The sequence below is a fragment of the Gymnodraco acuticeps genome, unplaced genomic scaffold, assembly GCF_902827175.1.
Source record: "Gymnodraco acuticeps unplaced genomic scaffold, fGymAcu1.1, whole genome shotgun sequence".
Taxonomy (NCBI): domain Eukaryota; kingdom Metazoa; phylum Chordata; class Actinopteri; order Perciformes; family Bathydraconidae; genus Gymnodraco; species Gymnodraco acuticeps.
In genome coordinates this window covers 9,375,590-9,648,318 of record NW_022992351.1, presented here as the reverse complement: position 1 = coordinate 9,648,318, position 272,729 = coordinate 9,375,590, and the positions used below count along the sequence as shown (strand labels likewise).

The window sequence follows — 272,729 nt, the reverse complement described above, 5'->3', positions numbered from 1 at the left end:
GGAGGCGATCATCATCCCCATCCCCAAAGACCCTGCATGGCATGGAAATCTCCTCCTCCTGGAACAATTCTACACCCAGCATATGCTCCGTGTTGGCCAGTAGAGAGGAGGACATTTCAATAAACATACTCTTAACACCCTCGGACTCTGCGTTGTGTTTCGTATGTGTGATGGGGTGTTATGCAGAGGGGAGGAAAACAGGACACAGCAGATTGGGATTGTGGTGGAGATGCTGAGCAGTTATTTAATTGTTGCATGTAATTATTATTATACTGCGTGCTTCTGAGTTATTCCATCTTTTGCTGTAACATGGATCTGTATGTAACTCTATATTTACTTGTTATCTAACACACTTCCTTCTACATCATACACCATCATTATACATGATGGTGTATATAGGATATATATATTTGTATACATATCTGTAAATTGTATAATTTTATTTAAACGTCTTTTTGATCTCTCAAACTGAGTAAGATTGACAATAAAGTTGACTTTGAAAAATATAAATATTCTTTATGAAAATAGTTGACTGTTGTCAAATGAATCCAAATGAAACGTTGGACTGAACTACAACTACGCCTTAACATCTCTACGGACTGTTTTTCAGTGGGATGGCAAGTTCCTATCTTTAAACATTTATTAGTTTTTTTCTCAGAACAGATTTGATTTTCTGAAGTTAATTTAACTTTGCCGACCATGTAAGGTCATCATTAAAAGGTACAATCAATTTGTTTATGGTTGACTAAATTAATGAAAAACATTAATTTGGATAATTTACTGACAGAATAAGAAACTCAATGATGCTCTACTCACCTGTTCCTTTTTTATAAAGTGAAACAGTTGAAATGATAGATTTTAGTAAACTTAAAAACAACCTTCTCCAAAAGCTATCAAGGAATATACCGAATACTTGTTTTAGAACTTTATTACATATTTTTATATAAATAGTTTGAATGATCCATAATTGACAGAAGCTTGTGTTTACACTGACCTGTTACTCATATATTAATGTCTTTGTAACTTCAGTAAACCACTACCTCACTCATTTCTTTCATTCATCACGGTTCAGTAAACTAAGTGATGCATGAACCAGTTTAATCATTATAATAACGTAGGATTGCAACTCTTTGAAACTGTAGGTGGCTCTTAAAAGAGCCGTTGTGTTTGGGTTTGCTGGTCTCAGGTCAGTCTAAGCCCTCTCTCCGCGGATGCGGCGGGCCAGCTGGATGTCCTTGGGCATGATGGTGACCCTCTTTGCTTGGTTCATCTTACTGGGGGGCAGCTACATGGATGTCGGTGCAGTCCACAATCATTGTGCAGTTGAAGGCAGAATGAATTTATTATTGACTCCGAATGAAGCACAACTTCATGTCATACAATACAATGACTTTATTTGTAATTGTGTAAAAAAATATGAGCATTGATTAGCAAGCAGGACCTGCAGGAACAGAGAATGGTGATGGATGGAGCTGGGAAGAGAGAAGAATAAAGAAAACAGATCAACTTTATTATCGGATATTAAAAATTCAATTTCAAAACAAGTTGCCGCTCCTACAGTTTTCTAGTATGTAAAGATGATTTCACATGACCTATGCAACATATCACACTCAATACATGTGTGTCTCTGGGGGGTGCATTGTGCCTTTGATGTATATAAATAATATACCATAACCAAATACTATTACGTACAGTGGAAATCAGGTTGCCAGAGCAGGTCAGTCCAGTGTGCATGTTCCTCAACGTCTCAGCAGTTACAGGTGAGGTAAAGAAAATAAAAGAGAAAAAGGTCAGTAACAACACTTTAAAGTAACAACACTTTGAATAATTATCTCTTCTAACAATTTTCTCTCAATAAGCACACAACGACTGTCTTTCCAACAAACAGATTGTCATCACAATGAAACACGTCCAGAAGAATGACATGCAAAGCTCCCTGCCTGCCTTCGACTCTCCCTGAACTGCTTCCTTAGCACCCGGTGGAGGGCGCAGTAGGCTACTCTTCAAATGTTTCACGAAATACTTACCATCATGTTTGGTTACTGTTTAACATTTTGGTTTACTTCATGTAATAAAATAATAACTTCATGGTAAGGCTACTAAAAATGACAAGGCTAAGTAATGTAATGCTAACTAACGTGCTCGCTACTCGTCGCTACTAGCTAGGTAGCTAACTTGACTATGCACATGAACATGCACAACATGTATATTACCTATGATATTACCTGATATGTCTGATCCAGCTACTCCTGGTCCTTTCATCAGACGAGAATCGATAGAAGGAGCAAGTGGTATGATCACTTTTATGACTACAACCTGGTACAAAGCACACAGGCATCTTGTAAAAGTGAATTTATTTTTAGCGATCTATAATTTATTGGAGGGAATAAATCAGTTATGAGATCTTCTTCTTCTTCGCTTTAATTACGAGTCTTATTATAAATCACCGAGCATGCCTGTGACATCACTTACGCGACCCAGAATGGGATTTGGGATTTGTAGTCTTTGTAGTAGCGTATTTTTCATAGTCTTATATTTCAGCAGTTTTACGACAAAATGTGACTTTTTTGACATGGAAATGATTGTTTAAGATTGACAAACATCATATGTGTAGTTCGTGGCACAATTCAAACGGGATCAAAAGATATGTGTTCTCTCTCCATTGAATTCAATGTAAATGTTTCGCTTCCGGGGTCCCATGGTCCGGAAGTAGATGGGCGTGACTTCGCCTCTCCATTGATGCAACCCTCCTTCACCTCCAGTGCAAGCGGCAAACTGTGGGGTAGAGCCGGGAAGCCAATACGGAAGTGCCACACACTGCAGTTCATATATTGGCCGATAGGCGATGGCTGCAGAAAGGAGCAATTTCCATAGACCCCCATGTTAAAATGCCCAACTTTACAGCAGAAAAAAACATGTTTCTACCCCTGGCTCCATACATTTTATTATCGATATAGTTAGATTCCACCTTCATGATTATAGATCTGTGAGTGAATTGTTTTCTAACGCGACCCTTTTATTTATATTAGGTCTTAAAGTTTGTGCATAAATTAGGGCGTGGACACATTGAGTGACGGCTCTGTCAAGTGCCTGCCGCTGTTAGCTTCTTGTCTTTCTGCTAGCTGCTCCGTGAAGCTAGCTACAGGGACTCTGCCTGCTCAGCTCATCCAGGAAACACAACTTATAGCCGGCCGTGGTTGTTTGTTCTTCATGCTTATATATCGGACTATTGTGACTCGCTCTGCGGTTGAAACAGACGGTGCATGAATGCGGTTTTGCGGTAAGTGAAATTCTAGTGCTTTATTTATGTGTTAATGATTTTAATCAGCTACGTAATGAATGGTAAGGCTTGGGTTAGCATGTAAGCTAGTGGTAGCTACATCGGTGCTAACGATTGTAATCGTAGCCTCCAAGTTAAAATCATAGACTGTATATATAAAGGTTACAACGAAATAGACAAGTGTTAAGTGGGATAATACTGTTGAACAAACGGCTTCTGTTTGAGGTTGATAAAATAAGGTTACATCCTTGTAACTTAGAGATATTTTATTATGTAGGTAGAACTGTATGCATCTAAGGTTAATTTAAATTGGCTATGCTCAAGTATGTAGACAAGCTAATGTCGAAGTAGTGTATGTGAAATCAACCTCACAATAAGATGTGTGTATATTACAATTATTAATGTCATATTTCAAGATGATTACTTAGATATTACAATATTGTTGGTTGAGCTGGAGTTCATTATTGAGCTTACACGTTAACGTCACAGTCATCTGAAGAACGAACCCAAACCTTGTTGTTTTTATTAATTGCATTACCAAATGGGTATCAAATAAACAGTAAGCATTGGTAACACAACTTCCAAAGTTACAGTAAAATAAAAAGGCCCCTGACTCGGACAATACACAATCCAACATGTTCAACAGAAGAGAATCAGTTATATTGTTTGTACACATGGTACTTTACATATATATATATATATATATATATATATATATATATATATATTATATATCAGGGTTTCCGTTAGCCGGTAATTACCGGTTTTTAGCTGGTAAAATGTAATAAAAACCGGTAAATTCAAAACTTGCCGGTCAAAATGTCCGATGCTCCTATCGATTGCCCGCCGGTCATTATCGGCCAATATTCACTCTTAATAGTTTGATCGGTGCTCTCTATAAAGGCCGATCAGGAGAGCTGGATCTGATCGATATGGACATAAACGCGAGTGAAGTATAACCGGACGTGAGAGAGAGATCAGATCAGCTGCTCCATAATTACCTGAAGCCCCGCCCACTGTTTAGTGCGCTGCATGATAAACTGACGGGCTGTCAGGAGAGAAGGGAAAAGAGAGGATCCGTTTCTCCCGTGTTATTCTTCTTAAGTTAATGTAAACTTTTGAATAATGTACTTCATCTAGGCTACTACAAGTAGTTTCTTTGAATGTAATAATTATGTTGTTTGTTGTTTGTGGAATCATTTATTGAAAAATGAATCTGAATTTTTCGATCTGTTACGATTATAAACTGAAGCAATATAAAAATGACTCCCATTAACTGAGTTTTAAACCTCAGCATATCCGGTCATAGTCCGGTAATTACCTGCTAACGGAAACTCTGCTACACAACTCTTATTATTATTATTGAAACATGACCGGTAAGTTTCAAATTTGTCCGGTAAAATAAATTCTGTTCGGACATTTGACCGGCGAGAAAAAATCCTAGCGGAAACCCTGATATATATATATATCTGTTTGTTTAAGGTGTCCAGGTGATGCAGACAGGCTGGACCAGAGAGTGAGAGACAGAACTGGACTCCTCACAGCAGTGAACTTCAGCACAGGTACAAAGACTATTTTTTCATACTGTACAAAGAATCAAGAAAGATATTGGTTTAAATGAATGAAGTATTGACTTGAATACACTGATATACATTCCATTAAACAATACTAAATACTAGATCACCTACACATCAGTTAAGTTGAGGGGTTTTTCCATGCAAAAAGTTACATTTAGATGATAACAAGCAATATGACTTTGTCAGCTTTCTAATTTAATGTATTGAAGGCAAAGATATTTAACACATAGTGAGAACTGCTGCTATTTATCTCTCAATATTGTCTGTAAAAAACGTGGTAAAAGTGATTCTTTCAGTGAGACAACAGAGCAAGCTTCTACAGTTGCACTACGTTTTGATAACAGTTAAATATTATTTTGATAATAACATATATTTCAATGTTGATGAACTTCATACTGTTCATTCATAATCTGATTGTCTTTGTAGCTCATTGTTGAAATAAAAAAAAACATTACAATTACAAAATAATTATATCTACAGCCCCTAAACACACAAACACACCGCTTTCATAAATAATACACTTGTTCTGCAATAATATGTTTTATGTTTCCTGTCATTTTTGTTAGGAAAGGACATGCCTGAAAGACAGGACATTTTCTCCTTCTCTGAGGGTCAAGAAGAACATCCAAGAGGAACATTAAAAGCTGATGTTATGAGATTTTAAGACCAGTACATTACATTCACTAAGAAACTACTTTTATTGTAAAAACAGTCAGCTGATCGAATGCAGCTATTTCCACATCTACACTCCATCAGCTGATTATTTCTATTTGCCTCACTTTATGAGCTTCACAACATGTACCTTGTTTTGCAACGTCACAAATAAATGGGGTCAATCTTCAGTCAGATGTGAATGTGTAATCTAACATTTTCAGTAAGAATAATGGACAAAAGGAGTGCAAATACAAATACAATTTATTGAAATGTGAACCAAAAGTTAATCAAATGTTTTAAATAAAAAGCACATATGGACAGAAGGTGTAAACCTATTAAATGTATTAAACACATTTAGTCAAATAAAGTGACCGACTTGGCCTGTGCAGTTGGTATCAGCTGTGCCCAGCATGGGCTCCTCCATCAGGCCTGGTCCTCCTCACAGAGGAAAGACCCTCAGTCCTCTCCAAACCAACAGACAGGACGTCCATCACACAGAGGTTTCTCCCTGAAGTCTCTGCAGCTCTCTGGACACCATTATGTCTCAATCCGTCCACACTGAATATGAGATTGGGAAAATGAAAATAATAAATGCTTTAGACAATAAGAAACATAAAGTTGACTGTTGAGTTGCTCAGTTTTTTTAGATTGTCAATACTATTACTGTATAACTAATATCTCAGGTTAAGAGACACATTCAAATAAAGATTGGTCTTTAAATACATTTTGTCTTTTGAATTGTTTGTCTAAAGTCAAGGATCTATAACTGGTACTTAGTTTTAATGATACAGTCTGGTTATTATGCTGTTTGGAGGAGGCCTCACAGGTAAGAGCGCTAACTAGCTACCATCACATGTACCTTAGCTTGAGTTAAATGTATTAAACGTATAGTTAAGTGATATCAAAATATAAATAACTAATGTCATGCAAACATATTAATATTTGCTTGATTCCAGTGTTGAATTTAGCACAATTGCATACAAACGTTAAGGGGTTTTAAGATTCTGAAGTATTATGCTAAAAGCTCAATAACTTAGATTATTATTTAGAGTTTTGCTGAATAGTTTCATGTCCGCTTACCTTAGAAACGTAAAATGCGACGGCAGCGTGCAGATGGGGAGCATGTTAGCTTAGCTTGGTAGCTTCAGCTAGCTCTGGAACTTTCAGCTCGGTGGCAGCAGGTCCCGCCTCGGCTCCGCCTCTTTGCCCTTATTTGGAGCAGGCTGGAGAAGGCGGGAGTTGAACTCTGGCGTCACTGTCGAGCCGTTAGTGGCCGACTCCGCCTACTAAGGGCTTCACGGCAACTCTGCAGAATCCTATGGGTGACGTCACGGACCCTACGTCCATTTATATATACAGTCTATGCTCCAGTGTCATCAGATCGAAGGCAGGCTAGCCCAGAAGAACCCTCATCACTCCGGATTTTTATTTCCCTTTAGTACTTTACCACCACCAGTGTCTAGACCCCGGGGGGTTTCTCTTTTCTAGACGGCTTCTCGTCCCCCTTAATTCATCACAGTATGATGGGGTCTAATTTCCAAAACATTATTGTTCACACGGTAATAAATATGTTATCAACTACGAACTAAGTCTCTCCTGATTGAAATCATATGTATTGGCTATGGTGGAGAAACATTACATTACATTGCATTTAGCTGACGCTTTTATCCAAAGCGACTTACAATAAGTGCGTTCGACCAACAAAATACAAACTTGAAGAAAACAGAATCATGTAAGTACATCAGGTTTCATAGAGCTAAAACATTTCAAGTGCTACTCAACTGGCTTTAGATAAGCCAGTCCTTTATTAGTATATAAGTGCTTTGTTAGTAATTCTATCGCTCGAAAGAGATGAGAAACAATTGGGAAATTGTTTTTTGACACAAACTCTCCCAAATCTTACAATAATTCAACCTGACCCCCTGCTGACACTCTTTGGTGTTCCAGCTGAAGCCACAATTACCTGCTACAAAAGTTGTTAATTGTGCGATTTTACTTTTATAAAATGACGCTATGCCACCCACACATTGTAAATAGCTTTAGCTAGGAATAAACTGTCTCTTACTGTAACAGCGCATTTCTATGTAGCCTACATGATAGCTGCCTCGCGTATATTGTGAACATTTGGAGTGTTGGGTGTGTAGCTTGTCAGAAATGTGACACAAATGTTTATTTACAAACCGGTACATATATCTGGCCTTTGATTTGATGTCATGCCTTTTATTTTGTCTTCTGCTGAAGAGCATTAGTTGGGTCTCCACTGAACTTCCTTTCTTTAACTAACATTCATTTAAATTAAAGAAAATGCAGTAACAGAATCTTGATTCATATTTGAACGAAAGAAAGAATTAAAGGGGTCCCTCAGAAAACAGCTATGGTATGTCCCGAGTGCTTTTTAGCCAACACTTTACTAAACTTTGCAGCAAAGCAAACACTCTCAAGAGAAGGGCTGCTCGATTAGGGCAAAAATCATAATCTCGATTATTTGGGTCAATAATTGATATCACGATAATTAAAAACGATTATCCATTTACTTTGAAAACATCAATTTATTGGAGACCTTTTTTTTTAACAATATATGTTTTAAACAGTTGATTACCCTGAACTTTAAGTATAATTCAACTGAAAATCCAATACAAATATATATATATTAGTGCTGTCAAAATTATCGCGTTAACGGTGGTAATTAATTTTTTTAATTCATTGTGTTAAAATATTTAACGCATTTAACGCATGTGCAGAATGGCCCGCCCCACACGTGCCACCAGTGGCAGCGCCAGGGTATGGCTGGGGTAGGCTACACCCATACCAAGAAATGGGTTAGCCCCACCATGAAAAATGATGTTAAAGTAAGCAAAATAAAGTCTGCCAACTCGCGCGGAATAAATTGCACAGACAGCAGTTAGTTAGTAAGATTGATTTCAGTAGCCACGGTTTTGAAAACTTTTGTCACGTAGTGATCGTCTTCTCAATAGAACATCTTTGATAACGGCGTGGTGTTGTTGCAGGAAGTCCCGACGGAGAATACTTTTGCTGTAGTACCAGGTAACACATAGGCCTAACTCAGTGGTTCTCAAACTTTTTCTGTCAGGCCCCCCCTTTGGAGAAAAAAAAAAGTCGCGGCCCCCCCAACACAAATAGTCAGGCTTAGTGGCGGCGCCAGAGATTTATTTTGGGGGTGCTGTGGGGTAGCTTGACGTTTTATAGAGGGTGCTCAAACATTTAGGGTTTCCCATTAATGTACCGGGCGCTACAGTGGAATGTTCTACTGCAACACTCCCCACGCAAATACACAATGTTCCCGCGACTGTTACAATGAAGGCTCGATAATCAGCTCACGGCATATAGGTGTGTAAGCATGGGTAAAGTGCTATTTGTATAGGTGGTGTGTGGACCTCACATAGGGGGGTCCGGGGGCAAGCTCCTCCGGGAAGATTTTTAAATATTGAAGTTAAAAGCATCAATCTGGTGCACTTTGAGAGCAAAATGAAGAGATCTATGGATACATCTCTCAACACAGAACTGTAAACAGATTTACTATTTCTTTATGGATATTTTACAAATCACTCCCCTTTTAAACTTTATTCATTTTTTAATGTCATATAGTATTTCATACCTGTTTTTAATTTATTCTCTTATTTTTTTATAACTATAATGATCATATGTGTGCCTCGGAAATAATTGTTTACATTAATGGTGACCAAAACGTTTGAGACCCACTGAGATAACACAGAGTCCTTTAGCTCACTGAGTCTCTCAGTCTGACAGGAGAGGACTCTCCTCCACTTTGTTGTTAAAAAAACTCCTTATATCCGTTAGCGTAGCTCGCTAGCACCAGAAGCTAACATCAACGATCTCCGGTACTGGTGCGCTATCTCTCTCTCTCGCTCGCGCACGCACACAAAATGGCTCATTCCACACACACACACAGAGCCGAGCTTTAATGAAACACAGAGACCCAGACGTAATAGTACTGTATCATATTATTTTCAAATCAATAATTTTTCAAAATATGATTTTTTTATTTTTTTAACTTTTTTTTATTTTTCCTCCTGGTCTCTCGCGCCCCCCCTGTCATGCCTCTGCGCCCCCCTGGGGGGGCGCGCCCCCCACTTTGAGAACCACTGGCCTAACTGGTACGCAGGTTATGTGCGTAATCTGAAATGCGTACCGTCACTTGTGTCACAAAGCGCATTTGCGTACCGACGTACTTGTGAAGCTTTTCCAGAAGGCGGTTAGATCACCAGACGAGAGTCGGTCTCCGTGTGTACAGACAGGGCTGCTGTTAACGTCGGTCTGTACAACGGAATTGTGCCAAAACTACGCCAACCGGCTGCGGAGGGAGACTCCCCCCCCCCTCTGTCGACTTTCCTGAAGTACTCCCCCGTTGATAGAAATCAACACGTAATGAATTAAGACCCCACGGTTTGATGATTGATAGGTGTGTGGGTTGTCTTTCATTTTGACACGCAGAAAAATGTTATAATAAACATAGATACTGTATGTTAAATGGATATATCCGCCTTCTTTCATTTATCTTTCCATTCCCACAACAATTTCAATATACATAAATAAATGGCATATTTTGGACATAGTTCGAATGGTGATTAATCATGATTAATTAATTTTTAAGCTGTGATTAATCTGATTAAAAATTGTAATCGTTTGACAGCCCTAATATATATGAATGATAATAAAAAAATAATCGTTTTATTTCGATTACGTTGTTTTCGTAATCGTTGCAAGCCATAATCGTAATTGCGATTAAAATACGATTCATTGAGCAGCCCTACTCAAGAGGCAATAGTCCAGGGGTCGGCAACAGGCGGACCGCTTCCGGATCCGGACCCAGACACCGACCTATACGACCCGGAGCTATAATCAATACATTAATAGGGTTTTTTTCGGCTCCTCCCGCTTTTTTAACGCTGATTTGGTTGACTTGTGTAATACGTGGAGAACCGAAGAGTTTTCGTTTTGAGGGTGGGGTGGGGTGGGGGGGTGGGGGGGGGGAGTCCGTCCGCCAGTCCGTCCGCCAGTCCGACTGACGGACAACTTCTCACTTCAAAAAAGAAGAAGAAATCTAGACCGCAAAAATAATTAAACAAGCGAGTACCTGTTTTTCCTGGCCAAGGACAGGTTCCTTGAACACAACACGAGCGTAACGTGTCTTCACGTGGTATATGTCTCGTATGAAAGGAGTGCTGACAGAGAGCACCGGAACGCCGCTCCAGCTCTTCAAATATTGCAGTACCCAAGGAGCCGTACACATGCCGCAGTGTTTGCGTGGATGTGTCTTTAGTTGTAAGCACAGTGGCGATCTGTTGTTATTAGTATCTGGTTAGCTAGCTATGCTAACGAATTTAAAGAGCTTTTCTACAACCAGGTGGAAGAGAGCTCTCTCCTGAGAGGCTCAAATAACCTCAGCTCAGTGAGGTTAAGGCACACCTTGATATGATCATTATAGTTATTAATGAGACTAAATGAAAAACAGGTATAAAATACTATATGACAGTAACAAAAAAGTTGTTAAAAATAACAAGAATAGAGTTTAAAAGGGGAGTGATTTGTAAAAATATCCAAAAAGAAAAATATGCTTACAGTTCTGTTTCATATGGGTGTTGAGAGATGTATCCATAGATCTCTTAATGTTGCTCTCAAAGTGTACCAGATTGATGCTTTTAACTTCAATATTTATATTTACTTCCCGGGGGAGCATGCCCCCGGACCCCCCTAGAGGAGGTTAGGTCCTTAAATCATGTTCACATGGATAGGATACTAAATACATTTGCACACATCTTGTGTCCATATCTTTCTGTTGTGGTGGTCATGCCACAACCGTGCACGTGCATGCATACGTGAGTCATGGTGAGATATCTGGATTAAGAGGTTGCTTTTTCTTTGCACAGAATGAAAGAAAGGTGAAATGAGTGGGCTGTGATTTTTGTTTTTTTAAGCAGAGGTTGAGTTCAATAATTTGTACGACCCTCGGAGGATGTTGTAAAAAGTGAAAGGAAAAAGGTTCCCCACCCCTGCTGTAAATAATAATAAAAACCCTTGATTTTTAACTTAACATCTCTGTCTCCTATTGATCTGAGTATATTATAAAGAATAGCCAGTTAATTGAAGCATTATAGCGCAGGCCTTTGTCAGATGGTGTTTTTTTTCTGCTTCGAATAGTTCTCTTTTTTCACCATACCTGTGTTTGCATCACTGTAACCAATGAGCACCTGCATGTGTATGAGAATGGCCCTGACACCATGTCAGCCCAGATTTACAAACTCCTGGAAGGACAAGCTCGAGCTCAATTCTCACATTGAATTTTAAAAAAGTGAGTGAGGGACTGCAATATAAGAGGGAAATAAAGAGAAACTTTAAAACTGTTCAATTGTTATGATGTGTAAAGACTGATATTGTTCTACAATCGGCTGAAACTGTTAAGTCATAATGTGAAACGGTTAACAAAGAAAAAGGGAAACTCAAGCTGCTGCTGCACTTTATTTTATTTATCTAAAATTAAGCACTTTTCAGATGCACACATTTTCAAAAGATATTTTATTTATTTTCTCTATTTTATTTGTAAATGCAGCCCGAGAGGAACATTACACATATCCACAGTATTTACTGTATATCTGTAGTTCAATGTTAATTGACAATAAATATTGTTGTTTTTGAATTGTACTTTCTTTATTTGATTGGCAGTCAGTTGTTGATTACATGCAGATGTTGATAAAGCTACAGCTACTTCAATATATATCACACTAATTCATGAAGCAAGTTAGACATTTTGATGTTCCGGACCTTTGCATGGGGACATTTTCTCTAACTGGACCTCGTTGAATTTTAGTTGAAGACCCCTGCAATAGTCCAACAAAATCCTACCAACTCAGAAGGGAGTTAGTCATGGTTGGAAACAGTCTTTGCTCTACTTCAATGTATCCTTTTGTATAATCTAAGTCAAAGCAATACAAGTATCTTTATATAAAATAATACAAACCAGCTCCCTGAAACATTAAGCTCAGTACACATAGTATAAAAGAACATTATGAAACACATGTTCCAAATTATAAGAAATTAATAAAGGAGCATTGATGTCATCACTTTACTAGATTCCATATTGTGATTGGATCAAACCAGCCATTACGAATAAATAAGCCAGGGGTGTAAAGTTGGGGACGGGGGCAATGGTGTAAGCCTTTATCGGATTTCGACACACCTGAAGCTTTGTCACTGCATCTTGCATGAAATTGCAATGCTATCCAAGTGACAGTATGTGGCCGTTTCTCAATGTCGAGTATACCTGCTGCAGAGCCACTATTTCAAGTATACTACGTCATCAAGTGGCGCCGAATGCTGGGCATTTAACATGCATTTAAACAGTCCTTCGGCACCACTCGATGACGTAGTATACTTAAAATAGTGGCTCTGCAGCAGGTTTACTCGACATTGAGAAACGGCCTCTGTCTGTATAAATATATACACCTGGCAAAGTAGTTAAAACCGCCTCTTTGGTACAGTTGTTGCGGAAACAGGACGTGTCAAAGGTGGACATTTTGTCAAGTTTAGCCATACGGACGCACAATGTAAAATAAATACCAGTGTTCATATTACTGCCAGTAATGACCTTTCAGTCACTTTGGGATTGGTGATATGCTCCTATCTTGTGTTTGGAATGCTGCTGCTTGCACAGCCTTTGAGTCAACATTTGTATGAGACTGTTTCTTTCTAATTATAAAGAAATCCTAACCCTAATGGAAAGGCAGACAACTGCTTTATATAGTAAAGTAAAATACAGTCTCGTCAAAAAATCCCCTGTTCTACAACTGCTTTAAACAAGCAGTTATTAAAACTACCGTTATTGTATTATTTATACCTCCATGATGACAATACTGCGTGGCACTCAGAGGAGTAACAAGAGTTGCTTTAAGGTGTGTGTGTGTGTGTGTGTGTGTGTGTGTGTGTGTGTGTGGTGTGTGTGTGTGTGTGTGTGTGTGTGGGTGTGTGTGTGTGTGTGTGTGTGTATGTGTGTGTGTGTGTGTGTGTGTGTGTGTGTGTGTGTGTTGTGTGTGTGTGTGCAACATAACTACCTTCATTTTGTTGTCACAGAGACATATCATTATTATTATTGTTATTATTATAATAATCTTCATTTGTCTCCATAACAATAATGATAAGGGGTAGATGGGGAGTAAGACGATAGAAAGGTGTCTCTAGGATCACATTTTATCGTAATGACACTGACACAGACCAACAACGTTTATAAAAACACAAACATCACTGTGGTGGATGGTGAAAAAATATATAAAATTCACATATCAACTGTGATTTATTGTTGTAAAATGAGAAAAGTGAAAGATAATATTTCCCTATTTGTTTCTAAACGGCAGGAAATCCATTGACAACAACAATCAAGTGTTCGTAAGACAACATGTCAATTTGTCTTTTGCCGTTAGGTTGTGACCGATGGTTCACATATTAGCATTTTAAATAAAAAGTGTTCAGAGTCCATTCCCTCGCTGTGAGGCAGAGTTTATAGGCTGTTTAAAGAATGATGCTAGGGTTCGACTCTGAGGCTGTTTAGTACAGTACAAAACAATTATAACTTAGCAACTTTCACTATTTTCACTCAGGCTACAGTTAACCTGGTCCACGAGTTGAGTCTACAGTTAACACCCTTGTTTGTATTTTTACCATGTGCTGTGTGCAGCACATTGTAGACAATTTATTTTAACTTTTTTATGAAAAGGTCAAATATATAATCCAGGATATGTTAATATGTAATTTGTGATATTTGAAATGGCCCCAAAGATGAGGTGATGACAATTAAGTGTTTGTATATATTCTAGATAAGGTATATAAAGAGTGCTTCTCTTCCAAGACCGTTACATTACACGACTCATCTGTACAGCTGTACCACTTCATCTGATCATCACAGCAAGGTAAAGGTTCAGTTTCTTAGTTTCTTTTAACAATAATAACTGTCAAACAAGACTATAGTCCTTGTGTTCATATATATATTTGTAATATGTCCAGGACGACAAAATTATGAAGTGTTGTCAACTAATTCTGTAATATATTAAATGTAACTTGTTAACATCGCTGTTCTTTACATAGATGGCGTCAGTTTTCCACTGCATTGTGCTCTTTTGTTTGACCGGTGGACTGTGGATGGAGGCAGACGTAAGTGATATAAGTTATGCTTAGCTATGGATAATACAGTGGTAATGATTTAAAAATAATATCATTGTTCCATCACCTGCAACATTAGTATTTTGAAATATTATCATTATGGTTGCACAGTAGTAGTCTCTTAATTGACAATGAGACAATGTAAAGTGATGTAATAATCAATGGGGACGGGGACTCAAGTCTCATGATAAGAACGTGTTCAGCCCCCATAGCTTAAATTCACAAAGTGCGTTTGAACACAGATACTGCAGGGAGTTTAAGTAAAGAATGAATTGGTACAATGACATTTTGGGCAATGCTTCTAGTGTTGTTGTAGTGATTTAAATGTGAGGCTCAACCATGAATCAGGATCTGTTCATTCCTAATAATGCATTCTTTACATTCACAGGCAAGATGTCCCAGAGAAAAAGGTTGGTACATCCTACTGGACAGCATTTGTAGGCTTTCATTGCTTTGGTTTCATTCTAAGTTAATATTTACGAGCTCAAGCATAGAGAACTGCACTCCTCAGTTTAAGACCAACAGTAAAAGTGCATTTGAACAAATAATTCATATATATCCATACTGTATACTGTAGCAAAGAAAGTGTATAATATATATAAATAATAATATAAATATCTAATCCAAGGCCCATTAGTATTTTGTTAAGTCTGTATTTTTTTTTACAATTGTGTTGTAGGTTGCCCCCAAGGTTGGTCTCTGCTTGGCTCTCGCTGTTTCATCTTCAACTATGAGGAAATGGAATGGGCTATTGCTGAGGTACTTTATACAATTACAACAATAATACAGTAATTGGAACACTAAATCTGGGCTTATTCTCTGAAACAGATAAAAACAAACATTCTTTGCCTGTCCATATTTTCACTGACTTTGTTTCCCCTCAGTAGAAATCTTGCACTGCCCTGGGTGGTAATCTGGCTTCCATCCAAACGCACGTTGAATACCTGACAGTTGGTGAAAACGGCAACAGGCAAAAATAAACTTTTTTGGGTTGGAGGCAATGATGCTGTCAAGGTGAGATTCATGTCTGCTAGTCAATTTGTTTGAATTAAATAAAGGTGAAACGGCAGTGTGAGAATTTGCACAATTGTATGCTCTGGTTCAGCCTTAGAGTAAGTAAAAACGTTTTTGTGTAAATGCGTACACTGACTGATAATCCTTTTTCTTTCAGGGGGGTGTGTGGCTGTGGAGCGATGGCTCTAATTTTAAATTTTGCGGCTGGGCAAAGGGGGAGCCAAATGGTCAAGGAAAGGAAAACTGTATGGAGATTAACTTTAGAGGTAAAACAACTATTATTTGTTCTTTATCCTCTTTAGTCATATTAACAATATTTACTAGATACATGAATTAAGTGTTTGTGCTGTTTTTGATTGTTTTTAACATACAGAATCTGACTACGTCAACGACACGGTGTGTTCTAGGAAGAAATCGTTTGTTTGTTCTGCCAACTCATCTCCCCTGAGATAAAGATGTTAAGTCTTCATTCAGGATGTCACTTCCATCAGGATGTCGGGCCTCAATGACATCAAGGTTTCAACGATTGATTGACTCTTCTGATTGGCTTTAACTTTTAATCAATAAACGTATGCATCCTGCTAAGTGATATTTCTGTATGACACCAGTCTGACATAATAGTTATTTGTCATTCTGTACTACAACACTAAAGCTTACAGAGGTCCTGCAATAAAAACCTAATGCAACAATGTCTTCTGCTTGTTTCATTGACTGGTGATTGTACTGATGTAATTTTCTCATTTCCTGAGAATCTTCAAAAGAAATGTGAATTATTGTTCAATATCACCCATTACTTTTTTGGGAGTATTAAGATTGAAAGAGTACAAATACACTGTTATTAAACCCCTGCATTAAAAAGAGTGTGTACTGTTGGAGTGGGAGGGGTCTGAAACCCACCTCGGCTCCGCGTGTCGTTTGGTGAGCTGGGTCAGATCATGAAAGAAGGAATTCAAAGCACCAGATACAGGGTTAAACAATAATCTGTTTTAATGATAAAAGGTAAGAATACAATACAATTTTAAAAGGGGTAGGCCCACCCCTGCTCTGGTCCTAATGCCGGGAGAACATCATCATCTTGATGGCAGGAGGAAAGCAACCCTGTCTCCTAAAAATTACGTTCCCACAGAACTAAACTGCATTCTCAATTACGTTTAGTGAGAAACTTATTTTCTCCCACGTTACGTTTCTTGTGAACGTATCTTAAATACTTTTATTTTCTACATATCTTTGCCATTTATTGTCTTGTTTATAATAATGATAATAGTCATTTATAAATATCATTTTAGAGCACACATTTGAAATCAGTAGGCGAGGCTGTCATTTCGCCAGCTGTTACTCTCATGAGCGAGGCAGAAAATAATAGTTTTAACATGCCAAAAAGCTGCTGTGTCGTTTATTGCACCTCAAACATTAAAACAAATCCAGAGTTACGTGTTTCTGTACTTCCTCTAAGAAGAAAGGACAGTAACAGAAGATCTCTGTGACGCCAGATGTGGTGTTGTTAATGCAATATTTTATCCGAGTTAATTCAGTTTAGGATGGCCGAAGACACTACACTACCCATAATCCCCAGCTATCGTTTGGGACTACAGTCCCGTTGACAAACCCCGTGATTAATCTTCAAGCTCTGTGATTGGATGTTGGAGTGGCAGTGCGCCAAGGTTACGCCGAGCGTCAAACTCTTTGAAATGGAACGAAACCACGGCTGACTATTCAAAACTGGACTCGAACGCCCCCCCCAGAACTACACATGCTGGCTATTGTGTTTCGCAACATGTTCTCTATGGCACGTCTCTACTGGGAATTGTAGTTTTAAAAGACGTTTTCGTTTTTCCCAAAATTAGAAGTTGACAGTATTAAAGGGGAAAGGAAACACCATTACAGCTATAATATTCCGGTAGTTTATTCATTTTACAATGGATATTGATCGTAATATTTATTGTATATGATATTACTCGCCAAAAGAAAATTAATTATCCGCCGGCCGGGTGGGGAATTCCGGCACCAGGCCGCTGCCATTAGGGGAGTCCCAAATGGTGACGTCACTGTGTGGGTCCTCGCTCCGGGTATCCATACCGGATATTCATTTTCAGCAGGGAAGCCGGCTGATCGCAGCGGGATGGGAAGACCCATACGAGCCGCGGAGTTAGGGTGACTATTCAAAACTGGACTCGAATGCCCCCCCAGAACTACACATGCTGGCTATTGTGTTTCGCAACATGTTCTCTATAGCACGTCTCTACTGGGAATTGTAGTTTTAAAAGACGTTTTTCCCAAAATTAGAAGTTGACAGTATTAAACTGTGTTAAAACTATTATTTTCTGCCTTGCTCATGAGAGTAACAGCTGGCGAAATTACAGCCTCGCCTACTGATTTCAAATGTGTGCTCTAAAATGATATTTATAAATGACTATTATCATTATTATAAGCAAGACAATAAATGGCAAAGATATGTAGAAAATAAATGTGTTTAAGATACGTTCATAAGAAACGTAATGTGGGATAAAATATGTTTCTAGAAGATATGTAGGAAATAAACGTATTTGAGATATGTTCATAACGAACGTAACGTGGGAGAAAATACGTTTCTTGCTAAACGTAATTGAGAATGCAGTTTAGTTCTGTGGGAACGTAATTTTTAGGAGACAGGGTTGCGGGAGGGGACATTGACAGAGGATTACTCAAAAAGTACACAGTAAGTACTTCATAGTACTTGTTGTGGGAGTAGTTTCACTACTAGCCTACTGAGTCCAACAAGATCGATCTCACGAAGAACTATTGGCAGAAAAAATAATAACAAACTCGAAAGACGGCTGAGTTGACCGCAGTGCAGAATCGCTGTATAGTTGAAATCTCCTAACAATGTTGTCCATTTTAGACACAGGCCTATTCAACCCAGTCTCACGGCATTTCGTGTTCACCAACACGATTTTTAATCTATTGATTCGTGTTCACCAACACGATTTGCCCCTTTTTTTCGTGTTGCACAGCACGATTTTAAAAGCAATGTATTTCTACTGCCTGCAGCATGTCTTTTTCTCCGGTCGGGTCGAGGAAGACCGGAAGCTGTGTGGTTCATAAAAACATGTTCTTACTCAATATCAAGCCACAGTTATTGCTTTTATTTGAAATCGTATAATTTTGGACTTTTGTTGCCGTCTGTGAGGAAAATAAATGGGGCTCAGAGCCTCAGGATACTGAAATCTGTATTTTTTAAATCTTTTTTTCCTTCTAATTTGTTATTCTTTTCAAAATAACACACTGTTATTTACTCACCAATAACACACAATTATCCTTGCTTTTATTTATTGGTTTAATTCCATAATCTCGGGCTTTTTTGGCGTCCGTCAGGAACTGAATTTCAAAATAAAAATAACCGGAAACAGACGTAGGCCTATAAGGGACATTTCGAGCATCATTGCGATTGTCAACATTTCTGAGTTTAGGATGGCCGAAGACACTACACTACGCATAATCCCCAGCTATCGTTTAGGACTACAGTCCCCGTAAGGTTACGCAGAGCGTCAAACAGCTGTGTGAAATGGAACGAAACCACGCCAGACTATCCAAAACTGGAATCGAACGCCCCCCCAGAACTACACATGCTGGCTATTGTGTTTCGCAAAATGTTCTATGGGACGTCTCTACTGAACGTTTTCGTTTTCCCCACAATTAGAAGTTGCCAGTATTAAACACATTGGTGTTATCAAATTACAGCGTAGTGATGGGAATTCCGGCTCTTTCGGCTCCCAAACGGCTCTTCAGTTTACCACATATTATACCTTTTAATTAAATCAAATGTAGCCCTGTTTTGACTAATGATTTTGTATCTATGTATTCAAAAGTAAAAATTACATGTTTAATATAAATGATTTGCTGTGGCCAATTGTTTTCATTGCATTTACAGACCTGTGTAACTCTCTGATACCACCCAATGAATGCATTGACTTGCTTGTAGAACCACGCTACACAAAACAGATAGCAACACCTATAAACACTATTTAAAAAAAGGGGCTACTGTATCGACCTATATAAAGTATATAAATATAGTTATTTTTTTCAAAATACCAAAAAGATCCTGCATTTTAGCCATGCCTCATTTCGCTCTATTTGCTCTTTCCAGCGCTGTTTTTGCAGGGGCTGATTCTGTGAGCTGCAGCTGACCACGCCCCCCTGCAGGAGAGGGGAGCGTGTTTTGAGATCAGCTGCTGGGCTGTCAGAAGAGGGGGGAAAAAAGAGATCTCCGTCCTCCGTGTTTTATTCTTATAGAAGTAAGAAGAGAAGTAATGGGGCAGAAACCCTCCTTTTTACGCAGCGGTCCAGACATAGACATCAAACGGCGACACATATTCAGTGTGCAGTTACTTTGGCATTAGGGCAGGGATATCTAGATACTTTCCAAGGTTTGACATAATGAATTGTGCTACTTTTAAAGCAAGCAACGATGTTTTCAAATCTGTAATCAAAAAGCTCCTCAAAAACACTATCGAAGCAGTTCCTGCCGTTGCTACGTTAGTTCAAACAGTAACAACGGACTACTTTTCTTAGCGGATGCATGTCAATTTAAATCGATACATAAAACTAGTTTTTAAATCTATAAAATCATTTTCTAAATCCATAAAAGCATTTCAATTAATATTGGGAGTCATGTCGTTATTTTGTTGAGAATGTGGCCATGTGTAATAAGCGGGATAATGTGCACATTGCATAATGTGCATTCATGCCGATCTAGATCCCTCCGCAAAAAAAAAAACCGGCTCGTTCGCGGGCGAGAGCTGGGCTGCTTCTCAGGTCGACTATTTTCATTTCCTCGCTCCTCGCGGTCCTCGGTCTCACCGGAAGTTGATTTGCCTGCGCCATCTTGAGTACCGTCCCATGGCTCTTATTTCTGCCGGAGGACCGAGGATCGAGGAGCGAGCAGCGATCATGGAGGAGCGATAACCGAGGAACCACCAGACCTATGGAGGACGGAACATGACTTAAGTATAAATAAATAAATGTATGAAGAAATACAGGAATAAATAAATAAATACGTAAATAAATAAATAAATACAGGAATAAATAAATACAGGAATAAATAAATGACGAAATAAATACAGAAATAAATAAATGTTGAAATGAATACACAAATAAATAAATAAAAGAATAAATGCATAAATAAATGCATAAATAAATATGGAAATAAATACATCAATGTATAAATAAATAAATAAAAGTCGAAAATAAAACAGAACACACGTTATTATATATCTTTCATTTATTTCTACATTTACGCAACATACATTTATTTATTTATGTATTTATGTGTCCGTATGCTAATGAGGTGGGCGGTCCTAACCTCAGTCTGAAGCAGGATTGGTTACAGGAGTGTGTGATCATTTCTGGCAGAGGGCTCTACTACTAACGCCTGGATAACCGCGCTGATTCGAATGCAGGAGCTTTACTGTTTAGCCCTTATCTTTATACATCCATGGTTTATCCACAGTTGTAAGGTTTATTTATGGATATTGATTTAAGAGCCATTGGAGATCATTTACGATCATTAGCGGACCATTTAGAGAACGGAGAACCAAAAGATTATGTCCAGTTTCGTGTGGAACGATGTATAGAGGACTTGGCTCAGCTCGACATGATGTGACTTGCCACAAATCTATTGCTTCTGCCTGGCTCCAACAATTGGCGAATCCTGCTTCAGACTGAGGTTAGGACCGCCCACCTCATTAGCATACGGACACATAAATACATAAATAAATAAATGTATGTCGCGTAAATGTAGAAATAAATGAAAGATATATAATAATAACGTGTGTTCTGTTTTATTTTCGACATTTATTTATTTATACATTGATGTATTTATTTCCATATTTATTTATGCATTTATTCTTTTATTTATTTATTTGTGTATTCATTTCAACATTTATTTATTTCTGTATTTATTTCGTCATTTATTTATTCCTGTATTTATTTATTTATTTACGTATTTATTTATTTATTCCTGTATTTATGTACGTAATTTATTTATTCCTGTATTTCTTCATACATTTATTTATTTATACTTAAGTCATGTTCCGTCCTCCATACAGACCATCCTCCGTTGAAATCCTCAGATACTCGCCCCGCCCCCTTACTGTGTATCGCTCACTGATTTGACGAGGCAGTGCATGCACTGATCTGATGCTTCTTGACATGAGAGCAATACCCCAGCGGAGTGAAGAAAATACATGAACCTCACGGGACTCACTCCTCAGTTTATACCGTGTTTTGTTTCAATTAATGTATCATTTAGTTACAAATATGTGATATATCTGAACAACAAAGTGGTCAAAAATCATTTTATTCATTTTTTGGAAACATTTTCATGATCGTTTTTTTCGTTTTACATTTTCATTTATTGTCATTTCCATTCAGTCAGTCATTAAGTGCTATTAAAATGTTAATGTGCTACATATCCAAACAAACAAAGTGTGAAATCCAATGAATGTTAATCTAACTGGGTTTTGATAGATAACATATCTGTTTTTGTTCTCTGAATAATTGTATTCCTATTGTGCACTCTAATAAATATTAATCAAACTATTGTTCGTTTAAATACATTTTAAGAATGACTTCTTATTTTATTTCATGTATTTGGATCTACAACAGATGATACTAATGTTTATGTCAGTAAATGTGCACTAACAGAGGCGGGGGTGTTTGTGGAAATAACGGGTACAGAGCTGGCTGCTGCCAGACGAACAGCTGTGCAGCGTCATCACAAACGGACGTCGCTTCACGTGACGCTCCGGAGGAAAGGACGTCCCATTGCTCTTAAAACTCATTTCCCTGCTTCTCGTGGTTTCCTTGCGTCTCTCCATGCTTCCCTGGTGGGAGGGACTAAACGCAGGGAAACGACGCAAGTGAGGGAAGCAAGGATTTCATTTAATCGACCTGAGAAGCAGCCCTGGTGTCAGTACCAAGCCCCCAGGAAGTGCGCCGGACTCAGATGAAAATATTCGTGCTGGCCAAACGGCGGTACTACACTTCCGTTTGGTTGCCAGGCCCGGAAACACTTTTTCCCATTGACTTACATGGGGAAAGAGTGGTCTGTAACTCGTTGGATAATTTTTTTTAAACTAAATAAACTACCCAGTATGAACGTTTGTATAGCCCTTATTAAAAACATTCGTTCCTCAAGTTGTAAAAATGTGCTAATAATGTTATTCTGAGAGTTATTTCCCTCTGCATTATGAACGCGCATCTAACCCACGGGACCGCGCCGCCCGGCACATTCATGTTACGTGTCCCGACCAATCAGAGCACACTGCTCACAGGGAGGGTGGGGGCTGGAGCTATTGGAGCTATTGGAGCTACAACGAGCCGTTAAAGGCAGAGAGTGAAATTCAGTGAATACACGTAGTTTACAGAGATGCTGTTTGAGAAACCAATGTGAGTTGCGTTTATCTTTACTCATGGATGCACAATAAGAACGGACCCATATCGTCTTACTGCCACCCCACGGAGCTGTAATAATGGATATATTGCACATGTTTGCTGTAATTCATTATCATACTACATGGGCTGTATGATTAAATCTTGTACCGTAAATGTTGTATTAAATAAAGTTAATATTACCGACATTATTAACGTCCCTGTAGCTTCGTATTGCACTAAGAAGCTTATTGCACTGTATATAAATAAATATATATATATTTATATATACAGTGCAATAATTATTTCATGCTAAATGAAGCTCTGTTGGATATCACTAGATCCTGTTACAGCGTAATATAAGTACATAACGATTGATGTGTACATTAGCATCATTACTAGCTAACCGCTAGCTGCTAACTGCCGCCTCGTTCATATCAAATCCATGATAACAACAAGCCATTACCATGCTGTCATGAACGCGCGGTGCTGTTACGTGTACGCAAATTGACGTGCTTGATGTGAACGAGCATTTTGGTTAAAGTTGCGCATGCTATGAGTGCACATACGGGTACTTCTCAGGCATGCTGGGTAATCTGTGACGTTTCACTCTCTCAAAAGTTGGGCCATTTTATCATCATGCGCTAATGAGCAGCTCTCATAGGAATGAATGAGGCCCCGCCTCCCACGCTGTATCCAGTTCTTATTATACATCCATGGTCAGTACCAAGCCCCCAGGAAGTACGCCGGACTCAGATGAAAATATTCGTGCTGGCCAAACGGCGGTACTACACTTCCGTTTGGTTGCCAGGCCCGGAAACACTTTTTCCCATTGACTTACATGGGGAAAGAGTGGTCTGTAACTCGTTGGATAATTTTTTTTAAACTAAATAAACTACCCAGTATGAACACTTGTATAGCCCTTATTAAAAACATTCGTTCCTCAAGTTGTAAAAATGTGCTAATAACGTTATTCTGAGAGTTATTTCCCTCTGCATTATGAACGCGCATCGAACCCACGGGACCACACCGCCCGGCACGTTCATGTTACGTGTCCCGACCAATCAGAGCACACTGTGCTCACAGGGAGGGTGGGGCTGGAGCTATTGGAGCTACAACGAGCCTTTAAAGGCAGAGTGAAATTCAGTGAATACACGTATCCTACAGAGATGCTGTATGAGAAACCAATGTGAGTTGCGTTTATCTTTACCCATGGATAAGAACGGATCCATATCTTCTTACTGCCATCCCACGGAGCTGTAATAATGGATATATTGCACATGTTTGCTGTAATTCATTATCATACTACATGGGCTGAATGATTAAATCTTGTACCGTAAATGTTATATTAAATAAAGTTAATATTACCGACATTATTAACGTCCCTGTAGCTTCGTATTGCACTAAGAAGCTTATTGCACTGGATATATATATATATAAATATATATATATATATATATACAGTGCAATAATTATTTCATGCTAACTGAAGCTCTGTTGGCTATCACTAGATCCTGTTACAGCGTAATATAAGTACATAACGATTGATGTGTACATTAGCATCATTACTAGCTAGCCGCTAGCTGCTAACTGCCGCCTCGTTCATATCAAATCCATGATAACAACAATCCATTACCATGCTGTCATGAACGCGCGGTGCTGTTACGTGTACGCAAATTGACGTGCTTGATGTGAACGAGCATTTTGGTTAAAGTTGCGCATGCTCTATGAGTGCACATACGGGTACTTCTCAGGCATGCTGGGTAATCTGTGACGTTTCACTCTCTCAAAAGTTGGGCCATTTTATCATAATGCGCTAATGAGCAGCTCTCATAGGAATGAATGAGGCCCCGCCTCCCACGCTGTATCCAGTTCTTATTATACATCCATGGTCAGTACCAGATATGTTCGGGTTACCAGATATGTTCGGGTGTATTTCCGTCGCATCCGTCATCCGTCATATTCGTCTACTCACCTCCCTCTGCTCCCAGCGCTCCGCTGCCACACACCGGCCGTCTGCGGAACTGCAGCCGGAGGAACTCGGTACAGCTTGTTATGTGTGAACGATCTAGATCCCTCCGCTTCCCCATAATGGCCGCGAAATTTTCGTGTTATAATATTACTGCAATAATATTCCAGTGGTGGCTGCTTAAGGTTGTTTCTGGCTCGTTTGATCCAAACATTGTCCAAAGCTCAAAATGTATTGTAATAGATGTAAGAATTCTCAAAATGTACAATATGTTTTGATCCAACACAATATTCTGATTCAATCCATATGTGTTAGGGGTTTTTTTAAACAACATTTTCACCACAATAAATAGACTGCCTTCTCTCCAGCTCACCGCACACAAAGGGGGGGGAGCATCTGTATTAACGGGTCAGTCTATAAGCACTCTAACAGCACCATAAATTACATTTAAACAACCACAAAAAAACAATTATTGTTTCCGATATTGATTTAACGAGATGCTGTTATAACATGGAAACGGCTTAATTTAAAAAAAATAAGCTTCAAAAATGTTTTATGAAGCACACTGGGTACAGCCCTGTAATACATGAGTTCCGTGTGTATATAGTCTTACGCAAGAAACACATAGCATGAACAGACTGCAACAAAACCAGTCTTACAAAACAGACTTCTGCTAAACTGGTGCAGAAGCAAAGCATCTGCCTTAGATGAAGTTCACACAGAACTGTGGAAAAGGGAGAACATCTGTACTTGCTTTCAACGACATGATCAGGCTTATATATTATAAAAGTGTTGGCTAAAGTAACGCAGAATATATATATTTTTTAATTGTAAATAATTAGAAACATTATTTATGTGCACAAGTACACACACATAACAAGCTGTACCGAGTTCCTCCGGCTGCAGTTCCGCAGACGGCCGGTGTGTGGCAGCAGAGCGCTGGGAGCAGAGGGAGGTGAGTAGACGGATATGACGGATGCGACGGAAATACACCCGAACATATCTGGTAGCCCGAACATATCTGGTACTGACACCGGCTCCCGTCGTTCACTTAAAAGAGCCGGCTCGTTCGCGACCGACACATACAGCGCCACTTTCCGAACAGGAAATGCACGCAAATACAAGCCTTTATATTATTAAGGTACAGCGCCACTTTCCAAACCATTAATGAATGCTTGTGTACACAAAAACGGCAGACAACACCGTTTTAAATGTGTGTTTCCTGTATGGCGAATACAGCTGCTTTATTTATGTCTGTATGAAGTTGTTGTGAGTGTGGAGGGAGCAGCTACAGGTTAGCTTAGCCTAATCGATCAGTGCACTACGAAGCCAGTGCTAGACAGTGACCTGTTAACGAGCCCCGCCGGTCATTATCGGCCGATATTCACTCTTAATAGTTTGATCGGTGCTCTCTATAAAGGCCGATCAGGAGAGCTGGATCTGATCGATATGGACATAAACGCGAGTGAAGTATAACCGGACGCAAGAGAGAGATCAGATCAGCTGCTGAGTCTGATGGAGACACCTGCTCTGCATGATCACCTGATGCTCCGCCCTCTGTTTAGCGAGCTGACCGGACTGCGCAAAATGCGTATATGAAGTAATCTTACCCTCGTGGGGGCGCGCTCATGTGATTGGCTTAGAATGAAGGAGACATCTGATTGGCTATAGATAGAAACAATTACAAGTACGAATCGGCTGACCGTCAGGGGAGTCTCAAAAAACCCACACACGAATGCAAAGCGATCCGTGCACAGAAAGCTGTTTGTGTTTGCAGGTTCAGGAGATTTAAACGGGAAACTAATAAGTGAGGATTGAAAAGATTGAAAGAAACAGACTAAGAAATGACGTAAGCTCCATGATCAAAACTGCCAAAAAGAATTTCATCAATGTCAAAACTGAGGAAAACAAAAATAAACCCTGTGAACTTTGGAAATTACTCAATAACCAGCTTGGCTGCAGTAAAAAACTCAAAACGAGATTTTCTAACTTAAACATAAAGACAGATAACAGGCTCATCACAGACAAACTGGATGTGGCCAAGTACTTGAACATTTTTTTCACAAACATAGCCACAACTCTTGTAAATAAATTACCCTCCCACTGAGGGCTTTTTGGAGTAGATCACATCATGACCTACTACAAAAACCTAGGGGTACGCAAAGATGATTTCAGTCTAGCAAGGGTAACAACAACAGAGGTACTCATTAAACTGAGCGCCCTCCAACCTAACAAGGCCACTGGCCACGACAATATCCCCTCCAAATTCCTCAGAGACACAGCAACCGCCATCTCACCAGTCATAGCTCACATAATTAACCTCTCCATAAAACAGGGAAAAGTACCCAAAGACTTAAAAATTGCAAGAGTAACCCCCCTGCACAAAAAGGGCAGCAAATTGGACCCAGGCAACTACCGCCCTGTTTCTATACTTACCTCCATCTCGAAAATCATGGAAAAAATAGTATATGAACAGGTCGAAAAGTACCTCGCGGAAAAGAAACTAATCTATGAATTTCAATCTGGCTTTAGAACATCCCACTCCACGGACACATGCCTTCTTTATTTGAGCGACCACATCAAACAAGAGGTGGACGAGGGCAAATACTGCGGCATGGTGATGCTGGACCTACAAAAGGCTTTCGACACTGTCAATCACCCCATTCTGATTGACAAGCTAAAAGCAATTGGTTTTGATAAACTATCGGTGAGCTGGATGCAATCCTACCTGGAGGGGAGAGAACAGATGGTGGAGGTAAACGGTACTCTGTCCCCCCCCCCCCCTCCCAGTGGGCTGTGGTGTTCCACAAGGAAGCATATTAGGTCCGTTACTGTTCCTAATTTATGTAAATGACATGTCATCAGCATGTGACTGCAACTTTTTCCTGTTCGCGGACGACTCAGCCCTGCTGGTCTCTGACAGGAGCAGATTGCAGGTTGAAAAAACCCTCAGCTCCAAGCTCGGCAGAATCTGCACCTGGCTCGCCGATAATAAATTATCATTACACCTGGGTAAAACAGAGTCCATTCTCTTCGGTTCGAAACATAATCTCAGCAAATCCGACGACTTCTCAGTTGCAGTGGGCGACATTATTGTCACAAGTAAGAAGGAAATTACATACCTAGGATCTATTCTTGAGGCAAACCTCTCCTGTGACAAAATGGCATCCAATGTAATAAAAAAAGTCAATCAAAGAACTAGATTCCTATACCGGATCTCCTCTCTGGTAAACAAGAACACCCTGAAAACTCTGGCAGGAGCACTCATTCAAGGGCACTATGACTATGCTTGCACGTCATGGTACCATGACACCTCCAAGGCGCTAAAAATAAAACTTCAAACATCGCAAAATAAACTGGTCAGACTACTGCTTGACCTTTCATCTAGAACCCACCTCACCTCTGCCCACTTTGACAACCTAGGATGGCTTAGAGTAGACGACAGAGTACAGCTACTTGCAATGGGCCTGGTCTACAAGATCCACTACACCTCTATGGTACCCATGTACATGTCAAAATTCTTCCCAAAGGTCAAGGAATACCATGATCATAACACCAGAGGGAGCTCCACAAATCATGTGAAACCCAGATTTGGCACAAAAAAAGGGGGAATACACGTTTCGCAATTATGCCACATCAAGGTGGAACGCTCTTCCCACAACTGTAAAGGAAAGTAAAACTATACTTACCTTCAAAACCTCTCTTAAAGAGCACCTTCGGGGGAGAGCATTGCAAAACTGGCCCCGGTAATGGTACAAATCTCAACCTGTCGTTCAATGGACAGCTTCCCCCCCCCCCATCTATGTATATACTCGCATTTTAGACTCTGTTACTAACTGTATATCTGTAGACTTGGTATGTCTTAAATGTCCGGTTAGGATGTATTAGAACGAAATCTAAAATGAAAATTGTAAATAAGCAATCTGTATGTAAAAAACCACCTGTATGTAAATTGTAAATAAGCCATCTGTATGTCAAATATGTCTTATATGTCTTAAATGATATGATGAATTGGAAATGGGGGACCCTGATGTAAACAAGACGAAAGTCTTTCTCTGGTCTGCTTCCCCTAACAATTGTATGTTTTGAGTTGTACTGTACTGTACCCAATATACAAGCTGTTAATAAACTTTTCAATCAATCAATCAATCACGATCAAAAATACATATGTAAAACTTTTTTCTGTATTTGGATTTTGTTTACATGTATATGAAACGGAATACATTTGTGTGTGCTTTGAAAAACACAAGTATGGATCCGGAAATACAAGTTTGAATCCTTCTGTGTGCATGTGTGTATTATGAGACTGTTCTGAGCCCATATATAGACAAGGGCCATTTTAACCAGTAAGTACAAAATGATTAAAAAACAAACCATGCTAAATTCCAACAAACATTTATTTGTGAATTCTATGACAAACAGGAGGCAGTTTTAATATCTTGTTTTACAAGCTACATTGATTGGAAAAAACCAAAATCCCCAACCTTTTAAAAGTATTTTATCAACTTCAAAATGCACCTATGTACAGAAGAAATGCTCAAGTGTGGTCTATAAATGGAGAGCTACATACTTCCACAGCGACCTGGTTCAGATCAGCTGTTGACATTCAGCATTTCTCAAAGAAACAAAAGGATAGAGTACAAAACTGAAAACTCTTTTAACATTTCAATACAAGGGTGGAAATGTCCTTACTGTGTACTCGTTTTATTTGACTTTCATTGCATTCTCTTTTTATTCAAGAAACAAGAGTTATTAAAAAAAAGAGCAGGTTATATAATGCAAATATACAGGTCAGTCTCTAGATAATTGTTTAGCTAACATTATGAACAGCTAAAAATCTATTTACATATTCCCAAGATGTAATAATCATATGAATGGTATGGACACATGTTAAAAAGGCTGAAAAGGTACATGTTGCTTTTTTTAACAGGCTTACAGGGATAATAATGACATTCATGGTTTGTGCCATGCAACCTGTAAGAACTGATCCATCATTGGCTGGTGATGCTGTGTGAACGGTATAACTGTCTTTCATTGGCTGCAATGTTTTGTACTTATAACCTGAGGGGGAGGAGCAAATGTAACACCTGCCAGGCAGGTGAAAAGGCTGGAGAGGCAGAAACAGAACTGACCAATAGAGTGCCACAGTGACGCGTCCTAGAACCCGGAAGTAAGTTAGCATTTTACCACTTCCGGTTCCTTCGACAAAAACCAATGCAATTTCTCCATAGGAATTTGGAAAATAGCTTTGAAAAATGTTCTAATCATAAATCTATCGATTAGATTTATGATTCGAAAATTATAAAAGTAGGGTAGACATGTGGATATTATCCGGCTGAACAAAACGTGATCTGTCTCTTCAATTTGTGTCAACCACAGACCTTATTTCGAGCTATTTTCCAAAATCCTATGGAGAAATTGCATTGGTTTTTGTCGAAGGAACCGGAAGGAGTTTACTTCCGGGTTTTAGGATGCGTCACTGTGGCACTCTATGACATCAGAGTCAGAGAAAGATTTGAGTCTCATGCGGACTGCGCCACTACATCTTTATAGTAAATGCAGGAAAATTCATCTGTTATAGTAAACACCAGTTGGAGCTCTGAGGTGCATTTCCAGCTATGATATGTCACATCTGATGTTCTATAGGAGGACGTTCAATAACACAGACTAATTATAATCTGTTTTTACAAGTTAAAAAACTATTGTTCCATAGTGTTTTGCGCCTTATATGACATGAACCCAGCATCAAAACAACAGTGGCGGTTTCACCACAACCTGAACATTTGCTGGAACAGTCTAACATCATGAGTCAAAAATACAGGGCTTTGCTCCACTCTGCAATAACAGCAAAAGAATAAACAGTGGAGGTTGGCTAAAACATTTGACCAAAGCATAACCTCTATCCACATTTCAACAATTTGGAGGTCTGGTTACACAAAAATGAGGCAAAACTAATTCTAAAGCATAGCCTTCTGTTCTCCTCAATCTGAGATCCCTTATTGGCTTGCAACACATATTGTCCGTCAGAATGTATTTAGATGAGCAACCATTGAAGATTAATGTAAACACAGCAGTAATCACCTACTGCAAAACAATAAATAAAGACGATCTTAACTCCAGTTGTAATTAATCATCATCAAGTTTGTACTTAGATGTAGCAAAATATTTGCAGAAAAATAAGATTTTTAATTAACCAAGACATCTTTGTAGAGAAAAGGCACGAAGTGACCTTATCAATAACAGTGAGAATAAATAATAACAGTAATCAGGCCCCGGAACTGGAACCAAATATTTTAAAGATCAATGCACAATATATTAGAAGTTACATTTCTCTATCACTGATTAAATATTTGTACTGAAATGATAAATGATCAATATGTCACAATTGTTTAGGTGAATGATGACAACATTTCTCTAATAACTTTCATTGGGGTATTTTCTAAAATGGTAATTTTTTCCAGGTTTGTGCTTTTTCTTTGTTGGTATATTTCACATTAAGTCCCATTGATTGTTTTGATCAGCTATTGATCAATGGTTAATTGCTTCCTCCAGATTCATAATTGTATCTAAAAAGAAGGAATGGTGCAAAACCTAATATTAGAGCCATTATTGGACTGTCGGGCCACTCTATACTGTTGTCAGCTTCACAAGCTTTTTGGGGCTTTCGTTTCTACTGTATTCTGAGATTTTTGGCAAAGATCTGGTAGCCCAGATGGGTTGTATCTGATTTCTCTCTTATAATGACACTGAATAACTTCTTCTGAAAGTTATTGATAACATAGTGGTTAGCTTGACAGCTAAATGCTGTCTTGACATGCAGTTTGTCCTGTCATTTGTGGAAATAGCTTTAGCATTAGTTTCTAATTTTTGTCAAACATTTGAAATGTATCATTGCCAAAACTGATGTAAATTGTTTGTTTTGTAGTTTTTTGTACAAATTTTGACGTGTTCTTATGCTTATATTTTGTTATGTTTTGAAAGTTCTGCTTGTACACTACATATGGATCAGCTTTGTTGGTCATCTGGATTTTGGGTTAGGGTTAGTGTCTATTTCTGTGACAAGAAGCTTTTGAAGAAGTGAATGGTTTCAGTCGGTTGTTTTTCTACCATTAGTGAGGGCCACAGTGGAGACAGACAGCAGTATTTAGGCTGTGGGTTTTCCTCACTGTGTTATTTGCACTGTTACTGTAATGCCCCATTTTAAACTGCTGAATCATTGAATGGTGTTCAGAAAAGGAGAAATGCTGGACTTTAGCTTACCACAGACAGTGGAAGAGACATATTCAAATAGATCACAGCAGACTTTACAAAAAGTAGCACCATGATAACCAAATAGAAAGAATAGAAACATTAGCGTAATAAATCAGCAAAAGTATCCATATAAAATGAACAAAAAAATAATAATTTAATTTCCAGAAGTACAATAACCCCGTGGTATGAAAAAGACCATACATGTATACTTTATCCTCATTACCTGTAAACCATTAGGTCATCGCACCGTGGTACAGTACTTCATTGTAGCTTTAATACAGCATGATTGCAATTATGTGCAGAAAAACTATTTTACCCATTGAAAAAAACAACATGCTGGGTTTGTTTGTATGTCTTTACATGGAGTCCAGTTTGAATGTGGTAGGTAATCTGACAGGCACTTGCATTTCTGTTGATTGATTAGAAATATAACTACATGGATAACAAAGAGATAAGAGAATAAAATATGATTGTTTTCAGTTAACTGTATTTTTTTAGGGGTTTTAATTCACCAATGCCTTTTGTGTCTGTTCCCATGTTATATATTTGTCAGCCTTTTATTTCTTTCCCATATTTTCTTTTAAGAGTGCAGACAGCCTACTAAAGGCATATTGGATTTGACTGCCATGTAGGTAAAGAAGGACATACATTTACAATTTGAAAATACCTAATTAAATAAATCAAGTAAAGTAAAAAAACTTTCAGTGACTACTGGCTGCAGATGGACAGTCATAGCTCTTAGCTTTTTAACCAAGAATACATTATGACACTACATTTTCAAACTGCGAATATATTTCATATAGTAGGGGCGCCGTCTGTCTAGTACTAACACAAGGACAGTTGTGGGTGAGAGAAGATTGAAGAGGAAGTTTTAACTATCTCCTTACTAGACCTAGAAATGATGCACTGGTTCACCAGATTGCTGGAAATGTAATCATTAAATGCACATAAAGTAACACACACATCTGATAAAGACTGTTATAAAAGGAATGCATTGACTGAATTCTACTTGGACACTGTTTAGTTAACTTACGTTTCTAAACTATGGTATATTAGAATTTTGAATTTGGACACGCTTCATATCTGATCCCTGTAGCACAGATTGTAAGAATGCACACATAAAGTTGATGGATATCAAGTCGATATTATTATTGTTATTAAATAATTTCCCAATTATGTTAATATGATTCTAAAAGTCACATGTGACATGAATATGTAGTGTTCTTTTTCTACAGAAATGGAATACATTTAATTTTTTTGGTTTGGACTTGTGTAGCATAAACCAAAGAAATGTTTGAGGCACTCAAAAAAGTGATATTAGTGCATCTCTATCCAATGCCAAGCGAAATCTTGATTTACTAAATCACAGATTGGGTTTATGGTTAAACTTGCAGTCGATCAGAAAGTGTAACCAACTGTAATGTTGCTGTAGGACTGTATTTGTCAGATCATCAATGGTTACAAGAGGGATCTCAATATCTCAAAACATATAAAACCATCATTTTCCCAATCAACATCTGGAGTGTAACACGTTGGAAGAAATTATTCTTACATCTAAAAGATTGAAGCCATGGCTACAGTGCCACAAAACATCCCTGTATTTCTGGCCAAAGCTATTCTGGGAACACGTGGGAAAGTTAAAACTAAACCCGCCTGAGGAGCTTTGCTTTTTGTTAAGGTCTGTTACCAAACAACAATGTTAGGAAGTCCACTCAAATCAGCCTTTATAGAGCTTACAAGTCCAAAAATCCATCAACGATGTCCCAGTCTTATCATGCTGGGATTTGCAGTCAAATAGAAGTGGAGTTTGTCCTTTTATCAACTGTAATAGGAGAACATTTGAATACTAGTCTGCAACTGGATCAGATGCCTTCAAGAGGTGGCGTTTTTTAAGATACATTGGAGTCTCTTGCTGGAATGTTATTGTGCTAATCAATCAAAAAGGCTCAATTGATTCTCCCGGCCAAGCATGTGTGTTAATGCCAAGGGTCAGAGAGAAATCATTGGAGATATCCAGCACTTTTTCATTGCTTATCTATAACTCCGACATGGCTACTTTCCATGTTTTTTCCATTTTTATTTCCTGTCATTCTGTTAATTAGGGTTGGGGAGGTTAGTACATCCAGTCTTGACATCAGAATTTTACTTGAAAGACACTCATTTCATTTAGTTGAGTTCTTGTTGAGTTAAATGTGTCAGATTATAAATGTGTGTGTTTATGTGTTATGTCCTGCTGGTAGTTTTGTGATGGTTGGACCTGTTGCTGGGTTGGAATTTTGGTCCTCCCTGTCCTTGGCATCAGAAAATGTACAGTCCAAGACAAGTGAAATAATTGCCTGGGTTATGTGTTAGTTTGTTAGTGGATGTGGCAGTGGCTTTGTGGGGCAGTCTGTGCTAGAGGTGTGTATAATGTTTGGCAGTGCACCTGTCTGGCAGGTGGTTGGAGGTGTGTATGAGAAAAAGTGGGATTTTATGGCAGTGGTGAACAGTGTTTGTGAAGAATCAGGATGATTGTGCGTGTGTGTGGTCTTTAGATGTGGCAGTAGGAGTGACATCACTCGTTGCAGGTGTCACTCTTCTCCTCTGGTGCTGCAGGAGACTCTTGTGGGCGGTGCTTGCACTGGCCGAGCGAATGGCGGGTTGTTGGTCTCGATGGTCGAGCGGAGCAGGAAGATTGGGCAGCACAGTCACAAGGTGCATCCTGGGAAATGGAAAGGTTTGACTGAGCTTTAAAAAAGGAAGAACCACACCACTGGGATTGATGACAATATTATATATAATTGTTGGGCGCAATGATGATGTTGACAGTAGGCTTACAAATTACACTGCTATTTCTCCTATACAGTCAAATTATTGCAAGTAGTATTTTTAATATGTTTGATATTTAAGACTCAAATTGGGGATAATCATGTAACATCAAGATAAATAATAAATACAAAACTAGCTGTGGAAGAGTCAAATTAAATATCATAGTGTACAAAAGTGAATGGAACCTATTGGCATTTTAATGGAAATCAGAACAAATTTGAGAACTTTAAAGTGCACCTATCATGCTATTTTTAGGAAAGCATAGGTGTCAGATATATAAAAATATATAAAAAATATGTCTATGAAGTGTTTTGCTCAAAATACCAAACAGATCACCCATTCTAGCCATGCCTCATATCCCTTTATTTCACTTCCTGTTTCAAAAGTGCTGATTTTGGGTATAAAGCTTAAAAAAATTAAAATTGATTTTTAAAAAAAAGGAGGGGGCTGAGCTCATGCGGGACCCGGCAGCTACTGTCTAAACTAAATACTGCCGTGATGAAACGCCATATCATGGATTATCAAGGATTATTTCTGAAACAGTCTGGAGCTCAAAGGCTTTCTCTCTTGCCGGTTACACCACAAGGTGAGTTCCTTTTTATTTCCTGCTTCTTCACACACATGCTCTCCAGTACAGGTTAGCTCTGAGTGTTAGCGATGCTAATGTCAACACCGACTATATTACGTCCAAAACAGTTGGGCATTGTTTTTGATAGCAACTTTCTGATAGTGCCGTGTGTCTGCATTGCCGATATGACGTCATATCGGATGCCCATCTGGATCAGCTCCGTTGTACCCCCGTTGTTAGCTACGCTACGTGAGTTCCCTGACACACCAGGGACACATATTTATGTATAAAAGACATAAAAAAGTGCATTTTGCACGATAGGTCCCCTTTAAAGCATGGTTTTCAGAAAAACGTTTTTTGTTTAGTGGAACAGTAGGAAGAATACACACAAATGATTAAAACCTATACCAGTCCTTTGCAAATAAAGAGCTGTAATGTTAAGTAAATGGTATTTTCTGAAAGAAGCAAAACCAATGTTATGGTCAGTTTAAAACATAAGCGCATTTCAAACGGCCTCACCTCCGTCACAGTTCCTGCAGCCCCTGTGTTGCTCATCAGTTCCTTTCCTCCTCCCATGATATTGATCATCTCCTCCCCGGTTGACTGTCTCATAAACCTCTTATTGACGATCCGGGTCACATTGTCGTTGCTTCCGTTCAGCGCAGCGATTCCTCCAACCCCGGCCGACACGCACTCTGGTTTAGGTTCATCAATGCCGCCAAAACTACACAAGACACTCGGACCTCCGAGACTGCCATTGGAGTCTCTCAGTGGTCTCTCCCCAGGCAGGGTGACTGCTCCCTGGCCACGGCTGCTGCAGACATTCCTGAAGAACTCCTGGACCAGGCCTCCGTACCGCTGAGGGCCGGGGTCACATGTAGAGACTGGCACAGCAGTGGGTTTCCCCGCTGCAGCAGGCTGCCGTGCTGGACTGGCTCCCTGGCTGGCTCCTAAATGAAAACACGGATCCAAGGCAGGTATTATAATTATTTTCATAAATGATGATTAACAAGACACATTTCATTCTGGAGGCATGCTTGTGCTGTCAACAGCATTACATAGAGAATAGAGACTTTAGATGTCAAAGCAAGGTTGGGAATTTTGTACTCATGCAGTCATGGTTTTATTTGTCTCATCTGTGCTTTGCATTAGATAGTTCACTTTAATCTTACCTCCATCCCCCCTCCAGAGCGACTCTGTGCTTCCAGTGTGCTCCACCAAGCTGAAGAGGCTAGAGAGGCCATCATTCAGGCCGTTCAGCACGGGGCTGTCCCGGGTGGTGGTGGAGCGAGCCCAGGCAGAGCCTCCGCCTCCACTCAGGGATCTCTGCTGGAGGCTCCACAGGCTGCGGTCCCTGGAGGAGGTACTCCCATCCAGTCTGGAAGTGGAGCCTAAAAACACAACAGATGGATGTCTCTTTCTCTCAAACAAAAGTATTAACATGGAAGATCTATGAAGCATATCAATGGTGATTCAATAATTGTGATTAAAGGCTCTCTGACTCTAAAACCAAAGCTTAGAGGACAACGTGTAATTACCAGTAGACACTCTGCGTTGTAGTTTCGGGGATCCATACTTTGGTGAACAGCATGGTCTATCGATGCGGCTGTGAACTTTATCCAGGGAGGTGGATATCTGCCGGGTTCTGGCGGATGCTAGCGAGTTGGTTGTCGGCAAGGGGCGAGGAGACCAGGATTTGGAGTGTAAACCCACCACTCTGCTGCCTGGAAGGATGTCGGTTTGAAGCCCGATGTTTACGTACTGTGTGGCAGTCTGCGTGGACCGGGTGGACATGCCCATCACCTGGAGGGAGAAATGAAAACGGGGGAGAATGTTAGGCGTTGAGACAACAAAGAACCGCTATTGAAGAGAAATTATTCAGAATATGATGATTTCTCCTTAAACGTACACTAGATAATTTCAGGTATTAGTATGCTGCAAAATCTTCTAATTACTTAGTGACATCTGACAGTGTTGTTGCATATTTTAAAGACGTTTCCAGTATTCTTTTTACAAACTAATGTAACCAGGTTGTAAATAACATATTGCCCTAAAAAAATTGCAATCAAATAAAATACAAATAAACTTTTAGGGTAAAGGAACGATTGAGATGTATTCAAATGTGATTACTAGAAATCTTACTTTAGTCATTGTTTATACATCACATCATTCCACTACTTTACAGTCCAAATAAGTACTTACAAATATATCCTAATAGACGGAAAAAAAAACTTTAATATACCTTTATAAATGTTTAGAAAAAGCAATGTTTCAACAGATTTTTGTTGGATTAAAAAAACTGAGTTATTTTCTACTAAAAAGAGGAAACTACCTGGCTTCCGGGTTCCTTGGTGGATTTCCTCTCCAGAGAGGACGAGCGAATGGCCTGGCGGACACAGTTGGTCATCTCCTTCATGTCATCACTCAAGTTGGCTGAAATCTCCCCGATCTCCAGACCATGGAAAGCTGACGAGGGTGTCATTCCATCAACTGAGCTACTGTTGCTGGGGATCGAACCGGCGATAGAGCCACTTCTGCTCTCCAGCAGCTCCCTGTGCTGCTTGGACAGCGAGCTCAGCCACTGCTCATAGGAGGACGAGAAGGAGGGTGACGGTTGTTGCTGCTGAATCTCAACGGTTTCCTCCGGAGCCATGCCTACATCCGGGCCCGCCAGTCCCAGGTCAGCGCTCCCGTTCTGGGCCTGCTGAGGCTCTGTGGCCTCCTGGCTCCTCCGGTGGTGCTCCATGCGTCGTACAGCAGGGGGGCTGTAGTAGATCCGGATGCCGGTGCGGTCCGGGGCCGTGTGGCTCCTCTGGACCGACTCCAGATCCAGCTCTGATCCCACCAAGCTGCTGCAGGAGCCGCTGGGGCCGTCCCAGGTCTTACAGGTGTCCCCAACCTCCGGGGTCTGGAGCAGGGACAAAAGGGAATGGGATAAAATCATTATAATTTGGAATATGCAGTCTTTATAAGGGATGGGGACGATATTGCAACTATTTTAGCTAAGTTAATTAGCTTTAATAATGAATGTCTCAATGTTATATATGAGTATATGGTTTACAAATGAATATTTTTTGATATGATATAAAATGTAATCAATCTTTGTTTTACTTGTGTTGTTTAATATATAGAAGTAAAGAAATACAAACAAAAACTCAACATTTAAAATGAAATCATTCACCTCATTGGTCAGGTAGGTCCAATTCTTCCTGGTGAGGTCACCAAGCGAAGGGACTACAAACTGGATCCTCTGCTCCTGATTGGCTGATCCGTCGACTTCTGCACCGGCAAGCTCTGATGTGGATTTGGCTCTTTTGATTGTAAAGAGTAAGAAGGAGTTTATGAGAAAAGAGAAGCAATGTCACATACAACACAATAATTATAACACTATTTGAGAAATGTTCTGATTTCTTCCACATGATAGGGGTTCATTTTGACCTAAGTAATGTAAGGTCTTGTTGGTAATTGTTACCTTGGTGATCCTGTTCCATTAGTGACTCCTGTGTCTGCAGAGGACTCGCCGCCTAATGACTTTGACTGAGAAGACAAAAGAAAAAACACTCAGTAAAAAGGAAACCACAGCAATACTTAAGTAGCTTATTAGCAAAGTAAAAGGCCTGCATCATTTGTACAAATTGTTCTTGTAGCATTTTGCCTTCCTACACACACGCTGGAAGACATCCACTGTGGACACATTCCTTACGTTGCCCTCCACTTCCTCTAAAGCTGTGTTGGCAGGAGGAAGTGGAGACTGTCTAGTATAATCTGTGGTAGTCAGATAGCATGCAAACACACACAGACACACACATACAGTACACAGAGATAGTGATGCTGAGTCAGTGCCTTTCACACTTGAGGTGATCTCTTTGAAACCATTTCCCCTCAGAGGAAAGAGACAGTGTGAGAGTGGAGAGGGGGAAAGGACATCTGCAGATAACGTGCTTAGTTGTGCACATAAACTTTCACCTGCAATCCTCCTCCAAAGCTAACTTTACTGTAGTTCAGTGATTCTCAAACAGAGGTGCTCTTACCCAAGGGGGCACTTCTGCATTTGCAAGGGGGCACATGGGAAGAATATGGAATAGCTCAACTAATTTTGAACAAATATATGCACATATTAAGTCAGTTGCAACACCTGAAGACAATAATGTAGTCAACAAGCAGAGAAGGCTAAGCAGTTGGTTAATAGAGGTTGTTTACAATAGGGAGCTAAGAGCAATGGATACATGTTGACGCTGATTTTGAGTCATGGATTATGAGACACGTGAATTTAGAGACCGAAGCCTCCACAGTCACATGCATTCCGGGGGCCAGAGCGGGCGACGTTGAGGCGCATCTTAAACTGCTGGCTAAAAATAAACGTAAATACAGTAGGATTGTTATTCACGTCGGTGGTAATGATGTTCGTTTACGCCGATCAGAATGCACCAAACTTAATGTGGAGTCGGTGTGTAGTTATGCTAAAACAATGTCGGACACGATGTGAGGGTCTAAGGACAGAGGGTGTCGTATTGTCATACTGATATTCTGAACAAACTGTGAAGACCACTGAGACAAATGTAACATTTGCGATATTGGGCTATATAAATAAACATTGATTGATTGATTGATTGATGGATAAACAATTCAAATCTAAAACAGTTAAAGAAATGGACACGTGGTGGGATCAATTAGCTAAAAGTAATGAATAAATGGTTCAAATGTTTGCTTGAAAGTGTTATTTAAATAGTGCAAATGATTATTTAAAAATCATGGATAGATTGTTGAATTTATTTTTACAAAAATGAAAAATAATTGATGGAAATGGTTCAGATACAAATGCAAACTTAACCATTCCTATCTAAAAACCGACAGTTTAATTGCATACAATATTTGAATAATCTCTTCTCATAAATAATAAAGGGTGTTAAATAATATTAATTTGAACACAGTTAGTTGGTTAAGCTTTATGTGCTCGACGTAGAAGTAGAAAACGTATACCAATCTACACTAACATCCCATTTCATCAAAAATAAAACATTCAATTAAAAATAAAATTAACAAAATGGATTTATAAGTAAACATCTGATAAGTCAATATCAATAGCAATGTCTAACTAACTTTAAAAACAAATGCAGCTACTTCTACACTAATAGCCCTGATGAGGGCACTATAACAGCATGTCAGATGTATTTGCTTGGCTTCAGTATAACATACAAGAAGCGTAGATAGTATATCAGATTTGCGGGTGACAGAGCGTGACCCAGACACACTCAGAGAGACTGAGACAGAGTGAATTAAACCATGACGAGCTTCATCCTCATAGCAGTTTCCAGTGCAGGACAATAAATGGAAGGAGTGAGACGGGATTCAGTCAACACACAGGAGGAAGGAAAAGGAGGGTAAACAAGGCAGGACAAAGACGGCCACAGACCGAAAACCTCAAATGCAGCAGACAGGGGAGAAATGATGGAGGAGCTCTGACCTACTAACTGTGTATCTGAATTTCTGTGTGTATTTATGGACGAACCCACTGACTAACGACCACTTTAAACACTGATGTAACCCTCTTCCTCCCTACCAGACATGCAGCAGCTTGGCAGTGACTGCGCTGTGCGTGTATAATCAGCAGATCAGACTGACCATGTTTTCCTGGTGACCTCAACTTAATAATAAACATGCTCACATTATGGCATTAACAGCTGTGGTTACTGTTGACGTCAGCAAAGTATCCTGAGAGGAAAACACCACCCTAACACAGCAGTTACATGCATTTTTTGTCTTTTTCTTACATTATTATAACCATAGTGGTGATACAGCCACAAATACATGTACAAAGAAGTTTCCAGCAAATAATCTGCATTAAATGTCAGGTTTTGTGTTACTCCCTCAAAATCAGATTTTTTTTTTATTCAACTGCTGTTGTTATTTACAAAACTATGTCCAGCGTTCTTATAGCATATTAAAATAGTTTTGAAAAAGGGATATGAAGCTTTTTCGCAACAGCAAAAAGTGACTGCCTTGCTCTAAGGTGTAACTAGTGTATTTTAATGCTCTTATATTAAAATACATTAGCAGCTGTGCTTCTACACATACTGGTGAGGATGAAATGTCCAGTTTGAGAAATAGATCAATGGGTTTGAAGTTTTGAAAAAACTAGGAAACCTTTTTTTTATCTTGAGACTTCTCTTCATCATTTTATCTTGATGTTTTATTGTTTAAAAGAAAGTCTTATTGTCTAGAAATTAAGTAGCTCACAAATACAATGTATCTAAATATAGAAAATAAAAAGTATTGCATATTGCGTACAATTTATTTCGAAACCAGAGGGTGTGTATACAGGGTTCAGATTATGTTGGTTTGAAATGACAAAAACATTTGAAAGAAAACAGGCGTAAGAGTTTATTGGCCATATTGCGTAAATGTTACTACAATAGAGGTCATGCATCTAATGGGAGCATACCCAAATTCCATTAAAAATTGCGTTATGATTTGACTGAGTTCTGGTGGTGTAAGATTTATGATTTGACTGAGTTCTGGTGGTGTAAGATTTGTGGCAATGTAACTGGGGGGAAGGCAAATATTACACCTGCTGTTTTTCTTGAATATATTTGAATGTGCTTAGCTGACCAATGCTTCATTTCCCATGTTTTTATAGCCTTCTTGCAATAGCTATGGCTTTCCAACCATTTTTGGTTTTGTTTAATATTAATATAATTCCAGAGAAATCTGTGAAACCTTTAGATGACTTTAGATGTAGAAAGAAACTCAACTAATTCAAGAACTCATGTCTTTCTTATCTCAGACACACACCCCCTCCTTTCAGATTGCATCATCAAAAATCTTCTTCTTTTTTTTATATAAATGTTTTGAAAACGTCTCGGGAGTAATGTGCAGTACCGGAGTCCACCAGAGAGGCAGCCACTGTGGGACATTAGCCTGCGTACTGCGTAGCCTGCCCTGAAGAAGAAGTGATCCTTCCTAGTGCCTGACGAGTTTTAAGCTAATAGCCTACAGTTATGGATATTAGAAAGTTATTGTCATTGAAGCAGCCGGCGCCACAAGCTGCAGCAGCAGCAGTATCAGCAGCTGACAACAATGTCATCACCAGCAGTCAAGAAATGGATGATGTTTCAGGTTTGTTAATCTAATGGTGATATCTGCACTCTGGCTGACTGAGTAAGAAGTGAAAAAGAGTGATGTAACATTAATGTTATAGCTAGTAAACATGGAGTAACCACACTAACGGCCCCTACACACGGCGGCGTGCGTTGAAGCTTCCAACGCTTCTGCCCATTCACTTTGAATGGGGTGACGTCACTTTTAGCCGAACTGCATTTTGGGAAGCGACGTGGAGCGTTGCTGGCGTAGCTGGCGTCAAAAGTTGAGCAATGTTCAACTTTTAACGCCTCGACGGAGGCGTCAGCCAATGAAATCCCGTGTATTCAAATCTGCCAGTACAATCGCTAGCCAATCAAACCGCGTGTATGCTGGGAGAGACTGCGCAGGTCATTTCCTCATATTCAAACAAATTGAGGGAAAATTCATTGTAGCGGTAGTGAATCACCCGGTGTTGTATGATCAGTCTCTGTTCATCTACCGGGATACAAACCGGAGTTGCGAGGCATGGAGGGAGGAGGCAGAGACAGTGGGTGAAACTGGTAGGTTTTCGCCTGTTTGGGGATTTTATATCCAGTTTACTTCGTTTTAACATTGCTATTGCTTTGTATGTCGGGGCCGGGAGATTCATGTGATTGGTTGTTGGTCGTGTTGCTCGCAAAAAATCCCCAAGCTTCAGATACGCCCACCTCCAAGCGTCAACGCACGCTGCTGTGTGGACGCTCCGTAACGGCCCCTACACACGGCGGCGTGCGTTACCGCTTGGCGGTGGGCGTGTCTGAAGCTTGGGGATTTTTTACGAACAACGCGACCAACAACCAATCACATGAATGTCCCGCCCCGGACATACAAAGCAAAGCATTCATGCTACATCCATGCTGGCTAAATATACTGTCTATGCTTGCTAGCTGTCCATTCAAACGAAGTACACTGGCTATAAACTCCCCAAACAGGCGAAAACCTACCAGTTTCACCCACTGTCTCTGCCACCTCCCCCCATGCCTGGCTCCTCCGGTTTGTATCCCTGTATGTAAAGAGGGACTGGTCATATAGTACCGGGTGATTCCCTAACGCCACGATAATTTCCTCCTCCATTTTTTAACATATGGGAAATAACTGCGGTCTGGCTCTCCCAACATACACGCGGTTTGATTGGCTAGCGCTTGTGCTGTCAGATTTGCATACGCGGGATTTGATTGGCTGACGCCTCCGTCGAGGCGGCAAAAGTAGAACATTGCTCTACTTTTGCAGCGAGCACCGCGAGAGAAGCTACGCTTTGCTCCCACAATGCAGTTCGGCGAATCGTGACGTCACCCCATTCAAAGTGAATGGGCAGAAGCGTTGAAGCGGCAACGCACGCCGCCGTGTGTAGGGGCCGTAAGTATACCCTTATATGTTAGTATGTATATAGAACATGACTAAAAATTATCCTAAGATGTAACGTTAACCCTTCATAACTCAGTCTACTTTTAAGACACTAAAATAACGTATTCCAATTTTTATTTTGTTTTCACGCATGGAATTATACCGGCTCTCGTTTCAGTACACATAACAACAGAACTGACAGGCAACCCTCTGAATCAGACTCCGATTGGCTGTGACTGCATCCACTCAGAGTGTCCGATTCAGAAACGTGACTCTTACACTCTTTACGTCACAAACAAAGATGGTGGATGAGAATAGATCTATAAAACGATAAGCAATGCGCCAGAATCAAGGTGAGACTATCCGCATCCTTTAAAACTCTACGCACATTCGTTTCACCTTAATAAGTAAACGACTATTTGAGTGAGTTAAGGCATTAGTTTGCTTCATTAAAGGGTGTTAATGAGTGTTCTCCAGTGCCTTTTGTCCGCTTTAAGGTGTTATTAAGGTAGGGTTAATGTTGCTCTCAAAGTGCACCAGATTGATGCTTTCAACTTCAATATTTAAAAAAAACTCTTCTACTTGTAAAAAATAGCACTGTACCCCTGCACCCCCCCCCAACCCAACGACTCCTGGGCTAAGCCCCGGATCTCCTACAATCCTAAATCCGCCTCTGCTGTCGTACCTTCCCCTGCTGTGCCGTGGCCTCTAGCAGCCTCTGCTCCCACTGAGCTCTCTCCTGGCTCAGCCTCTCCAGCAGCTCCAGCTTCTCTCTGCCCCAGTTCCTCTCCCCGAGCTGAAGCTGTAGGTCCGCAGGTGGGTCACAGCAGAGAGACAAGCATTAGAAGAGACAAGCATTAGAGGAGACAATAACATGGATGTGGAGCGCAAACCACCAGAATATGAATTTAAACAGTACAATGATGTCAAGTAAATCATTAAACAAGGGTCTTTCAAGTTTTTTAAGCTTGAAGGTTAACAGAGGTAGATTAACAATTAGTGTGAAATTCTTCATCTACCTATTTATACCACTTATGCCCTTCTGTTTGTTTAGTTTGAGAAAAAGGCCTGTTGCCTTCCAACCCCCCCACACACTAACCTGCTTGGTTAGGTCCATCACAGCTGCGTAGGAGTCGGCCAGGAGGTGCTGGTGCTCTTCACACTCCCTCTTCAGCGCCACCTTCAGGTCTGGAGGATCTGGAGCATCTGTGGCGGACAGAGCCTTGCCTGCTTTGGTCTCAAGCTGAAGAGGAAAGATTTACAGAACATGGTAAATATAAAAATCCCATCCATTTTCAGTTCCATTTTTAGTATGTGGAGTCTGTAAATTGATATATTTTTTTCTTTCAGCAAAATTAAAACTATTTTTAACTAGATAATAATAATATGTTAATTTATTATAGCACCTTTCACAGAAATAGATTTCACACAGTGCTTCACAAGTACAAAGTTAAAATTAAGACCACAGAAACATGAATACCACATGAGGCATACATTTAAGGTCAACATAACAACAAAACACTGACCACGTGGTGTCCTGAAATGAACAAACATAATAACAGGACACATCACACACATTTCAAAAAGAAATAAAAGCCAATGTAAAAAGATACATGAGATGTTTTATAAATCTGAATTGAAGTTCAGAGGGGCGTGGCCAGCAGCAGGGCATTAGCATTTAAAGCTACAGGCACAGAATCAGCACTTTTGAAACAGAGGGGTATACGGCATGCTACAGTGCATGATCTGTTTGGTATTTTGAGCAAACAACTTCAGAGACATGTTTTGTATATCTGAGACCTATAATATATTGTTGAAAAAGAGTATGATAGGGGACCTTTAAATCTAAAAATGTGGTATTAAAAAAACAGTTTTCTTGATAAAAACGTGTTGGAAGCGCCATATGATGTTTCTCTGTCAAACTTTAATAATATATTAGTTATCTTAATGCATTAACAAATACAGTAATACAAATATACAGACAAAAGTAATGCAATACAATAAAGAATGCATTGTCAGTTACAAGTTAAATAAAATGAACAAAAAAAGTCATAAAAACATTGAATGAAGTAAAGTTCCCCAAAATGTTGATGCGATGCCCTTATTTTTCTCATCAAAGAGCTTTTAGTTAAAATAATTTAGCACAGACACAGAAACACTCACTCACAGAAATAATTGCTATTTGTCATGAATACAACTCTCCCCTCCTCTCCATAAATCTGGCCCTGTTGTCACAGACTCTGTAGGTGGGACCGCTTAATATTTTTACGAGCAGCTCTTTTTTGCCTTATTCCTCCGTCTGATCTTGATAGTTCACACAGCCCACACAACCAGGCCCATCCATTTGACACACACACACACACACACACACACACACACACACACACACACACACACACACACACACACACACACACACACACACACACACACACACACACACACACACACACACACACACACGACCCATCAATCCTCCCTCTCAGTCTGGCTCTGTGGCGGTGGCGTCCGTATGTAGTGAAGGAACGCTAGGATATGCTAATGTGACTGTCTGGCAGCCAATCACAGCGTAACAGACGCACACACTCCAAACCCCCGTTTCCTATAGCAACAGAGCGTTGTTCGTTAGTGATGAACGTGACTTAACGAGCCCAATGTCTTAACGAGGTTCACTGCTGAGGCGGTAAGAGGGAGGCTTTTATTGGTGGATGAGACGTCTGGTTCATGACTCGCAACTCGGTTATTAAATTCAATCACTTCTATTTAAACGAGTAAAGCCATGAATATAAAAGCATGGATTTATGAATTATGTTTTACTAGAATAATCACAAAAGGGACTTCTGGGCATGGTTAGTAAGTATAACAAAGACAAAGAGCCATTGACAAAAAAAGAGACAACAAACTTGACTCTTTCTGTGTGGGAGGTCGAAAGATATAAGTACATTTGACTATAATTAGATCCTTTGATTATAATAAAAATTCAAGAGTGGACAAAAACAATGATTCTGCCATCATGTTTCAAGGACTGTCACTGTTTTGTAGAACATTTCTTTGTCAATACACAATAATGACAGAAATCTGATTTGATGTTTACCTGCTTGAGGTGCTTAGCTACAGTATGGCACCATAATAACAAACAACTAAATACATAATGTGTAACATAATATACATTTATAAGGATGTTGTACGAGAATGTTTTTTTATACAGAAACTAAAAAGGACCGTCAAGCCCTAAATATGTATGTGCTAAACAGCGCTTTTAAAAGTGATTAAGTGTTTTTGTCTCCACAATAAAGTTATTTAACTTTGTTAACATATGATTAAAAAAAATCTAAAAACAATCAGTGTGTTTCATTGGTTTTAAAATAGTCACAAACTAAAGTCAGAGAGTTACTGCAGAGGCAAAAGTAGTTGTTCTTTGAAACAATTACACTGGTTAGTGTCAGTGCCCTTGAGCAAGGCACCGAACTCCCAGCGGCATGTGTTGACCTATACCTGTATTCCAATGGATGTTTGTATTTAATCTGTACTGTGTGTGTATTCAACACATTCTATAAACAGAGGGGACAACTGAACTTCCCGTAGGGCATCAATACATCTACATCCTAATCTTGCGACCCCCCACAGGGCCTTAATGTACTGTATGTGCTATTTTGGTCAGAATAGTATTTGCCTGCAGCAGATATTAACAACAAGACGCAAACAAAGTAGTTGATCTTATCTGTTTGTGTTAGCAGTTCTCCATACCAATCAGCTGTTTATCTGAAGCAGTAACCAAAACAATCCTGAGGGACAACATGTGTGCCAGTTTATAAATAAAAACAGCTTGGATATTACATAATGCATCCAGAGGTTAAATATAGCAAAGTGTTTCTGACTGTGTTTCATGCTGTGTGTATTTAAAGCTGAAGCTCTGATTTCATGTTTTAATGTGCAATGAAGAAGGAAGATGATGAACCAGATTAACAGCTGGAAAAATATATGTTGGTCGAATTATTAAACTGGTTTATCACGAAATATGCTGTGTCACTGTCATGGATGCAATGTTGGGTTGTTGGCTGTATGGTCATTGAATCTAGATTATTATAGGCAAATAACATTTGTTTTGCATTATAAATAATTAAATAACTTAACACATTTGCCATTTATACGTTTGGTAAATAAAATGTATATAGTTCAAAAAGTTTTGATCATTCAAAAGAAATTCAACAATTTGGCAAGCAATTTGATTTCTATTATTTCTGCTATTTTCTTGATTATTATTAAATAATAATTGACACTGACATAGTTACACTCATGCTAATAAAGTATATTAAAGCATAAAGGCAGCCCATCAGAACATTTATGATGTATGTTTAATTGCACATCTGTGTTGTCCGAAAGACAAATCAAATATTTTGTTCCCTGCCCCCTTTATTCTCCTTCTCCCTCCCTCAGTCAAGTGATTCAACAGATGTGATGAGTGAGCGCTCTGAGCGTCCAGCTGCTCATGACAGGTGTTCATAACATGACCTACACTCAGGATGGATGACTGATTAAGAGGGGAAAAGGGAGGCGGTGTTGTACTGCACGCTTTTCAGGGCTCTGGATATCGTTTTACTTCACGGACGGTGTTTGTTTATCAGGCTGAACGGCGGAGATAATTTCCCATCAGCCGTCTGACAGGTAGGACAGTGTTTGAAATTGAGTTGACTTGTTCAACAAAGCAACAGCTGGAGGAGCTGCCGCAGGCTGTCAGGATGCTTTGGAACTGCTGTGGGTCGGTGGGCATGGTGAACACACACACACACACACACACACACACACACACACACACACACACACACACACACACACACACACACACACACACACACACACACACACACACACACACACACACACACACTTTACAGTGTGCGTTGTTGGCAGCAAAGAGATTGCTTCCAGCTGTGGCATCTAGGCTGGGGTAACACTAGGGATGGGTATCGTTTGAAATTTATCGATTCCGATTTCGATTCCGGTTCTGCTTATCGATTCCGGTTCTTATCGATTCCCCGTTTCGATTCCAAAATTGTAAAATAAAGAGGTCAAACGTTTAGATAACAAAAATATATTTATTCTTAAAAGCTTTAACTGAAATTGTTACTAAAAAATATACATGCAATACAAATGTATTGCACAATAGCTGTGCTTTATTTTAACTGAGCTATGCCTGTGGCAAGCTATTAACAGGCATTACACTTTGCCTTTTCTTTTTCTTTTTTAGTGTAGTGGAGCCTCACTTCAGAGTGTTTACCGCGACCTATCTTTGGTGTTATGAAGTGACTGAGCTCGTGAAATGTCTACGGGAGGGCGGGGGAGCATCGCTGCGGGGCAACTGTGGACCTCTGTCGCCTGTCAGCGCAATTTATATGATGCCGTTTAAAAAAATGAAGGGCGGTGCCGGCCGTCAGCGTACCGAGCCGGCCGTCAACGGCCCGCTGACGACCGGCCGTTCTGTGATTCTCCAGGTCCGCCCTGTATTCCACCGGGTCACCGCAGCGCAGACGGACCCGCTGGAATACAGGGTCTACCGCGTTTAGGAACCGTTAAGCAGAACCGAAATTGTGTATTTTGTATGGGTACCCGGCATTTTCTTATCGGTTCTCATCTGGAACCGAGTTTCGGTTCCCAACCCTAGGTAACACACACATACAGTACACACACATTCAGAATGGCACCCCTGTGTGTTTCTGCTTTTAATTTGACGTTATGTGTGATAGTTACATTTACACATAATAACAATTGTTCATCAACATTCACCATGCTCGCTCAGCTCGACCAAAACTCATTTTCTTTATTAAGTCCTTTGATAAAGCCCTAAAGGTTTGTCTGTGAATTTAATCTCATATCAATTGCTTGTGTTTCCTATTGGCTGCTAAGATGAGCTGCTCAACCAATCAGAAGAATAATGATATCGCACCACAGTACGAGGGGAGACTCTCTAAACATGGAGGATGATGAATGACTCCCTCAGTGTGTGTGTCTTTGTGTGTGTGTGTGTGTGTGTGTGTGTGATTTTGTGTTTCGGTAGTTGTGTGGACTGAAACACATTCTTCATTTACTACTTGCCAAAGTGGCATTTCAGTTTTTCAATTTGGATTAAAGTTTATGATTACAATGAGCATTAGGCTGAGATGATAGGGTAAGATTATGGTTAAGGATTAAAGGCATAACTGCCAAAATAATGTACACTGAACAAAAATATAAATGCAACACTTTTGTTTTTGCTCCCATTTTTCATGAGATGAACTCAAAGATCTAAAACATTTTCTATAAACACAAAATAACCATTTCTCTCAAATATTGTTCACAAATCTGAAAAAAATCTGTGATAGTGAGCACTTCTCCTTTGCCGAGATAATCCATCCCACCTCACAGGTGTGGCATATCAAGATGCTGATTAGACAGCATGATTATTGCACAGGTGTGCCTTAGGCTGGCTACAATAAAAGGCCACTCTGAAATGTTCAGTTTTATCACACAGCACAATGCCACAGATGTCGCAAGTTTTGAGGGAGCGTGCAATTGGCATGCTGACAGCAGGAATGTCCACCAGAGCTGTTGCCCGTGAATTGAATGTTCATTTCTCTACCATAAGCCGTCTCCAAAGGCGTTTCAGAGAATTTGGCAGTACATCCAACCGGCCTCACAACCGCAGACCACGTGTAACCACACCAGCCCAGGACCTCCACATCCAGCATGTTCACCTCCAAGATCGTCTGAGACCAGCCACTCGGACAGCTGCTGCAACAATCGGTTTGCATAACCAAAGAATTTCTGCACAAACTGTCACAAACCGTCTCAGGGAAGCTCATCTGCATGCTCGTCGTCCTCATCGGGGTCTCGACCTGACTCCGGTTCGTCGTCGTAACCGACTTGAGTGGGCAAATGCTCACATTGGATGGCGTCTGGCACGTTGGAGAGGTGTTCTCTTCACGGATGAATCCCGGTTTTCACTGTTCAGGGCAGATGGCAGACAGCGTGTGTGGCGTCGTGTGGGTGAGCGGTTTCTGATGTCAATGTTGTGAATCGAGTGGCCCATGGTGGTGGTGGGGTTATGGTATGGGCAGGCGTATGTTATGGACGACGAACACAGGTGCATTTTATTGATGGCATTGTGAATGCACAGAGATACCATGACGAGATCCTGAGGCCCATTGTTGTGCCATTCATCCACGACCATCACCTCATGTTGCAGCATGATAATGCACGGCCCCATGTTGCAAGGATCTGTACACAATTCCTGGAGGCTGAAAACATCCCAGTTCTTGCATGGCCAGCATACTCACCGGACATGTCACCCATTGAGCATGTTTGGGATGTTCTGGATCGGCGTATACGACAGCGTGTTCCAGTTCCTGCCAATATCCAGCAACTTGGCATAGCCATTGAAGAGGAGTGGACCAACATTCCACAGGCCACAATCAACAACCTGATCAACTCTATGCGAAGGAGATGTGTTGCACTGCGTGAGGCAAATGGTGGTCACACCAGATACTGACTGGTTTTTGGACCCCCCCAGACCCCCCCAATAAAGCAAAACTGCACGTTTCAGAGTGGCCTTTTATTGTGGCCAGCCTAAGGCACACCTGTGCAATAATCATGCGGTCTAATCAGCATCTTGATATGCCACACCTGTGAGGTGGGATGGATTATCTCGGCAAAGGAGAAGTGCTCACTATCACAGATTTTTTCAGATTTGTGAACAATATTTCAGAGAAATGGTTATTTTGTGTTTATAGAAAATGTTTTAGATCTTTGAGTTCATCTCATGAAAAATGGGAGCAAAAACAAAAGTGTTGCATTTATATTTTTGTTCAGTGTAGTTTAAACAACTGCATACATTTACTCTGCATTGAACAATATACACTCCTTACTTTCCTTAACATTTCTTTCTATTCATGGTTGGCCTCATCTTTGGTTATCACAACATTATATTTACTAGGAAATGTGATGATTGTTCCTATAATTGCATATCATTTATTGACTAATTATGCATTTAGATTAATCATTAACGTCCAATTGTTTCTGGTTTGTACGTGATAGTTGTCACACTTTGAGACTCGTTGCTAGTAGCTTCAGTATACAAATGTTTCATGTTTCATTTGTTTGATGTTTAGCTCCCATTTTTCACTGATATGTAGCGGTTTTTGTTATACATTTTGACATATTGCTCAAAGGGTTCAGTATGTGTTAAAGTTATGACCTTTTCCTACTACTTCAGGTACTTCCTTCGTTTACCAGACTGCCTTTCAACACTCCCAATGGACCAGGAGTGAACTTGTAATCTTTATTCTAACATTATATAACATTGTCACTGGTAACTTAACAAGATTAACAAAAAAATAATAAGCACAAAAAACCTTGCTTTATCTCTTAGGGTGGCTTTATGCCTACAAGTCTAGAAATAGGATACAGTTAAGTGAGACTACGGTCGCTATGGATGCAACATTTAAAGTTTTTGTTTCACAGGTTTCCACATTAAACATAATGTTGAAAGAACTTAGTATAGGAAGGAAATATTACAGAAAAAAATGACAATGCATATCATGTCAAGCTACTTTAATAAAGTCAAGCTATTTGAATCCTGAAATTCCCTATAATCTACAGTTTGTTCACATATCGTGAAATGAAAAAATATCTGCCTTTCTGACAGATGGCCAATAGATGGTTGCATAATATGAATGAACAAAGGTAGAAGCTTTTTAAATTGGCAAACCATAACACGCCTCTCGGTGACCTCTCTCTCCTTCTTTTATCTCCCCCTTTTCTCTCTTCTGTCTCAATTACCGGCCGGTAGCACCCAGGCCGTGTTCTATCTCAGAGGCTGTTAATTAACACAATTACCTCCTGTGCTGCTGTTAGGCACACAGACAATGAGAGGAGGTACAATAGAAAACCATTACTCACAGCCTGTCGACAAGACAGACAGACAGAGAGGGGATGAAAGGCTCCGATGGACAAATAAGCCACTTGACGGTTGAAGAAGTAGAAATTGGCCAATTAGAATGCCATCAATGTCAAGAACCACTTGTCAAATGAATGTTCTCTTCCCACTGTTGCCCGCAGGCTCTTCTGTACTGTAACTGTCCTCATAGACAGGCTTGCAAGCAAAAGTCAGCTGGATTTATAAGCATCTTGTACATTTTGTCAGACTTGATGGCTTTAAACGTTTCTGTAGGCGATGGACGCTGTGCTCCTGTGCTGATTAATTGAGGAGGCCATTTTACTTTATCCTCCCACTGCATTGACTTGAGTGCTTCTCCTACATTTGTTTTCTGCTAGATTTTCCCAGGATCTGGGCATCCCTGCAAGTTTCTGAGGGCTTGATGGATTCTTAATGTCGACATCTAGCTCCACTCACAAACACACAATTCAACTGAAGAAAACGGCAATGATGCATTTTGTACATTATTGCATCACTGCAAGGCATCCATCTTAATATAACAATTAAAGTTAGCTTTAACTAATGGACTACACAACTGCTTAATTTGCATACAGCAAAAATATTTAGTTTTTGAGAAGCATTGATAGGCTTCAAGTGCTTATGTACTAATAGTGCCTTTTAAAGCTCTGTTAAAAAGAGTAGGTATTCCCATACTTGAAGTATTCATGATTAAAAAGAAACGTGTGGAATAAAAGTTCTTTACAGTATGTGTAGTACAGTTATTTACAATTTGACCACATCATTTGGCTAAGCTGCTTCATCCAGGCTGTGCTGGCGTAGTTTGATCATATTTGATTGACAGCAGCATGGCAACATGAACCCTTAACCCTGATTGGTGCACAGCAATATGTGACAACGCCGTTGTCAACAATAGCACAAACTAAGGCCCAATCCCAAACCACGCCCTACACCCTGCCCCTACACACTACCCCTCCGTGACGGAGTGAACTCCGTGGAGTGACACTCGCAGCTCAACGAGGCTCCCTCCTGTCGGATGGAGGGAGTAAATACAGCAGCAAGCTTTGGGACGGCCTCCCCTCTCTCCGGCAGAAACAGGAAATGCCGTAACTGTATGTAACAACGGTTTCAAATCAGCATCTCTTTGACAAAACATAAAAATTAATAACTAAAATAAAACTCCAAACATCTTTCATTGTGTTGTTGTGATGTTGTTAACATCGCAGTTTATCAGTGGATGTTTGCTGGAACTACTTGTAAACAGCGTGTTTCCTGACGGACACACACAGCGTTGAGACCGGTCAGGTAGAGACCGGTCTCCAGTCAGCACCGCTGCAGACTCGCTGTTTGAGGGCTTGATAGCCCACTCCCCCTCCACACCTCTCCACACTCGTTGGTTTGGAACAGCACTTAATGTGGCGGACCCTCCGCGGAGGGGTAGTGTGTAGGGGTAGGGTTAGGACGTGGTTTCGGATTGGGCCAAAATCTGTAATGCCAAAAGTTGCCTAATGTGAAGTAGGAGTCAATACTTTCCTACAAAAAAGTTCCTGAAGTATTTCCTACCTGTGTGACGAGGCTCTTGAGTTCAGTCCTCTCCACCTCCCATGATGCCTTGGCCTTAGCGAACTGCTGGGTGAGTTCCTGGGAGCCTTGTCTCTCCTGTCGCAACTCGCCGCTCAGATCCCGCAGCGCCACCTTCAGGTCTGCCAAGGTGCTGCTCACTGCGCTAGACTGCAGGGAGAGGAACGCATGTTGAGTGTGTGTGTGTGCACAAGTGTGTCTGTGTGTGTGTCACTCTACCAACCTTGATAGTGGGACTGAGAGGTTGTTCGTCTGCAGCAGCCCGCTTGTCAGTCTGGTGGGCGGGGCTTGTCAGGTTCTCCTCCTCCAACAGCAAGTAAAGGTCCCTCAGACTGTTCATCTAGACAACAACACACAAAGCAGGATCAGCTGTCAGTCATCATAAATACTATCGATCACACAATAAGTGGTGATTTTCTAGGACAATTTGTTGAAAATTTAATTAAGCTACAACGCCTTTTATGTCACATTTTAGTCAATCTTTCTTTTCGATTTCTTCTTAATGCTTTTACAGGATGAAAACCTAAAACAACCTTATTTCAACATGTTTGATGACAGTTGGAGAAATCCTTTGAAGCTTTTAGGATAATAGAGCATTGCTTTTAGATAAGATTTATTGGGCAAAATAATTGACTTGACTATTAAATCCTTTCTGTCCCCTCTTACCTCCAAGATGTCCTTCCACTCGGTGTCTTTCCTGCAGCCCAGCCTCCAGTGTTTGAGGAAGCAGCGTAGTTTGAGGCTGAGCAGGAGCAGGGCCTGTTTCAGGTGCTGGGACTCCTGCACCAGCAGAGACCTCTCCTGGCTCCATAACTTCTGCTGAAGCCGAGCCTGGAGGCCCAGACTCTGCAGCTGGAAGTCCCGACGGAGCAGAGCCTTCTGGTGCTCCTCCTGGAGCTGAGGGGAGAAGAGAGTTTGAATAAGGAGGCTAAATCTTTGAAAAAACACCTCAAATATAACATGAGGTAAATTCAGTTTGACAGCAAAATAAGTGTGTTCTTCTGTAGATGTCTATATACACTTGGGTTTGGTTGGGGAAATAATGAATGTACTCTTCCAATATCAGAGTAGCACATGATAACAAAGGCCCTACGTACGTAGCTACGCAACAGGATGTATGATTACCTAGAAGACCCTCAGGACACACTGTTTTAGGCATATGATAGCTATGTGACAACGATTAACATGATGATTCAGCCTCTATGGAGATAGACATATGACAAGGAAGATCATTTCTGACGTGGGTTTTAGCTAATCTGAACTAAACATAGAATACTGCTTTGAACCGGTATTCCTCCATCTTGTGACTGTGTAACACCCTCTCTTGTATATAAAGCATCTGAAGGACACTGTTCAGGAACTAGTTGTACCAAATGCTCTGCATGTGATGACTACTTCCATTCTTGCAAGGATAATAAATACATATATCCTGATTATTGAAGCTCAAGCCGTTGACGAGTGATATTTTTCTAACAGGTTTCAATGTGTGTGAGGGTGTTTTGTGTACTGGTTTAGTTAATTAGTGAGTGTGTCTCAACAGTATTCTGTGAAGGAAAATGACCTGTGTGAGTTTGAGAGTGGTTTCTCTCGGAGCCTGCCTCTCCTCCAGCTCCCCCTGAGGTCCCAGAGACAGCTCCTCCACTTCGGACAGCCGCGCCTGGATGTCACCGGACTGGAAGAGAGAAAGAGGGAGATGGAGACAAATGAGTCAGGTATAAATATAAAAATGGCAGTTTTGTGCTAGAACACCCTTTAAATCACACCTCAGCTGCCACACGCTACTGTACGTCACACACACACACACACACACACACACACACACACACACACACACACACACACACACACACACACACACACACACCACACACACACACACACACACACACACACACACACACTCCCTCGCCTCATGTGGCTGCTGAGTGAGTGCAATCCATCGACCCGCCACTGTACCATTAATGTCCTCTTTCACCCTCCACTGGGCTCAGCCTCTGCCCTCCATCACCCCCCATCACCCTCCACCCTGAGCCCCCGCCCTCCACTGTTCACAGCCTGGAAATCTACTCTGACTTCTGTTACACTGCTGTGGCAGCTGCCCATGCAAAATGTACAGAGAAAAACTGTAGCAACATAAGAGCAAATGTGTGAAGAGTGGGAGAGTTAAAAAACACCACTTTAAAAATAGTATACAATTACAGTCATCACCTGTGTTTGATTATTTTAAGGATATGTTACTGTTGTTAAGTGTATTGGCAGATTTATTTATGCTTAAACAAGTTACACAAACTTTAAACCGTGAAATTAAGGTAGGAATGGTTTGATATTTTCAAAGCTTCATTTTCGAGACTCAGTTGGAATGATTGATTCCCCTTTCATGCCGGTGCAGTCACTATGGAGTTGATTAACTTATCTTAGCATTGAGGCTGGAAGAAGAAGACGTTTTCCATTTCATTTGTATAAAAAACTGAAATGTAAACATTTTAAATTGTTGTTTACTTTTTGCTAGGTGAACAGCAGCTGGATTTTCCACTGGTTTTGTTATCTAACAGGGAAGTAATTACCCAGAGAGAAATAGTTCCAGCCAAGTGGCAAACTCCATGTTAGCAAATGTGTACGTGCCTTAATCCTATATTCTTTCTAATCTCCACTGTCTGCAAATAGATGTCTGTTTGTATAAAAGTCTACGAAAAAGAGGCCCGACCCCCATTTATTACCACAGTAAACATTTTGACTTTATCATCCCAATCGCTAGTGTTAAGTCTCATTAATAAGAGCATGATGTTCATTTACTCAATTATTGTTCCATATATAACACAAATGGTCGCCTAAAATTGTATTGATAAGTATTATCACTATTATTAGCTCGGTTGGACGCTACACAATCAGATGCTGTTGGTACCTGTACATGTGGTTAGATATGTAAATTGTAATCCCTGTACATTTTGCTGTATGATGTTCTTTTGTTGTTCTGTTGTTTATGTTTTTATGTCTTCTTGTGGAACCTACTGCTGCAGGTCTCCCTTGAAAAAGAGATCATTGATCTCAATGGGATTTTACCTGGATAAATAAAGGTTTTGAATTGAATTGAATTATGTTGTACTTCGACCCTCTTTTGTCAATTGGCAACGTCCACATTCCAAACTGGAGGCTGCAAAATGCTATTCAACAAACCAATAAGTACCAAATAGTAACCTAGCTTAGGGCGGGGAAATTAATTGCAGGCAACGAGGGGTTTTTATGCTAGATGCCGATTGTATGTAACACTGGGTGTGTATGCTGCTGTCTCACTGCTCATTACGGCTACGAACACAACTGTTTTTCCATAATATCTATAACTGTTGTTATCTTTTATTCTATTTTATTCTAATTTGTCTACCATTCACTCTCTGGACCCCATTCAGGCTCTGGATAAAGATTCATATACACACATCCCTGGTTACCATGGAGGCATGCCAGCAAAAGGTCGGCCAAACAAAGGTCTTTTATTCCCGTCTATCCCCCAGCTGACAGTGAAGTCACTGTTTATGTTTGTTTACAACACTGTGCAGCTAGCAGGAGTTTGCAGCCACTGTACCACATCAGTAACTGTAAGCTAAAGTATGTGGTGTGTGTGTGTGTGTGTGTGTGTTTGTGTGTGTGTGTGTGTGTGCAAATGTGCTTATAAATTAGCCTTTGATTAACTTTTCCATGGCCGCCCGTCATTGTGTTTGCTCAGGCAGAAATGATGTGAGTATCACATGAGAATATCAGAGTACCATTTCTGGTGCATAATTAAACCTAAGTTTCATAAATGCAAATGATTTTCAATATCAAATGATAGTGGTGGAAGAAAAAAAGTGTATTCTTGACCCAAGAAAATGGGGTTTGACCACCTAAATCTTAATACAAGGTCCACATAACTAGCTTTATTTAAGAGAATTGAACAGTATCTCAAATATTTTGCAGCTGATGATGCTTGTTCAGTTTACAGAGATGGCAGAGTTGCAATTATGATCATCTTTTTAATGCGACTTCCACCATATACTGTATGAGCACGGACCCATAATCACGTGACCAAAGTTTTAAACTTAAATCACATGATGACAACAGAGCAAGCTCAGTTAACCACAGTTAAAATGCTGGACAACCAATGGAAGATGGTGAAAGACACTGAACAAACTGAGGGAGAATGCAGAGTTGGGTGAGTGAGCCCTTATAAAAACAAGTAGTCAAATTAATATTTAAAAAAAACATCAGCAAATTTCCCATTTACTGACCTCCTCCCCATCAGAGACATAGTGGACACCATAACAGCCTGAAGGCGTTTAAGACTGTGGCCAGACAGCAGTGTGGTCTGTCTGTGTGCACATGACTGGTTTGACATTTAAACTTGGCTTCAGGCTCCAGTGTGTCTGAGCCTGTCGTCATGATGTGAATGGTTGTGATTCTGAGCGACTCACCAGTGTGTCGTCTGCCTCCTTCTCTCCCTGTTCCAGCTGGCTGTCTTCCTGCTTTTGCATCTCCTGGCTGTCTGACTGGCTGTCCTCCTCAGTTTGACCTCTTACCTTGGTCTCTGATTCGTCCCTATAATCAGGCTGCTGCATGCATGCATGGGCAGGTTAATGAATAAAGAAAAAAATAAAACAAAAACAGTGGAAAGAAGAAGGGACAAGGGAGGAGGAGACGTTGTGTCGTGATAAAGAAAATGAAGAACAAACACAACAATAAGAATAATTCAACCAAAATTGTGTCTATCCGTATGATAACATTAAGACAATGAAAACAATTAAATAAAACAGTTGATATGGATCTCACAAGACAAAGAAAAGGATGTAAAGAAAAAAGAGCTTGGTCGAAGAGGAGAAGGAGAGAGTGGAGAAAAGGAAGAAAAGGAGGATGGAGGGCAGAATGAACGGCTGGAGGAGAGAAAATGGAAATGGAAGAGTAGGGAAAAGGAAAGACAGGGGAGTAACAGTCATGGGAGTTAGGGAAGGGAAAGAGAGAGAGGCGGGAAATAAAGAATAAGTAGTAAGGCGGTTATGATAAAGAATCAGAGCGAAGGGGAACAAAGAAACAAAGTGCAGATGGGGAAGCAAAGCAAGGACAAAGGAGAAGAAGGAAGAGCGGGAACAAGGGAAGGAACGGGATTTGAGGTGAGCAAGGAGGAGTCAAGAGTATGAGGTAGTGAAGCAGTTAAGGAGATAACAAAGAGGAGGAGGTGTGAGGAGTTTCAAAGAAGGGGAAGAGGGCGATGGAAGTGAAGTGCAGAAACCGACCGTTATGGTGCCCATGCAGTGAGGAAAAAGGGAAGAAGGAAGGACGGAGGGAAGGGGAGAGGGAAAAGGAAGGAGAGATTGGAGGGGTGTTGGGACTCAGTATTGGCCTCTAATGGAGTCTAAACATAAAAATGTATCCTCTTAAAACTTAGCGCAATTTCCTCACATCCTTATCCAAATTATGGATTTGTATTTATAAGAAATACTTTTTCCCTGTAAAGGCAGTAAAGCAAATTGCAGAAATATCCATCATTTTTGGGATTTGTTGATACGCGGATTAAAGTGGCAATTTAGCGACAACATTTTTAAATATAAAAAAGGATGGGTACTGTTTTATAAAACTGTTCCAATGTGTTACTATAACTGTCATTCTTTTGATTGCATTTTGACCATTACATAGAAATGAGATGCTCATTCTAAGTCATAAATCATAGACAATCAACCGTAACGCAAAAATAATTTCCCAGAGGAAAATTACAGACGTGAAATCTGATTTATGAAGCATGATTGGAAATCTCTTTAGAGCGAGCTCACTGTCTCATCTGCAGCTTTGAGAAATCTGTGTCTACACCTCTTTCAATAATAAACCCACGTAGATTTCACTACCATTATATTATATTACATACAATTGATGGATTTTAATGTCTCAGATTATTTAATATTAGTCTTCGGACTGCAGATGTTGGATTTTAGCCATGGAAATATGAAGTACATTTCTAAGTGTTGTGTTTATACAAATACATCTCTTATGATGACGTCTACAGAGCTGAAATTGACAACCTCAGAAACTAGGTTCCTTAAAGGTTTTTTTAAATAATAAAACCAACACTGTGCCATTTAGTGCTTTTAAACATATTATTTTCTATTCTATAGTTGTCACACTCGTTTAAATTATGATGCCGCATTCCGTTTCACTACAAATGTGAGGGAATCTATGGAGACAAATGTAACTCTATTACTCAATCACACTAAACCCAGGCTGCATGTTTTATGAAATGTTGATGAAGAAATGTATATAAATAAATTGTGCTTTTATGTGCTCCTGATAACTCTATTAGGTCAATTAATACAAACAGGCTCCATTTGAGGCCTAAAGCAGCATCTATATACCAGGTTAGGAAGCATTGGATAGCATGCAGAGGACACGGTGGCCTCAGGTGGAGAGGGTTACACTGGACGCTCAAATCTGAATACATCTAATACACCAATATTAGTATCAGAAATCCTTTATTAGTCCCGCAGCGGGGACATTTACAAATGTAACATGGGGCTATTTGTCAACTTACACTGATCATGTTAGGTGCCTATCGAATGGATAGGCAAAAGAGTCATAAACAGATCAGAATAAATTAAAATGTAAAATTGCAGTGGTATTTCAGATTTGAGCGTGTTTTGTAAATCCATTCTCCACTGTGAGGAGAAACTACAGCAGATGGGATTGGGAGGGTTTTCAGCCAAACTAATGGAAAGGCACTTGACCAAACACAAAACTGAAGAATAGCAACAAAAAAAGCGACAACAGAATATACAAACCCAACAAAGTGAAAGCTTAAAAAAAATATATACAGATAATAACTGAAAGAGACAGAGTGACAAGGAGTGAAAAGCAGGAGTGTGTCTTTTACCTTCTCCATGGTAGAGTTCAGTACATCCTGCTCCTCTCCAGAGCAGGGGGGGGGCAGAGGAGATGCTCCTTCCACCTGAGGGTCCCTTCCACCTGCGGGGGGTTTCCCCTGGCTGTCCACCCGCTCCACAAAGGCCTGGAGCTGCGTGTGGAGGGCTTGGAGCCGGTTGGTCAGAGCCCCCACCAGGGGCCGGTCCGCCAGGTCAGACAGCTCGCAAATCTGGGGCAGAAATAAATAATTGATCTCACATTTGTTTATTATTGGCTGTTTAAGGGGACTGCTTGGGATTATGTGGGGCAATGCAGCATGTGTATGAACAATCAGTGTAAGAAATACATTAAAAAAGGTGTAATATAAATAAAATAAAAATGTATCATGAGGCTGTGTTATTTGCGCCTCTAGTTTCTTCATCTTCAAAATCAGAATCAGAATGAAAATGAGGTTTATTGCAGGTTTACACATACAGGGATTTGCTTTGGTGTATAATGGTGCATACATAGGACTAGTGCGTTGGTGTTCGGATCAGGGGAGCGCAGGTTCAAACCCCACTGCAGTCAGCTTGTCGTAGACAAAACACTTCACCCCAAGATTGCCACAGTATTATTGAGTATGTAAGTCGCTTTGGATAACAGCGTCTAACAAGTAACATGTAATGTAATATAACTCTGGTGTGGTATACACAACAACACACACACACAAAAAATAAGAATGTTTCTGCTGTCTTAATTTAAGACAAATGCACTTATATATTATGCCAATTCAAGAATTTAATTCTTATTGTAAGCTTTATTTGCTGATTTTTAAACTTAATTTAAGATTTACATTCTAAGTTTAAGACAAAGTCACTAATATTTTGTGTATATAAAGCCAATGATTCTTATTGTAAGCTTTCTTTGCTAATTATAAATCTTAATTTAAGAAATACATTCTCAGTCAACTCAACCAAAACACTCATTTTAAGTGATTCTTTCTTAAATAATGCAGGATTCATTGCTTGTAATAAGCAAAATGTGCTTAAATTGTTGTCTAGTTTCAAGGCCAATTACGGTCTTTCGCTAGATTTTAATTCTAGTTTTAAGAATTCTAGCCAAGCAAATTTGGCTCACCCCATTGGCAGATTTGTTTTGCTTGATACAGGAAAATGTGACATTTAGCTTGTTTTTGGAAGGGCTGTTTTTGCAGTGCAATAAGGCATTTCTGGCAATCTGTTAGTCTCGCTGAGTCTGTTGCAGGCCACATTATGGCCTTTGTTGCGGCTCAAAGTCTGACATGCAGAGAAAATGTTGGTCTCATTTCAAAGCGGAGAATCTGCATATTAATCCCGATATGTTATGATCCACTACAGCTAGGCACGATATGATACGAAAATGTTTTTTTTATCCACGCCATCATCTGAACTACAGTATAAAGGGAGCTAGGATGGACAATTGAGTGGGATTGAATTTGTGCTGAGTCATTAGGAACATTTTATTCTGGTGGCTAATATAAAGTTATGGTGTACTTGAAGAGCAGAGGACGCCATGTACCTGGCTGTGAGGTTTCTCCAGGTCACACGGCTCCGCTGCGTCGCTGCTGCAAACCTTGTGATAGATGGAGGGGGAGGAGGAGGAGGAGAGGCAGTTGGACTCGGGGGAGGTCAGGAGCTGTATCGCCGTGGAAACCAAGCGAGCCTGGTCCCTCATGGCCAGCAAGGCATCATGGTCCTTCTGCCCCAGGTACCCGGGGAGCGAGGTGGTTGCGTCAGCGTTGTCCTCGATCTTCTTTTTCCGCTCCTTCATGTCCAGAGTGTCGGTCTCCCCCCCCACCGGCTCTGTGCGGTGCGGCGGGCTGATGGAAAAACAGAGAGAGCATGTTCAGGGCTTCTCATGCATGTTGGGATTGAACGATGGGATTGAAAGTTCATTATTGACCCTAAAGTGGTTAGAAAATGTCTAAACATCTATAATTGACTTACAGCCTCCGAATATCTACTAAATTGACTTTGTTGTGAGACTGTTTTTCAAACTTTGCTTATAAATCTCAATCTTGCATAGCCAAAGATGTTTCATGGTGCCAAGAGGATGATTTCTACTGACTTTGGTGACCAAAAACAAACTACTCTACGCGGTACCACTTTACAATAAGACTACCCTTATAAAAGATTCATAAAGGGTTTATAATTAGGTTATGAATTAGGTTGTAGTTTATTTATTTATAGTGTCGTGGACAGTCCCCATCGATGAACTGTCACAAAAACAGTAAATGGTGCAGCTTTAGCCGACATGGCTAATTTCCAGCTGTTGTCCCCGGCCAGATGGTAATAGACACCCTTAAAATTACAATATATCAAACGGAGGAAAGACAAGTAGATACCGGTGAGAGGATAAAAGAGAACAATAAACAACACACGTTACTATATATAGTACATGTCAGATATAGCACATCACAATCACATCACAGAAACGAGGGGCAACATCCATGATCACAACATGTAACACAACATGTAACACTCACGCCATACTCAACACAGACTAGTGTGTGCAGGTGTAGTTCTCAGTGAACCATGTTTTTAAGTGAGCTGTGAAGGTGGGATGTGTATGTATGTCTTTGATTTGAGTGGGTAGAGAATTCCAGTTTTGTATTGCTGTGACCGAGAATGATGACTGACCAAAAGTACTCTTCCTGAATGGGACTGATAGGTCGCCACGTGTGGAGCTTCTAGTGGTCAGTCTGGTGTTGTTACGTTGAGTAACCAATGAGTTAAGAGGTGGAGGGGCTGTATTGTGCAGGATTTTGTAAACCAGAACGATGTTCCTATACTTTATTAAATCTTCCCAACTCAGGATGTTATGCTTGTTGAGGATGGTACAGTGATGGGAACGGTTAGGTTTCTGGTCCAGTACTTTGAGGGTTTGTTTGTACAGGGTTGCTAGTGGCTTCAGTGTGGAGCTGTTAGTTTGCCCCCAGCTTGTGAGACAGTATGTAAGATGTGACATGATCATGGCATTCATGTATCATTTGGCAGAATTCAATGTCATTGTGTTTCTTATGTATTTAAAATTTGCTAGGCTAAACTTGACTCTTTGGGTCACTTTTTCGACTTGTGTTTTGAATGTTAAATTAGAGTCAATAATGATTCCAAGGTACTTAACCTGAGGCACAATGTTAATATGTTCACCTGAGATGCTTATATTTGACACAATGTTGCATTTTCTTTTTGTGAAAAACATTCCAACTGTTTTGTTGACATTAAGCTGAAGACAGGAGCGGTGTAGCCAGCTAGTGATCAACACTAAAGCTGAGGTCAGTTTATCAGCAGCCTTTTGCTTTGTGTTGGCATGCACATATATCACAGTGTCATCGGCATATAGCTGTGTTTCCACATCAGGACAGACAGATGGCAGGTCATTAATATATAGGGAAAAAAGAAGTGGACCAAGTATTGAACCTTGACTTAAGCAACCTCCGGTGCTTAAGTCTAGAGCTGGAGAGAGTCGATTATTGACGATAACATGCTGACGCCTACCAGTAAGGTATGATTCAATCCAACTGAGTGTTAATGGAGAGCAGTTAAAAGCCGACAGTTTGGACAGAAGGACCTTATGGTTGACTGTATCAAAGGCTTTGCGTAAATCCAAAAATACTGCACCAACAACACCTCCTTTGTCAACCATTGCTTTGACCTTTTCTATAAAAAAGCAGTTGGCTGTTTCGGTTGAATAATTTGCCCTGAAGCCAAACTGCATGGGATGAAGTTGAACCCTTTATAAGGGTAGTCTTATTGTAAAGTGGTACCCTCTACGCTACTGTGTCTTTATTGAAGTGCATTTTTGTCAATAGGGCACTTTATAACTTGATTTCTTCCCGACTGCAGATGATCAGATTGTTTGGTTTTATATTCATTGAGTAATCAACAAAGCTGTTGATGTACTACAATACATACTCTCACTGAAGTATTCCCATTAGAGAACCAAATTGCAGAAGCACAATTTCATCCAAAAAGGTTGTACTGAAACTGAAAAACTACCTTGGGAGGCACTCAGCTGAGTCCCCGGCCTCTGCGTCCGTCTCCAGAGCCAGTCGTAGTGAGGAGGAAGAGGAGGAGGAGGAGGAGGAGGAAGGAGCGTTGTAGGAGGCCAGATCGCAGCGCTGTAGGTTAGACAGAAGCACTCGGTTCTCGTACTGCAGCTTCTTCACCTTCCCGCCCAGCTCTCCAATCTGAAGCCTCGCCAGTCTGAGCTCCTCCTCCTGGGCGGGGGCGTCTGTGCTGATAAGCACCGCCCCTTCCTGTATGGAGTGCACCGGGCTGTCGTTGAGCAGCCCGTCCAATGAGTTAGACGACATGGAGGACGTTGGAGGCGGGAAGTCAGATTTGTAGCGGTTAATCTCGTTCATCAGGAGTTTGTTCTGTTCCTCCATCTCGATGAGAGACCTCCTCAGAAGCTCCGCCTCCTCCTCCACAAACTGGAGGTGTCTCTGGAGCTCCATGACGTTTTCAGACGAAGCCCCGCCCCCAAGAACCATGGCTCCTCCTAGGCCAAGACCTGACCCCAGACCACCGCCAACACCACTTAGTTCCTGAGGGCAATCTAGAAAAACAATTACGATAGGTAAGTTACATTTTAAATTTGAAACTAAGCGGTATAGTATATGGGAAAATGTCCTTTCTGATGTATTGTTGAGAGTTATATGAGAAGATTGACAACACTCATATGGTAAATATAAAGAGGCCTGTTAGCTTAGCTTAGCATAAAGACTGGAAACAGTAGGAAACTGCTAGCCTGGTTCTGTCAAAGGGATGGTTGTGACTTTATACATTCTTCTTAACGCGGATGAAAAGCAACGCACATTCCCTAGTAAACCACAAAAAAGCAATGACTTGATATTTTCAATCGATCCTATACGTGAGTTTAAAAGCTACCTTGCTTCATGTCGTCCATCTCAGCTCGGAGCCCCCTGTTCTCCACCTCCAGCTCCACGATGCGTCGACTCAGCAGGTTGGCCTCTTCCTCCACCAGCTTCAGGTGGACTCTGATCTCCGCCTCACGGGTGTGGGGGGAGTCGGCGACCTGAGGGGGAGTTAAAGACATTAAGAAGAAGAGAACAAACTCTTTCATCACCTCCGCACTTTCAATCAACTGTAGACATTTAAAAAAACATGAATTAATGAAGCGCATACAGGTCTTTCTACCATTCTTATCCCATTTTTTTTTTGCACCACTCCATTCATTGTTGGAAAGGACAAACTGTCATGTTGTTATCAATATGAATAGTTATGAATATATATTCGACATCAACAGTCCTGGATATTCAAATCCTCATCTTAAACACAAGTAACTAAAAAGTACATACTGTAAAGGCCCTGTCACACTGTCCCGAAATTGACACCCGATGGAGGAAATGTTCAAATTCGGCTGTGATCGTAGCAACATCGGGCCATTCATGAGGGCATCTTAAGCCATCGTATGACCGCCGGTGGAGTTTCTCAGGCTCCGGCAGCAACTTCGTGAGCGGCAACTTCGTAAGGCACTCGTGAGGGCATCTTGTCAAATCGTGTCATCTTCGTGTTATCATCGGTGCATTCACCCTCAATCTGATCGGGGCGAATGCCCGATGGCACCGATGATAACAAGATGCCCTCACGATGGCCTTACGAAGGGCACAATTGACACACGAATTCAACACGAAAATGAACCTTCGCAAGGTCCTTCTGCAATTGTTTGGCATGCCAAAGATTTTGCCACCGCTCACGAAGTTGCTGCCGGAGCCTGAGAAACTCCACCGGCGGTCATACGATGGCTTAAGATGCCCTCACGAATGGCCCGATGTTGCTACGATCACAGCCGAATTTGAACATTTCCTTTATCGTGTGTCCATCGGGTTGTTTTATTGCACAACAAAATCATGTAAATATATTATGTAAATAACCCAATTTGTGTTCTGTGAAACTAAAAAGGATATAATATATTATTTTGAAGGACAGTTGACAGGAAGTTGTTGTTGTTATGGAAACAACATTACGGAGAAAACGTAATATTCTCTACATATAACGACGGATAAAGTAAAGAACAAAGTCTGAAGATATCAGTACAGTATCATAGTACTGTAACATAATTGTTTTTGGTACTTTCATTGCAGTTGTATGTCTTAAATGTAATGTAAATGTTGCCTTCGTGTGTGGTTCGGGGCCATCTTCGTGCGAAATTCACAATTCCATATTCGTGTGTCCATCGGGTGTCAATTTCGGGACAGTGTGACAGGGCCTTAAAGGAAATCGGCTTTTTGTTTTCAGCATTGGTCACTGAAATGGCTCCGACAAGATTTGGGATTAATGAGGTCTTTATGCTGTTTTCGTTACAATACAAACCAACCTCTGTAGCGTTTTCCCAGCCATTTTGGAATTCATTTTTTTTTATTGGGTACAAAGGGTCTGGAAATTTCAAACGTTGACCCTTATAATAGCTTTATTGCTCCATTAAGCAGTTTACAGGCAATCATCAAGAGGTAAACAACTAAATGGTGAGAAAATGATGGAAACGAAGGGTTTCGATGTTCCTTAAGATGTTGTCAGAAAACACTTACATGTATGGGAGCCGCCACAGCTCTAAATATGAAATAAAAATCCTCATCCATCTACCACCTTTTCCATGATGTGGTAGTTTTTGATACTGGATACCAATGTTATGGTTTTGGTTACTTAATAAGTGTCTGAAACAAGTTTTAATAAGCTCTCAAGTGAATATCTAGTTTCTTTCCATCCTCCTCATCGTCTCACCTCCTCCACGGTGAGCGAGGCATTGACGTCTCCGTACAGCGACCTGAACTTGGCCAGCTCCTCTTTCATGGCCTCACTGTCCTTCACCAGCTTGGTCAGCTTCTTGCACATCAGAGCTGATTCCTCTTTGGCAAAGTGGAGCTGACACTTCAGGTCTGAATTGTCCTCCTGCGGTGACGGGACAGAAACAGAGAAGAGCACAGAGGTGACGTTGATACGAAAGCTTCTGTGTCACAGAGAGGCTAACATGCACACACACCGTGCAAAGGGGGGTTTCTATGTTTAGCACCGTTAGAAGTAATACAATGATGAGTCCTTGCATTGTTAAGTCATTTTAATCAATAAATAAAATATATAAATGTGTTATGAGTTCCAGCTTCTGTCAATTCCTTTACTTGTGCAACACATTTTCTTTGGGTTTTTAGGAACATTTTTGGAATCAAAACTTAAATCAATAATTACAATATTAATTTAGTGCTGCCTGAAGTATTTGAGTAAAGAGGAAGTAATGAGAGCGACATTGAGGTACGTAGAGACAAGGATGCTGCTCATGATTTTCACTTTGAATGATACAAACTCACACTAAGGCAGCCATTGTTGAAAACAGACCGGACAAAAGACACACAGAGGAAGGAGGACTTGACTTATCTACACAGGGAAAAAGGTCAAATGAGGGGAAAGGAAAATCTGACGGAAATATACAGAAAGTAAAAGCTGCAGAAAGATGGATGAACGCACAGGAACAGTGCAGACACACACTCAAATAAGGCAAGTTAAATATGTGCAGATAAGTGGACAACCTCAGAGGTTTAGGGTGAGATATGTGATGGTTTTTGACATTCAATTATGTTCTGTAAAGTTCAGTATTTTGAAAAACATGTTTGTGCATATCTCTCATGATTATAATATAAAGCCAAAAACAGCTTGCTTGTCTGCCGTTTAAACACAATAAAGTGGGATGAATTGGTTTTTCATTCTATTCAAAACTGCCTTGAACTTGGAAAAATAGCGACAAAGAGCTATGTGACTAGCTTGTGGCTTTCAGCTACCAACTGGTGAGGTCAGAGTAATGCTGTGTTTGTTCCTTGTGAGGCTCTTACAAAGAAACACAAAGGAAACTCCAGAAAACCCTCATTAGTGGTTTGCCTCAGATGTCATACAGCATATGAAGTGTATAATTACTGACAGACAGATACAGAATACATATTTGTAATTTTGAGCTCAATGACTTAGAAAATGACTTTAACAGTATGCACAGCATTGTAAGCAGTATCCTATTTACTATCTGGTAGGCTATATTAAACTATTTGGATTTACATAGCATGAAAATAAGTTGTTAGAGTAGCAGATAGTTCGATAATGGGAAAGTTTGAACAGAAATTGAACAGCAGCACAAGCAAAGAATAATCAGGGAAGTAACTCAGGAATATTAGTATACGGCCACATGTATTCATAATAAACACTAGCTAGCCTTAGCAACGTTTAGCTATATGTCCCGCTAGTTCATATAAGGCTGTAGCAGAACAAATATGTCAATCAGGGACGGGTGGCGCAGTGATCATCAGATCAAGGGGGGTGCTGGGGAACTCCAGTTCGAAACCCGCTCCTGCCGCCACGGCGTCAGGCCGTTGTGTCCTTGGGCAAGACACTTCACCCGGATTTGCTCCTGTGGGTAATGTCCACAGTACATGTATAATATCAATGTGTACTTGTAAAAGCGCCTCGATGACTTCGAGGCGTGAAGATGGACGGTGTGGCGCAGTGCGCTGTGCAATGATCATCAGATCAAGGGGTGAAACCCGCCGCTGCTGCATCTGTAAAGCCGTTGTGTCCTTGGGCAAGACACTTCACCTGAACTTGCTCCTGTGGGTATTGTCCACAGTGACCATTGCATGTATACAAAATATGTGTAATGTGTATTTGTAAAGCGCTTTGAGCATCTGGAAAAGCGCTATAATAAATGTAAGGAATTATTATTATTAAATTATTAATCAAATGTACATTTTAGTGTGTAAAATAAAGAATGTGTTACTTAATTTTTCAGAATTGACATTGTCGATCGACTCAGTTGTGAATAGGAAAGTCATTTCTGACAAACCTCTGAGTAACATTTTAGGCACAGGATTGGTCAGTCTTACTGCTCCCACAAACCTCATTTGGAAAGTTGTTTTCAAAGAAAAAAGCTTGAATAACCCCAATGTAAAATGCCTGCCCAGCACCAAAGCGCAGATAGATACAGTTAGCTAATAGCTAATGAACATAGTGGAGCATTTGTCCGCCAAAGAGCCAGAACAAATAAGGAGCTAGAGGAGTGAATATAGGAATGGTGGCTATTAACAATACTTCATAAATGCTCACATATCTTCTGGATTTGAGAATGGACAAGCGAATTATGAAAATGTTTGCCAAACAAACATGAGCAAGGGCTTGTTGTGGTGTGTTTTTGCCCCCTTGTGGCCAAAAAAACAGTTAAAGCAACATCCAACTTTTTAAGGAGTAGGCTCTCAAGATAAATAGTATACATATTCATGTATTTATCTCCATCTCAATGTAAGCTCTTACTGCTGCTGGTCTGAGTTAACCCTGTGCACCTCATTCCACACAGGCAGTTCTGTGGCTGTATTTGTTTTACGGCCTGCGGAGCACTTCCAACCACATTAAGCGAGAGAGAGAGCCAGCAAATTTACGGCCTTTTATGGAATGTGGCTTTGAAAAGAAAGGCTTGCATTAGCAGATGTAGACATGGTGCTGGGGAGAGAATGAACTTGACCGCAAACACCTTCTTTGGCGATATGTTAGTCCTGTGGGTTTTTAATCTAAGCTCATACACTTCTTACTTCAACAGAGATTCAATTTTGTTTAACTGTGTGAATTATTTCAGTGGTGTGGAAAACTAAAGAAGGGAAGGACATTTAGAATTGTAGTTAAAGGTGGGGTAGGTAAGTTTGAGAAACCGGCTCGAGATACACTTTTTGTTATATTCCATGGAATGCTCTTAACATGCCGATAGCAATGAATATCTGAAGTGCTTTGACAACAAAAGCCATAAAAGAAATGTCATCAGTGGAAGCCGTAGTACTGTAAAAAGCACGACCAATCATCTGAGCCGGCCCGGCTAAAATAACTGGATGGCCTACCTGCCTGTCAGCCTGCCATCCGTGCACAAACTTATCTCGTGCCCTCATTGGTCATGTGCGCGTTCGTGTGTGTTGGAGGAGGGGCTCTGTAAGGAAGTGGCAGATTTTTTCCGGTTGTGTATTTTCAAAGTCTAGCGCACTCAAGCTGGTTTCTCCAAAATTACCTACCCCACCTTTAAGGGAATAGTAGTTATTTTTGGGGGAGGGAAGAGAGCCTGATCTAAGAGGGAGATTTAAGTGTGTTTCGAATCCAGATCTGTAATCCAAGCATAAACAAAAACTGAGTATGTGAAGATTACATTGTGTGCAAACGACTGCATTGTGATTACACGACTGCAGGGCATGATGGAGGGTAGAATTAAATATGAAGAGGAGATGAGGAGGGATACAGAACAGTCAGATTTATCTGCTTCAAACTGCACACGGCTTGTTTGGACAGATAGAGTGTGATCCCCAGAGGAAATAGGTCACAATCGGCAGAGAGACAGCCCCGTCATGAGAGGCAGGAACACACTTAAGGGATCAAACATGATAGATCTCCAACATGACAGCTTGTGGTTAGTGTACATAGACAACTTTTACATGTTTTTATCCTAAATAATTCAGCATATAAAGGCAGAAAATAGAAGAAAAAACAGCTGTTTCAGGGATGACTCACAAACAAAGTGATCATAAACCCTGTATGTACTTCAATTATAAAGCTTATCTTCAAAATATATTAAATTAAGAGAATGAAAGGAAGCCAAAAGCAAAACATCCTATTTATACTGGGACCTTCTCTGCATTGTTGGATACAATTACATTAAAATACAGTAGGTGTACATCTCAGACAGGGTTGCTGTTGTAATGATATGACATATTGAATTGTGTGACTGTGTTTATGCTCTCATAATATATAATAATACACATCTATGTAATAATGAATATGCTATTACATAAAGCCGGATACACTTTTGTTATGTCTGTGGAGAAACTGGAAAACACATTTTGAGGATCAGCAATATCTCAGATGGCGCTCTATCCATCATTGTGTGTGTGTGTGTGTGTGTGTGTGTGTGTGTGTGTGTGTGTGTTTGTGTGTGTGTGTGTGTGATAAGTGGCAGTCTCTCCAGGTTTAAGTGTCTTAAAGGTTGACTTGCTGAGACAGCACTTTGTGGCTCTTATTGATTTGTTAGACCATCTAGAGGAAAACATGGTAGTGTGTGTGTGTGTGTGTGTGTGTGTGTGTGTGTGTGTGTGTGTGTGTGTGTGTGTGTGTGTTACCTGTGGGCAGAGCTTCTTGTCAGGTTTGTTGTTGGGTCGTGCTGCTCTTTTCTTCTGGGAGTTCTGTAACACAGACACATACAGACGGTCATTAGTTAGCTGGGACACCATCAGCTATGAGCAGTCTAGATAAGATGAAGAATTGATTCGATCTAAATCAACACAGAGGGAGTGAAATATGACCTGTAGAAGAATACAACGCAGGTATTACAATTTTTCAGGATAAACTCATCCCAATTACTTTCAACTTCTGTTTTATCTTTTTACCGTACTGTGCTAAAGCAGACATTAGCGACTCTAAGAGTTTAAACAACACGCTCGCGTTTTTGTTGTCTTACACTGACTCAAGAGTTATTCAAACACGTTCACCATTATAAGCTGTTTAGAATGTTACATAACACAACTGACCACTAACCCCTGTATAATTTCACCTTTATCTCATCCGAACAGAGCCATCATCTCAACTGCCAGCTGCTGCACAGACATGGGAAAATATATCATCCACTGTTCCTTTCATTCTAATGCAATTTTGTCATTGTCGGGATTTTGAAGTCAACAATAAATGATTGCAGGTTTTGCAGGATGCATTCTGACCAGTTCCCAACAGTTTAGCAAGATACTCTGCGAGTGTATCACGTTATATGAGTATTTTAACATGTGTGTTATAGGTTTTTGTGAACGGTCTTCAAAGGCTAAAATCCCAAAGTTCCCTCCAGAGGGAGTTTCCGTCCCACACTCCTCCCTCCCTCCCCCTGCCTGAAACGCCTCATCACTATGTAACACTAGCGCTTCTATAGGCTAGCGCTCCAACACATGTATGTGATGTGATAGGCTAAGGGGTGGGGCATCTCTTAGCGGTTGACCAATCACAACAGAGCCGGCCAGCTAACCAATCACACTGGGCTCTGGTTTCAGACAGAGGGTGAAAAGAGGTACTGCAGCACAGGCAGCATGAGACAAATAAAGAGCTTTTTGAACATTAAAGCATGGAAACATGTCCTAGTAGAGACACAAAATACAAATATGAACCTGAACATTTGCATAAAAGGGCCCCTTTGATAGACAAACTAAATGTCCCTTAGGAAACAGACACTTAAAACACTTAACCAAAAGTCCATTATCACTATTGCCATGTGGTGCAAAAGTAAGATTCATTTTATTTTGACAGTTTTTTGACAACTTGCCCTTGCTTGCCTTGTCCAACACAGTTTCTGTCCCTCTCGTACTGATCTCCAGATGTCATTGCTATGGTGATGTTGATCATCCCCACAGTCATTTAGATCACCATGGTGACACTGATAAGAGTGCAGAATTACAGATGTGAGTTACAAGTGTAACAACCGAGAGAGATAAAAGGAAAAATAATGGGAAGAAAACATAAATATAATTACGTAATGACATGAACATAATAACTGGGGAAGCATTGCTAATAATTACTGTGCTCACACAGGACACACACACACACACACAGACACACACACACACCATCCTTCATCAGAGTGCCTAATGCATTAGACTCCCATAAATCATCATGCTTTTTCACCACTCAATCAGACACACGCACTCTGACACACACACACACACACACACACACACACACACACACACACACACACACACACACACACACACACACACACACACACACACACACACACACACACACAGGCAAGTAGCTATAAGCTCATCTGGTTCAGTCCGTTTCCATGGAAACAAGCTACTCTGCACCGAACCACCAACAACAAAAGGAGGAAATGAAGGGGAGAATAAAAGAAAATGAGAAAGGAGGACTACAAAAATAAGTATTCATAATAATAATAATTACAAAAATATTAATAATGCTGTGAATATATTCCATGAAGATTTTCACAACATTTAATTTTAAATGAATTTAGAAAAATACGGCACTGAGGGATTTTCTCAATAGCTCCTCATGTCCAGGTGGAGTTGCGGTGCAGCATCAGCATGAAGGAGATTTGTTTATTTGTCTGATGTTTATTTCCATAAGCCTATTACACCCCTTCACCTCTCCTCTTTCTATCTCTCTATCACAGTTTGGACTTTTCCCGACCTTTAAATGTTTCATCTCCCGCTGTCTTTCCCTCTCTCACCTTCTTACTCTTCTCTCCTCGCTCCCTCTCTAAGTCTCTCCCTCCATGTCTGGTTCATAACTCACTTATCTTTTCTTTCCTCTTTATTTTATTTATGTTTTGCATTTAAAACCGACACAGGTGAAGATCCTACCCCTACCCTTGTTGTTTTATCGCCCTCTAAAAACCAATAACAGTAAGGATGGTGGTATTTATTTGAAGATAGAGAGAGAAAAAAAACAATAGCAGTAAGTAAAATATAATAATATATAGTAAAGGTTGAAAAGAATGCTAACCCTCTTTAAGGTCAGTTTATCAGGGGCAAACACTATGAATGGCTCTTAACTCACTGATCGATAGGCCTGTTCCACAATGGAACCACTGATTCTGGCAGGACGTTGAACGGATGTCAGGACTATTGGATCGGGCTTTTAGCTGAGCAGCGTTCAGGCGAACTGCGAGGCTTGATGGAAAGAGATTGAATTTAATTTTGGCTAGGCTTTTGAGAGGGGAGCTCAAGACAATGAATATCACACCTTGTGTCATTTGCATGAGCTATTCTTGCATTATCAGCAAAGTAGAAGCTGTGAAAAAACTAATGTTGTGGTATAAAAATAGACTTTAGTTCAAACGTGATTGCGCTCTTTTTCAGACTATGGATGGGGAAGTAATGCTAAAATAAAGATATTCTTACATCACAAATATGGGCATGATAATGGAGCTTTATACCTGAGTTTTGATTATTTTGAAATAGCAATTGGAATTATATACAGTTGCAGTTAGTAAGAAAAACTAACTACATGTTTTGTAACTTTCTATTCCTTATATTGCGAGACAGAGCCATCCCAATTTATTTTAATAGCCCTTTTCCACAAGAGACAGTTTGACTTGTTATAGCAGGAAGAGCCTAGGTGTTACTAATACAATGAACGACAGCTCTGTTCTATTCTAGGGTCCCAGGAAGTCATGACAGTGTGACAGGACACCAGGACTGACAAAAAGCTGCCTTCACTGTCAGTCGGACCTGTGAACATTCTCTGGCTTGCTTCGACTCTAACAGTACAGAACGTGCTGCAAAATAACACATAGCAGCAGACAATGGTAATTAGATACCTGAACCATAAAAAATGCTGAGTCAATTTGTCTAAAATTGCCAAACGGATGATCGTTAGCCAGAGAAATGTCTGAGTTGCCTTCAGGTACAAATTGCATCATCAGTTTCACCGCTTAATTGAGGAAAGAAAGAAAAAAGATTTTCTGGACTTAAATTTCAAGCCCCTTAAAAAACACCTATTCTCACAGTTACAAAAAGTGGAATTTTCATTATGTAAAAGCACACACACTCAGAGTGTGACCAGAGCCTGGTTCTAATGTTTCCGAGCCTGCGGGTCTACAGTTACACTGCAGATCAGATAACAGGTTGACTTCCATGTTATCTGATAACATATTGAACAGCTTCTGGCTCTGCTTTTACAGCCGCAGCAAAAAGGTAACATCTCCCTATACTGCACAGTTATCACATTGTTCAATCTATACAGGTGAAATGCTAATGATACTGAGAAAATAGTCAAACAAAACGATGACTAATGCATAGAAAGATGGATACATTTTTATAGACAAAAAAAGACAAAGCATCCTATGACTGGGGGATGGAGGGAACTGATGAGGACAGAAGGGGGAAGAGGAAGAGATGGAGAAGGACAGAGAGAGAAGTTGGAGAGACAGATAACAACAGTGATGGCAGTGATAAAAAAGAGAGGGAAAGAGAGAGATGTTGTCATTCCTCTGTCATGGATGAGGAGGCACAGCAGTGTAAACTCGCCTACTTCAAATCCGATCTGCTCTGCAGTTCAACCAACCGATACACAGCAGGGGGAGAAATGTCTTTGTAAGAGGAAAATGGACAATACTGAGGTAGAGTTAGGAAAAATAATTCTGAAACTCATGATTTCGAAACGCTATGAGCTCTGCAAGGTTAAGAGACTGCAAACAGGGAGCAAATGAGAACTAAATACTTTGAATATACCTGGTGTATTTTCTGATTCTTGAGTTAAAATCAAGATGTCGTCAAAGATACGGGATTTATTGTCGTGCCTAATGTTAGTTTAACATAACATATCAGGTATGGAATTAATCTGCTGATACTGCAGGTCAAATATTTCTTTAATGATTTCACTTTTTGAACCATGATAAAGGCCGACATATTGTTGTTTTTAGCATAGCATATTGCCGGAAATGACTTTAGAGTAAAAGCATATAACAAAACAGCTGTTATTTTCAGAAAATGACATCAATGTACTGCCTTTCAAATGAGGAAAAGTCACTTATGTGATGATACAAGTTCAAAAAGCTAGGACAATATCTAGTCATGTATCACAATCTTGGTATTATATCAATATATTGCCCAGCTGTGGATTAGGGGCAAAAGTATTCAGTGGTGACAGCTAGAAATAGATGCTTAGAATTAAAAATAGTGTCCTGTCGCCTTGAGATGAAGCAATTCACTGATATATTTAAAAATAAATCTGCTGGATTGAGATTTGACTGCCTTGGCGACGGACTACGACTACATACAGTAGGTTTTCACAGTGTGCAGATATGGTTTTAACAGCCTAGTCAGGGCGCGGCCCGGCACACAGGTTAACTGACAATAGATGAGATTGCTCTCTGAGGAAGTGAGAGAGCGGGAGAGGAAGCAGCCCCAAAATCAGATATGCTCTCAGGGATCAGACTCTCCCGATGCAAGCAGGCGTTAAATCCTCAGAGCGCTCTGAGTGTACGTGTCCGACTGATATTTTGAGTTGTTCTTTCCTTTAGTTGCAAGGGAAGTTTCAAAATCTAAGTTCAAAAATACTATTAACGAATACTAATGTATACCTTTTTTCTCAATATTTGTAATTGTACCTAACAGAAAATACAGTATAGTCTTGTTTTAATTGCATGCTAACTCCAACTTCCAAAGCATTTATCTTCAAAAGTAAACATATTGGCTAGTTTCTAACACTGGAAACTAAACAAGGAGACATCATTCTGTGACCGTAAACACTTTTTTTCTGGTTTCCAAGTTCCTGGTATGTGAATTGAGCAGTTAGTTCCAGACACAGATGTGGCGGCACCATGGATCTCCAGCGGTTGTTTACGTCAAAGCAACTCTGTGTTGGTCATGGACACACGACAATCTCTAGGCTAAGGAATAACTGTAATAGGAGAAAGCTACATTTCTGGGTAAAAAGCATCCAAAGCTACTGTTATATCATATTTCCAAAGCTCGATTAGTGACACTAAATAACTCAACAAGTCAAAAGGTTTAGAAAATGTGCCGGTGAAATCTAGCTAATAATTTCCTCTGAGGGCAGAAATGAGATCATATTGCCAGGAGTGAAAGTGTGTGTTTGTTTGTGTGCATGTGAAGGCAGTGTGGGTTTCTGGGAGGTAAAGTTAATTATTTGAAGTGTTGCAGCGAGAGAGAGACACTCGCAGACGAGGGGCCTTTTTCAGCTGAAAGAACACTCATGTCTCTACATCACACTGGAACAAAGGGTCTACACAACGCAACGCACAATGGGTTGCATAACCATGAAGTGTATGTGTGTGTGAGAGGGATGGATGGAAACAGGTGATGTTTTCTGCTAAAATCCTGCTTTTTACCAGTTAAAACAATCATAAATGTTAATATAACAATTAGGGCTGTCAAGTTAACGCGTTAACGCAATTTTTTTTTAACGCCACTAATTATTTTAACGCGATTAACGCATGTGTATTTTTTTTCCTCGGCCGCCCCGTAGTTTCAGAGCGCATCGAGTTTAAAATACCATCTACAAGCTGATGCTGACAGCCCCGCTCCTGCCGCCCGCTTGTGGCAGACCACACTTCCACGCTCACCGGCAGGCACCGACTGGCTGTTGGGAGGACCGGGAGGGTGTGTGTATGTGTGGCCCGAGCGAGCGAGAGACCTTACGTGCATTGTTGTTGTTAGCATCTGGTGCTAGCTAGCTGCGCTAACGGATATACGGAGCTGTTTAAATGAAAACAGAGGAGCGACATTTCGCCACAACTGCGCCGAGCACTTGACTTTATGCAGGAAGCCAGACAGTAGGACATTGTACGAAAAGTCAGCACACTCAGCACGGATAGTGCGCAACATGATTGCAGCGTCCAGGCAGCTCCCGTTCGAGCATATGCCTTGAGTTGCACATAGCTCCAACGATCCAACACACACACACACACACACACACACACACACACACACACACACACACACACACACACACACACACACACACACACACACACACACACACAACACACACACCACACACACACACACACACACACACACACACACACACACACACACACACACACACACACACACACACACACACACACACACACACACACACACACACACACACACACACACACACACACACCTTTGTATTGTATTATTGTATGAGAGAGGTTCCAGGTTGAATTGAGGCGAATATTTGTAATGTTCAGAGGTTGTTGTGTTTAATATTCATGAGAATATTTGTCATTGTTCAAATGATAATAAACATTAGCATAAAGCATATTTGTCCACTCATATGTATTAATTTGCGATTAATTTGCCATTAATCGCGATTAAATATTTTTAATCGACTGACAGCCCTAATAACAATACAAACGGGCACTTGAGACGTTGCGTGCAGTCTCTAATGTCAGATTTATTCTAAGTCACACTTGATTACAGCTTTTAGTGAATTCCAAGGATGCAAATGCAGCGTTAAGCAGCTCTCCTCTCTGTCTGCTGCAGAGGAGAGCAGCTCAGAGCACAACGGAGCGGAGCAGAAAATATGAAAGCAACACCAGCGTTCCCCAAATCCCCACTCTGCTCAGCTCATGACTTCACACTCACGCGATTTCTACACTCCGCAGTGTCTCACACACTTTTTGTGAAAGCATTACAACACCCCGCTAGCGCTGAATTAGGAAATAAACAGCTAATTTACTGTCGTCGCTATGGGCACAAAGCCTCTTTGCCTGCTGTGATGTCTGTTATAAGAGTTGAAGATCTCAACTGAAATAAATCACTATTTGCCTTCAAGTTGTTCATTAACTACTACCCCAGTGGATCTGTAGCTTTAGTTCATTTCCTACAAATAAAGCTTTACATCACTTTGACCATTTCACAACTACTGCTGCTGTGTTTTAGGTAATCAGAAGTATTATATTTACTGTTTATTTGTGTTAAAACTGAGTGATTTGAAAGTCTTTAAGCATAATTACCTCAAGGTATTTCATTCATAATTGTTAACATCAAGGCAGCAATCATTTTTGGTACCTTATTATGAGTTGTGTATCTCAAAAGTATTGTACACTGATAAAACTGGAATCAGTTGTATGTCTGGTCAACCAGTTCATTTGGAGTTTGAACCCATTTCTGTGCAGAGTATAATTAAAAATATAAGCCATTTCTGTGAATTGTAACAGAAAGCATATAACATCTTCAGTAATGGACAACATGTGTTTTTTTAAGGTCAAAGTTACCTGGACTGTGAGTTCCGCCTTTACTAATTAAGTGTGTTTGTCGGATTCATAAATTGTCTGCACTTATATTGAAATAGTAAAATAAATGAAAATATATATAAATATATATCAATAAGCTAAAGGTCATACTAAGACCAAGGAAGTCCGTAGTTTGCAAAACCCTCCGAGTGTGCTAAACTGAACAATGTTACGCTTTATAACTTATAATGTTTACTTTTTCTTGTTGTGAGGTCATTTTCACCATCAAAACCTAAAAAAAGGATAGATAAAAAAGAGAGAAAAGAACAGGCCAGTGTTTAGCCAGAGTGGTAAATGATGGACAAGCTTTCCATATTCATCAAACTGTTTGGCTCATTAACACCAGAAAGACGAATGAACTACAAGAGTCCAAATTAAAGCCAACACACTTTCCATTAAAAGTGTTAATATGAGTAAAAACTGCACAATCTCATAGAACTGCTTTATTCTGATATTGGCTAGAGGAACTATACCGAAAGGAGCATGTGGAACAATTTAGTTGACGCCAGCTTTGACTTTCTATCAAACAAAGCTTTCATTGTTTACTTTTGCCCACATACCCTCACAGTTACTGTATCTGCTCTCTGCTTGTACACAGTATCTCCCTGTGTCCACATTACTGCAGGGAAGGTGTGAGGAAGATAAAGCCAGGCACTTGGAGAGACTCTAGAGAGGTGGACAAAGATAAGATATGGTGACCGGGAAATATTTATCTAACCGTGACTCGGTTTGTCAGGGAGAGAAGGTCGTGACCCCGTAAGACTGAGACAGACAGAGTGATTTAAATCTAGTGTTTTCCCCCAGCCAGGCAGTGGAGCATTGAAACTACACTTGCCATTCCAATGCTCAGAATAACTCACAAGGAAAACCCATCATGTCAGTATGGATTTTGTTCAGATTCGATCAACACTCTTTTAAACATTTTTTTAACTTCATGTATTTGTTTGTTTGTTTTAGTTTGTGTCTAATGATGCATATTATTTTGTAAGTATAAAAGTAAGAAAACACTGCCATGTGTCAAACTTTTTAAAAGGATGATTGATTAGCCACTGATTGTTTATTTTAAAATGTTGTATAAATATCCAATTCGGAGAGTTACAATACGATGCATTCAAGCTCTGAAGAGTGGTGCAATGATAATGTCTTTATGTAGGCCTTGCAGGAAAGGAGCAGCGCAATGGCTCCATCGACAGAAGCAAAGATATATTTTCATTGGACATTACATAACAAGATCTGAGTCAATGTTGCTTTTACACATTTTGTTCAGCAGGATAATCCCCATATAGAAAAACCACTTTGTTGAAGCTTAAATGCAATCGCCTGAAGTAAAACGCCAACTTTAGGCTGTAAAATGAACGATATGACCGTCACATGGCTTTATGTAACCAGCGCTAAGCTAAAGACGGACTCGTGTGTAGCGTGATGACGTTTAAGAAGTAGATTTGCAACTGGGGTATATTGAAATATTGTATGCAGTATAACAAAAAACAGGAACATCTCGTAAACTTGTATTAACCACAGACTCCTAATTCAGGCATCTAACACAAAACATGTTCAAAAGACCATTGGCGTTGGTATGATGAACACGGATTTCCAAGTTTAGGATACATTCCTGCACATTCAGTAAAAAGTATTGCGTCAAGATCAATTATAATGTTTTCATGAAATGTTTAAATGTTATCTGAAATGTACTAAATGTTGGCAAGAACCTTGAGTAAACCACAATAACACAAACCATTTAGTATTGGCCGTGTATCATATCTGAAAACAGCATTGCTTCCAACATGTTTTATATGGGCATATTAAGATTAGCAATGATTCAGTAGCTTTACCTCCACTGAGTTCACACACCTTTTCATCACCTCTCAGTCTCCACAGATGGCTTCCCCTGTCAAAAACTGTGGTTAATCAATCTGCCAAAGGCTACATGAAAATCCTACGCTGCCCGATATAGATGATCCGACTCCTGCTGTGAGTCTGATGCCGTTACTCCATAAATCATGAAGCTGAAACACACTTCACTCCTGCAGCTACTGTTCAGCTGTCGGAGCCAATTTCTTTTTTTATTATTCAAATGCATAGGATTGAAATATCATTATTTAAAAGCTCAGCTATTAGCATCACAAACTTCTCTTGAGATCTTTCCCACCATGTCTTTTTTTGTTGTACGACCCAGCGCCATATAGATGTATAGATATATGGCGCTGGTACGACCGGCATGATGTAACAACAGTGATTCAGCTCACTTCCGCTTGTGTGTATCAGCGTTGAAGCCAGAGTGAATGGTCAATTAGCATCACATTAGCATAGCATTAGCACAGCAACAAAGCGCTGCAAGACTGATATGACACTCTGAATCTGTCTAAAGCCACACAGCCACACAGCCACACAGCCACACACACACACACACACACACACACACACACACACACACACACACACACACACACACACACACACACACACACACACACACACACACACACACACACACACACACACACACACACACACACACACACACACACACACACACCACACACACACACGTGTATGTCCCTCTTTCTGTCCTCATGTGTTGATGTTCCCTCCTTTCACATTTGAGCTCTTTCCCTCCTCCAAAAAGTAATAATAACAACAGGCATGCGTTTCAGACTGACAAAACCAGTCTCCTCCTCCTCTCCTGTTGACTTTGGCTCTTCACACACAAACACATTTGGAAATATGCAAACAAAGGATCAGAGAAGGATACAAAGAACATAGAAGGAGGAGGCAAGGAGAGGAGGAGAGGAGGAAGAAAGGATGGGCAGTTCTTTGTTACCAGAGCTGCTGCTCACTTCCAGCCCCTTCCATTAGAGAGAAGACTGTGTGTGTGTGTGTGTGTGTGTGTGTGTGTGTGTGTGTGTGTGTGTGTGTGTGTGTGTGTGTGTGTGTGTGTGTGTGTGTGTGTGTGTGTGTGTGTGTGTGTGCGCGTGTGTGTGTGTGTTTCTGCCTGTGTGTGAGGGCCTCCAGTCACTCTCCTTATTAAGGCAGTGTGTTAGTAGGTGACCTTACACATATGAACACAACTTCAAATACAACCTGAATGCTTTGTATTGATCTGAATTATTCATGCGTGTATGATGAGTGTGTGTGTTGTGTTGTGTGCATATGTGGATTAAGCTGTCTGTGCAAGCAAGAAATAGGTGTGTGTATGTACACGTGTGTCTGGAAGGATCTGGTGTTTTTTAAGTCTGGAGTTGGGAGATCAACAGACCTGCCTATGCAAGAAGAGGGTGTGTGTATCAGTGTGTGCGTGTGCGTCAGATGTTAAACCTCAACACCAAATGTCACCTCCTCCCCCCATCCCTCCTCAGGGTCCTACTGCCCCTAAATGTTCATTACAGGGCTAATTGTGTATTGTATGTACCAACCCCCCTAATTTCTGTTTGCTTTGCAGGATTCTGCAATGAATGATTATTTTCATTATGACGTGATGTATGAATTATTTTGCTCAGCTAACTGAGTTATTGTATTCCCACTACATGCCTCCACTGGCACAGCGGTCTCCTTTTGAAACCATTTATTTTTGTCAGAACAACAATGAATAAATAAACCTACAAATGTTTGTAATGTGTTATGATGAATCAAATTATATATTCAAATTGTTTTGGATAATTGGTTTCGGCTTGATAAACTGGCTAATCAACAGACGACAAATACGGCTCAGGCAATCATGTACTGCACAATTAAGTGTGTTCCATTTCAGGAAATTCAAGAATTAGGATTTCAGGTTTAAGGTATGTTATGTTGGTTCAAATTCTCCTCACTCTATATTATATATTGGGACATTTTATTTACAGTTCCAATATTTAATCTGAACATGTTTATCAGATTGCAGGGATGGGATTTTCTTCTCCAAATCTAGTAGTAAAAAGACTGTTAATGCTGTATAACAGAAATGTGTCTTTTCTTTTGCGGTCACTTTCTATACTTTTGGTATAAAATGTGGACAGGGAGGTCCAAATTGACCGTAAAGATGAGACAGATACTGCACAGGCTGAGAAATGAAAGAAAAACCCATCTTAAGCATGTAGCACTGCACTATAGGAGATCGAAAACAAATATGATCTCATGTTAATGGGGGAAAATTACCTTTTCAAATCAGTTAAGGCAAATACCATTAACCTGCATGGTTTTTTCTCGTTCAAAGGCCAACCTAGTGTTTGTAAGCTCTGATGCAGAAGACAGAGTATAGCTTAATCAAACAAAGACATCAACGTAATAAGGCAATCTAAAGAATAAAGGGGGCGTTGGGAAAAGACAAATAGGACAGCGAGACAAAACAAGGAGCTCAACGTCTGGAGAATTTAATATTTGATTGTCTGACCTCCTCTTCCTCTGAGGAGCACCCCCAGCAGAGGATGCAGCTCCATTTACATCCCCCTGCCTCCCATCAACACGCCTCAACAACGACAGACCGTGATATGTTGCCGTGGCGACGGCTTTAGCAGGCTGTCGCCAAGGCACCCCCCGTTGGCAGCGCATTAATGAAAAGACAGAGAGAAGGAAGAGGAGGAAGGAAGGGAGGAGGAGTAAATGAGGGGAAGAGGGAGGATGAATGATAAGAGGGTTAGAGGTAGAGAGGAGGAGGGGAAGGGAAAAAAGATGGAGGGAGGAGAGAGAGGAAGGGGATGGATTGAGGAATACATCTAAAATGAAGAACGTATAGGAAACACAGACCCTTAAAATCTATTAAAACAAATCACAAATGTGTACAGCTCTCTTCTTATGTGCCCTCATATAAAGATAATGAAGTACATTTCAGGTGAAATCTCAATTGAATATTAAATACCACCATCAGCAAAACATTTGAGTCTGGGTGGAGCGATCATAATGCTGTTGCTGTACTGCAAACTTTCCTGTGAGTTTAAGTGCAACTGTATAGGAAAATAATGAAATCGTTCCAGCAAAACTTCTGTGTATCCTCAACAATGTTTCACATCCTTCGCTAAACGGTAGCTCTGAAACAGCAGTAATGGCCATAGGGAAATAACACAACATGTTATTGCAAGCTGTGAAATGATTTATATTGTCTAATTCATTTTTATTTGTATTGCTTCCCCTTTGCATGAGGGGAAAAACAAAACCCTCTGCATATATTTGGGAGTATGTTATAATTATTAAGCAAAGCAATGCGAGTCATCATACAAGTGATGTATTGTTTAATATCTCTGCATTGTTTGTAAACAGGGGGAAAACACTTTTCTCCACATTGGACCCTGTTATCAGATTTGTAAATATGAGCTCAGAGGAATAAATGGGAAGATGATTTATGGATCTGCGAGTTTCATAATAGTTGAACTATTCCAGAAAACTAAGAAGAAGAGCATGAAAAGTGCTAACTATAAAAGCCCTATTTGTTCTGGAGATCTTCATAAATAACGTTGCAAAACTTACACAAGTGTTTAAAAAATATATATACCTGTACCTTGTGTCGTTAGATTTGACAATGGTGTTGGTAGATTGTCCAAATGGATTCCAACCTAGTCAGGATTAAAAAAGAAAACCTGAGCCTGAATCCAAACACCAACTTTAAGTGAGTCTGCAACGTATTTCCAAAATGAGAATTGATATCAACAAAAGAGACCGCATAGAGACATGTTGGAAATGTCCCGCCCCGTAGCCTATTATATTGTTACCATAAACATTACACAAAAGAGAACATATCGAAATTGGATCTGTATTCCTGTGTTTGTGATCTGTTGTATTTAAATCAAGAGATAATTAAAGCTGTATGTATAAAACTTTTTTTTGTCATCTTATGGTGAAACAAGGGTTAACCTTCATCTTCCCCTCTCTCCCTGTTTCGCACCTGAGCTGCCGAGCAACTGTTCCTGCCGCGCCACAGAGAGAAACCATATGCAAACGAGAACACAGAGACACAAGCTCCTCCACCAACACAGAGTCTCCATCTGCTGTGTGTGACAGAGGGTGTCCCAGCAAACCACAACACAGCACCCTGTTACATCCTATAAATAGAGAGCATCCTGTTCTCTCAGTCTCACTGTACAGCTTATGTTTTAGACAGGAAGTGGCGTCTAATGAGGTGAAGCCTGAAATGAACCTTTAGTTCATATTCACTGAGATTAGATTAGGGTCAGAAAGTTGGAGCTGTGATGAAGAAGGAGGTTTGGATGTATTGTTTGTTTTTTAAGGGAAAAGTTAAAAGAGCAAAACAAAAATAATCCTCTATTCTCAATGATATTAATTTAAATAAATGTCCGTTGGGCCAATATCAATAGAAGACATTGGAAGACATTTTTCCGTTGGCTTGCCACAGTGATTGATAACACTTCCCTATGTTAATGTGTTCTTCTTCTAGGTAACAGACCCTATGGCCCAATGATAACAGTTTGGAACATTTGGACTACAGTATTTATAGATTGACAGAATACCAAATGTAGTCGGTGGTGACATCCATCGATTAAATGCTACATTTAGTTGATGCTAAAGCAAACAGAACATGGCCTGCTGCTGCTGCTTCACATGAAAAGCATGAACTATATAAAGCATTCACATGGATTGCAATGTGTTTGAGAATGAGCTTTACACTCAAAAGAGCATCTACAAAACAAGAAAAGGGTCATTTTTGGACATCAGATCAGTTTGAAATCTATATAGAGAGAATATACATAGTGATATACAACTCAAAGATAGTCTGCCAAAGCCTGCACAGAGAAAAGTTCTTTCTCACATATTATGCATGCAAAAACCTTCTGACCTCTTCACTCAGAAGCTCATAAATATGCATGTTCAATTAAGACTCACACATGCTCACACATGCTCGCACATGCTCACACACACACACACACACACACACACACACACACACACACACACACACACACACACACACACACACACACACACACACACTAACACACACATTTTGGTTCACATCTTTAAGAGGTCCGGATGTCCTGTCATATGTGTTTCTCACCTCACACACAAGCAGTGAGAGCTAGTAGCAGATCAGAGTGTACAGTGTAAGTGTAAGTGTGTGTGTGTGTGTGTTTGTGTGTGAGAGTGCAGTAGAGCGTATATGACAGGTTGGCTAGGTTGTCCAATTTGCAACGTGTACTGCATCACTTATGTCAAATTGTGTGGATGTTATGTTGTGTGTGTTGCTGCAATTATAACATTATAATAACTATATTATGATGAGGTTATGTAAAATATAATAGAACATCTGCACTATGTATGTAAAAGCATTGCACAGCATTTAAAGTAATAAGAAAATACTTGGTCCCAGTAAAACACTAGAATATAATAATTCTATGAGGACAACTTAGCAGTGGGTCCTTCATACATTACTTCCACAGTGGAAGCCATTTGAAGGAAACCATTGTGTGCTTCATAAAAGTGCCTAGCTGTTTGTGCTTTGAATATAACAGGCAGTTTGAGCTCACTAGCAGTGGAACAAAGCGCGGCTCTGACGGGCATGTCGGAGCTCCGCTGACCTTTAGGTGTGCCTCACAGTTCAAACACACGGACACAGATCAAACACAGCCACCAGACATCAAGATGATATGGAAATCTGCTTCACAAAAGTCAATCATGTTAAACATTAGAATCATTACAACACTGAGCTAATTTGGGGATTCTGGACTATTCAGTTTTTGGTTTTTTTTCATACCAGTTTCATGACTGTACAATTCATATTAGGTGATAGGCATATCATGAAGACTGGTAACAGGGAAAACAGCAGGCCGAGCTTTATCTGAGAATGAATACAAAAATAAGCACGTTTCTTCACTGTGGCACTGTGTTAAAACAACAATAAAAGTCTTTAAAACTCACCATGTTATATCTCATGGAAGACCTTAGGATGTAGCCCTTATCTAAGTCCACATCTAACTCAAGAAAACAAAGCAAAGGTGTATTTCTCTTAATGTATTCCTTAAATATTCACAACAAATGTAGTTATTTTAATACATATAATAAAGAAATTACACTACAACCTTTGAAGAGCTGACATTTGTTATGAAAGGTAATTAACTTTCTTAAAACCCCAAAAATATGAATATTGTTAGACAGGTTTGTCTGGTTTATGCTTATTGTTGGGTAACAGTCTTTAATCCTCATTCTGTAGAGCTTGAGTATGTCTAGAATTAATCTTTCTAAGGACGGCAGAGGCGGTGAAAGGCTAATGGAGAAAAACCACTTGTTTGTGCTCCTTAGTAAAGACAAAAGAGAGGGAAGAACAGGCTCCAACCTCGTTACAGTGCCATTAATGGGAAATTACTGTCCTCATTTTAAGAAACATTGCTACAGACAAGACCAGCGGTGTGAGATAGAGGTGACAAATCACGTTGTGTCGCATTAATTACAACAGTTAAATGTTTCTGGAGGATTTGATGTTGAAAACCAATGACACATGTCAGGGTTTACCCGTTTAATAGCTTCTGTACTCTGTTTTTACTGAGACAAACATATGTGCCTGCAGACAGAATAATTATTCTCAACGTTAAAATTACTTAGCTCAAGGTGACAAGCATTTACCCATCATACATTATGGTCCTGTCATACCAGCTGAGACATATCCACCATAAGTGTCAGAGATTTCCCATGTTTGTCAGCAGACATTAAACACACCGTTCCTGCCTCAGACTGTCTGTTTATATCTTCTTTTTAAAGCCTTGGAGCCTTCCTTCCATCAAAGTCGTGTAATCCTAACAATCAGCTGCTCTGACAGGAAATCAAACAGGATGTGACACGCTGATGGGAGCTTTAACCTCACTCTCTGGAGAGAGACGTGACCTCGTCTTGTCCCCAACAATAAGTCAGCTTATGGGAAAAACTGCCCTTTTTAACGCTGCATTTGCACAGGACTTTGTATTAGATTAGATTCAATAAGTTATTCTTGTAATGTAAGTTTGCATGTTTTACATTGAGCAAATACATTTTAAATTCAAATCAGATTTTTGCCCTTTTCCATACATAGCATATCAAAAGTGTGATTTTAAGGCTACACTGACTTGACCACATTCCAAATGTTTCTTATTAGTATAGCTATTGTTGTTTTACTCTTTATAAGTTAATTCAACCATCTGAATCCTAGGACATCGAATTTGTAGTAAATGTTTTATTCAAGAATGTAATCTTTGTGTTATTTGTGCCATATAACCTTACAAAAAGATATAACCCAATAAGATGATTTTGAAACATACAGCACAACAGCTTATATTCAACTAGGATGTTGAGATTAGTTCACGTTGGTGACATGTCCTGTAAAATGAGTCAATGTTGAAAAATGTAAGATGTTCTAATATAGGACTACACTTTACTTTGTATCTTGTTTCAATACGAAAAACTGAGCGGTCATACACTGAATCAAAGAAAGAACCAGTGTGGGATTCAGTGATGATGTTGGATGTGATAATTACATAACCAACAGGAGTGGAAACTGAGGATAAACAAATATCTTCACACGGCACAGTTCGACCTGATGTGACCCAGTTGCAGTCTGCTGAGGCCTGATTATTGTGGTCCATGTGACTAATGCAGGCACAGAAACAAACACAAATGCGCACAGGCATGAATGTGTTCATATATTAGCGCTGAGTAAGGGGAAGAGCTTAATATGCTTTTAACAGGCCCGTTTATCGACCCGCTGCCCGGCTGAAGTTATTACGAGAGGTGTGTGAGACGCTGAGAACACACAACGTCCCCGATCAAAGATAAACAACTCTAATGAACAAGTCCATCATGTGATGCTGTTGTGTTTTTATTGTGTGGCTGTTACCGTCTGCACAGCACATTCTTCCCACAGCACGATAAAGGTCCGGGCTGAATAAATTAGAAGCAGAGGAAGACATGAAAGTATCTCTGGCTCTGACATTAAAGATAGTTTGGTTATCATTTTTACATCAGCAGCATGTTTATAAGATTAACACGTTTAAATCCTCAAATGAAATCCTGATTATTTCTCAGATAATTATGTATAAATATTTTTCAATCAAATATTGAACATAATTTACTTTAAGAATTTTTGTAATAGATTTGTTGGTCATCTGGGGGCAGATTAACTTATAAATGACATATTATCAAGTTAAAGTCATAATAAAGTTAGCAAACCTATTCAAAAGCAACATCAGCATTTATTTTGAGGCTTGTTCGTGTCTTTCTAATGAGAGTAAGTTAATTCTTCTATAAGCTTTGCCTTTAGCCTCTACCAACTGCTGAGAAAATACTTAATGCTAAACTAAAATCAAAGTGTACAGCCAAATATCTAAGCTATTTTCCTAAATAACGGATGTCGATTGCATCGGGAAAATAGTGTTGATATGAGCGGGAGGTAAACTACAACAGTAAGTACATTTCCTGTCCCTGGAAGACACTAAAATGCTTCGAAAAAGTTGAGTTGGGAGATTATACTCTTTGCTGTAAAAAGAATTATAATGTTTTACACTGAAAAACGTGTGTTGTACATTGGCTCCATTTCCCCTCGTTTCATAAACAAACCAGCCAATCACAACTTTGTGGGCTGAATATTGAACATCTTCCTATAGAGCCAAACAAAAGCTTAAGCTAACTGTTCACCAAAAGAGACATATTCCTTCAATTGACTTAAGTTAACCGCCTCTATAGCTTCCGCTTTAGCCTAATGTGCTTCTGAATAGTAAAGGCAAAAATAAAAAATAAATTAAATTTACTTTGGTGAGAAATTCAATCTCGCCGAAGTCATAGTCTTAAAACCCTAACCCCTCACTCACTTGTTATACTTAAAGGGCAGAGTGTTTCTCTGCGTCTCTGATGCAATAAATTACTCTGGTGAAGCAACACATTCACCACAGACCACTTCTTTCTGCCCTGCTGCTCAGATCAGATCAGTTCTGGGACCATCTGAGGGAGCCATTCATTTCTGAACTCAGTTTTGACAGAATAACACAAAGCCGGGTTTACTGAACCCACTGACAACTGGGGAGGGAATCACTAGAGGGCTCCCAGTGCACAACGATAGTTCAGGGAGGGAAATCACCACCATTGCTCATAAATCCTGACTCTTGTCCACACTTAACAGCCAGATTACAGTCTGACATCCAACAGTTCAATAAACCTCCAATGGCTTTTAAAAATATGAAAAGGTGGATTATTTGATTCCCCAGCAACTGTCAATTACATAGTTTCTTTCTGCTAGCAACGAACATTTAAAATAACTTCATTACCAAGAACTACACTGATGTGGTTTCAGCCTCAGACTTATGGAGGCAAGTAAATGCAGAGAAAGAACCTAATTGACATATTTTTTGCAATAGTTTCAACAGTTCTTAGCCATTTAAGCTTTTACCGGTTGTACTTATTAGCTAACTTACTTGATAGCCACAATTGTAATTTAATTCAACTGTCGCTGCCGAGCTAGCCACTGGCATGCTAGCAAACAAGCGTCATGCTAGCAAACAAGCGCCATGCTAGTTTGCTAGCATGACGCTTGTTTGCTTAGTTAGTCAGAATAGTTCTCGAAGCTTTTCTGCCATTCTCTACACTGTACTGTTAATACCAGTCTGGCATTTTATTCCAGGTATTGTACACCCTTTAATTCAATAAAGAGTTTAAATTAAAGAGTGTGAAAAATGTATCAGAGAAAAAGGAGCTAGCTAGCTGTCAGCCACTCCGACAGAAGCTGTTACGATTATTGTGTTATGTCACGTTTTGTATGTCTTGTTTTGCTGTTCTCCCTGTCATGTTTTCCTCTTGTTATATTGTCTGGTCCTTTTCCCTGTGTTTTTCCTCCCGTCGTTAGTTTCCCTGGTGTGTCTAGTGTCTGATTGTTTTCACTTGTTGCCCTTGTGTTTCTCCTCCCCTGCCCGGCTGTGTCTCGTCTTGTGATTTGGCTTGTCCTCGGTGAGTGTTGTGTTCTGTCTTTGTTAGTATAGCCTTGAAATAAAGGAATGTTCACGTTAATCTGTATTTGGGTCCTACCTGCTTCACACACCGCAACATTACGAACCGACCAACAAATGGACCCAGCAGATTATCCATGGGAGGTAGAATTACAGCATTTTACCTTCTATCTGGCTTGCTGCTTAGATTGGTGGAAGGGAGCGTCCAGTGTTCGGCAGAAGAGGGCCGCTCTGGTAGAGGCGCACCGGTTGGCAGCAGAGAAACCATGTTTTGTTGAGTTCTTACCTGACTGGATTTTGGACTTCCTTCAAGCATGTGATTCCCGGCCTGCTAGCCCCAGGCATGCTAACTCCATGTCTCCCAATTCCCAACCTGGCATCATACGCCTTGGTGGGTTCCGCCTGAAGTCAACCCGTGCTTCTGCCCCAGTTCCTGCTCCTGTCCAGGAGTTGTATTCCGGAACTCGTCTGGCTTATGGAGGTCCACGGAGTATTCAGGCGGCTGCTAAGTGGAGTCGTCGCAAGGCCAGGCTAGCAGCCCGAGCAGCCATGGTTCCGGCTACAGAACCGGCCCACACAGCCATGGTTCCAGACCCAGTTCTGGCCCCAGCAGCCATGGATTCGGCTCCAGAACCGGACCTTATAGCCACGTTTCCGGCTCCAGAACCGGACCTTACAGCCATGTTTCCGGCTTCAGAACCGGACCTTACAGCCAACTCCATGTCCTGTCCCGTTGGAGGCCCCGTCGACTACTCCTCTGCCGGGGGTCCTACCAATCGTACGTCTGTCCCGTTGGAGGTCCCGCCGTCTACTCTCCTGCCAGCTCCTTGTCCTGTCTCGTTGGAGGTCCCGCCGACTACTCTCCTGCCGGGGGTCCTGCCAACCCTTTGTCCTGTGCCGTTGGAGGCCCCGCCGACTACTCCCCTGCCGGGGGTCCTGCCAACCCTTTGTCCTGTCTCGTTGGAGGTCCCGCCGTCTACTCTCCTGCCAGCTCCTTGTCCTGTCTTGTTGGAGGTCCCGCCGACTACTCTCCTGCCGGGGGTCCTGCCAACCCTTTGTCCTGTGCCGTTGGAGGCCCTGCCGACTACTCTCCTGCCGGGGGTCCTGCCAACCCTTTGTCCTGTCTCGTTGGAGGTCCCGCCGTCTACTCTCCTGCCGGGGGTCCTGCCAATCCTATGTCCTGTGCCGTTGGAGGCCCCGCCGACTACTCTCCTGCCGGGGGTCCTGCCAACCCTATGTCCTGTCCCGTTGGGGGTCCCGCCGACTACTCTCCTGCCGGGGGTCCTGCCAACCCTGTGTCCTGTCCCGTTGGAGGCCCCACCGACTACTCTCCTGCCAGGGGTCCTGTCAACCCTGTGTCCTGTGCCGTTGGAGGCCCCGTCGACTACTCTCCTGCCGGGGGTTCTGCCAACCCTGTGTCCTGTCCCGTTGGAGGCCCCGCCGACTACTCTTCTGCCGGGGGTCCTGCCAACCCTATGTCCTGTGCCGTCGGAGGCCCCGCCGACTACTCTTCTGCCAGGGGTCCTGCCAATCCCGTGTCCTGGTCCTCTTCCGTGGGGGATCCTGCCGAGGTCTGTCCCACCAGCTCCGGGTCCTGCCCGGCCTCCGGCGCTGTCCCGTCAGAGCCTTCCTGCCCGGCCTCCGGAGCTGTCTAGTCTTCACCCTCGATCCCGGCCCCCTGAGAGCCACGGCCTTCGCCCTCGAGCCCGGCCCCCTGACTTTCCCGGCCGCGGTCCTCGCCCTCATGCTCGGCCCCCTGAGTTCGCCCGCGGTGGCCTTCGCCCCTCCATAACCCCCACCTTGGACTCTGTCTTGCCCCCGGGCCGTCCGCCCGAGTCCCCCTTCTCGGCTTCTGCCTTGCCCCCGGGCCGTCCGCCCGAGATCCCTTCCGGGTCCTCCGCGGTGCTCCTGGGTTGTCAGCCCAAACCCGTCCTCCTGACCCCCTCCACCCACCCTGGTGGCCCTAGTTTTGTTTTATTTAAGTTAAGTTAACACATTGTCCAACCTTTTGTCTCCCTTTTCTTTTATTACCATAACAATATGTCCAAGTCTGTCATTACTATCTTATGCACTTTGTCAGTTCAACCCCAATTTCTCTCTGCTATGCCGTGCAGCTTAAATCCCCATAGAGACCGCAGTTAACTCTGTGAGGAACTGAAGACAGTGGGTGTTTAATAGCAGAGGGATTTCTTTCTAACTATGATCACATATGGTTTAAGCCCGGGCTTGCACTGCTGCCGTGGGCAGGTTTTTGTGCTCATTATGAGAAATCCCATTCAAAGGAACATCTAAAGCCTATGTTGGATATAGGATGGCAGGACACTCACAATCAATCTGAGATAATTAGTAAGTGGAGGTGATCAATTTTCCAACAGGGTTTAGTCTGTTTCTCCGTCTTCATAGCAGCATGTACACACAGCTGCCTCCCCAGACTGTATACTCTCACACAGTTACAGAGAGATAGGTTAATGATCTGTAACAGTGTGCCACATAACCGGTGATGGTCTGGCCTTGTGCACCGTCGTAATGTTGTAATTCCCGCCATTATGTGTCCCAGCAGCTAACTCATGGTAGAGGGTTCAGTGAAGCTGAATGCAGGCAGGTGTCCATGAAGAGATGTGCCATATTTAAAGAGGACAAACCTTCAGCAAACTGACCTTGACTATATAACACATTCAAAGGATTCTTTTCACATTTGAAGCAGCAGCAGGCAATTCCCCCTGCTTCGAGAGGACACTGTTTGAACATTTCCTAGTGAAGTACAGCCAATAAGCTCATGTTTGCCAACCTGAGCCACTGTAAGAGTCGTCCAGGTTTTTCAATTATTCTTCAAAGAAAGTCTGCCTTTTTACCCTACAAAGCAATAGTTATGCCATTTTTTAGAACACTGTTTTTTTTTCAAAATGGGGCTGTAGACTTTGGGTATTTTGGAGCTCCAGTAGGGATTATGCAATGTTATTTTACAAAAAATCTGTTAAATAGTGAATAGTATAACAACATATAAATAGACATTATTTTGTATTCAATATTTCCTTAAATGCCATTAATAGTAAAGTGTTGCAGCAAACAAATGCTAAGCGTTTGTTCAGTATGACAGGCACACATCAATCATTTTAATTATGGATGAAACATAGCTGAAAACTAGCTGAAAAACTAAAAGATATAACTTTTTCAATACATTCTCAGTGCAAATTATCATAACAATGCAGCTCACAAAATACAAAAATGTGGCGAAACATACAGTCATTATGAGTAAATCAGACACTAATGGCACTGCACCATTGGATAAGGGGGTACATTCTTTAAAAAAAAGTTTGAACGACTGCTCTGGACCATTAACAACCAACTGAGTCCATTTTCGTTCCATTTTGTAATTTAGATATAGCAGCCAACGTGTGCACACTTATGGACATGTACTTTGTCCTTGTGCAAGAAACCAAGCCACACTTACCTGTAATTAATTCTGCATATGATACCATGTGTCTTTAATTTTAAAATATCACCTACTCTTTACATGTTAATGGATTTCTCTATCATCTAAACCCACAGTGTGACATGCTCTCTATAATGGTCCACTGGTGTCCTCTAGCATCATACAAAAGGACATAGATAAATCTCTCTTGCTGTAGGATTAAAGTCATCCACTCCACTGAGCATGTCCCTCCTCACACACCTCTCTTATCCATCTTATACATTTCCATCACCACATTTTTCCTTTCGTTTTCTTCTCTCTTCAACTTAACCTGTGTCTTTCTATACTGCCTTCATCTCACCTCTCGCTGCACCAGCATTCTTAAAGTTCAGTGTGTTTCACTTATCCTTCACTGTCTCCCCTCCACTGATTTTCACCAAGACTGCATTTCTCTCTTCCCATGATTCATTTAACTTTCCGTCCTTATCGTGATTCTTCCTTGCTCACTTTCTCATTTCGTTTACACCGGTTCAATTATTGGCAAGACAAGATACAATATGCAGTGAAAGCATTAGTATTCTTAATCAAATGTATCACTATATATAAATCAATGGGAAGGCAATAATGTGTAATAAAGGTGTTGCTTTTAGAATTACTGTCGCAGCACCATTATTGAACTGCGATATAATACAAATGTCTCTAAATGAATGTCACTGGTCAATGTGAGCATTGTAACAGAGTTTGGATCGGACCAAACTCAAGTCACATGAATTCTGTTTTACTCGACCTGCTGCTTTGAATGAACCTTAATGCAATTAAATTACAGCTTCTAAGTATCACATGTCAGTGCTTAAATATCCCCATCTGTTTTGTACCTTTGCAAAACACACACATCTCTTTTCAGCAGATAATAATGACATGTACGTTTTGCTAGATTGATATGTGATAGAAAGCCTTACAACATCCATAATAATTATATGGTGCTATTTCACATGCTCAAAGGGAAATCATTTGAAAAGTAAAGTACACACAGAGTGTATACAGTAAGTTGGATAAATAAACGTGACACCAGACCAATCAGCCGAGTTGGGACAATGTGGACCATGAAATAATAGTAGAAATGGTTTTGTTCTGAACTTGTGGATTGGACATTAAAATGTGTCAATATAAAAACAGCTTCCTGCTATCTCTCATATTCATATTTAAGTCCATCCTAACCCTTTCTGCAAATGCAGTTCATGCAGTAAAAGACAGTTATGTAAATACACCCTATTTTCCTTCACAGTGGTTAACACAAGGACCCTTAAAGACCCTTTCTCCCTTCAGGCAGTTGCACAATCAGTCCTGCCGCCGCCACCACCGGCCATCGCATAATAATCCCCCTATTTCTCTTTCTATCTATTGCAGCAGTCAGTCAGTCGGTCAGTGTGTGATTACATTAGCGCTCCTCTTCTCCAGCTCCAGATACTCAGCGCTCCATTCTGCCCCATTAACCCCCCTCTGATTGTTTCTGCACCGGATGACTGGTTAAGGCTCTTTGCTGAGCCACAAGTGAATTATCCCATCCTCTGACAGCAACGGCCAAAACGCTGGTGAAATGAAACAACAAGGGTTCGGTCATTTGAGAACTAATACAGTGATTATACTACTGGGAATGTTGAAAATGTAAAAGTTCATCAAACTGTTTAAGGTGTCGAATCACTAATCATTGTACATATTAGCTCCAATTGTTTTCTGAAAGCACCATTTTGCTTTGTGTAGATTATTTAGCGGTAAACAGTCAATAATGGAAAAACCTCCCTCAAGGGTTAGAGGCACACTTTGCAAATTGCATGGTTGTGATAACAATATTTGTTTCTGAGGAATTATTTAATTTAAAGAAACCTCTTTTTCATCCTGTGGGAATCAGATTATTGACATTATAATATCTTATCTTGTTTCAGTCCAACCTAAAGGCTGGAGCCACACGAGGACGATAACGCAAACGGACCGAAATCGATATCAAAAAAGTCTTCCGTCCACACGCAATAGGCACCAGAAACGTGTCCGTTCACACGCGACCGCTCGAAAGCGCTGGAGACGCTGTAGTACATATGCCGGGCCTGTAAGTGGCGCTGTACTCCTGCCACAAAAGCAACGAAGAAGACTTCCCGCGCATGGTTTCTATGGTTGCCCTTCTGTTTATTCTCCGCTGTGGACGCTATGGCTCTTTTTGTCTCTCCCTGAGGCAAGCGTTTGCTCCTGTGCTAGTGACTTATCAGACCTGCCAACATCGTCCGACCGGCCCACTTCAGTACAGGCCCATCGTCCCGATGGCCAGTCCGCCACTGGTTATCGTCCTCGTGTGGCCTAAGAACAGGTTTTAGATGGTGATATCTCTCTAGAATTAGGTATTGATCAAAGTCCTGCTAAGACTTTAACTCACTTTTTTAAAACCATAGCTGACGCACTGATATCACAGAACACACACAAACATATTCAAGTCAGCTGTTCCTCCTGATCCGAACAAAAAAGACTGTCCTACCATTCAGCATTTTATATAACCTTGTCATCAATGTGATCAAAGGAGCACAAAAATGTGCTTTTGTTCTTGTCCCTCCATGCCAGTTACATAACTCACCGGTAAGAAAAGGAGACATGGATTAGATAGGACTGATAGATAAAACCCAGACATACAGAGTAATAATAGAAATAGAGTTAGAATAGCAGCTTCCAATCATAAAACATGTGGCTAAGGTTGCATTCAGGTTCATATGAAGCTGCATTCGATGTGGCAAGAGCAGATTACGACATTTACCAAATGTTATGTTTCTAATATAGTTAAATATATGTTTTGCCAAATAAACGCTGAATCAAAGTTTGATCAAAGTTAGCAAAAAATATAAAAACAAATAATTGCAAACATTAATTTCAGTATTTATTTGAAAATAGTTACAAATCCTAATATTAAGTGATCACCAATCAATACATGCAGCACTATCTAAGCTTTGATGTTGGATTGATAAGGATTGAAGTGTTTTAAGAATCATCATCTAATTTGATCAACATATTTCCTTTTTAAAGAGAAAGAAAAGTGTTTTAGGGCAAAAAAGTAAGATATTTTCACAAATCAGTAACCGGTGAGGTTATGGATTGTTTTACAAACCAGATCACAAGTGTAATTGAAGTTGCATGGTAGCACTGGTAGTAAAATGAGGAAGTATAAAACAGAACGAACACTGTGAAATGTTCTTCCTTTGCTTGTTTATTATAGAGGAGCTCTGCAGATTTGAAAAAGGTGATGAAATTGTCTGGAAAACACAGACAGACAGAGTCAAATACCGATCCTACAACCTGTGAACATAAATACTAAAATCGATATCCTGTCTGACACTGTCTCCAAGGGATAGGAGAAAGATGAAATGTGGCAAAAGGAATTTAAAGAAGTAATAAACAGAGAGTGAAAGGAGAGACAGTGGCAGAGAGAAAGAGGAGACGCAGCAGCACTGATCCAGCCTAATGAGCACCACCCAACGTGGGATGTGAATTATGCAACACAGGCTTACAACTATGACACAGTGACAGTGAAATACTACAACGGACATGTTAGGAGAACGTCTTAACTGTCACGCAGCTCTTCCCCCGGGGCAACAGCAACAGGGCTTCTTTATCAAGTCACTCCTGCAAATATTAAAGAGAAATGAACGCACCATAGAGCTTGTATTAATCATTACTGTCCGTATTACATTAAACACATCTTTGTTACAGTGAATAAATGAATATTACATATAATGTATGTTATCGCCAGTAAAAAGGCAATTACCAAAAAATGGCTCGTGAAAGATCCGCCAACAAAGGGAGAATGGTTAAACATTGTAAATGACTTGTTTCGTATGGAGGCTGACTTTTTCTCTAAGACTCTCTAGTGAAAAATGTGACAATTACTGGTCCAAATGGGTTTTGCACATGAAGAGGGGGTTCACATAACCCTGACATAATTATTTTATTTTGCTTTACTCCTTTTTGTACAATCGTCTATAACTCTTGCATAACTTTGCTACTATTGTATGTTTCACACAGATTTGTTGTGAACCCGTTGTGAGGGAGATCTTCCCATATCACAAGAATAATTGCTGAGAACATATTGATGATGTATTACCCCAGTGACCTGTATGTTGTATGTTATTTGTTGTTTCCTTTGTAATGTCTTAACAACTTACAAATAAAGTATTAAAAAAAAAAAAATAATGTATGTTATCGGGGAAATCCTGTTCCTTTTTTTGTATTCCTATTTTCATACTGTATCAACTAGAATGTACTACTAGTCATGTGCCTTCACAGCATTAAAAGCCTTTTATCGTGCAACAGAAAAAGCTTTTATGAAGCAGCTAATTCATAACACTCGATGTCTGTGGATGATAAGGGATGAGTCCAACAGAAATCCCTTCAGGCTTTATTTATTTCCTTCAGCACGTGTTCCCTAATAAATGAAAAGACATTCTGAGGCTGAAAAGAAAAAGATGTAAAACAAACAAAAGAGCATGTGTAATAAAGCTCTATTGGCATTAAAATACTTGTAACTTTCATTTTGATTTATACCAGGACCGCTGAATAAAAACTACACATCTAAAATGTTGACAAGATCTTCTTTTGTTTGGAAAGCAAAGCAGGCTATGTCCACAAAATGGGGTTAATGTGTGGCTTTAAAGTCTGTATCTTTTATCAGAGCCACAAACTCAAACGGTCAACTATGACACAAAGTTACAAACAGCATTTACTGTGTGAAAAGCTCAGAAAAAAGCTAGTTAGTGAAGCTTGTCTGTTGAATATTTTCTCAGTTTCATGTCCCCATGCTCACAATCCATCTCCATAGTCAATATAATAAACAGGCTCCTGCATATTGTAAACCTGCTTGTAAAATGTCATATTGTTGGACTACTTAAATGCTGACAGAGGCTGTAAATCATTTTATAATTTAACTAAATCTTTATATAGAAGTCAATCAACTACTGTATATGTTATTTCAGAGCATACTCTTTGTACTATCAGTCTACAGTACAGAGCTTGTCTTTCTTTCTCCTGCCAGACCTACAGCTGCTGTGAGACATAACACTAGCAGGGTAACCATAGCGACAACCAACACCGGCAATGTAGCCATAGTAACCGCCGCAGCCAGACGAGCATCAGCGGGAGGTGCCAGCTACTCATTTTCCACGTCTCTGCTTCCACATCACAACAAGGGCCGGCAGCGCGGTGATGATGTCACACACTGTGAGACCGGGAGGAGGATGAGGAGGAGAAGAAAGGACGGAAAGGGGAGGAAAGGTGGGAGAGAAGAAAGGAGAGAAAAGAGGAGGAGGTTGGAGGAAGGGAAGGATATTTGGAGTAGAAAATGAGTAGGCCTACATCCAAACACTTAACTGTGTGTGTTTTACAAAAAAGCTCCTTACTGTTTATATCTCCTCACTGGATTTATGCAGCCAACCTTTGCCATTACAGAGCCACGTCAAATTCATGATCCATTAACAACAAACCCCCACATCCATCATCCACCCTCAGCCTGTAAAGCTCTCAGCCACTGGATATAAACACTGACAGGGCCAGGCAAGTCTTCTGGGAGCGGCTCCTTTGTGTTGAAACATCTCACATTGTTTTTGTTCAAATTTAATGGGCAAGATTATTTTTCTTACATCATCTGTTTCTACACTGCGATTCTTAGCTGTCGATCAAACAGTGCAGGGCGGGAAAGTGAGGTATATTCTCCTGAATGTCTGCTTAATGCGTTTGAGTTGATTTCTTGGTTGAATTACAAACAAGTTCCCAAAAGCTGAAATTGTAAAAAAGCATCTTTTTCTAATTTCTGAAGTTGAAAACGGCAGCTTTAATCTCGGTAACATGGCAAAAACCCATATTTGAGTATAGAAAGGATCAAGATGTCCAGCAGATATTACTTTATTGCCTATATATGTATATGTTGGCTGATAAGAAAAATAATGAGTTACCATAGAAATGTCTCCCACTGTGACTTGGTCAAAATGCTTTTAAAAAACGATTATAAAAAACGATTATCTTCGAAGGCATCGTTATCAAGATTGTTGTTTATGTGACTATCACTATTGGCTGATCTTGTGTCACAAGATTTTGTTCAACTCTAATATCAGTAGGGATATACTTCAGTTACATGACAACTATGCAAACTGTTTTAACACTGACGAGGACAGTGTTACACGATTGAAAACTCATAAAAGCCAGCAAGTAACTTTGTGATCAGAGGATTTTTTACCTTGTCAGAGCAACCTTCAAATAAATGCTAAGAATCCCAATTTAAAATAACTGAAGAAAAGAAGAATCCTAGCATTTAATAAAAATATAGAAGTCTTCATTCTACATCACTGATATGGTAAGGTTTATTTGGGGCAATGTCTCATTCTAGCTATTGTCCAACCAAACATTGAAAGATAATGATCTCACTGTGGCCTTGTATTGCAAATCTTGTTTATTTTTGCAGTGGAAAAGAAATAAAAAACTCAAACTCAGCTGAACTCAGCAGCCTCTGTAAAATATTTGCCCTCCAGCATTATCAAAATAAACCTCTTGTTTATATTTCATATGTCTTGGAGTGTTCTCTAATGGTTCCTGAAGGTGTTTTAAAAAGCCAGCAGTTCCCTCATTAGAACGAGAAAATCCTCTCAATATTCAAACAGCCGCGGTGATATTAGACCTAACAGAGAGGAAACACAGGGTTTCTGTACAGAGCTTAACGCCTTACACTGGTAATGTATATAGAGCTGCCAGTACTGCGAGGGAATATCAATGAATGAACACATCTAGGCCACTTCATTTTTCATCCTCTCAGCATAAAACCGTCTGCCTCATAAATCAATGCACTATCTGTCTTATGTCTCATCTAATAGCAAAGACAAGGTCAATTGTTTTAATCAGGAAATAAAAGCCCTAACACCAAAAACATGACCTGGTGAATATTCGACCTGAATGTTGATCAGTTCGGCTCACATACCTATTCAAAAAGGGGGACTTTGATTGGGGATTTCATTAATGTTAAGTTTAAATACAACAGGAGTTTATTGAATCTAGGGTTAACATCTGTATGTGATGGTACCAATGTTTTATTCTTAAACAAAAGAACAGATTTAAAGCTGGTTTTGTTTCCACAACTCCATGCCAGAGGTGCCCATTGGAAAGCATAGCCTTATTCACTTAGCAAAGTGTGAAGCCATTAAATTCAAAAGGCCCTTTATCCTTATCTAACATTTAAATGCCTGTATTGATTGGAGCTCGGCAGCCTCCAGCACTCAGTTTATCAGACCGATAGTGGGAAACCAGCAGTGAAGTCACAGACAGACCAAATCTGCTGCTCAGATTAACAATTATCATGGGAGGTTTCATTCTTTTGACACCGGAAACATTCAGAAATGTCACAGTTAAATAGGGTCACATCCATTACTGTACATTAGAACATTCAACACACATGTAATTAGAATACAAAATCTGGCTTAGAAGGCTGTAGGTATATTTGAGAGATGTTTTCTAAACAGCTCACATGTGAATAAAAGCACTCACTTTGTCAGTAGTTGCAAGAGAAAGAAAAGAGTGCTGTGAGCTACATAATTCGCCACGCTAGCCGTCATTTGTCCAAACTCCTGCTAAACCAATGAACACCAGAGTCTGTTACAGTTTGTGTGCAGCTGTAGTTGACATATGTTAGCATGCAAGCATGTAAGACTTGTATGCTTAAAGGTGGTAATACTTCACAAATACCAATGTGCGTGCCGTATTGACATAAGGAACCCGCTTGCACACTGTTATTGGGCCTAATCAAACAGCAACCTCCGGGTCTGAAAAGCTAATTCAGAAGTGCCTTCAACCTGCATTATTTCTAATGGCCAGCAGGAGGAGACCCCACTGTTTGTAAAAAGACGTCTGATTGTATAGAAGTCTATAAAAAAATAGCCCCTACTTCTCACATGATTTATTACCTTTGTAAACATTTTTCGGACACGTTCATGGGTTTCATTGCTAGTTTCAGGTTTTATTCAATATAGCACAGTGTTCATTTTGTAAATGATGGTCCAATTTAGAGATAGAATAGATGACTAGGCAGGGTGTGCTTTCGGGCGTGGCTTCTTCAATAATACTAATGTCAGCTTTGTCATTGTGAGCAAACACCTATATTTAAGTCAACACATAACTTTAACCCAGCAATGTTTACAGATTCCTCCTGATCCAGTGGTACAGTGACAGGGATTCTGACAGCACTGAGTACTGTAGCAATATAAAGCGTCTTCTGATCAGATAACCACTGACATCAGGATGTATATAATTAATGTTCAATTCATGAGCCGAGAGCTGATCAGACTCACAGTCTGATGCGACACACATTTAGTGAGCACACACACACACACACACACACACACACACACACACACACACACACACACACACACACACACACACACACACACACACACACACACACACACACACACACACACACACACACACACACACACACACACACACACACACACACACACACACACACACACACACACACACACACACACACACACACACACACACACACACACACACACACACACACACACACACACACACACACACACACACACACACACACACACACACACACACACACACACACACACACACACACACACACAGCTATTGTTTACTGCCCTGTGAGCAAACAGACACTCAACGCAATTAAGTGGAACAAGGAGAAGGGACATGTTCTCTCTCCTTAATTTCTCTGTCCTTTTCTCATTTTCTCCCACTCCTTCCTCACAGACCAACTCCTCCCTCCCTCCCTAAAGCACAATCTCAAGGGAGCATAATTGGATCTATATGTTCCATACTGTATGTAAGACAATCAATAGATAATCACACTAACACTTTCAGCACACATACTCTCATACAGTACTACGGGATACAGTATATGTGTGTGTGTGTGTGTGTGTTTTATCTCCAGACACAATGGTTCCCAACAGAGACCAGAGTGGAACCTTTTTAGCAAACCCCAGTGTCTCCCCCATAAAGTAGGTGAGGTAATCTGCACTCCAGCAGCTTTTAACAGCTGCAGAGAGAGAAAGAGAGAACCCCTCTCCCCTCCATCCTCAATCTCCCTCCATTGGTGTCCTGTATTGTCCTTCACCAACTGCCTCCAAGGTTTCTGTTCACACGCTGGTTTTCTTTCTTTATCCTGTTTTACCCTCTTTTCATATCCCCATTGACTTCATTCTGTCCTGTTTAGCTCTAAACCCTATATTTCAGAGTGGCCTTTTATTGTGGCCAGCCGAAGGCACACCTGTGCAATAATCATGCTGTCTAATCAGCATCTTGATATGCCACACCTGTGAGGTGGGATGGATTATCTCTGCAAAGGAGAAGTGCTCACTATCACAGATTTTTTCAGATTTGTGAACAATATTTGAGAGAAATGGTTAATTTGTGTATATAGAAAATGTTTTAGATCTTTGAGTTCATCTCATGAAAAATGAGAGCAAAAACAAAAGTGTTGCATTTATATTTTTGTTCAGTGTAATATGCTGCTATGTGGTTTTTGGAAGCAAACTCTTCTTAGAAAATAGTTTAAGGTTACATATTTTCAAATACACCTACTTTCAAATATTACGATTCGCCCGTTTGTACTTGATAAATAAAGAGTTACTCTGTACTTTCTATACACTTTGGTGATGACTGAAATTAGCATATTTCAACCTTTTGATATTTAAAGACCTGATGCCACTTGAGGCAACAGTGAGGAGTCTGAAGCTTTCAATACTCCACCTGCTGCGGAGCAAGTGTAGGAGCACTTATGTCTGACATTTTCCAACACTTATGCAACTGTAAGGTCAGAATCGAGTCCCAAACTGAATAACTCAATTAATTCAAGAGGTTGTTCGAAAGATTCCTTTGAGATGCAGGAAATTTTGCACAAACTGTGTTTTAAAACACTTTTTAAAAACCAGTTAAAAACATTCAAGAATGAGCGGAGGTGAACGTGTTCCTCCACTCCTAACAAGGTGACATTTCAGACACATAAGGTTTACAGCAAATAAGAGCCCTCCTTCAGTGTTGAGGAGTCATTTTATGGTTATGCATTAGCACTCAAATAAAGTGTCCTGCAGTCAAAGGTGAGTATTAATCGCATACCTTACTGTGGCTTTAATAGCACACTGTCAATCAGAAGTACAAGAGAAAAAACAGCTTTTATGACCAGGAGAGAGAACATCTATCTGTACCTACCTCCATTTTTGTTCTGTTATTATAGCCTATAGCAGTACTGTAAATACATCAATATCTGTACTTTATTGATCCAAAAAAGACAATCATTCTTTTGTACAATCTACTCAAAAGTGAAGATGTATTTACTTTCTCAGTTTATTATGATTGTAATTGAAAAAGTAGCAATGCGATGTAGAGCTGCAGAGATGGATCGATTCATTGTCGACTGTACAGCGTATTGGTAAATGGTAGCGACCACATAAACAGCTTTATAACTCAGGCAGCATTCACCAATGTACACACACATTCATATATTGGTCACAGAGGATAGCATACAAGATCCATAAACATTCTGATCCACACTTTCCCCCACTGATGGATGTTTCATACGAGGCAATTTGGGGAAAGGCATCTTGCCCAAGGACACTTGTAGAGTCTGAGGGGCCAAGGATCGACCAGCCTTCAGATTGGCAGGAAATCAGTTCACATCCAGAGCCAAAGCTAATGGATCGAGAAATGTATGTTGTATAATCAATTTTAATTATTGATTCTTAAATGCAAATATGTTCTGGTTTCTCTACCACCGGAATAACAGTAAACTGATCATCTTTGAGTTGTGGGAAAATCCAGACATTACCTGACATCATATTGATCGACATCACCATTTTCTAACATGTAATGGATCCAACAACTAATCCATTAATTGATAATGGAAATAATTGTCAATTGCAAAAGTGAAGCCAACATCTTGTTTGAATAACACCAAACTAAGCTCCAGACACAGACAAAAGAATAAAGTGGTGTTTGTGTTCAGCTAGGTCTGCTCCCTACGGGGTTTGTATCACTGGATAGTTAAATCACTTCATCCACCCCTTTCTAAATCCATCCATTTATCCACCCTCTCTTCTTCTTTGTCCCCCCTCATCCACTTTTCTTTCCTTCTTGTGTTTTTATTAATCCCCAGCTCCTTCATTCTCAGTGTCTCCATCAGTGACTCAAACTGTTCAGGGCCCTTCAGTACGTGGGGCCTCACAGACACACTCATGTTCCAGCTACTGAGGCCTGAAATTACCTCTTCGCCCCCTGTGGGCCGCTAGAAAAATGCCCAACTGTTGAGAAATGTAACACAAATATTGGCAGTGAGGAGAGGGGGACATGATACAGAAGCAAACACAATGCTAATGTCTTGTCGTAGGGATGCTGTGTTGCTCTGTTCTTCCTCTGGCCTTGTAAAAGATTGTTGAAAAATCAATGGCAAATATATCTGGTGGCGGGTAAATAATATGAGAGGCTGCACAGTGAAGTGGGACTTCTGATTCTGAATTGGAAGAGGATGATTTCTGACTATTCTTCGTGTTGGGTTGAGTTGGTCCCGTACAGAGAAACTGCAGCGTTGGTTGTTTATTTGGACAGCTCAAAATGACCTGCAGCGTGTATTTTCACAGTCAAAGCAATAGTGTGATGTCGTTATTACAGCAGCTAGAAGTCATGGCATGGAGGTCGGAGTGGTGGATGGGAATACAAAGTGTGTATCTTCGATACTAGAGACAGGGATTTTACCTATGCAGACCATGTTTCCATTACCTTCACCAATAAATGCTCAAATTATTCGTTTTGGAATGCAAATAAGAAAATCCACTTTTGCTTTTTTATTTAGCTCTCAAGCCAAAACCTAAAATGCTAAATAAGCTATACGTATTTTACAAACTAAATGTTCAAAGCAAAATTAAAACATATTGGTTTGTTGGCATCTTTGCTCTAATTGGCCAAAAGAGGACATATGGAGGACACAATGCTCATTTTCAGCAGCATTTTTCACCCTCTGTCTGAAACCAGAGCCCTGTCTGCTCTGATTGGTTAGCTAGCTGGCTCTGCTGTGATTGGTCAACCACTTAGAGATGTCCAGCCACTTATCCTATCACTTACAATGTGTTGGAGCGCTAGCCAATAGAAGTGTGAGTGGTTCCAAGTGATGTCACTTTGTTACAGAACGGAAACAAAGTATTCCAATGGATACGTTTCAGGCAGTGTGTGGGACAGAAAGGAGAGGAAAAGATAAAACACTACAGGAGAGGGAAAGCTCCAAAAAGCACAATAGGGCCTCTTCAATTCTCAGTCAGTGCTGTCAAACATGTAAATAACAGATTTATTTTTGCCTAATTGGGGTTGCAGACCATTCATTTATTCCAATACTTGGTGGTTTGAGGTAGAGATACAGTACAGTAAACACATGCAGTATATTCTGTGGAACCTAATGCAGGTTATTACAAAGGCCTTGCAGTCAATTCCTTCAAGGTTAAAATATGCAGTTTTTGTCCACTTTATACTACTTTTTGTTGTACTGCAATATTTTGTCATCTACTCTACATCATTAACAGGGTGGACAAAAAAACTTGAAACACCTCAAGTAGAGTACATCTATTTTAAACGGAAACAAATGGCAAATGTCTTTGTACTCGGTTTGATATAACAGGGGGTAACAGTGATGTAATAATCTTTGGTTTGTCCTTGTAAGGACTCTCTAGTCTCCTGTACATTTGTGTGCATCCATATGATCAAGAGCAAGCGCACAGCTCTGTATGTGTGCGTGTGTGTGTGTGTAACCTCTGTATGTCCCACTGTGTTCACTACCAGCGAAGTTCCCGTCGACCCAGAAATGCTACCGGCAATATTCCCTTTGTCTTCCATGCTTTCTCTTTTTCTTTATATCTCCCCTGACATGTATTTTCTCCTTCATTCTCTTTCTCCTGTACCATCTTTTGTTCTCTTTTCTTTCCTTCCCCATCATCGTGCTCCTTTCCTTTTGGTATTTCCCTCATCTCTTTATGATCTTGTACCACCCGTGTTTGCAAGCTCTTTTGGTCTTCATATGTCACTCATCTTCCCTGAATCTTTTGTTTCCTCCAGTCTTCCATATCACTCCCCATTTCTCTCAATCTCGCCTCTTCTCCGCGCTCACACGGCTTATCCTCTCTTCAAATATTCTTTCTTTGCTCGTTTCTCCCTCTATCAATCTTCTTTCCATCTCCCTTCTTCTGACAACACAGAATCATGTTCCATCTTTGTATCTCTCTCTCTCAAATGTCTATCCTGGGTTCTCCTCTATATCTCCCTCAAACTGCTGTGGCGTGTGGATGGTATGAGGCTGCTTTCCCTCTGCGTTCCTCTAAGACCATCTTCAGCCTAATCAATCACTCTGACCCAGATAAAGTTTAAACCCTGGGCTGCTTTGATGCTCTGACCCATTTACCCACAGTAGTTTCCCTACAGACATCATAGCTTTCATTATTGGCCTGCGATGGACCGCGGGGGAAATAAGACATGGGTGTCATGACCTGTGAGCTGCAGAAAAGTAGATATGAAGGGGGGAAAGGGGCATTACTCATGATTGATTGACGCTCTACTGTTGGGCTAGATTACATAACAGTGATGAGACTGAGTTTTTACAGCATCGCAGCATTTTGGGAACTATTGGATTTGACTCCTGAGAGATGCTGTAACATTCCTTTAATACCTGCCCATGTTTGAGTTTATTAAAAGAAAAATGTAGGAACTGAGGCTGCTCTAAAGACCAAATATAAATATTTCATTTAGTAGCAATAACATTTTATAGACTGTAAGTATAACGGTCGGTAGGTAGGTAGGTAGGTAGGTAGGTAGGTAGGTAGGTAGGTAGGTAGGTAGGTAGGTAGGTAGGTAGGTAGGTAGGTAGGTAGGTAGGTAGGTAGGTAGGTAGGTTAGATGGTTATGTTGATGGATTAATACCATTTTAGAATAGTTGTTTCTACAATTTCTTTAATTAGATTTTGTCCCACCTTTGAGCTAGATTGATGTACTATACCGAGGTTATATAAACACCCTGGTTTTACCCTCAAAGTGTCTTTACAGCTCAACCGACCTCCCATTAACCCTGAATATCTCATGTTACTCCTCTGCTCTTCTTCATGAACACAATGTACCCCCGTGCTGCTACACATGCATGCAGGAATAAACATAAAAAGGTCAAAGTAGGGAGGGGCATAAACACAACCTGCATGTTAAGGAACGCCCGTCTCCGCTTTCAGAAAATCCACACACACACACACACACATACACACACACACACACACACACACACACACACACACACACACACACACACACACACACACACACACACACACACACACACACACACACACACACACACACACACACACACACACACACACACACACACAGCGAGTCTCTGGCTACCCTTGCCCTAAATCCCTCAACTCAAACAATAGGCAGCACTTCCTGACAGTGAGAAAAAACAGGGAACAGCTTCCTTCAGCAGTACCTGGGGAATACGAGAGAGAGAGAGAGAGAGAGAGAGAGAGAGAGAGAGAGAGAGAGAGAGAGAGAGAGAGAGAGAGAGAGCGAGAGAGAGAGAGAGGGTTTGAGAGAGAGAGAGCACATTGAATGCACCATTACTCAATAGGTTACATGAAATTGAAATGTGGAAATCATCAGTTTCTGTAATCGCTACTGACACTACTTGGTTGTGTCCATAGTTGGAATTTAAGAGGGCACTTTGGAGCACAAATGTCACACACGTGACATTTGGAAATTTACATCCACAGAATTTTATGCGCAGATATCATTTGTGTCAAATAATGGGGAAACAAAGTGAAAACGCAGAAATTTGATGACAAAAGTAAGAAAATGACATGAGGTTTTACACTTGGCAGAGGTAGAAGAGTTTGTCCATTAAATGCTATGTATACGTGCCCAAGCCGTTTGTGTGTGGCCTTATCATCCTAAAATGGACAAACCCTAAATTACCTTGCTATCAAACACACACACATGCAAAGAGAATAAATTGACCTTCACGTAAAACAGGGGGGTGAAACACATGCAGAGAAGAGATAAAGGGAGTACATGTTAGTGAAAAAGAGGCAGAACTATAGGAGAAGAAAATAGCCAACAAAAGAGAAGGAGCGACAGAATGAGAAAAGAGAATCAGTGATTGGCACGCTGCATTATTCCCTTCGCGCTCAATTCACTGAGTTTCTTTTTTTCCAATTAAGGCTGTTATCTCCTCCACTGCCAGCCCTCCTACAAAGAGCCCACATGTCCCCCTCACCACTACCTCTCTTTTCAGTGTGTCCCCCCTTTGGTCTCTGTTAAATCCTCCTGTTCTCGCTCTGTATCTGAATACTTCACGTTTAACCAACCAGCCATCCTGCTTCATATCCCACCATTTCCCACCTCTCCATTTGTCTACCTCTCCTTCTTTTAATCTCTCCTCTGCTGCTTTGTGTTCAGTCACCTTGAGGCAGTGGGCCACAGCTGGAATACCAGCTTTTCTGGTCAGCTCCTACTGCAGCATATGAACAAAGGAGCCCTGGGATGCAGGCTGCTCTGGTAACACAGTTCAACAGCGTGCACCAGTGTGAGCGTCTAGAAATACTTGCTATCTGTCAATAGGACAACAGTGATGGGAGTAAGTGTAGGCCTGTTGTTTTGGTTCACTAAAATAGGAAATGTTTAATTGTGCTAACTTTATCAAACAAAGTAATCTAGTAAGTAATTTCATTTTTATTTGATACAACTTATATTGTTTTTATTGTTATTTCTGTTGTGTTTTTATCATTTTGAGAGCCCAAGATGATACCTTGGTTGGGTTTCTTAAAGTATTTGTTCAATAAACTAAAAACTGTATCACTAAATAAGTTTGGAAAATGCATCTTGCAATACTTATTGTGAAAACAACTCAATAAGGACTATGTGGTAATTTAAAGAATAGTTTTAAGGGGCCTTTAAGTTTAGTTAAGTTGAATTAAATCAGTTATCTACTGTTAAGTTATTGCAAAATGTTCATAAAATGTTCAAATTTGGACTAAATTAATGTTTAACTCCCTTTTGTAAAGTGTCCAATTAGTCATGATTTTCATAGCGTGTAATGTGGTATGTATTCAGCAAAATAAGAGGATAATAATTGTATCTATCAACATGCAGACATATTCTGACTGTGTCTGTATCCATATGTGAGACTTAAGCATGAACGAATACATGATACACCTCACAGCGGCAGCTCAAACACATCTCCTATCCATCCACCCACCAAGGTCCTTCATTCATTCTGCTTCTGATCACATCATGAGCCAGCCCTTCTTATCTCCTCTGCCCCCCCACTCCTTCTTCTATCCATCACTTATCCATTCACGAGGCAAAGGGACACGTACAGCTCAGTGAACCCTGAGTGAAACAGAAACACAGAGCAAAGAGTGGTATTGTTTGTCTGTTTACACACCATGAATCACAGCTTACTCTTGTTTGTTTTGTCTGCGATGATTCCTCCTTTTTCATAACTGCTGAAATGTATAAGATCCATCCATCAAATCCGCTCAACATCAAACCCTGCTTCACCACCCCCCTCCAACATCCCTTCTTCCTCCATCCCTTCAATCAATCCTCCCCTTCACCTTCACATGACAAAACACCTGAAAAGGACGCACCCCATACACCCCCTTCTCTATTTCTGCACTTCCCCTGTAACCCGTTCCACAATCCCTCCATCACATCTGACCTTGCCTTCTTCAAAGGTCAAACAGCTGGAACGGATCAATGCTTTTAGAGATCATTGCTGCAGAGGTGGAGAAGGAGAAGTGAGGAGGGGGAAGACAAAAATGGAGACGTATGAGTGAGAGGGGGAGTATAGGCTTTGGTATGGAGGAGGGGGAGGGTGATGAGAGGGGGAGGACAGGAGGAGGAGGAGGAGGAGATGGGCAGCGAGGAGGTTTAAAAAGAGAGGAGGGAGAAATAAATCACTGCATCAGCATTCCTCTGGGTCTCTGTAGAAGCAGCAGGAGGGAAGGTGATAATACATGGGGTGAGGGAGGGAAGGAGGAGTTGGTCTGTGAAGAAGGAGTGGGAGAAAATGAGAATAGGACAGAGAAATTAAGGAGAGAGAACTAGTCCCTTCTCCTTGTTCCACTTAATTGCCGTGAGTGTCTGTTTGCCCACAGGGCAGTAAACAATAGCTGTGTAGCTGTGTGTGTGTGTGTGTGTGTGTGTGTGTGTGTGTGTGTGTGTGTGTGTGTGTGTGTGTGTGTGTGTGTGTGTGTGTGTGTGTGTGTGTGTGTGTGCTAAACATACTCTAGTAGACAATGTGTTGAGATAGCACTATGTAATGTAATAGCATAGCTTCAGTGATAGCTACAATTGTGAAGTGAAGGCAGTGTGTGTAAATTACAGGTCATTAAGATAACCATTTAGCTAGATTACAGCATTACAATATCATGGAAAACAATGGGCAAAAAAAGACACCTACGTATTTTTTATAAACCCAACTTTCTAAGACATGCTGTAGAAATGCCATGTTCGTGTAAACGAGACTTTTAGCACATTGTTATGCTTTTTGAGTATTTTTCAATCAGTTGTACACTTGTAACTATAGTCAATGTGGTGTTGGGCTCTAATAACAGCCAAATCACACAAAGACTGAATGCTAACATGCTCCTCATGCTAGGTTAATATGCTGCGCTAACCATCTTTTGTATACAATGATGCCTCTTTTGTTCATCATTTAATAAAAAACATTTAGTAAAACGTGTATTTCTGTTCAACTTGTTCTACCGGATGCATGCTCACACCAACATTGAATTTATGAGCAAAATCAGTTACTTTGTAGATAAAAAAAACACCTGGCGATCTGCTACGTTTATATCTCTCCTAATTGTGATAATTGGACCTGTTTCTCTTTCAGTTTTGGTGCATAAAAGCATTAAGATTGTAAGGTGTGCAGAAACTAACCCGTCATCAGTTCCCAGTCAAATATCACGGCCTGCAGCAGCAGAATAAAGGTCTAGCTCAACAGCGCATGGCACTGTAAAGAATATCAATATCAGACAGAAGCCTGCAGCCGCCACCAGGACACGATCAATAATTCACAAACCTCCTTTACACCTGTGAATCCCAAAAGGCTTCATTGTGAAGTGTGATTTTTCTCTCTGGCTGCCTTTTTGTACTGGTTGTTTGTCTTTTTTTAACACACGTTTATTTTTCATGTCTTTATCTAATTCCTGTATTTCCAGTTTGTGGGTAGTTTTAAATTCTCCTATTTATATTGTATGATCAAAGATGAGACACAGATGAGTGAGACATTCCTGTGTGGATGAACACACACACACACACACACACACACACACACACACACACACACACACACACACACACACACACACACACACACACACACACACACACACACACACACACACACACACACTTCCCTTTATGGTATCAGCTATGTGAAGAATCCACTTCTCTGAAGGGCCAGCATAACTCAACACAACAGACCCAAACAAAGCTTATGAAACCATCTTAGTCGGAGAGTTAGCAAACAACTAGAGAGCTTCAAGGCTGAGTGATCAGTACAATAGATGAGCAACTGTGTTGTAAACTATCTGGTTCTTTGATTTAAGTCAAAGCAAGCCCTTCCTGTACTTACAAACTCAAGGAGAGGAGTTAACTGTTTGTTAAGGACCATCAAAGCACCTAGCTTAAAATGGTGTCACATCCACTGCTAAAAGCTAGCGCCAGCAACGGTAACATTCAAATCCAAATCGCAATGTGTTTAGAATCCTCTACAATTGTGATGTATGCTTCTTACTGGCTTATTTCCTATTACAGTGGCTGCTGAAGATCATAGTAATATTTAAGGTGTTCCTCCATACCAAACTCTTTATCTCAAAATGATTGAATAAATGCGGAAATAATCAACACTGATTGCCATAACATATTTGTATTGTCATGTTTTCCAGGGGACTTCAGAGTTTCTAAGTAAATAAAAAACATCTTTCAATGCAAACGCAAAACATATCAAATGAACTTTAAAAACTGGGAGAATTTCAATTGAGGTTGATGCATCAGCTATTTAACAGTAATTAAATGAGGATTATTTGCAATGACAATGAGATTTAACTATGAATACAACATCAATGGTGGATGGACGAAGTATCTGCTGGTATATTACTCTTTCTGTGCCTTTGCAAATCTCATGCATACAGGTCATGTTTGGAATGAATATTCAATGGTAAATAAATGATTCACCAAATCTGCCAAATGCTCCATTTGACTATAATCAGTGAACAAGAAAATAACCAGCTACAGTTGCTTAGGCAGACTTTGGGTGCACTCAGTGCCCCTCCCAGACATTTTTCCAGCCATCCATTAACAGCAAACTGTCATTTGTATTGAGTGAACACACACTCTGGCCAAAGAGGAGCAGACAGACCCAGATCTCATGCCAGCAGGTCAGCCATGCGTCCAACTCTGACCCACATCAGGGGCCTGGTCCGGGGCCAAGGCCAGGAGCATCAGCCCATTAGACAGTGAGGAAAATAAACAATGTACGAGAGAGAGAGTGAGGGCTGGAAAGATTGAAAGGAGGGAAACAGTGGAGAGCTCAATCTTGCGTAACTCAACTAGGCTATAGGTCCAAAATCACTTTATTTTTTAAATGTTTTCCTTTCAAAAGGTAGTGCAACTCCAACTCCATTTAGTTTATTTTCACTTCAGCTGGCCCTGACATCAAATCGTGTTTTCTCCTTATATTGCAGTGTTTTAGTGGCTACACTTGGTAAAACAAAGTCCCGTGGCAGCAAAGTGGCAGAAATCACTAGATGAGAGCAGAGACGGGCTCTCCTGAGGCGCACAGTAAACATTGATTTTCTTCAACAAACTAAAAGGCAGGCAGGCTAAATAAGGATCCGCCTGAAACTCAATGTTTAGTCTGAAATGTCCAGGTTGGTTCAAACTCAAATACACCCTTTTGTCTAAACTTGGAACATAGCAATCATCTTCAGCCGGTGTACTAAATAGCAATGCAGTACATTGGATGTCTCTAGCTGCCACACGAAGCAACTAAATGCTGTTTACTGCGAGGAATATCACAGAAAACACCCAGAAATCTTCAAGAAACTGCACCAATCACAAAATAAGTAGCCTTTCAGCTGCAACAATATTTCACATATGTGTAAGCAGTCATGCTAACAAATAGCATTTTTCCCATTTAATGATGCAACCCGCACTGCTTAACACCGAATGGCCACTCCTGGCTGCATATGGCAAAGTTATACGATTTGGTTCCTACCTTCTCAATCTCCTGCTGCAGGACCTGTTTGGCGACCTCCAGGTCCTGCAGGCGGACCCGCAGCTCCTCGTTCTCCTGCTCGTGGCGACTCCTCTTCTTTTCCACGCTGTCCAGCTGCTTGTGTAGACGGATGGACACGTCCTTCGCCACCTGAGAGGGAACGGAAGGAGGGAATTAGTTTGGTTTCATGTATTGACCTACTAACTATCGATAAAAGTGTAGCTACAATATGAAGTCAATACTAATTAGTAGGGATGTAACGATATATCGAATATGGCGGTAAATAGATGTCTCAATGCCGTCGTGAGACTGACAAGATATACCACGATTTAAAAAAAAAAATTTAAATAATTGAAATGTTTTAAACCTTTATTTAACCAGATGGTCCCATTGAGATCATCGATCTCTTTTTCAAGGGAGACCTGTCCAACATGGCAACAAGTAGGTTACAACATGAACATAAAACAACAGATAACACAAAAGGACATCGTATTTACATTTTCCCCTTTATTTTTCAATATCGCGATAAATATCGTACCGTGGACTTTTTATCGCGATATTATCGTACCGTGAGTTTTTGGTATCGTTACATCCCTACTAATTAGACCAGAAAATAAAATATTAGCATCAAATTGTGCAATAACACTAAGAAAGCAATACTAAGAGATACCAAAATGTAAAATCGCAAATATCTAAGCTAAGCTAAACTATAAAATCTATCTCATGTCACTAAATGGAAATCTAAAATCTGATGTCATTTAGGAGATCTTCATTCCTCAGCTGGACATCATGGGATGGTTAGTTAGTTTGACAAGAATTAGCAGCACACCACCAACATTTTACCAGTGCTACTTTTGGTATTTGAAGTGATTTATGGCCTTATAAACATAACATCCTCAAACTCCTGCTACACTTTGCAGACATTTAAAACAATTCTAAGAATTCTAAAATGTTCCCCTCAAACAAATAAAGTACATAAAGTAGAGTTGTGAGATAACTTTAGTAAATGCAATAATCTCTGCCCACGTAAAAGGGAGATTACCTTGGCTCTATTTCATTCTCAAGCGTCACATGAGTTTTTGGATGCTGCCTGTGCAAACAACACCAGTTAAATGCTGGTTGCTTCAGCTGAGTCGACAAAGTGTGCACATTTATCAGCAGGGACTTCTTTATTTTGCTCTAATAATGCCAAGAAGATAATTAACACCACTCGTGCAGAAACTGATCTTCTATACATAATGTGATCTTATGAAAGGCATATTGTTTCCGCCTGGGAGACCTATTCATTAGAAGTTTCTAATGTCAAAGAGTCACACAAAAGACAAAGTCAACTCCCTGCTGTCTGATATTAAAACAACAGGAAACTAAAAGCAACATCATACAATCTGATAACCACATTTAGGTTTAGTAGAGCTCATGGAGTTATAAAGTTATAATATTCAAAACATGAATGACTTTATTATGAGGTGCGTACAACAACATTGTTATCGTTTGCTTTAGTTATCATCGGTTTTGATTTGTAGTCTATTACATGGTATAAAGAAAGGCAAAGCATAAACTAAGAGCCAATATAAAAACACGAGCCTCATTTATTTTCTGTAAATTCTGTTCCTGTTCTGTTATAGCCTTTGGAACATCAGTGGACATTTTGGATGGGCTTTTTGTCTCAAAAACATTGCTGTATTAATTTTAGGGGTCGGTAAAAACGTCATAAAAACATTCCTGACTCATGCTGTAGTATCCTAAATTACGCTAGTATCTAGTATCGACATTTTAGACTGAAATACAAGCGGTATAATGTGTTATGTTTCCATCCAGGTTATTAATGTGCATTACATTTAAAGTAAGGCTAACAGACACACTAAACATTTGAAGTACCGTTAAATATACTGTTAATAGGAACAGTGTCACACAAATGGAGTGAAGCCTGCGAGGCTAGTTCAGGCAGTCATCTCGAGCACTAATGAAAGATATACACGTAAAATTCCTTACCCGCTCATATAACCAACCAAACACTTTCTCCCTAATCTGGAGCTCTATTTAAAATGCAATATTTGCTACAGTGTATATCTCTCTCTGCCTCGCTAACGCTGCTGCTGCCGCCCTGCTTCTGCAAGGTTGCTCTATGATTCCAAATAGAGTGGTGCAGTGCAGTGGTGTCCTAAAACCCGGAAGTAAGCTGCGCATGGGTACCTTCCGGTTCCCTCGGCAAAAAAACAATGCAATTCCTCCATAGGATTTTGGAAAATAGCTCGAAATAAGGTCTGTGGTTGACACACATTTAAGAGACGGATCACGTTTTGTTCAGTCGGATAATCTCCACATGTCTACCCTACTTTTATAATTGTCTAATCATAAATCTAATCGATAGATTTATGATCGATAGATTTAATTGCATTGCTTTTTTGTCGAGGGAACCGGAAGGTACCCATGCGCAGCTTACTTCCGGGTTTTAGGATGCGTCACTGCGCCACTCTATGCCGCACAGACAAAAAAAAACGAAATACATTTCTTGTAAGATGCTTTAGTAAATGTCAATTTAAACTTCAAATTGATTGCTTTGGCTCCATTGGAACAAACTATGAGGGCTTTTAATTTAAAAGGCTGTATTAGATTTGATGAAACTTTAATGATTCCAATTGGGAGCTCAATATCTCATAAATGTACTCAGACCCCATTAACCTAGATTTAATCTAGTGGCAGTAGGTATTTAGTGTTTGATGATTTCATGGTTTTTGTGTTGATAGATATTACTTTTAAGCTAACAATTAGTGAGAGTATTCATTTTATCATCACATCCTTACAATTCAAAAAGAACACCAAGTGGTTATGAAACAGTCATACTTGTATTGTGCAGTACTGCTCACAGACATGGCCTGCCAGCTGCCTTCATTTGATTATATTGAAAAAAGGTGGTAGGTCGCTCAATTCAAAGCGCAGAATAATGTGGTAGTATTAGGGCTGCTTGATTATGGCAAAAATCATAATTTCGATTATTTGGGTCAATAATTGATATCACGATTATTAAAAACGATTATCCATTTACTTTGAAAACATCAATCTATTGGAGAAAAAATGTGAACAGTATGTTTTTAACAGTTGATTACCCTGAACTTTAAGTATAATTCAACTGAAAAACAAAAACAAAAAAAATGTATTTGAAAAATAAATAAAAATAAGTAATAATAATAATTATTTGTTTTATAATAATAATTGTTTTCATAATTGTTGCAAGCCATAATCGTAATTGCGATTAAAATATGATTAATTGAGCAGCCCTAGGTAGTATTATGACTAGGTAACGTCTGTGCCAAGATGACTTCAACTAAGTGGTACCAAAAGGTTATGCAAAATGCCAACTATTGTGATGTTTAAAGAATCTTCTGTTGTTCATGAATGTACTCTGCAGTGATCATATTCATATTTGTATGTACTGCGTCTCCATGCTTTAATGTTCAAAAAGCTCTTTATCTTTCTCATACTGCCTGTGCTGCTGCACCTCTTTTCACCCTCTGTCTGAAACCAGAGCCCAGTCTGCTCTGATTGGTTAGCTGACTGGCTCTGTTATGATTGGTCAACCGCTCAGAGATGCCCCTTAGCCTATCACCAACAATGTGTTGGAGAGCTAGCGAACAGAAGTGTGAGTGTTACATTGTGATGTCACTATGTGGTGGAAGTAAATAAAGGAGTCCAAAGGAGGTGTTTTAGGCAGGGGGGGATTTGAGCCTTTGGAGACCATTTACATGCAAAAAAAAACTATATAACACACAACAGAAAAAAAAAGAAAGAAAAACCAAGCATAACTGTGTCATTCTAATAACGTGTTACCACTATTATATTTTTGTACAGAGTATTATTTTCACCTTTGAGAGATACATCTATAGCTGTTATGTGAGATCTGTATGAGAGCAGATTTACTTAATTCTGAATTCAGCATAGTTTATACTTTACAAATGAGAGTGGCTGTCTGCATGTGTGTCTTGTTCAATATCATGTGTGTGTGTGTGTGTGTGTGTGTGTGTGTGTGTGTGTGTGTGTGTGTGTGTGTGTGTGTGTGTGTGTGTGTGTGTGTGTGTGTGCGTGTGTGTGTGTTATTCACACTTGCAATGCTCATCTGCAAAATCTCTCTGAACACAATTTCTAATTGTGTATATTTAGTGTGAGTCTGTGTGCCAGAGTATGAATGTGTGTTTGTATGACTGTGTGTCAATGTGTGTTGGAACCAGTGCCAGTGTGCAGCTGAGTCCCACAATGCCCCTCTGTACAGCCCACTCTCACTCTACCCAACGGCTCCCTGAGCTCCCCCACACGCCAATTCATGTTTTTTTAATGCGTGTGATTCTCCTGTTTCAATGGTTTCTTAGAGTTCTCCTCTCAGAGTTTCAGTCACAATGGTGAGTCTCATTTCTTTCTGTTATTTCATCTGCTTCACCACTTCCCATCCAATTCTCAATTTGTATTTAACCGTCACACATTGTCTGATAATTGAATACGTGATTACAATCCTCTGACAATAAAAATACATTTGTATCACTCTGTCATTATGGCTCAACCTGAACCCAGTTGATTAAAACGTTACTGTTGCTTGTGAAAACACACATCTTGCGGATGTTATTTGGCAGTTATAAAAAAAAAATGAATATGCTGTACAGGAAGTTATCAAAGATGTACCATTTTTCTTAGGACTTTCCAAGCGGTCACTGGCATAGCCGCGGGAAGTCATTTTACTTACTTACCCAGCATCCCTACTTCCCTCGGCTATGGTCACTGGAGCCTTTGCACCACCATCTACAATATTTCCCTTTTTTGTAGCTGCACAGTAAGCAGCTCATTCTAGTCATATTGTGTGTTGAACTACAGTTTCTATCACATATACACTTATATACAACAAGATGTTTTGTTATTTTTATGAATGAAGGAATCAAGACCATGTAACAACAACAACTTCTATACGTTAATGGAGCTAACGTCACAACAAAATAAGAATAATGCTATTTTCCTGTATTCTTAGCCACTGTGACCCCTATACTGACTGTACAGCCTGGTGCAGTCAGTGTACAGTGTACTTCCTACATCATATAGATTTCATAAAATGTAATTCAAATAGAAGATGTATTCAAACTCCTGCCCTCAATATTTGATTGGCAGGGCTTTGCTGGGCGTGAAATGGAGGAACACTACAGCAGCAATAACTGAGTATGCAGATTATTAATGAACAAACATGGATCTTACGGATCATCACTTTAACCAAACACGAGTTGAATATCAATTTCTCTGTCACTCTCCAGAACATCATAAGTATTACACTCTTAAAGCACATAGAAGTTCCTAATGTTTTTTGCCTGAAAGCCAATAAACCATTAAGTGGATCCAATTGGGCCGAGACGGTGATTGATTAACACTGAATGCATTTTTTTATAGGAACATCTATATTTGAGGAGAAAACTGCTTTAATTAATGGTTTGTTTCATGCGTTTGGGTTTATGGTTCTTTATCAACCCTCCTCTATCTCAATCTCCACCTCCTCTCCTCTTCTTCAAAGCTCCTTTGTTAGCGTTTGACATCTAGTAAATGCTGCATTGTTCTTCTATGTTAAAGGAAAGCGTGTAGGAATTTACCACCATTTAAGCTTTCATTTCTACCCAGCAACAGAGCTATAGGATCTAATTAGGATTCAGTCTGGGTGCTGTGTGTGTGTGTGTGTGTGTGTGTGTGTGTGTGTGTGTGTGTGTGTGTGTGTGTGTGTGTGTGTGTGTGTGTGTGTGTGTGTGTGTGTGTGTGTGTGTGTGTATGTGTGTGTGTGTGTGTGTGTGTGTGTGTGTACTACCAAGCCCTGTATATGACATCTAGCTTAGCTCAACCTCTGCAAGGGAGGTTAGGTTTGGTTTATTTGTTGTTTAATTTGAATTCCTTAAGGTATTTATATCAGTGAAGTATATTAATATCAATAAAAAAACACAAGATGCTCTGTAGCAGATTAACTAGCTATTTTCAGTTTGTATTCCAGGTGGAAGTAAACAATAAAACACAAGAGCTAAACCTCATCCCCACCCCAAATGGAATAACATGTATAAACCATCACCGTCTGTTTGCAAGAGGGATTACAGAAAAATGACTGGCCCTATTTTTATGAAACCCTGTAAAAGGGTGTAGAATGGGCCAAGGAAGGACATAAGAAGAAACAACACAAAGTCAATGTGGAGATCTTGTAAAGTCTATTTTTCTTCTTTAACAGAGGCTTGCAGTCTCTCCCTTCTTCCTGTTTGTGCTATGCTATGCCAAACACAACCCATCTCTCTTTGAACGTACAGAGGTGAACACTAACCCTGTATGAAAAGAAACAAAAATGGAAGACAACTCCTTTTGGGTTTTTGTGCATGTCGGCAAAGGTTTAGCTCTCAAAGTCAGAGTTTCTGTCCCACACCCCCACCCTGCCTGAAACGTGTCTTTTGGACTCCTTTGTTTACTGCTGTAACATAATGACATCACTATGCAACGCTCACGCTTCTATTGGATAGCAACAAAATGCATGTAATAGGCTAAGGCGCGGGACATCTCTAAGTGGTTGACCAATCACAACAGAGCCAGCCAGCTAACCAATCAGAGCAGACTGCGATCTGGTTTCAGACAGAGGGTGAAAAGAGGTGCTGCAGCATGAGATAAATAAAGCACTTTGTGTACATTAAAGAATGTCAACATGTCACAGTAAAGGCACCAAATGCAAATATGCAAAATTAGCATAATAGGGCCCCTTTAATTACAGTTTGTCCTTTTCCAACAGCTAACGAGCTAACATTTGAAGGTATTCCTTTAAATAACACAACATTAAAAAGTTATCCTGTAGATTTAAAATGTCCTGTTTAGGGGCAGTGGGTAGCAACTGTACAGCACCTGGGGACAGTCCTGCTGCCCCAGAGCACTGACAGAGGAACGGCTAAAACCTACTGAAACATTCATGTGTTTGGTGTGGGAGGAATCATTTAAACCCGAGAAAGTCTGCAGTCAGCTCTGAGGCGACAGTAAGAAACACAGAGCTTCAAATTAATTTATCACACCACTCAGCTCATAAAAACAACCTCAGCAGCTAAAAGCCCTTTGTTGCTGGAAAATGTAATTTGTGGCTCAAAGTGTTTAGCTGACTTCGTCATGGTATTGTTTTCCAAATAACCAAGAACATTACATTTTTTATTGTTGAATGCATGTTGGATTTTATTTATGGGTGTTTTTTATACTTTTTGTCTATCTCAGAATATTTTAGCTTGCTGACATTTGCTTGTCAAGAACAATAAAACATATCCATTTATACTGATGCTAAATCCGACAGAAACACTCATTCAATCTGTAGTTTTATTTACCTCAGCACTCTTTTGAGTCGGTCCTGTCTGTTGTTGATAAAATCACAGGCTGTGGCGGCATGGTGGGGAACGATGACTCCAGTGAAAGTGGAGAGCATGCGAGGTCTTACAGTCAACCTTGGAGGTGACTTTATTGTTTTTTTTAATGAGCTATGAAATGTGCTTACAAGGAGCGCCTCCCTGAAGAATTATCGACTTCCCGCTGTTTAGCTGAACCCCTCAGTTTATCACAGAAGAAAGTACTGCACCATCCGCTATTAGATAAGCAGATACATAAGAAGGGTTTTTGGAATATTTCATAATAGCGTCAATGGTTCTTAAATGGCTGACAGACTCAAATAAACTGCTAGTGAGTCCAGTCTCATTACAGATCATCAGAAATGTTACATTGCACTTTCTATGCAACATCATTAGGGAATTTACAAACTCTTATTTTGTAAGCAGTTTAAAAATACTTCTAGAACATTTATCATTTCAGTCGCACTTTCAATGTCTATATTGCATCATTAACATACTTATTATTCTTGGTTATCTGCTTTTGGCACAATAGAATAATAGTTACAGTTGTGAACCCTTTGGATTCTCCACACATAGCGTTGTGTGTTCCTTCCAAACAACTCAACTTTGGTTTCATCTGTCCACAGAATATTTTGCCAGTAGTGCCGTGGAACATCCAGGTGCTCTTTTGCAAACTTCAAACGTGCAACAATGTTTTTTCTGGACAGCAGTGGCTTCCTCCGTGGTGTCCTCCCATGAACTCCATTCTTGTTCAGTGTTTTACGTATCGTAGATTCGTCACCAGAGATGTTAGCTTGTGCCAGAGATTTCTCTAAGTCTCTAGCTGACACTCTAGGATTCGTCTTCACCTCATTGAGCAATCTGCGCTGTGCTCTTGCAGTCATATTTACAGGACGGCCACTCCTAGGGAGAGTAGCAACAGTGCTGAACTTTCTCCATTTATAGACAACTTGTCTTACTGACTGATGAACATCAAGGCTTTTAGAGATACTTTTCTAACCCTTTCCAGCTTTATGCAAGTCACCAATTCTTAATCGTAGGTCTTCTGAGAGCTCTTTTGTGCGAGGCATGGTTCACATCTGGCAATGCTTCTTAAGAATAGCAAATTCAAAACTGGTGTGTATTTTTTATAGGGCAGGGCAGCTTTAACCAACACCTCCTATCTCTTCTCATTGATTGGACTCCAGGTTGGCTGACTCCTGACTCCAATTAGCTCTTGAAGAAGTCTTTAGCCTAGGGGTTCACATACTTGTTCCACCCTGCACTGTGAATGTTTACATGGTGTGTTCAATAAAAACATGACAACATATAATTGTTTGTGTGGTATTAGTTTAAGCAGACTGTGTTTGTCTATTGTTGTGACTTAGATGAAGATCAGAACACATTTTATGACCAACTTATGCAGAAATCCAGGTAATTCCAAAGGGTTCACATACTTTTTCTTGCAACTGTATGAGCACTGGTGAATAATTAAGATGATTTATAACAATAATAGTAAATCATGTTGATCAAGTTATACTCCATATTTGTTTTTTGTTGTTGAAAGGATCATGGGGTATTATAATTCCTGTAGTTATAACACAATATAATCTTGTTATATGGCATTACACTAATATGATTATAAGTTATTCTAAGTGGTCATCAGGTGCTTAAAGTGAAACAAAACATCATTAAATCCAAAATATTAGTGAGTGACCAGCCATAATGAAGTATTATAATACTTTACCTATACCATATCATATTTTCTTGATTTGTTTGCATATCTTTATCTGCAAAGTATCAAATATAAAGCCAAATGATAAATGCAATAGCTGATAAAGTGTGAGATGTCCTTTTAAAGTAGTACCATGGAAGCATAAAGCTGCATGCACAGAGTTGAAGTAGTAGTGCATTTTTGTTTCTCTAATGTCATCATTTCATAACTCAATAGCTTAACAGCCCTGAAGCCCATCCACTATAACTCATCACAGTGTGTCAAACACCAACTATATTTCCATATCCCTAATGTAGCTGCTCTCTTGCTACCAATGAGTTTACATTTATTTCAGCAAGTCTTCTCGAAAGAACTACAGTGTTTAGTGAAAACCCAGAGCTAGTGTTGATGCCATTGACCTTTTTGACACTGGCCTTTTGACGCCCATTTAGAGGATGTTACATCACAAGTAATCTGCTTCGTGTCTATATATAAAACCATTATGTGTGAAAGAGAGAGTGAGGCAGTGGCCTGACAGCTGTTCCAGTACAGGCTGTGATCCATCTATCTTTGGATAAAGAGAGAAAGAGAGGGTGGGGGAATGTGATAAATTCCCACAATCTTTGCCATGTTTGGCAGTTGAAAAGTGTGATGTCACCTCGAACATCAAAAACTGCCATTCTGTCCTCCCATCCATTCAAGCATACATCCAGACACGCATACATATACTGTAGGACTATGCCTTAGAATATTTGCTGTTGTGTTAGGGCTGGTTGTATTTGCAGGATTTCTTGATAGGACTAGTGATTGTTTACATTATCAATTTATCGCCATATTATTTTTTCAATGAAATGCTCAGTCGATATAATGTCAGAAATAGTGATAAATGGCTCCCAAACTTCAGTTTGCTTGATTTGTTGACCAGCAGTGAAAATCCAAAATGAATTAAATATTTACGATATAAAACATGAAACAAGAAGCACAGTTTCAAAGTTTTAGAGGTTCAAACCGCTGTATGTTTTGCATTTTTCCTTGATAAAGACTTTGAGTTTGTCCAACTTGTCAAATTTTCTCTAGATTGAATTGAAGATTCAATCTAGAGAAAATTTGACAAGTTGGACAAACTCATCATTTGAGCGAAACTGAACAGCAATAGTCCAATCACAGTGTAGCAAACATAACTATGTGCGGCAGGTCTGTCATCTTTGGATTTCTTTCCCGTTCCGAAACAATGTGCAAGATGCTCTAATGAGGGAGTCAATCACTAGTCGAACCAAATCATCCTTCACTTTCTAACACTCTCCTTTTCACATGCAGTGAAATGCATCAACACCAGCAGACTGTAGTGGGAAAAGCTGAATAAAGTAGGAGAAGATTGGATCTATATTTAACTTTCCGCTGTTTAAATATGTCTTGAATAGCCACAATACCAACACTTAGGAGTGTAAGTAATGTTTAGTTCTGTTGAATAACCAACTTAGCATAATTTCCCAAAACAAGATGATACAATAACAGAGTTTACAGTACAGCAACAATAGTGACTCTGCTATGCTCTTGATTTAGTTTGGGGAAGATTATGCCATGCCATCGGGAGCAACTTGGGGTTAAGTATTTTGACCAAGGATACATCGACATGTTGACTGCAAGGGCTCGGATCGAACCCACAACCTTCGGATTGAAAGTTGCCCCTGGGCTTCTTCATGGTGTTTTGCTTGGGAAAGTAAAGCATACTGTCTTTGAGTGACAATTAAGGCATGCATCTAAACACTTCTTCCTCCAAGTAAGCTTTAAAACTGTCCAAGAGTTATATTAGCACAACAGTATGTTAATTACATTTTCTATTTGAAATACTGTTGCTAGGACTTGGCTAGCGAGAAGTAATTTGCAATTTCTAAAGTGCTGTCAAAACTACAAAAGTAGAAATAATCAGTGGAAAAGTGTTAAAACCACTTTGTCCAATGTTGACACACACACACACACACACACACACACACACACACACACACACACACACACACACACACACACACACACACACACACACACACACACACACACACACACACACACACAAGCGGAAACCACAGTTCCTGGTGGGAACAGGGATGTTATGACTGATACTGGCATGGAAACTATACTTCATCCAGTGTGTGCATGACACATGTTGCAAGAGTGGGGGTTAGGATGTGTGCATGTGTGTGTTGGTGTGGGTGTAAAAGATGCAAGAGGAACACTTCACTGGAGCTCATACAGAGAAGAATTAACCAAATCTAGTTTTAGCACTCTATCTCTCTCGGCCGGACACACACATAAGTACACACACGCACACACACACACACACACACACACACACACACACACACACACACACACACACACACACACACACACACACACACACACACACACACACACACACACACACACACACATCGTAACATATGGAGATGAGGCTGAGAGCTGGCCCTGTTCAGATAAATGTACCAGACACTGCTGCTTCCAGGCTCTAATCTAATGGCTGCGTGTGTGTCAGCTCCTCTGCTTCTTTATTTGTGAGGACCAGTTTTAGTGTAGGTCAGATCTTCCATTCTTCAAAATGCCTTTGTGAAAATGTAGACTGTTGGTGATGCTGTAGTGGATTTTAGGGTGAGAAGCTAGTTAAAGTATCATCTCAATAAGGGTCTTCACAACTATGCGTCTGTGAGGGAGTAAGAGGTCCAGCAGGATTACTCTTATAATCTGCAGGAAGGACACACACCACCTACCGCTTTACTATAGATACACCATCTGTTGCTACTGCAAAATTCAAGTGTGTACAACATTAAGTTCAGATACATTTAAACTGCTTATTTCATTGTTTTTTTGTTGTTGATGGAATTGTGTTTTCTCCCAGATTAAACTCACAATTTTAAAGGTGATGTTAACTTTGTAAATTGCAACAACAACAAAAGACGCAACAGAACACTGACCATTTGGTTATGTTTTGGCAACAAAATACTTGGCTCAATTTTAAACAAGATCAAGGTTTGGATTAAAATGAAGAAGTTATAAGTAATTGAATTATAGAAGTTCATTTTCAAAAGTCTGTGTTACATAAAGAGCGTTCTCCTTGGTAGAAGTCCTGTATTTGACTTTGATCAAAAAACGCGTTGTGATACGGCCCAATATAACTGACAATGCAGTTTAGTTTAAAGGGAATTTAATTTTCAGGGGACGAGGATGCAAAATTACTACTGTCAAAATTATTCAAGTGAGATATATAAATTAGTGTAGGTGGAAAAAAACTGAGAAGAGCTCCAGAGCAAACCTCGAATGACAACATAAAGAGAAATGCTTGAGCTTGCTCTTAAAAACAATGGACTGCGTCAAACAAATACATTCACTGTATATGTAACGTTAACTTTACAATTAGGACAGAATATACACTGGTGGCACGCCTGGCAAAAATATTAAACAAAGCATCACAAAGCTGTCCTGGTTTAAAATCACGGCTGTAGTGGTGTGAGGTAGGGCTGCTCGATTATGGCAAAAATCATAATCTCGATTATTTGGGTCAATAATTGTAATTGCGATTATTAAATGCGATTATTCATTGACTTTGAAAACATCCATTTAGTGGAGAATTTTTTTTTTTAACAGTATGTTTTTAACAGTTGATTACCCTGAACTTTAAGTATAATTCAACTGAAAAACCAAAAAAAAAAAAAAGTTATTTAAAAATAAATAAATAATAATAATAAAAAAATAATCGTTTTATTTCGATTACGTTGTTTTCGTAATCGTTGCAAACCATAATCGTAATCGCGATTAAAATACGATTAATTGAGCAGCCCTAGTGTGAGGTCTCTCCTTATTTGGGCAACAAGCCGCTAGCTAAGCTAAACATATCCAACCAGATAGTCAAGGCAGAAAGATGAAACTGTCTAACACCTGGTGAGGCAAACATATATTGTATAATTTCCAAAATGTTGTATGTTGCTTTCAAAGGATCTGTTCACTCAACATATTTTCTTACCTAAGAGACCGGGTAGAGATCATCAGTGTTAGATATCTATTATGTTCAGGCCTTCAAGGCAAATTCACAAATGACTGTCTCTGGGGATCAAGTACAACTGGTGTGTTGACATCATGAGAATCCTAACAACTATTTCCTGTGTGTGAGTGTCCAGATGTCTGTGGCCTGTGGGAATGAGAGAAGTGTGCGAGACGGACAGGAAATGATGTCAGACATTCTCATGCAGACTCTGACAGGCGTAACACACACTCACAATGCATGCCGAAAAGCACAAGATTACTCAAACAGCATAAATAAGCGCATGTGACTTGTGTTATTATAAGATCTTTTTCTCAGTTAATATTCTTGTTGTGATTCTCTTTCTATCTTTTCTCCATCTTTTCCCCAACATTTAAGCCCCCATATTCTCCCTCGAGGAGCATTAAATGTCAAGTGAGTGGGAAAAAGAAAGACGGTAGAGGGTTATGAGTGTCTTTCAGTGCGTCAGTTTAAGTCTGTGTGTGCTTTAGCCAATTTGTGTGCATTTGCATGTGAGTGAGTCATCACATCAGGGCCTTAACGCATCAACAGCAGTTAAGCCCATTTATTTTGTAAAGCAGCTCAGCAAGTCAAGGTCAAATCAGACGGTAAACACTCATTGCCTTTCCATCACTCAGAGGGACACTGTAATCACCAGAAATAGCAATCTCTTGCTATTTTATGAAGCATTTCTTGATTTGTACTCATTCCAAGAGGGGCTCATTTATTGTAAGGCAATGAGAGTTTAATTATAAAATGATTTTAAAAGAACTCTTGGGTATTTAGGAACATCTAATTCAAGTAACCTTTTTAAAGAATCATGTTTTTTTTCAGTCAATAAACAACAAATAAAGGGAAACGTAAAAAAACACTGCTACCTTTACACTGCTACCTTTACCATCGTAGGGAAGACCATCCATGCTAAATTGCATTCATTTTTTAATCTGTACAGCTGAATAAAGCAGCAGCAGTTAGCTTACATAATGTATGCTTTGTTACTTGCTAATGTGAGGTACCTGATGATATCTATGATTATGTTGTAAGCTAGTTGTTGTCAGCTAGCATGCTGTTAGCTGAAGATGCTAGTTGGTGATGATGCAGACAAAAGTAAATATTAGGCTCCTGTGTTAAGTGAGTGTGTGGGTGCAGGTAAAGTGTTCTCTTTGTCGTGAGTCCAACTCATTTACCTGAATTAGCATTTAGCATCAGAACATGTTGAAGACAGATGGAGCATTTGATGTCCACAGATTTAACAGCTGTTACTTTTGGTATTCAAACCTTTTTTGATGTGAGATTATTTAGATGGCTCAACTGTTTAAAGTCTACTTTTTTAATGCTGGTTAAGTTATTTTCTATTAGAGCTCAATCAGTATTGAGTCATGGGGTAAGGAGATGAGTGTCTGTTTGTATAGAGCTAATGATAAAGCCACTAGAATAAACACAGAAGTGACTGTGAGAGGTGGGCAAAAGAGAAGCTTACCATGGGATTAATGCACACACACACACGCACACACACAACATGTTGTAACTTGAACTGCTGTCTGAGTCTCAGGCGGCAAGACGACATAATCAGCCATGTGTTGTGAGAGAGGTCGGGTTTGTTTCCCTGCTGTGTATCTTTTTCCATATCCTGTGTTTATGACCCCTCTTTGCCAATGCAGCCAACAGATGTAGACTTAACTCATTTTATTCCCCAAGCTTTGACTTTTTCATTTTTTCTCAATAATTTCTGACCTCACCCAAACTAAACATTTAAATTCAAGTAAGACCTTTATTCAAATCTATTTGAATGTCTTTCTTTCTCTTTTTTTTCCTTCATGTTTTGCTCCGGCCTCGTCTTCCGCCTCTGATTGGCTGATTTGAATTTTCAAAAAGTGACCAATCCCCCTTCTTTCATCCTCAGAGACACAGGATGTAAACTCATCCCTCCCTCCTTCCTTCCCCTCTTTTCTTCATTCCTTATCCCAAAAACAACCAGATGGTGAGACAGCAGTGGAGAGACAGACAGCAACAGCCGGCGGAAAGCCCTTCGGAGAGTGACATCACAGTCTCACTCTGAAACTCTCTCTTAAAGGGTATAAAGGCCTCATTGTATCCTCCATCACATGGAAAAATGTTGGCGGAACGTTGTGAATTTGACAGAGTGCATCCATGGTCCAGGGTCAGTGTGACAAAACACTCACACAGAAGCTTTAGTGTGTTCGTGCATAACGGACCTTTTCCTGGGTTCCTGATTGGTATGACTGGTGTTTACAGTATGTGCACTGTGAAGGACGCTAGTAAAAGAGAGCGTTATCTAAAAGTACAATTGTGTGTAGTTAGTCTTTAACACGTGTTTCTTTAGTGACAGAATGATGGATCTGTGTATGTTAACATGTGTGAGGTCAATTGAAAGGCATAATGCAGTGCTCAGTGTTTCTCAGACAGTGGGACTAGCACATATATACATTTGAAACAGGGAAATTCCTTATGCAAATTAGAGGAAGCCTGGCTTGACCACAGTCTTGTGACTTTGACAGTGTGATGAAAAGGATCATAAGAACTGTCTCACAAAATATAAACAACACCAGAAACAAAACCGCATGTTGTGGCAACATTCAGACATAATTAAAGTCCTTATTTTGAGATATAGTGATCAAGGCTTTTTCTCTGCTATTTTTAACTTAAGTCTGGTCAGAGCCCGAAAATACATTAGATGTTCCTAACAAGATAATTTCTGCTAGTTTAATGTAAAAGTTGTTATAATATAATTTACTAAATGCAAAAAAAATGTTTTTACACAAGCAAATCTTAACAGTGAACTAAACTGAAGAATAACAATGTCTAGTTGAGATTTAGGATTAAGGGAACATATCCTTATTTTAACATTTCCACACAAACCGAATTTTCGTCTTTTTCTAAGACATTTAGAAGAAGTGGAAATACCATTCTCATTTTTTTTTAAATTGTAGTTAACTAAGAACTCAGAGCTTTTTGACAGAAGACTTTGCACTTTAAATTAAATAATTAAGCTTCACTAGACATCTTTTTCCAGATTTCTCATTTCCCAATCATGCTAATACTGTACCTAACATTTCAGAACCTCACGGACACTTACTTTGACGTCCTGCTCCAGTGTTCGTATCAGTTCTCCGTCCACCTGCCCTGTTTGGGCCACGCGCAGAGAGCGTCGCTCTGCTTTCCTCAGCCGGTACTGCAGGATGCGGCAGGTCTTGTTAGCCTGAGAAACAGCAGCAGTGTGAGTGGATGAAGCTGTTTCATATTAATTATGTAGCTTCAAGGGAAATTCAACAGGCAGCAGTCATTAAAATACAAAAGAAGAAATACAGACATCCATAATGCACCAGGACTTGTGTAGCACCTTTGTCTCAAAGATGACTGAAAGATTCAGATGATTGATTGTCCATCATTTTACTTCCCTGCTTCCAAAAATGTGTAGCATCCATCTATTTTATACATGTAAAGTGAGGCACTGCAAGTATATGGGAAAGTATTTTTGACTTAATTAAGTTCCTCAGTTGGTAACATTAGGACAAACGGTTTTTGAAATGCATTAAAAATATGAAAATAAGGCAGTGTCTTATTAAACACATTTCCAGAACAAAAGTAAGAGCATTGGATAAAGCAACATTTCAATTCTCTATATCTCTTTGTATCGCTCTTATCAATCAAGAACTACTGTCAGCCATTAAAAAGCAAACTGAAAGATTTGGGGTATGTAAGTGCAGCTAGAAGTTTGAGAAGTAACTCATTTTGAGAACATTTAAAAAATATTAACTAAAAGATATCAACACAAAACTTCTCCAGTTGTAACAAAGCCAATATTTCAGCATTTTTCTAAAATGTCCTATTTGAATATAAGTTGAGGCATTATCTAATGCTAACTTTTGGTGGAATTAGTATAAATCTAAAAAGTATATAAACAACGTTTTTAAACACCTATTTATTTTTATTTTAGTCTGAAAGAAGACATGTTAAAGAAGCAAAAATGCCCAAATCAACCGGTGTATGAACAAAATGCTTTTGCCTCAACGACTCGGCATAACATTTCATAACAGGATATAACAAAAAATGAGGTCACAGATTAATTGAGAGAGCTTTCATTTATCCGGCTAGTCCTGCACAGTCTTACCTGCTCCATCTGTTGCCGTAGGTCCTGCAGCTGGTAGACGTCGTCCTCCATGTACATGTCCCTCATCTCCAGCATCTCAGACCTCAACTCCTCCATCTCATCCTGCTCACAGACAAGCAGAGAGTGTATAAGTGCATTTGTCATTTTAACACTACTCCTGCAAAATCAACCTGCTGTCTGGTGTTGTAGAGACTCTTAATTGTAACTCGAAGTGCATTATGCATTATGTGGGCCATAAAGGGAATGCTTTAATGTTTAATAGGAACCATTAGCATCTTTGTGCTAAATGCAAGACAACCATCATCATCATCAAAACATTGTCATCCATTAACCTTGTTCATAATGCATCCCATAAATCACTGATGTTGTCATTAGCCACCACATTTTCATCTTCATCATCATCCTCATTATCAGCCTTTACAACAATGAGTGTCTTCTTAAAATAAACTGCCATGTAATATTCTCCCAAGTCAGATAAAAGGGGTCATCAGAAGCAGAGATCGAGACGGTGTAAGTGGCAGAATGATGCACTAAGTAATATAATATGATACTGTATTGATTTTCTTCTCTGGCTCGGGCACAGGAGGTCAAAGGTCAGGGTCAGGTTATCAGATTGCCTGAAGAGACTCTTACCCTGCTGGGAAACTGGAGAAAAGGAAATTCCTACACTATGAAAATTGTGAGGTAAAAATATCTAAACAAAAGGCTTTCAAAAATATAGTATGGAATACAGATCTCTTGTGTCTTTTAAATATAAACGTTAGCCTAGCTTTTCTAACACAACTGATTTGGCAGAAACTACTTTCTGCCAAATCTACTACTTTTTGGGTAAATGGTGGGCCATTTTTACAGAAAAGCCTATCTGGCATGCTGGTTGGCATGAAGGATGCAGGCAATCAGAATTATTTGCGTCCAACCCAGCAGGTTAGCGAGTACAAGGGTAAACAGTGGATACGCTCCATGCAGCCAGGGCCGCCTTAATGCACGGGCTGACCTGGGCTGAAGCCCAGGGGCCTACGGAGATCGGGGGCCTATCATGAGCCAATAAAAAAAAATTAAAATTAAAAAAAAAAAAAATTTTCGTATGTTTTTTAAAAATTTTAAATAAACAAAGTCTTGGCTTTCAGAATATGCAACTTTTATTTCCAAAATCACACGATAAATACATTTTTGAAGCTTGTAAAGGGAAGAAGACAGCTCTCCCTCGCCACTCTGCTGTTCCACTCCCTCCGCTGAAATTATGAATAAGGCGTATAGTAATCATAGATAACACGGCAGGGTCCGTTACAGTTTGTTTTTATCTGATTTCAAATAAACAAAGTCTTGGCTTTCAGAATACTAAACTTGTTTCGGCAAATTCAGATGATAAATACAGCTTTGAAGCTTGTAACGGCATAATTACAAGCGGAGAACGGAGTAACTTGCCGTCACAGCAGGCATAACAACAGCCGGTGTTTCTCGTGAGTGTTTTCCCCGGGAAACAAACACAACACACACAAACGCAAAAATACACAAACACACACACATATATATATACACACACACACACACACTCGCTTCCCCCAGACCAGTAATCCAAACGAAAATATCTTCCCTCCGTAGTATTTTGATCATTTGCTCCGCTAATCAATCAGATCGATGGATTCCAGAGATTTTTCTCAAAAATGATGACTCCGAAACAGTCAGTGGGCGCCACTTAACAGCCAATCAGAATGAGAATATGTTTCACATGTGACGTATTTAAATTGCGAGTGATTGAGTGACAGATGAAGGCTGTTTAGGAGAAAATGTCGGAGAAGAAAAAGTTTGAGAGTGGCGCTCGGAAAAGGAAATTGTTGAGGGAAAAGGAGTTTCGAGACAAGCAGCTATTACAAAAAATGCCGAAGCTTACAGGTTATTTTAAACCTGTAGGATGAGGAGGAAGGACAGATGAGTTCTGTACCAAGCGGCAGCGGTGCCGGCCGCGGGGCCTCGGAGCCAAGTAGGCCGTCTGGTTCTGATAGCGATGGAGTAGCGGGAGAGGAAAAACAGACAGGAGGGACATTATCTGTTGGAGGAGATGGAGAGGACGATGAGGACTTGCTACGTGGAGGGGAGCCAACGGCAACCGGACAAATACATGAGGGAGGCCCGATACGTCACTCACCTGGAGGAGAGGACCAGGCGCGCGTAGAGCAGAGTGGAGAAGTGCGATCACAGAGCATGCCGAGGAAATTACTTTGATTTGTTGTTTAAATAGGGGGCCTACAAAACCTATCAGCCCCAGGGCCTGATGGCAGGTTAAGGCGGGCTTGCATGCAGCCCACCACCTTCATCAGGTTCCTGTCAGTCAACATGTTAAACCTTTGTTCCAACATGTCAATAGATGCATGCAAGAAACCAGGTCCATAGTAGGGCTGAACAATTAATCGTCGAAATCGCGATTTTAAATGATGCAATTATCAAATCGCAAAGCCTGCGATTTTGTTGTTGTTGTTCTTCTTGTGTGTCAGTCATCCACACCAATCAGAAGTACTGTGCTCCACATTTCCATGCTTTGGGAAAAAAAATCTAATTGCGATTTTTCTGACCAATATTGCGATTGCGATTCGATTTGCGATATTTGTTTTTAAGCGACCCAACGGAAGTTTATTGTAAAATGCGGCCATATCTCCGGCTAGGAAGGTCGCATCAACATGCTCCCGTCTCTAGCACCCCCGCAGCCCGAGCTACGTTTGAAAGAACTAAACTTACATGAAACTTCCGTTGGGTTGCTTTAAAGTCAAGCTTCAGTTTAAGATTCACCCTGTAATAGATGTAAAACATGTGATGGAGCATTACTAACCTGACTCAGATGGTTTGTTTCACCAAACCATCTAGGAGAGCTCCATTGGAAGCCATTTGGAAAGGGCAGGCACTTTCAAAAATACTTTGCAGGTGATTGGATCAATCTGTCTATCACCTTCTATCATGGGCCACTTCTGATTGGTTAACAATGGCTGGTACATGTGGAGCACAGCACTTCTGATTGGTGTGGATGACTGACACACAAGAAGAAAAAAAAAGAAAAGAAAAACAAATTGTTAAAAAAAAAACAGGCTTTGCGATTTGTTAATCGCATAATTTCAAATCGCGATTTAAAGTCGATTAATCGTTCAGCCCTACTGTAGTGTTTTTTTCAACACTTTTCTAGATATTCTACAGATAAATCATTGATTTCAGCCCGACAGCATACATTGCATCATTCCTTTGATTCATATTCAAGGTGCAGCCCTTGTTTTAGCATGTCAGTGTACTGATATGAACCACACCCCACCAAAAAAAGTATTGCGCATTATGGGAAAGCATGTGTAGGTGTTATGCAACTGTGATAGTGTACTGCAAAACACTGTATGTGATGAGTAACTAATATAGGTAAAAGGGGTACAAGCGAATATAATAGTAAGTAGTAGTAGTAGTAGTAGTAGTAGTAGTAGTAGTAGTAGTAGTGCTGTCAAAATACTCTACAGTGAAGAATGTGGGTCAACCTCTGCAAAGCTCTGACTGTAGCAATAAGGAACTCTGGGGATGTGCGTGTGTTTATGTGTGGATAAAACAGCTAGAGAGTACGTGTGAGTCGGCTCTGCTGCTACTACAGTATAAACTATTTGTGTGAGTAGGATTCGTAAGCATGTTAATAATTAAGGTTACGTTTGTGGATTAGCATGCAGCAAAGGGAGTGCTTCTCTGAGTTTGTGTGTGTGGGTGTGTGTGCAAAATCTTGTGAAAGATATTTGTTGATGGAGCTAAAATGGACTGCAGCAAGGAGCAATGTGCAGGACTGACCACTTCATATCTGCAATACAGAGGAGAGAGGGGGCGGAGAAGAAAGTAAAGAAGGAAAGGTGATATAAAAGGAAAGGAAAGAAAAAATGGGGAAAGTAAAAAGAGAGAAAGAAATGTCAAGGAAAAGAAAGATCAAAATAGATCAGAGAGGTAGGGAAGGAAGGAAATGACAATAAAGGAAAGGAAATGGGAGGATAGGAGAGGAACAGCAGGAGGAGAATGAAAGAAAGAAAGAAAGAATATGACATGAAAGGTATTTCAAGAAATGAAAAATGAGAATACAGAAAAAAAAACTGAGATGCGAAAAACAGAGCGTGAAAGAAATGCAGACGAGAAGGGAGATAAAACACGACAGCAGAGAGCGAGAAAGTGAGGACACGGAACGAGGGAATCACAAGTTAATGTGGCGAGAGACTGCGAGAGAGAGAGGTGGTCCACTGACCTGCTTTACGCAGCTAACTGAAGGAGAACAGGGAAGATGGTGTGTGTCATGTGAATAAGAAACCAGTCAGGAGATTGAATCCCAATCAGATGAGAGCGAGCCAGGCAGGTCAATGTCAGAAATCCGAGCTCCAGCACATCTGCTGTGAAAACCGTTTGTCTAACTGACGAAAGGGAAAATATGTTTGTGTTTTGTTACCTTGACAAAGAAACATAGCTGTTTCCCTCTGTTTCCAGTATTTGGACTAAGCTAAGCTAACCGGCTGCAGGCTGTAGCTTAATATTTAGGGTTTGGCTTGGTTTGTTTTGACCATGCAGTGACACTGAAAGCACTAAATAAAGTTGCTAGGATTCAGTGATTAGTTCACAATTATTATATTGATAATGTTGATAATCAATTAATTTGTGATTTTTAAAGAAAAAAAAGTTAAGATGATCTGATTCAAGCGTCATCATTGTGAATATGTTCTTGTTTCTTCACTACAGTAAACTGAATGTATTTAGTTTTAGATGTCATTTTGGGCTTTGGAAAACACTGGTCATCCTTTTTCACTATTTTCTTATTGATCAAACAACTTAAATAATCAACATTAATATAATCGTTAGCTGCAGTGCTACTACTTAAGAAAGCATGACACAAGATACATAAAAGCATCCATCATGTGTAGGGTTGGGAACCGGTTCCGGTTCGGAACCAGTTCCAACATTTCGATTCCAACGGCATCATTTATACCTCATTCACACCAATGCAACTCCGGTTCAAGCTCCGTGCTAGAGCTTTTCAGGTTCAGAACCAGTTCTTCGGTTTAGCTCTGGCTCTTTTCACACCGCCCAGAGTCCGACTGGTAATGCGTCGTTGCGTCATCGTTTGCGTCATGACGTAACCGTTTGCGTGCCTACTTCATAAAGCCAAACCGCGCGGATCAAATCAGTTACATTCATTTCTTGTGGCTCTATCTGCAGCTTTTCCGGAGTCATTTCTGTGGTTTAGTTATATTCTTATAAAAAAGTGTACTCGTGTCAATAAAGTTTTTTTTAAAACACAACTGCTTCCGAGGTCGGTCTTATTTCTTAAGGTGGACTGAACCATGAGTGTGGAGTAACGTTGTATCTTTCATTTAAATGAACTGTAACCTTCACCCAGGTATGTAACACGTGAAGTAAAGTTTAATATTTATAGTTTTATAGATTTATAATGAGTTATAATGAGAGGTGATCAACGTGAATGCTCAGGTTCCACCTTAACACGCAGACACGTTGCTTCACCATGAGCAGAAACCTTTATATATACAGTCTATGGCAGAAACACTGAAACTCTTGTTAAGTTTCTCCATCGTTGTGTACAAACTGGATAAAACGCGGACTTTTTGTTGTTGTTCAGGAGTTGATCTGTCTCTGCCCCTGCCCCCGCCTCGACGTAAGCGTGACGTATGTGGTGCTTTTGCTCTGGCCGGACAAGTTTTTGGTGCTTGAAACGAACCGGATTCCGGAGCTAAGAGGCTGCTCCGCTGCGGTGTGAAGAGGAAAACCCGGTGCTTTTCAAGCTCCAGCTCCGAACCGGCCCTGAAACACCGTTGGTGTGAATGAGGTATTAGACATGTGAATTTCGGTTCCGCTTTTCGATGCCTGAGGAAATGTTTCTCGCCGCTCTCCGTAGCCTACTGTATGACTGCGGCGGGGTGGGAAATGTAGCGTTGTACCTACACTTCCTACAGCGTAACCTGAGACCACAGGGGCCTCATTTATAACGCCGTGCGTAGGATTCACGTGGGAAGGTTGCTTACGTAGTAGAAATCCAAAAAATAGGTACAGAAATGTTCCGACATTTTCCGATTCACCAAACATTGCGTACCGGCGAGGAAAGTGCGTATAGCACTTCCTACGCCGGTTTCCCTTTATAAATCACAATCGACTCGAAATGCGGTGCAGCTTTTGCGGGCTTCACGTAACGCCCATATTTGCCTATAAATAGTCAAAGAAACGCCCATTCATTCATTCATTCAGACTGACTTTATGAAGAAGATAGCAGGAAATGACGACATAACAGCTACAAAATACATCTCACACCGTGTCAGATTTAGGTTATTTTGGGGAGGTCGAGATACATCCTATTGTTTGGTGGATGCCGTTTGAACCAGAGTAGCAGCATGGAGGTCGGATCGTCACCAAAATAAATAAATAAGTGGTCCGAAAAAGGTTCATGACAAAAAAAATACACATAGCCTTCCTCAGGCAGTGCGTTTGTACCGGGGACAGGAGACACCCCCTTGATGAGAGACTGTAAGAAATGATCGGGGAATCCCTCCGGAGTAGAGTCATGACGACTGGATCTGAATTATGTTTTCGTATTTGGTGGTTTGTGTCCCAGCTGTCGATCAGCTGTGCGCAGCGTCTCCACTGCAGCAACTCTATATCCACCAGTTAAAGGAAATACAACTAATGTGTTATATTAGCTGTACAATTTACCACATATGGTGTTCTTAGTTTCCATACCTCCTGTGTTTTATGAGCGACTTATCAAGTCTTAGCAAACGGCATAAAACATGATTAAACATGGTAGTATATAAAACCATGCTCGTACAACCTATAGAAATGCAAAACCGCATCATTTATGAGAAAACATTTCATAACATTAACACAACATATTCGAGGTGGTTTTAAATAACATATTGTAGTGCCAGGAAAAGGGAGTCGGAGGCGGTGAATTAAGAACAGAGTTCCAATCTTTATTAGCCATTAATAACAGAGAGGTTATCGCATGAACTGCTCTGCTTGACGAGCTAGCAGGAATGCAAGCTAACGCTACAGGTGTTCCCACTAAAGGGTCCGTGTGGCAACACAATACGAGAGGTGAATTATGTCCAATAACGTGTCACCACACAAGCCCCCCCAGAATTCACGTGTAAACAAAATCCGTATGGCGGGGAGGAACAATCCGCCTGCCCCCACGAGACCTGCGCACCGTAGTCGGTACAGCGACCTCCGCCCGTGCGGCCCCTGACAGAGGAGGGGCCGGAACAACAGGTCCACACTCCCTGACAGGAATCAAAGCCGGGGGTCGGCCCCGTCTCGGCGGCCGAGCCAGCACCACCGGCCGGTCCACGTCCAAGTGAGCAGCCTTCACCCGGTCAACCGAGACGTGCTCAGCCTTACCGCCCATGTCAACCACCAGGTGTTTTTCACCGTGTTCCAAAACCCGGAAAGGTCCATCGTAAGGGGGCTGCAGGGGGCCTCTGTGTGCGTCGTGACGAATGAAGACGTGCCCAGCCGAGCGTAGCTCCGCGGGAACTTGAGACCCTGGCGCACCGTGCTGAGTAGTCGGGACTGGAGCGAAAGCCTCCGCCGCGTCACGCAGAAAAACTCGCTGGGCCGTGGCAGACCAGGGAGCTGATGCATTTGGGAGTAAATCCCCCGGAACTCTCAGCGGCTGACCGTAGACCATCTCCGCTGTAGAACACTGCAGATCTTCTTTAGGTGCGGTCCTCAGGCCCAGCATCACCCAGGGCAGCTTGTCGACAGTTACCCAGGTGAGGCACAGATGAGATCTGCCTCACCTCAGAATGCGTCACCCCACAGAAACTGGCTGGAAATCGGGCCCTAAGCGCATGCCTGCACCATCTCACTGTATGTCACCAATGTAATGTTTGTAGATCCCTTTATTACATTTATCCTCGCCATCCATAGTCTCTAAATAACTTATTTCACGTATATATGATATTTAGGCTCGCTGGTCTCATCATACAACGGCAATGAAAAAAGCACCAGGGGAGGCAGCCATAACCTCTGCCGCACTAAAGGGGGCGCAAGTGAGCCCACAGGTTCTTGTTGCTACTGTTATTCTACGCAGAGACGGAACGCAAACAACAAACTAGACTTTTGAAACTAGATGAAGATAAGGAGGACTTTTACAAAAAAGTAATAGAGATTGTTGTCCAGAAGGATAATATGGACTTAATCTTCAAGTCAAGGTAAGACCACAATTGTAATGCAAATGGAATCTTACTAAGAAAGAACAATCCAATATTTCAATTGTGGGGAGGCCTATCCTTTTGTTGAACGGTCTGTTTAAAATTAATCGAAGCATCAGACTAAAAAAGCTTTTGAAAATAACCGAATATTTCGATTAAGGTCAAAATATAATATTTGTAAATCTGACTCTGAAAGAGTCAGTGCCTCACCAGCCATGAACCTCACCGCACGTCACTGGTGCGTACGTATGGGTTTAGAGTTTGCGTGGAGGACCGCACGTTTTCCCGTCAAGTTAGTATTTTATAAATCGCAAACATTGCGTAGAAACTGGCGTACGCCATTTTTTGAGCGTATATCCCTTTATAAATGAGGCCCCAGGGCCGGCCCCGGCCCGTCGCACTGGCGTTATAGATGTTCGCCTAGGGCGCCAGATCTGTGGAGGCGCTGCTCTGACAGCTCTGGGAGAAAAAAAAAATGTTTTGACCGTTGGGGCTCATCCTAATTTTCGGCTTTGATGTAACAACATTCATAATTAAATGTAACACCCTTTTCATCCCGGTTACACTTTTAATTTGCCCTGTACGATGGGCGCTGTAAGTGATGAAAATGGGGGATGTTGGCTTATCTGGCACCCGCAGCTCACAGCCAAAGTGCGAGTGAGCGTGGGAGCGAGCGAGGGAGAAAGGGAGTGTGCACCGGTACCAGCGCTGTTGTTATTAGCATCTGGTGCTAGCTGCTCTAACGGAAGAAGAAGATGCTTCTACAATGATGTGGAGGGAGAGTCCTCTCCAGTCAGACTGAGGCTGATAACTACAGCTCAGTGAGGTAAAGGACTCTGAGTGTTTAGATAGTTCACTTTAGTCTAAGTTATCTCAGTGGGTCTCAAACGTTTTGATCACAATTTATGTAAACACATATTTCCAAGGCACTCCTTTATAATTATTGGGATAAAACAGGTTTGAAATCATTCCAATGTATACTATAGGACAGTAAACCAGACATATCGTTTTAAACTGGAGAGATAAAAAAATATGCATAAATAAAATAGTAAAATAAGATATGAATGAACAACAAAAATAAAATAAGTTACATGTATTTGTTATTGGCTATGGTAGGTTATTGGTTATGTTCACATACTTATTTAATTATTAAAATGTAAACCAATCTTTTTCATATGGGTGTTTAGAGTTGTACCTCCTAGATCTAGTCTCTAGTAATTCTGCTTAAAGTGCACCAGATTGAAGCATTTTACTTTAAAATGTTCAAACATTTCTTCCCGGTATGCCTGAGAAGGCAGATATGCTTGTTTTTCTCAACAAGAACTGTTTTTAAATGGGGGGTGGGTTTCCTTTAAAAGTTGCACTGTTGTAGCTTCAGTGGTTCTCAGGTTACAGTTACATAGCAGTGAATATAAACAGACTGATTAATGTGAATATTACTGTAAACTAACCTGTGTAAAAGTTTCTCGAATAAATGTAATTTTTTGGGTGGAAGAAGCAATTTATAATTTTTTTACCCTGCCCCTCAAAGAATCGGAATTGAGAACCGTTAAGAACCGGAATCGAAAAGTAGAATCAGAATCGGAATCAGAATCGTGGAAATTCAAACGATACCCAACCCTAATCATGTGTCTGTCTGTCAAATGTAAAATCTTCAAAAGATCTAGCGTTTTTATAACATCAGAGAAAGAAATTAGCCATAAATTCACCTACATTACAAAGAATTCCAGATTCTGAGAAATACAGGAGATTCAATTGCCAGGCATATCAACTTTTAATTTAATCATAGTATATTATGTAGTTAAAGTATAAGCTGAACTACCATGGCAACTATTTTTCATTCAAATATTTTGATTATTGAATTTCAACAGTCATACAAGATTAGCCTGCACAGATGCTTAACCATTATCTTAAATTGTGGTCACAGGAGAGACATTCCTCAAAATTAGGTTTGAAAGGCTCATCTTTGTGAGCCTGTCTGTGAAGTTGTAACATGAGGTCGGCAGTTAGTAGCTTCATGTTGTTCGCATGTGGACTCAGATGGTAATTAGATTCACTGTCGGGGTTCCTGGTGAGAGTGAGATACTTCAACAAGGTGTGGATGGTAGGAACGACAGACAATCAGTCAAACTGCTGTTGTTGTGTGACAAAAGTAGGAAGTAGGTGAGGAAGTACAGTAGTTATTATTGCAGGTAATGTAGCTGGAATATTTAAATGTTAACTGTAGCCAATCAGTCATCAGAAAAAAAATTGCAAACTATTTGTTTATTAATAATTTGAGTCGTTTTTAAAACAAAAGTGTCAGAAAATGAAGTTTTTAACATCTTAAATGTGGAGATGTGTTGCTTTTCTCAGTTTTGTATCACATTAAAAAGGGAATAACTTGGGTTTTGGACTGACAAAACAAGATGGGACGGACCCTGAACCTTTCACAATTTCCTGACACTATATGGAGCATAAGATGAGTCTAGAAAATAACAGATCAATTAGTTATGAATATAGATAATTGCGAGTTGCAGCCCTATTGTTGAGAATCATGATCTATAACACCAGAATATGAATTCATAATTACAAAGATTCCAACAGCTGTTGATCTCCCAATAACCGACCAAATGGGAAACAAGAAAGAGTCAATAGCCACTTTCACACCAAGTACTTTGCCGTACTTAGTTCCCAGCACTTAGTTCCCAGCATTAGTTCCAGACCCGGCGCCAGAACAAATCTACAGAGAGGGCATATGATTTTCATGGGAGGGCACACAAAACCGTCATGTGCCGCGGCCAGTGGCGGTGCCAGAGATTTTCTTTTGGGGGTGCTGTGGGGTAGCTTGACATTTCATAAACATCAAACATGTAGGGTTTCCCATTAAGGTACCGGGCGCTACAGTGGAATTTTCTCCTGCATCACTCCCCACACGCACATACACACACCCGCGACTGTTACTATAGCCGCTTTCACACCAAGTACTTTGCCTTACTTAGTGCCAGCACTTAGTACCCCCATGGAACTAAGTACAGATCGCGTTCACACCGGAATAATTTCGCTGAGGGAGGATTAGGCAAATGAAGCCGCTGACGTCAGTTCTTCTTCTTCTACTGCTTTGGGTTTACTGGCAGGCTGCAAACCACTTCACGGCGTATACTGCCACCCAAAGTCCCCGGCCGGAAGTCCCCGGAGTTGGGGACTGGCTTCAGTAGAAGCTGCTGGGACTCTTGTGTTGCCATAAGTTAGTCTCTCTCTGATGGTGTGCTAGGCTAATGCTAATAATGCTAATGCCAGCAAATAAAATGTCGGTTTCACAAAACTTTTCAGAGTTTTACGGGGCGTGGTTTGCAATTCGCCCAGTCAATCCGAAATTGGAACTTTTTTCTCCCCAGGAAAGTACCTGCTCTCTATCAGGGACTGAAAAGGGGGTAAAAAAAGTTCTCATGAACTAAGTTCTCTTTTTGGTGTGAACGCAAAATCCCAGGAACTATCGGAACTAAAAGGGAAAAGTACGGGGAAAAGTACTCCGGTGTGAAAGCGCCTAATGCATCATAATATGCACTACATGAAGATATAGTGACAGATAAACAGACATTAAGTTCTAATATGCCTGAAAAAAATGATGGGTAGGAAATGGAGAAGAGGGAGCTAGATAGGCCTAGTGTTATCCCAAAAAATATATAGTGAGATATTGAGAGGAAGCCGACACCATAAGAGCTTGTTGTTTTCATCGTCTGATTACTAACCAGGGGCCTGTACTACGAAGCTGGTTCAACCTAACCTGGATATGTTTGAGTTAGCCGGTTGGCCTAATCCAAAACATACGCGCTCTCGCTAAACGGTACTACGACGCGGGTTATCAAGTGGATCGCTCAAGCCAGCCGTGTCCTATCTAGTTAGGTGCGCGTTCACATGAAAGGGGTGGTATCTGGAGCATTCGACCAATCACAAACATGGACAAGCGTACTGACAGCGCAGCGTCATACTTCCTGAATGAAAAGTCAACTATAATATTAGACATATGAAGAAGTTAAACTTTAAACATCCATGACTTAAACACTTTATCCAGGATAAAAGCCACATAGCTGCACCTGCAAGGTGAATACAGCTGGTTAAATAAAAAGTGTTTGAATGCATACATTAACAGGTTTATGATATCACTGCCCCGTCTAAGACACGAGTGGATCTGACTTTAATTATATTTGTCTCGAGTGTTTCGTCAACTTAATGTGTTGCTTAAAATAATACTTCTGCATACAGTATGTGACACTGTGAGTGTTGCACGGCCAGATACGGCTCAGCTGACTTAGATCAGGAGATATATGATACATTATGAAGTGATATGCCGCGGACTGTACTTAATGTTACTCTGATCCGGTTACTTATGTTGTGGCAGATATTTAAGTAAGCTTTCTTAACGCTAATGTTATGATAGTCAGATTGCTCTGAAGATGGAGGTGATATTCTATTAATGTTCACGTTCACACAGTCGGTGATTTTTGCCGGCCGTCTTTCCTGCAACGGCAGCTTTTCTGTATTTCCTTTCTCCTGTAATATGACTTGATCGCTTTAAACTCCGCACACTGAGCTCTGATTGGTCAGCAGGCGGTGCTTTCACTGAGTTGAGCTCTTAGCCTGCAACCTAACCTGGTCCCGACCAGGTTAGCCGCTAAGCATAAGTTACCATGCAGATCTAGCCTGCTAAAAAGAGAACCAGCTTCGTAGGACCGGAAAGCCGGAGTTTTCCCTGAATTTAGCCGGCTAAGCGAAAATCCTGCTTGTAGTATACCCCCCAGGTGTTCCTCACAGCTGAAGCTACAGACACAAACACTCACCCCACTGACGGGCCTCCCATGAGGCTTTGGGGTGGTCCAATAAGGTAGCTCTGTTTCATGCTGTCCTATATAATCAGGCAGCAGAAAATGTGCACTGCACCTACTAATGATGCATCTGTCTTATCTTTGCAGCCCTTTGAATATAACTAACAGCTGAAAATACTTTATGCTAGCAAACTAGTAATCATTTAGGGCAACGACTAATGAGTATCTCTGTATGAAGATATACAAAAAAGTGAAAAACGTATTGAAATTGCTCATCTGTTCCCCAACAGCATTCCAAAATCATAGCTTTTTGATTAGCATTGGTTTGCAGCAAATGCTACCATTTGAGAAGATGGAACAGGGAATGTTGACGTTTTTTGTTTGATATGGCAAACTAATCAACACTTATCAGGTATAGATAATATAAAGCATTTATCCTGATTATTACGCTGGCTAGGATCACAAAAAGTAAGCCTATAGTGGAATATGTCATGATAATCAACCTGTGTCATTGTATTTTTTGAATATTGCAAGTGTATTTCATTAAGACAACCTTGCTTGTGTTTTACAAGAGCAGCAGGGGCCTATACTACGAAGCTGGTTCAACCTAACCTGGATATGTTTGAGTTAGCCGGTTGGCCTAATCCAAAACATACGCGCTCTCGCTAAACGGTACTACGACGCTGGTTATCAAGTGGATCGCTCAAGCCAGCCGTTTCCTATCTAGTTAGGTGCGCGTTCACATGAAAGGGGTGGTATTTGGAGCATTCGACCAATCACAAACATGGAGAAGCGTACTGACAGCGCAGCGTCATACTTCCTGAATGAAAAGTGAACTTTAATATTACATATGAAGAAGTTAAACTTTAAACATCCATGACTTAAACACTTTATCCAGGATAAAAGCCACATAGCTGCACCTGCAAGGTGAATACAGCTGGCAAAAGAACAAGTGTTTGAATGCGTACATTAACAGGTTTATGATATCACTGCCCCGTCTAAAACACGATCTGACTTTAATTACATTTGTCTCGAGTGTTTCGTCAACTTAATGTGTTGCTTAAAATAATACTTCTGCATACAGTATGTGACACTGTGAGTGTTGCACAGCCAGATACGGCTCAGCTGACTCAGATAAGGAGATATATGATACATTATGAAGTGATATGCCGCGGACTGTACTTAATGTTACTCTGATCCGGTTACTTATGTTGTGGCAGATATTTAAGTAATCTTTCTTAACGCTAATGTTATAATAGTCAGATTGCTCTGAAGATGGAGGTGATATTCTATTAATGTTCACGTTCACACAGTCGGTGATTTTTGCCGGCCGTCTTTCCTGCGACGGCAGCTTTTCTGTATTTCCTTTCTCCTGTAATATGACTTGATCGCTTTAAACTCCGCACACTGAGCTCTGATTGGTCAGCAGGCAGTGCTTTCACTGAGTTGAGCTCTTAGCCTGCAACCTAACCTGGTCCCGACCAGGTTAGCCGCTAAGCATAAGTTACCATGGAGATCTAGCCTGCTAAAAAGAGAACCAGCTTCGTAGGACCGGAAAGCCGGAGTTTTCCCTGAATTTAGCCGGCTAAGCGAAAATCCTGCTTCGCAGTATACCCCCCAGGTGTGGTTGAAATTAAGTAAATGCATCAACATCACCATACAAATGAATAGAAAACCTTTTACTGCTTGTGTGTTTAGAGCAAGAATCAGGATTCTCCAACACTGTTGCAGCGCTCCCTGAGAAAAGAAGAGGTGGTCCTCCTGATGAGGCGAGTGCTGTTGATCAATCACCCTCCACAATCAATCTCTGACAATTATTGTCTTGTCTGGTACCTGCCAGTTAGTGCTTAGAGACATGCTAATATAATTGATCCTTCCCCTAACCAATCACCCTTATTGGCTTGCTGGTGGATTCATATTACATTCCACTGCATGTGGACCTGTGGGAGCTGAGAGATGCCTTTAGTAACAACACCTGAGGCCTATCACTACGAAGCAGAATTTTCGCTTAGCCGGCTAACTTCAGGGAAAACTTGGGGTTTCCGGTCCTACGACGCCGGTTCTCTTTTTAGCGGGCTAGATCTCCATGGTAACTTATGCTGTGCGGCTAACCTGGGCGGTATACTACGAATCTAGTTCAACCTATCCTGGATATGTTTTAAGTTATCCGGTTGACTTAATCCAAAACAAAGCCGCTCTCGCTAAACTGTCCTACAACGCTGGCTATCAACTCGTTCGCTCAAGCCAGCCGTGTCCTATCTAGTTAGGTGCGCGTTCACATAAAAGGGGTGGTATCTGGAGCATTCGACCAATCACAAACATGGACAAGCGTACTGACAGCGCAGCGCGTCATACTTCCTGAATGAAAAGTCAACTATAATATTAGACATATGAAGAAGTTAAACTTTAAACATCCATGACTTAAACACTTTATCCAGGATAAAAGCCACATAGCTGCACCTGCAAGGTGAATACAGCTGGTAAAAGAACAAGTGTTTGAATGTACATTAACAGGTTTTTGATATCACTGCCCTGTCCAAGACACGAGTGGATCTGACTTTAATTACATTTGAGTCGAGTGTTTCGTCAACTTAATGTGTTGCTTAAAATAATACTTATGCATACAGTATGTGACACTGTGAGTGTTGCACAGCTAGATACGGCTCAGCTGACTCAGATAAGGAAATATATGATACATTATGATGTGATATGATGTGATATGAATGATAATGGGACACATCGACGTCTGCACTCACAGTGCTGCTGACTATAGGCTACGTAATGTTACTTCGATCCGGTTACTTATGTTGTGGCAGATATTTAATTAAGCTTTCTTAACATAGACTAATAGTATAATAGTTATAATAGTCAGATTGCTCTGAAGATGGGAGGTGACATTCTATTCATTTTCACGTTCACACAGTCGGTGATTTTGGCCGGCCGTCTTTCCTGCAACGGCAGTTTAAACTGTATTTCCTCCGCACACTGAGCTCTGATTGGTCAGCAGGCGTGGTGCTTTCGCTGAGTTGATCTCTTATCCTGGAACCTATCCTGCTTTGGAGCACAGACTAGGTTCCAGGATAAGTCACCATCGAGATCTAGACCGCTAAAAAGTGAACCAGCTTCGTAGTACCGGAAATCCCAGAAGTTATCTAGCTAAACGAAAATCCTGCTTCGTAGTATACCCCCCTGGTCCGGAGCAGGTTAGGTTGCAGGCTAAGAGATCTACACAGTGAAAGCACTGCCTGCTGACCAATCAGAGCTCAGTGTGCGGAGTTTAAAGCGATCAAGTCATATTACAGGAGAAAGGAAATTGCCGTTGTAGGAAAGACGGCCGGCAAAAATCACCGACATGTGTGAACGTGAACAAGAATATCACCTCCCATCTTCAGAGCAATCTGACTATTATAACATTAGCGTTAAGAAAGCTTAATTAAATATCTGCCACAACATAAGTAACCGGATCAAAGTAACAGTACAGTCCGCGGCATATCACATCATAATGTATCATATATGTCCTTATCCGAGTCAGCTGAGCCGTATCTAGCCGTGCAACACTCACAGTGTCACATACTGTATGCAGAAGTATTATTTTAAGCAACACAGTAAGTTGACGAAACACTCGAGTCAAATGTAATTAAAAGTCAGATCGTGTCTTAGACGGGGCAGTGATATCATAAACCTGTCAAACACTTGTTCTTTTACCAGCTGTATTCACCTTGCAGGTGCAACTAGGCCTATGTGGATTTTATCCTGGATAAAGTGTTTAAGTCATGGATGTTTAAAGTTTAACTTCTTCATATGTCTAATATTATAGTTGACTTTTCATTCAGGAAGTATGACGCGCTGCGCTGTCAGTACGCTTGTCCATGTTTGTGATTGGTCGAATGCTCCAAATACCACCCCTTTCATGTGAACGCGCACCTAACTAGATAGGACACGGCTGGCTTGAGCGATCCACAGTTTGATAACCCGCGTCGTAGTACCGTTTAACGAGAGCGCGTATGTTTTGGATTAGGCCAACCGGCTAACTCAAACATATCCAGGTTATGTTGAACCAGCTTCGTAGTACAGGCCTCTGTTGACATGCCATCCCACTGAGGGTAGCGATGATGTAGGGTTGGGCTGGTTGCTGAAGCATTGGGGTTTTTCAATTTGACAAAAATAATATGTTCCTCGACAAGTTATTTTAACTGTTTCATGTCTAAAAAAACATTCAAAACTGAAATTTGGAGGCGATAATGCATGTTTCCCAGAGTATTTTACTCTTCTCAGGATGGAAACAACCCTGAAACTAGACAATCACAGGATAGTTACTCCCTGTTATACAAATGTAAATATAACACCTTGTTAAATTAGCAGCAAGACAGATTTCTCTGCAGGCTGCAGCTGACAACCCCGAGGCTGATGGGTAAAATTACCGAGTCCTTTCCTCCATCATGTGAGCTGACAACAATGACTGGCAAAGTATGTTGAAAAGGCACTACCTGCAAAATACTACATCCACACATATTTTACTTGTTTACATCTTAAAAATTGCATGTGTTGATATTCCATATGATCCATGCCATGTTGAGGCTGCAAGGCTATGTTTTGCTCATGTGTTTCATGTGTCTGCGGGGTTGCATGCTCTCTAATCATAACATCATCATCCCTGTAGTGAGTAGCATTGGATGGAGTCCAAAGGCATTTCTACACTCTAGGAAGCAAATCATAGTGAACAAACTGAACTCAACTGACTTTATATTACACCATGCTCATGATAAATAGTTTTAGCATATAGGCCAAAAAGCAACATTACAATAAAATAGGCCGGTTAGGCCTTTTGTTTATGTTTGTCATTTGAAAAACCCATGGGACATTTAGTCACAATCATAGTTGACACTTAGTCGAATATATTGGACTTACCTTGAGGTAATCATTCTCAGATCTCAGTTCTTCTATTTCCCGTACAAACTCCTCATGCATGCCGTCCATAAACTCCTCTGTGAGGTCTGAGAAAGCCAGGGATGTGCTGGGGGGCACCCTGCTGTCAAACGAGGTGACCGAGCGCTCCTCGCCTGGGGATATGCTCCCTTCCCCTGTCTCCACGGCCAGGGAGAGCCGGTCCTTGTAGTCCCTCTCCGAGGAGAAGCAGGTGGTCCTGGCGGTGGCATGTTGGCTAGCTCTTTTTGCCAACACGCCATCCCTGAGCGGCTTGTCTCCGTCTAGCCCCCCGCCTCGGCTGCTTCTCGACTCGGCGTCGCTACTCACAGCGTCCGCTGAGAGCTTGTTTTCCTCGGAGGCGCAGTCCGAGAGCTCGGAGCTACTGTCGGTCGGGGAGAGCTTCCCGGTGGCACAGCCGGAGTCCTTAGATAAATCGTCGGAGCCTGTGCTGGCGTCCGAAACCTTACGCCGACCCCCGGTGCTTTTCACTGCGTTGGCCGTTTTAGACGAGGCTGAGGATGATTTGCCCGCCGGTTTGCTCTTATCCGCTTTACCTTCCTTTCCAGCGAGACTTCCCACGGGGCTGCGCCGGGAAATGCGGCTGCCCAGGTGAATGCCTCCCGGCTTGACGCTCAGAGTCGGGGTCCCAATCCCTCCGCGAATCTTGGTGAGCGACCAACCGGGTACATCCTTCGGTCTGGCCGGGGAGGGAGCCCGGTTTATCTTTTTCTTCTTGCCTGAAGGCTGAGCTGACACCGCCGCAGAGAGCTCCGCGGTTTCAGGCCGGTGGGTTGGCTGCTGCTGCCCGGGCACCGCGTGCTGAGTTTGCCCGCTGTCCGAGCCCTCCGCCCCGCCTCCACTGTCCATCTTCTGCCGGAGATGGAGCCTCCGTTCCTTGGCCGAGGCGAAGACGAGGTCAGCCGGAGAGGTATGGACATCAACTTCCTTTGTTTTTGTCATTCATTCCGTTTAGGCCGAAACAAATAAAAAAAAATTGAAACGAAACCTCCTATTTTGCGGAAACGGGAGGCAGAAGTTGGAGTTTGAATAAACAACTGCAGAGCACACAAAAGGAGGGGATCCTCGCTCCGTCCACAATGAGAGCTCAGAGCTCCTGTAGTGCAACAAGGCGAAGAAGCAGGAAGCGTAGTCCAAAAACTGCAGAAACGCAACATACAATCCCGGTTTCCACTGTGTGTAGTAGTAGACTTGTAAATATTTCCGCTTTGTTCTGATAGATCTTCCCCCCCACGTCAGGATATCTGTCCGGATGACATAAACTAGCCGGCCGGTTCCTGTTCAGAGTGTTGGTGAAAACAGAGAGGCAGTGTGGTGGATGGTCTACCCTCTCTCCCTCTTTCTCCGCCCAGATAACGGGATGGAGGAGAGAGAGAGGGAGAATCTAGTTTCTGCAGCTCTCTGTCGCCACCCTTGCAGGATATTAGAAGGGCAGACGAGCAGGGGAGCAGGGTTCACCATTGCTCACTATGCATTGCTTTAAACCCAAAGCTATGATGGTATGTTTTGCCATTGATGCATTCTGTTGTACTCTACATACACACAGAACAAATATTCAAATGTTATACAAGGAAAAGGTATCTCTTAAATATCTTTACCTGGAAAGATATGTGTAAGGGATAAGTAGAGTCTTAATAGCACGACAATAAATGTAAACAAACCACCCAAAAATGTATCTATTTTATAGACATGTTGAATTGAATCAGTACAAGTAAGAATATTTTTTATTTGGTATAGTTACTGTAAATAGAATTACATATCTTCAGCAAAAATCCAACCTAATGCGCTTATTCTTTAAAACACGAGGATATCCTAATGTGTCTGCAGTATGTCTGAACACCATACCCATCATGATTAATTCACATCCTTGTGGGATTCATCATTTGCACATGGTAACACATTACAGTAAGTCTCGAGTTACGTATGCGTGAGGATAGATGAGTGTGTGAATGTGTGTGACTGTGTGTTCATTTGATACAGGTAGAAGAATACACTAAAATAACAATGGTAACGTCATAACGTTAAGAAGGTATGTAGAAATACATGTATTAAAAGTATTAGACAAATTGAAATATTGACCTGATGGTGCAAATAAAATGCATTTCACTAAAATCCTTAAATGTCAATCTTACGGATATTTCATGGATTCATCCTCTGGGGACCATGAATGTTTGTATCAAATTCCATAGTTTTTTATTTAATAGTTTGAGAAATTCTAGTAAAAGCCTTAAATGTTCTACTGTATGTGTGAAACAAATAGATTATCACATTTTATAGTGCTGCTGCAATGAGTCCAAAAACTGTAAATTAGCATGTTAGAGCATTACCTTTTCTTAAAGTGTTTTTTATGTAAGATGAGTTAAGGAAGATTAAGTTAAAGGTGGTTACTTATAAGTGGCTTAATGAGGCTAGATATAGATTGTCACGGACATTTAATTACATTAACAGTCAGTCTTTAGCTTAGTGTTGGCAGCGTTAAATTCATTTCACTGTTTTGTGAGCTTTTTATTTTCAAAGCTGCATTAAACCTTCAAAAAAACATAAAAGTGGTGTTTTTGTTATCTTGCTGAACAAAATGCGTGTCATAAACAGATGGTTTTTTTCTATAATAATCCAAAATCTACAAAAGAAATCTTTTTTTGACGAGGACCCAAAAAAACTACAGTGCTGCATCCCTCTATTATTCCGCTTTATTTAGTGAAGTCTTGAAGTATACCTGATCATACTGTTCCCAAAATGTTACTCAACTATTCCCTTATACATCATTGTTCATATACAGAGCAAGCAGGAACCATTAAGTTAATGAGTAAAAATATGTTTCTGAAGTATTCTCCACAAGTGACAGGGACATTATGTCATCTCCAGCTATTAACAGATGGTTCCTTTCATTATTAAAGCTAAAAAGTAGAGTGGGACTTCCGCCTCTTCATCTATTCCCCATTTCTAATAATAACCATATTCATGTTCCTCTTCCCCAGATGCTGTTCTCTTCTAAATGACTGCATATATACATTCCTACACACAATTACATCTTAATATAACTTCCAACGGCAATACAGTAGCAGCATCTCTTCAAATATGAACTCACTTAATTCTTCTGTCTGTTGAAGTTGTTTGTGAAACCGTGACAAATAATGAGATTTAATTCTCATCACAGAACCAATGAAGATGTCGATACAGTCTGCGGTGGCAGAATCCCACTACGTGAATGATTTATAAGCAGTAACCCAATGATGGCAAACACAGAATTAGAGCAGTTAGAATACATTTTACCACTCAGGGATTTATTATGAACCAGTAAAGAGGGTCTGGTTTAATACTCATCATGTTTACAATGCACACAAATAATGTGATTGTAGGCTATAATGAGAGTAATGCAGGTCTCATAAAGACAACACTGGTTATTTTTTGCCATTATGGTAGGGTGACCAGACATCCCCGTTTTCCGGGGACAGTCCCCGTTTGTATAGGTCTGTCCCGGTTGAAACTGTCCCCGGAAATGTCCCTGTTTTTTAAATGTACGTTAAAAACACATAGCAAGGTGAAATAAAACGTTTCATGTCAGGAAACACTGGGTAAACAGACTGTGGTCAAGCCAGCCCCCACTTCGGAAAACACAGTCAAGCCAGCCCGCACGTTGTATTGCGGTGCGCGAATATCCTATGCATTACGGTAGAGGCCTGTAAAAACTGCCTTCAAAATAAAAGCGTTTACTCGGTCAATAACAAACATACCTAAAAAACACACCAAACATATTCATATATACTGGAGCTTAAATTAAGAAATATGTACTATATAATGTGATCAATAATAATGTAAAAACAAACTACGTATAACTACCACATTATAACTGAATGAATGTAAAATGTAAACTATACAGTTATGAAGATATATCTGACATTTTCACTGGGTGACTAATTTCAATTGATGTTGACACCATTTCACAACACTCCTAAAATAACATTACTTTCTGAAGCACAATTTAAAATGTATGCTATTTAAAATCTCAAATTAGATCTATTGTCCATCTATATTTTGATTATTATTGAATGGAAACGGTCCATAATCAAAGAGTCATTCGAAGTCAATCCAATACTTATTTCACTTCAGGGTGATAGCAGGACACCCCATCTAATCACTCCGAGAGAATCTGGACAATCTGATGTAGAGTTTCAAAATAAAATACCTTGGAAGTCTCATATATGAGCAATCGTCCTTCTGTTTGTATCCAACAGTTAAAATGTTCAAATTAAATTGAACCAGAATTGTCCCCCTTTTTTAATTAACAGTGAAGAAAATTGGATATGTTAGTGATATTTTGACCGCAAAACTCAAAATGTCCCCGGTTTTAATTTTGAAAATCTGGTCACCTTACATTATGGTCATAGAACAAGGGTTACCTTTAACATTTTTCCTATTTTATTGCCCTTCTCTGCATTATAATGAGCTCAAATTGCACCCTTATCAAGGATCATGTTAAACAGAGATTTCAATTTTAATCATTAATGAACAGGCCGTCCATTGTTGCATATAAGGAGGTGGTAAAAAGCATTCATTACATAATTAAGCAGATACCAAAGTGCTATACAAACAGCCAGTCCTACACTAATAACCCTATACAAAAATATATAGTGTATAAGTAATTCAAATACCTGTATCAGAAGTGCAGTATTGCAACCATCCCTGCAATGTTAAGGCAGTTTGCTCCTTGGTGGTAACTCTTTGGAAAGGGACACCACTAGCTTTCTTTGTTTTAGGCTACTGAATCCTATCAGGGTTGTTAATGTTTATGTGTAGCTATCAGTAGGCAAAAATCATATCTTATGCTAATCTTAGCAGCTCATAGCCGCCAGCTATTATGCTAGCATTAGCTGAGGGCATACGGGGGCCAATGGGGACACACCCCTGAAAGTCCCGCCCACCTGGGATGTTTGTGTCAAAATCTCAAACAAAAAGTGAGGGAGCACAAAAGAGAAAGCTGCAGCGAGAGCAAAAGTCTGATCATTGAGAAAGAAGAAACAAGAACTGCAAACAAAAACCTATGTTAAAACAAAGACAAAATACTTATAGTTTACATGATTACACAAATGATTTGTTTGCAACTTATAGTTTTATTTTTGAAATGTATTTAATTTTGCTTGACTTAGTTTTTTTTTCTTTTAAACTCATAGTTTTTCTTTATTCTGAGAAAGTGTTGCTTTATCTTTATGATACAAAACTAATCCCATAAGAAAACTGTTCAAAATGTTTCAAGGACAGTTTGATTGCTCTCAGAATCCATGTGCATTGGACATATCTCTGTCGGTAACCAGGCAGGCTACAGGCCGACTTCGCAGACTGAGAGCCAATCAACCAATCATCTGCCAGTCATTTTTATCTGGCTCTGACATGATGGGTAAATCTGCCAAACGTAGTTTCTGGGTTATACCCTCCTGGGACCCAGCCCATTGAAAATGTCCACTGTAGTGGACATTTTGTTAACATGCATCTCCTTTTACTCTTTTGAGATACTCTATCAATCCCTGATGTACTGCACAGAGGACATCCTGGTCTTTCCAGTGAGATGTAATTGGTTAAAATTGCATGCTGGGAAGTTCCTCTTTCTTTTCATCCAAAATGGCTGGCATACCAAAAACAAAATGTTATAGAAGCAGGAGAAGTCAAATATTGTTGAATAATTGTCATTTTTACCATGAAAATCATATATGTTCTTGTTTATTAATATGTATGTGAGGAACTATAGAATTAGTTCTGAAAGCAATTAAATAATTCAAGTTTTCAAATAACAGCTCTTTTATAAATGTCCATTATAATGGACGTCAGGACCATCTTCATGGACTTTATGACTCAATATTGTTGCAGGAGACGGAACTGAAGCAGACATTTTCTGTACCAGATAGTTCAGGGAGATTAAGAGTTTGAGCTCTCAGATGATGAGAGAGATGAGGATTTCACTCCTGGGATAGAAGAGGGTCAAGAAGAAGGGGGGGAAATATGCAGGAGGCTCCATGAGCACACAGATAGATACATAGAGACAGATAGGGACGAGCTGGAAAGACATGGCCCCCTGTGGGCCAAGAGTAGCACATATGTCTTATTGTTGTTTTTATTTTAAGTGGAGCCATGACAAATGAGAATTGCCTCAGGAATGCAAGCTTTGTTTCTATGAGCATGGTCAAATGGAGACCACATCCATAAAACTAGTCAAGATGACCCTACAGCCCGTGCTGACTGGAGTCAATGAGGTACTATCCCACTACATTGACTACAAAGTCTTTGAAGATCTGGAAAGATTCACCAAAAAACAAGCTAATTTTGTATTGACCAAATAAACAGCAATGTTCACATCAATTACTTATTCATGTTTTAAATAAAGGTGAATGTATTATTGTATTAATATCACTCTATAACCATAATACGTAACATAGTCCATCTGTTAATTTGGGCTGTCTTTTGGTCCCGACGTCCTCTACAGTGGACATACTGTAACATTTTAAAATAAAATAAAATAAAAAAAGTCTAAATTGCAAGATGTTTTTTTAACCCTAAATAGGTAGGAAATCACAACAAAAAAAAAGGAAATTGGAAGACGCTTTTTTTCCTCGGGTCCCAGGAGGATACAGTTAAATTATTTCTTGTATATTCATCTTAATTTATAAACTTGCATAGGTTTGCAACAAGGTTTTTTTTTATGACTGATATCTAAATGTACATAACTTGCCTATTTCTTGCAAGTCAATGAAACAACCAGCAGTTCAGCCTCTCAGATTAATGTGTAAACAAGGTGATGGACGGACGCCACACTGTTACCATGGGGGACCCTGATGTAAACAAGACGAAAGTCTTTCTCTGGTCTGCATCCCCTTAACAATTGTATGTTTTGAGCTGTACTGTACTGTACCCAATATACAAGCTGTTAATAAACTTTTCAATCAATCAATCAATCAAACCATGACGCTTCACACCACCCTGCTTTCATTCAGGCCTCAGGATAACTGGAGGGAGGAAACCCAGCCATCCAACAGTAAATACTCGTTAACAATGAACATATTTTACTAATTATCAGTGAAAAAACACCCTGATGTGCCTTTCATTCCTGTCAAATCCAAAGTGGGTATTAGAGTGCCTGATTTCAAGTCTGCATTGCTGAGAGGAAAAAAAAGACGATAATAGAAACACGCCGTCCTTGCGAGTTATCTTCAGTCCAGTAATTGGAAAGCAGTGTGTGTTGCCAACCCAGTCTCGTAAAAAAAACGTGTAATAACTACGTTGGTCCACAACATAGGACGTAGTATTTCAACAAAAACGCCTCTGAAATTGTAAGATCCCTACGTTTTTTTTCACCATTCATTCCAATGGCTGGCGTCTATGTCACGTGATCTTCACATTTCTCCCTGCAGAAAAAAAAACATGGCCGAACTTCGTTTTATTCTCGGTGTAAAAGGCCTATTTTAAAGTTAGTTTGGCCATTAAAATGCGTTTTGATGTCATTTGATGCGAGAAATATGAGTTGTTATTTCAGATTATACGCAGTGTGTTATCTATGTTCGTTATTCTCGCGTCCAGGAGAGAAGCTTTAAAAGGAGACTAAATGGAGTCTCTAAGAAGGTTGAAATGGTACTTTAATTAAATGGCGCGGTAATGTTACAAGCAGAATATTGTTCAGTCAGAAAAACAGCTGTGTTCTGGCTCTCGTGAGCGAAGGAAAGAGACCGCTCCACCTTTCCAGCTGTTATATATCCTCTGCTGGCTCCTCCCTGTGGGCCGGTTGGCGCTAATGGGGGCCGGCCCTCCACGTATTTAATGTCCGTTGTTACACATATCAGAGGATTCAGACATTGTACATCCAATATATATCTAAACACGCCTTTTCTCCTCCTTAACTCTTTCATGACTTTTCATTTAACACATTCTAAACGCTGTAATCAATACTCCAAAAAAATACAGGAAATACTTCTCGGCAGTTTGGTTTCCGGTCGTTCCGGATGTTGTCACATGCTACCCACATCTGTAAACAATAACGTATTCAAATAAACTGTACCTTCATTTCATATTCAACAATAATAATATCTCGATGTCTATAGTTGTAGTGTTAAAATCAGTAGGTTTCAGTGTGCAACACTCTGTGTCATATCGCTACTAAATTCACCTCTATAGTAAATGGTATATTAGCCACATGCTAAATGCTAACCGGAGATGAAGGATTTTCAGAATAAAAGCTTAACAACTGGTTGTGCACAAGAACTTCTGGTTTTTCAGTATAAAACAGCATTTAAACTGACGGTATGTTTAAGGTACTTTATGCCATCAAAAACATGTATTTGAATTTCTAACAAGTGGATGTACATGATCTTTAGTTTGCTAGTTATTACGAAGATTACTTCAGGAAATTGTGTCGATACAACGTTTTCATTGTTACCATTGGTGGTTGCTAGTGACGCTGCTATCGATATTATTTCTGTTATGTTGTGTAACAATTTAATGATGTAATCTTTATTGCTACCCTCTTCCCCGTCAATGTATAGTGTTGGTCCACAGCGCAAACTTATTGGTTTAACAAAATCCGCATCTAAAATTGTGGCATAGATATGTTATTTTCCCCTGTGCAATTCCAGTCTCACATCTCACATCACGTCGTTATAAACAAATACCGGAAACAGGCCGAAAACACTTTATTTCGAGTGTGCTTGCTTTTCTCTTTGAAAGTCATCACATAACGGCATTGTAATACACGGTTCGGCTGCATTAAATATTACATATCTGCCGTAGTTCTCTATTTATAGAGCCCTGATGAGAAGACTTCTAGACAAACATGAGGAACTGCCGCCAACACTGAAAACGTGACATGGATCATAAATATATCAGCCATTAAACAACATCTTACATTTATTTTCACACAATACGTCTCCTTGCAGTATCAACACTAATTCGGCTGACTTTTATATTTGATCCAATTGGTAGATAGGCTGTATTTACACCATAAAGGTGCACAGCTGATATAAAGGGACACCTAGTGGTTAAAGCATGTTATTGAATTTCATTATTTATTGACATATACACAAACGGTGTAGTTATGCAATGAATGAAAAACTTTGTGTATACCTCCAGCAATGTTAACTATGTTGAAGCACTTATTTTAACTGATATTATACATATGTATTATACTCTAAGATGTATGTAGATAGTATAAGAAATGTGCAGAATACGACAGTTTAATGGTGGAGGTATACACACATATTGATAGATGTCTTGTAATGCACTGTTGAGGAACCTGCGACCAAAGTTTTTCATCTCCGGCCTTGTCAGGTATTGAACAATCAATAAATAAAGAACACAGAATTATTCAATATAAAACACAGAATTTGTGTGATTATACTAAATGATTTACAAATAAACACCACTGCATATTTACAACTGTTACACATGCTGATGTAACGCACATGTTTCCAACTTGGGATCAATAAAGTATATCTTATCTTAAGATGATCGATGGCTACTGCCATATTTGCAAAATGTGTCTCTGAACCTTGGAAAGTGCATGTTTCAGGCTCATCAATTAACAACAGGAGGGTTCACAGACATAATACCAGCTGTTAAATAAAGCTCTTCTGACCTTAGCTGGCATGTGGGTCTATATATTAATGCTGCCCATTATGGGCACAAGCAATTTTCACCCATTTATTAATTATATGTTTTACATTTGAGTGTTTCCTATCCCCTAAACCTCCAGGGATGTACACAGTTTAATGGCAACTTCTTATTATGGGAAATACGAAAACGTCTTTTAAAACTACAACTCCCAGTAGAGACGTGCCATAGAACATGTTGCGAAACACAATAGCCAGTATGTGTAGTTCTGGGGACGGGCTGGGGGAGGGGGGGACGGGGTGGACCCGTTCAAATCCAGTTTTGGACAGTCTGCCGTGGTTCCATCCCATTTCAAGTGCTGTTCAACGCTCGGCACACTCTCCAATCACAGAGCTTGAGGACTATCATGGGGTTTGTCAAGCGAAGCGGAGAGAATACTTACTTCCGGGTGTAATATTCTGTAAAGCAAATGAGCTGCTCCGAGCCTCGGTCCTGACGGACTCCAACTTGTGTTTATTAATCAAACAAATAAATAAACACAAGGATAATTATGTGTTATTGTTGAGTAAATGGAGAAATGCACAGGGGAAAATAACGTATCTATGCCACAATTTTAGATGCGGATTTTGTTAAACTAATACGTTTGCGCTGTGGACCAACACTATACATTGACGGGGAAGGGGGTAGCAATAAAGATAACACCATTAAACAGTTACACAACATAACAGAAATAATATCGATAGCAGCATCCCTAGCAACCACCTTGGTGACAATGAAAACGTTGTATAGACACCATTTCCTGAAGTAATCTTCGTAATAACTAGCAAACTAAAGATCATGTGCATCCACTGCACACATAATCTGAAATAACAACTCATATTTCTCGCATCAAATGACATCAAAAGGCATTTGAATGGCCAAACTAACTTTGAAATAGGCATTTTACGAGGTTCGGCCATGTTTTTTTTTTCTGCAGGGAGAAATTTGAAGATCACGTGACATAGACGCCAGCCATTGGAATGAATGGTGAAAAAAAACGTAGGGATTTTACAATTTCAGAGGCGTTTTTGTAGAAATACTACGTCCTACGTTGTGGACCAACGTAGTTATTACACTTTTTTTTATGAGACTGGGTTGGTGTTGCTGGTTATGAAGACGAGCTGAATCAGCAGTGCTACTGCTTGCTGACAAGAGGCGACAGATACATTATTTCTATGTCTGCTCTCCATTTAGTTATTTTGCACCTTATATTTATGAGAACCATAGGTGCTGCTTGCAATTATTTTCTGAAACTAGATTTTTTAAATATATATTATATAATTGATGTCATTAAATCGGAAAGTAAATTAAAAAAGGATGCCAAGCAGGAATAACTATAAGAGGATGAAACATTACTGTAGGTTTGCTGGAATAATCTTTTCAATTTTTATAAATGTTTTATTATTATTTTACCGTTGAATTAGCCAGGCTAGCATTTTATCTCCTGTTCCCAGTTTTGATGCTAATGTTTGCTTACTAAAAGGCAACATCAATCTTTTTATCTAACTCATGTCAAGACATTAAATGAGCTTATTTCCCAAATGTTATTAAACTGTTCCTTTAAATGTTTCCTCAATGTTCGTCAAATTCTTTAAGCACTCACACATAATGTAAACACTCGCATTCAATCATTTTCAGCATTTTAGCCCGAACATTTCTTCATTTCTTATCAGTTGCACATGTTTTATTAATATGCATTTTTGCACGCACCTCTGGGTGTTGAAGGGGTTCTGCAGCAGTGTTGTCAGCTTTACTGATTATTTTCAATCCCTGTGCAAGAGTCAGAAGGGGAAGTTTTGTCTCCTGTGAGTAAAGTGAGTCTCGTTGCCAGATTGATCTAGAATCACCCTTCTCTTGAGAGCTCCCTCCCAGCTGGGTTCAGTAGATGGCCTTCATAAAATGATATCAAATCACAGACCCCCTGCTGACACTGCTGGATCTCGCCTGGGGCACCTCAAATTGTGTGTGTGTGTGTGTGTGTGTGTGTGTGTGTGTGTGTGTGTGTGTGTGTGTGTGTGTGTGTGTGTGTGTGTGTGTGTGTGTGTGTGTGTGAGTATATGTGTGTGTGAGTGTGTGTTTGAGTGAGTGAACCCTTATCATCATTTAAGATAATACATTGAGTGCAAATGTGAATATGATTAATATCTTGGCTTTAAAAAGCCTCGTTATTGGATTTAAAGTTCAGATTGGCTTAAAGCAGTTTGGCTGTCTGTTCTGGATTTCATCTCAACTAATTCAAATGTAATCAAGTATGTGGTTGAGGGTCAAAGCCTCTGCCATGTTGAAGTGTCCTTAAGCAAGGCACTACATCCCTATGAAAACTGGGGGGGGGTGCTGTTTCATATTGATGCTTAGCTATAGTAACATATTAATCATATTACATTGTCAGAAAACTTAATTGACTGAAAATCCAATTACATAGACGCATAGAAAGAAGTATAAATAAAAACCAAAAATAATCAATTAACCTATTAAGTGTGTCATTATAAACATGACTTCAAAGTCCTGAATACCAGTTTACTTGTTATATCTTTCACTTATTTATAGCCATCTGCAGACATGGTAATGTAAATGCAATGTACATTTGCACATCATTTAGTGGAAGTCACATGATTTATCAGTCCGTTTTTGTAGATGTAAAATACAATTATATTTTAACACTAAACTATATTACCATTGTGGTTTAACAATTGTATACCTCACAATATTTTGGATATCGTGTGCATGCGTTTGAATAACTACATGCTTCTCAGCACAAGTCTATTGGAAGTCTTAAGTGACATAGCATCACAACCACTTTATTTCAGAATGATAGGGCCAGCTTTTACAGGACATCAACAAATACAATCAACAAATAAAATATCAGTTATCCTCCAGATTAAAGGACAGGGGTGCGGAGACCATTTGAGAGCAAAGTGTCTCTATGTTCTACCTCCATCTAGTGGTGAGCTGACATAGGAGGAAGCAAAGGTTGCAACAAACCCATCAATACACATTTTAGGTTTATTATGACAATATTTAAAGTTGGGCTGGGGGCAAAGGAATTGCTTTATTACTTTAAAAACAAAAAACAAGTTCAGCAGAATGTCAATTTCAATCATTTTTACTGGCGAAAATGTCAAACACATAAAGTCATGTTTTCACCATTTCATGTTAACAGTATCTAATTAAGGAAGTACTTTGAGTTCATCTACAATTTAACACATTTTCCGGTTCAATTCATATTATTAATGTCTTTGTTCTTTATTCAACTCTCCTTGTTTTTTTAAAAACATATTTTACTTTCACCATGTGCCCTGGGATTGTTATGTTCTCTTTGTTCCATTGTCTCTTTTCTGTTTTGACATAATGTAACATATTGTAAGTGTGTCTACAATAAAGACATACAAAAATAAAGTGTCTTTATATTTGGAGGCGATTTGGCAAGCACAGCAACCAGGATGTAAAATATTCAAATGATTAATCTGTTGCAGAGATTGATGTTGAAAGAAAGAGAAACACAAATATTTAACCAGCTGCTTTCCCTTCAAAATGAATGCTTTTTTTCCATTATAAGGAATGATCTTTTTGAACGTTTCAAACATTCATAATGAGTGAGTCATTCACATCTCTTTTTGTCTAACTCCCATATGTCATCATGTTAACAATAGTAGTTTGAGTGTTTGGCCGGCCGGCAGAATATTTTCATCAAATGTTATTTGTGTTCACTTTTGTGTATTATGCATGCTTATGTGAGCATCTGTATGTGCAGTACATGACTGTGTCTTTGTGTGTGGGTTGTTGTGTACAAGCATGCCTCTGTGTCTACTGTGAGCCTGAATAGAGAACATTTTTTTCCTCTGCGCCACTGTTCCCTCCTCCTCTCCTGCTTTTTATCATCCGATCCTCTGATCCCCTTTCTTTTCCTCTCATCACACCATCATGGTTGTTATGTAATGATGGGAAAATAGATACACTGCTTGTCTGTCTGATTCAGCCCACAACAGCAAATCATTATTAAAAAAAATCTGCTTTTCTGTGTGCAGCCAGAGTTTTAAAAGCAAGAAGGATTTTTTACTTTGTCCTCAGACTTTGATGTCTGTTGTTGTTGAGTCAGGATGACCACCGCTGATCTAACAAAGCAAACAGCTACAATACCCAGTTTGTTAATGACAAACAGATCAGGAATTACTATTTTATTGTGTGTCACTGTCTAATGACTCTTCTTAGAAAAAGGCTTTGAGTGAGTGAGAACAGAAAATGAAAAAGCGTGATGAAACTGATTAAAAGCGTATTCCGGGCAATTGCAATGTGGGTTACAAGGAAATGTATTTGGTGTTTTAGTGCATAGACAAGAAACATAACTAGAACATATATAAAAAACTGAGTACAAATATACAAAAAGTACTATTGGAAAATGTAAATATGTACAATTATTGAAGGAAGGAAAATTAAAGGAAGAATTTGCAAGGAGTTGTTCGACGGGATGTACAGGTTCACAGTTGCCTATTAGAAATACAAATAATATGCAATTTACAGGAAATATCCAATTAATGCATTATAAAAGATGGGTTGACAAACAAAAAGGGATATTTGGAATCTCCCTGAAGACAAATTAAAATATTTCAGACTTATATCCTATAAACTAGAGAACATGGCATGGCTGGAAAGACCAAGAGTGTCTGCAATACAATCTCAATGTAGACCATATGCCCAATTCTTGTTAGTGCCTGTGTTTGTCTCCAAGTAGGCAGCCAGCTGTATCACACATCAATGACTGACAGGATACATAATTCATGAGAGAGATACAACAAACGGGACAAGCTGATGTCTCATAGGACTTGAAATAGCCACCAACTAAGTGCTACATGTTATACTGTAGAACTATTAAGTAACATGTTGTGTGCGAAGTAAAAAATTGGTAAATGCTAGACTTTTCTCTCAAAAAAACATAATCAAACATAATCTTTTGATCTATTTAGGTGCCCAGTAAAAGACTAGATTAGGATATTAATATGCAAAACTCTAATATGAACCACTTTCTACAGATCAACACTATTTTTTTGGTATTATCACCATCACTGTCATAGTCAACTGCTGGTATGAAACATCCACAAAACCACCCCGCGCACATACAAGAATTCCAGTTATTCTCATTATGATCAGTTAATCTACATTAGAGATAATGAGGACAGTATGAAATAGGAAACCATTAAGGTGTGGTGTCTATGGTCCCCAAGGCTAGGTTACATAACTCAAATGGCTGGATTTTTGCCCACCAATATCACCATTGAAACCAAATAGTTTGAAATATTAGTAAGATCAAAGTTTACAAATAGGTGTTTGATTCAATAATTAATCATAATAAAACATTATCAACAAAACATTTCTAATTGATCCTGTTTTGACACCTAATGATGTTGTGCTTTTTATGAAACATACATAAATCGTATAAAAGAAACATTTTAAACAGCATGTAGAGCTCACATTATGCACTCAGTAGTTTGACCATAACTGGCCAATCAACGTGCATTAGTTATTGGGCAAGGGTTTCCTGCCTTAAACCTGATTGGCTACGGCAGGTCTGTCATTTATCGAACCACGCCCCCCTGTGTCAGGCACTTCCGCCTCTGTGTCAAGGCTTCACTAAATTCTTGCTCACATTCCTGGACTTGTCAAAACATTCACTCTGCGCACACAGGTAAGAAGACAGACATTTTGCTGCTCTGGCTTTTTTCTCCTGTTGTTTTTTCTAGGCCATAATTTTTGCATTTTGTGTATAAGAAAGGTGGCTAAGTGCTAGTTAGCCACCTTATTTTATTTTAGCCCGCCCGCTAACGTTAATGTTAGCTGTCAAAAAGATCCCTGACGTCCTGTCAGAGTTGGAGCTGTCAGCTCGGTGTGTGTTGTTATTGAGAAGCAACACCCCGTATACCTGTTTAATTACCGTATTCTTGCTTAAAACTGTTAGCTGAGGTTAATAAAGTTCAGAGTTGTCAAGCTAAGACAACTGCTAGACTCTAAGTGCTAATGTTAGCAAGCAAACACTTACGGTAGCGTAGCATAAGGGATGGGTTCTCCTCGGCACTTCTGTAGCCAGTCCCACGTTGTTGCAATGGTAATGGAGATTATAATTAAAACCACAGTTGAGTGAAATATGGATTTGTAACTGCTGTTAGTCATCGGGCTCTTCCTAAATGTATTAGCAAGCTGTGCTAGTTAAGTTACGTAGTATGATAGTAGTGCGACTGTCAAATCTGCCCAAGGCGAAATGTACGTGGAGACGAATAAAGCTATAATAAAGAAAGAAGAAACATTGTGTGATAAAGATTAGTATAAGGGTCACCATCAGCTCTTATCTCTGGCAAGGCGTAGGTTGAATTCTTCTCCTATCAGGCTAACTGCCTCAGCAAACATTGGGAATGTTCCTCTGCCTGTTTTTCTTCCCACTTCCTCCATCACCATGTACATCCAACTCACATGAGACACTAGACAAACTAGGTATACATGTCAGTGTACTACAGGTCATTGACACGAGCCTCACACAGCAGGCTGTTTGTGAGACACAGCCCTCAGAGGCATACATTGTATTGCTGCATTAAATGTCTTGTGATGGTAATGATGCCGGGAAAGATTACATTTATTGTCTCAGCGGTATATTTGTTTTCATAGCCAGTACAGAGAAACATCTGCATATAGTAACATACAGTGCTTACACTTGACACTGGTTCTGGTATGTTTAGATGCATACCAGCATCCGGTTGTTTAGTATACTCAAAATATTTTGTCTACCATTTGGGAATCTTGTGTTACAATAACTGACTGAAATGCAGACACAGTGTTTGTAGTGGCTGAGGAAATGATACTGAAATATTGTGACACTTAAAGGAATAGGCAGTTACTTTTTCTGACTTATCAAGAGAAGATAAATAATCAAACAATATGTTGAATGCTTCCATCATTTTAAGCACTGCACTAAAGTTCAAATGCAAACTTAACTCTTTATATTTTTTCAATTTTCAATTGTTAAAAGCAGTTGTACAAAAACAAATCAATAGCCAATCCAAGCAGTGGATGGATTGACACTTCATTCATCATTTTGTTGATACTTTGAGTACATCATTTTAAGTTGTTGTAGCCTTTATAAAAAGTGTGCATGTAACTTTTGCCTTTTTAAAAATGTTTTGTCGATTTGGCTAAATTACAAGTCCTTTCATTGAAGAATTGGGAAACAAATGACGGTTGCAGAGCTAGATATACTAAATGAAATATCCCTGCAAATATGTGCTATGCTTGAAAAGTTATGTTGCATGAGTCAAACTATTTTATAAGTAACATCAATTAGAATTCCAATAAGATTCAAAGATCTAATTATGTTTTTAAATGTTTTCCTGTCCTGGAGAAATCACACTTTTCAAAAAGAATTGGAACTTAACAAAATGATCCTGAAGGCAGACACCTGCACAAGACTCCAGGCCGTTCTCTGAGGAATGACGGCTGTTGTCATTTTGTTTTTCGTCTCCCTCCCAAAGGTGTCTTAATTACCTCCTTAGCTAGTTGCTATGGCGATGGGCTCCATTTGTAAGTGGAGCATCACAGTTTACGCAAAACAGAAGAGAGAGAGAGGGGAAGAAGAGAACATAGATTTGTTGTTAGCTAATTTATTGGGGTGCTATTTAAATGTTAATTACTTGAACTGCAACATGTATTTTGTGTCCTGTGGTTACATTTGAAGGAACCGGAAAGACTTTTGCAAGGCATGTCCTAAAACCCAAATGTCAGCACAGTTGAGAGGAATAATGCAGTGATTGCAAGACTAAAATACACCAAAGCAGATGTTACACCAGTGGAACCGTTTAACTTTGATGGCACCGTAGTTGTAGTTTTTAGATGTTATCTTTGTTCCTGGTTCTTAAAGGAAGAGTGGGATGTTAAGCTACAATGTGTCACAATAATTGAATACAAAAGGCACTGACAATATTGGGCTTCCTTTTGTTTCCGTGCCTCTTATATCTACCGTGTGTTGCCACATGGGGTTCTGGCAAAGTTGTAGCTTACCTTAGTCGAGGCAACCATCCTGGCAACAGGCAAACGGTACTGTATGTATCATTTATGAGAGAGCAGGGTAACGGCTAGCCAATCAGGAGACTGTCTCATACACAGCATTGTATTGTTTTGTTGTGCGTGTTTTCTGGCTCACGGTCATTATGAGTGCATGCTGGTAATCAGGGACAAACAGCCTGCTACAGACACACCATTGCATCAGCAATCTTTTATATAATAAAGTCATTTCCCAACAATATTTGACACATTTTGTATGTTTATATATATAACCTTTATTTAACCAGTCTCATTGAGATTAAAATGTATTTTCAAGAGCGACCTGGTCAAGAAGGCAACATGAACAATGATACAACCAATGCACACAAAACAATACATGCAGACGTTTCATTTCATTATTTTTCACTGCATGATGTCAATTGCATATAATGCAACAAGTGTGACTTTGGGCGTTTGATTAGCTTTCTTCTTGTTTATTCCTTATTTATAAAGTTTAGGAGCAGCTCGGTAACAAGACTGCAAAGTATTTTGTCGTTTGCAAAAGATACACCGCTGCAGAAAAAGACTAAAAGTCTATAAACACAATTTGCTAGATATAAAGCCTGTACCTCTTCAGAGTCTGGAAATGATTTATTAAGAGGTGCTAAAGCATTCAACATGTTAAATCCAAAAATATATTATAAATCCATCCCTACTTTGTCATCATCTGTGATAAACAGGACCACCAGAACAACAAGACACCACAGCAAAAGTCGAGCTAAACCAGATCATCCAGTTCCACGCTAACAAAGAATGTTGATCACAACTGGTGTTACATTCATTCAGTCAGGAGGAGTGTCGCTTTGTTAGCATTGAAGGGTGGACCCATAGAAGAAAGATGCGGAGCAGGCTTTCTATCTTTAAACCTGTGTAAAAGTAAGACTCATCCTAGCAGGTTTTACTGCGCTGACTCACATTTCTGCATTTCTGTGTGTGTGTGAGAGACTGTGTGCTCAGCATCCTGCTCCGAAGGAGACAGTGTTTTGTTCCTTGAGGGATTACACTGATCGAGCAGGAGGAACATGAAGAGGTCAAACTCTTCACCTCAGTCTGAAGCAGAGACACTATTACTGCTAGTTCTCCAGTAAAACAGAGGTAATGGAGATACCCTTACAAGCATACTTTAGGCTTGAGGCTCAGTGTTTCCCCTACCATTGTCTTGGAGGGGCGCTGCCCCCCGCCAACGGAGCCCCGCACCCCCGCACCCCCGCACCCCCGCACCCCCGCACCCCCCTGAAATTCAAGGTGTTGAAAAAAAAAAAAAAAAAAATCATTTTTATTTGTATTTATTATTTATTTATTTATTTATCTGGAACCAAATTGCAACTAATCTATATCTACTGTCACTTTTCACATTGGACATGTGCTCTTTTATTAAATAAACTAAACACTTTCATTTTAAGTTGTGAGTTTAGTGTTTTTGACCCTAAGAAACACTGATGCATTAATCAATAACAATCATCCACAGCTCCTCTCTCTGCTATATCCCAATGCCACCCCCCCGCTCAGGCAGCACCCCCCCAAAGGAGTAAACCTAGGGGAAACACTGTGAGCTATTATTTAAATGTTCTTAGGGCTGAGCAATATATTGAACATGTATTGATATTGTGATATGACACTCGATATCGTCTCTAATTCTGGATTTGGTTAGATTGTTGCATTGCATAAGTTGTCTTTTCTTGGTTTTAACGGCTGCAATATGAGTCAATCATTCCACATCACTGTTGATGATTGACCAAAAATATAATTGTGTTAATATTTAGTGAAAGTGTCAATGAGTAACTTTGTTTTAGATACCTGTGGACTATTATTATAATTAGAGATGTCCCGATCCGATCACGTGACCGGGGATCGGAGCCGATCACGTGATTTTGAAAAGATCGGAATCGGGAGAAAAAAATCGGGGATCGGGAAAATATATATATATATATATATATATATATATTTTTTATAAAATATTTTTATTATTTTATTTATGTTACAAAACAAAAATGACCATGTTCACGTCTTAAAGTCATCCTGAGGACTTAGTTTTGGTTTAAAATTACACAACATCATGTATGTGTTGCTTTCTTTGGGCTTGTTTTCAGACCTGGTTGCTTATTTCTCTCAAATCTGGTAACAGAGTGGGCGCAGTGTCTAATAGTAGCAGTAAGCTAATGAGAGGCTACGTTCAGCTGGTGACTCGGGAGTCGGGACAGAGAAAATGTCAGGAGTTTGGAAGTATTATAAAATTGAAAGCGAAGGCAGTGTAACAGCCAGATGCAATGTTTGCAAGAAGGAGGTTCCGCATGGTGGAAAGAACAGAGCTACGTTCAACACGGCCAATCTAACACGCCACCTGAGAAACAAACACCAACAACAACACGACGAGTACACAGCAGCCACTCAGGTAACGGCACTGAAACAACCGACACTTTCAGGAAAGAGAAACTGCCCCAGAACAGTGAAAAGGCCAAACAAATAACAGCCAAGATAGCTGAATTCATCGCGTTGGATGACCAGCCGTTCATCTGTTACCTTCTTTTCTCTTAATGCATTGCATAAAGATCGGATCGGGAAAAATCGGTATCGGCAGATTGTCAAAATCAAATAATCGCAATCGGATCGGGAGCACAAGAAGGTGATCGGGACATCCCTAATTATAATCTTAGTGCCTTTATGGCATTTATCTTAATTATGTATTTTCTGACTCATTTATTTTTCTTATCTTTATAGGCCATAAATATGTATTTTTGTTTTCATGGCACAGTACTTAAATCCTTGAAGTCATTACTTTTTTTTCTACTTTGTATTTCCTTTTTACTTCTTCAGCAGTTCTGGTTGCATTAATACCCAAATCCATCTAAATGTAAAAACAAATGACGTCTTGGGCTGATCATCAAAGGCCCCTCTCTTACTGTCTTTAGAGGACATGTATCTGTATGTTTTTTGCTCATCCAAAACAAAAGATGTAAGGGGGGAAATGATAGGATAAGAGATGTTCTTCCCACAATCTTCAACTTGTGTTAAGAAATGCAGCCTGCTTCTTATTATTTTTGTAGTCTCCTCACACTTTCTAATTTCATGTTCGTGTGCTTTAAGCTGATTCGGTACAGTATATTCATGCAACTGTATGTTTCCCATTCTGCTGAGCAGCCGTTCATGTAGCTAATGCGATGCAAGTCCTCCCTCTGCAGCCCGGGACACATCGTGTTAACGTTAGCACTTCAAATGTGCCCCTGTCAGTGGATACACTCCAAGGTTACTCTTGTCATTGAGGTCAAATGATTTCCTGCGGTCGTACTCTAGTAATACAAAGTTGTTTGTGGTTATAGACGTTTGAACTCTTTCGTGGTAATAGTCTTGTGATTCAGTTGTACCTTCCAGCATTGGTGCATCATGATATACAGTAGTAGAGGATGTTTTAAAGAAGCAGCTCATAAAGAATAAGACTATACAGACATAGCTGTGATACAGTATGAACGTTTTTGGTTTCCTTCCTTTTTAGGGGTTGGTTCCTTGTTGTTTGGGTTTCTTGGACCTTTTTGTAATCATGGACACAACCTGACAGAATTTGTACCGAAACTCCAACAGTGTTGTAGTGTGGGAAAGTTCTGAAAGGCTGCTGGCCACGATAAGAACTGAAAAACAAAGACAAAAGAAAGAAATGTATCTATCTTAGCATCTACATGGGAGATTGTAATCACTTTCACAAAACAACTGCATTAGAACAAATGTTTAGTGAGTTAAGAGCACCTCTGAAAAATGATTTTACTACAATATAATTTAGTCAAAGGTTGTGTGTGTGTGTGTGTGTGTGTGTGTGTGTGTGTGTGTGTGTGTGTGTGTGTGTGTGTGTGTGTGTGTGTGTGTGTGTGTGTGTGTGTGTGTGTGTGTGTGTGTGTGTGTGTGTGTGTGTGTGTGTGTGTGTGTGGTGTGTGTGTGTGTGTGTGTGTGTGTGTGTGTGTGTGTGTGTGTGTGTGTGTGTGTGTGTGTGTGTGTGTGTGTGTGTGGTGTGTGTGTGTGTGTGTGTGTGTGTGTGTGTGTGTGTGTGTGTGTGTGTGTGTGTGTGTGTGTGTGTGTGTGTGTGTGTGTGTGTGTGTGTGTGTGTGTGTGTGTGTGTGTGTGTGTGTGTGTGTGTGTGTGTGTGTGTGTGTGTGTGTGTGTGTGTGAGCAGTGCTGAGGTGTGTCCCCTATTGAGGTAGGTGTGTGTGAAGAGAAAGAAAGAGGTGTGTGTACTGTATCATTGCTAAGCGCTGAGCTCTGTTTCTCTTGGCAACAGCCCTCGTCACCATTTCTGTCTCCCTGTCTGTCTTGGTCCTCTCTTTTTGTCTCTACAGCTTTGGATGTTTTGTCAGCTCTCAGAGGACGGACGTTGCTAAGCTAATAACTTTACAGAAGACTTATGAATTAAACGATCACATCGGTAGGTAGGTTTGTCTTTAGGGCCTGGAATGAAGGCAGTAAGGTTGTTTGCCTGTTTAAAATGTAACTAAATGAACAAGCATTGGTATCACATGAAAGGGCAGCATGAAATGGTGATGCCCAGGGGGTCATTTGGTAGATTATATGTAATTCAATTAGTTCGACATCCAGTAACTAGTTAACAGTATTATTGTAAAGACTGTCTTTGTTGAATATGATTGGAAACTTCTTCTAAATATTTGGACGTTAGAATTTTTAAATCAGGGGGTCTTCCAACCCTCTGTTTCATGTGGTTGTCTTTCTTTCTTTTTTATTTGATGGGTTGATCCCGAAGGTCATGTGTGATCATTTTAAGACCCAATGAGGTTTAGAGTCTGTTTACAATTGTGATTGGGCAACATAGTTTTAAGCAAGAATACTTTTGGAAATGATTTTCTTTAAAAAAAATAAAAATGTTGTATCCACTGTCTTAAATGAACTTGATATTTCTGGTAAAAAACCGGGTAAGACCAGCAAAGAGGAACTTTCTTAACTTGGTCAGGTTGTAGTCAGCAGTTTGTTTTGGTGCAAAATGGGTTTTGATTCTATCTGAATGTTTTAATTGTAGGAAATGTTTCCTCCACAGAAATAAGATGAATTGAGGTGAAGATCTTAGCCAAGCTACTTTCTCAATACTGTACGGATTCCCAGATTCAGTTTCTTTTGTTGGTTTTTACACATCTGAGAAAGGCAAGTTCAGCCTGAGGGTTGTCATACGCTTTCTTAAGTGTGGCCGCATAATGAAGAGGAATGTTCTGTCTGCTTCTGAAGGTTGTGAACTAAGAGTCTGGAGTTTGAGTCAGTGTTGTTGACTGCAGGGACTTAGGACATTGTTTGCAACCTGATGCTTCCTGTTGCCTAATAGAAAATAAGATTTGTGTGGTGACTCCCACCAGGTGTGTTTTGGCTCATAACTGGAAGCAGTATGTTATGAGATGAATGTTTAAGATATCTTTCATACAGTCAGATCAATTACAGCTGGATCGATTCCGTCTAAAATAATCTGTGAATTGTAGTCAGTAAGTAGCGCTTTACAACCAAGGACAAAGAAAGTCAATTCTGTGCATTATGATGCGATGATACTACAGCCCCAGATCACCATAGCCATAACCCTGTCCCATCTCAGGGAGGAGTTTAACTGGGGAAAGGCAGCTGGACAGATGTTCATCCTTTCTGTTTTAGCTTTCAAACAATGATAAGAAAGGTTCAATAAAGCATCATTATTCCTGGGTTGAAAGGATGATACAGTACAGGATTGTATACTGTATGCGTGATAAGAAAATAATAAGCTCATGCAAATCACATGTTTAGCCATGTTTGCTTTATCTGAGTACAGAGTACAAGAAGGCACTTGCCATGTCATTTATAAAGACCGTAAGAAGATTTTCAAGGTTTCCAGTATGGACTTCACACACATATGATTGCTCTTCTTGGGTCTTTTAAATACCTTATGATTAATATGATACAACGTTGTTAACGTCAAACTCTCCACAGAATAACTGCATAATGTTTGGAGCAGAAAATGAGGCACTTTTTTCCTGTTAATAAGTGGTGAATAATTGTTGCATGGACATCTGGTTGTCTGGATATTCTTGTAATGTTTGCAGTTCATGGGAAGAACACAGAGTACTGAAGCTCTGATGTAGTATGTGCGATAAGGGTTATCACTATTGTAGGCTTGGTCATGTTTTGGTACATAATCTGGCCACTTCGAAGCAGGAAGTATTGGGAAAGTCGCTTTGTATCCTCGTACTGGGGAGATACATTTGAGACACTCCAATTGACTTGTTTCCACCAATCTGGATTGAAACTATCCCGCTGCCCTGAATTATGGGATTATGAGACCATAGGAGTAACACATTTTATCATGCAAATGTTTTGTCTTATTTTAAAACATCATTTTAGATTAACTGGAGCCAATCAATTCCAACACATAGATTAAAGTTTGGACGTTAAATTAGCTGTTCGAACATTTATACCAAACATGTAATTCATGCTGTCCACCTTATCCATAGTGGATTCTGAGGCCAAAGTTCACTTGTGTGCTGAAGGCGTAATCTACTGAGTCACAGGCAGAGGTAGAAAACCCTGCCACTGTGTAGAAAAGTCGAAGGAAGAAGAAGAAAAAGAAGGAAAACCGAGAACAGGTACTATTTTCCCCAAGATTCAGCGTTTCACCTTCAGAAATGACTACCTCATTTCACCGCAGGTACGTCAAGAGTTTGTTGACGAGTCCAGAAACAGCATAGATGATTAATTATAAAGATATTTTAAGTAGAAGAGTAAGTGTAAAAGGCCTTCAATTGATCTTGTCTAAATTAGGAACAATGAACAGTTTTTCCATGGCTGTGTATTATTTCTTGCCTATAGTTTGAAACCAACAAAAGCTGAAATGTACAGATTAGAGTCTTGACTAGAGTTGGAGGAACCAAAAGACAGTACAACTAAAGATAAAGAAAGGAACATCGCTCAACAATAATCAGTAACATTTTCATTCAAACGTTTCCTTGCTTACATCCTCTAGTTCCCCTTTGACATCGTGTCATCATCTTTATAGGGTTGCAAACATATTCATGCAAACATATTTAAAGCACAATACTCTAAAATGTAAACATTAACTTTGGAAATTCAGAAGCTGTAATGAGAAAAGAGACTATTGTAACTTGTTCAGCAGACCTAATAGAACAACTATTGCAGGTCGATAAGTGTTGAAACCTAGTTTGGTAGGGAAACAGAAATGCCCTTTTTATTTGCCATTGTGTGAAAAATGAATAAATGAAGTTATGTCATGATAAGAGAACTACAGTTTCAACCTTTTTTGCTGCTATTGTAATATTATACCTGAGTTTCAGACCAATACCTAAACAATATTATATTGACTTTTTTAGGGGAAGAGGAACATATCATTACTGCTCACTGTGCTAACTTGTGATGCTTGACACGTTTGCGATATTCATGTTCAAACACAATTTGATTGAACTGTAATGATGTGAGAAGAGGCCCCTGCAGTGTGACTGTGTAAAGCCTACTACTAATAACAGTGGCGAACCGTGTCTATCACAACTGGACCTTCTATAGACACACACACCCCCCACGACCGCCGCCGCCCCCCCCCCCCCCCCCCTCCGCGGCATTATAATGTCCGTCTTTTCACTGAATTGTCGTCTTGAAAAGGGTACTCACAACAATTCCGCAACGACTTCATCTTCACCTGTTGCACTTGTCATTTCAACGTTAAAAACAATAAAACGGCATGAATTGCTTTGTCGCATTCATCTAGATCCTCTGCCTCGAGCCAGTTAACTAGCGGGCCTTCTAGAATACCCTGGAACCGAGGGAAACTCTGAAAGAATACGCCCATTGGCTACAAATCAATATATGATTGGTTGATCAAACTGTCAGTCCCAACGTACGCTCTCATTCAGTGCAACGGCCAGGGCATTCTATCAAGGATGTAGAATACCTTGGTTGAAGGACAAGATCTGATTGGTTGCTTTCTTTTCTAACACAAAACCACTGAAATGCGTAGCGCATGGTCCGAGAAGGACAAACAAATCAACGTAACACTGTAATATTACAGATCAACAACACAGATACGATTCTCATTTATTCATTTTATATACATTTTATTTATATAATTAAATCGATTTTTTTTGTTGGTTTTATCTGAGTGTTCCAGGGTATTCTCTGAATACCTTGAAGGCCCTGACGGTTCGCCACTGACTAATAATGGGTCAAAGTGTAAGTCAACATTTGTCATATTTGCTAATCGGGCTGTGTCATTATGATGGTTTTCTTGCATTGCTGACATCATGGGGGTCAAAGGGGTGATTGAAACAAACAGTTCAATTGGCTTCATCATGGATTGTTTCTATGAAACTGTGAAGCATATAAGTGGACAGAAATACAAAACAATGAGTAAGCAATATTAATTATTCGTTTTTATAAAGCAGAACAATGTTATCTGCTGCCGACACAGTGGAGCATTTCCTTTCCAATAGCTATGTTGGTTACTGACCAGTGAAGCATCACTAAACCCTGTTTAATGAGTTGAGGGATTCAAATGGAATATGTTTCCACCTTTACTGATTTTCATCCTGTCACCTTTACTCGTTGACATTCAACAGGTAAAGAATGATTTCTGAGTTTAGCTCTATGACATACATTGTTAAGGCCAGTTCAATCAATGGCCGAAACTCCAAGAGGATAGATACAAACCTCTTAAACAGGATGTCTAAAGACAAAGGTCAAAAGCAGACATTGAAGAATAAAAAGTGCTGGTCCAAGCTGTTAACAACATGTTCTCGCATTTCTTGCTTAATAGTCATTTTAGACTGGATGTTACTTCCCTGATTTCCATGTTAAGTGTGATTATGCTGTTTGGAACTGTTTTGAAATATGAACTTGAGTTTAAAATGTAGATCCGAGCCAATGTACCCAACAGAAGGTAACAAAGACCCTGAATGCCTGTGACGGTGATGTCCCAATTATGTAAATACTGGTCCAGAAAACTCTCTGTTTGCACTCAGTGGGCCATGATGGACCAAACTCTCAGCCTGACTAAGCTGCTTTTGATCTTGTAGCCTGGATAGATGAAAATGACCCTTTATCGTCATCTGAAAAAGTACAGTAAAATATAACTCAGGATAATGGGGCTTTTGAGGGCAATTTCTTTCGTTTCAATTGAACCAAACCTCAGTTCGATAGAAGCAGATTATTTGTCTAGCTCTGAAACGCAGTATTGTTGCTCAGACATGGACCAATCCATAATAATATTTTCTGTGGGTTGTCATCAGGCTATTACAGAGTTGTATGAACAATTCCAGTTTAGCTTTGACAATATATTTTTCACATTGCTGCTTCATAGACATCCTAGGTTTCTGCAAAAACATGTTTTTCTCTTATTAGTCAGACTAGTCTTTGCTTTCATGGAAGGAAACGACTCTCTGTTTACCCAAACTGAATACCTATATTGTTTTTCTGTCTCTTCAGATCCTGCTTCTCTCGACAACGCCAAAGAAACCCAACCTGAACTCAGAAGTCAGCTGTTGACGTCTCTGAATCAAGCTGCAGATTTGCTCCAATTGAGCCCCTGGATATTGAGCGAACATCGTGCTGTTGCCGTGCTGACAGGCCAGAGGGACATTGATCGCCAGGTGTCCCTCCAGAGGAACTCTGAGGGGTCGCCACGGAAAGGAACATGTTCTAGAAGTCGTACGTCTGTCCTAATCGACTGGTCGGCTTTGACTCTAGAAGATGAACAATGAGGATGAGTTCTACGACGCCGTCACAGGTAGGAGTGTGTCCGAATTTGGTTTCTAATGGATAAAGTTGTTTTGTAGATCTTTCTGAAGTAAAAGAGTGATTTTCTGTGCCTGTCCGAAAATAGAAAGTTCCCAATTGATGCCAGATGTCTCAACAGATTTTTCACAAAATTGTTGATTTGATTTCTTCTCTTCATTTGTAATTTTCTCAAACCAATATTTATGTATCATTTAGGTTAACTAGGATCTAAATGTATTTGGCTGCAAGAGGATATCTCGTAATAAGCATAATACCCTCTGATGGAACCTAACCTGCTATAGTCTGATGATTATTTCAATAATTCAGAGGTCTGCTATCTTGCGGTCATGATCGGTAAGGTCAACGACAGCTTGCATTCTGGGAGGTTGTGTGGTTGTGGTCACCTTTACAAAATATAAAGTAGTAGAATTTGTGTGGGTTTTCCAGATAAGTACTCATTTCAGTGTGACTCTTCTTTCTGGGTTTAGGGATATCAGTTGGTATCAATATCCCAAGATCAGCAGTGAACGCTCTATATCTGATACCTTTCATAGAGGCAGTTAAATGAAACCTGACTTGTATTAAGGATTCATTGGTTTCAGATGTCTGCTTCTGTCAAAAGATTAGACATGTCTCATGCATGGGATGCCATGAAGGGTCTGATATCTATGAATTAGCTCATTATAAAGATTTGATTTAGCTAATGTATTATTTGGAGTTGCTTTGACTGACTAGGACGTTGTGTATTAGACACTTGTGTGTCATCCTGACTATTTACTATGAGAGGGGCGTAGCATGTCTTACATTCCAGGGGTCTGACTCGCCAGACTCTGGAGAGATACACTTTGAAGTGTTTCTCTTGGTTTTGGAAACGCTTTAATACTCTAAAGTTGGAGAAATACTCACTGGTGATGTCAGTTAAAGTTGTACGGTCATTAGAACAATGTGAGAAATAAGACATTTGGACAACAACATGGATTTTGTTGGCTGTGGACATAGTACTGTTGGTTGTGGTTTAAAACATTATAATTAACAACATTTAAAGGTGGGGTAGGTCATTTTGGAGAAACCAGCTCGAGTGCGCTAGAATTTGAAAATACGCAGCCGGAAAACATCTGCCACTTCCTCACAGAGCCCCTCCTCCAACACACACAAACACGCACATGACCAATGAGGGCACGAGATAAGTTTGTGCACAGATGGAAGGCTGACAGGCAGGTAGGCCATCCAGTTACTTTAGCCGGGCCGGCTCAGATGATTGGTCGTGCTTTTTACAGCGCCACGGCTTCCAGAGATGACATTTTTTTTATGGATTCATTGCTATCGGGATGTTAAGAGCATTCCATGGAATATAACAAAAAGTGTATCTCGAGCCGGTTTCTCAAACGTACCTACCCCACCTTTAATCGCTTTAGTTTTTAATAGGGTGTTGTTCTGTCAGAAATTATTAACACAATTGCTTTTGTGCCTTTTGTGTGATATTGCTAGGCATGCTTGCTCATGTTGACATACATTCAGTACTATTGTTTTTTCTTGTTTCCTGGCCATATATATACAAGAATCAAGTGTGTGTTTGTGTCTGCCTGCCTCCTGTCTTTGACCATATTACTAATCTGAGACGGATGTATTATTAATGTGTACACAGAGGGTCAGATGAAGTCAGGAACAGGTGGATTCCAGCATGGCTTTATTGTCTAGTTTTTTCTCCCTCATTGCACCTCTACTTTTGGTAAATACTGTAGATGTTAACTAGTATTCAATTTCAATATAAATGCTAGTCTTGGTGATTTTTTGTTCACAGACTATATTGATCCTTAACTTCTATCAGCTCTTTAAGAATTATCCAACCAATTCCAAGTATTAGAAAGCAATACTAAACAGATATGATCTAGGTCGCTTCCTGGGAGCTACAAGGACTGGAAGGATAGGGTTACATTTCTCTGTATGTTCTAAATCAATGAAGATTTGCAGCACATGGTGATATTGCAACATCTGCTTTTTCAGCTTGTGGCTGGAGGATTTGTTCTCATCTGGTTTGTGCATCACAACATATTGTTCTTTAGTCAGAATCAGAATCCCTTTATTAGTCCCACAGAGGGGAAATGTACGTTGTTACAGCAGAAAAAGAGCCATAGACAGCTTCATGTTACATTATGTAACATGCATTAAAAAGTACTAAGTTAAAAAAAAAGTAGTGTGCTGCAATTGCAATGAATCTTGTGTTATATATTACCTTCAGTTGGCAAACATGTACTCCAACAATTGCAGATCCCTTATTCAGCTACTATGATGTAAGATCTAATGTTTTGAATACTAGCTTACACATTTTGCACCAAATATGAATGACACACCTGCATGTAACCTGCGTGTTACATCTCAATCTAAAATGCCGTACCTCGGTAAGAGTACACACCTGGTACGTTTGACGTAATACTGACAGCTGAGTAGGCGTGTTTAATAATTGAGGGCCCCACCTTGAGTTCACCTCTACTCCACCCTGCAGCACTTAATATTCACAAGTCATTTATCTTCTGGCTGACACCCAGGTGTAGGTCGACACCTGCATGTATTCCCATGGACATTTACTGGTAAACCCAATGCTCTCACAGCAGGTGTACTATTGGTGTGAGCTTTTATTTTCGGCGTGCGCGTACCAAAATGCTGCTTTTCACTCGTAAAATGTTAAAGTGATGCCAGAAACCATATTTGTGTTCTTCAAAAACACTTGAATTACTCCAAAATGATGAAACTGTCAGACGGCATTGACAGCTTTGTTATTACTGAGCTCCGACATCGCATTGTTATTTAAGTCCGCAGCACCTTCTTGTATACGGGTGTCTTGTTTTGTTTCGCGAGAATTTAAATATCTTGTATTCAAAATCAGTGCCACAGTATTGCCCTCATACTTTCTTTTTCTAGAAAAACCCTGAAATACTATTTAGTTTCACATGGCTGCGTCATGACAGTTTACATGGGATTTCCGAATGACATTGGCATGTATTATATTGTGGAATTGTTTTATCATGACCATGAATTAAAATAAACCATAGCATTAGGGTTTCTGAAGTGACACCACTGTAATGTAAGTGAAGAGGTTAGTCTGTGTAAACAGGTACCAGGCAATCAATCACATTTGCCTGTCACACACAGGCTCAAAGTCCCTGATGCAAAACAGTTTGCAAATGTTTTGCACCATCCGTGACTTTGACCAATGTTGCAAGCAAACCTTTAGAGAACTTTGTTTCTCTCTGAATATGCATTTCTGTGTTGCCTTTTATTGCACTAGTTGAAAGAGCAGGTATTCTGCGCAGAGCAGCTGCTGTGACCTTTGAGTAACACTCTCTCTCCCACAGGCCTGGATTCAGACGAGTCGTATGAAGGCGTATCGGAGGCCAGCTTCAAAGATGCGCTGGTGTTTGACAGCAGCAGCCAGAAGAACAATGGCTCTGTGCCACAAGAGAATGGCATCAAGAAACACAGGTACTGCTGCATTCCTGCCCGCATTCCACCTGCTGGGTTTGTATGTGGGTTACCTCCGCCTGAAACCGGGTCCAAACACATTTCTTCTGTCCATGTCGCAATATTTTGTTATGCTGCTGTCAAATGAGAAACCAAAGAAAACAGTATGAAAAAACATGAATGCTTTTAGTCATTAGGAACATTGGGTGATGTGTAGACTGCCTCTTGTGGCTGAAATGTGTGTAACAATAACAAATACAACAAATCCCTCATATAAAATTATCCCCCTGTTTTCTTTTTCTTTTTCTGTTTTTCAGGACGTCATTACCGGCGCCCATGTTCTCCAGAAACACTATCAGTGTGTGGAGCATCCTGAAGAAATGCATCGGACTGGTAAGGAGCCGCAGACTTCCAGACACAAATCAAATGCTAATATTCTGAGTGTGCACCCACACAGACTTGAAACCGATTTTCAGTAGCTGCTCATTATTTTAGGGCCCTTGTAACCAGAGTCAGAGCAGTGTTTGAAACTACGTCACTGCCATGTCAAAAACTGATTGTGTAATATGAATTGTCTCCACTTCAAACAGTGTTTGTTAGATGCCATGTGATCATTGAAATCAACTCAGATGATAACAAACTTGTTCTGTTAGTAAGGGTCACTGTGTGGTTTTTCCCAGGAACTCTCCAAGATCACGATGCCCATCGCCTTCAACGAGCCTCTGAGCTTCCTGCAGCGAATCACAGAGTACATGGAACACACTTACCTCATCAACAGAGCCTGCGCATTGCCCGACTCCATAGAGCGCATGCAGGTCAGACACACACACACATGTACAGGAAGGACATCAAATAAATAAATATTCTGTACATTTTTTGCATTTTCTTGTTTAATCTAGCAATTTTACTGGATCTATATGCAAGTTTTAATATTCTTTTATGAGCACTAACCACATTTATTCCACTCTTGAAAACATTCTATTCCAATTATTTGCACTTCCATTTGCAAAAAACACGGTTTAGCTACACGGTACACTTTACAGCCCTTTGTGTTTTGTTAGGAAAGTTCTAGGTAAACCTCAATTAGTTGATTTCAGTTGCCATTTTGACCTCAACATGATGGGTTTATAATCACTGAATGTAAGAACTGCCCTGGTGCTGTAATTAAAGCTATACATGAGCTACTACATATTGTAAATAAAACAGAGATCAAGGTTATATAATTCTCCATGGTGGTGTGCACTTATCCGCTCATCCCCAGTGTATTGGATCAATAAAGCAACCAGTATGGAAAGCTCGACACACACAAACACTTATTGACTGACTGAGCCTGGCTCTAAACAGAAGGATTAATGAGAACATGCAACGGCACAGGGAAAAGAAACACACACTCGCTGACATGATGTGTACATTGTTTGTCTTTAGGCGGTAGCTGCTTTTGCTGTGTCAGCGGTTGCGTCTCAGTGGGACAGAACTGGAAAACCTTTCAACCCTCTGCTGGGAGAGACCTATGAGCTCACCAGGTACACACACACACACACACACACACACACACACACACACACACACACACACACACACACCTTTTGTATTTAATGGGAACACCATCCTATGTTACATTACATTGTCAATGTGTCATTGTTTCTGTCTTGTCAGGTACTCTGCCACCATGTCATCTCGGTTTAGGTGTCAAATACAAATCTAATTCACCCTGTGATTTGGTTCCTTTATTTGATACAAGTAACTTTAGTTTTGAGATGATGTGGTAAGACCAGTTCTTCATTTAGTGTGATTTTAAACCTCTTTCCCAATTCATAGCATTTGAAGAAGTTTCAGACTTTATACTTCACATCACACATTTTAGCACCTCAGGTTTTGAATTTGAAGGAGAGTTGACAATGTTTACTTGCCTGAATTTCAAAAATAGTTGTAGTTCTCCTTGAGATGTTTTTGGGCCATTTTAGCCTTAATTTGGCCGAAATGGGGGGGGATAAACAGATCAGTGCAACTAAAGTCCAAGGGCTAGAATCAAACTCAAGTGGTTGTGTTGTCGCCCAGTTTAACGTTTCATTTCCTCCCTGCCCTCCACAGAGAGGACCAGGGCTTCCGGCTGGTGTCGGAGCAGGTATCCCACCATCCCCCGGTCAGCGCCTTCCATGCAGAGAGTCTGGTGGGGGACTTTGTCTTCCACGGATCCATCTACCCCAAACTCAAGTTCTGGGGCAAGAGCGTCGAGGCAGAGCCGAAAGGGACCATCACCCTAGAGCTGCTCAAGTAAGTCTGGTGACAGTTTGTTCACGTCACAGTTTTCTGATCCAGAATCAGTTCCTCATCTCTTCTTCTCCTCTCCTGCAGGCACAACGAGGCGTACACATGGAGTAACCCCTACTGCTGTGTTCACAACATCATCCTGGGGAAGCTGTGGATAGAGCAGTATGGCACCGTGGAGATAGTCAACCACAGGTGAACTGCACATGGGAGATGCAGTCTGTGATTACTCTTTACAGCAGGTCCTTTGTACTGTCGGCCCGAGTGCAGTTTGTTGTTAATTGAACTGTATTGGTAACCTATGGGGACCCAAACAGTGTTTTTATAATTTGTCAAGACAAATATTAAAGGGGCCATATTATGCTTTTTGGGGTTTTCAATTTCATATAGTTTGTTTTATACATTTTGGTGCATGTAAATGGTCTGCAAAGGGTAAAATCTCAAAGTTCCCTGCAGTGGGAGTATCTCACCCACACACTCGCCCCCCCAATCAATATTTTAGTTTGTAAAATGGTGGGGGAAAAAAAGTTGAACGACTGACCTTTAAAGTTTCCTAAAGCCAAAGATGATGGCTGAATATTGCTTGTTTTGTTAACCAATTATATTACATTTATAATAATAATAATACATTATTATAATAATAATTATAAATTAATACATATTCACATTACAAAAGCTGAACCTAAATGATCTTTCTTTGAGCGTGATATTCTACTGAGTTTTTTAAAGAACACAAATGTTCTGCTTGGATGCCTGAATAAGGTCTGTTTATAGACAAACTTAAGATATATTAATGATTTTATTCTACAACATAGTTGAGCCTCAAGCACACTCTCCTCTATCTTTGTTCAGCAATCCTGCCCGGCGCCTTCATCTACTCTGACTCAGCGTTTCACTTGAGCAGCTTGTGTACTCTCTGTGTGTCTTCTCGTGCAAACAATACGTCAAGCACTTTGTAAACCTTTATTTATTTAAGCTCTGCATTGACCATCCAGTCTGAGTCATAATCACACAGCTGCTGAGATTCTGCTGTACTGAAGCACTGATTGGATGAAAGAGCCTTGCATGGAGAACAGGGAGCGCTTGATCGAAATTTAGTGCAGGAAACAAAAAAGGCCCGTCTAGTTTCAGGCTGACCTTTGTCTAAACAACACTAAGGAGGAATTCAATTACACTAATGATGCTCTTAATTGCAATTAGTAGATCAGGAACGTCGGTTTAGGAAACTTTAGCCTCAATGTTCATTGTTATAGCAGAAGTCTTTTCTTTCATCATTATTATGGACTAAATAAAGCTATGGACGTTAACCGGCTCTTCTTCACTCTGTTTTTCTGCAGCACTGGAGACAAATGCGTGTTGAATTTCAAACCCTGCGGGATGTTTGGCAAAGAGCTGCACAAAGTGGAGGGATACATCCAGGATAAGAGGTTAGAATGCACTCTTAAAATACACTTCAGTCAAATGTTATCCTGAACTGGTTCTCCATTATCCTTCTCTGCTTCTTCCTCTCTTCTCTCTATCTTCCTTTGTGTTGTCCTTCATTTCCACTCACATATCATTTGCTCATGTTTCTCTTTCTCATTCTTCCCTCCATTTCTCTGTTCTCTCCGTCAGTAAAAAGAAACACTGTGTGATCTACGGGAAGTGGACCGAGTGCATGTGGAGCGTGGACCCTCAGGCGTACGAGGCCCACAAGAAGTCGGAGAAGAGAGGGGACAGCAAGAAGCACAAAAGTGTGAGTAGAAGTTAGGAATCAGATTCTTCAAATCTAAAACTGTTCTTCATATCGCAGATTAGCAAAGAAACTGATCACATTTAATACACACAATGAAATAATAATAATACATTGCATTTCAAAGCGCTTTTCCAGGTGCTCAAAGACGCTTTACAGTGGTGATAAAACATGATAAAATAGAATTTAAAAGTTATTAAAACAAGATAAAATAACTAGGGCCGGGACTTTAACGCGTTAATTAAGATTAATTAATTACACAAAAATTAACGCGTTAAAAAAATTAACGCATTTTAATCGCACTTATTTTTGCACCGCGGAACGTTTCTCACTGGATGAGTTTCAGGCGTACCGATTATACTGGAGCACCAACTAACGTTCATGACTTCAGACAACAACAAACCACAGTGAACAACAGTGGGAAATGTTGTTTTAAAAAACGGACGGATGGAAGCGTCGATAAGAGCACGGTTGTGTGCAAATTATTAGCATGGTTGTGTGCAAATTATGCAAAAAGGAATTTGCATATCACCGCAGCACATCAAGCCTCAAGTATCACCTCAATGCAAAATATATAGCAGCTAGCGTGGAAGCTAGCGTGGACGTTAGCCTCTTTTATCGCGTTCACACCAAAAAGAGCCGGTACTAAAATTAGTTAATGAGAACCTTTTTACCCCCACGAAAGTCCCTGCTAGAGAGCAGAGAGCTGCTAGAGAGCAGGGACTTTCGTACGGCTCTCTTGTGAGAAAAGAGCTATATTTCTGATTGGCTGGGCGGATTGCAAACCACGCCCTGTAAAACTCCCAAAACGTTTTGTGAAGCCGCCATTTTATTATCCTCGCATTAGCATTATTAGCATTAGCCCAGCGCAGAAACGCAGAGAGACTAACTTATGGCAACACAAAATAAAACATGGGAGCGGTGGAGATGAGGAGGTGTCGGCGTTCTGGCGATTTACTCGGAAGGCTTCAGTAGAAGCTGCTGGGACTCCCAGCAGCTTCTACTGAAGCCAGTCCCCAACTCCGGGGACTTCCGGCCGGGGACTTTGGGCGGCAGTATACGCCGTGAAGTGGTTTGCGGCCTGCCAGTAAACCCAAAGCAGAAGAAGAAGAAGTGACGTCAGCGGCTTCATTTGCCTAATCCACCCCCAGGTTCAAAGAGTTCTCATGAACTAAATTCTCATGAACCTTTGTGGGAAAAGTACTGCGGTGTGAATGCGCCTAATGGTATACTAAAATCCATGTGAAAAAAAATTGCTTCTCACTGTTCTTAGGTCAAATATTTATATGCGATTAAAAATGCGATTAATTTCGATTAATTAATTACAAAGCCTCTAATTAATTAGATTAATTTTTTTAATCGAGTCCCGGCACTAAAAATAACACTTAAATGTTATTTAAACAGCAATACAGTATAATTCACAGATTAAAAGCCAGTCTGAAGAGGTGTGTTTTGGTCAGTGTTTTGAAAGTGAGGGGGGTCAGTGCAGTCTCTGATGTGTTGTGGGAGGGAGTTCCAGAGGGTGGGGGCAGCGATGGAGAAGGCTCTATCCCCCCAGGTTTGGAGCTGCGGGAAGGGGTGTAGTGGTGGATCAGGTCGGTGAGAGGGGGGGGAGCCTGGTTATTGAGAGCTTTTTGTGTTAGCAGAAGGATTTTGAAGTGTATTCGTTGACGAACAGGGAGCCAGTGCAGGTTTTGAAGGACGGGGGTGATGTGGTCTCTGGAGCGGGTGAGGAGGCGGGCAGCGCAGTTCTGGATGTATTGTAGTTTATTTAGGATTTTGGATGATGAGCCATACAGGATGCTGTTGCAGTAGTCCAGTCTTGAAGTGACAAATGCGTGGATGAGGAAATGAACTAAAGCGACTCAACACATTATAAACACGGAGAGTAACTAAAACAGAAATGAAATCACATCAAATCAATTCTTAAATAGTGGGTTGTATCAGTATTTATGTGTCTACTGTTTTATTGTTATGCAAATATAAAATACTCGTAGACAGTATCGTATTGCCTTTATTTTACCTATTGTTTAAAATATAATATAATTTTCTATAATTATCTTGTGACTTTGTATTTTTGTCTTGATTTCCTGTTGGAGCCCACAGCATTCTGTGTGGTCATATCCAGACTGTTTGCCTGTTTGTAGTGAATACAATAGCTGTAACATGTATGTAGTTTTCCTGGTGGGTTTTAGGAAGACCTCTACTGGAACAAGACACCAATCCTGTTTATAAAGTATAAACTAAGATGCTTCACCCTCTGCAGTTTAAATAACAAGTGTGTTTCCCAGGAGGACCAGGAGGAGAACGATGACGCGGACGACATGCCCGACGCCCAGGAGACGGTCTGTGTGGTACCAGGAAGCACTCTGCTGTGGAGGATAGACTCCAGACCGGCTCTCTCTACTCAGGTACCAGAAAACACTCAAAAGAGCCCGATACAAAAAGTCTGATGGACCTTCACATGTATAAAAACCAGGAAACGATTAGCTTTCTTACCCAAACAGTGTTGATTGCAGGGACTGTAATGTTTCATTGATGCCACATTTCCGCTGCATGTTGCGACACGGCTCTTCTCAACTCCACTTGCTTTTTTTGTTGATAGTACCCACTTATTTTTTACAATAGACCTGAGCCAATACAGAAAGGTGGACAAGCATAATCCACATTTAAGACATCCCATAATGACTGGTGCAATATCCAGAATGCAGTAATACATTTGGACTACCTATGTTGTAAATGTATTATCTCTTCAATTTACACACGGCATCTATTGCACGTCTGTCCGTCCTGGGAGAGGGATCCCTCCTCTGTTGCTCTCCCTGAGGTTTCTCCCATTTTCCCTTTAAACTGTGGGTTTTCTCCGGAAGTTTTTCCTTGTACGATGTGAGGGTCTAAGGACAGAGGGTGTCGTATTGTCATACTGATATTCTGTACAAACTGTGAAGTCCACTGAGACAAATGTAACATTTGTGATATTGGGCTATATAAATAAACATTGATTGATTGATTGATAAGGGCAATGTCTCGGTTGAGTTCCTCATATTAAAACGAGAATGAAAGATCATGTGAAATAATGTTTCAATAATGATAATTCTCTCTGATAAATTGCAAATCATATCGCAATTGCAGAATCAGTCAATATTATTGCAACCAGTTTGGCAGGAATGAAAAGACTGCTGTTCACTGATCGGTCAGAGAGAATCGTAACTAGCCTGACACGGGACATCCTGCACCAACCCGTCATATTCAGCGAGTGTTCGTTCACAATGATGTCAGGGCAGATTCAGGCGAGAACACTACCTCCATTAAGGAAAACATTTTTAGAAAAAGGCCTGGTACTTTAAGTCTAAATATGCAATGGAAATTAGGCATTTCAAACATTTAACATCCTTAACTCCCTCTCAATCTTTCTTCCACTTCCCTCCCCAGATGTACAACTTCACCAACTTTGCGATGTCTCTCAATGAGATGGAGCCCGGCATGGAGGGCACGGTGGCCCCCACAGACTGCCGCTTCAGGCCCGACATCAGAGCCATGGAGAACGGCTTGATGGGTAATTCCATATTAAACATCCCTTTTTAAATTGTCTTGTAGAGTCTGTTTGATCACAGCCGACTGACAAGACAGATTAGTCTCTCTGGAACTTTAAAAAAAAAAGGCACTAATGAGACAATGCTGCCCCCTGCTGGCTGTCTGTGTCACTATCATCTCTTTTTGTTGATCTAAGGCTGCAGCCACACGAGGACGATAACGGAAACGCACCAAAATCGTTATCAAAAAAGTCTTCCGTCCACACGCAATAGCCACCAGAAACGTGTCCGTCCACACGAGACCGCTCGAACCGCTGGAGACGCTGTAGTACATATGCTGGGCCTGTAAGTGGCGCTGTACTTCTGCCACAAAATACACCAAAAGCAGCGAAGAAGACTTCTCACGCATGCATGGTTGCCATGGTTGCCCTTCTGTTTATTTTCCGCGCTGGATTTAGCAGCAGAGGTGGGGTTTCGCCGGTCAACATGTCCGTTAAAGTTTAAATCTTCCGGTCAAAAGAAAAAAGTGCCGGTCAAAGGTCTTCTTTGTTATTTATTGAGCTTTAAAACAAATGAATAACGACTCTATATAATAATATAAGAATAATACACGGAGGACGGAGCCTCTCTTTTCCTCCCCCTCTCCTGACAGCCCGTCAGTATCCGTGGTCTCATGCAGCTGCTGATCCAGTAATGCGTGACCCGACAGTAAAAATAAACATATTTAACTAGTTTAGGTAGTTTGAGAGGTAATTAAAATAGCTAAGGGTGAAGATCTAACTTGATTAAGTTTGTGTTTTGTTCCGCTCATCGCTCCATCACAGCGGGCGGAGCTGCAGGTGAGCATGCAGAGCTGCGTGTCTCCTCTCCTGTCCGATTAGACTTCACTCGCGTTTATGTCCATATCGATCAAATGTAGCTGGAAGCTCCTGCTGGGTGCGCTGTCCTGCGAGATACCGGGACCTGGCTCGAAACACTGGGGCTATTGCGTCATCGTTATCAGGAAATGATCGTTATAGGGCGTAATCACGGAGCCGTTTGGCCCCCCGAGCGTTTCGTCCGCAGATCTACCCACCTTGGGACCCGTTATCGTTTTCTGCGTTTCCATGTCGGCCTCGTGTGGCCGAACCGTAGACTCTATCTGATAGAGAACTGTAGCAGATACGACCGTTATCGTCCTCGTGTGGCTGCAGCCTAAGAGAGTTCAACACTACTGCCTTGGAGTTACGAGTGTATTCTACTGAGCTAAACTGTATAATTACAGATGTTTTGTTTGTGTGTTACTTGCAGAGGAGGCCAGTAGGGAGAAGGAGCGTCTGGAGGAGAAACAGAGAGCGTCCAGGAAGGAGAGAGCCAAGGACGAGGAGGAGTGGAACACCAGGTGGGAAACACACTCTCAGCAGAGTGCTCTTATACACACAGATACTACAAACAGAGCAGAACTGTGTTGTGAGCTCTGTTGTTCTACATTAGATCAAACTGGCCACCGTGCAAACAAGACGCCAACATGACCATCATCTGTCAAGAGCTTGAAAAACACAATCGTTTTGAAAACCGAATGAACATAATGTGATGAAAAGAAAGATGAGTTCATAGTTTTAATAAAAAAGATAATATTCCTCTCTATGCTAACAACATTTCTACATTTATTTATTCGTTTAAGTTGAGCATTCGGAATTTCACATTTGGAAGTGGAAGATTTGTAATCCTCTTTTTATCGTCCAACATGTCCGCAGCACACACAGTGAAATTCAGATTTGCATTCAACCCGTCCAAGTATTAGGAAAAGCTGAACAACATATATCACTTTAGGAACTTCATACAGTCTAGATTTGCACACAAAGTTGCATTAAAAAAACATGAAAATGAAAAGATTTGAACAATAATACATTTAAGTAACTGCAGCTACATTTCACTGCAACTGTACCCGGTGACACAGAGAGGATGGCTTAACACCAGAACCACCAACATTCCATTACCCCCAGAACCGCCAATCACAACATCGTCAGCACTCGAGACATGAAATATGTAAATGACAAACGATTTAAAACTCAGTTCATGGGGTTCATTGTTAAATTGCTTCAGGTAGTAATTATAACTGATCAACAAGTTCAGAGTCATGCGCTTGTACAAACAAAAACAACATCATTATTACATTAAACAAACTCCTCATAGTTTATGAACGACATTATTCAAAAGTGTGCAGTAACTTTGGATAATAACACAGGAATAATGAACGGAGCGCTCTCTTTTTCTCTCCCTCTCCTGACAGACCGTCTGCTTCTGTGTCATGCAGCTCACTGATCAAGTAATGACCCCACAGTAAAGAATAAACACATTTATAACTAGTTTAGCATGTGTCAGAGGTAGATTGGATATCTGAGTGTGACGGTCCAACTTGAAGTGTGTGTTTAGGAGAAGAAATGTATCCTGAATCATTTCAAAAGGTGTGCTTGTGTGTGTCCCAGGTGGTTCCAGATGGGCACCAACCCGTACACCAACGCCCCGGCCTGGCTCTACACCGGGGGATACTTCAATAGAAACTACCAAGACCTGCCCGACATCTACTGATAGTCCTCCAGCCTTCATCATCATCCTCCTCTTCCTCCTGTATAACCTGCAATGTCGTGAAATGGAGAGAAATGTACAAAAAAGAAATCCACATTCCCATCTTCATCTCACTGCCTCCATCCTCTTTAAACTGAGAGCGACAGAGGAGATTGAAACTCATCCACGTCGCTCAGCAGCCTGCTTCATGCCCTCTGAGTCTTCAGCTCTTTTTTTCTTTTTTTTAAATCTCTGCTTATTCTCATTTTTGGTGATTTTGTCACATAGCAACCAGCACATTTTCTTCCTGAGGGATGGCAGCGGCAGAGAGCTGGTGAACTCAACGGTTACTCTGAATGTTTAACACTTTTACTTCACACACTCTGACTGTCTCACGTGTTGTTATGGAGTTAAATCATGAAGTAAAACATAATAATCACAGTGATGGATTTACAGTCAAAGCAGGGATGTGTGAATCATGAGGCCTCTTTATTTTTCTTTACATACTTTGAAAATAAATATAGGTGACATTGTACCCTGTAAGGAAGACGATTATATGTTGGTGAAAGGAGCTCATTACTGTCTGTGTGTAATGTCCCTGAAACACTCTCCAGCACATTAACCTTCTGCTAAAGGTTTATGTGCTGAAATGAATCCAGACAGACTACTAGAGAGCAGATGCTTCCTCGACAGCAGAGGGGAATGTGATGCCAGAGGGGGGGGGGACCAGGAGAGGAACCACACGCACCATGTGACGTTCTCCTGCACAGCAACACATGAATCTGACCTTTAAACCCCTGTCTGCACTTGGCTTCTGTTTGTCTGTAAAAGTAGCTTTCTCTCGCAGTGTAATTGTAAAGTACGATTAACATTAACAAAAGAAATGAGGAAACATTTAACGGAATGTTCTAATGCAGCACGGCTAGCTGCTGAGTCGTAGCTGAGCTGTCATCCTCCGCTTCGTACATCTCTTAAAAGGCGGAGGAAATGTTGAAAGTTCTCTTTAGGCACAATTCTGCTTTCCCCATGAGTTTGTCATTTATAACTGTATATACAACTCCCAGATTTGACTCAACCACCACCTGTGTGGAGAAAATACAAGTAAATACATAAATTATCGTATAAATATGTACAGACACGTAAAGCCATATTAACTACAGGAGAGGGCACTTGGTGTGTGAACGATGGCAATTATGAAACCTCAAGATTGACATTATTATTGGCACTCACTTTAGCATGATTAAAAAAGGAAGCGTTACTCGTGTCAGTGTAATAATCTGCTGTGCCGTTGAATTGGACGTAAGCGCTGGAAGAATGTCACTAAAAGAAAAATATGTATAATTGTGTGTTCCTCCAACACAAAAGGGGCTGATCTGTTGTTTAATTTTCCGTCTTTGCTGTGTGTAAAATGTCCGATTCTGATTGTAGCAAAAAAGGAACTTGTTAGATATCATCGGCAAGTCATACGCTCCCAATCTTTTTCAAATTGAAGCAAAAAGTACTCTAATGAACGTAAGCACATTATAAGGGAAAGAGACACAAAAAGCTAGTGTTTGTACAGAAACTTGATGAGTCATGCTCTGCACAGTCATAATAAATCCCTTTACGTGTCGGTTTGCTCGGGCAGATACAGTCTAAGGTTGTGAGGCATGCTCATTTAAATTCATATACGATTTATATATAAATTAAATGAATGTATAATGAACCTTCTACTTCCTGCTATCTGCAACACACACTCTACACACTTCCTGTTTGAGAGATTGTGACAGACAACTACTAGTGAGAGCTTTTATTGAAAAAGGGAACGTTGCACCGTAGTTTGCACTCCTTTAAACAATAATGGCAGTAGTGTAATACATCTATTGTGACCTTTAGTAATGTTCATTTTAAATCACCATTTGATGCGTTTTGTTCCCTGCTATTTTAAATATCACATTTCCATCAGTGCTATTTCACCAACTCTATGCAAGTGTTGCACCTCAACTTGAATCTGTGTCCTCTGTTATTGTACTGTAGCTTTACATTCCTCGTAACACACACACACACACACACAGACAGACAGACAGACAGACACACACACACACACACACACCTTATCTCAATATACTCAGAATATTTGGAAGGAATTACATACACATCTTGGACCAATTTATCTTTTCATTTGTGTTTAATTGTTTTATTTGATTTCTTTGTCAAGCTTAGCAACTCCCTTTTTCATTCCCTTGTTTTCGTGTGATTGTATTTATGTTTATTATTTATGATCTTTGCGGTTCTAGGAAATAATTGTCGTTTTAAAAAAAAAGTAAAACATAATTCAAATGATTTTTTAATAATGTAAAATCAATCACCGGCTTCACGCTTAGCTACCCTCATTAAAAATGAATCCCACAAACACTACATTAGTAGTGGTCGAATGCTAAATGAACCCAAACAGGAACAAACCATTGTTGGAAAGTGCTGATTCAGCGTCTACCCCTCACATTATTGCTGTGTCATTAAACGCGCTCCATGTCGCTTTGTGTCGGTTCTTTCTACATGAATGCCTTCTGTGTAGTTTCTCCTCCTGCACTGTATCACGGGGTTGTTGTCGATGTTATGTGTGTACAAGTGCTGCACAGAGGTAATCACAAATGGCATATATCATTTTGTGCAATTGATTTATTTTTATAGTATTTAAACTGTTTTTGTTGAGAACTTTGTACCAGATGTTTTACTTTGGAGGTGTGGGTCATATCCAGTCTGTGGACAGCTTGGTAGAATAATGAAAGGGGGAGATGTCTACTAATAAAATCCTAATTTCAATTCATGGCCACTTCTCTTTTTCTTTTTTGGATTAAGATGAACTAAGGAACATGTTGGAAAAACTCAGACCACACTGAGTATACACTGGTTTTCATAATTACATTACATTACATGTTACTTGTTAGACGCTTTTATCCAAAGCGACCTACATACTCAATACTGTGGGCAATCCCCACAGGAGCCATTTGGGGTGAAGTGTCTCAGGGACACAACTACATGCTGACTGCAGTGGGGTTTGAACCTGTGACCATCTGATCCCCATGCCAAGGCTCTATCCACTGCGCCACACGCCTCCCAACTGGCGAGTCAACCTAATTGACTCGGGATGACTCAACAATAATACAATTAACCACTAGAGTTCATAGCAGAATGCTTACAAGTCAGAGTAGAGAAATCACAGTTGTTACAAACAGCCATTTTGACGTGTCATCACAGGGTAAAACAACAGGAGGGATTCATAGATTACGGTCCAGTTCTATTTCGTGTGTCACAGTGAGCTAGATTTCACAACAACAGGGCTCTGGCCCAACGGAATGGAACAGGGCCATAAGTGTTATTAATGTGTTTACCCTGCCATGACATGACAAGACAGCTAAATGGATGCTCTGACAATTGCCTGAAAATAAATATGCACAGACCCTGAAACTAAATGGAATTCAGCCGTCATTCTGCCAAGAGTTTCTGTACAAAACAATAATCCCAATACATTTGTCTCCTGTAAGGTACTGCAATATTAAAAACAGTGAACATGGATGATTTCACAAACACAGATGTTAGTCATCAACACCTTTTGCAATCTAATAATTGAATGATATTTAGAATTCATCTTAAAGGGGCCCTATTATGCTAAATTCCAGTTTTCATATTTTAATTGTTTGCCTCTACAGTGACATGTCTCCATGCTTTAATGTTGAAAAAGCTCTTTATTTGTCTCATACTGCCTGTGCTGCAGCACCTCTTTTCACCCTCTGTCTGAAACCAGAGCCCAGTCTGCTCTGATTGGTTAGCTGGCCGGCTCTGTTGTGATTTGTCAACCACTGAGAAATGTTCCGCCCCTCGGCCTATCTCGTACAATGTGTAGCCAATAGGAGCGCGAGTGTTACTTAGTGATGTCACTGTTACAGAAGTAAACAAAGGAGACCAATGGATACATCTCAGGCAGGGAGGGGGAGGAGCTCTGGGATTTTAGCCTTTGCAGACCATTTACATGCACAGAAACATATCACACACTACAGGAAATGGAAACTCCAAAAAGCAAAAGAGGGCCCCTTTAAAATCAGGGTGCACTTTAAAAATAAAAAATAAAGAGGGTACACAGCACGGTTTTCTTTTTATGTATTTGCCTTTTATTTATTTTCCTGATTGAAATGTATTGTAAGGTCATAATTTGTCATTCATCACATTACATGGCATGATGCACCAGGTCTACTACACCCATTTACAGGAGGAATACACGGAAACATACACAAGGTTTTACAATGGGGAACAGGAAGTTAGCTCATTGCACTTACAACAGTGAATGGAACACTTTGTAATCATTTGTAGGCTCTCAACCTTTTTTCTGTAGTTTATTTTCACCCTCTTTTTTTTCATTCATTTTGTTGGGTTATTTTTTCACCATCCAACCCTCTTCATCTCCACCCAAAAAATCTGTCCACCCTGAAAAATTACATGGAAGCCAGATATTTACCCCCCCTTTTTTTTATGTTTTCGATGTCATCTCATTTTACAAACACAACAGGTATAGAAACTCTACACAGACCAATATATTTTTTCATTTTTTTTTCATTTCCGAATACAACTTGTTTAATGAGTCCGCACGAGCACTAACGTACACAATGCGATTCTCGTCATGTATACTCCAAATCTACAACTCTTGTGTTTCATGTAGTGTGTGTGGTTTTTATGCACACACAGTTTGGGCAGGGAGGCTTGCATACGCTCCAGCTTGTGTCGCTGTGTGGTGTGCAAAGGCTTCTCTCCTGCCTGTGTGTGTGTGTGTGTGTGTGTGTGTGTTGTAGTATGTTAGTGTGTCGCACAGAACACATCCCTCATGGCATTTACATTTAGTTCTCTTCTGGTATTTACACTGGAAAAAGATGGCAGCCCGTGAGGTGAAGGTCAAAGGTCAGGGGTTTAAAAAGGTCGAGGGGTGGGGGGTGTCCAGTTCATGCACTTTACTTAGATGCTTCATTACAGGTGGAACATGAATAACTGCTCTGTGAATGATGGACTGTTTATTTCTGTCTTTATCACAACCTCTCACCTATGAAACATTTACTCTTTTATAGATTTATATATATATATTTTGATGTGTTTTTAAATCTTTCTCCATTCCTACACTACATACTGTACAAGCATTGTTTGCTACCTTTTTGGTTGAGAACACACAGTCCAGTTTCCCAAAAGCACTCGAAGCTGCATTTGAATACCGTGGACTGTTTTAACTCTTTGTGGTGCTAAAAGTAATTTCAGCACCACATTCGGTTTGTCCTTATTGCGGAGAGTCTTGATGTCGGATTAGAAAATGAGTAAAGACTTCTTAGATTTACATTTTTAAACATAGATCTGATCCAAATGACCCATGGAATCAGTTTGAACTATATTCCTTAAAGAAGCTATTCCTGACCCGATCTCAATTCAATTCTGGTTCTATCTTCTATTATGGACTACATTTGTGCTTCCAACACTTCTGAAAAAGCCGTCTGTGGCTCAGTGATTTTTGCTTTGCTGTGGTCTGATCTTGCGCTCCAGGATATAAACAGACCCCATGCAGAGTATAGACAGAGACCACGACTAGGGCAGTAACAGGATGGCTTTCTTCAGTAACCAGTATTGTAGTATAAAGCCCTTGCTGCTATGCATATTGACGTCACCTTCGGTGGCTTTCTTCACACAGGAGCAACAAAAGTGACATTTTTCACACATTTGACACAGACCCCAGCCTTAAGAAGGTCTATTTGTGTCGTAAATTGTCCAATTTATTGCACCTGCATAAACAACGCTATATTTATCTATATCTCAGTTAGGATGCTGCATTTTGTTAGTGCTTTCCTGAGGCAAAAGTGATTGAAGAACGTTTTATTTAACTTTTTACAAACCTCCAAAAACATACGACATAAAATAGAGAAGGTTGGTAATAATCGGGATAACTTGAAACTTTCTCTCTCATATGATTTGCTCTAGTTTGATACTCCTTTAAAGCTTCCAGGGTGAAGTCACTGATCTTGTTGCAGTGTACGGCAGCTTTGTATCTGAATGATGACCTAGCATTCTAGCGTTTTTCAATAGCCTCTAATCTCATATATTGTTATAAAATAAAATTGTTGTGTCTATATATTTCAATACCTAAACGTCTTAACGACCCAAGCATCTTTGAGCACCAGGAAAAGTGCAATATAAATACCATGTATTATTATTATTGATATTATAAACCTCTCTTCTTCATCGCTCCTGTCTTTCATCAGCTTTCTATCCCCTCTCAGTATGATAAAATACATTCTGACATAGATAAATCCTCTCATAAATGTCTCACAAAAAAAATATATACTGGTTTGTTTTACACAGTGACTTAAAAGAAAGTGTAGGAGTTGGGAGATAAACAATGTGTTATACTTCATAAACCACCTCTTCTTAAATCTGTTATCTTTTCAGTAATTTCCGTTCCAGTGTATTTAGCTTATAAATTCTAAGTGTGTCGTGGCAGTTCATCTTCAAACACCAACACTCTCATCAGTTCATTTAATTCAGGAATGCCTTGAAAAGTTCAGTATTTTGTGTCTAATATAATATAGTGTCATCTTATCTATCATGTGTATATATTTGTATTTGTACGGCTTTTGAGTATCTTAAATATTCTTTAAATAGTTATTTCTCTGCAAACAACGAGTGCACACATGTAGACAATAACATGACATGTTGGGTCCTGCTAAATAAATAAAATAAGAAAAAGAGGAGCATTTCTTCTTCTTCACCCCTGAGCAGTTGAAACCTATATTAGGGAATGTATTGAGATCCTTATTTATATATTTATAGTCTTTCCTTTTTGTATTTATAAATCTCTGGACAACTTTTCTGTGTACCCTGCGCCAAAAAAAGCAAATTGGCCTTGTTTGCAACGTTCATGAAACCTGGGATTTGTCATTGCTTATGGTAAATGCCCATTCAAAAAATATATTCTTATTATATTTTTTTCTTTCTTCTTTAATATTGGTGTTTAGAACAGCAAACAGACTCTTTTTTATTGTTAAGCATCTTATGTGGACTTTTTATTATTAACTTTAGGTCTATTATTATTTCAAATTCTCATTGAAAATGACATTGACCTATTTGTTGTTTGAATTTTTTGAATTGTATTTGTATTGCAAATAAAGAACTGCTAGACCTCAAATCATCTTAACAGCAACACTCCTTTCTTGCCTATCATTGCCATTTCCCAGCTACCATGAACACATCTTCACAAAGAGACCCCAGTTAGGGAGAGGATTACCACGAGTAAAGAAAAGACCCCTCTTATAATTTCCTAACCTACCGGTGAGATATAGTATACACACATTCACAGAACCTCCTTATTTAGATTTATGAGGAATGCCAAACCAAATGGATATTATTAGAATAACTCAAGTGTGATAAACAATGACTTTTCCCATTGGTGTGTATTTTCACTTCGCTTTTCTTCCTCGTGTTTTGACCAAATATGAGTCATTGCATAGAAGGACTGGAGATGAGAGGTCGCCTCTTCTGCCCACCATATTTGTCGTGGTTGAACTCGTGTTTTTTCTTTTCTTTTTTCCACATTGGATGATGGCCTTTAAATACACGCATACAGACCCCCACACACATACATACAAACATTAGGAACAGAACAATATAGAGGTGATCTTGAGGTTTTCTGCGCCGGGCGGCATGCGAAGGTTCCCAGCGAGCGTTCACACAGACAATATACAGCAGAAGTTGGTTGGGTTTTGTTGGTTTTGCTGAAGGCCTCGCAATGTTTGGCCCGACAGTTTTTTGAGTACCGAAACCGAAGATCCCACAATGCACTGCAGGAGCGACAGCAGGGAGAACACTGACCTGAGAAGTTTTTCCATGACAGTCTGAGAGAGAGGTTTTAGGGGGTTTGGTCTTGGACACCACCATGATAGAAAATGAAAAGTTAAAAAAAGGCGAGTGACTTTGTGACACAACCAAGTGTGTTATATTTGGTTCCTCAGTCACGTGAGTGCTTTTTTTTGTTTCTTCTTCGTTCTTTTGACACCGTGTGCTTTCACGTGTGCAGTGAGTGAAGACACATGCTGATACACACCGATGTGTAAAAGGAGCGTGGCGGTGCTCCTAAAGAACGTCCATGTTGGATTTTCAGAGAAATCACATTGAACCCCCGCAGGTGAAAAAGTCCAGTTCTGCCGCAATGTGTGTCTGGTCTGCGTTTCAGTGCCTCTCTGCTGCCCTGCAGTGCTTCACATCGACTCCAGCTGGCCAACACAAGCAGCGCATCACACTTCCTGTGAGTGAAGACGTGATGTCTCACTGTTGGTCGTTGGAGGAGATCTGGGGGTATCAAACGTGTGTTTATAGGTGAGCTCCTGCTCTCTGATGAAGAGTACAGCAGTAGAACATTGTCAGAGTACGTTGGTGGTGGTACGTTTAAGCGTTACATGAGTGGTGTGTAAGACAGACGGAGGCAACACGTTTCTACTCCACCAACTTTTTAAATGACACACGATTGTGCTCTTCACTTCCTTACCTCTTACTCTATTGCTTTTATAGGTATTGATAATAAATAAGTCAGTAAAATCGACAGGATGAATTCAGTACAAAACATAAATAAAATAAATAATATCAATAACGATTATCAAAAACAAAGTTAAAAAATATAAATTAATCTCACTGTGTCCAGTGTTCCAGCAGATTTCACTACATAAAAAAGAGGTGTGATGAACATATGTGTTTACACGGTGGAATAAAAAATATGTCACTTCAAAATAAAATATTTAAGAATGATTAAGGCAATATTGGTTACCTGCAACATAAAAACCAGCAATAAAGAAAGTAATTGAAACACAGGATATGATAACCACCAACAGCAACATGAGGAACATCTGAGAGCCAAATGTTGTGGAGCAGTTGGAGAAACCCCATCACCACAAGCACTGCAGGTGAATGTTGTCTCAATGGCTTTGTAATGGCTGAAAAACAACCCGACGACATACAGTTTCACTCCAAAAACCAATCCATATTTTTGTCTTAAAAAAAACTAAAACAAGGCTCCTCTTATTCCCGTGGCCCAATTCCTGTGTGTTGCTCCGGAAATCTCTTAATCGTTAACGTCGTCTAGCTAAGTGTTTCCAAGTGTACTTATGGCCTCAGTTAAGTAATGATGAACAGTGTAAGGTCTTGGATATAAAGTTCCATGCATTCCAAATTCCTATTTATTTTTTTGTATCCACTATACACTTCTTTAAAGACATGGCAAGTTGAGGATCATTGGGCGGGGATTGGAAATGAAGAAGAATCAGCATTCAAGAAAAACGCAGAGAAGTGAGGAAGAGGGGGAGCAAAAGGTCTAAACAGTTCCAATCTGGAATGTAGATAGAAACAAACCGTGGAAAGAAACGCAAACCGAAAAACATGGACTGTGGGTCGGCTACGTCGTTAGCTTTGTCTTTTTCATTCAACGTGACATTTCCTTTAAGTGACAAGAGGTCTGTAGTACCAGAAAAACCTGCAGCAAGTTTTATTCACATTTTCCCCGCTCTTTTTTTACTTTGAGAAGAGATAGAAAAGAGGAGAGAGGTGGGTTTGTTCCTAGTTTGAGCACAGGACTGTGAAACCAAGGATCCTAGCATGCCACCATGCCTGTTGGAAAGCAACCGTTTCCTGTAAGCAGGATCAAGGAGCTCTCGTATAAACAGTGGCGTCGTCAGCGTATTGGCGACCATCTTGTTATTCCATTGCAACTGCAGGTTAGATCCAAACGGAGGACTTAGGTGGTGCATGGCTACCATTGGTTTTACTCGTCTTCCAACAACTGTGTAGATCTCCGCTGGTGTTTAGCTACCTCTACTGGCATGGAGGAATAGCCGCATAAACACATTTTGACTTTTGGCTGCCAGTTATTTTCAATGAATGGCGGAGAAACTGCTACAGGTGGTTTGGAGGGCTCCGCGGTAGTTTGATGGAGACTAATTATTTGGCTGGGAAACGCTGGATAAAGCATGGATGTTGGGTTGGCATGATCTGTAAAGAAACACAAAGGTAATTTAGTCTATTGAAAACTAACCCTGCATGGTTATTATAATATTCATGGATACAAATTCGATATGTGCATATTCATATTCGTCTCTCCACTGAATGTGTGTCCTATAATTAATATTCACCTTATTTACAATATAAGACTACAATATTCTCATATATAAATAGCATAGCAAACATTGTGTAGCACATAACAACAGTTGTCCTTCCAATTTGGAGGGTCAACAATTTATAGAAGCAAACATTGTGAAAGGTCACACAGCAGTTGAATAAATGAAGAATGTCTGGGTGCACCATGGATGTATAAAGAGAACTCATTTCATTCCTATGAAAGTTGTTCATTCAGTGGCACATGAAGCCTGACTCGAGAGCAAAATAACCCGTATCTGTGCCCATAGAGCGACCAATGCATTAACAAGATTCAATCAATGGCATATGCAGGTGGTTTAGTTGAAGCAATGATCTGATTCAGTGCTGTGATCTTCATCTACAGAGGTTTCTTGAGTTTTAAAGGGGACATGTCATGGATATCTTCTGTGCACATATGTATGTTTTGGTATCTGGAATACCCACCAACCCACAAACAAATTGTAGACAACTTTGCAATTCTGTTTTTAGGTTCAACAAGCCATTCAGATTCTGCTCCCCTTCCTATGTCACATGTAAGCTCATTAGAATAAACCTTCCTTGTATTTAGCCGATGCTTTTATCCAAAGTGACAAAGTCAACATGTCCGCTTTAAAGCTGCTTCAAGGTCATATGAGATCAATGCATTTAATTTGGGACTCTTGAAAGACACACGGTCAGCCTTTCTACTCAATTAAAGGGGATTGCTGTGTAGAGCTGTAATGCTGTAACAGTCACATTGGCCACTAGATGGTGGATGAGCCAAATAAATGCACTGCTGATGTACAGTACACCAAACATTTAGAATAATAACGGGAATGATTATGCCTTGTATCTGCATTCATCTGTTAATGATCGTATTCGAAGCAGCATTGAGTTTAAGCAGGGTAACATTCATGTGGTGTATTAGTTTTATCAACCATTGCATCCTTGCTACATGAATTCTGGCCTTTGATTTGGTTTATTATGAGAATCAAGATTGTTGCCTTGAGATCTTCCTACTCCTAGCTGCAAAGAGTGATAATGAGTGGAAGCAGAAGCTAAGGTAAAGAGTTCTTCTCGTCAAGAAAATAGTGTGAAAATGCCAGGATTAATCCAAATATTTAACTCATTTGAGTCAACCCCAATTCCTTTTTTTTAAATGAGTATTTCCAGGATGTACAAACTGTAATGAGCAGTAGCCACACAGGTCCAGGTCACTTTAAGAACATATCACCAACTGTCTACATAATGGGAAAGGCACATGTTATCATGCTACCTGAGAGTACAGGGAAGTAAAGTCCTGGCTTTTTTAATTAGCTTCACAGCTCTGAGGCCTTTCATTGTGCATACTAATACTTCTTAGAGATCTCTGCCTTAGTATTTCTTCAAATAGGGAGCTGCACATGCTTTTTTTAAAGTCTTGTTAGGTCAGAGCCCTTCTCCCTGCTTCAGATCACAGGGCAAACAGAGTGTGAGCCCTTCAGGTTATATATAGACCCAGCAGTAATTAGCCCCATGCAGAACACCTGTGTACCCTGCAATTAGCAGCACCCGTGGCCTCCTGTGTCTCCACCATGTAATAAACCCTGTGTCCTGCAAATTACATTGAAATGCAAAAGTTCTTCATTTAGGTTCAGCATTGACAGCCAAGGCAGGAAGTAATCAGAATGAAGTAGTTCATAGCAAAGGTCTTAACAAAACCAGTATAATGTGCTTGGACATTGACACACAAAGACTTATGTTGTTATTTGTGTATGATGAACTGTATGTTTGTAACTAAAATGTGGAAGGATTCTTAAAATAGTATTAGACGAAAAAAGGTATTAGACTTTGGGAGTTTATATTCACATTTACAGGTTGCTTTTGTCCCCTCTATGATCTCATTGTTATTCTAGTATGTTTCCCAAATGAAAAAGGTATGCATCATTCTTGAATCACTGCTTTCTGGTTTTTCTCCCACTGTGCCTGACTCAGATCAACTGCTCCAAACATGCTGTATTTTTACATTTGCCCAGCATTAGGTTGAATCTGTTCTAGTGAACAGGCTCCCAAACGGCTGGCAAACAGCAGACAGCAAGCTGACTCACTGGAAGAGAAGATGGAGGGAGGGGGAAAACATGATATGGCCAGGAGCACACAGTATGTACATTTACATATGTTTAATTATACTTTTAATCTAGGTATGTTTGTCACGGATTAGGATAAAACGATATTCTAGATCTAGACAGAAGTGTGTTTTTGACGATGTAGTGTTTTTCCCAGTTTGTGTAAAAGAAGTTGACTTATACTGAGCTCTGACCTCAATCCCATCCAACACCTTAGGGCTGAATGAGAGTGAGTCAGGCCAACATTACTGGCCGACCTCACTAATACTCATGTGTCTGAAAGGGAGCAAATCCCTGCAGCCATGTTTCAAAATCTTGTGCAAAGCCTTCCTCGAGAAGTGGAGACAATCCTTACAACATATTATACCCATGGTTTTAAAATTAGGTCTCATTTGAGTGTGTAATGTATGCTGTCTGGATACTTTTTGCAATAAAGTGTATGATAAAGGTGAAGACCGAGAGAGGAAGACATTTTTCCTCATGAGTGGGGTGGTGAAAGTAGAAAATGGTAAAAGCGGAGGATAGATAAAAAGGAGGGGGGATCCTTACATCTTCAGAAGACATGCAGAGAAAAAAAAAATTGACAAACAGAGGAGAGCAGGGACAGGCAGCACAGAAGTGACAGAGCGAGAGCAAAAGAAGAGAGAAGCAGTGATGTTTGACCGTGTGGGAGGAGAGAGACTCACATGAGGCAGTTAGTCAGCAGCGCTTGGCTGCACAGCACACAAAAACACGCACAGTCCAGGCTCAGTACATTATCTTTTATGGCACATATGCAACACTGTGCACACTGTGAAATACAGCAGCTACATCAATGCCTGCTCATTCCCCAGCGGTGCATCAAAAGCTTCAAAACACACTGCGCCAAAGGCAAAAGACTGCACGTCCAATAAAATAAAGAAGCTTAGATTTATTTATTGCTTCTTCTATTTGTACTGCCTCTACACGTATAAAATACATCTATACCCTGTAGCAGAGCCATTAGCTGACATTACTGTCACGATCTGTCTGTGTTTTGTCTTGTCTAGATCTGTCTTTGGTTTTCTGTCTGCGTTGTGTTTTGTCTTGTTTAGATCTGTCTGTGGTTCCCTGTCAGTTTCCCTGGTGTGTCTAATTTACCCGATTGTGTTCACCTGGTGTCCCTGTGTTTTCTCCTCCCTCCTCACCTGTGTCTTGTTTGTATGATTAGTCTTGTGTGTATTTAAGTTCTGGTTTTTCTGTCTGTCTTTGTCAGTTAATCTTGTGATATGGCTTGTTCCTCGGTGAGTGTTCTGGTTAGTCTTTATTTAATAGTATAGCCTTGAAATAAAGGAGTTTTTTGTCACTTTAATCTGCATTTGGGTCCTGCTTCCTACACACACCGTAACAGTACGAACCGACCAAGAAATGGACCCAGCAGATGATCCATTTGAGGTGGAACTACAACATGTTTCCTTTTATTTGGCTTGCTGCTATGGGCTAGTTGCACAAGATGGCATCTATCAACTTCCGGCGGCTGGGTGTGCGGTTGTAAACTTCCGGTCTACAGTAGAGCGGTAGAGGGAAGAGCGATAGATAGCGAGAGAGATAGCGTATAGATATGATATAGACACTATTTTACACTCGATGTCTCCAAGACCTACCGAAGGTTAACATCAGTGATGTACATCGGCTGGTACAAGCGGCAGCCTCAGCCCGAGGAGCAAAAGAGAAAAGGGGTTCAAGATGTAGCTACATATCCAGCTACGTCGACAATTATGAAGGTAAGTGACAAACAAAGCTGTAATTACTGGCTAACTTTGACAAATTGACAGTCTTGATACAGTGTAAAGCGTTTTAATGATGTACTATTACGTTTTTTTGGATAACATGAATGCTATCCAATTCCCCACAGTTTCAAACAAAGATCTACCTTCATGGAGAGTGAGCATCAGGGCTAGCTGTTACAGGTCCATGAGAAAGCATGACATGCCTCACGATCTCAGAGTAGGGAGGAAAATAAAAAGTGTTAATCGGTTCAAAGCCTCAATCAGGTTCATGTTTTGATGTGGCAAGAGTAGGTAACTTGTGATTTAGGATTCAAATAAGCCCAGCTAGCTGACGTGTTGCAACAGATTACATAGTGACAATACATTTGCTCACATCAACTGGTAGCTAGTTATGTGTGTGTAGCATGAAGGGGCTACAGACTTATTTTCGTTTTGTAACCCTCTCGTGTAAAATGATAAATACATTAGCTAAACCTAAACTTAGCTTTCATCAAAGATTCTTAATGAGAGGTTGAAAACCGTCTCTGCTTTCATGGAAACTCCAGAAACTGGTTGTGACGGCTGCTGCTCTTTACTGAATGGTTAGTATAATCCATGTAGGGTCCAATTATTTGTATTGGCCAGTGTTAGGTAAGTGCAGGTTTTGTACCCTACATCTATGTTAAGCTGTTCAACGTTCTACTAACACTATTTTATGTAGTTATAATACATTGAGAAAGCTGAGACAGGCTATTCAAGGGTATCTGTTTGAATGTCCTTAAATGACAGTATTCCAAACAGCAGAACTTCTGTGTATGTGATGTGACTGACAACCTGACATGGTTTAGCCTTTTCCCACACCTACTACTACTGATCAGCCTGCTCTCAGCTTTCTAATTTTTACATTACATTGCATTTAGCTGACGCTTTTATCCAAAGCGACTTACATTAAGTGCGTTCGACCAACAAAATACAAACTTGACGAAAACAGAATCATATAAGTACATCAAGCCTCATAGAGCAAAAACATTTCAAGTGCTACTCAACTGGCTTTAGATAAGCCAGCCCTTTATTAGTATATAAGTGCTTTGTTAATAGTTCTATCGCTCGAAGTGGAGTCGAAAGAGATGAGTTTTCAGTCTGCGCCGGAAGGTGTGTAAGCTATCTGCTGTCCTGATGTCAATGGGGAGCTCATTCCACCATTTAGGAGCCAGGATAGCAAACCCACGTGTTTTTGCTGATGGGAACTTGGGTCCCCTTCGCAGCGAGGGTGCAGCGAGCCGTTTGGTTGATGCGGAGTGCACGTGCTGGGGTGTACGGTTTAACCATGTCCTGGAAGGGCCAGATCCATTCACAGCATGGTACGCAAGTACCATTGTCTTGAAGTGGATTCTAGCAGTTATCTGAAGGCAGCGGAGGAGCGGCGTGGTGTGGGAGAATTTAGGAAGGTTGAAGACCAGGCGAGCAGCTGCATTCTGGATGAGCTGCAGAGGTCGGATGGCACATGCAGGTAGACCAGCCAGGAGGGAGTTGCAGTAGTCTAGGCGTGAGGTGACGAGAGCCTGGACCAGAACCTGCGTCGCTTTCTGGGTCAGCTGGGGACGCATCCTCCTGATGTTGTAAAGCGTGTATCTGCAGCAGCGGGTTGTAGCAGCGATGTTTGCAGTGAAGGACAGGTTGTTATCTAGGGTCACACCCAGATTCCTTGCAGTCTGAGTCGGGGAAACAACAGAGGTGCCAATGTTGATTGTTGGGTCAAGAGTGGGACAATCTTTTCCCGGAAGGAAGAGCAGTTCAGTCTTGTCAAGGTTGAGCTTGAGGTGATGATCAGACATCCACTGAGAGATGTCAGCTAGACAAGCAGAGATGCGTGCGACGACCTGGGTCTCTGAGCGGGGAAAGGACAGAATTAATTGGGTGTCGTCAGCGTAGCAGTGGTATAAAAAACCATGCGGGCTAATGACTGATCCGAGCGAGTTTGTGTACAAGGAGAAGAGGAGGGGACCAAGAACAGAGCCCTGAGGGACCCCTGTAGTTAATTGACAAGGGTCGGACTCGGACCCTCTCCAAGTAACCCTGTAGGTGCGGTCTTTGAGGTATGAGGTGAGGAGGGAAAGTGCAGAGCCTGAAACTCAAAGTGCTTGGAGAGTGCGAAGGAGACTCTGATGATTCACCATGTCGAATGCAGCAGACAGGTCCAAAAGGATGATGACAGAGGAGAGGGAGGCTGCTTTAGCAGTGTGCAGTTCCTCAGTGACAGCAATGAGAGCAGTTTCTGTGGAGTGACCTGCCTTGAAACCAGACTGATGCAGATCCAGAAGGTTGTTCTGATGGAGATAGCAGGAGAGTTGTTTAAAGACAGCGCGTTCAAGTGTTTTAGACAGGAACGGGAGGAGAGAGACAGGCCTGTAGTTTATAACATCTGACGGGTTGAGAGTGGGTTTCTTTAGGAGAGGGTTTACTCTTGCCTCCTTGAGACTGTTTGGAAAGTGACCAGAAGTTAGAGAAGTGTTGATGAAATGGGTGAGAAATGGTAGAATATCAGGAGCGATAGTCTGAAGGAGGTTTGAAGGGATAGAGGACAGGTGGTAGGGCGGGCAGAGGTAATGAGGGTAAGAACCTCACTTGGAGAGAGAGGGGAAAAGGAGGTCAGTGTGTGGGTGAAAGGAGGGTCTGGTGACCCAGCGGTGAGTAGAGGTGAGTCAGAAAAAGAGCGAATATCATCAACCATTTTTTCAAAGTGGTTAACAAAGTCACTTGACAGAAGGGAGGAGGGGGAATTTGTCTGTTGTATTGAAGCAGTGTCCTAAATGTAAAATGACTGACATTTTGTTTTAAGAACTGCTCACCTGTGGAGATTGCAGTGGCAAAGTGTTCCTGTGTAGCTGGAACAGCACTCTGCAACCACAATGTTGCACTGCTGTTCCAGACCGCACACTACTCCACACTCAACCTGGCTGCTGTACCCCCTGTCCTCAGCTGCACTGAAACAGATCAGCGATGGCACAAGCCAAGAACCATGGTAAGTACAGTATGTGTTCACTACCAATCCACGGTTTAATGAGTATTTCCTTTGTGCCAAGAGCTGATTTAGTATGTTGCATCAACGACCTTTTCAATTAATTTGACAATTATTTTGTGTAATTAATAGGGTGTGAAACCAGGTAGAGTGAGTGACATGGTGTTCATTTCCACTAAGCCAAAGCAGTTTACAGTTGCTGACGGTGTAAGTTAATATCTATTGTCCTAAGTAATTGTATGTAGCCTGCTACAACTTTGTGATTGTTGTCTGAGTGTAAAATTGTTCTTAAAGTCCTAATTATCATATAAACATGTTCAAAGGAGTACACGTTACAAGGCCGTGCGGGGGGAGCTGCCAGACCCAGATGTCCTCAAAGTCAGCGAGGCATACAAGGACTTCTCAGCAGACATCGCACCACGAAAAAAAAACGAATGGCTCACTACTCAACGACTAACTCTCTTTCAGAGGATATGTTGGAAATGCACACATTATATATATTTTTTGCATATACTTTCTGGATATTGTACATCTGTTCATCTGTTATATAAACTAGCATTACTTAAATATGCAGAGACTAATTGAAATGTTTAAATATGTATGTTTCCCCCCGATATAACATCAACCTATGTTTTGTAAAAGTTTATTAAATTAATCTGTAAAATGTTATCATATTGTGGATTAATTAAATTATGTATTTTCCTTTGTTATTTATGTGTGCGTTTGTTTTGAGGATATAATTCATTAGTACCTAAACATAGTATGGTATAACTGCTTTTTGTAATGAAATACACAATTGGTTTCGGAGCAAGAAATCTTTTAATCGTTGTTGCCCAGGCTTGCCGAAATGAATGGAAACTTATCTCCCGATTATAACATTGTGTAACTTGCTGCTGTTAAATACCGTCAAACTATGCAATATATATACTTTATATACATATTCCATCTTTAATAACTGTAATATATATATATATATACACCGGGCTGCTAAATCCTAAGAACTGCTACAGGATTTGATTTGTAGATTTGATTTGTTTTTTTATTTGTATTTTTGAAAATTATGTAACTTATCTTTTTTTTTAGCATATTGTTTATTATATTATGACTTAGTACTTTTTTTAGCATTGTTTATTATATTTTAACGCATGTAAGATAATGCAACACTGTCTGTGGCTCTTTCCTGCTTCAACGCTGCAAATTTCCCCTCTGTGGGACTAATAAAGGTATTCTGATTCTGAGACGAATTTGTACAAAGGGGCACACAGCAATGTAGTGCCGACTTTCTTACACGCTGGAAGGCCAATCGCTTTTCTTTACCCCGAAATCCGCTCATTCTTGCTCTCGGTGTGACATGTCAAGCTGTCAAAACTCTGTACTCAAACCGGAAGTACTCAGCCGCACACCCAGCCGCCGGAAATTGATAGACGCCATCTTGTGCACAGAGCCTATGATTGGTGGAAGGGAGCGTCCAGTGTTCTGCAGAAGGAGGCCGCTCTGGTAGAGGCGCACCGGTTGGCTATGGAGAAACCAGACTTGGTGAAATTCTTACCTGGCTGGATTTTGAACTTCCTCTGGATGTGTGATTTCCAGCCTGCTGACTACAAACGTCTCGGTGTGTTCCGTCTGGAGTCAACCAGTGCTTCTGCCCCAGTTCCTGCTCCTGTCCAGGAGTCGTTTTCTGGAACTCGTCTGGCTTTTGGAGGTCCACGGAGCCTTCAGGCGGCTTCTAAGAGAAGGAGTCGCAAGTCCAGGCTAGCAGCCCGAGCCCCAAGATCCATGATTCCGGTACTGGGGCTGGAACCATGGTTGCTGGGGCCGGAACGGGGACCGGAATCATGGATCTTGGGGCCCAGAAGCAATGGTTCCGGCTCCAGAACCGGCCCATGCAGCCATGGTCCCTGCTACAGAACCGGCCCACACAGCCATGGTCCCAGCCCCAGTCCTGGCCCCAGCAGCCATGGTTCCGGCTTCAGTACCGGCCCCAGTAGCCATGGTCCCAACTCCAGTTTCGGCTCCAGGACTGGCTCTCCAGCCGACGCCAGCTCCCCGAGTCCTGTCGGCGTACCGGCCAACGCCAGTTCCCCGAGGCCTGTCGGCGTACTGGCCGACTCCAGCTCCTCGTCTCCTGTTGGCTCTCCAGCCGACGCCAGCTCCCCGTGTCCTGTCGGCGTACCGACCGACACAAGTCCCCTCTCAAGTCCCCTCTCAGGTCCCCTGTCGAGTCCCCTCTCAAGTCCCCTCTCAGGTCCCCTCTCGAGTCTCTTCTCGAGTCCCCTTTCAAGTCTCCTCTCAAGTTCCTACCCGAGTTCCCTCTCGAGTCACCTCCCGAGTTCCCTCTCGAGTCCCCTCTCGAGTCTCCTCTCGAGTTCCCTCTCAAGTCACCTCCCGAGTCTCCTTTCAAGTCTCCTCTCAAGTTCCTACCCGAGTTCCCTCTCGAGTCACCTCCCGAGTTCCCTCTCGAGTCACCTCCCGAGTTCCCTCTCGAGTCCCCTCTCGAGTCTCCTCTCGAGTCTCCTCTCGAGTCCCCTTTCAAGACACCTCTCAAGTCACCTCCCGAGTCACCTCCCGAGTCCCCTCTCAAGTCTCTTCTCCAGTCCCCTCTCAAGTCTCCTCTCGAGTTCCCTCTCAAGACACCTCTCAAGTCACCTCCCGAGTTCCCTCTCGAGTCACCTCTCGAGTTCCCTCTCGAGTCACCTCTCGAGTCTCCTCTCGAGTTCCCTCTCAAGTCACCTCCCGAGTCTCCTCTCGAGTTCCCTCTCAAGCCACCTCTCAGTTTCCCCCTCGAGTTCCCTCTCGAGTCCCCTCTCAAGTCACCTCTCGAGTTCCCTCTCAAGTTCCCTCTCGAGTCCCCTCTCGAGTTCCCTCTCAAGTCCCTACCCAATGTCCTGGTCCGTTGGAGGTTCCGCTGGGGGTCCTGCCAACTCTATGTCCTGTCCCGTTGGGGGTCCCGCCGACTACTCTTCTGCCGGGGGTCCTGCCAACCCTATGTCCTGTGCCGTTGGAGGCCCCGCCGTCTACTCTTCTGCCGGGGGTCCTGCCAACCCTATGTCCTGTGCCGTTGGAGGTTCCGCTGGGGGTCCTGCCAACCCTGTGTCCTGTCCCGTTGGGGGTCCCGCCGACTACTCTTCTGCCGGGGATCCTACCAACCCTATGTCCTGTGCCGTTGGAGGTCCCGCCGACTACTCTTCTGCCGGGGGTCCTTGCCAACCCTGTGTCCTGTCCCGTTGGGGGTCCCGCCGACGACTCTTCTGCCGGGGGTCCTGCCAACCCTATGTCCTGTTCCGTTGGAGGACCTGCTGAGAGTCCTGCCAATCCCATGTCTTGTTCCGTTGGAAGTCCCGCCGTTACCTGTCTCGCCGGGGGTCCTGCCAACTCCTGGTCCTCTTCCGTGGGGGATCCTGCCGAAGCCTGTCCCACCGGCTCTGGTTCCTGTCCGGCCAACACCGGGTCCTGCCCGGCCTCCGGAGCTGTCCCGTCAGCGCCTTCCTGCCCGGCCCCCTGAGAGCCGCAGTCTTCGCCCTCGAGCCCGGCCCCCTGAGTGCCGCGGTCTTCTCCCTCGAGCCCGGCCCCCTGAGTGCCGTGGTCTTCGCCCTCATGCTCGGCCCCCTGAGTTTGCCCGCTGTGGCCTTCGCCCCTCCATGGACTCTGCCTTGCCCCCGGGCCGTCCGCCCGAGACCCCCTCCATGGTCTTTGCCTTGCCCCCGGGTCGTCCGCCCGAGATCCCTTCTGGGTCCTCCGCTGTGCTCCTGGGTTGTCAGCCCAAACCCGTCCTCCTGACCCCCTCCACCCACCCTGGAGGCCCTAGTTTTGTGTCCCTCCTCCGGTCCCCCTCCACCCACCCTGGAGGCCCTAGTTTTGTGTGAAATTGAAATGAAACTAAAGAAAAACCCAACAGAACTACATGGTTATGTTTAGGTAGAAACTCCACTTGTTTAGTTTTAAGTAAATATTCCCGTTTAGTCTCAAACAAGTACTTGTTTAACTTGCGGACATACATTTAAAAATGTCAACATGTACTTCTAGTTCCACCCGGGACAGGGATATCAGACTCCTGAGTTAAAGATCTGTGTTTTTCTGACACAATACAATGTATGAATGAAAACATAATGTATGGGGGGTCTGGGATCGCTGATTTTAGAAGACTAAGGGTGCTGTAGCACCTATGTGTAGCACACATTAAGGAGTTAAAGCTAGATTATGTGAACAGATCTTTTTAGCCAATCCTCAGGAATGGCATAATTAAGATCCTTTAGGAAGAGTTTACAAAGAAATTGCTTTTAACACACTTTTCACTTTTTGTCTAGTCTATATTTAGGTTTGAGGTCTCAAGGTCCCACCTAAGAACTAATTCTGACTCCAGCGATGTTGTTATCAGAGAAGATAAATATACCTCCAATAGTTTAAGATTTTTACAAGCCATCAATGTGCAATGACATCACAACCTGAACAAGTGAAAACCAATCTAAGACATCTCCATTTGTAGGTACAAAGTCCCACATGGACTGGTGATTAAAGACGATGCCACTTTAGTTTTATTTCTAGCAGGGGTTTACTTTGATTCTTCAAGATGAGCTACAAGCCTGATTGTGATCTTCTTTGTTTGATGTTTCATTGTTCCTGCACTCTAATAGGATGAATCAAATGGCAGTTCATTAATCATTGCCATGCTCTTGGAACGCGAATGACTTTTGCTGATGTATTTCTGGCTGAGCTGACTGCAGGCTTTTGAACTCACTCAACCCAGAGGCCAGTGTTTTCGGCAGAAGGCCACAATACAACAGCTGCAAAAACACATAAGCTGCCACAACACTGGCTTCGGGCTGAGCTGGAGGAACAAGCACAGAAAGCTTGTCTCCGCATGATAACAATTGAGATATGAAGAATTGAAGATGTACAAATATCCTGGAGACAAAGGAATACGTAAACCAAAATTGTGTATTTACTGCTCAGTAGATTAATATTGCTCGGGATTTGTTTTTCTTAAGTCCCCTCTGGAGTTATTTTGTTGGCACACAAACATTATATTTACATTCAGTGTTAGTCAAAATTGATTGTATTGATATGATAAGACTTTTTTTTTTCGTTTCACAAATGACCAACGGTTGGAACTGTGGAGACACCATCGTAAGTCAAAATGACAGCAGCATTGGTTGAGTTTTTCTGTAGCCGTCCACGTCTGTTCACATTTTCTTTTCCATTAACGTGATTTTAAACAATGCCAGAACCCATACTGAGTTCCTGTTAGTGTTTCCTTCCTGTCTGTCTTCTGTTGATTCCTCTGACGTCCAGCGCTCTGTGTTTTAACCTCTTTCCTTCTCTTGCCCTTTTAATATTTTTTTTTCACTGGGTACAGCTCAGCCATCATGCAGTTTCGTGCTCTCAAAATATTCAAAAAGTATTCCAAGGTAAACCAATGTTTGTTGTCCGCAGCTAACGTTACATTTACCAGACCTCTTTCTCCGAATTGATATGTCTATACATACTCCTTTGATCCTCCTTTGCAACAGTCTGTTATCGAGTATTAACTTCTGAAATGTCCAAATTGACCAATCAGAATCGAGTATTTAACCAAGCCTTGTAATAACAGCTAATAAAACATTTGCAAAGCTGATTTTTTATGTATATCGAATGCAACATTGTTCATCTATGATGACGAGCTTGCCGTTTTCTTCTTCTCTTCCTTTGTTGGCGCACTGAGGCAGATATTATTATTATTATTTGACTATTATTGGTATTGTAAGGCGTAACAGCACTAGCAGCACTCTGCGCTGGGTCTAAAGGTCAAATGAACGTTCCTGACTTTAGCCCCCTTTGAATTTGACTTACTGGGAAAGTTTTATAATTTAGTTTTAAAAGTTCTCTAAGGGATCAGTTAGGACAAGTTGAAAGTAACTTACTGTCTGAACTTTCAGAGAGAGCGGCGTGTTCTCTCTGGCAGTGTGTGCTCAGGCCTGAGACATGAAGCATCCAGAGGATTCCAGTCCTTGTTGGCTGCAAGAGGAAGCAGCAGCGTTTCAGACCAGGAGATTTACTTGATGGAAACCTCCATCCTCTGATACAATCTGTACATCATTTATATATATATATTAGGGCCGGGACTCGATTAAAAAAATGAATCTAATTAATTAGAGGCTTTGTAATTAATTAATCGAAATTAATCGCATTTTTAATCACATATAAATATTTGACCTAAGAACAGTGAGAAGCAATTTTGTTCACATGGATTTTAGTATACCATTAGGCGCATTCACACCGCAGTACTTTCCCACAAAGGTTCATGAGAACTTAGTTCATGAGAACTCTTTGAACCTGGGGGTGGATTAGTCAAATTAAGCCGCTGACGTCACTTCTTCTTCTTCTGCTTTGGGTTTACTGGCAGGCCGCAAACCACTTCACGGCGTATACTGCCGCCCAAAGTCCCCGGCCGGAAGTCCCCGGAGTTGGGGACTGGCTTCAGTAGAAGCTGCTGGGAGTCCCAGCAGCCTTCCGAGTAAATCGCCAGAACGCCGACACCTCCTCATCTCCACCGCTCCCATGTTTTATTTTGTGTTGCCATAAGTTAGTCTCTCTGCGTTTCTGCGCTGGGCTAATGCTAATAATGCTAATGCGAGGATAATAAAATGGCGGCTTCACAACACTTTTTGGGAGTTTTACGGGGCGTGGTTTGCAATCCGCCCAGACAATCAGAAATATAGCTCTTTTCTCACAAGAGAGCCGTACGAAAGTCCCTGCTCTCTAGCAGCTCTCTGCTCTCTAGCAGGGACTTTCGTGGGGGTAAAAAGGTTCTCATGAACTAATTTTAGTACCGGCTCTTTTTGGTGTGAACGCGATAAAAGAGGCTAACGTCCACGCTAGCTGCTATATGTTTTGCATTGAGGTGATACTTGAGGCTTGATGTGCTGCGGTGATATGCGAATTCCTTTTTGCATAATTTGCACACAACCGTGCTCTTATCGACGCTTCCATCCGTCCGTTTTTTAAAACAACATTTCCCACTGTTGCTCACTGTGGTTTGTTGTTGTCTGAAGTCATGAACGTTAGTTGGTGCTCCAGTATAATCGGTACGCCTGAAACTCATCCAGTGAGAAACGTTCCGCGGTGCAAAAATAAGTGCGATTAAAATGCGTTAATTTTTTTAACGCGTTAATTGTTGTGTAATTAATTAATCTTAATTAACGCGTTAAAGTCCCGAACCTAATATATATATATATATATATATATATATATATATATATATATATATATACAGTGGGGCAAAAAAGTATTTAGTCAGCCACCAATTGTGCAAGTTCTCCCACTTAAAAAGATGAGAGGCCTGTAATTTTCATCCTAGGTATACCTCAACTATGAGAGACAGAATGAGAAAAAAAATCCAGAAAATCCCATTGTCTGATTTTTAAAGAATTTATTTGCAAATTATGGTGGAAAATAAGTATTTGGTCAATAACAAAAGTTCATCTCAATACTTTGTTATAATACCCTTTGTTGGCAATGACAGAGGTCAAACGATTTCTGTAAGTCTTCACAAGGTTTTCACACACTGCTGCTGGTATTTTGGCCCATTCCTCCATGCAGATCTCCTCTAGAGCAGTGATGTTTTGGGGCTGTCGCTGGGCAACACGGACTTTCAACTCCCTCCAAAGATTTTCTATGGGGTTGAGATCTGGAGACTGGCTAGGCCACTCCAGGACCTTGAAATGCTTCTTACGAAGCCACTCCTTCTTTGCCCGGGCGGTGTGTTTGGGATCATTGTCATGCTGAAAGACCCAGCCACGTTTCATCTTCAATGCCCTTGCTGATGGAAGGAGGTTGTCACTCAAAATCTCACGATACATGGCCCCATTAATTATTTCCTTTACACGGATCAGTCGTCCTGGTCCCTTTGCAGAAAAACAGCCCCAAAGCATGATGTTTCCACCCCCATGTTTCACAGTAGGTATGGTGTTCTTTGATGCAACTCAGCATTCTTTCTCCTCCAAACACGTCTAGTTGAGTTTTTACCAAAAAGTTCTATTTTGGTTTCATCTGACCATATGACATTCTCCCAATCCTCTTCTGGATCATGTAAATGCTCTCTAGCAAACTTCAGACGGGCCTGGACATGTACTGGCTTAAGCAGGGGGCACGTCTGGCACTGCAGGATTTGAGTCCCTGGCGGCGTAGTGTGTTACTGATGGTAGCCTTTGTTACTTTGGTCCCAGTTCTCTGCAGGTCATTGACTAGGTCCCCCCGTGTGGTTCTGGGATTTTTGCTCACCGTTCTTGTGATCATTTTGACCCCACGGGGTGAGATCTTGCGTGGAGCCCCAGATCAAGGGAGATTATCAGTGGTCTTGTATGTCTTTCATTTTCTAATAATTGCTCCCACAGTTGATTTCTTCACACCAAGCTGCTTACCTATTGCAGATTCAGTCTTCCCAGCCTGGTGCAGGTCTACAATTTTGTTTCTGGTGTCCTTTGACAGCTCTTTGGTCTTGGCCATAGTGGAGTTTGGAGTGTGACTGCTTGAGGTTGTGGACAGGTGTCTTTTATACTGATAACAAGTTCAAACAGGTGCCATTAACACAGTTAACGAGTGGAGGACAGAGGAGGCTCTTAAAGAAGAAGTTACAGGTCTGTGAGAGCCAGAAATCTTGTTTGTTTGTTTGACCAAATACTTATTTTACCGAGGAATTTACCAATTAATTCATTAAAAATCCTACAATGTGATTTCCTGGATTCTTTCCCCCATTCTGTCTCTCATAGTTGAAGTGTACCTAGGATGAAAATTACAGGCCTCTCTCATCTTTTTAAGTGGGAGAACTTGCACAATTGGTGGTTGACTAAATACTTTTTCGCCCCACTGTGTATATATATAAGAAACTCTCAACGTGGTTCCCAATGTGCCCACATGTTATCAAGTTATATAGATATATGTTATGTTAGATATATAATAATCTTATCGTATTTTTTGCTAATTTTCAAACATGTGAGAAAGTTAAATGTCCAAACTTTAACATTACCTTAACATCATGAAACTTGCCACATTTGCCCCATTTCTTACACATTGTAATTACTTGTGTTAGGGCTGGGGTTAGGGTGGCAATAAAGAAAATGATTCCCTTCACATTTTTATAAAAGTCACCATAATGCACCATTAGTTTTGGACTCTTTAAGGTTAGGCTGTGTTCATTTCATATAGGGGTTACGGTAATTACCAGTTTCTGATTTGTTTATAGTCTAAAAGCTCTGATACATATCTCTTGAAGCATAATGATACATAAAACTGACAAGCAACCAAACACAGATGCATCATGTAAGCTAAGAACACGGTCTCAAGGTAATGAAACCCACATTTAATTGCTATATTTACCTTTTTAACCTTTAACCAACTCTCATATGACATCAATATGCTTATGAATGAGGCTTGGGTTTCACTGCAGCAGCTGATTTTAGTAATCAGCTTCCAGGATTGATGAATAGATACTTAGTGAAACTGTGGTAGCAGACACATTTACATAAATCAGTGTTTTCAGGTTAAAAGACAATTAAGGTACTCACCAGTAAGCTCAGCTCTCCTCTCTGTTCCCTTCTCTCTTCATCATCTTTCTCTTTTTTAGTAAATTAAAAGCAGGGGAAATTCCACAGGTTTGTCTGGTACAGGGCCTCGAAGCTGTCATTTCACATTTACATAGTCCTGCAAAAACATGGAGACATTTGAGCATTTAAAGAAGTCTCCAGTCATATTAAGAACGGTCTTTGAAAATGTCAAAATCAGCAAAAGTCAAGCTGCAAATGCTTCACCTCCCTCGACATGGTCCATTCAAATTGCATGATACAAGATGGAGCCCGATAATAAAATATTCAACATACGCGGCCATGCAAGGACTTTTGCAAGCTGTCTTATGTATTTTTTATTGTTCTGCTATTTTAAAACATCAAAACTTGGTTTCATGATTTTGGAAAGTCCAGTCTCAAGTATATCAAATCTCAAAACAGTCATTTCACAATGAACACATATCAGCTGGAATGATCTGCTGTAAACAAACAACTCATTTGAAACAGACAGTGAGTCATAGAAGGAATAAATTGTCATTGTCAAAATATATAGAAAAATAAGAACAGACTGAGAATAGAGCACACAGACACTTAGACATAGACACGCTGCTTTAGGAACACACAGTCTGTTCTGAGTAAACCACTTTGAAGTCGCCCACTCGCTGCTGCCTACAAGAGTCAAAACAACCCGGTGTAGCTATCTGTCATTATCCCACCAGCATCTCACAGATGTGTACCTTATGTTGAGATGGTTTTGTTCACTGAAGAGAAATATAAATGTTTCCAGCTTTTTGTACGTGAATCATTGATCAGATCTACTGCGGCTGTCCGATCACTATCTTCCGAGAAGCAGACAAGTGGTCTTTGCTTTTCTCACATGTACAGTCATGTGGTTATACTTTATTTAACATTATTATGACTTATATTCAAAATAGTTCCACATAAATGATCTGCGAGGAGTTCATCAATTTAAACTACTCGAGGGAAGCTGTTTTAAATGTAAGAACCTCAGCTACAACCTTTCCCATAAAACAGCAGCCCCTGTACACCATTAATCAACTTCCTGTTCCATAGTGTGTTCAGTTCTGCTTCTCTAATGAACGATCCGGCTTCTGCAGGTCTAACTTTGCACATACATACTGTAAGACAAAGAAACCAAAGAAAAGACATACCTTAAGCACCTCAGAAGAAAGAGGTGAGTTTCTTGCCCAAACCGCTTATAGCTGAAAGAAAGCGTACAAGAAAAGATGTTAGCTGATGGGTGAGAACTGAAGGACTCAACCAGATAAAGTGTTTGCATTACTAATGATGTTTATTCTCAATGTGAAAGTGCTGTAGATTAAACGCATGAAAAGATTTGAGTTTGGTTGATGCGCAACTTGAAAGCTCTTTCATCAAATACTATTAGTACAGTTAAATTGTGATGTCATGAGGTGGTTTTGCCTTTTTATAGCGTTTTGTGTTTATTTTATTTGCTTATCTGTAGTTATTGTTTGTCTCTGTATTCATTTTAATTATTTTTGTTGTAGTTTTTGTCTATCTGTAGTTGTTTTGTGTCTCTTTCAAGTCCTATTTTTAACTCTGCAGTTAGTCATTCACAAGAAGAAAGAGGCTAGCAGCACCGAAGCTACAAGTGAAGCTGCTAGTACTACATCATCAGCAGTGGCGATTGTTTGGGATGACCTAATTAAAATAGCTAGTAGATAGTTAGATGTGTCGTTGTTGTCACATTTTTGTTTTGTTTTTCTGTAGCTGTCTTGTCTCTCTTGTTAGCCATTTAGCATCTCTTCGTTGTCCTTTTGTCCATCTCTATAGTTATTTTGCATCTCCTTGTAGTTATTTTATCCCTCTCTGTAGTTATTTTACGTCTGTGCCTCTCTGCAGTTATTTTGCATTTGTTTTGTAGTTGTTTGAATGACTTTCTAATAAGTAAATAGTCATCTGTGCCTGTGTCAGTAATCCATCCAATTCATATTATTTAGGGCATGTTAGGAAGTAAAGTATCTAGTTTGACAAGTGCCTTCCTCCAAACATTTGTAGGCTATTAACATGGTGATGATCAGCAGTTGATACCTTATTAACATGACTGATGTCTTCAATTATATCAGGGCCAAATCAGTTATTTAAAATGTGCTGTTTTTTGGTGATTTGTATGTCGTACCATCTCCCAGTTTGCCGGCCTGCTCAGCGGCGTTTCCAGGGAGGATCTTGGACAACATGCCGTCTCCCTCCATACCAGGCACTCCTGCTGCTGTACTGCCAATGCCTCCTGGCCTAGGAGCTGCCTTGGAGCCTGGACAGGAAGAAAACAGAGAGAGGAAGGGAGGACGACAGGAAAGTGGAAGGAGAAATTAGAAATGGAAGGGAAAGGAGAAGAGAGACGTTTCCAGAGGACAAGAGATGTCAGTTTTCTTTTTCTACGATGAAATCTGTGGTGTTAAGTGCTCTGTGTCTTGTCATTGCACTTTCCAAAGATCACTTCAAACAGAGTGGGCAGTAATATGATGTCTTAACCTTCACTAGTTGCTCCTGTGAGTCCACTGATACAGACTCTTGACTTGATGTGTCGCTAGACCTACATGGACTTCCTGTGCTATGCTGCCAGAGTGTGTGTATAGATGTGCTGTTGTCATTCATTACTTCTCTACTGTCCATGTAACTAACATACTACTTAATAACACATCTAGACAGAAGGACAGACTGACTGACCACACAGCGATATCAAAGCATTGATATTTGTCTTTGGTTCAAATGTTTTTTATAGAAGACTTTATGTGCTTTAGTGTGACATTTATCCAAATGAGTTTGTTTTTGGGTGAACCATTGCTTTAAGGATAGGGAAAGATTTATACAGATTTAGATTTATATTTTTTTTCTTGTTTTGTTTTTTTAAATAAATCAATTCAATAGCACCAGTTTATTTCCAATATTTAATAATCAGAAAAGGAAAACAGTCAGTCAAATAAATGTCAGAAACGTGATATAAACAAATAATGAAAAATAACACAATTTCCTAGACTGACGTACGTTGTCAAAATAACAGGGTTTTCAGGATATACCAAAAACATTTTGAAGAATAACTAATAGTTTTCTTTTATGTAGCATTATATTTATTATTATTATATATTTACTGTAAAGATATTTAAACAATTGTCTGAATTGTTGCCTATTATCTGTTAATCATGTCTGTTTGAGGGACATCAGATCTACGCATTTGATAAAAAACTGTTATCCAGAAATGTTCTAATAGATTTCACGACCTACTCAACTAATGGACTGAATTACATAATACCAAATTAATTAACTGACCAACTCTGACTAAACACAATGAGTGTGATCCGCTGCCATGAAGTGAAACCCCTCCTGTGTGATTTCCACCGTGGGATTATGTGCAGATAAATCTCAGATTAGATGAGACAGCACACAGCGGCTACATAATACAGACACAGTGGGCAGCAGCTGGCAAAACGTGTGAGTGGTGGGAGTCTCTGTGTGTGGTGATCATAACTGTACCTATGCCTGTGAGGGGGGGCAGGGCAGCTTTTGCGGCAATGACGGGCGCTGCCTTCGCTCCAATCGCTGTTACTGGAGGCGTGTCGATCTTGGCCTGGGGAGAGAGATGGAGATACCAAAAGATTAAAACAGCAGGAGTGGTGCTGGGGGGGAAGCACTAAACTTCATTTAGCAACAAAAGGATGTCCTTCTTGCACAGTGAAACTGTTGGTAATTGAAAACAGTGCGGAGGAAACAGTTGTTCACATCATTTTCACACAAATAGAGAGAAGGTTGAGGGAGGGGTGACAGAGAAAGCTGCTGCCCTATTGTTTGGTGTTGTGACATCTCACTGAATGACATGAATGATGAGTTTTAACACCGACGACACGGCCAACTGTCAACTGTTATCAGGCCCATTCAGAATATAATGATTGAAGAAAAGATAGTTCATCCCATTTGCTTTGTTTCATGGTCATGGGAATTCATATTTTTAATATGGAATAGCTTTTGGGAAATCTGTTATCAGGTCCTAAATATTTTATCATTGTAATTCAATGGGTGATATTTAAAATTAACAAATATTAAATATCACTATATGTACTCAAAGGGGGCCCTATTGTGCACAATCCCAGGATGATATTTGTATTTTGTTCCTTTACTGTGACATGTTTACACACTTTCATGTTCAAAAAGGTCTTTATTTTTCTCAACATTTCTCTGCCTGTGCACCTCTTTTCACCCTCTGTCTGAAATCAGAGTTCAGTCTGCTCTGTTTGGTTAGCATAGTGATGACACTATGTTACAGAAGTAAATGAAGGAGTCTAATCGGGGGGTTTCAGCAGGGGGACTTTGGGGATTTTTTTGAAATTCATATATATATATATATTCACATGATAGTAATGTTAGCACACTTTTCAGTCTAGAATCATCTGATGGATTTCCTGTCTATCAGAGTCGTAGTAAAGTAGTATTTCTATCCCTGACTTACAGTAGGATCATTTTGCAGGGGTATTGTTATACTGTTTTCAAGGATCAAGAATATCTTTATTATCTCAGAGGGGCAGTTTGCTGTACAGCAAGCAGTTAGCACACCACCATCAGACAAACAATACATACCATATAAAGATCACTTTGAGATATGTATAAGGCCAATGGCAGCAGGGACAAACTAGTTCCTGAGTGTATCTGAAGCCAAACGCAGGCAACTTGAACTCAGTGGCCTATGGGAGGCTGGGATCAGCCATGATTGATCAGGCTTTTTGAAAATTCTTAACCTAGCATGAATGACAAAGGTCATTCAAGGGGGTACCGGTTTTTGAGGACACTGTGCAATTTTAAACCGTCGGAGCCGAAGAGTCAGAATGTAAGAACTGATTCATTAATATATTCAGGAATTTCTATTTTGAAGGTAGTGTCAACATTAAAACATAGTGACAAAAAAAAAAAACATTTTTAGAGCAATGCCCTAAATGGCTCTTCTACAAAAATAATCTTAAAGCTTAAAGGTGGGGTAGGTAAGTTTGAGAAACCGGCTCGAGATACACTTTTTGTTATATTGCATGGAATGCTCTTAACATCCCGATAGCAATGAATATCTGAAGTGCTTTGACAAAAAATTCATAAAAAAATGTCATCTGTGGAAGCCTAGTACTGTACAAAGTACAACCAATCATTTTAGCCGGCCCGGCTTTTATAATTTTATGATCATAAATCTATCGATTAGATTTATGATTCGAAAATTATAAAAGTAGGGTAGACATGTGGATATTATCCGGCTGAACAAAACGTGATCCGTCTCTTCAATGTGTGTCAACCACAGACCTTATTTCGAGCTATTTTCCAAAATCCTATGGAGATATTGCATTGCTTTTTGTCGAAGGAACCGGAAGTGGTAAAATGCTAACTTACTTCTGGGTTTTAGGATGCGTCACTGTGGCACTCGAAAAGCTAGTAGGCTTGTCCTGAGTTATGTTTATTTGAATTACTATTCCAAAGATCAATAGTGAACCTTTACGCATAAGTGCTTGTACTATTTATTATTTATTGAGCTCTACAGGTTTTTTCAGTGAAGTTTGCATTGAAGCGATTAAAATTGCACTAACCAGAATGAATAAATGTAGTTGTTATGTAATTGATATGGTTGCCACTGTAGATGACCCACTTGTTCCTGCGTCATTGCTCCACCACTTGTTTTTATCTGAGTGGACTGTTTTGGACATTGTGATATCTGCTGAATCACTGTTGTGTTGCTGTGGCTCTTTCCAGCTCTTCTCTCGACATGTAGAAATACTAAATTACAGAGGCTACTGCTGCAACTCCAGGGAATTGCTTCAGGAAAGACGCAGAGCAGAGCACTTGCTACAATCTGAACACAGGAAATATAGCCCTGTTTTGATCTCGACCATTTTTATGATCTTAATTTGTGTCCTCTGTTTTCTGTTCATCTCTTTGTGTCACTTATTCTCATCCATAAATACACTTGACTTAAAAGACACTGGACTGATGCCACACATTTCTGTATTTGTTCCAGTTTAGCTATGGAAAGCATTATGATTCACTGTGCAGCATTTTCTTATTTACAGCCACTTAATCAATGATTTTAATTACACAATGGACCTAACATCGGGGTGTAAGTGTATGAGTTTCCAGACTGAATAATAAACAAATGACAGAAAAAAATCACATTTGCTCCAGATGGAATATATTCGGAAGAGAAATATTAAACTATGTGAATCTTTGTGTTACATGTCAGAATGAGGTTTTCAGACTGAAATAGCAAAGAGATGTGCATGGATTTATGATTATAGAGTAAATGGAGGGTGCAATAGATTTTACCAGGGAGACATTTTGAGTGCTAATTTCTTGAGCGTCTAGCAGACAGTGAATCAGCTACATTCAGTTATCAGCTGCCTGGGTGTTCATCGTAGTGTTAGATAAAGCCTGCCAACAGAGACACAGCAGAATTGAAATAAACAATCTGAACTGTGCGGAGATAGAGCAGCTCTCATCTCTGGGAGAGTGTAGGGACACAGATGAGGGCGAAAACAGCGGAAACTAGCTAGCATCAGGGTGTTAAAATGTTAAGAGCAGGATGGATAGAGGCGTAAACTAATAATATTGACTGAAGCTATAGTGTTATTATTAGTGTTCCCTTTATATCAATATGGTACAATAAAACATGGAAATAAAAGCTGCAAGTCTTTTTTACATTTTTGAACTCTCTGTACCCACCATGTTTGCCGGCGTGGTTCCTGCGGGTCCGGTCTGCCTGGCCTGCCCCATGGGTCCACCAGCTGGTCCCATCTGTCCCGGCTTGGCCTGGCCCGGCCCCATGCCCATGCCCATGCCTTGTCCCTGGGCTGGGGGCTGCTGCTGAGGGCCCATGGTCGATGCAGCGCTGGGCTGCCCTGGCCTTGTCGCTGATGTCTGGGCTTGTTGTTGGAGCTGGGTCCTTTGTCCTGGAGCTCCGTCTGTCTGCAAACCTGGACCCCCCTGGCGCCCTGATCCCGTAGGGCCCCCAGAGGAGCCCTGACCCCGAGAGCTGCTGCCAGACCTGGAGGAGCCTGGACAGAGGAAGGGACGGTGGATTATTTTTCTTCTTTTACAGCCTGATGGAATGATGGACTGCTCAAAGTAAACATGTGCCCTAAAAGGTTCTAATTTGACCAGTTCCTAGATAGAAAAACATTGTCTGATATGCTCCATCAGTGAGGTGGAACTTGGTAAAACAGCATTTAACTTATGGAAAGATTTATTGTTATTATCATGGCGTTTCAGGGTTTATTATTATTATTATTATTATTATCAATTGACAGGTGAGATGAATGAGGGAATGACGTGCAACAATAGTTGTGAGCAAAGATCAAACCAGCAATTTAATGAGTGCATTGCTTAGAACAGAGCCAGAGTGCTGCCCTGGGAGAAAACATTTCCTTTGAAAAGTTACGCTTCATATAGTTAATTAAAAACTGTTGATCCCTTAGGGGACAGTTGGTTGTAAAAAAGCATCAAACTCATTCCTAACAACATGGGGTATTAAATATGTCTGCCTCAGACCAAAAATAGTAAATCTAAAGGGATCACATTCAAGCATCACAGCGTATTATTGCCACAATAATTATTTGAGGGCATGCTTTAGTTCAGGAAACTTAGTTTACAGTAGGTCTGTAGGATGCATTAATTCAATGTGATTATTGGTCTTATTTTGCAGGGTGTCTTGGCAATGCATGCAGCCGTTATTAAGATAGCTCACTAATCTATAAAACAGATCGTGAATGAAAAACGTCTTTCTCTCTCTCTCCCTGCAGTGCCCCATTCCTCCGGAAAGACAAATATTTCTGATGAAATCACACAGTCTGACTTTGATTATTATTCTTTATTCTCTGATAACTGCAAGCTTTGTACCTGTCACTATTATTATTCTGGTCGGTCAATCTTGTTAACGAATCAATATGAGCTATTAAGCCAAGTAAAAGGGTCTGTGTTGTCTGCTGAAAAATAATAATGTAAACAAGCAAAGCTACATTATTCTCTTTCTCTATTCTTTTTGTCCTTTTCCCCTATCCTAGTAAATGGTTAGCCTTGTGTGTGTTTGTGTAGCATGTCCTCTTTCTAGGTCTCCAAGGTGGAAAGAAGATGTCCTTTGTTTAGAACTATCAATCAGTTTTTTATTCTTTTTGTCTATTTTTGTAAATCAAAAACGATATTCTGTTCACACAACATCGATTGCCAGTCCTTCCGTCCTTGGAGAGGGATCTCTCTTCTGCTGCTCTTCCTTTTTTTGCAGGGTAGAAATTCTAAAGCACCTTGTGGCACATTTAACATTTCTTATATTGAACTGTATGAATTTAAATTGATCTGACTAGACTTACATTTTGATAAAAAATAAGCCTGTTACTCAATAAGACACATAGTTTGTTTTAAATGGGGACATTTGGCACCACTGCTCAATCTGGACAGTGGCCAGAATCTAAATGAGTACTGTTCTAGGCATAAATGAGCAAATCACTTTTTAATGGTGCTTCTTTTCACTACTTATTCAATGTATACAAAAAGCTTTAATTACCTTGTAATGTAGACTAAAATAATGTGAAATTATTGATGATAAGTTAAAGAGTTACAAAGTTAGTAAGCAATCTTATCATTCAATCAATGCATTTGCCATATAATCAAGCAAGCAATTAGTTAGCTAGCATGTTTTTTCATTGTATTACATGTGTAAAGGTGCCCCGTATTTACCTGGTTGGCCCTGCATGTCCCCTGGCGGCTGGGATTTGCTGCGTGAGGAACGGTGCGGGTCCCCCTGTCTTGAGGAGCGTTGTCCGTGGTGGGGCCCAGCTGGGTCTCGGGAGTAGTCCGAAGAATGGTACCCTCCTGACCTTGACTCTCCACGCCGTCCTGTAGATGACGATCGTACTGAAGGGTCTTGGCGCATTGACGGGTCTTTTGGGTGCCCTTTAGATGACCTTGAGGCCCTCGGCTCATCTGGTTGACGTGACCCGGATGAGTGTCGGCTAGAGCTGCCATGTTGGCGATGGTCACGGGACGTAGAGTGTCGACCTCCGTGGCCATACTCATCTTGGGGCCACAGGTCCTCCTCAGGAGGCTCGTCGTAATCATGGTAGGTGTGTTTGACACCGTGCCGGGTCCTCCCAGTTGAGTGGCTGCTGCCGTAGTGTCGAGAGCTGGCGCGGGGCTTCTCAAACCAGTCAGTTTCTTCTTGTCCCAGATGGTAGGCTTTGGAAACCGAGAGCAGATCACAGTCAATCTCCATGTCGTTTGGTGACAGCGGCATGCAGGCTTAGAGATGGAAGGAGGCAGGAAGAAGAAGACCAACCGCATGCAAAAGAAAAGAATAGGAGGAAGAAGACACAGAAAGAAAGACAGAAAATAAAAATAAAAGTTTACATACATGCAGTATACAGTACACTTCACGGACCGTAACACATTACAAGACAATATGAACAGGATAAAACAACACTGCAAAACTGTCTGGTTTTGGGGGCTGTTTTTCTGCTTGAAAATTAAGCTTTAAATCTAAAGCCAATGACAGGGGAAATTATTTTATGCAGCAAAAACATACTTTAAAGTTTAAACAATTGGCTTTCCAATTTATGATGGTGTGAGTACAGCATAATTGTTGCAGTAAAACAATAAATATGTCTCTCTTTAAAAGATAAGGTTTAAATAAAGAATAGATTTGTAGGGACCGTTTTGCAGTGTAGACAAATAATTAATAAATCAAAGACATGTAAACAAAACATCAAAGACATAATTTAAAATAAAACCCTGTAAAGCAAAAATACAATGCATCCGTGTCGTGCAAAGAAGACTTTCAAGTGAATCAGAGTGTACCGAACGAAGGAAACGACCACGCCGAAGAACCATGCGAGTATTGGACAGACAGACGACTGGACGAACAGGCGGAAGGACGGACAGGCAGGCAGACAGACAGACAGCAGTCCACTGATAAGAGAGCTCCAAGTGACTCTCAGAAGAAGAAAATACCAGCATGCAACAGCTATCTCTGTCTCTTTTTTATCTTTCTCTTTTTCATTGCTAAGCCTAGCTTCTGGGTGGGTGGGGGACGTTCAGATAAACGGTGGGGGCAGTAGTAGGTAGTGAGACTGTGGGCATTGAGCTCCCACAATTACCTTCGCTGTCTGACACAGCGCAATGATAATCGTCTATAATGTACGTATCATCCGATTTGTAGACATGCGTCCGAGGGAGGTCCCGTATGTGGTCTTGTACATCTGGCAGCGAGTGGCTCGAACCATACTGGCCGTCATAGTACTGATCTCTACTGCTCCGACTGTCGTACGGGTCGGGACCTAAGCTCGATGATCGCCCAGAACGCATGAACCTCCCAAGGGGACTGAGTGGGCTCTCCTCTTCAGTGATCTGCCGGGTTGGGTGGCGCCCCCGGCTGTAACCAGATTGGTAGGAGCGGTCGTCCCTCTCATAGGATCGGCTGCGATACCCGGAGTAGTCTCTGGCTGAGATCTTGTCCATGCCATAGCCGGTGGAACGGGAGCGGCCTGTGGAGGTGTAGTAAATCCTATCATCCTCCTCTGTCAAACCATAGTGTCGACTACCATGAGAGGCTCCACTGAGGCTGTCTTGAGCATTCCTCTTGAATCCGTAATCCTCAATCAGCTGGCGCCCTCGAATGTGAGAGGAGGGGTAAGCCTCACCTGTTGCTGAGGAATAGGAGGCCAGGTCTGCCTCCACATCCCGAACCTCTTCAATTGGGGAGAACTTGGAGATCTTTTGCTCTATATTCCCCAGTTTCCTGTGCTTGCTGCGCTTGGTAGACATGACAGCAGGAGCCAGAAGGGTTCTGGAGGATGGTGAAGGTTTCTGTACCCCGGAGCGGATGCCGCCATTTTTGTAGTCGAAGTCATAGTAATAGGAGGATCCCCCACCCATGCTAGCGCTCACGCTGCTGCTGCTGCCCCCTAGAGGTCCGTGCCTGTAGCTGCTCTTACCCCTGCCGTGTTGGTCGTACAGCTCTTCCTGCATCGCCGCTTCCTCTTCGGGTGTCCTGCCGTACGAGGAGCTGCCACGCGTCGTGCTGCCAATGGTGCTGCTGTGGCCGTGGATGTCGCCTGGATAACGCCCACTGCCGCCATGATGCATCATGTCCCCTGTCGTCGTGCCCAGCCCGTCTTTTGCCGTCAGCTCGCTTACGTCGTCAATCATCATGTAGTTCCTTGGGACATTCTGCTCTAAGCCAGGAGCTCCATATATTCCATCAGCATGATTGTACGTGGAAGGACTATCTACAGGGTGCCCATAGGCATTGGAAACCGTAGAGGTGTACTGTCCGTAAGAGCTTGCTGTGGTGGTGGTGTAGCCATAAGTATTAGCATTGGTTGTGGTGTACTGGCCATACGAATTAGCTGAGGTTGAAGTATACTGGCCATAAGTGCTGGATGGCATTGATTGGTACCCACCATAGCTGCTGGACACTGGTGCTGAGCCATAGGGCCCATAGGAGCTGGCCATGGTTGTGGAGCCAGTGTACTGACCATAAGAGGGGGATGAACTGGAATAGATAGCTTCCTGAGCCATGGTGGTGACCACGACTGTGGGGTTGCTGATTGTCTCATAGTTGGTTGGCATCTTGTGCTCCAGATCGGCCAGCGAAGTCTGCCTTGGTCTTCCCGGGTGTACTGTCAAAATATCAACTTGGGGCTGCCCAGGGTATGGGGTGGTTTGGCTGGGGTAGGAGGACACAGCGCTGGGATAGGGTGAGCTGTGGGTGGGGTATGGGGGCTGACCAGGCGGTGCAGGCCCAAAACCAGTATGCCCGGGCTGGGGTTGAGGCTGAGGTGCAGCTGGTAACCCCATGTCTGTCTGGGGGTATGGGGGCTGAGTTGGGGGATAAGTGTGGGAAGGGTAGGAAGGTTGAGACTGGTAAGAAGGTCCTGGAGGGGGGACATGGCTCTGAAGGGGTGTTGGCTGTGGCAGTGCCTGGGACTGAGACACTGTTGGGTAGGGAGGCTGATTGAATGTTGTGGGCTGGTACGGCACACTTGATTGTTGAATTGGTGGTGCGGGTTGGCTCTGGGGGTACTGACAGGAGAGGAAGGATGAGGTGGGTGGGTACTGGGCTGCTGTGTTCAGGTCACTGGTGAACTGACTCATAGGAGCAGTGCTAGGCCTCACTGCCAGAAGCCCATTGGTCTCATGTGATGCAGCTGCAGCTGCTAAACGTAGGTTATTCAACTCACTGTCAGACATGTAGTCCCTAGTGTCGCCCATACATCTCAGGTAGGCAATATCCCTCCTCTCCCTCTCCTTTACTAGAGTCTCTTTCCTTTGGTGGATCCCCAGCTCGAGGTATCTCAATTTAGCATCAATTTCTTTCTCTTCCTCTTCCAGTTCAGCTTGCTGCTTTCTCAGCTTTGTCGACTCTTGCTCCACAGCCTTCAGCTCGTGGGTGAGGTCTTTGAGGAGGCTCGCTTTGGCAGCCAGGCCAGACCTGGTGGCGGGCTTGTGGCTGGGCACGGAGGGCAAGTAGACCTGTTGGAGGGCAGGTGCCATCATGGGCAGATGAGCTGATGTTGTTGTCTCTTCCGGAGGAGGGCTGGGCAAGGTTCGCTTGACCTTACGGAGCAGTGAGCTCTGCTGTAGGGCAGCCAGCTGGAGAGAGAGAGAGAGAGAGAGAGAGAGAGAGAGGGGGGGGGGGGGGGGGGGGGGGAGAGATGGAGGATATGGGGAGACAAAGAAGTACAGAAAGAAAGGGATCGGAGAGGTAAAACAGAAGAACAGGTGAATGTGGGGAAATGGTCGATGGGATGGGAGAAGGACAGGGGAGGGTATGAGACAAAATAGGAAGATGAACAAGGAAGGACACAGGATTCAAGAGAGATAAGAATAAAGAGAGAAATGGTGGTAGAGTGGAATGGGGAAGAGGCAGAGAGAAGCGTAAAGAGGAAAAGTGAATAGAGAGGAAAGGTAAAGAAGGATGTAGGGAACAGGAAGAAGAAGAGGGAGGAAAACTCAAAAAGAAAACGAGGTCAAGGAACAGAAACAAGGAGAGGATGCAAGCAAAGGGATATACAAGGAAGACAAAGGAGACACGAATAGACAAAGAGACAAGGACAGCAGGAAACAAGAGTGGAGTTCGTATTAGAGGACTTACAAAAACATTAAGTTTAGTGTCAATTGTGGTGCAGAATTCCAATAATTAATCGACTTCTCTATTGCACTTAAATCCTATCGCAGGCTTTTGCTAGGTTGTTGCTTCTAACTATGTGATTCAACAAAGTTAACATGTCAAACAAAACTATCTGCTCTAGAATTCAAAATGTTGCATAATAAGGTATAAGGATGCAAGGGAATGCTCTGTTCATCACAGACCTTCTCTAAGATGGTCTGACTTATTATTATTATTATTATGAGGTATTGGAATGTGTAGAAAGATTAAGCTAAACAAAGTTTGGAAATGAATCACCTTAAAATTGTCAGGGAATACATCTTCTTTCAGTTATGAATTCAGAGCTTGGCAGCATGCATTTATGGCAACATATATAGTACATTTTATTGATTCATTATGGACCTAAACCTGGATTGGATGTCAACAACACCTTGTTGAATCCATTGCTTGTTTAATTAATGCTGTTCTGAACACAAGTTGGGGTTCTTCCACTTAGACAGGTACACAATAAAGAAGCTATTTGTTTCTTGCTATCTGTTTACAGTTTTTCTCGATTGCTAACACACTAAAATTCTACATAAAGCACAATTATTTTAACTGACACTCAAAGAGCAAAACATCGGCTCAAATCTCCAAAACTCTAAACACGTTTTCAGCTTTTCACACAATTTTCAAATCAACATGGATCTTTCTGCAAACCACTGCACACGTTTCTCCACGTGAGACACAGGAATCTGACATAAAGTCACGTGTGAGCAGGTTTAAAACACTGATATTCAAAATGCCTCACACATGGACCAATGATCAAGAAACACGTTCCACCTGACCAAACACCTGATAGCATAATTGTTGGCTCATCAATCAGGATGTTAGCACAATAAAAAGACCACAGGTGAGTACTTTCTTACAGCAACAATGGAAGCCAACATGGAAGCAAGAGGAAGAGGAAGAGCAAGAGCAAGAGAAGAGGAGGAAGAGTACTCTCTAATGAAATGAAATGTTATCACCTCTGTTGTGTGAAACGTATTTACTTCATTACTGTAATTGAATTGTTGGCCGTTGCATACTATCCTGCACAATGTACTGTGGTAAACTCACTTTTATGCAACACATAAAAGTGTTGTTTATCTGAAGGACTGAGAACAAAGAGGTGGAAGGCTAAGGATGTTCAATGAGGCACAGGAAGCAGCAGTTACAAACTGGGTTTGGCAAACAATGCATCACACTTAGAGAGATCCAAAGCATAGTAGCTATGTGCTGAGATGCATGTTGCAAAATATTATATTTGAATACAATGTGATTTTTTTCAACAACTCATTTGTATTTCTTCCTTTACTGTATTTCTGTAAACTCAAGCAATCTTTCTCTGCAGAAACCTCTATGTACAGAGCACAGCCCATAACAGATGAGAGTGCTTTAGAGTATGCTCAGCAGTGTGTAGTTGGGTGGTCAAACAATCTAGTTTTATGAATGAAGTGTGTTGTATTTGGTGCAAAAGTTTGCATTTGGAAAGTGTTTATGTAGTTTTGAGTGCAGTTCTTCATTTAACAGGAGAAATTAGGTGTTTTGCACTTTGGGTGTGTGGTTTTGTGAATTGTGTTTAGTGTTCTGAGAAACAGAGCAATTTAAAAAAAAATGTTTACCTTGACAGTGTGTTAGCAATCGAGAAAAACTGTAATTAGCTTTCTTGTCCAAATGATGGTTAGCGTCTGAAGGCCTCATACTTCAAACTTTAAATCTTAGGACCATGATTAGACCCTTTGGACCCCAAAGACAAGAGTTGCATTGTATTTCATCTTAGCTGTATATCTTGACTGCAAAACTGAATATAGATCTAAACTGCCAAGTACATGTATCTTGATCAGATGAGTCAATGTATCAATGCGTGACATGAATACAGAGTATACAAAAAGTGCAGACTCGTCCCAAAACAGTTTCTTTTGGGATTGATTTGACAAAGCAACGTGGAAGTGGATTACTCCTTAATGAAGAAGTGGTTTGAAACCTTACATCCCTATACTTGAACATAAACTACTACAGATAACAAGATACCTCATTTAACATTAAATTAAGTTTGTTTGTGTGGCAAGTCTTTTTTTCACCAGAGGATTCTTTAATAAAGGCCAGTGACTTTGCGTCTGTTTTTATAAGAAACAAATGGCGATTACCAGAAAAGTTGGACTATTGATCTGTCTAGCTGCTAACATATCATCTTCACTAATTGGCTATCTTATCTAAATTGTGCCCATTCCGGACTCAGCATGGTATGATTGACTTTACCTGGCTCTGGAGTACTTGCTGCTGGTAGAGGGACAGCCTTGCCTTGGTGTGATCATCTGCGGTGGGGCTGAGGGACTTGGGGTCTGACATGGACCTCTGGGTGCTCTTGATGGGTCTGGGCACAGAGGGGTGTCTCTGTGGGGACTCAGCTGTGTATGACTTCTGCTGAGGTGTGACGTGGGCCTTGTTCAGCCTATCGCTGGACAGAGAATTCTCCAGCAGGCGGTGAGGGGACACCGGGGAGACAGGAGAGTACAGGACTTGAGGGGATTTGGGAGCCGTCTGCTGCTGCCGGATGATGCTGGAGATAGACTCGTTGTGGATGTGGTTGTGAGGCTGGTAGTTGATGTCGAGTGGATCTGGGCGACGTCGCTCAAACTTGGCTGCGTTTGCTGTGATGTGTTGCTGCTGCCGCTGCTGGCTCAGGAGGTCCACAGAGCCAGATTGTTGAGTTCCAGTACTGGTAGAGGAAGAATATGGACTGACTGTGGTTGGTACACTGAGCTGAGGGGCTACAACACCCTGTGACTGGGCTTCCGGGTCAGTCTGACATGCTAGAGACTGTCCTTTGTTGGTCCGCTCAGGTCCTGAGATGTAATGCACAATCTCTACCTTATTCGGGTCTGGTACTGTCACATGGATTGCTGGGGAGACTCTTCCTAGGTGCTCCACTTCAGTCTGGCAAGACATTTCCCTGATGGTCTGGATGGCGATACTGGAAGAAACAATCTTGTGAGAGTCTGTCTTGGTGTCAGTGGCTGCGGTGGAAGTGCTGCTGCCAGTGGCATTGGACTCAGCGTGCCGGGAGAAACGGGAACGTCTTCGGCGAACTGGGTGTTCCGTCTCCTTGTCCTCGTCATCGTCTGTCTGGACGGAGCAGTCAACGCTGCGACCACGCCTTCTGGTGCGATGGCGCATCATGTACCTGGTATTGGAGAGAAGAGAAGAAGATAAAAAATAATATGAACCATAATGGAATCGACTCACAGGACTCAACTGGACGGAACTAAAAAACACTTTCAACTTGACAGCAATTACTCATAATTGTCTACATATGCCTTTTGACTGGAAAATATTCGATATATATAAATATATATACATATATTAGGGATGTTATGTATCACCGATTCGCATCGGTGCACCGGCATAAACGTTCAAAATGCGAATGCACCGGTTGAAAGAGTTGGCTACAGTTTGGGTTGAACTCGCGATGCATCTATTGTAGCGTCTTTGCATTGGTAAAAAAACGATTAATTCATATAGTATCCTCTCATCCTGTCAGCACTCAGCAGAAATGATCTTTGATCTTTGCTTCGCACTAAGGCGGCCGAGAGTCTCAGTTATCAACACACATGGAAGTCGTGGAGAAAGAGAAACACAGCACACCGAAAAATAGCTACAAATCAAACGTTTGGCAACACTTCAGATTTTCAAGAAAGACAGACAACTTGACAAATCACAAGCAAATTGTAAACGATGCCGTGCCGCTTTAAAGTACACAAGTAGTACGAGGAACTTAGCCACGCACATAAAGAGGCGACATGGGGTCTGCGGCTGAAAAGAGAAACCTGAAAGTTAGACGTATGAGTTAAGTCACTCAGTGAGGGGTTCTGTCAGAGAGAGAGGTGTTTAGTTTACAGCAGCCTGTGACTGCCAATAATAGTTTAAATGTCTTCCTTACTGTAAGCAGTTATGAAATACCTGTTTGTGAAAGTTTATTTGTTATTGTTCATATAGAAACCACTGCTTTCTGCTCACTGGTGAGTTGAATGAGTGTTAAGCACATCAGGCTGGCAGGTGTATGGGCATTGCTCTATGGTAGCTGTTATTTGCACATTTGTAATCCTGGGCAATGCATCCTTAAATTGTTTAACTGTGAGGTGTTCTAAAATTGTACTGTACTCTGGAGAGAGAGAACACTATTACAAAGGACAAAAGGTCCAAGTGGTTTGTGAAAGGTAAAAAAGAAACAGCATGATGGGATGTGCAGTACTAGTAGAGAGAACCAAATATGTGAAGTATTTTTGGCTAATTCATGATTTGCTGCATATAAGGAATACAACTAAATCCTCTGTCGTACCATATTGAATTGTATCATTATTTTGCATTGTGTTGAATCAAATCGTATCGCATCGCCCAGTGCTTCAAATGTATTGCTAATGTATCGTATCGTTGGCAACGTATCGAGATGCGCATCGCATCGGCCTCAGTGATGGAGATGCACATCAGACAATATATATATATATATATATATATATCTTGTCTACATTTGTTTGTATTCATCATAAAGGCTGCATAAGCTTGTCTCTTGTTTTATTAAAAACAAATGGTAACTGAGTAGGAAGGCCATCAAGGTAATCCTTGCCCAATATACAAACACACCTCTCCTCTCCATCTTCATCGTCTGTCTGCACACAGCTGTCCACATTCCTGCGGGGGGAGCCGTAAAACACCACGCCCTCTCCGTCCAAGCTGTCTCTACTCAGCCTGGTCATGGAGCTGTGTTTCCTCATGTTGCTCCTGGTCTCCATGGGCTCCTGCTGGCTCCTCAGACACATATCGGACGAGGAGTTGGGGAGAGAACGGTAGCCCGCCTGAGAGTCGGTGAAGGAGGGCAAAGGCTGTTCATTCACATCCAACTGAAGATAGAAACAATTATTTTAAGGTTGATAATGGTCAACCATCATTGATTCAACTGAGAATGACGAGCACTAGAGCACACATTGAGATCACTTATACGTATGCACCAGAGCTTAGGCCTGCAACATCAATCTTTAATTCAATCATACAAGCATGTCACATCCTTTTCAAGCCAGCTGTCAATGCGCCTCACCTGCATGCTCTGAGCTAAAGCTGTTTTCTGCCTCTTCTGCTCTACAAGCTGTTGCTGGAGCTGATGCTGTAAAGACTGGATCTGGTCTAGCTGGGACTTCTGCTGGGCCAGCTGCTCCCTCTGGAGAACCAGTTGTTTCTCGCGTTCCTGTTGCTGTTGCTGTAGAACCTAATAATAATGTTGGTGGAAGGGGGAACAAGAAGAAGCACGCATCGACAAACGACAAAACATGAAAAAGATGGAGAAGCGTAGCAGAGGACGGTGACAGTGAACATGTTGGGACGAGATGAAATGATCAAACAAGACAAATGAATGGTGAAACATAGGAACAGAAAAAGAGAGTAGGACAAAAGAGGATAAAGTTGTTGAGTTATTGGCACAACTGGTTGTTAAACAGATGATCAAAGACTCCTGACACTGAATGTGACATTCTTGTGCTGATGGATTAGTATTGAAAAATGTTTCCACGTTAGTCAAACCTCTATATATTGCAAAAAACAAGAATGGAAGCGCAACATAAATGAAGTGCAGCATGTACTAATGCTGTTGCCAGTCACATAATGCTCATAAGAAAATATATAATTTTCTTTGTTGCAAAAATGGCAAGCTAATGCAAAGAAGGAGCTAGGAGTTTTTCTAATATTGCTGGGTATGAGATGAATATTAAACATTCCATCTTTAGTTCATTCTCATTAAGGAAGGCTTCCACACCTGTTTAACTGAGTTTACTTGAAAGACTTTCAACTGCTTGTTCTATCAAAAAAGGAGAAAATGGTCATGTTAGCCTTTCTGTTGCTAAGAAAAGTGACATACTTAAATGGGTACTTGCTGGTTATCAGATAAATACAATTTAATGGAATCAACTTTTCTTTTCTTTCAGTCTAAAAAATTAAATATCAAAACACTTTCTTTTTTTTCCATGAATATCAATCAAACCAACACATGAAACATGACACCAACATCTGAGCATTATCAGTTCATATCACACATACTACAGGCATGTGCATGCACACCTTATAACCAGGATATATCCAACTACATGTCATGCAGACTATAGCAACAACTTTAACCAAACCTTTGTAAGGGTTTTGGTTGCAAACATTTCTCTGAACATAAAAGCCATCAATAAATCCAATCCCATTTTCTCTTACAATAACAGAATTTTAACGCAATTTTTTTTGAGGACTTAATAAACATGTGTGCTGTACGTATACAGTATATATAATTAGTGTTATACAATACATACATTTAGCAAATTATGTATTGTAGTTTTCAACTCAGTTTACTGCTTGCACATCTAAGGTGTGATATTAAAAAAGAAAAACATTTAAATTGTAATAACACAATAAGACACACCACCAAAACAACTTAAAACAAAACAATATCAATGGCAAAACCAACAACCACAAAACAAAAAACAGGACACCAACTATCAAACTCTCCATTCCGCCTCCTGTTTCTTCCTCTACCTGGTCCTTGATGTTCTGCAGTTCGTTTAACTCTCTCTGCACCAGCATCTGCTCCTTCTCCCTGTGCAGCTTCAGCTCCATCTTTTCTCGGTCCAGCTCGTCCTGCAGGCGCAATTGTCGTAATTTCTCCAGCTCAACGCGCTCCCTCTCCATCTGCAGAAGCTGCTCCTGCTGCCGATGCAGCCTCTCTGCCTCGGATTCACCCTCCTTATGTACGGCACCTGGTGGAGGGAAGGAAGGAAGACCCCCTGCAATGGGTAAGCCACCAGTGGGGGCAGAGGGGCCCGCTGGAGGTTGGCTGTAGCCGTGACTGTGTGAAGGAGCAGAGGGTGGGTAGGCATAGGCTGCTGGAGGATGCTGTTGAGCAGTTGCCACTTGTTGCTGTTGTTGTTGTTGTTGTTGTTGACTGTTCAGGTGGGCCTGGGACAGGTTTATAGGCTGCTGCTGTGGCTCTATTGGTATGACAACTCCTTGTACTGAGGTGACCTCTGTTGATGAGGGTGCACCTCTACCGAGGTAAACTGGTTCATCCTGGACTGTAGAGCTTGTAGTTGTCAAAGAAATATACACTGGGGCACCTACTGGTGCAACACCAGCAGTAGTGGCAGCGATTGACGTTGTTTGGAGAAGACCTGGAGCTGGGTAACGGACTGGAGCTTGTCCGGTTAAGGGTACTCTGGGGCTCATTGGTAGTCTGCTGAGACTGGATAGGGGCACAGGTGTCATGTTAGCAGAGGGGTATGCCCTGTAGACCCCCCTCAGTATTGGGTGAAGAACAGAGGCAGGCTGAGTTGTAATGGGAAGTGTAGAAGCAATGGGGGTCTGAATGGTGGAGTAAATCATCCCATCAGAGGACCTTATAGCAGTAGGGTACATAGCCCTGAGACTAGCCTGCCTGGCATTGATAAGGTTGGTTAGTGCTTGACTGTGGGAAATTGGCTTCCCGTCTGTTCCAAAAAGAAGGTTTGGCCTGATGCCAAGACTTGCTGCGAGCCTAGCAGCCCCAGGCCCAGTTCCTCTCCCCAAACTACCAAACTGCATCAAGTCTGGGTTGCTTCCATATCGATCTATGGTATTGAGTGCTGCACACATACGGCTGATCTCCCTGGCAGTTGTAGCACTGTACTGAGCCAAGTTCGCTTCTTGGAAGCCAGCAATGTCACGAGCAGAGTAGCCATAGTCTGAACTGATATTAGACAAGGAATTATATCTCCTTATAGGCAGTGCTTGGGCTGTGATGTCTCCTCCATGCCGTAAATCTGTATAGGAGCCATATTGCAACCCTATGAACCCTCCATAACCTTGTTTCATAGCAGTTAGATCCATAGCAAGTTCTGCTGAAGTTTGGATGTGTGGTTCTAGTTTGGAGTGGTAGGACTGTAGCCCAGCTTCAGCAAGGTTTGTATCAGACATCGAAGGCTGGAGCCTTCCGGGGAATGGTAATGTGTAGGCCTTACGTTCATCCATTGGATAATCAAGGTACCCTCCGGATTGTCTTTCTTGATCAGACTCATAGGTAAGAGGTGGGGCAGATGGAGGCCTTATGCCCTCTGTCTCGCCACCAACACAGCTTCCACCAAATGGAAGTCGGTATACAACATCACAGCAAGCTGGTTGGTTGTCAGGTTTAAATTGGCCTTCTGTCAAATCCATAGCATCCTGTCCTTCTTCTACCTTCACTAGCTGAGTCACAGCCCTCGCCTGCTCTGGCCCTACGTCCATCTGTACTACCATGCTATGTGGAGATTTAGCTCCTGATATCACACCAGGAGGACTGGGCCTTCCTTTCAGCTCAACAGGACCTGCGCCATACAGCTCAGGATTAATTGTTGGTGTTACAGCACTGACCACAGCTGAGGCAGCGCTAGTCTGACTGACTAGCAAGTCTTTTTTCAATAAAGGTGAGATCTGTCCGGTAAGGCTGTACCTCGCCAAAGCAGATGCCGTTTGCTGCTGATGTTGCATCTGGTGATGCTGATGCAACTGCTGTTCAAGGATCTGTTGTTGCATCTGCAGCTTCTCCTGCTGTATTTGTAGCTCTTTCTGTTGGATACTGAGGTCTTCCAGTTTGGCATCAATTTTTGGTATTGCTGGGTCAGTTGGAGGGGACATTAGTGGTTTGTTCTGGGAAAGACACATAGCAGTACCCATGCCCTGACCAAGATCCACTTGGTTGTGATGTGGATCACCATAGACTGATGGCTGTTTTGGCTGGGTCATGAACATGGAGGCAGCCACAGTGACACTCACAGTTGTTGGAGTGATGATCTCCTGGGTGTTCAGGTTCATAATCATGGGCTGTACAATTGTTGAATGCCTGCTACCCTCTGATCCACCGTGATATTTTCTGCTTTCGGTGGCCAATGAAGTGAGATCCATTCCCTGGTCAGTCATGATAATAGGAGCTGGTTTTGTGGCTGTTCTGAGGTCCACAACACTCCCACCTTGGATCATATGACCCTGCTCTACCCTAGAAGTGCCTGGCACTGTAGATATTCGACAGAGGGAGATGTTGTCCATTGACATGGATCCTCTTTTGTAATGGCTGGCTGTGGTGACCATACTAGTTCCAACATTTACTTTTTCCACTCTTTGTGTTGTGCAGAAACTACGTGTGGGAGACTGGTGGTAAGGTGGCGTATCTGGAGGGCTGTTACATGGGGAGTAATTGTCAAATGTTGATTGGCGACTAAATCGGGTGGGCGAAGACAGGGGAGAAGTAGCAGTGTTGACTGTCATTGGCCTAGCTGGGCTTGGAGGTGGGGAGTATGGGGTATCCTGGGAAGACTGTTGGTGATAGAGCCGTGGGGACACTGATCGATTTGATGTTTGGGTTCCCTGAGCAGTCACTGGAGACGTAGGCTCAGCGCCAGCTGACTCAGACCTTCGTAATGCTGAACTGAAAGTCTGTGTTGAGAATTCAGCAGTGTTCCTTCTGGAAGGTGAATGGGTGGGACTCATTGTTGGGGGTGATGGAGAAAGAGGAGGACTGGTGCTCCTGTAATAAGTAGTATACTTGGGAGAACGTGGCTCAATGATTCTCTCAGTGGAAGATGTAGAGCTGTCTCGCACTTGGACATCCCTGGTATCCCCTACCCTTCTGGTGATCACTTCCCTTTGACTGTATGCCTGGGTAATCTCTGCAATCTTGCTGCATACACTTGAGACTGTAGTTGAAGATGTGGCAGGACTTGCCGTTTGTCGGCTACACATACTTGACTGAGTAGTCGTCATAGTGCAACTTGTACTGGTCTGAGAAATTGTTACTGCATCTCTGGCATAAACTCCATAAGCTGCAATAGTGGTGGCAGCCACTGCTGGAGTAATTCCATTCTTTCCTGCTTGGCTTTTAATCCTGTCTTTGTGCCCATCCTTGGCAGAGAAGTGCTGTGTTACTCGGACATCAGGAATTCGTCCTCCAGTCTCAGCAAAGGAGACAGGAGCTGACACCTGGGTGGGGCTTGTACCTGGAGTTAGCAGAGCATTGCTTTGCTCAAGAAGCTTAGCAAAGGCTGAGCCTGTGTCAAGGAGCTGCTTGTCCGGGTAGGAGCTCTCAATCTCGATCTCTACTTGCTCATCAGTGGCCTGCTGCATCTTGGTAATGTTTTGAGATGTTTGTCTGATCTCTTCATAAATATCTGTTTCTGTCTCTGCTGCCTCATTGTCATATGATTGATCTTGTTCATATTCATACTCCTCCTCATACCCTTGTTCATTAACATCCTCTTCATAGCACTGCCCATGTCTTGCTGGTTGTTGCTGTTGCTTCTGTTGTTTCTGAAGCATCTCTGCCTTCCTCATCATCTCCTCATAAACCTCCTCAGCACTCTTTAGTGGTTTGGAAGTACAAGATGGTGCTGTGGTGGTTGTTGTAGTTGATGATTTGTCTACTGGTGAGTAGAGAGACATAAAGGTAGGCAGGTTATATTCGCTGCCTGACTTGTAAAGTTTTGACTCGTACCCCTCAGCCTCTGAGTCCAGACTCTGAGGGGAATATTCTGAAGCAGATGAACGATGGAGCTCTTCCATTTCGGCCGCCTGTCTCAGTTCTTCGGTTGGAGAAGCATCTTCAATGGGTGAGAGATTGCTAGGTGGTGTCTTGGATCTCTCTCTGCGCCTCTGAGCCCTTAGCTCCTCCTTATCCCTCTTGGTCTTTCGTGCTGTGCTCCGTATCCTCTGTTGTTCCACCTCCCTCATCTTCTCCTGTTCTCTCAGAAGTTCTTCTTCCTCTCTCAGCTCATCCTCTTCTGAAGAGTCTTCAATGGTGGGAAGGAGTGGACCGTGGGAGCGGTGGCGCGCTTTCCTCTGCTGCTTGGCCTCTTCCAGCCTTTGCCTTCTGCTGGGGCTACTGTCACTGTCCTCTTCCATTGATGAAATCGAAGTAGGAGACTGGCCTGAGCCATATGAGGATGAGCTAGCTGGCACGGTGGAGGAGTAGTCGCCCCGAGAACGCTCTTCGGGAGATCCTGTCAGGCTTTCCATCTCAAGCTCTGGTTCCCGATCGAGGCTCAAGTCATTTTCATTGCCCAGCTCCATGTCCCGGCTGAAGCTGCTGGTGTTATTAAGTTCAATGGTTTTGAAGCGCCTCAAGCCTCCTTGTGCCATCAAATCATCTTCACCCTCCTCCATTGAGCCTTTATAGACATCAGAGGAGCTCTTTGTTTCCTCCTCAAAACTGCTAGAGTGGTGCTGAAGACGTCTTTTCTCCTTCCCTGAGTCAGAGACATGTTTAAGGTGGCTCTTTTTGGGTTTCTGGTAGCCATATCCTTCATCTTCCTCCTCATCTTCTTCCTCCATTTCTTCGTCCTCATTTTCTTCGTCAGCGCTCATCTCCATTATTTGTCTCCTCATGAACTCTTCATCTGTCATTTCTGTGGGCTCAGCCTCTTTTTCCTTGTTTTTCTTCTCTTTCTTCTCCTCCTTCACTTCCTTCCGTTTACCATCCCATTCTCCTCCGTCCTCTTCCTCCTCCATTATATCTTCCAACTCCTCGTCAGAGTCGTATGAATCTGGTGGGATTGACAGGGAGCGTGGGCGCTGCTTCCCTCTGTCATCCAAGTCTCTGTGCTTCCTCCCTCTTCTGTCCCCCTTGTCTTCAGACAGGCTCTTCTCCAGCAAAGGCCTCATGGAGCTCTCTAGCTTGGTGATTTCTGAAGGGCTCGGTGGGGAGCCTCGTCCAGTGATGCCCCTCTCGCTCAGCTTCATCTCCTCTTCTTGGATTAGACCTGTGATTTCACTGTGGGAGCTGGAGATGCCATCAGAGGAGTAGCCGGTGTCACTGAGGCTCTGAGGGCTGCGTGACAAGTCATGGGTGCTGTTGTTTTTTGTATCCTAAAGAGAGAACAAGAAAGAGAGAAGAATGTATTAGATTAGGGGAAGTTAGGGTTTCAAATTAAAGTCATAATTAATGCAGTGTAAGAATGTGTTGATTCTGGATAAACACGTTGCTATGTATACAATTTAAGCCCACATATATTTAGAATTAGATTGTTTAGATGAAAAAAGGAATGTTTTTTTATTTTAAATGTATCTATAATATAATGTAGGATTTGCTTGTCCAATATGTATACTCATTATTCATCACTTGCTTAAACAGTCGTGATAAAACCGCATTTCTTGAATTTTCATAAAAAGAGTACATTACATATATGTCATTGTACTACATTCTTGTTGTAGACATTAAGCAATGACCCGGAAAGTTCTCTTGAACTCAACACGTAAACATATAGTGATAAATAAAAAAACTGTTAACTTTTGTCAAAGCTCAATCAAATAGCTTTCCCAGAGGTTTAAGTACATTAATGTCAATCATCCATTATGTTTGGAACATGGGCTACAAAGTAATTAAGTGCTATATCTATGTATATATACATAATACATTTTAAACATTCATGAGAGTAGGGTTCTCTTCATTTGGTTAAAAAAGCTGAAGTCTAAAAAAAACCTTTATCGTGATTTGAAATTCTGCTGAGTCTTGAGCTTTAACATGTTGAATGGACAGCACCAAACATGTTTTAGTAACAACATCTGATTTAGTTTTCATGAAACCTAAAATCTCACAACAGATACAACATTATTATAACATTATCAGAGCTGAACTCATATGTGGGCCAAAATTGAATGTTTCAATGATATCGTATAAAAAGCTTTCTAAATAAAACAAAGCCGAAAGAAAGAATGACAGAAATTAATTAAAAGAGAACACATTGGAGAAAAGGCTTGCAGCTATTGGTCATAACCCTATGGATGTAAATTATACAGGAAATCAGTGGGGAAAATATGCACAGATTTGCTTTTCTATTTCTGAAGCTGAATATAAAAACATTGACATTTTATTTAGAATTAAAACATGTAATAAAAAAATAATATTATACAACATTAAACTAAATCAATACATTCAAGGCATGGTGAGATTTATTAAAAAAGCAAATATCCACCAATATAATATATGACATAATTTGAACATTACATTACATATTTCATTATACAGTTTCATAAAGTGGCTTACAGTTGTAAGGTTTGTTAACCATTTTTTGAGCCATTGATGGAAAGAGGAGAGTCGAATTGCGTTTTTAGTAGGAATTTTGTTTTTTGATCATGACGATTGAGAACTTGACTAGAACATATAACCAAAACTCGGCCATCAATGGCTCTGTCTCAGATGTCTGTTAATAACATGCCAAATCATAATTTCAATGTGACTAACCTCGTGAATGAAAGGGGGATGGAGGACAGAATGCGAAATAGATACAAAAATGAAGGAAATGTTTGCTAGAAAACCTCCAAACAATGACAATATATCAAAAGGAGACTTCACTTTGAGTTCTCCCCACTTTAAATTCCTAGCAGCTACCTTGATGAGGAAGGTCTGCTCTGCTTTTGAAAAGGCCCAAAGCAGCCAATCTTAATAAATATTTCAGGGAGTGCGAGAGCTGCCGCAGAGTAAGAAATCTACAATTATATCACTCCCTCTCTTTTGTTCTCTCACTCCCTCAGGTAGTCCATGCATGCTGCCACTTGCAGCATCAGCAAGTCTGTGAGCAGGGAATCAATGACCTGCTTTCCAAACAGCCATGGACGTCCAATCATAGGGTGTCTCATAACATACCATGACTACTGTATATGCTACTATATTTAACATTGGGTCTAAGCTGTGATCACAAAACAGAATTTAAATATAATTCACATGAAATATTAGAGTCATTTTTAACATAGCGACGATTACATAAGAAATTCAAGATAACAAAACAAGCTTTAAATAAAAAAGTATTTAAAGAGTCGACTGAGAGATTAGCCAACAATGCTACAAAAAACAAACAAACATGGGACCTAATATTTTCTTTTTACCAGAGAAAAGGTCATTCAAACAAACATGAAAGTGTGTTTCCAAATGGTTGTTACTAAACCAAAAACTATCCCATTTCATCGTGAACACATGAAGGCTCCCAGAATAAACCTTGATGCATCTCAGTAGATACTGTAGTCATGTACATTTGAAAAAAGTTGAATGAAACTGCAGATAAAACCAATAAACAAAGGTATAATGGCAAGAGCACAATGTGTTTGTGCTCTTGCCATTTGCATTTCGCCTTTGATTTAATTTCAGTCCCAAAATTACAACAGCATGCAGCAGCTGAGAACAATTTTCAGAATAGGTCTAAGATACTCATGAGAAACTAATGTCAGATTTGTGTAGAAAACATCAAAGAAGGCTTTTGAAGGCTTATCTATGAGCATTAGTCATCACAAATATGTAATATAAGCTATATTCAGAGTAGCATGAATGGCCTCAAGAAGCCACTGTCAAACATTGACTTACATCTGGAGTCTAAACACAGCATTCAAACCCTTGAGGGAAACGTTGGAGGATATCTAATGTGGCAATAGGCTGCCGGTCGCTGGCAGGATCCATGATGATGTCAAATCTTAACATCCATTTCTCACGTGTGACAACATACACTTCCCAAGTCCATTGGTCACATGGTCCATTTATTACATGCATCTTTCTAGGTCAGATTCTGCTGGGATGGCAATATTTGCCAGTGGGCTGTACTACCAAAGTCAACAAAGTGTTTAGTCTGCTGCTGAGTGTGTTTTACATTTAGGGGACCTGAAGTGGAAGTAAGAATGGGGACATGCAGTCTTACTCCATAGCTAGCTAGCTAGCTTCTTAGCTACATTCATGAAAATATAGCAACAGAAAAATGGCAACAAGCATGGATGACATGAAAACAGTTGTACAAGTTGTACGCCGACTTTCCTGGGGTCGTTTTATTAGCTTTTTAGAAAGCATGTTGAGATAGGGAAGCTAGGAGAGGGCATCTGCTCTTTGAACCCTAAAGGAAGCAGTCACGTTTGATCCTGCCGTTGACTAGCTGCCTGTACAACACCGGATCAGGGTTTACTGTGAGCTTCCTTAAAATACAATATTTCTGGTATGTACACACGATAAGTATACATTTAAACAAAGGTACATATGTGCAGAATAGTTTACGCAAGTATCAACTTGATTTAAGCCTTGTTAATATGGACTTTTCCCGTATCTTGTGAGGATTTTGAAGGTCAAATGTAGGCATAATCCTGTCTACTCCCTCCTGGCTGGTCTACCTGCATGTGCCATCCGACCTCTGCTAGAATCCACTTCAAGACACTGGTACTTGCGTACCATGCTGCGAATGGATCTGGCCCTTCCTACATCCAGGACATGGTTAAACTGTACACCCCAGCACGTGCACTCCGCTCTGCATCGGCCAAACGGCTCGCTGCACCCTCGCTGCGAAGGGGACCCAAGTTCCCATCAGCAAAAACACGTGGGTTTGCTATCCTGGCTCCAAGATGGTGGAATGAGCTCCCCATTGAAATCAGGACAAAAGATAGCTTACACACCTTCCGGCGCAAACTGAAAACTCATCTCTTTCGACTCCACTTCGAGCGATAGATTTATTAACAGAGCACTTATATACTAATAAAGGACTGGCTTATCTAAAGCCAGTTGAGTAGCACTTGAATTGTTTTGGCTCTATGAAACCTGATGTACTTATATGATTCTGTTTTCTTCAAGTTTGTGTCTTCTTGGTCGAACGCACTTATTGTAAGTCGCTTTGGATAAAAGCGTCAGCTAAATGCAATGTAATGTAATGTACTACACATATCTGCCGATGAACAAGAGCTTCCATTATGCTCATGAAGTATGATGGAAAAAACTATGAATGTGAAGCATTGCCACGCTGAAACAGCCAAGCATTCTCAACCTGCATACATGCTATAATAGCTAAAAAGCTCACGAAAAAGCAATCTTAGGTACATAATGTTTGTATGTTATACTATGATATTTCACTGATAATCAGCCTAATTCTTCTTCTATTTGGTTCACTTTCCACAAGCTATTCAACTGTTTGATTAGTCAACTTTTGTTAATTTTCCATAGCTTAACATACAGAGTTGTACACCAGGCTGAAGCAATGTAAAAAAATAAAAGGAATCAGACTTACATCATAGTGCCTGGACTTCTTCATTTCCTTGATCGGTGTGATGGGCTCTCCTTTCTTCTGGCAGGTTTTGGTGTCTTTGTCAGTTTGGTTCTCAGGCTCGGGTTTGGGCTTCTCCTCTGTGGGTTTCAGAGTTTTCTGGGTCTCTGTGGTTGACACAGGTGTCGTTGTCTTGGTGTCCGTTAGTTGTTTAGCCGCAGCTGGAGCAAACAGTCCGCTCACGCCACTTCCCGTCTGCGCTTTTTGCGTTTGCGGCTGGGCAGGCCTGGGCCCCTGCTGATTGGTGGCCTTGTGGAGAGGGCTTTGCTGATTGGCTGGCACCTGGTGACGGGGTGAACCCATTGGCAGGTGCTTGGGAGACAGGTGAGGAACAGGAAGGGGAGGTTCGTCCAGACCTCCTCCGGACAACAGCCGCTGGGTCTGGCAGTTGAGACATAACCACTCCTTTTTCTGGAAAACAGAGAGTAAAAAAAAAAACATGGCTAGTGACAACGAGCTTGTTGTATAACAATAGCACAAAAAAACACTTATTTCTATATCAATATATTATGTCCAACATTTCTAAGATTTTCCTTCAAGCTCATTGCTAATGCAAAAGTCCAAAGCATTACAACTAGTACAGGTGCTAAGGAACATTGGGCACTGTAAGGGAAACTTCTGTTGCAATGGAGAGTCAGGACTCAGAGAGACACGAGGAGAGTTGGAGCTTTGATGTCAAACACTGATGGTTTATTACAAGTCTCAGCCGGAGGATTCACATCACAAGTCACAGCAGCCAGAGGTTCTGACTGCACGGGTGGGTTGCCACATCAATTCTGCAGAGCCTCTCTCTCGATAGCCCTTTTAACTAGTTTACAGAGAGTTAATCAACATATTGGGGGAGATAACGTAAACATCTGGGAACACTGGAGATAGCCCCAACATCTGGAGACACTGAATCAAATGTCTGACCCTTAATGACCTCGAAGCCATCGTAACCATAAACCATTTGTGACCGAGAGTTGACCGGTCATAAACTGGGAATATCAACATAGCTGAGGCGTCCCATTCCTTAAGACAGATAACAGTAAAAGGCTACATTAAAGTCATATGTTCAATATGTATAACCGTTTCTCCTTCGTACTTCTCATCTTGAATGATGTGTTCTTCGTTAACTTCTCGTGTTAAAGACTCACCCACAGTATCTGATTGACAGGTGATCTCTGGAATGTCCAAACAGATCCACACAAGTTTGGCAAAATAGATAAATTCAGCAAATATTTTGTTTAAAAACATTTATGTATTGAACCAAATGTAATGCCTTGTTTTTTCATCTTAATAAGGGAATATTTAGGGTTTATAAACTGTATATTGGTCTCAAGTATACAGATTGTGTTTACATCTCTCTTTTATCCCCTCTCTACAGGATAGTAACTGATGCCGTTCTGCACTAAAGAGCATCCATATTACTTATGTAATGAATAACTGACAGATGCAGCCCTCCCTGATGAACACTTATCTCCTATCTCTGTTCTTTTCCACCCACTCATCAAATCTGCTCTACACAAAACCCACCAAACCTCTTTCTTACTCCCCCCCTCTCCTCTTCTTTTCGATCTCTGTATCTGTCTTTCTCTGAATCCCTTGCATAAGACAATTCCATAGCGACAACCCTGTCTACTAAAAATGACATTACCAAACAAATAAACTGGATTCTAAATTACATTTCGAGGGAAACAAATGTCCCCAGGTGTATGTCACAGTTTAAAGACACCGTTAACGTTGTAAATTGAAAGTAGAAACAAAAAATGCAACAAAATACCATGGTGATGTTAAAGGGTTAGGGGTTAGGCAACTAAACTACTTGGTCAGGTAAAGTAAACGATTACTGTACTTAAATCACAAGGTAAAAGATACTTTTTTAGAAATGCTTTTTCTAGTGTTATTAATGTTGTGTAATGAATATGTTAAGGTTTCTGTACAGCATCACTATATAGGCTTCATTTCAAGACTGTACATTTTAATAACCATTTTAGTCCTCCAACTGCCTTTTTTGTAGAGTCATCAGTAATGCGGTCTGTTTGTTTTAATAAGTCTTTGACAGAAATTTGTTAATGTTGAAAACTGCTATTAGTACAGTATGTAGACCAGGGGTGCCCAACCTTTTTTTAACCGAGAGCTACTTTTAAAGTTGCCAGTCTGCCGAGATCTACCAGGCCAAATAGAGAGGCGTAGCCATTACTGACAGCCTACTACCAGGTAAATACACACTTCTACTTGTATAAAACTGACCTTTGTACGATTAATACTTCATAAAATACTGCAGATCCTTTATCTTACCTCTTTCTAATCTACACACATACAAGTATTTAACTGAAGTTACACAACAGTGTTGTTGATACAGAGTTGGAGTTTATTCACGCGTCACATACTACAGTGGGTAATGTTTTCAAGAAACCTTGAACAGTGCTGCCACATATGACACAGGGAAAAAAGAAAATACTCTGAACCCTTTCTTTGCCATTATATAAAAATAGTGTTGCTACAAAAGTATAAATTAGGCTTACTAATAAGACAACTCAGATCTGAAGCTACACAGGAATCTGCTGCAACAGTGCAATAAAAAAGACAAAATTAATAGAATCAAACCTTTTTTGTTGCATTTTTAGTAAATTATAAAAAGAAATGCCTTTAAAATAGGATGCAAGCAACACTAGTTTCTTAACCTGAATTGATAATAGACTATATTTGCATTCTTATACAATTTTGTACAATAATTATAATGAATAAGTTCAAACAAACTAAAACTTACAGCTGATTAATAACGGTATCTAACTTGAGTTTTTATTATATCAAAAACCTGTTGAAATGCTACTGTTATTTGTACTGTCCCCCAAAAGCGCGTCGGCAGCCTCCAGGATGCCTTCGCCATCTTTGAAAGACTTCATGTGTTTCGCAAGAACGTGACTGACACGATAAGATGCTCTGGTAGCAGCCTTGCTCTTGTTGTTGGGCCTGGTGAAAATGCACTGCTGTGCATTTAGCTGTCCTTTCAGGCCCCTCCCCTTTTGGAGCATAGGGCAGAATTAGGAGAGAATTCCGTTTCGTAGCGTTTGTGCACTGTTTTGAAATGCCGCTCCTAAATTACCCTTCTTCGATAAAGCCACGCTCGCATTTCAGATGAGACAGATGGACTTTGAATTGGAATAAATACAAAAATAATCATCCTCCCACTCGGAGTGAAAATTATATATGTTTTGCTTCTGCCATAATTGCGGTCTTGTGTGTGTGCGGACTGTCACTCCTGTTGACAACGTTAGCGAATTAGTGCACTGCCCACTAGCCACGCCCCGACACATGGGGTCACGCCGGCCAATCACAAAGCTTTGATGCGTTCAAGTGCATTATTCTGGCACAGGAAGATTATGTTACAGGACATTAACGATAAAACAGAATATTGTTGTTCTATTTTTAGACACATCTCGCGATCGACTGGGAATCTCCCCGCGATCGACCGGTCGATCGCGATCGACTGGTTGGGCACCCCTGACGTAGACCAACAGAGACAATGATCTAATGTGCACTGCAACACAACCATCGCTTAGAAATATCACTTTATCATTGTTATTTTTATTAAATTACAAGTAGTAAACATCACAGTCACCCATGTATATAGTTGGTTTAAGATATTAGGTAAATAATGCATCTAAGTCTGTTGTGGTATTATCTTCAATGTTAAAGACACGAAATGAGACCGAGATTTCGGTATGATAGGACATAGACACAATGGTTGTGAAAATCCATAATGGATAAATGTTTACTTTAATACGTAGGACTGTTTCTTGCTACTCTTTTTGGAAACACTGCCAAACCCACAGCTTCCTTTGAACGTCTTTCTCCCGCCAAAATGACTACCATCAAAACATTTCAGAAATAACTGATGCAAGGCTCAAAACATTTGTGCAATCCGAACTGCAGACCAGACCACATTTTGAGTCTGCTCTGAGCATGACGGACATAAGGATTTAAAGAAAAGCGGAAGAAAGTGGGCCTCCCTTACATTACAGATTTAAGTGCAAACAGTTGCAACTACTTGAACTATCATACAATACTGTATGTGTGTACACTAAAGCAGTAGCATATGTGATTGGTGAATCATCTTTAGACCCTAAAGTGAATTCATGTCCTTCCTTTCCCAAGACTAGTGTATTCAGTCCTACAGATCACATCATGACACGTTTGTGTGTTTGTGTGTGTGTTGTCCCAAAGAGTAGCCCATCGCTGCACCACTTAACCTACATAGCACAAACATCTGGCCTTTTCTCCTCCTGTCAATAATGTTCACTAAAAAGCTCCATCAGTCCTAATTCTGCTTTCAGATGTATTCTCTCTCTTTATGTCGCACTCTCTTTCTAAGTTATCTTTCAAAATCTGTTCAATCTGTCTCTTTTCAAAAAAATGTCCACCCCCCTTCTATATTTATTTGTTATCTCGTGTTCCTTATTGCTCTTATTCAGTACTGTTTGTTGTGCTTTTTTGTCCTCCATCTCAATTGCACATTATATTTCTTCCACCACTGGATTTAATTTATGACAATTCTGCGTAAATAACTCACCACTGTGTTCAGTCCGCATTTTACCCCTTGGCCAAAGAAAGGCATTGGAATGAACCATTAATGAAGGAGACATATTTGTTGTATTTGTCCCTGAGGACATCTTTGTGGTATTGGATTGTTTTGCCTCTTTGTCTCTTGTTATTTCTCGTGATATACTTCTTCTACTAATATACAGTATGTGTGTAAAGATGGGTCGGAAAATGCAAACGCTTTGGGTAAAAATGGATTACTCCAGAAGAAGGTGCTTCCCCAACTTTTCGTAGTTAGTCAGTAAAACAAAAAACATGGTCACAAAATATAAGGGAAAGTAGTAAAAAGAAGTCGGAGTTATTTCAACTCAGTTCACTTGTAAATAAGGCTGGGTATCAGTACTCGATACCTTAAAGCGAAACAATTCAGTGTCTATTCGTACCACACCACTCTAGTCAATCAATACCTGCATTTAATCCTTTTTGAACCCAGGGTTATGAAAGGATATGTCATTTTTAAATGTCTTAGCTCGAAGCCAATTAATGCATGGATTTATTGCTATAACACTCACATATGGTCATTAAGGCTGGGTCACCGTTAGAACAAGATCGCGGATACAAGCAGCCGAAATGGGTTTTCTCCAGAGGTTGGCTGGCATCTCCCCTAGGTATAAGGTTCCCTACGGTAGAGAGCTGCTGCTCCTTTATGTATAAAGGAGCCAGTTAAGGTGGTTCGGGCACTTGGTAATGATGCCAACTGGCCGCCTCCCTAGGTCGTTGTTCCAGGCACATCAAGCTGGGAGGAGACTGAGGGGCAGACCCAGGACCAGGTGGAGGGATTATATATACAAGATGGCCTGGTAGCACCTTGTAACCCCCTGTTAGAGCTAGTTGGTGTGGCCAGGGAAAGGGTGTATTTTCACAGACTGTATGTTTATTAGTGGTGGTAATATACCCAACTATCGGCCTCCATTTACACGATGGGTTTCCAATGAGGATCTCTATGAGGTTGGTAACTCTTTCTAAAAAAAACCTGTCCCAACGAGTTAACAAGCTGGACGGTTTGTTTTTGTTTGGTGAGCAGAACTCCGGGCAGCAGAATGTTGATATGCATATATTTGTTTTTCGTCCAGCCCCAAAATGGTAGAATGTCAAATAAGATTGGACTACATGGCAACCATGCCAAACTGTGGCACTCGCTGAATTTAAAATACTGGCTTGACTACTTCTCTTAAGTCAAAGCTTCTTTCCTACTCTCAGTTCACTTATAGTCCGACTCTTTTCACACATTAGCACCTGCAGTTCCTCTCGTTCCTCTCTTCACTACATGATCATTAAACTTCCATCTTCCCCCTTCCTCTCAGCTCTTACCCTCCCTCTCTTCTCTCTCCCTGTCACCCTCCGTCTCCTTTTTCTCTCCCTCCAACAGCGCAAGGGCTATTTTTACCCAGAATGCCATTGATCTGCTCGAGCGCACACTTCCCTAGCACTGGCTGCAGCTTTACGGTACGTCCACACAGCAGCTTTAGACGAATCTTCCACCGCTTCCAACGCTTCTCTGCCCATTGACTTTGAATGGGGATGACGTCACTTTGCCTCGCTTTTCGCCGAACTGCATTGTGGGGGAGCGAAGCGAAGATTTCCAGGATTTCCAGGATTCAAAAGTTGAGCAATGTTCAACTTTTGAAGCTGAGCTGGAAGCGTCAGCCAATCAAATCACGTTTATGCAAATCTGACAGTAGAAGCGCTAGCCAATCAAACCGCGTGTAAGCAGGGAGAACCAGACCGCAGTTCATTTCCTCATATTCCAAACGAGAAATTACGGTAGCAAATCACCCGGTTCTTTACGACCAGAACTATTAACGGGATACAAACCGGAGGAACCAGGCATGGAGGGAGGTGGCAGAGACAGTGGGTGAAACTGGTAGGTTTTCGCCTGTTTGGGGAGTTTATATATATATATATTGCTCGCATAAAATCCCCGGGGTTTTTTGCTTTGTATGTCGGGGGCGGGAGATTCATGTGATTGGTTGTTGGTCGCGTTGCTCGCAAAAAATCCCCAAGCTTTCAGACACGCCCAGCTCCAAGATTTTCAAGATTTTCGAAAAGCTGCTGTGTGGACGTACCGTTAGGCTGCACTCTACAGCAACACGCACACACACACGCGCACGCACACACACACACACACACAACACACACACACACACACACACACCACACACACACACACACACACACACACACACACACACACACACACACACACACACACACACATACACACACACACACACACACACACACACACACACACACACACACACACACACACACACACACACACACACACACACACACACACGTAGTCACACGGTTCACTTCAATGCAAAATGGAGGAGGCCTTTGTAGCTGAAGGCTTACCAGAAGGAGAGAGAGATGACAAGCAGAGGGAGGAAGAGGAGAGGGGGAGAAGAGGAGCCCACTGGGCGGAGGAAAGGAGAAAGGGGGAAATGAGTGACACCACACGTGCACATGGGTCATGCACGCTCACTGTAATTCAGAGAGGCCTCTAATGTAGCTGACTCACTGGCTTGGAGTGGGGACAGAGTAGCAATGACAGTTGCAACTTTGGAGATACATTCGGAAACATGGAAACAGAAAACCTTCCACCTGTTTGTGTTGTTGCTTTCTGTTTTCCTTAATGTCAATACAGGACATACTGCATTTTGTGTACAATCGGTACTTTGATTGATCCACTGTCTGCTTTTTCAGCTACTGGGGAAATACACTGCAAAGTATTTACAATAATACTCTTTGTTAACTGGGGATAGATAATCATAGTTAGCTAAGAAAACAAAACGGCTCTCCTCTTCCTGTTTTGGATGCCCAACGGTTGACATACTTTCATGGTGAGCCTTTATTGTCCCAGGAGATCATGCCTGGTGGCAGGCAGAACTGCATACTAAAACAAACTAAACTATGAAAGTGTCGTAATTCTATGTATTATTTCCTTTTAACGTATCATGGTTTATGGTTTCAAATTGCATTTAAGTCATCGTACGTGGGGAGACTCACTTTAACATGACAACAAAGACTTCATAGGAGTTGTCCCACTCTTCTCCCCCCCCACTGTTCACCGCTACGTTCCTAATTCATGCCTCTTCAGCTCCGTCTCCTCCTTTCACTTTGTTTCTTTTCTCTCTCTCCTTTGTCTCGCTAGCTCATGGGGGAATTATCGGGGTGAATTAAGGTGTCTAGACATGCTCTGTATGAAAAAATAATAATTTCTGATATTTTTGCCAAATAAAGTTACTATTTAATTTTCATTTTAAGATTTTATTTGTCATATTTGAGATGTCCATGAGCGTTAGGAAAATAATCCAATACAAGTAAAAGTCCTGAATTCCAAATGTTACTTAAAGGTGGGGTAGGTAATTTTGGAGAAACCAGCTCGAGTGCGCTAGAATTTGAAAATACACAACCGGAAAAAATCTGCCACTTCCTTACAGAGCCCCTCCTCCAACACACACAAACGCGCACATGACCAATGAGGGCACGAGATAAGTTTGTGCACAGATGGAAGGCTGACAGGCAGGTAGGCCATCCAGTTATTTTAGCTGGGCCGGCTCAGATGATTGGTCGTGCTTTTTACAGCGCTACGGCTTCCACAGATGAATTTTTTTTAATGGATTTTTTTGTCAAAGCACTTCAGATATTCATTGCTATCGGGATGTTAAGAGCATTCCATGGAATATAACAAAAAGTGTATCTCGAGCCGGTTTCTCCAAAATTACCTTTAAGTTAAAGCATATAGTATATTGTCAGCTAAATGTACTAAGTATCGGAGTTACCCATTATGCACAATATGCTCTTTTAAAAGTATTATATTATTATAGAATATTATATTAAACCATTTTTTTTTTATTGCTAACAAATACATGTAGTATTCAATTGTTGTTGTTTTTAAAGGGTATATTGGTAGTTGATGTACAAAATGATGTCATGTGTTTATGTAAACAGGTAGCTATTAGTATTACATTACTGTAGTGGAACCAAAAGTACAAAACATGTGTTCAAAAGGTAGTGGAGTAGAAGTAGAAAGTAGCATACAATGGATATACTCAAGTTAGGTACATGTATGACAAATAGTAATTAAGTCAACTTGATTAAATGTACTTAGTTACTTCTACTATTGCATACATGTAAACACAATCTGTATGGGAGAAGACCACAGGGATCTTACTGAAGGCCCAAGTGATATTTGTCAAATACAAATGACACTAAATCTGTTTAGAAGCACACAAAGCGGTGGTTTGAATTTAGTTGTAGGACTGTAACACCATAAGCACTGTAAAAAGGAACAGAGATAGAGAAAATAATAGATGGGAAAGGATATACACTAAAGGAAGGGAGGCAGTAAAAGCAGGAGGAAAACATGAAGTGAAAGGAGGAGATGGATTTAGAGGAGAGCAGCAAGAGCAGAGGGGGAATTGGAGGGGAGGATAAAGAAGAGACATACAGCTTGATGAGGAGAGAGGATGAATAAAGGGTGGAGGAGAAGAAAAAGGAGGAGAGGGAGGAAATAGAGACATCAATTAGAAATGGAGGGAGTTTAAAGAACGAGGAGGAAGGCTAGGGGAGGATAGATAGGAGGGGGAAAAAATCACCAAAGGAGAGAATAAGTAAGATAAATTAGAAGTGGGGAGGAAGAAAGGTGGAGGACAGAAACAATTGGTAGAAGAAAAGAGGAATACATTAAGAGGAGATCTAAATAAAAAAGGAAGCCGAGGAGAGAGGATCGTCGACTTACACAGAAACGTGGTTATATAACCAAAATGGTGTCATTTCCATTCAACAGATATTTAAAAAATATCCTCGTCTTATTCCATCACGACAGTGGAGCCTCTTTAATTATGTAACCTTGCTAGAGACACAAGGCTGTATATGTGTGTGTTTGTTTTTAATGCGTACACATAATGTTGTATTGCCCACATCACACCGTCACCTCTCTTCCTACCTACTTTCTGTCTCAGGCCGGTCGCCAAGCAATTTTTCACACAGCTGATATAAAACCCAGACGAGGTTGATCTGCCCACCACTTCCCCCTGCTCATCAGCGTGTAGGAGGTTCTCATCTGCATATGCTGGGGAATTATAGCTGCCATAATGATGGAGTCTGTTATCAGATAAACTACAACTGTGAGTCTTATTAATCCTTGAAATGAGGCACTTATAGTCTTCATCAAGTTTCTAAAATATGCCTCACACAAGCTTGAGTGCAAAGAAGTTGCAATTCTGGATCAGATGTTCAGAAGAAATGTTGGTGTTAGCCTAGCATAGCAGAAATAAATGAAGCAGGAAGTGCGCCGGACTCTGAGGAAAATATTCGTTGTGGCCAAACGGCGGTACTACACTTCTGTATCAGTCGCTGGGCCCGGAAATACTTTTTCCCATTGACTAACATTGGGAAAGAGTGGTCTGTAAATCGTTGGATAATTTTTTTTAAACTAAATAAACTACCCAGTATGAACGTTTGTATAGCCCTTATTAAAAACATTCGGTCCTCAAGTTGTAAAATGTGCTAATAATGTTATTCTGAGAGTTATTTTCCTCTGCATTATGAACGCAGATCTAACCCACGGGACCGCACCGCCCGGCACGTTCATGTGACGTGTTCAGTAGGCTACTACATGAGTTTTACCTTTACCCAGGGTTGCCAACTTTGGGTACCTGGCTGGAGTGATATTTTGATATCATGGGTTTAATTACACATATGAGCACGAAATGACTGCTATCGTGTCAGCAGCGGGACCTTAGCATGATATATATACAATATATACAAATACACAATATTGGACACAGACTATAAAGGGCACATAGTTTCATTCACTAATGAAAGTCAAACACATGTTTGTTTCCACTGTTTTATTGTGTGCCTGTCGCGATAAGCAATTAATTGACTTATCGTACGATAAATAAAAATGAACTCGATACATTGCCATTTGTATGTATTTGGAGGATGTGACTAGCCGTTTGAAAGGATGTACTTGAATTATTATTATATATTATCATTATGTAAGTGGACTAAAATGGTCATACAACGGTGCCGACAATATTATCGTTTATCGCAATAATTCCCGGGAAAATGTATCAAACAAAATTAATTATCGTGAGAGGCCTATACATGAAACACACACACACAAACAAATCTACAGCTACAGTGTGTTAATTAATATATTTGGCAGTTTGGAGTAATCCAAACTGCCAAATATATGAATTAACACACTCTCACTCTCATATACTCTTTGACTGTATTTTGGCCTAGTAGAACAATAAGCAGCAGACTTTTACTTTTTTATCATTTCTACTGGATCTTAGATCTGCGCATGCGCAATACGGGTCGGCAGTTGCGGCTCCAGAGTATTTTTGTTGGGTAATCTATGGTGGGGCTCAAGTCAGTATTTGCAATGTAATTACATAGACGCTCCCCTTGACAGTGAAACGCCACGTGTGAGGTTTAGATTATTTCCCTGTCTCAATCCAAATTGAACTGTATCAAATAAAAAGGCACATTTGTCTTGTAGTAAATAAAAAGGGCGACCTGGAGCCAATCCTGCAATTTCCCCACAGGTGAAAGAGTTGACATGCTGAAAACCCAACCCCTGCAGGGGGGTCTGGGGGGATTCTCCCCCAAGAGATGTTTTTAAATACTAACATAAAATACACATTCTGGTACTCTCTTGAGAAGACAAATAAATACATATATTACTACACGACATATTTAAAAAATGAATGCCATTTTAGTTTTGTGTTACTTTGTTCTGAAAGCTGAACCTGCTGCTCCTCACAGAGAGAAGAGGGAAGAGGCTGTGAATGACTTTACATTGTGGATCCACAATGTAAAGTCATTCACAGCCTCTTCCCTCCTCTACCCTTATCCATAAGGGTGGATAGTCCCCATTGTTCTGTGTGTGAAAATGAAAGACAGCCCACACACCTATCAATCATCAAACCGTGGGGTCTTATTTCATTTCAATGTTGTATCGATGTAGGCTATATAGAGATGTACTACAGCAGAAGTATTCTCCGTCGGGACTTCCTGCAACAACACCACGTCGTTATCTTGATTCTGATTGGCCAGAAGACATTATCAAAGATGCTCTATTGAGAAGACGATCACTACTTGACAAACATTTTCAAAACCGTTTCTTGTCTTCGGTATTCTTGTTTTTGGCGTGAGAATAGTTTGGGCAGCGTGAGAGCGTGAGATTGAGAGTGAAAGCGTGTGTCACACGCCAGATGCGTGAGAGTTGGCAACCCTGCCTTTACCCATGGATGCACAATAAGAACAGACCCATATTGTTCATATAACGTTTCGCTCTCTCAAAAGTTGGGCCATTTTGTCTTCATGAGCCAATGAGCAACTCTCATAGGAATGAACGAGGCCCCGCCTCCCACGCTGTATTCAGTTCTGGGCGGGACCCTGCTCATCCTATGAAAGTTGCTCAGTGGGACATGGAGCCAAAATGGCCGGCCTCCTGAGAGCAAAAGTATCTGTATCTGGGCCCAAAGAGCGTAAGCATATGGGTTTTGCTTAAGCCCCACCTCCAGTCCGAAGCATCATTGCCGGTCTTGTGTTTGTTGGTTCAGTTTGTTCTGGGTAGTTGATTTAAATGGGAAAAAGTATTTTTGGGCCAATTGACGTCACGGACTGACACAGAATATGTAGTACCACCATTTGGCCACTACAAAAAGATGCTTCACAGCCCTGGGGTCTTAAGGGAAGCAGCCCACATTTGTTGCTTTAAAAGGTTCCTTCCACCAACTCAAGAGTAACCTATAAATAGTTTATTGTGTGATAAATGTGTAAAAATAAAAAAGACAAGTTGAAGAGACTGTTCTTTGACATGAAAAAACATATGTCGTTTAAAAATAAAAGAGCCTGAAACAATGTACAGTATGTTGACATTTACCATGGACCTTTAGCTGCCGTGTGATTTATGACTTTCTTCTAAGTAACAAATGAATGTGTTGAAAAGCATTCCTGCTAATTGTCAACATAGGTTGACTATGGGCAGGAATGCTTTAGCGTCTTTGAGAAAAGGGATTTATAAATATTATGTATCATAAGGTTTATAACCTCTGCCAGACAGAAGGAAGAATAAAAAGTAGATGAATTTCACACTGATTTATTTTTCCACTATAGGTTGTAATTTTTGCCGTGGAGAGGTTAAGTGCCTTGCTCAACACTAATTTGACTTTAGCTTTTGAAGGAGAGTTCTCTTGCCCTGATTCACTCAGACAGACCAGGGAGTTGAACCAGCCACTTGACTTTCACAAGTTGGCTCAAAGGCGGAAGCCCATGAGGTTGAGAGAGGATAACAGACCAAAGGCTCGCTTCATGTTGTTCCCACAAATCTTCCATGAGAGCAATAAGTCTCATTGGGACTGACTGACACACACAGAGAACCAACACACACACAAACAGACACATAGGCACTAATATAACACAAATGAAGCACAGGGGGCAACAGCACAATCTTTGCCTTGCATGCGCGAGTTCCTGCAAAAGTTTGTGTGTATGTGTGTGTGTGTGTGTATGTGTGTGTGTGTGTGTGTGTGTGTGTGTGTGTGTGTGTGTGTGTGTGTGTGTGTGTGTGTGTGTGTGTGTGTGTGTGTGTGTGTGTGTGTGTGTGTGTGTGTGTGGGTGGGTGTGTGGTTGGCAGGGATCTGAGCATTCTGACTCTAGCAGTAATAAGATGGCAGGTAGCCAGCATCACAACAGGACATAGCTACAGGCCTGGTTATCTCAACAGGGAACCTCATGTCAACTAGTGCAACCACTGCCGTATCACACATACGCATTTGTCATTTTAAAACAAATAAACACCGTAAAAAGTGATTTGTAATTTTTACACCCAATTTGCTTTCAATTTGACTGACCATTATCATTATTGTTTTAACAAAGAATAAAATGACTAGGTTGATTGTCAAAGGAGTCGTTGACAACTTTCATCAATTATCTTTTTCTTTTTTTGTGGCTGCCTTAAGCTCATTGTTTTGGTTTCAAATGGAGGCTACTGTATGATTCCACCAAAACATTTTCAACAAACAAGCTCTGAAAAGTCCTATGTACACAAAGTTAGCTCCTAGTTTTCCTTAGGTGGACAGTGACTGAAGAAGCCTTTGAGAGAAATATGCCTTGTCTTCAGATACTCAATGATGTACTTTTTGTCTAAAGTCTTTGTTCTGTCTCTTTTTCATTTTATCGACTGAACCGGAGCCTTTTTTTTTACTATACCTAGGCAGAAATGGACTTTTACAGTCAAATTACCTAAAGAAACCCAATCCTCTTATAAAAACATTACTTAATCTAATTCTAGCAACCTGTATTCTCACGTGTGATTTGATATAACTTGCAAAACTGCACTTCTTATCTAAGACATTTTAAAGATACAGGTCCTGTTTTTTTGTTTCTAGAGCTACAAAACATTCTACCTCAGTGGATACATATAAGTTTACAGAGTTAAAGTGTTTGCCTCTTTGTGTACCTACATTGTCCCTGTTTTCACTTAAAATAAATTCAAACACCATGACACAATTCCATCAGATTAAGGATAAAAACGTAGAGGACAGCCCCGCTCCTGCCGCCCGCTTGTGGCAGACCACACTTCCACGCTCACCGGCAGGCACCGACTGGCTATTGGGAGGACCGGGAGGGTGTGTGTATGTGTGGCCCGAGCGAGCGAGAGAGAGACCTTACGTGCATTGTTGTTGTTAGCATCTGGTGCTAGCTAGCTGCGCTAACGGATATAAGGAGCTGTTTAAATGAAAACAGAGGAGCGCTCTATCCACACAACTGCGCCGAGCACTTGACTTTATGCAGGAAGCCAGACAGTGGGACATTGTACGAAAAGTCAGCACACTCAGCACGGATAGTGCGCAACATGATTGCAGCGTAGAGGCAGCTCCCGTTCGAGCATATGTCTTGAGTTGCACATAGCTCCAACGATCCATCACACACACACACACACACACACACACACACACACACACACACACACACACACACACACACACACACACACACACACACACACACACACACACACACACACACACACACACACACACACACACACACACACACACACACACACACACACACACACACACACCATTTGTATTGTATTATTGTATGAGAGAGGTTCCAGGTTGAATTGAGGCAAATATTTGTAATGTTCAGAGGTTGTTGTGTTTAATATTCATGAGAATATTTGTCATTGTTCAAATGATAATAAACATTAGCATAAAGCATATTTGTCCACTCATATGTTGATAAGAGTATTCAAAACTTGAAAAATATTCGTCTAAGGTACATTTAGAACAGATCAAAAATGTGCGATTAATTTGCGATTAATCGCGATTAACTATGGACAGTCATGCGAATAATCGCGATTAAATATTTTAATCGACTGACAGCCCTAGACATTATACAACATCTAAAATCCTCTTCCTGCTGCCTTGATATTATTCCAACAGCATTTTTCAAAAAAGTTTTCATAGCATGGCCTCAGATCTACTTCATATAGTAAACAAGTCTCTTCACTCAGGTGTTTTTCCACAGGCCCTGAAAACAGCAGTCATTAAACCGCTCTTAAAAAAGAATAATCTAGATGCTTCAGTAATGAACAATTACAGGCCCATATTAAACCTGCCATTTCTAGGTAAAATCATTGAAAAAGTAGTTTTTCAACAGTTGAGTAATTTCTTGCATTTAAATAACTGTTTCGATGTGTTCCAGTCAGGCTTTCGTCCAAACCACAGCACTGAGACTGCTCTTGTAAAGGTCTTCAATGACATCCACTTAAACACATATAGTGGCAGAACTTCAGTGTTAGTATTATTAGATCTCAGTGCTGCGTTTGACACTGTTGACCACAACATATTACTAGACCGACTGGAAAACTGGGTGGGACTTTCGGCAACAGTTCTAAATTGGTTCGAATCCTACTTAAAGGACAGAAACTATAGGTAAATACACATCTGAGTTGACAAATGTGACATGTGGGGTTACTCAAGGCTCCATCTTGGGGCCTCTTCTCTTTAACATCTACATGCTACCACTGGCTCAGATAATGAAAAACTACAAAATAAGTTACTATAGCTATGCGGATGACACACACAATTCAAACACTGAGTAAGTGCATTGAACAAATCAATGACTGGATGTGTCAGAACTTTCTCCAATTAAACAAAGATAAAACTGAGGTAATGGTTTTTGGAGCCAAGGCAGAACGTATAAAAGTTAGCGCTGAGCTTCAGTCTGCAATGTTCAAAACAACAGATAAAGCCAGAAATCTAGGTGTAGTCATGGACTCTGACCTGAGTTTCTACAGTCACATTAAAACAGTTACTACATCAGCCTACTATAACCTATAGTAAAAAGACTAGTGTCACAGCAGGATTTGGAAAAACTTGTCCATGCTTTTATCTTCAGTAGACTCAACTACTGCAATGGTGTCTTCACAGGTCTCACTATAAAATCCATTAGAAAGCTGCAGCTGATTCATAACGCCGCTGCTCGAGTCCTCACTAACACTAAGAAATTGGATCACATCACTCCTGTTCTGAAGTCTTTACCCTGGCTTCTTGTGTGTCAAATAATTGATCTCAAAATATTGCTGCTGGTTTATAAAGCTTTGAATGGTTTAGGCCCAAAATACATTTCTGACCTCCTGCTAAATTATGAACCATCCAGATCTCTCAGGTCTTCAGGGACTGGTCAGCTTTCTGTCCCCAGAGTCAGAACTACACATGGTGAAGCAGCGTTCAGTTATTATGCTCCAATATCTGGAACAAACTACCAGAAACCTGCAGGTCCGCTGCAACTCTGACTACTTTTAAATCCAGGCTGAAGACTTTTCTTTTTGCCGCTGCTTTTAATTGATATATTCATATCTTAAACTGCACTGTAACTTTTATTATCTTTGCTTTTTAATGCCATTTTCTTAATGTCTTTCATTTTTGTAAAGCACTTTGAATTGCCTTGTGTTGAGTCCCCCCAAAGGTAGTTAAAGTCATTATTGGGGTTAAAGTCCCCTTGTAGGTGGTGAAAGTCCCCTACGTGTGCCGTTTTGGTTTGAAGACCCTGGTTCGCGGAGGACATCAAAAAAGTCCTAGAAAAGACAACTTCAACTTAACTAATGTAAATTTAAAGAAAAGAGGAATAGTTTTGGCGAAAACTAAAAAGGTACCATGGGGTACAGGAATTAGTTTTGGTTTCAAGACCCTGGTTCACGGAGGATACCAAAAAAGTCCTAGAAAGACAAGGTAAACTTAACTATGTGCATTTAAAAATAAAAAAGAGGAATAGTTTCGGCAAAAACTAAAAGGTACCATGGGGTCAGATTATCATTTTCCAAAGGGGGGTTTGTTCAGATGTGTGTATCTCACACTGCACTGTAACTGTGATTCATGTATCTTTGCTTTTAAATTAGTGTTTTTAAATACCATTTTATATCATTGCTTTTAAATGAGTGTTTTTAGATATTATTTCATAATATGTTTCTTAAATGCTATTAATGTTTTTCATTTTTGTAAAGCACTTTGAATTGCCTTGTGTTGAAATGTGCTATATAAATAAACTTGCCTTACATTTGAACCTCATCGTCGGTGCTGCTTGGTATTGTTAGGATTTAATTGATCAAGGCTTGGTTTTAGTATGAGAGAGCGTGCAGCCTTTGAAGTGCTGAAGTGTGTACTTTGAAGTGCAGGAGGCAGTCCTCACTTGGACAGGAGCATTATGGGTAGGGAGATAGCTGGCTCATCCCACAGGGTGAAGAAAGGGACATGATCAGACAGATGCTCGAGAAGGAAGTTTGGGAAATAAATCTGGAGGAAAGTTTAACCGAGAGCTTAGAGCAAGGAGAGGAGAGGGAAAGTCTTCCAGGGTGAGATGAGTGAGATAGATGGAAGGGGGAGGGGTGAGGAGGATGGGGAAAATAAGCAGCGGTGGGGGAGGACGTGAGAGAAGATGGAGTGTTGTAGGGAGGGAAAAAACATGTAAAACAGAGAGAGAATGATTACAGGGGACTAAATGAGAGGGTGTTGGGGGAGAGATGAGAATAAGAACCTCTCTCAGCTCTAGTGTTCTCCTGTTTTCTCCAGCACATAATGGAAAAATCATAATATGCACAGTATAAACTATACAGCCCAACAGAACAATTGTTAAAAGTCTGAAATTGGATTTATGCATGAGCCGGATTTTGGGTATATAGATTCAATAAAATACCTGCATGTAATGGTATGAAAGTAAAAAGAAACGTGTTTTTATATCAGGCTGATTTTTTGGGTATCCTGATTACGAAATCCTGTTACATAATCTGTTGCTGGGCCTGAAACTCTGATTGTGGGTGACTCTGCTGTAAGAGATGTAAAAAGTCTGTGTAGTAAGAACAACACCAAAGTACTCTGTTTTCCCAAGGATATGGTCTCTGACTTGGCTGAGAAGATCCTGCATATTGGGGCTGAACATCCGACTGTGAAGAATGTGGTACTGCACATTGGAACAAATGATGTTGTGAAACAACAGTCAGAAGTGCTGAAAAAATACTTTAAATGTCTGTTGGAAACTGTCAGCTCTCTAAATGCAGATGTGTTCATCAGTGGCCCTCTACCGCCAGTCAGAAGAGGAGTGGAGAGATTCAGCAGATTGTTTGCACTGAACACCTGGCTTTCAACGGCCTGTACTGACCATTCTGTCAATTTTATTGACAACTTTAACTTTTTCTGGGACCGCAGACATCTTTTTAAGGCAAATGGAGTTTGTCTGAACAAATCAGGAGTGAAATTGTTTATCTCTAACGTATTCAACTGCCTACGTCATCAATCTGTTCCCTCTGCCAAGGACAAGCAACAAGAGGAATCAAAACAAGAGAAAGACACAACACATCGCTCAGAAAACCTTGAAAATCTATCACTGCACCCGCCTGAGGAATGTCTTGATTATGGGAGACAAATGGAGGAGTCTCCACCGCCCTTCACCCCCCCTATCACCTCTGAGGATACTCTTCCTTCACCCCACAGCTCTCTCTACTCTCCGTTCACCCTTTCACCCTCGCCCACCCTCCTGGAGATCGCTGAACACACGAAGGAGATACAGAGGGTTGGCACCGATTCTTTCCTGGAGTTCAAAGACCAAACTAAGGTGATACGCAGGGTTGGCAGCATGTCCTTTACCCCCGCTCCTCAACGACGCCCACCAAAATCACTGCAGAGACGCGCACCATCTCCCCCATCTTCATCACCGTGCCTACGTCAACCACCTCCCCCCCTGGCAGCATGTCCTCTACCCCCGCACCATCTCCCCCGTCTCCATCACCGTGCCTACGTCAACCACCTCCCCTCCCTTCAAGAAAGCATCTGCAGTCTCCGAAGCCTGATAAGGATGTGTGTGTACAAAACACAACAAACTCTTACTGATATGTGCTGGGTCCAGGCTCAAGGGTGTATGGCACTCTCAACTCTTTCCAGGACATGCCGGGGCCCTGCCTGCCAGTAGCTTTGCCGATATCTGTGTTGATAGGTAATAGATTAAGAGCGGTGAATCAGCTTAGAAACAGGAAGTGCTCAAACGTTCGTGTGAGTTTATCTAATTTAGCAGTGATTCCATGTCAGCCACAGCTTGTCACAAAAAATCTTACTGATAGTGTATCTAACAAACTTAAACTAGCTTTATTAAATGTCAGGTCTCTGGCAGGAAAAACATTTTTAATCAATGATTTTATCATTGAGCACAATCTTGATTTTATGTTTTTAACGGAAACTTGGATTGAACAAAATAACAGTGCAGCTGTTCTTATCGAATCAACCCCTCCAAACTTTAGTTTTATGAGTCAAAGAATGCATAAGAGAGGAGGTGGAGTTGCTATTTTGTTCAATGATTCCATTCAATGCAGGAAGACATCTTATGGGAACTTTGCTTCTTTTGAATATGTGGCCCTTCAGCTGAAATGCTCCTCTCGAGCTCTGTTCCTAAATATCTATAGACCACCCAAATACTGTGCAAGCTTTTTTGATGACTTTACTGAACTGCTGTCTATAGTGTGTATTGACTTTGATCGTCTAGTCATTGTTGGTGATTTTAACCTCCATGTTGACAACCCCCAGGACAGAGGAGCTAAAGAACTGTTTTGTGTTCTTGATAACTATGGACTGACTCAGCATGTGACGGAGCCCACACACAATAAGGGGCACACTCTGGACTTAATTATCTCAAAGGGGCTGAATATCTCTAAGGTTGTGGTGACTGATGTTGCACTCTCTGATCATTCCTGTGTTTTCTTTGAGAGCTCTATTTCTGTTCACAAAAATGTTCAAAAGGAGGTAACCACAAAGCGATATTTAACTGAAAATACTAGGGAAATGTTTACTCAGAATTTTTCTTCCACACTTGCCCCTGCTAACATCTCAGTAAATGAGCTAGTAGATCATTTTAATTAAAAAATTAAAAATGTTATAGATGCCATTGCTCCAACTAAGGTAAAGGAAGTGTCTGGCAAGAAAATATCTCCATGGAGAAAGGCCATGACCGTGAAAACAGAAAAAGAGAATGTCGAAAAGCTGAACGTAGGTGGCGAAAAACAAATCTCCAGGTTCATTTTGAAATCTATAAAGAGAGACTTGGCCTTTATAATTTGGAATTGAAAAACGCACGACAATCGTTCTTCTCTGACATCATTACCAAAAACAATGCACGTGCCTTGTTTGCTACCGTCAACAGACTAACTAACCCCCCAGTGTCAGTAGCCTCTGAATTTCTATCCACCAGGGCGTGCAATGATTTTGCCTCCTTCTTCACTGACAAAATTCAGAAAATCAGACAAGCAGTCAGTGCCTCTGCATCAGGTACAGCAAATGTGTTGTCTCTGTGTCCACTTAACATCAATTCAAACACTATGACACAATTCCATCAGATTAATGATAAAAACCTAGAGGACATTATTCAACTTCTGAAATCCTCCTCCTGCTGCCTTAATATTATTCCAACAGGATTTTTCAAAGATGTTTTGCCTTGCATGGCCTCAGATCTACTTCATATAATAAACACATCTCTTCACTCAGGTATTTTTCCACAGGCCCTGAAAACTGCAGTCATTAAACCGCTCTTAAAAATGAATAATCTAGATGCTTCAGTAATGAACAATTACAGGCCCATATCAAACCTGCCATTTCTAGGTAAAATCATTGAAAAAGTTGTTTTTCAACAGTTGAGTAATTTCTTGCATTTAAATAACTGTTTGGATGTGTTCCAGTCAGGCTTTCGTCCAAACCACAGCACTGAGACTGCTCTTGTAAAGGTCTTTAATGACATCCACTTAAACACAGACAGTGGCAGAACTTCAGTGTTAGTATTATTAGATCTCAGTGCTGCGTTTGACACTGTTGACCACAACATATTACTCGACCGACTAGAAAAATGGGTGGGACTTTCGGAAACAGTTATAAATTGGTTTGAATTCTAAAGGACAGAAACAACTTTGTTTCTATAGGTAAATACACATCTGAGTTGACAAATATGACATGTGGGGTACCTCAAGGCTCCATCTTGGGGCCTCTTCTCTTTAACATCTACATGCTACCACTGGCTCAGATAATGAAAAACAACAAAATAAGTTACCATAGCTATGCAGATGACACACAAATTTACGTAACCATTTCACCAGGAGACTATGCTCCAATTCAAACACTGAGTAAGTGCATTGAACAAATCAATGACTGGATGTGTCAGAACTTTCTCCAATTAAACAAAGATAAAACTGAGGTAATGGTTTTTGGAGCCAAGGCAGAACGTATAAAAGTTAGCGCTGAGCTTCAGTCTGCAATGTTCAAAACAACAGATAAAGCCAGAAATCTAGGTGTAGTCATGGACTCTGACCTGAGTTTCAACAGTCACATTAAAACTGTTACTAAATCAGCCTACTATCACCTAAAGAATATATCTAGGATTAAAGACTAATGTCACAGCAGGATTTGTAAAAACTTGTCCATGCTTTTATCTTCAGTAGACTGGACTACTGCAATGGTGTCTTCACAGGTCTCACTAAAAAATCTATTAGAAAGCTGCAGCTAATTCAGAACGCTGCTGCTCGAGTCCTCACTAACACTAAGAAAGTGGATCACATCACTCCTGTTCTGAAGTCTTTACACTGGCTTCCTGTGTGTCAAAGAATAGATTTCAAAATACCGCTGCTGGTTTATAAAGCTTTGAATGGTTTAGGCCCAAAACACATTTCTGACCTCCTGCTAAATTATGAACCATCCAGATCTCTCAGGTCTTCAGGGACTGGTCAGCTTTCTGTCCCCAGAGTCAGAACTAAACATGGAGAAGCAGCGTTCAGTTATTATGCTCCAAATATCTGGAACAAACTCCCAGAAACCTGCAGGTCCGCTGCAACTCTGACTACTTTTAAATCCAGACTAAAGACTTTTATTTTTGCCGCTGCTTTTAATTGAACTATTCACATCTTAAACTGCACTGTAACTTTTATCCATGTATTTTTTCTTTTAATGTTTATTTTATTATCTTTTCTTTTTAATGACTGATTTTAAATGCCATTTTCTTAATGTCTTTTGTTTTTTGTAAAGCACTTTGAATTGCCTTGTGTTGAAAGGTGCTATATAAATAAACTTGCCTTGCCTTGCTTCCCCCAGTCTCAAGTGGCCATTTGAGGAAGTGCAGTTTTTGGTCGTGTCTGCATTTGATAAATTGTTCTTCACTGGAGTTTAGCCCTTGGTAATTGCAAAATCAGCATCGGTTGCAAATATTTAAATCTTGTATTTAAACTGGGTCACTTTGTTATGTCAGGCTTGGACCTTCTCAACATAACTATATAATAACTGTATGTTATTGAATTACAGTTTCCAGATTTAAAGAAGCTCCTCGTCTCCTTCACAATTATTAGGGGTGAGAAGAAGTACAAAGAGGCTGATTAGATTATAATCATCAACAGTAGATTCATATGTTAGACGTGTTGAGATGATCTATAGTGGACGGTGTGTTGTTCATTTGGTTTACAGGAGGGAGGCCCATCTATAGGCAATCAGCTGAAGTCTTCACCAGCAGTTGTAAACATTAGCATGTGTGGTAGCTGCTAAATAAGGTCATGAAATCTGGGATCATGTAAAACTCAGAGGATGCAACATATATGACTGTATAAGGTTTGAACATATCTGCCACGTATGCTGTTTCAAGTGAATGTTCGTGTGTGTTTTACATGTATGAAGCATAGTGCTGTAGCGACGCGTCAACGACGTCGACGCGTCGACTTCAAAATATCGTCGACGACATATTTCCGCGTCGACGCGTCGCTACACACACGTGGGTCACCCAAAGCAACAAGCAGTTCGCAATCGCACTTCAAACACAATGGAGACTGAAACGGCTACCACCTCCTCCTCACAGGATTGCGCACGAAGCCCCCAAACGAAAACATCTCGCCCTAGGTCTTCAAAAGCATGGGAATATTTTAAAGTTAGTCCAAAACGCAAAGATATTATATCTCACTGAGACTGCTGCATAGCCTAGCAGAAGCAGCAGCTAGCTGTGGTGGCTACCATTAGCAGCTAGCATTTGCTCTCCGATTTTTACATAAAATGGAATTATGGATTATAAATTCAATCATTTTTTTATACATAGACGTTAAAAACCTATGGATTAACCGATTCAGCCGCGTTTTTTCTCATTTTATTGCCATTGAACGCGTCTTTTGATCAGATTACGGTGGTGAGACGATCTCCCGAGAAGCTCTGTGAAGGTACGTGTTGTGATGACTGTATTTGCTTCCCCTGTCGCGAGTCCGGATCACTCAGTGATGATACTATATACCTACATAATCTGTGGAGTCTCAGCTTTAATCGGATATCTTGTATGTGCAGCTACGATAAGTAATAAGGGTACTTTTATCTTGAGTTCTGTGCCAATGTCCGTTAGCATTTTTCGCTCAGGGGTCATTTAGATGCTTCTTATGAGACTTGTGTTTTGTGTTGGTAAACATGGTTTGTATCGTCAGTTAGCTGAGATTATTTCCGTTAATCTGGTATAACATATTAATAGGTTCTTAAATATTAAGATCCCCTGAGACACAGTATCGTGAACATTTTTTTGTTTACATTACGTTTTTCTTACATTACGTTTTTTATGAATTGAACAACAGAAAAATAATCGTTAGATTAGTCGACTAATCGATCAAATAATCGCCCGATTAATCGTTTTCAAAATAATCGTTTCCCCCCAGCACTAATGAAGCACATGAGATCTTTCTGGTCAGGGGGGCCACTACACCATGTGACTGCTTGAGAGCAAAGGTAGTGTTTCCTCATTATTATTGTTTGTTGTACAACAAAATAATAATTGATCAACTATATCTGTGTTTGTGTTTGATTGATTCCTCTCTGTTTCATTCTTTCCTGTTGTGAGTGCTGGATTGCTACAACAACTTCCACTTAAACCAGTATGATAATACTATTCTATACTGTACTATACTAAAAAGAAAATATCTAAAGCGAAAACAACAAGATGCTTGATTTTTGCGCTGATGCCACCAAGAGAGCATTTCCTGTTTTAAGAAAAGGTGTGCAGAGCTTTATAGGGAGGAATAGAGGTTTAAATAGACAAGAAAGCATCCTTCAACTGAATGAAATGATTAAGCTTTTAAATCACAACCCAAATGATTCTAAAATATTGGTACCACTACTGTTTTCTTTCCTTCTAAAATGAGGTATTGTACACTTCAATCAAACACACGAAGGAAGGGGAAGAGGAAATTGGGAACAACGCAAGGAGGGCAGAGGAAGAAATGCTTAAGGAGATGAAAAGTGAGGAAAGTCTTGGGATGTGTGAGGAGCTTGGTAACATGGAGGAAGATAGAGGAGCAGAAAAGGAGAGGAGAATGAGGGGAAAAGGAAAAATGTCAGAGTGAAAGGAGCTGGGGATAAAGATATTAGGGAATTAGAAAAATTGTTGGGAGGAGGCGGATTCCAGAAATGTACAGTGAATTAGTTCTGCCTCATGAAGCCTCAGTTCTGGATGAGAAAGGCTTTGGGGACAGGATTTCTGTGTGTGTGTGTGTGGTGTGTGTGTGTGTGTGTGTGTGTGTGTGTGTGGGTGTGTGGGTGTGTGTGTGTGTGG

At 40.8% G+C, this 272,729-nt stretch overlaps 3 protein-coding genes and 1 pseudogene across 13 annotated transcripts in view; 2 read left to right on the top strand and 2 right to left on the bottom strand.

Moving 5' to 3' along the window:
* Positions 1-14,625: 14,625 nt before the first annotated feature.
* LOC117542102 lies at positions 14,626-16,162 on the top strand (annotated as a pseudogene).
* Positions 16,163-29,469: 13,307 nt separating this feature from the next.
* Positions 29,470-152,517, bottom strand: soga1 (suppressor of glucose, autophagy associated 1). Of its 2 annotated transcripts, none has more exons than XM_034209001.1 (24): positions 151,184-152,517; positions 133,258-133,359; positions 132,223-132,345; positions 116,027-116,176; positions 72,728-72,790; positions 68,328-68,495; positions 66,474-66,621; positions 65,580-66,141; positions 63,100-63,400; positions 61,574-61,792; positions 59,133-59,270; positions 56,252-56,362; positions 55,357-55,587; positions 54,914-55,030; positions 54,673-54,840; positions 45,280-45,423; positions 44,866-44,982; positions 39,190-39,254; positions 38,899-39,028; positions 38,050-38,625; positions 37,256-37,520; positions 36,890-37,108; positions 36,237-36,667; positions 29,470-35,042 (listed from the first exon to the last, which is right to left on the bottom strand). In XM_034209001.1, exons 1-24 carry the CDS (start codon positions 152,159-152,161, stop codon positions 34,896-34,898), a joined length of 5,673 nt encoding a protein of 1,890 aa, XP_034064892.1. In that variant the 5' UTR covers positions 152,162-152,517; the 3' UTR covers positions 29,470-34,895. The 2 variants fall into 2 exon arrangements, with proteins under 2 accessions (XP_034064892.1, XP_034064893.1); XM_034209002.1 differs by having other exon boundaries at positions 59,133-59,267.
* A 13,910-nt stretch (positions 152,518-166,427) lies between these two features.
* On the top strand, positions 166,428-194,997 carry LOC117541838 (oxysterol-binding protein-related protein 2-like). 5 transcript variants are annotated; one of them, XM_034209081.1, is made up of 16 exons: positions 166,479-166,526; positions 173,248-173,333; positions 178,364-178,664; positions 182,008-182,134; positions 182,431-182,506; positions 182,794-182,928; positions 183,539-183,636; positions 184,205-184,387; positions 184,469-184,576; positions 185,719-185,808; positions 185,996-186,116; positions 188,405-188,524; positions 189,546-189,669; positions 190,937-191,027; positions 191,919-191,954; positions 192,115-194,997. In XM_034209081.1, the coding sequence occupies exons 3-16, from the start codon at positions 178,628-178,630 to the stop codon at positions 192,215-192,217; spliced, it is 1,449 nt and encodes a 482-aa protein (XP_034064972.1). In that variant the 5' UTR covers positions 166,479-166,526; positions 173,248-173,333; positions 178,364-178,627; the 3' UTR covers positions 192,218-194,997. The 5 variants fall into 5 exon arrangements, with proteins under 5 accessions (XP_034064971.1, XP_034064975.1, XP_034064972.1 ...); XM_034209082.1 differs by having other exon boundaries at positions 166,509-166,526; positions 173,248-173,337; XM_034209080.1 differs by lacking the exon at positions 173,248-173,333 and having other exon boundaries at positions 166,428-166,526.
* A 1,321-nt stretch (positions 194,998-196,318) lies between these two features.
* The window catches only part of bsna (bassoon presynaptic cytomatrix protein a), a 209,175-nt gene continuing 132,764 nt past the window's right edge, over positions 196,319-272,729 (bottom strand). For 2 of the 6 annotated variants that reach the window (XM_034208897.1, XM_034208901.1), the window contains 14 exons: positions 247,980-248,426; positions 238,489-243,819; positions 237,020-237,187; positions 236,569-236,825; positions 234,187-235,111; positions 228,893-231,389; positions 227,478-227,975; positions 225,471-225,802; positions 222,258-222,351; positions 220,906-221,037; positions 219,917-219,967; positions 218,748-218,883; positions 215,106-215,199; positions 196,319-202,234 (listed from right to left, as the gene is read on the bottom strand). In XM_034208897.1, coding sequence (XP_034064788.1) covers positions 219,927-219,967; positions 220,906-221,037; positions 222,258-222,351; positions 225,471-225,802; positions 227,478-227,975; positions 228,893-231,389; positions 234,187-235,111; positions 236,569-236,825; positions 237,020-237,187; positions 238,489-243,819; positions 247,980-248,426 — 10,722 coding nt within the window. In that variant the 3' untranslated portion in view covers positions 196,319-202,234; positions 215,106-215,199; positions 218,748-218,883; positions 219,917-219,926. The remainder of the gene's footprint in view (positions 202,235-215,105; positions 215,200-218,747; positions 218,884-219,916; positions 219,968-220,905; positions 221,038-222,257; positions 222,352-225,470; positions 225,803-227,477; positions 227,976-228,892; positions 231,390-234,186; positions 235,112-236,568; positions 236,826-237,019; positions 237,188-238,488; positions 243,820-247,979; positions 248,427-272,729) is intronic. The other 4 variants (XM_034208902.1, XM_034208900.1, XM_034208899.1 and 1 more) reach the window with 4 other exon arrangements.

What these genes read in the sequence shown, in the direction of transcription:
- soga1 (XM_034209001.1), bottom strand. Translation starts at nt 152,161, where the DNA reads ATGACAAAAACAAAGGAAGTTGATGTCCATACCTCTCCGGCTGACCTC. An exon ending in CTGAGAATGATTACCTCAAG is followed by an intron (nt 133,360 to 151,183) that starts GTAAGTCCAATA and finishes GTCTGTGAGCAG; the next exon opens with GATGAGATGGAGGAGTTGAG. An exon ending in CCAAGGAACCCGGAAGCCAG is followed by an intron (nt 37,521 to 38,049) that starts GTAGTTTCCTCT and finishes TTCTCCCTCCAG; the next exon opens with GTGATGGGCATGTCCACCCG.
- LOC117541838 (XM_034209080.1), top strand. Translation starts at nt 178,628, where the DNA reads ATGAACAATGAGGATGAGTTCTACGACGCCGTCACAG. An exon ending in CATGGAGAACGGCTTGATGG is followed by an intron (nt 189,670 to 190,936) that starts GTAATTCCATAT and finishes TGTTACTTGCAG; the next exon opens with AGGAGGCCAGTAGGGAGAAG. An exon ending in GAGGAGGAGTGGAACACCAG is followed by an intron (nt 191,028 to 191,918) that starts GTGGGAAACACA and finishes CTCTCCTGACAG; the next exon opens with ACCGTCTGCTTCTGTGTCAT.